Genomic DNA, 271,487 nt, shown 5'->3' with positions numbered 1-271,487 from the left:
TTTTCACTGTTCAGTAAATTCAAACTTTTATCTATATAACAAGACCAATCTTAAGAGGAATAAACAATTTAAGAGCAAAAAACGCTGATTGGAAAGATCGTCTCCAATGGGCTGCTGTCAGCTCAGCTGCTCACTGCTCATTGTGTGACGTCACTCAGCTGGAGCTCGCAAGAGGACCGATGGAAGGCAGAAATATGGCATGAAAATAAATCATTTTTGAGAGCTGATTTCTGCAATCTCTGATCACTATTTTGAAAAGTGAAGTTATATATCTGATTAGTAATACTTCCCCTTTACAATGATGACCACATAAAGTCATTATAAAATACTTTTGATTCTTTGGATGTATACTTTAAAGAAATCTAGGGGTTACATGCTGATTTAAACGATCATCCCGACCTACCTACCTACCTACTAACTGACCAAGGGGATGGAATGATTGATGCAGGTGCTAGAAAATGCAGTCATCAAATTATTTTTAACGAAATATTATTCAAATCAAACAAATTTTCATTTCTTTTTAAATCAAATGTTTTTATTTCATTTTATTTCATTATATTTCTGCATTCATGATGAATGAGTAAAGGTAATAAATATTTTACAAAGAAATGATACAATAGTCATAATTTAAGCAATGAAAAATAAATTTTAAACAAAATGCATCATTCACTTGAAAGAAAATATCATAGTTTAAAAGAATGCAGAAAACCGCCGTCGTGAGCGATTAAAGGACAAGTCCACCCAAACAAATAGCTGATTTGAATAGAAAGAGAAAAATCAAACAAGCATAACACTGAAAATGTCATCAAAATCGGATGTAAAATAAGAAAGTTATAACACTTTTTAAGTTTCGCTTAATTTTTCAAAACAGTTATATGCACATCCGGGGGAGCGTTTCATCAACAATTTTGTCCGACAAGATGTCAGATCTGACATCTTTCCTTGATTCTGATTGGCTGAGAGGCACTGTTACTATGGTAACTGTCGGATAAAACAGGATTTGTCGGATAAAACGTCCGACAAGTCCTTTCATTAAACACTCCCCTGGTCTGTATGCAAATGAGGGAACCGATGACGTCACCCACTCACTATTTCTTTTGTATTTTATTATATGAAATATGAAATATTTCGATTTTCTCGTCATTGTCATGTGAAACAAAGTTTCATTCCTCCCTGAACTCATGTAATTCCATTATTTTAACATTTTGTGGTTCAAGCAAGGGGGTCCTAATTGTCAAATTTGTAAAAATTGTAATATTGTATAATTCAGATAATAAAAAACAAAAGAAATAGTGAGTGAGTGACATCATCGACTCTCTCATTTGCATATCACTGAGTTGAGCATAGAACTGTTTTGTGAAAAATAAGCGAAACTTTAAAATGTCATAACTTTCTTACTTTACATCCAATTTTGATGAAGTTTTCAGTGTTATTCATGTTTGATTTTTCTCTATTTATCCAACTCAACTTTTTTTCTGGGGTGGACTTGACCTTTAAGCTTGAAAATGATATGGCGCCCTTGTAAAATAAGGTTTTTACCTTTTACCGTGAGAGTTCATATATTTAGCTGATTTCAGATTTTTTTTCTCGATTTTCAGCTTAATTTGAGCTTATTTTTGGCTTTCCTCTGTACCAAAAGTATGGGAGCTCTTTTTATTTCAGACTTTTTCTTAATGATTCACTTAGTGACCGGCTGGCATGTCGTCAGTGTCTTGGTTTGAAAGAAAGTACTGACGACGTGCCTGCCGATCATTGCAATCAAACTCTAATATTACTGTTGTGGCGACGCATTCCGGTACTCTGTTCTATTTGTAAATCATTTTCTATAACCACTCTTATGTTTTTATTCTTGGTTTCCCTTTTTGCAAGCCTTTGAGGCTTTTTGGGATACCATTTTCTTTCATTATTTTTTTCTTCAAATCTCATCTTAATGTTTCATGATTATATTTGTATATTTATGTTCAAAATAATGTATGATATTTGTATGTTTTTACATGTATATATTATTGAAAGAAATAAATGAGAGTATTTCCACTCTCCCTCAATACAAATACAATACTTTTTCAACATTCTTCAGCTTTTTTAGATCTTTTTATTTGTGACCACTCACACCCCTGCAGATAGATCTCTTTACATATATCAGCAACGCTTTTGGACAGCATATTTTTCGGAAAGTGAGAGATGGGATTGCAATGGAAAAATTATTTACTTTAAAAAAATCATTATTTTGGTGAGTATGAGAAACTCCCTCTTTCTCTTTCTGCATTAATAACAATTAAATTGAAAAATTGCATTTATAGAGGAATAATAACAACTTAATCCAGGTGGGTAGCAGTGGCGTAATGAGCCACACATTTTGAGGGGGCTAGATATGGTGCATCGCATATAATTTATACAAAGTTGCGAGCGAGCGAAGAGAGCGAGCAAGGATTTCGATATTTTGTTACAACAATCCAATTGTGTTATAGATTTGACATATATATAGCATTCAGAAAATTATATGTTTTACCATTCTGTCTTTATTTTTCAATTTTTTTTTCTTGATCGTGAAAAATTTGGTTGGCATGCAGATCCCCCCATGCCCCCCATCTGTACGCCAGTGCTGGATAGGGGATTTTGATATCATATAAGCCTATCTAGAAGGTGTCTAATAAAACAAAATTGTATTTGCATTTGTATTTATTTAGACTAGTAAAACAAACAAAATAAAACATGTCAAGAGATACAAAAAGGTTTTAAAAACCTGTAGAAGTTTTAATACCAATTACAATAAAGTAGCATCAATATAATTTAAAAAAAACATAAGTTTAACAATCGAAAAATAAAACAATGTAAATTACCATAGAAAAGGACAAAGATTACATTTATATGTTTATGTAACGACTAAAAATAATAAAAACGTGATACGAGAGCAAATTATAGAACAGACATGTCACAAGAATGACATGATATGATAAAATATAATGAATTAATGACAAATGTTCTGAGATGAGACAATATTGTACATTATGACAAAATCATTATGAATTAATAGGCATTATTGTGGATATGAAAGGTTATGAAATCATTTAATGATAGAAATATAAGAAGGTGGGCCTTGAGTAAGTTTTTTTTTAAGTAAAGATATATGCGCTATTTATTACGAGGAAGCATGTTCCGATCTTTGGAAGTTGCTAATTGTTTTAAAAACGGCGTTATTTATCTATAATTTTCAGGTTGTATCTCTGTATCTACAATTAACAGATTAGAAGTGAACAAAGCTAGTTTTAGAACGACAAAGTTTGATTGATACTATTCTATACCTTTCTTTAGCAAAGTGGGGGCATTTGCCCTTTTGACAGTGACATGATTGACAGGAATGTAAAGCCATTGTTTATGAATATGTCTACTCATTCAAGTTAATGGAAACTGATATAATGAATGGAGGTGCAGAAGACATGCATGGACATAATGTACAAATGCCTCCAACAACATACAGAGAGAGAGGGGGGGGGGGTAGAGAAAGGTAATATTTTCAGGGTCTTGTATCTCATCCTGCAGATACAAATTTCTACACCTGTTATTCCAAGGGGATGGGGGCGTGCCCCCCCCCCCCCTCCCTCGAATATACAGCAGCATTATGGGAGAGGATCGCCCCCGCCCCACTCCTTTACATGGAACCAACATATCACGTAATCGCTATGCATGATTGTAATTTGTATACTATCCTATAAATACTGTGATTATTGATGTATTGCTCTGGTATCGGCGAGAAAAGGGTCGAGTACTACTACGATGTTTATTATCCCAACCATCTACATACAGCTAACATTGCGATGCGGTTGATTGACTGTGAGTATATCCAAAGAAAACAGTGATTGGCGTCCGCCGTGATTGGCCCTTAATGGCCTCCTCGAATTTAAGGTTAGATTGAAAAAAAAAGGAGAGGCGGGGGGGGGTAAAAAGTTGATCCCTCCAATTCTTAAATCATCTTTTTTCTCAAAATGAATGAAATCGTATTACTGTGATATATTGGAATTTGATATACAGTGTATTACAGAGTTACGGGGTGCTTACACAAGATCGATTTGCTTTATTATAATTGTCAATGGTCAATGGATTAAGATTAACCAAGTACCAGAAGATGACCACGCCTTTTAAATGATGACGTTTCCCTCCCAGTTACATCATTGCCCCAACCCCCTGGCATACCTCAGATTCTCTTTATAGACAATGCCCAAACAAGGATCGAGGCCAATCAAAACAGGAATAGATCTTGTAAAACGCAGAAGCGAGAGGAATTAGATAAGCGATAAGAGATAGGGGGAGTGCATGTGTTATCTTCACTTGATGTTAACTCCCCTCCGCATGAGTCTGTGTCAGGGGTCTGAGTAGATGTATATTGACAATTACACCTGACAGTGGTTCGAACAGCATTTCCAGTACTAGTATCAAGACCCGGTTTCATGAAACTCGTTTTCGATAATTATATTTACAATTTCGATGAGACTTTTATACCTTCAGCCAATTAAATTCCATGATTTTGGTAACTGTAATCGTAAATTTGCTCGAATATAGCAATTTTTGTGATACGCGACCCTGACAGGTATGTCTGTTTCAACAATGTTTTCATGCGAAATACATAATAAAATCCGATAGAATAATAAGTAACTTTTTCCCATTTCATTAGCACGATTAAAGGACCGAAATGATAATGTACTACATGAGTCAATATGCAAATTGATTATGTCATAACTGTGCCCTGCAAGAATGCATTATGCAAATAAACTAGCCGATCGATTTAAGTAGAAGGTGTTGGGTTTAGGGTTACTACTTGCTTGCTTACTATATATATCTCTTCTCTCTTTTACCATCATTCACCTGCAAATTATAAATGTTAAAATTGTTTGGTGGTAGATCATATTCGTTTAGAATGACATTTTATTCAGTCCATTCTTATATGATTCATGACAAAACACAGTAACCAATATACATGTGTTACGCATGTGATGAAAAATGTATTATGCAATGCAGACGAAACAATAAATCAAATCAAATTTAAAAAAGTGTCCTCTCTCTCTCTCTCTCTTCTGTTAAATTCTAGAGATTATCAGAAATATCATAGTCTCAACTCTAGGCCTACTATTGATTCATATCGAGTCACCATCGTGAATATATTTTAACTTTTTGATGATGTGAAGTGCTTGCATTAGGGATTTTTTTTTACCTGGCAAAGTGGCAATAATAACATAAAACGAAATTTTTCCCACAGTTTTTGCATCTCTGGTCCTTTTTTCATTCTACAATTCCATAGATTCTACAATTTTTACTATATAAAATACCCATATACGGCATCGATATGGATTTTGTCAAATTTTCAGACCTCACAATAATTTTCTGTCATGTAGATGGATCTCTATAAGAATCACAGACATAATACATTATTGTGCATTCTATTTTTGTTTACTTCCCAATGAATGAATAATAATGTGCTGTAACTTCTTAGTGCTGTATTTTGTCAATTGTCATTGCATTCTGATACCCCGAATAGCAAAAAGGGTATTGAGTTTTCAAAAGAGCTTTCAAACTGTCTATAGAAAGCCGCCACAGACAAGCATTCGACCTAACACATAAAATACCATACTGTGTTTCGTACTATCTAGTAGTGAATGACCTAATGAAAAATAGTTTCATCTGTCTTTATACTCTTCGGTATTTCAATGTAAAGTGAAGTCATGACATGGTGATGTATGAACGTACATCCCACCTCTTTATCAAACAGTCAGGTCTCATTGAGATGAATAAATCATTCAATTAAAATAATTAGCCGCGATTGTGGTGATAATGATTAATGTCGCTTTCATGGACAGATGGCAGTTCAATGGAACCATCATTAATCCACTAGATGAAATGAAATCAAATTAAATCATAGGTCTAGGTGTCGTTTTATAGAACACTTGAAATTCGTGTTTATTGATTAATATACCTGGAAACCATGTGAAGTAAAAATGAAGACATTTCAACATAGTGAGTTAAGCCATGTAAACCGGAAGTTATTAGTTTTTTTCAGTTTCGTTCATAACCGCCGCTCATCCTCCATCATTTATTCCATTGTTCACCACTCTGTCTCCCTCTCCCATCCTCTCTCTCTCTCTTTCTCCCTCTCTCACTCCCTTCCTCTATTTTCCTTCTTTTATGAATGCTTGAAATCATGTAAGCTATAACTGTATAGGCCTCCAGCCTCATACCCCACATAATAAAATTGCCTTGTAAAGGAAGGCCATTTTAAACATTGTATTATAAGTGCAGATTAATAGCTTTAGTACAGGCAGCAAAAAACACTCCTGTCTAGTTCTTACGGTAGTTACCATAACAGGACGTACAGAAACTTGGTATGTCTTGATGAATAAACACACCATTGAGAAAGTAAAGAAGACCAAGAAAACTTTATTTATCATGTTTATGGTATGTCGATTGTCTCATTATTGCTTGTAAAATTCTCAATACTCCCTGGTCGCTCGCTCTCTTTATTTCTTCCTCTTTTATCCTTTTTTTCTTTTTGTTGTATTAAATCTAACAACTCCACCGCCTCTCTACCCCACTCCTTTCTTTCTCCCCCTCCTTCTCCTCGAGCTCTCCTTTCTTATTTCCTTCCTCAACATCCTCATCACTCCCCCTTCCGCTTCTTCCTCTTATTCCTCCCAAAACCCCGTCCATCTCCATGAAATCTTTCTTCACCTGGTGACTGTATGCACACGGTAAACTGTTCTAATTAGGTTTTGTTCATGGCGCCTCTGTATAGTGAATATGTACTGATGTGAGCACCCCGATGATGCATTCCCGAGATCACAGAAGGCTTACACAATGTTACACAACTCACACAGCACGATAAAGAGACTATACAGTGCGTCCCACAAAAAGAACGAAACCGATATTTATCGATAATTTATCATAACTTAATCACAAATACAATAGACAAATGACCTATACCAATGTAAAGCTTAGAATCTCCTCTTTAATCTGAAATCATGGAAATTACTTAGATTATTCCTCATTCACGCATGAGTGAGCAAAACAATTTGAAGAAAGGATACCAAAAACTCATTTGGCGAAGGGTATCTGAATTTCAAAAAGAAAATCACATGCCTAAGAAGTTCAATATATGCTCTTTTATTTGATACCTTAATCACAGAAAATGGTCAAGAATTTATAAATTTCTGTTCCCTCGAAAAAAATGCTTGTATTTCCATAATTTAATTGAATAAACGTATTTTCACCGGTTTCCCACAGAAGCTATCGCACGGTTAATAAAAGACTTAATGAATGGCTGATCGTCAAGAAAACGGAGTGTCGAGTGAGTCTGGACGCTCGCCTGTAAAATCTCTTCATTTTATGAAATTACTGCAATTCAAGCCTTATTTCAAATAACCAGAACTTTGTTATTTTTTACTATTTTCTGTAATTGAGGTATCAAATTAAAGAGCAGATATTGAACTTCTTAAAAATGAGGTTTTCTTTTTGAAACCCGGATACAGCCCGCCAAGTGACTTTTTGGTATCCCCTCTTCAAATTATTTTGCTCACTCATGCGTAAAATTAATGAGAAAAATTCTAAGTATGCTTTAAAATGGAATGTCATTTTTGTCTATTGAATTCGTGATGAATCTCGGTTTCGTTTTTTTTTGTGGGACGCACTGTATAGTCTCTTCAAACCAGCACAATCAGATCAAGGCAGAAGTGTACAGCGCAGGGCAAATGTATGTAGATCAGAAAAACATGTTTTCACTCCACAGCAGTAACAATAAGTAATATTAGTCGAAATAGGTAAAATTATGAATGCTCGATGAATAAGAAGCACAAAATTAAATGAAAGAATGAGAGTGTTTTTTGTTAATTTACCGCCTAAAATAATGGATGAAATTACTAGAACATGAGGGTAATGATTGAATTTAGAATGCAATCGATCCCATAATCGTGATGCATGGTAATCAAATTGGTTACATGAAGCTGTTTGATTTACCTGGGGTGTATAGGCCTATACGAATAATATTAAGAATATCGATGGTGACATTTTTATCTTTGAATATTATGATAATATCAAAGAGACCAGCTGGGAGAATGATTCGCAATGATACTCTTTCAAGACATCGTCTGTCAACACCAGAAAGGATGTATACATACTAACACTCACTAAATATGCTAAGTAACATTCAATGTAGGTATTTGACATGTAAACAAAACATTAATGATAGATGATAGGGGGCATATCCATTAAATCCATCAACCTTCTTCCAGACAGACTTCTGGGCTCATCGTCCACAGATTTTTTCATTCTAAAATGTATAGTCATCAGTGTCGGGGTAGAGGTAATGCATAATCAAAATGAATTATTTCTCTGCTATGAAGGAAACAAAATGTTACAAAATGATGCACAACATATAGTAGTTGTGGTCTAATTTAGTGATATAAGTGGCAGTATGCAGACTGCAACAATGGGAGGAGTGGATGGAGAAAAGAGGAGGAGGGAAAATAGAAGGGACAGGACAGAGGGGAGATGTGAGGGGAAATGATGATGATTATTACAAAATTTACAATGACGGCGATAGTATAGATGATGATAATATGATGATGATGATGGTGATGATGATATGATGATGATGATGATGATGATGATGGAGACTCAATTCCAGGAGGTGGATGAAGAGGAAAAAAATCGGAAGATGAGTATGAGAAATGTGTTGGCGACAACGACAACGATGAAGAAGTTGGTGGTGAATATGCGGATGATGTTGGTTATGATGAATATGATTCTCGATTCGATGAATATTTTCTCATCGAACGAACACAGCAATTGCCTATACTTAAACTAAGGTCGAATTTTACCATTTTCATTCCATGGTACTGTGGCCTACTGGCTCTTTTTAAAGTCATTTTTTGTGTAAGAATTTGGTGACATGGTCTTTCTTTCGTCTAAGATATAGGGTTAGAGTTGCAAAATCGCAATGTGGTTTTATGTTAGCATTAGGGTATAGTGTTCAATGCAGGGTTGAAGTTGGTCCTTCCATTAATATGTTCAATTTGACGAGGAGCAATTGTCGCCGGAGCAAATGTCATGGAACCGATTTATTTTCTCAAATCAAATTCGTAATTGCATATACTTTTATTTAGAGAAAATCAAGTAAAACACTTTAACATAATGCATCATACAGAGAACATCAATACCAATGTTGAGAGCATAGACGAATACAATAGTGATGATTTTAACAGTTTCATAAGTTGTACCTCTTGCATGTAAAGGAAGCATCGCGGCGCCGCGTCGTGCACATCTACAGGAAAAGAGACCACTTATTTTCTCTGGACGCTATATTGTTTAGAGCTACCCCTCCCTCATCGCTTGTCTGTAGCATGCCTAGCCTGTATGTATGTCGTGTATAAATGGATTTGGCTACCTTTCCTCCGTAAGAAAATTTCAGGGTACGCCAGTATACCTCACGAAAGCCCTTGGCGGCTAAACTCCCACGAGTTTATCAGTCTTGCGATAAACATTATTATCATTATGAATTTTAGTGTAGACAATTCGTAATTCAACCTTCCTCGTGTAGACACACAAGGCAGCTGTGTAGACATACTGCTGTATATGAGGTAGAAGATCTCAAAAGAAAGAGATCAGCCTATAGGGGAGAAGTTCCAGTTTCTGCAAAGTTAAATATTAACAAATGCATTCACTGACGTACAGATGAGGCCTTTAGGGCCATGGACCCCCTCTCCCCATTCTCAAAAAAAAATAAGAGAAAGAAGTGGAAAGGAAAAAAAGGTTTAAATTATGATATCATTTTCTGACAAGAAAGCCCAAATTTTATCACAAAATTATAACTTTGTATTCAAAAGGTCATTTTGTGCTCGTTAGCTTCGTTTTGCCTTGGTATGCCATGTGTGGCCCCTTCAAAACTTTGCCTCCCGACCCCCCCCCCAAAAAAAAAAATAGATAAATAAATAATAATTAAAATTAACAGACTTTTTGTGAGTTAAGTCTCGAGTTCTCGTATATAATCAGACTCAGTTAGCTTTAAGTATGCTTAAACCTTTTCCTTATAGAAAGATTGGTTAATAGTCTGCGTTAGTTGTGTTGGTCTGTTAATCTGTTACAAAAATGATGAAGCTTTTGTTCAATTTGCTCTCATTTCTTTATTTCTGCATCAATTATCTTCATACTTCGTACTTATGAGCCCATGAGAATGATGGGGGGGGGGGCAAAGGTCATTTAGGAATCAATGGTCTAATGATATGAGACAATGTCCATCTTTCTTTGGTAGTTCTTATTCACCTTGCTCTTATTTCTTTATTTCTGCATCAATTTTTATCACACTTGGTTCAAATAATCATATTAGGTAATGCCACACGTGTGTTCATGAGGATCATTAGGTCAGAGCTAGGATATCTAGGGTTCAAAAGATCATAATTATTGCGTATATTGATCACGAAATCATCAGGCGAGACTCATTGTTCGTAAACCACCTTGTTTATATTTATTATTATTATTTTTTTTTTATAATTATTATTATTATTATTATTATTATGATATTTATTATTATCATCATCATTATTGTTATTATAACTATTACACTTCAGCGGTATCTCCGTGAACTAAATAACTCTAAGTAAACTGGTATGAATAAAAACAGATATTTGCCTGAAATAGCAACAGTTCAGCTCTCAATTTGGTTTCTAGTTCATTCATGGGCGAGAGAAACACCCGTCAATAAAGTTACAACCTATCAACAATGACTTGACTAAAACATTTAATCAACGTCGTACTCAATTCATGTTGCTACGTCAGGCAAATATTCTCAATCAAACGTCAACATAAAATTAACAGCTGCATTATTTAAAAGCCTGGGCCAACATTGTTAAAGGTTGAGAGGAAGTGGACCATACAAATGTATTATCATGTTAACAGGTGGTACCGTGCTACTGTTTTTTGTGTTTTTCGTTGTACTATGTTACTTCAATTATATTTTTACTATTCAAATTATACGTTCATAGTTTTTCAACCAGTTCTGAACACACCTCAGCAATCCGTTTGTAATCAATATCAACGCCACGCGATGACGTCCGCATCACGTGACCAACCCTAGCCGATCTAAGGTACTCGTTTACCATATCGGTGTGTGAGGTTTTTCACTCTTCGTCTCTGGCTGCTAGGATCTAAGACGTACCGTTCCATCTGTCTTCCACTTTTCATCCATTTTCGGTGAGTAATTACCTCTAATTAAGAAATCACTCTATTTAAGTCATTTGGGCTCCTATATTTCTCAGTGATGCATTATCGTGTTCTATTCGGGGGGGGGGGGGGATGTTTTGATAAAACCATAGGCCTAATTCCAAAGTTTGAAACGAATTTATCGAGGGGTGAACTGCGCAATTTATTGATTTTTCAAAGGGCTCTTCAGAAATCCGCAGATCTTTTTATTTCTTCTGGAAAACATTTATGTAGATTTTCCTTTTATAATACTGAAAGTTGTACAATTGAGTTGAATATTAAAAACAAATCATTGTCTATATCTATATTATTTTGCTTTCGGATTTTAATTCATGGTGACATTTTGAAAAGTTATTTAAAAGTACGCTGTAAAGCACAGTAATCATGCATTCTTTCCATACAAATATTTTCAAGTCTTGATGAGACTATCAGTCGAGGCCTTAAGAATTAACAAATAGCTCGAATGAAACCATTTCAAGACTTCTCAATACGAATGTGTCTGGAGACATTAAACTGTTATAGAATGGGAATGTCGGACTAATTAACATATTCCCTGAGCAAAAGGGTTTCGCATCTCTATCTCTTCAATACCATTGGCTGGCAAGAAGACATACATTTTCTCTCTCGCTGGTGACGATAACAGTCCAAAGACGTCCTGAATGTCAACAAGAAGCTTTCCTTTCAGCCTTCTTTCCACCCTTAAAAGCTCTCAAATTCCCATCCTCTGTGACATCGGTTATCACACCTTAAACACCGGTCGTTTTTATTCTCATCCCTCTGATGTGTTGAGGCCATTATCCACCTTAATGTCGTGATTAACATTCTTGTGTAGCCCAGTGTTGACTCCAACAATTAAAATGAAAATCATTAATCCATTTTTAACAAACCTTTCAAATGATACATTTTTTCTCATTTAAGTTTTGTTTAATGAAGCTTTAACCTGCTCATATTAATACAAAATATTCCCCCGATACTAATTCGTCTTATTATCTTTTATCACCTTTATATAAAAAAAAATGATGAGAGCAATAAGTCAGCACCGTCTCTGGACTCGAGATTAAAAGTCTCAAAACATTTATCATTATTTCTAATGAACCCGGACAATAACAGATAACATTTTGCTTGGACTCATCGCGTATACTCCATTCCAAACAAAAGTTTATTTGCCCTGCGCACCGTATCGCAGACTTCATTCAAATCTTCACATTCTACAGTAGGCCTTGCTGTTTTATTACTGACCAAATACACATGTCAATCGGGAGTTCTCTTTTCTTGAAATAGTCTTCGCATCTATTGATTGCGACTCTTCGTTTCCAGGTGACAATGGGTCTTGGTCAATTGGAGAGGGTCGGTGGTATTGTTTAGTTCGTTGTAGCAACGTAGCCGCAGACCCCTATGAGCGTCCACTCTGTAACAATAATCGTGATGTGCTTCAATAAAAAAATAAGAGGGCATGGGTTGCTTGGGTCCGACCAATTTTTATCGAATTGGGGGATAAAATGTGCCATATTTTGGAGGATCGAACAGTTTTTTGCTCGGGCAAATATTCACTAACATGATTAATTATCTTTAAAGATGCCTTATAGGCCTTCATGTAGGCCAATGTAAAAAAATACTCATAATGACTTTATAGCTATATACGCCGACCAGATCATGAATCGCGCAGTATTAATATTTCTTTGAATCTGAAAAAAAGATGAAAAACTGTAACTCGTGTCTATAGCAAGCGTGGATATAGGCCTCTATTTGGTGTATGCAAACTCAAAATACATTATTCAAACCGGAAACATATTTTACATTACATAAGTTTCGAATCTTATGTAATATAAAATGAGAAAAAAAAACGCCTTAAAAGTGAAACCATTCTCAAATTCTCAATTTCTGTGATGTAGGCCTGGAGATTTACGCTTGGGAAATCAGGAGGTATTCTTTGCTGCATGAATTAATGTGCCGAATGACTATACGATGAATCAATCGAAGGCCCCGTCTTAAAAAGAGTTACGATTGATCCAATCATGATCCAATCAATCATCCTCAACTGTATGGAAATCCATCGGTGTCATATTTTTTTTCTACAGGAAATTAGCACCAACTCCTTTTTAAACAAAGAGCGCAATAAAAAATTTCAAGAAAACAATATATTAATATACATTATTTATATGTAGAAAATATTTTTGAACAAACATGTATTTTAGATTTTGACGTTGCTGGCTTTCCATAGTTGTGGTTGATTGGACCAATCGTAGCTCTTTGTATTGTCCGTGAAACTATTATCCTGGGTTGAAATAAACTTCATTTCAAATTATTTTTTCTTTCAATGGAGTAAAAAAAAAATTAAGACATCTTTTAGTATGAATTCTCATGTTGATTTAATTGAAAATGTATTTTACAATGAAATTTTCTGCTATTCAGGATTATTAATTCACGGACGTTTAGAACCATTCTTTGACATCATCATGCTTCACTAAAATGAATTTTGTATCAAAGCAATTAATATCAATCATCTTGATTATCCGAGCGGAAACATGTACCAGGTAAATAGCTTGCACTATTTAGAAGAAAATATTAAATCAGGGCACCAGGGGCGGATACAGCTTTTTATAAAGGGGGGGTTGGGGTGGTATGCGAGGGAGCGTAGCGACCGAGTCCAAGCGAGCGGAGCGAGCGAGGGGGGAGGGTGTGGGAGGGGGGTGTCCCCCCTCCCACAGTAGGGAAAATTTTTGAAAATCTGTGTGTGAAAATGGCGTTTTCTTGCATAAAAAAAAGATAAGATTTAAAAAAATGGTCCCCGGATTTTTTTTTTGGGGGGGGTTGCAACCCCCCCAACCCCCCCTCTAGATCCGCTTCTTGGCACAATAATCTACTTTTATTGAATCACTGTGCATAAACCAGCTTATAGCATGGACCTAATAGGTCCATGCTTATAGTGACACTTTTGTAGAAAAGATTTAAGAAATCCACTCACTAATATTCACACCGGAATCATGCCATGAAAGCCACAAACCATGGATCGATCAGCATGCATGGAGCTATGTTTTATAGCTCCATGCATGGATCAAGTATCCATTGATGTCTACCACTGGTCATTCCATTGGAAACGCAATTAGTCTGGGTTACATAACATCATCCAGTTCAGTGATGACCATGATGACGTTCGTCATTCGTAATTTGTCGTCCATTTATACACTGGCTTCTTCTCATGCTTCTCATGCTCATTATGCATACACAGATTATTCCGAAGGTGGAAAAGAAATAGTTATTTTCAAGGGCGGCGCCAGTGTAAAATTGATAGGGGCAAGTCACCTACTATAATGGCGACGTCATTTTGTTCTCAATAGTAGGGGTATTATACATTTAAACGACACAGAACTCTCTTTTTGATAGTCTTTCTTATTAATTCGCTCGTTCATCACTCCTTTAAATATTTGATCCCCACTGATAAAAGGGCATGGGACCGCCCCTCCTGCAGTACGCCGTTATTTCATAATGATATTAACTATACTTGTTTGTAAAGATGTCCAGAAAACTGTACAACACATTAAAGAAACATAATATGGCGGATCAGTGAAGTTGATGCATTTGTGAAAAAAAAAACCGGCATGCATTTTTCAAGTTGTTTAGAATATAACCTATAAACAATGAATGCTATTGCATGTATTGTCCGACTGATTTGCTTGAGGTGAATATGTTTTCCCCCTAATTTGCATCATGATTTGACGACCTGTAACATTATCCCAAAGGTGCAGGAAAGACGATTGTTCAGAGAACTGTTCATGCCCCACCGTTGCCTGGAGATGGGCACATTGTTTGTATACGGTTACCATAGTAACTGGCCACCACTACGGCATCATGTATGCTGTAGAGGTCAACCGAGTTCAGGTCAAATGTGAATGGGGCCTGTGCGAGTGTTAACTCCCTTGATAAGGACTAACTTTCTGTATTATGTTTGATTCTTAGATGAGAAAACGGAATGCTCATGTTCCCTTCTCCTTAGGCATGTTGGGCATATTCTTTCTCAGGAAATGAGAGAAAATAGAAAAATTGTAATTTATTTGCAAGAATGAACATGGGAAGGAGATAGAAAAATAAAAACTTGTCGATGGTTTCGCGTTATAGGCAGGCATATTGAACTGTATGTGGCCTCTGAATGACTTCTGTTTATTTACTTGTTTCTAAATTGCTTATAAAGTGTTTCCCTAGACAGACTTCCAACCAATAAATCAAGTTTAAAAACAAATCTTATTTTGGACTTCAATTTATCCAGTTGCCTCATTAAACATTAAATAAAAGATGAACTATGTTTATTCAAAAGACAATGTTATCTCGATGAGAGCATAGTGGTAATAAATGTTCAATTGGTAGATAAACACAAAGAGGGACATTAACATTCCAGAGTGTGATAGGGGAAGGATAACAAGGTTTATTCAAGCAATGTTAACGAATATGAAATACATGCCGGGCGTTGAAATTAAAGGGGGATTCCGGGCTGAAAATATTTATATCTACTATAAATAGAGTAAAATTCACAGAACAAACTGCTGAAAATTTCATCAAAATCGTATAACAAATGACGAAGTTATTTAATTTTAAAGTTAAGCATGCATTATTTTGTGAAAATATATAGTTAAATGCACGTCCATCAAGAATATTCATAAGGTGGGCTGATGATGTCACATGCCACTTTCCTTTTTCTTATGTTATGACATGAAATCATAATTATTTAATTTTTTCATACATTTGTGAATATTGTATCTCCTCTATAATGAAATAAGTTGCAGCAATGAATATCTAATGCACTAAATCAGTTGTCATCCAATTTTTTCAGTTCTTGGTAGAAAAAATTTGAATAAACCTAATTTCATATAATAAAATATAAAAGAATAAATGGGGATATGACATCATCAATTTGCTCATTGACCATTCATGAAAATATGCCTAGAACTGTTTCACCGTAATAATGCAAATTTTCAAAATTATTCGCCGATTTTGATCAAATTTTCAGTGTTTTGTTTGTCTGATTTTTCTTTATCTGGGCATTTTCATGGTAACTGACGTTACACGGCACAATTTTACACACCTTTTATTGTGTGTATCTCTAAAAAAAAACAAATGATGGGAGTTTGCTTTTGATACAGTTAATAAATTGAACCTAATTGCTGTATACTCTGATACTAAGTTTTTCAATGCAACTACATTTGCTATGCATTAGCAAGCAAAAATGTGTCGGTAACTGACATTACGCAAAAAGGACGTACAATTTCAGGGTGTTCAGTAAAATTGAAATATCTCGTGTCCCTGAGTAGATAGAGTATAATAAGTTGAATTGTTAATATACCTTTGTTACTAGGTTAAGATGTGTCAAAATATTAAATAATTTGTTATTGACTTTTGGGGGCTATGACAATTTTCTACGACCATGCTGGTAACTGACGTTACACTTAAATTTGCTATAGAGATAACACATAAAAGTCAAATGTGTGGAATCATTGCGTTGTATCTTGTGTGCAGGGCTTCACATGAAAGTGAGCTTGATGTGGAAGTATACCTGAGTTTCTAGGAACATATCAATGAAAAAAAAAACTTTCTTTTTCTTTGATTTGAACATTTTTATTAACTTGTCGGTAACTGACATTACACATGTACATGCACCATTGCTATATGATTTTCAAAGGCTATGTAAGGCTTTTTAAAATCATAAAAGTTTCATAATACTTCACATTTTAATGTATCAAAATATAAGAAATGTATGCTTTACTTACTCGGGGGAGGGGGCATAGCAGCTAAAGTATGTATGCCTATAGTAATTTGATATTGCATTGTATTTACACATGAATTTTTCTGACTATAGACCCATTTACATAATTCAGTTTTATTTTGACTTTTTAAACCTTTTCCTTCTCCAACCTCTCCCCCCCCCTCAAAAAGGCAAAATGAATAAGGGTCTCCTCCCCTACCCCTCCTCCGAATCTCATTCAACCATGCAGTTTTATTGATTTTCTATTCTGGTCAGTGAAAACAATTCTTGTTCATATTTGTCCGATTTCAATTTTCTTCATTATTTGTTTAATCATTCTCTTTGCTAATTTTTTTTTAAGCTGTCAACAAAAGCAAATTAGAAAAAAGACACAGTTTCATGCAACATTGATCAGAACTGTCAAATTTCACTTTTCATCTATACTTGTAAAACTAAAAACAAAAATTGTATCACACATCTATACAACTCATAACAGGTATAAAAACCAGGAATTTACCTTTAAACCGGCAATGCTCAAAAGAACCCTAGAAACTAAAAAAAGGGCCCTGGAAACCCCATTCATCGCGATGTTGAGCTTATCAAATGTTGCAGATTTAGGCAATAGGTTGGGGAAAGTACCACCACCCCCCGAAAACCGAAAATAAACGAAATATTCTTTGTCTGATACAAACAATCAGGTACTTGGTTAGTACATGTACATATGCAAAACAATTTCGTGGTATTTTTTTGCACGATGGGAATGCAACTTCCTTCATAATTTCATATAGTATTCCTTGTGAACTATACCTTTTAAAAGTCAATAGCAAGCTCCTTCTGGTTTAAGTAAGTGAAAGACTTAAATAACAAGTATACAATATTTCTTCACCATGAAATTGACCACATTTTCAATTCACTATTGGTAACCAACGTTTAATCATGGTAACTGACATTACATCTCGGTAACTGGCATTACATTTTCCACTTGGTAACTGACGCTGCACATATTATGTTATGGTTGGTACCCTGTGACGTGATTGTTAACTATCTTTAATTTCGGTGTAGAAGGGAGTGGTGTTACCTAAGGAGGAAATCTACCAAGTTTCATATAATATAACCTCTTTTCTTGGAAATGAGAAAAAAGTTCATGTTTTTAATAACTGACGTTACATACCATATCACATACTTTATCAATATTTTTTTACCAGATAAATGAATTACTGGTACTTCTTTCTATGGGATTTTATAAAGTATTATAATAGCAAGCTTAACCACAGGGGAAAACATCATCAAACCTGTTCTCTAAAAATGTCTCAAAACAAAATATGTGTCAATTTATTTACGGTTTTCAACACTAATTTGTATCCATACTTTGGCGGCCATTTTGAAAAAAAAATGGCTGCCAGAGTCGGAAAAAAGTCCCAGAAACTTCAGGTCTTGTTTCATTTAAAAACATAAAGCATGAATATCAGTTTGATTTTTTGGCCTTTGTGTCCATCTGTGGTGAAAATGTCCATCTGTGGTGAAAATGCCAATCTGTTTAAATCACTAGCCCGGAGCATCCCTTTAATATATCATTAGCGAGATGTTAGTGGCTCTTCTATAACCTATGTCAGTAAATTGACATATTAGTCAGTATTCTATGAATATTAGCCTTTCGAAGGGGGATTTCTTATTACATATTCATTTTCTGATGAATGTTAAGCGACATTTTCGGGAGTAAAACATTTTGGTAAACTTTGAGAAATCACTCGCAAATTCAAAAGTCATGAACCGTTTGTCGTCAGCTCCCCGCGAATGACATTTAAATTCGTGCATAAGCAAGGTAAATGTGTTTTCCTAAATATATTTCGAGATCCTAGTTCATGCTAGATCCTTGTGGTGCTGGGATATTATTATAAAGAGTAAGTGTTTGTTTAAGTTCTCGAAATCATTGATTATATCTGAGTCATGCATTGTTATATGAATGTAACTATCTAAGTTCTTGATACCACATCGACGTAATCGTGCTTGTTCGTTGTGCCTTGATATTTTTTTCACATTTTCAATATAGATTTCGAGGATTGCCAGAATGAATATGACTGCATCTTTAATTTTATTCTTATATGCATCTCCCTTTCTACTTAACTTTTCTTTACTTAATATTAATTTAAAGAAGTTTGTTGAAATAAGGCCGTACAGAGACTGCTGATCATATTAGTGTGATACTGTAATTTATAAAGGAAAGTTATAATAATCACCCACCCTATGACCCCTCTTCTTTCATGCTGAAAGAAAAAAAAATCGTTAAAATCCTTCCTAGACCAGAGACCAGAAAAAAAAATTGTATTAGTGTGTATTTCCATATTTTTCCATATTATTTCATGTTGGCTTTTGCCCATATTCCTCATGACTCTGTTCATGAGAATTTGTCAGGAAGTGCGTCACTGATATATGTTGTTAATACTAATACACTAGAAGAGAAAACTTGCTTGTGCACATGATCAAACAAGAAAAATGAATCTACAAAACTGATTAATGATATCATATCAAAACTAGAGTGTCGGTTCATAACGAGCTTACTGTCACGTAGACCTACGGTCGGACAAAGTCTGATTGGGGAAGGCGTGGCCTAAGAACGACCATGCTGCCCCCAATCACAAATGATTCAATAGCGTAATTAATGCTATTATTCATTTCATATAATCGTGGCCAATTGTGCGATTATAATTAAGTAAATAATCCCGTACATAAATTATTTTTTCACAAATCAAAACATGCTATAAGATCATATATTTCTAGAGTTGGAAAAATAATCATGCTGAAGTAATCATCGAATGACAAATGGAATTGTTAGTCACTTTAATTGAAAGCAATATTATACGAAACGACCGTATAAACTTTCATGCCAAATCAGAATAATAAATCATCATTCAGAGTCGGAAGTACAATGATTTACAATCAGGAATATTATCATTCGATTAGAATTGGAAAAAAAACAACACAAAGTAAATTTTAATTCTGAATGAGAAATATTATATTGATTTGTATGGATTGATTCTTTAAATCACAAGACTATAATGCATTCATAAATCATTGCAAGCAACATTTATGATTATTACTAACATATCAAAAATAATTGTATGTCGAGCGTTTCATTTTTTTGCAAACATTCATGGCAATTAACCTTTCCATGTAACTCAAGCTCAAGAGCATTATTGGCCACATTAAACCACCTTTATCAGTTCATGGGTTCATTGTGTGAATAAATAGCGGAACTATATATATATATATATATATATATATATCTCTCTCTCTCTCTCATGTTGTATCCGCCAGGCGCCAGGCAATAAGAGAATGCTCGTGCATGGTAATACAAATTCAACAGGTACAGAATTCTTAACTGATAGAAAAGGTAGATGAAAGTTCAACGAATAGTACGTGATCTGAGGACATGATTGAGCGCCAACGTGAACCACATTTTCTTAAACATGTTAAAAGGGGTTATTAACGGACAATACCATTTACAGACCAATGATTTAGTTTGAGGTTGGGGGCTTCCTCCTCACCCCCACCCCCTTCAGCAATTAAGATTCAAGTGCAATTGTTGTGTCTATACATTTCTTGATATTCAAAATGTGTCTCCTTTTCGATGTCAAGAAATTACTGATAAACCTAATTAACTCATTTTGCGTATGTGGGGGTCACCCACTGCCCCTATTGTGGCGCCGCCCCTCCAGCTAACTCCCATGTTCTCCACTTCTCCGGTTAGGGGCATGAGCGCCCCTAATAGAATTTGTATGCCCTTTTGTGTATTTGCTTGTCCGAAAATATCAGATGGGATAGTTCTTCAGAAATAGAATGGTGGTGACCTCAGACTTTAAAAAACATCTGTTAGATATGTAGATAGATATATTTTTTTTAACTGGGAAAGTGTTTCCAGAAATAGAAGTTACCTTACGAGGTTGTCAGGTACGTCATTAAACGCCTCTGATGTGGCCAATAGATCCGCCATCTTTCAGGTCGTCACGTTGAACCATGGACCTATAGCCAGATCCATGGTTAAAACCAATGCACTATGACATCCGGGTTTCTCATGCTTTGACTGCAATCACGTGATCATCTGTCTTCCAATTACAATTTGGCATCCGCTAGTTGTCGATGCAAGCTGTAGATGATGATATTATATGAAACTCGTATCATTTACAATCAGGGGCGACAGGCACAGGGAAAAGGGCACTTTTTGTTTTGAAAAGGGCACTATCTTCAAACAAAGAAAAACATGACTCATCTGCAGTGGTGTAATGAGCCCATAAAAATGAAGGGGCTCTATGACATGTGAACATTTTTAAGAAGCTGCGAGTGGGCGAAGCGAGCGAGCTAAAATTTTGACAGTTTTGAAACGAAAATCAAAATTTGTCATTTGACATAATCAGAAAATAATATATTTCACCCTTCTCTCTTTCCTTCTCCTTTTTTTTCTTGGTCGTGTAATTTTTTTGGGGGAAGAACCCTCAAAGTCGTTACTGCTATCTACCCCACTCACATGATTCATGAAACTTAAGGCAGGTAGAATTATTCTTACAATTTGTTTTCCTTCATACTAGTAATACCATCTTAAATGAGAATATTGTTTTCTTGTTTCAAAGGGACACTCGGTGAAAAGGGCGCAGAACACGTTCGTGAGGGGCACTTTTCTTGAATAAAAAGGGGCACTGATACGAGAAAGGGCACCTATATAAGAAGGCATAAAACGGGTCCTCATGTATGAAAGGGACACAACACATTCTGGAGGGGCACTTTTCTTGCGTAAAAGGGGCACTGATGCGGAAAAGGGCACTTACAAGAAGGCAAGGGGCACTTGCTAGCACATAAAACGGGTCCTTCTCAGGTGAAAGGAGCACAGGACACGTTCGAGAAGGGTAATTTTTTGGTAAAAATTGGCACTTATACAAGAAAGTGCACTTGGTAACACCTAAAACAGGTCATCCTCAAGTGAAAGGGGCACAGTACACGTTCGTGAGGGAGGGGGGGGGGGGGCATTTTCCTTGAGTAAAAAGGGCACCTTTTCAGGTGCTTCAAAAGGTGGTGGGCACTGTGCCCCGCCCCCCCCCCCCCCCAGGATCACCGCCTCTTTTTGCAACTCGATTGTATGTACAAAATCAACAAGTTTTGCAATGAATTTCAAAATTACAATTCGATATGCCAATTTACAAACGAATGGAAATCACACAAAGAAATGAAGGTTTTGTAGTCGATAACTATGATATCATATTTAGATGATTTCACGCAATCATCAAATCTCACAGACTAAAACAAAAAGAGGCAATATGAGGCAAGACGCACTAAAACAATTCAGACAAAAAAAATCACTTTATATATATATTTTTTTTTTTTGGGGGGGTAATAGCGACCCCGACTCCCGTGCGCCATTGATTAGGTAGATACCATAGAATCGTTAAACATTTCTCATGCCCCCTGTCATATTAAACTTCCCCATCAAAGACCTATTTCAATATATATGGATCATTGTTTAAAGTGTTGAAACGATCAATGTATAGAGTCACAGACAAAGTGAAATACAGCTTTTAGGAATAAATGTTTGTTCAGTCGTCATGTTGGAGACTTTGACTACATATTAAGTGTTATCATTCAACATTTGTTCTGCGAGTCAACGAACAAATAAAGCTGTAACTTTTCTCACAGAACAATTATCGTCCCGAAAACTGGTTATAATTTCTCATATTGGAATAATTACGTTCACTTACGAAAATTTAGATAATGAGTTTGTGCATTTCCATGATAATTTTTATAGTACAGTCTTGTTACCTTCCAAGGTACTTCATATTTCATTTATTGTAACATTTTGAGAGAACATATTTTGTTTGTACGAGTACAACGGCATTCTTTAAACATGCTATTGTACTTTTATTTTTGAGAATTATCTATTTCATAGTACAAATCGATGTTTTAAAAAACATAAAAAGAATCAGCTTCTTTCATCATGTTCAATACATTATATCTGAACAATATCCTTTAATTGAACATTGTGAGGTGTTACCGTGGTTGAAGTGTGTTGTCATGACAACAGTGTCCTCCTTGGCGTTTCTACGTTCAAATATTTGAAGTGGAATCATTGCGTCTTTTATTTCAAGCACTATACACATAAAGTATATTTTCTTTGACTTTGCTCATTCCTTGTGTTTTTTTTTAATCACTCCCTGTGATTGATGTTCTGAACATTCAAAAGCGTTTGCTGGACCGTTTTAATGATTTTGCTTTATATTTTTGAAATTTATTTTTGATCTGGATACTAAACAAAAACGCATTAAAAATATTTTTCGATAGTCATATATTATTTCGATATTATGTAACTTATCGAGTCTTGATCTTATCGGATATCTTGTACTAGTATGTAACTATATCCCTGGTATTTCTATTTTGTATTGAGATCTGATTTGAACAAATGTATCATTGAATTTAATCATCTTCTAGTGGATCGCATTTCTGCTGTTTGTAATTTTGTTTGGGCGGAGAGAATGAATAAGATGTGAAGGATGACACAAGATCATACAATCACTCAACTAAAGAAAAAATGGCCAAAACAGAATCGTGTGCCGGTGGAGGTATGTGGCAAAGCTCGTGAATTCGATCTACCTCTCAATAAGTACATTGATTAATGTATTATTCGTAAAAGTCCTTAGCAAGATGTCCATGACGGATTCGTTCTCAAAAGAATTCATACTGCATGATTATCATTCATTCTATCAACAGATCTACCATGATAATTATTTTCGCCATCGGCTGATTGCATTAAGATGAATCCAACTGTTGGACTTTGTTCAATAATAGAACGGTCAGACAAAACTAGGAAAATGATTAAAATACTTTTGTGTTATACTTTCACCTTTGGCCATATAGAATCGAGTTTCGAGCCTGGAATCTTGTTTCATTTTTTATCACCAATATACACAAAGATTATGTCAGCGCTCATAATCAGCCATAATTATGAGTAACCTTTAGTTGACCTCGATGAATCTGTCATTTCAGTATGAAAAGAAAAGTCGTTCAATTAGCAATTTATACCTGAAGTTCAAGTTAAGAGGATGACACCCTTTTTGATGCTCTTTCGTCAAATGCACTGATCCCTTTCACTTGATCTTTATCAGTGATTTTATGGAATCTTTAAGAAAGGATGTGGTAATGATTCGTCGATGTTGAGTAGTGACACAACATCCGTGGGATAAAGTCTGTCGATTGATCTGATCTCTTTTCACTTTTATATTATAAAGGGGTTACGGGGATCGAAACCTTATCATTATGGAGGTACTTATGATATCACAAATTCTTCGCGTAGGGCCTTTTCAAAGAGTTTCGCTTATTTGCAGAGATAAGTTTTATTAGAGCTCATATCGATCATGCATGGGGGGAGTACCAATCAAAGTACCCCCCTCTCTTTCTCTTCTTGATCGCGGAAGAATCATCACATTTGAAATGATCCTTTCAGGGTTGTGTAACCTAGACTCTAGATTTCCTCCAAGGAAGAAGGGAGATCGAGTGTTATGAGAAAACACAATTAAAGAACACCTTCAATATAATCTCCCGTTTATAGCAAAAGATAGACAAATTTGACTTACGGGGAAATGTAATCCATCACATGATTCGTCATTTCAAAGGGGGGGGGGGGTGGTCTTAAACCGAGTTTAGTATGTGTAAGAATAGCTTAATCTTTGAGGATTTCATTGCAAATAGCATAAATATCCCAACAACTTTGGCAATAGCATGTGATACGCCATGCAGGGCTCGGTCGAAGAACAGTTCACAGCTAAAGTGACTACCCTGCAGTGGCATACAGATGAGGGCTGGGGGCAGTGGGGGCTCTTCCCCCCCCCCTCCCCAACAAAAAAAAATCACGACCAAGAAAAAAAAAGAGAAAGGGTGAAATATTATATTATTTTCTGAATATTACGTCAAATCTGTCACAAAATTTGATTTTTGTACGGTGATGAAAATGTCGAAATTTTTACTCGCTCGCAATTTGTTTCTCTAAAGTTTACGCGATGCGCCGTATATAGACCCCTCAAAAGCCTTGGCTCATCGCACCACTGCTACCCTGGGTAAATAAGAGTTAATATATTATCAATATTATTTATTACACTGCATGTGCTACCCCTTCACTTCGCAGTGTACTATAGTCAATGTGATGTATATTAACTTTTAAAGTATACAATTAAGTGTTTAAAGAACAATCATGAAGACTGAAGAAATGAGCCATCTTTGATTTATCAAAAAATAGTCCTAACCGAGGGGACAGACGAGCAGGAATTTATCCCAAAAAAATTAAGTAGTAAAGTACGAGAGTTAAACGTTGATATTCTCGAACGAGTAAATACTTAAAAGATGTGGTAAAATATTATTTTCATTATCATAGCTCTATGATAATCATTGTTATCAAACGATAATCATAACTAAAAAAAATCCTTACAATTTATGATAATAGTATTTTAGATGAACACAGATGTAGATAAAGTAGGTTTTGAACTAAATTTAGAATGAAGCGAAGATCCCTAACATGATTATATGCCTTTTAAAGAATGGCATGTTAATTTTTTTAATCATACGGAATCAATAAATCAATATACTTTCTATTACAAAGTTTAATAGGTATAAACGATAAGCAGGCATTTGTGTTGTGAGATCAGTAATATACGAGACTCACTTTGGTCAGCCAATATCACACCACTTCTGAAAGTCCCCAAGCTAGCTGAATAGCCGTGATATTCTGCACGTACCACGATGACACTGTGTAAACAGTACCTATTCGTGGTATCGATGAAGTTCACATGCGTAATGAAGTCATTCACACTAGTCTATTAGGTAAACCACGGGACACAAAATCGGACATGGTTTTATTCCTATATAAAAAAAAATGTTAAATGTAAAACTTCCGTTTGTAGAATGCATGTAGTAATGCCGTTAGGAAACATAAATGTTGTTTAAAAAGTTCTTAAATGAAGGATATTGCGGTAAAAATATATAAATATATCCAAGGACTCGGGAAATGTGTTTTAGGTGGAATGTGAGCTGTAAATTAAGAACAGGATGATTCACTGATAAAAACAAATTAATAAAATAGGGATATAAATGCCGAGTTGATTTCATTTCAGCAATATCTCCATAGCATTGTTCATTGTCTCTAAAGATTTCTTTCAATGAAGACGCAGACGAATAATAAATTGATAAGATTCTGAGTGCAATAATCTGGCTGCAAGGTGATGAAAGAGTGTTCCTTTCTTCATTTGCAAGGATAAACCTTTGTAGGTAATAATTATACTATTCCATCTCGCGATGGCACTAAAAAAGCTTTCGGACGGTTGTCCTCGGGTAAAGCTAGATTTACACCAAAACCGAATCATTCCGAATATAACTTCTGACCGACTCTGTTTGAATGTGGTCTGATTCGGATGGATTCGGTGGTTTCGGAACCTCTGTCTCTGATTCGGGGAGCTCCCCGAATAGAGACGAATGGGTCCCGAATAGTGGCAAGAATCGAGCCGAATGTGGCCCGATTGCTCCGATTAGAGCCGAATGACGACCGAATCGGAGCGAATATGGCCGAATGCGCCGAGCTCGGAGCGTTACTCTCCGGATGATGCGAATAGGTCCGAATCTGCCCAGAATACCCCGAATGCCTCCCCTAATCCAACCTATCATCGGGTATACATCCCAAATGTGGCCCTAATGACATTTGTTGTCACATTCAGGAGTATTTTGGAAGATATTCGGCTGGTTTTCCTCCGCGAATGTTCCCGAATTTCTCCCGAATTTTCTCGCATTCGCGGAGGGAGAACATAATACTCCCGAAACCACCCTGAATACGTGTATTCGGATGAATTCGCTGCTGTTCCCATTTGATTCTAGCTTCAACCTCAATTGAATTGAAAAAAAAATAATCCCATTTTTCGGGACAGAAAGCGATGAAGCTTGCTATGACTATGACAAACTTTTGTCACTTTAGGTAACCTGTCATGATTATTCAGGACTATAAATTATGATGAAAAGGGGGTAAGATAAAGACGTGTGTCTACCAAGACACACTGAGCGCTTTACAAAAACAATAAGTTACATGAAATGAATAAAGAAAATGCCGTATGTGGCTATTAAAAAAAAATTGTCCTCCAAGAAATCGGTTACGTTATTCGGTCCATCTACATATTTCGAAAAAGACACCCCTTAATTAAATCTCAACATATTGAACGACTCTTTAACCAACTTCTTGAATCTGCTTCTATTTTTCTTACCTTAGGAAGCGAGTAATACAGGGTATCAACATGGCCAACCTGAACAAGAAGAATTACGATACCGATGAAGATTACCCTATCATGGAAGGGAACCGAACCTTCATGGCAAAGAATCTCACCAAGGAGCTGTATAAGAAATTGAGGGACGAGCATACCTCAAGTGGATTCACTATTGATAACTGTATCCAGAACGGTGTTGATAACCCAGGTATGTATATATATATATATATAAAGTTATTTTATGATTAATAAAATTTGAAGGAAATGTCATTTTATAGCGTCCACATCTGGCGGTGGACAATGATAATGATGATTGACTGGAGGAGGCGCCCAATAAAGGATCCTCTTTTTCTTCAAAGCTATATAACACCACAGGGTGCAGGCCCCAAATGTTTTTACGCGCTTCTAATGTTTTCCAATATTCAATCTGGGGAGCTCGTTTCATCAACATTTTCATCCGTCAAGTTGTCAGATATGACAATTTTTCTGGATTTTGATTGGCTGAGAAGCACAGTTCCTAGCATTGACAAACGTCTGACAAGTCCTTTCATGAAACGCTCCCAGGTTACTTCCAAACCTATATTCCAGTTGAAGGAAAATCTGATTATAAAGCGTTTAAATTTTTATAAATGCTGCACTGCCGTGAATAATTATTTTTTGTAATATTTAATGAGTAATGTTTGACATTTCCTTTCTTGTGTGATTGTTTCAATCATTGTAGATTTTACTCTTGGTATCCTGGCTGGGGACGAAGAGACCTACACCAAGTTTGCCGAACTGTTGGACCCTTGTATTTCTGACTACCACAATGGATTCTCAAAGGATCGTAAGTCATCCCAAACCAATGATTGGTATAATATCAATCAATACACTATTGATAAATCATTTAGTTTCTTTCGCTTCCAATTCAAGAAACCGACAAACAGAACACTGAACGAACTATGGTATGACCCGTTTCATTCTGTATTATTAAAACGGAAAGTGGTCTTTTTGTGTTTTGTAAAGATAATTGTCCTTGGAATGAAAATAGAAAAAGACGACATTTAGACAAACGGTGTGATTACGTTTTTTAAGCTTGTTTTCCCTATATTTACGGGTATATTATCAGAATTTTGATTTCTGATTCAATTTTTTCCCCGTTAACTATTTTCGTATCTTTGTCATGTTGACATGCAACGTTTCATAAGTCGACTTGGCGAGATCATCTCGCCGTGTAGATATACAACGTTTTCGACTTGGCGAGATAACGTACCATCTCGAAAAGTCGAATGATGGCACTTAAAATCTTCCGTAATAAAAAAGAGCAGATTATCTTATTTTAACTTGATTATCAGAACTTAAAATCAGACATGCACCGCGCTATTCATCATCATCACCACTTCCATCACCACCACGTATCACCTCCAGTAGCAGAAACGGGAACACCTGATTCAAAACTTTCTGTTTCGCTCCCACAGAGAACCACGTGACCGATCTGGATGTGAGCAAGATCAAGGATGACGTCTTAGACGAGGACTTTGTCATTAGTTCCAGGATCCGTACTGGTCGTAACCTTAAAGGGTTCTGTCTCAGCCCCTGGATCTGCCGCTCTGAAAGAAGAAAGGTGGAGAAGCTTGTGTCTTCCGGTAAGTCTAATAACTTCGATATCAATAAAGTGAACCTTTAAAATCCTGGTATATGTTATCCCTTTCACCACTTTTATTCTTGGTTGGTTCAATGACATTGTTCCAGGCATGAGTGGGATGGAGAAAGACACCCCCCCAAAAAAAAAAAATAATAATAATAATAAATAAATAAAATAAATGAATAATAAAAATAAATACAAATAAATAAGTAAATAAATAAACAAACAAATAAATAAATAAATTATAGTTGATACAGAACTTACGAAACCACGGATGTTGAGTAGAAAGTGATTGCATAATTTGACGTCATTTTCTCCCGTCCTCACATCGTCCTTAATTACAGGGACCAAAGCTCTGAGGACAAAATACAAAGACAGCGAAATAGCCTTCCTAATTGTCGGTATAATAAGGCCCTTCGACACCAAAGATGCTGTCTCTCACACATGAGACCAACTCCAGACTTATAAATTTCATTGGTTGGTTAGGTGATTGGTTGTTAGGGATCTTTACTTCATTTCAATATATTTCATGTTTCTACAAAACCTCCTTTTTCTACATAATATGTGTTTATTTACTATACTATTATCATATTTGTAAGGACAAAATTGTAATTAGTGCACACTTGGCAGATACATACAACGCACAAGTGTTTGCTTCGAAGTCAAGGAAATTGATGCATTTTATTTCGTTATACATGAATATAATATAAAAGGATTAGTAATTACTTTTGCATAATTCGACAAGTCATTGGAAACGTTCTGTTCATTTAATCACATAATGCATTTTCATTTTTGTTTGTTTACATTTAAAGCTTTGGGATCCCTTACCGGAGACCTGAAGGGCAAGTACTATGCTCTACCTTCTCTGTCTGAAGCCGACCAGAAACAGCTTATTGATGACCATTTCCTTTTTGAAAAACCAATTTCCCGCCATTTCACATCTGGTGGTATGGCACGTGACTTCCCCGACGGCCGTGGAATATGGTTAGTATGATTAAAGGAATATGGTACATCGAACAGAATACACTTTAAGACTTTGGCTATTAAATCATAGAATGTTCTTTTGTAAAATCTTATCCATATAAAAATCAAGATTATGTGTATTTATATTACGATCGATATTATCTTCTATATAAAGTCAAATTAAGGAGGTTTTTGGTCAGGGGACTGGAAATTATATGAATAATATGAAACAATTTTTTCGCTGTTATTTTTTGTCTTTTGAATTAAAATTACATTATCCTTTTTCGTTTAAGTCAAGAAATAGTTTACTCCCAGGCGCACTAGACAAAAAAAGATAGCATAAGACTTTGGAAGAGTGTCGATGTATCAAGAAGTTTTAACATATGGATTATACTTTAGTTTAAATTGAATGGTAAATCAAAGAAAAAGTCCATTTACCATAATCGTGTTTTAATGATCTTTACAAGATGCTGGAATCTCGGGCTACAAGCTGGTGAAATTGGTGCCGAATTATTTAAAGCTTTCCACGTAAAAATGGATGAAAATGTAAAACAACGCTGAGATTTATGGGTTGTGGGACAAACCATCATTGTTTTTCTTGATTATATATTATAGCAAGTATACTGATTTTATGTTCAATGATATATGCCTGATTGTCAAAATATATTTGTGATATTTATGTTATTGTTATATTTTTATCATATTGTTATGCAGAAGAAAAATAGATAAATCAGTTCAAAATCAAAACATAGTCGCACCTTCGAGTAAAAAGTGACCACACCGGGATGCATCAACATGTAGGCCTATTGTAGCTAAAGACATATTTACTTCAAATAAATTGAACAAAATAAATAGAAATGATGATAGGCATATAATCGTTTCGATATGTTTTTTGTTTGATTTAGGCACAATGAGCAGAAGAATTTCCTTGTGTGGGTTGGTGAAGAAGATCATACCAGAATCATCTCCATGGAGAAAGGAGGGGATATGAAGAAGGTCTTCACTCGATGGGCTGATGGTCTTAAGAAGGTGAGTCATCGGTCGGGAAAGAAATTCTTTGCTTTATTCATTTATAATATCTAAATTGCATTTATGTTCCCAAGAGTGATGATGACGACGGTAACGAAGATAATTATGGTGGTGGAAAGGATGGTGTGACGGTGGTGTCTGGTGTTGGACGATAATGATAGTAGTGGTGGTGGTAGTGATGGTGATGAAGATGATGATGATGAGGATCATGATCATGATCATGATGATGATGATGATCATGATCATGATCATGATGATGATGATGATCTGATGATGATCATCATCATCATCATCAACAACAACACCATCATGATCATCATCATCATCATCAACAACACCATCATGATGATGATCATGATCATCATGATCATCATCAACAACACCATCACCATCATGATCATGACCATCATCATTATCATCATCATCATCATCATCATCATGATCATCATCAACACCATCACCATCATGATCATGATCATCATCATCATCATCATCATCATCATCATCATCAACATCAACACCATGATCATGATCATGATGATGGTGATGATCATGATGATGAATATGATGATGATGATGATGATGATGATGATGATGATGATCATGATGATGATCATGATCATGTTGATCCTGATGATGATGATGATGATGGTGGTGGTGGTGGTGGTGGTGGTGGTGGTGGTGGTGATGATGATGATGATGGTGGTGATGATGATGAAGATGATGATGATGATCATGATCATGATGATGTTGATGGTGATGATGATGATGGTAGAAATGCTAACAAAAGCATATCGCTTATCGACAGTGATAAAGGCGATAATGAATATGGAACAATACATTAAAGTATTCTGCATTTTTTAAATTCATCAACAGGTGGAGGACTACATCAAGCAGAATGGTTCCGAGTTCATGTGGAGTGAGCATCTTGGTTTCATTCTTACCTGTCCAAGCAATCTCGGTACTGGTGTCCGCTGCAGTGTGCACGTCAAAATCCCCCTGTTGGCCGCCATTGACAAGGAAGCCAAGCTCAAGGAGATCTGCAAGAAGCTAAGGCTCCAGGAACGTGGAACATGTAAGTATTGGTGGATCGATTTGGGGGAGGAGAGGTAAATATAGAGGACTGGGCTGAATAGAGGGTTTGTTTTGAGACAAAACGTTATGCATAACTCGCTTCATATTATTTCACTTATAAGGTAGTAACGATTGACGAATCCAGTGCCAGACTTTCTCTACTATTTGTATCTCCTCAATTCGTCATGTTCCTATTCAGTAATCAGTGGAAACGTGTGTGATTTCTTTTTTAATAATGAATGCCACTACGAAAGGGGGCGTGAACATGATGTTGTTTGGATACATCTTCGTCATATATAATTTGCAATAAAGTAATATAAATTTCGTCCGACTGCGAATGTTAGTTCAAAATTTCAACCAATCTTTGGTTCGCATGTAACTACAAGGGGATACCAATGGACGTAATAAAACATTATTTATCAGATATTGATTCAATTCACCGATTACGTTTTTGTTTAATATTTATATACAGAAATGAATCATTCATCAACATAATATTCAATACCGGTAATAAGAAGGCATCACACTGAAGTTGCTTCACTTTTCTTTTTTTTTTCAAATCATTATAGCTGGAGAGTTGACCGAAGCTGTTGGAGGTGTATACGATGTCTCTAACCTTGATCGTTTGGGTTCATCTGAAGTAGAACAAGTCAACCGCGTCATCGACGGAGTCAAGCTCATCATCGACATGGAGAAACGCCTCCAGAAAGGCGAATCAATCGACGATCTCATTCCACAATAAATTCTTACCAGACAAACTCCTAAAGCTATTCAACCAAATACTTTTGCATCAGCATAGAATTGCCTTAATTCCTGTAAATTCGCCGTTTTGTAAAGTTGTTTAAAGCATTCGTAACATCCATGTCGATAAGCAAACCAACATCGTTTTAAGGTGACGATTTTGCAAACACCTTTATCAATAGACAAGATAGATAGGAAATAAAAACTTTGATGTCATTGAAATGGTGTTGGTATTATCATACTCCGTGAAACTTCCAAATGATGAGAAAATAACTTTCATTTTTCAAACGGATTATATTACAGAAATTTGTTATTTCTCTCTCTTTTATGAAATCAGTCTGGCAGTAAAATACTAGTAATTGTTTTATTTTCCAATGATTTAAACTATATATAGAGAGCACATTAATATATAGCACTTTCAGTGGATCAAAAAACAGGGCAGTCTGCGCACAAAATGCCAAGCAAAATTTATGAATAAGAAGAAAAAAAAACGTTTTGAAGAAGAAAAAAACCATGTTCATACGGAACCTGTTTTCGTTTCACTCAAGGGATTCTGCCTAATATATTTGGCATTCGAAATGTTGGAGTTACGGAGGGCAGGGGCGAGCACCTTTTTTTTCTTCAAGTGATGAAGAAAATAGGAGGACGGAAAAGAAGGAGAGAGAAGGAAGAAGGGAGGATATGGAAACAATATAAAATGCTCATATAACTTTCCAGAGCCCAAACTTTTTCTTTAAGAAATCAAATTAAACATAATGTTTGGTTCATTTTACCCTTCTTATCTGGGTGCTGTCGAGTCTGTTTATTTTTATTATTCACTTTCAACTCGGTTTACATTTTTTGTCATTGAACATCGAATGGATTCCTGTCTGAAGATACTTTAGAAACAAGGTTCAATGCTGGTATCATTTTTTAACTAAGTGTGTTTGCCGTTTTTTGTTTTGGTAGATTAAAGATAATCCTTTTCTGTTTTCTTTTTTTGTCTATAGGTTAAAACAGTGCACTTCATATCTAATTTCAGCTGAATGAAGTAAAAGTTTTTATTGTTTCAAGTTACACATATTTTATTAGAATTTCATATTAGCTATCAAACACTAAACGTTGATATTAATCAAATACCACTGTTGCTTGAAATTTGGAACTTTATTTGTATGGTTTGTAAAAACTGCAAACTTCATGATTATATTAACTTATGTCAATCTTTAATCAAATCTTATTCTAATATTGCGACTTATATATTCCATTCTTCTTTATAGTTTCCTTTGTGAATATGTGAAATAAAAAATATATAAATGGTCACTGTGAAAAAATATAATTGAATTTCTTTTAGATTTCGTTGTCATTGCAGAAAGGTGCAGTAAGAGAGGGGAATACTGAAAAGAGAGAGAGGGAAAGAGAAACGGGGACATAAAAAGAGGGATAAAAGTCATTTCGCATTATTATTGCACATGCGCTAGAATTGCTTGCAAAACCTATGCAAGCACAATCTGACATAGCAGTACGCGCTTGATTTTTTTCAATCTACCAATGAACGAATATTAGTTGATATGAACATTCAGTCAAGTCGTTGGGGTTTTCCCCAGATATTTCAATAAAATTCTGTCCTTTGTCTTTTAAATGTTTGAGCATCATTAGACTTACACCGTACACATGCATGCACTTTCTATATAAAAATGTATAATTATGTAAATATGGGACTGAATGAAGTTACAAAATATAAGTTCTTTTAAACTAACAGATTAAATTCTTTATGTTCAATAATCCCATAATGTATAGTGAGATTCATTCCTGATCAATACTCATTTACTAATCTGAGTAATATTGAACAATTTATTTATTATGAAAATATTCATATTGGCATTGCGATGCCTGATAATGCCTGGATTGTCAACGGCAGCACTAACGGACTTCGTTCTTGAAAGATATCCAAAATTATGTTATGTGCGACAAGACTATTAGAGTAGAAGTGGCGGGAGAAGGGACGCAAAGAGAGAGTAAATAACGAAGGAGTTCGGTTTATGAAGAGAAATGAAGAAGCAGGGGAAATGGGAGAGATGAGAGAGAGAATGTTTGACAGAGAAGAAGAAAGAGAGATTATACTATAGAGGAAGAAAAAATAGGAGCGAGACAGAGAGAGAGTCAGAAAGAAAGACAAAGAAATAAGACAGGAGGGGGAGTGTGATGATTTGGGGGTAGAATTTATATAGTATGTTTGTCGCTAGCAAGTCATTTATCATAAGAAAGCTTAATGGTCAAGTCCACCCCAGAAAAATGTTGATATGAATAAATAGAGAAAATAAAACTAGCATAGCACTGAAAATTTCATCAAAATCGGATGTAAAATAAGAAAGTTATGACATTTTAAAGTTTTGGTTATTTTTACAAAACAGTGATATGCACAACCCAGTGACATGCAAATGAGACAGTCGATGATGTCCCTCACTATTTCTTTTGTTTCTTATTGTTTGAATGATACAATATTTCATTTTTTTACAGATTTGACAATAAGGACTAACTTGACTAAAACATAGTATTAACAAATATTAATTCCACATGTTCAGGGAGGAATTAATCGTTGTTTCACTTGACAATAAGGAGAAAATTAGAATATTTAATATTTCATATAATAAAATACAAAAGAAATAGTGAGTGGATGATATCATCAGCCTCATTTGCATACCAATCAGGATGTGCATACAGCCGTTTTGTAAAATTAAGCGAAACTTTAATTTGTCATAACTTTCTTATTTTACATCCGATTTTGATGAAATCATCAGTGTTATGCTTGTTTGATTTTTCTCTAACAACCATCTGGTCCATTAGCCATTTTTTTCCAATCATCACTTTGTCTAATCACCATTTCGTCTCATAACCATCTGGTCTAATATCCATGTCATTTTTATTCATTTTGCACAATTTATTAGACCAAATGATATTGGACCAACTGGTTATTAGACGGAATGGCATTAGACTTCATGAAAGTAGACCATGTGGTGAGTGGACGAACTGATGGTAGACTAAATGATAGTAGACGTAGACGAGCTGGCAATTGGACGAATTGGCATAAATGAAATGGAAATAAAACCCACGTAGGGGGGGGGGTATCCTCCATATACTTCCTCCTCGTTTTTGTACACTCGATCCCAGCTACATTATTTTCTCTCAATCGAAACAGTTCCCTCTCCTTTATAAAATCGAATGAGAACGTTCCATCATGAATTAAACTCTCCTCTCTCTCTCTCTCTAAAATTCATTTATGATTACCACGCTGACACATTTTGCGCGGGGGAACTTGACTAGAACCCTTCCAACACTGAATAGCGTAATGAGGCAAATATCTGAGGGGGCTGAATTTTGGATATACTGTGCACCTGGAAATTTGATTGACAATTAATTTACAATATAATTTTGACGTTAAACAAAGTTAAAATGTTTAGATATCTAAGGGAATATGAAAATTACAATGTTGGAAATGGAACACGGCGATCAAAAACATCATACACATTTTCCTTGATTGGTCATTCGAAAAGTTTTTGATGGAGGGGGAGGGGGCCGGTAGTCCCAGGCCCGTAGCCAAAGTTATCAATACCGACCTGAAACGTGGAATTTGCAATCATTGTGTCCAGTGGCGTAACCAGGGGCGGATCCAGGATTTTCCAAAAGGGGGGCAAATTTTTTAGAGGAAAATTTTGACAAGCCAAAAAAAGAAGGTTTTCAACCACAAATTAAGGATATTTCGTACCCGAAAAAATTTGACAAGCAAAAAAAAAGAAGGTTTTCAACCACTAATGAAGGATAACGGTCCCCGAAAAAATTGGACAAGCAAAAAAAAATAAAGGTCTTCAATTTTAAAAGGGGGGCACATGCCCTTGTGCCCCCTGTGCCCCCCCCCTGGATCCGCGCCTGGGCATAACTACGGGGGGCACGGCCCCCGTCCCCCCCCCCCACCCCAAATCGGCTGGCAAAAAAAATGGGGGAAAGGAGAAAAAGAGAGAGAAAAGAAGAGAAACGTAATTGTAAAAAAGAAATTATTATACAAAATTACATAAGACATATTTTTTCATAACTTTATGAAACATAATTTGCTCAGGACCTATGTGTTCATCGTTCCTGGTGCTCGCATTGTCTGATTAACGAGATATGTATTCCTGTTGTACTCAAACATCCCGGTTTTCTTTAGTCAATATACACCAAATATATTTCCTTGCATTTCGAGTTGTTATTGTTTTATGTAGTGGCATATGCTTCTTTTTCATGACTACTTAAAGTGATTGCCCCTTTTAAGGTCTGAATATAAAGCATTTCCAGTCCGCGCTTACGTTCGCATTAGTGGATTGGTGAGATATGTCTGTCTTCATGAATTCCTAAAATCAGTCCTTAAAATGTTCCTCTTTCTGATCTGAATATCATAAATTTTCAGCTCGCGCTTGGCGCTCGCATCATTTGGTTAGTGAAGTACGTATTAGTGAATTCCTACAAACAAGCCTTAGAATGCCCCTCTTCAGGTCTGAATTTCCTAAATTTTCAGTTCTCGCTTCGCGCTCGCAATAGGCGTATAATAATCATGACTACAATGACTACAAAAATTGCTTCATGCTGTGTTTAAATGTAATTCTAACAAAATCAGCAAGCGCTTGGCACTCGCATTAAATGACTATATGCATACTCTTAATGAATTCCTTAAAATGTCAATATATAAAAAAAAAATCAGCTCGTGCTTCGTGCTCGCATTGTTTGGTGAGCGAGACAGGTACGTATCATGATTACAAAAATTTGCTTATAATGTCCCTTTTTAGATCTGAGTATCAACAATTTTCAGCTCGCGCTTCGTGCTCGCATTACTTGATCCGTGAGATACATATCCGTTAATGGGACAGTCCTTAAAATGTCTCTATTAGCTCAGTATAGTGGCAATTTAGCGCGCTTCGCGCGCCCACTAGAGTGACTCAAATTTTTTGCTGGTGCCCCCCCCCCCCCAATGCCGTGACGCACGGTATGCCACTGATTGTGTCCGTTTGAAGGTTTCATTTATTAGAAATTATGAGACATTGCTGCTATAAATTATTATAATGTGGAATGACTTTTGAGGCAGAATACAAACAAGCAGTAGCGTACCTACGGGGGGCAGAGAGGGCAGACTGCCCCCCTGACGAGTCACAACCCATGCAAGGGACATATCCCTGCCCCCTGACGAGTCTTGAAGACCTTTTTTTTTTTTGTTAAATTTTTTTTCTGGTACGAAATCCTTTATTTGTGGTTGAAGACCTTCTTTTTTTTTTTTTGCTTGTCAAATTTTTTGGCGGACGAGATCCTTTATTTGTGGTTGAAGACCTTTTTTTTTTTTTGCTTGTCAAATTTTTTGGCGGACGGATTTGCCCCCCCCCCCCTGTGGAAAATCCTAGGTACGCCACTGCAAACAAAGTTATGACTAATGTATTACGTCATATGGTAAATAGGCTCTTTATCATAATATAAAATGTCAACCAACCTTTAAATTCTTGGGGGCACCTAGTCCCCTTGGCTACGAGATTGTGGGGGCAGCGGTTGCTTCGACCCCCTTGATCCGACTGTGTTCAGTACACTCTTTTCTCTGAATACCAGAAATAACATAATGACATGGATATTTGATTTGATTTGAATTTTTTTCCCATTTTTGTTTTCATCTACACATCGTAATAATACATACATGATAAACAAAGAACAAATATAATTATAATAATACATACATGATAAACCAAAAAATGATTGGATTACAATAATTATAAAGTTGAATATGTAAACACGTCTTGAAAAATAACAAAGTATTCAATGACTAATTAAGTTGGAAAAGAGGTTTCTGCGGAAAACAAAAGTGGTGGTGCTGAAATTAAAAACAGGGATTGTATTTCTTAGGTCCCTGAAAATACGAATTGTATAATGATAATTTAGTTGTTTTTCATGAATAAAATACAGAATTAGCCCAACATTGTTTAGGCTGATTACATAATTACAAGTCAACACATAGGATGTGTAAACGGCGGGGTAAACGGAGAATAATGACAAAAGCACCCAAGATTATGATAATGTACATGATAAATGAAATTGGATGGTAAGAATGGGAAAAATATGGGTATGACATACAATTGCATAGCCTATCCTTAACGGCATTCAATAGTACTGAAATTTAGAATTCAATAACTTATAATTATTTTATCATATTTTTATATCATTTTCAGCGCTTTGTAAATTGAATTCTAGTCATTGCGTCAAGTTAAGGTATTTTTTTCTCAATTTCAGCTTGGGGGTAATCCTTTAGAAGCAGAATGTTTGAAACGGTTTGAAAGTGCATGGGTATTTCATTTTAGCTTTAGTTTTACAATACTTTGTACTTCTCAAAGAATAATGCGAGCATGAAGCGTATATAAGCTTTTTTTATAGTGACCTGAAAATATACTAGGGCTATTGTCTGTTTTATACCCTCTTTTAAATTTCAGTTGTCTATAACCCCTCTACTTATTTTACATCATAAACCTGAGTAAAGAATGCCAACAAAAATGAGATGATATTTAAAGGGTGCATAATCATATATGGGGCACACACTATGCGCTTGGTTGCAGGGAATGGTAAACTTCAGGGGGGAAAAGGGTATGTCATACATTAAAAAACAAAAAGGTGAACATTTTATTCCTTTTAATTCTTTACTTTTTGTCTTTCTCCATGCATCTTTGTCTGTTTCCAAAAGGAATCGTTGAATTCAATAACAATAAACACAAACAGAATTAAGATAAATAAAAAGATGATCATCATGTGTATATCTGACCATCATCTTTATAATCTTAGACTATCCCTTCTTCATCATAATCATATACTTACCATAATTATGATTCATCGTGAAAAGACGTGAATATTTTAATGTTTTACCGTAAATTATTGGGTGATAATACAGGTCATCCCCACATGAATTGTTGAGGTATATACCAATGCACGCCACCTCCCCCTCCCACGGGATCGACACTCATGGGACTGAACAAACAAAACAAAACTTGCAAAAACAAAAAAAAACATTAATCAGATGGTCATGTACGTATTTTGTTCACGATTGGGCCGGGAAAAAAGGGGCTGAAGCTTCCCCGCCCCTCAACACCTGCTTTAACTTAATTCAATTATCAATTGATTTATCAGTCACAAAATTTTAGTACCCCATTTAATATCATTACTGCTTGTATATTATGATATTTTTGCATTTACTAATTTACTCTACATGTATAAAAAATAATGTTTGTAATTTTACATTTGTATTGAGATACAAAAAACCCCGAAATTCCATCACTTGCGCAAAAACTGTCAAATTGCATCACCAGCAGGTTGGTTGGTGTTGGTGTTAAGTTGGAGCTCTTCAATCTAGTAGATTATCTGCGCCAGGTCGTATCCGAGTTAGTTGCTTAATTCAATGTCCTCGGCGTTAGCCATGGACCTGGGAAGCGGGGGTGCTGAAGCACCCCCCATAAATTTTCCTGGGGGTGCTGCGTGTATTATTTTCCATAGGCAGCACCCCCACGAAATCAGGTTCCCCGGCCCCTGTATTTTTGTAAATATGTTATAATGTACATAGTTGTCACATCCGACAATCACAAATCATAATTCGCTACTGTCTTTCGCATATTCCAATATCCCTGGCCCTCCTAAGCTCCGGCATGCACTCCGGTACAGACGTGGTCGAGCGCGGTTATGGGTGTGGTTGGACTCGAAACTTCCAGCTTTTACGTCGAATCAAGTCCCAATCAAGTGTGCGCGCCCCGACCGCCCGTGTTTTGTATGAACAATTACAAATCAGACAATACAAAACAAATTCAAACAGTCTTTTTCGCCCTGCCCCATGCCGCTGGGAAGCGGGGATGCTGGGGGTGCTGAAGCAAATATAATTATTTTTCCTTGGGGGTTCTGCGTCTTTTATAGGTATGACAAATGACAGAAATGTAATGAAAATGAACGACGTTTTGTAGAAACCTCCCCCCCCCCCTCTCCCTTCAGAATTTTCCGACACAGTACTTGAAATAGTGTTTTAATTCACCCCTTTTCAGATCGGAAAATCAAATATTTTCTGCTCGCGCTTCGCGCTCGCATTATTGATTTTTATGACAAAAAATGCCCAGATACTATTAGTAGTTCTAAATCTATACACGCGCACGCATATGGCGCGCCATCTGTTTCATAAAGGCGATAAACTCAGTTTATCGCCGAAAAACCTAGTTTATCAATCGAAAAACCTAGTTTTTCAATTGAAAAACTAAGTTTTTCGCCGATAAACTTAGTTTTTCGCCGATAAACTAAGTTTATCACTTGAAAAACTAAGTTTATCAAGAAAAACTAAGTTTATCGCCGAAAAACTTAGTTTTTCAATTGAAAAACTAGGTTTTTTTGATAAACCTAGTTTATCAATTGAAAAACTAAGTTTATCGGCGAAAAACTAAGTTTTTCACCGATAAACTAAGTTTTTCAATGAAAAACTAAGTTTTTCAATGAAAAACTAGGTTTTTCAAGTGAAAAGCAGAGTTTCTTGAAAAACTTAGTTTTTCGACTGATAAACTGAGTTTTTCTAGATAAACTGAGTTTTTCAAGTGATAAACTTAGTTTATCGGCGAAAAACTAGGTTCTTCAAGTGATAAACTTAGTTTTTCAATTCTGATAAACTAAGTTTTTCGAATCTGATAAACTGAGTTTTTCTAAGAACGCCATTTGTCCCATAAAGGCGATAAACTAGGTTTTTCAAGTGATAAACTGAGTTTTTCTAAGAACGCCATTTGTCTCATAATTAAAGGCGATAAACTAGGTTTTTCGCCGATAAACTAGGTTTTTCAATTTCGATAAACTAAGTTTTTCGAATTGAAAAACCTAGTTTATCGAAATCGAAAAACTAAGTTTATCGAATCGAAAAACCTAGTTTATCGCCGATAAACTTAGTTTTTCGCCGATAAACTAGGTTTTTCGATTTCGATAAACTAAGTTTTTCGAATTGAAAAACCTAGTTTATCGAAATTGAAAAACTCAGTTTATCGAATTTGTGAGCGGGCGCGCGCGCGCACGTATATGGCGCGCCATTTGTTTCATAAAGGCGATAAACTCAGTTTATCGCCGAAAAACCTAGTTTATCAATCGAAAAACCTAGTTTTTCAATTGAAAAACTAAGTTTTTCGCCGATAAACTTAGTTTTTCGCCGATAAACTAAGTTTATCACTTGAAAAACTAAGATTATCAAGAAAAACTAAGTTTATCGCCGAAAAACTTAGTTTTTCGATTGAAAAACTAGGTTTTTCTTGATAAACTTAGTTTTTCAATTGAAAAACTAAGTTTATCGTCGAAAAACTAAGTTTTTCACTGATAAACTAAGTTTTTCAATGAAAAACTAGGTTTTTCAATGAAAAACTAGGTTTTTCAAGTGAAAAACTTAGTTTTTCTCGATAAACTTAGTTTTTCAAGCGATAAACTCAGTTTTTCATTTGATAAACAGAGTTATTTGATAAACTAAGTTTTTCAAGTGATAAACTAAGTTTTTCGAATTGAAAAACCTAGTTTATCGAATTGAAAAACCTAGTTTATCGAAATTGAAAAACCTAGTTTATCACTTGAAAAACCTAGTTTATCGCCGATAAACTAAGTTTTTCAAATCTGATAAACTAGGTTTTTCAATTTCGATAAACTAGGTTTTTCAATTCGATAAACTAGGTTTATCGCCTTTATGGGACAAATGGCGTCCAATAAGGACGCCATTTGTCCTATAAAGGCGATAAACTCAGTTTATCGCCGAAAAACCTAGTTTATCGAAATTGAAAAACTAGGTTTTTCGATTCGATAAACTAAGTTTTTCGATTTGAAAAACTAGGTTTTTCAAGTGATAAACTAGGTTTTTCGATTTTGATAAACTAGGTTTTTCGATTCGATAAACTAGGTTTTTCGATTCGATAAACTAAGTTTTTCGATTCGATAAACTAGGTTTTTCAATTTCGATAATCAGGGTTATTCACTGTAAGCCAGTAGTGGGCGCCATTCGACCCTGGACATGGAGAATATTGGAAGGCTCTAAGTTTGATTTTGAGTTTTTCCCCCCTTTTTACCGGACCAGAGAACAAGATATGATTCTGTATATTTAATAGAAAAGATTATGATGCCGCAAGATTCAAGAAATTAGCCAGCGACCTTATTTGTTGAGGGATAGGAATCCTAACGTTAACCCAATCTTCGTCGGTGACTCGAGCTCGAGCCGGTGCAATGAACAAGGTACGTGTGAGTGGGTCATACCAGCGCCTGAGCAGAGCAGCCCGGGGCGTCGTCGGGCGAAAGTTCGGTCGAAAACGTTGCTACAGCTACTGTCGGTGAGCAGAAACAGCCAAGCCGGAGTCCGCAGAATTGGTAAAGCCTATGGATAAGATTATAGAAAAACTAGACCTACGGTACTGAATACTAATATCACTACCATGAGAAAGGGTATGGCCATGGATGAATTTCGTTCTAACATTGACTGAAAGGGCAATGCTCGCCAAAAAAAGCTTAAGTCAAGACAGATCTGACACAAATAATTCTGGATCTATAACTTAGAGTTTCACGATAGAAAAATGAACTTGCTCATATATGGCGTTGAGAAAAAAAAGATGAGAAAGTGCTACAGCTAGGTGGTGAGAAATGCGATTCAAGAGTTGGGTTTCTCAAAGCATTGACCTGTCAAAGGAAGAGTCAGAGAGAATGTTCAAATACTAATGCCCACACGGCCACAGGTTGCCAAGCCCAAGAAGAAGATCTACATGTACACATGGTCATGGAAGTGAGCAGAATGTCGGCCGTGGTCACGACCCAATCATAATGCATTTTGGGGCCATGATGGATTGAGATCGTGTTTTGACCTCATAGTCACATCAGCAAAAAAGCATGTTTACATTCAACGACCCGTGATTGTGAAGGCCAGACAGCCCCTCGTCATAGCGCCCATTTAGTTACGGATCTGCCAGCATCGCTCAAAAAGCGCTTCTTGTTCGAGCAACAGGTATATCGTTTGAGGAAAAGTGAGAACAAATCTACGAGCATCAGGCTTATTGGTACAAATCTCCAGCTACATAGTACATGTAGAGTACAAAGAGAAGGGATCATCTTCACCATGGCATGCAGTGATTAATTGAGATAATTGGTCGATATTATCAGAATAATTCCATAACAAAGGATTACGAGAAAGTTTGACAGTGAAGTCTGCGATTCTCAAATTATTTATTATTTCACTCGTGTTCTTGTGATGAGAAAGAAAAGGAAACCACTTATTCATCTACAAAGTTATTTTACAAGAATAATCATCAAAATCATCAATACATTGTGTTTATCAATAGGAGTGTGCTATAAATGGGTGATTTTTGGTTTTACTGTGCCAACAGTTTTTGTCTCGCCTGCATAGAAAACGAGACTATAGGCGCCGTTTTCCGACGGCGTCGGCGTCAACATCAAATCTTAACCCAAGGTTAAGTTTTTGAAATGACATAACTTCAAAAAGTATATGGACCTAGTTCATGAAACTTGGACATAAGGTTAATCAAGTATTACTGAACATCCTGCCTGAGTATCAGGTCACATGACCAAGGTCAAAGGTCATTTAGGGTCAATGAACTTTGGCAGGTTGGGGATATTTGTTGAATTACCATCATAACTTTGAAAATTTATGGATCTACAATGTAGTTCATGAAACTTGGGCATTAGGTTAATCAAGTACCACCAAATATCCTGTGCGAGTTTCAGGTCACATGAACATGGTCGAAGGTCATTTAAGGCCAATGAACTTTGGCCGTGTTGGGGGGTATTTGTTGAATTACCATCCTAGCTCTGAAAGTTTATGGATCTAGTTCATAAAACTTGGGATATAAGAGTAATCAAGTATCACTGAACATCCCCTGTGAGTTTCAGGACACAAAACTAAGGTCAAAAGTCAGTTAAAGGTCAATAAACTTAGGCCATGTCGGGGTAATTGTTGAATTGCCATCATTACTTTGAAAGCTTATGGATAGAGTGAATGAAATGTGGACATGGGTGTAGTTGACAAGTTTTATTCACCGTCCAAATGTCATTTATAGTCAATGAACGTGGTATAATGTCATATGAATGGTGTTTTTGTGAATGATTATTTTATAGTAGTTTTCAAAGTTAGCACTGCTGCTATATTAAATCGCGTAATGCAGGCTAGACTGCCAGAAGCACTCCACTTGTTTTGTATTCCTTTAACCTTATCTCAACATGAAATGACAATATTATTTGTGTCTGGTCACGGTGGTCCGAGAAAAAAGTGTGCCGGGCCCAAATCTAAAGTGGCCGCCAAAATCCCCCCAAATCACAGTTTTGGCCACAACTTCTTTCTTGGTGGTCATTTTATCTGGTTTTGGTGTCTATTCATGTTTTTTTGGGGGGCAGGCAATTTGTTTTTCCTAAAATTAGTTCTTTTAAACCATTATTTGTAAAGTTAAGAGGTGATTTTAACTTAAATTTGCAAATTTTTAGACCCTTTTTAAAGCAAAATTAGGTTCCATCGTCTTGTGGTTCTTGGATATTAGATGACACCAGTTGACCAGTAGTAAGCAGCTTCATATAGCTATATTGCTTTTATTCCTCTAAATTGAGTTGACGGATATTTGCGAAATACATCTTATCAAATGAAAAAATGTAATTTACGGTATCCATAGGGGTGGCACGGTGTACAATATATGGTACATACTGTACACTGCATACATATCCATGCATTGACCACCATGGCATACAACTAGGACTTATACCAGTGGCATGCATGTAGTAGTGAGCTTCTGAGGTTTAGAATTAGATTGTGACTTGTGAATTTGATTGCTTGTTAGCTGATGAACATGATGTAACCCGATGATGAACATAAATTGCATGTAAACATCATGTAGTGTACGTACATACATGTACATCATATTTTCAGCCACATCTTCATTTGGCAGCTTGTTTTTACCTGGTATTCTAATCCTATATTATGGAGTCAGGTATACCACATGTGGTAACGCTGGTCAATGGCTTTCAGGATTCCATGCAAGTTACCATTGGATGGCAAAGTTACCATAATCAGAAACCCAGTGTAAGTGCCATAATAGGGGGGGGTGACTTTAATCCATTGTTAAAGATATTTTCCTCCCCCCCCCCCCTGAATGAGCATAATTGACAAAATATGTCTTCAATCTGAGACAAAATATACAGTATCTTCAATTTCTCAATAACTCATTTAGTATCACACTATAGTTTATATACAGACCTTGTCATGATGGTCAATGCATGAATATACATGAATGCAGTGTAGTATGTACAATACAATGTATACTGTATAGCCCCTATGGATAATAAGATTTTTTTTTCCAATAATATATTTTTCGCAAATATCCGTAAAACCCAAAGTAGAAGAATAAGAGCAAATAGCTATTTGAAATTATTTGCTATTATGGAACTGGTATCGTCCAATATCCAAGAACCACAAGAAACCTAATTTGGGGCTAAAGGGGGTATTGTATGTGTAAATGTAGGTAAAATCACCTTTTAACTCCAAAATTAATGGTTTTTAAGTAATCATTTCAGGTAAAACAAATTGCCTGCTCCCCCCCCCCAAAAAAAAAAACCAACATATTATATGTGGGCAAAACTTTGATTGGGGGGGGGGGGGGGGGGGGGTTGGCAGCCATTTTGGATTTTGGCCTGGCACACTTTAGCTGTACTTTACAATACATTTTTGTTTGTAAAAGCATCATCCTTTTTGTAAGAACTCATACATCTGGCGTAAGGAAACATTAAGAGCTATAGCTTGATGTATGTAGCCACTTCTTCAATTATTTTGTTTGTGTTTATACTTTGATAATAACTAATCTATTCCAAGTCCATTGTGAATTGAACATCTTGGCCTATAGGGTATTATAGAGCTCAATACTGCCCTGGTTACTGTACATGATTGTATATTGTCTTTGTAGACGTTTTTTGATAAATACTAGGAAAAGCTATTAGGAGACTAGGAGTGGTTTTTGTCTCACCTGCATAGCAGAGTGAGACTATAGGCGCCGCTTTTCCGACGGCGGCGGCGGCGTCAACACCAAATCTTAACCTGAGGTTAAGTTTTTGAAATGACAGCATAACTTAGAAAGTATATGGACCTAGTTCATGAAACTTGGCCATAAGGTTAATCAAGTATTACTGAACATCCTGCCTGAGTTTCATGTCACATGACCAAGGTCAAAGGTCATTTAGGGTCAATGAACTTAGACCATGTTGGGGGAATCAACATCAAAATCTTAACCTAAGGTTAAGTTTTTGAAATGTCATCATAACTTAGAAAATATATGGACCTAGTTCATGAAACTTATACATAAGGTTAATCAAGTATCAATGAACATCCTGCTTGAGTTTCACATCACATGACCAAGGTCAAAGGTCATTTAGGGTCAATGAACTTTGGCCGAATTGGGGGTATCTGTTGAATTAATACCATCATAACTTTGAAAGTTTATGGATCTGATTCATGAAACTTGGACATAATAGTAATCAAGTATTACTGAACATCCTGTGCAAGTTTCAGGTCACATGATCAAGGTCAAAGGTCATTTAGGGTCAATGAACTTTGGCCAAATTGGGGTATTTGTTGAATTACAGCCATAAATTTGAAAGTGTGTTGGTCTAGTTCATAAAACTTGGACATAATAGTAATCAAGTATCACTGAACATCCTGTGCAAGTTTCAGGTCACATGATCAAGGTCAAAGGTCATGTTAAGGTCAAAGAACTTTGGCCACGTTGGGGGTATTTGTTGAATTGCCATCATATCTCTATAAGTGTATTGGTCTAGTTCATAAAACGTGGAAATAAGAGTAACCAAGTATCACTGAACATCTTGTGCGAGTTATAGTAGTTTTCAAAATCAGCACTGCTGCTATATTGAATCGCGTGATGCAGGTGAGACGGCCAGAGGCATTCCACTTGTTTCTTTTGTTTTTGTTGTAAAGTTGTACTTTGTTATGTTTTCTTTCACAATTCATTGAATGCGGAGTTTTTGATGGAAAGTATGTGATTGGTCAGGATCAACACTTCAAGAAAAAATCTATAGGTTTTTATTATCTATTGAGATACATGTTGGGTTCGTTTTATAACCATTGATTTGTAAAGATGTTCAGACAGAACTTAGAAAGTTTACAGAGAATTCATTTTAAAACCACTCCATGCTTTATTATCATTATTGTGTTTTTTTTCTTCAGAGTGTGACTTGTTACTTATGGCAATGTTGTTTTTGTAAAACAAAAGAACAATTTGTTCTCTCATTTAAGTATTTTTTAAAGGAACAAAGCTAAAATAGAAGCTTGATATTATTTATCTTTTCTGTATAATGACTCATTGCATTAATTTACACCTGGCATAAGAAGTAAATTTGAGATAATTTTGTCTCCACAGTGTCTTTTTTAATTCTCTATCTCTATCCTTAACTTGAGTTTTAATACTGCCATGTATGCTTGTAGTGGCAATGTATATGTAGCTTCTAGTAAAACCTTTCAACATGTAACTTTTTGTGACTGAAAGTGATTTTTGTCTCACCTGCGAAGCATAGTGAGACCTTATGCGCCGCTTTTCCGACGGCGTCAACACCAAATCTTAACCGAAGGTTAAGTTTTTTAAATGACAGTATAACGTAGAAAGTATAAGGACCTAGTTCATTAAACTTTTCTATAAAGTTAATCAAGTATTGTTGAACATCCTGCTTGAATTTTGAGTCACATGACCAAGGTCAAAGGTCATTTAGGGTCAATAAACTTTGGCCAAATTGGGGGTATTTGTTGAATTATCATCATAACTTTAAAAGTTTATGGATCTGATTCATGAAACTTGGACATAAGAGTAATCTTGTGCCACTACACATCTTGTGTGAATTTCAGGTCACATGATCAAGGTCAAAGGTCATTTAAGGTCAATGAACTTTGGCCAAATTGGGGTATTTGTTGAATTACCATCATAACTTTCAATGTTTATTGGTCTGGTTCATAAAAATTGGACATAAGAGTAATCAAGTATCACTGAACATCCTGTGCGAATTTCAGGTCACATGACCAAGTTCAAAGGTTAATGAACTTAGGCCATAATCTATTGAATTACCATCATAACTTCTGAAGTTTTTGGATCTGATTCAAGAAACTTGGACATAAGAGTAATCATGTACCATTACACATCCTGTGCGAATTTCACTTCACATGACCAAAGTCAAAGGTCATTTAGAGTCAATGAACTTTGGCCATATGGGGGTATCTGTTGAATTACCATCATAACTTTGAGAGCTTTATGGATCTTATTCATGAAACTTGGACATACATGTAAGAGTAACCAAATATCACTGAATGTCTTGTGTGAGGTACAGGTCACATGACCTCTCAAAGTTTATAGATATAGTGTATAAAATGTGGATATAGGGGTAATCAAGTATCTCTGACAAGTTTTAGATCACATGATCAAGGTCAAATGTCAATGAACGTAGTATTGTATCATTATACATGAATGGTGTTTTTGTGAATAATTATTTCATAGTATGTTTCAGAGTGTGAATCGTTTGATGCGAGTGAGACTGCCAGAGGCGCTCCACTTGTTTTTTCATGGAATGATTACCAAGATATTGACTGATTATGTTGATTTATTAATAATTTATTGAAAAATATGAATGTTTGCTTGATCACATTACACATTGATTATGAGTAGACTTATTGATAAATTGTTTAATAAATGATTGATAGGTAAAACTTGATGCACCACTCCCGATTTTCATTATTTATCATTAAATCAACATTGTGCTCTTGACTTTCTTACGCACATGTAATAGCAATCTGTCTGTCAACAGGAGGGGAGGGAGGGGGCTAAATGTTCTCTTAACCCTTATTCCATCAACCTAATTCTCCCACTAAGTGCCATCTCACTCCCTATTATCCCGACCCCCATGAAGATCCACATGATAAAGTTAAAATGCTGCCCAGAAAAGTACAATTTGTGTTCACTCATGCATTGAAGTTCAATTTAATAATTTATGAAATTTACTTGAACAACCAAACTGGTCATGATTGATCATTAATTCATCACAACACCCTTAATTTTTCAGGTTTCAATTAAAGGATTTGCCTCTCAGAACTGGCAGAAATTGTAAGGCTAATTCATGCCCAGCCTTATTTTCATACCCTTTCTTTAAAGAACAAGTCCATCCCAACAAATAGTGGATTGAATAAAAAGAGAAATATCAAACAAGTATAACACTGAAAATTTCATCAAAATCGGATGTAAAAAAAAGAAAGTTTTGACATTTTAAATCTTTGCTTAGTTTCACAAAACAGTTATGCACATGCTGGTCAGTATGCAAATGAGGAGACTGATGACATAATCCACTCACTATTTCTTTTGTATTTTATTATGTGAAATATGGAATATTCTATTTTTCTCCTCTTTGTCAAGTGAAACAACGATTAATTCCTCCCTGAACATGTAGAATTAGCATTATTTAATACTATATTGTTCAGACAAGTTGGTCCTTATTGTCAAATCTATAAAAAATGAAATATTGTATAATTCAAACAATATAAAACAAAAGAAATAGTGAGGGGCATCATCGGCCGTCTCATTTGAGTTGTGCATAACACTGTGTTGTGAAAAATAAGCAAAACTTTAAAATGTCATAACTTTCTTATTTTACATCCGATTTTGATGAAATCTTCAGCGTTCAGCAAGTTTGATTTTTCTCTATTTACTCAAATCAACATAGTGGGGAGTGCTCGCTAAACACTTATGGGTGTCTTTGAAGGTTGACTTTATTGGCTTTTCCCCCCCAAAGTGATATATTTTTTTGTTTGGCAGACATTTCAAAAGTGTATAGTTTTTTTTTTGGACGCACTGACTGTATAGGAGCTTCCATCAAATAGATATTACTATTGTATCAATGTCAGGGTCGTATGTAGGTGGTGCAAAAAGGGAAAAGGGGCGCGAATAAAGAAATGGAAAAAAATGAAAAGGTAAAAGAATAACAGTGCTGAAAAGGGATACCTCTTGTTATTACCATGGTAATGCAGTTTCCAACACATTTAGAAAATTAATCTTGCATGTCTTTATGCAGGGATGAATATTCATGCCACTTTTTGATTGATGTTAATCATACTAATTCTCTTAAAATTCCAACAAACAGAAATATTCCTTTTTTAACGCAAATATGACTTCTCTTGCTGCCGGTTTGCATTTTGATATTTTACTTTTCATTAATTCTCACAAATAGTTCTGAAATACATTATTCTCTGGTTCTATTGTCAAAGCTTTTCAATACGCGCTGATTTGATAAGGGAGATATAAATCATCTTCATTGATTTCTACTAGTAATCATTGAAATGTCCTTTTTGGGTGAGAATATAATATAAAGTCAAGTCATATAAAGTATAATCTCAAGCATGGTAAAAAATAATGTGACATATACTTAGTACTACTGGGCTATTCCACGGTTACTCACGTTACATTTGGAGACACCTTGACTCATACTTGGAGCTGTAACTCCATTATTATTGATAGGAACTAAACATCTCCTTATCACAACAAAGTACACAGTCTGACTATCCTTTGTACAAAAACAAAACTTGGGAAATTTTATTATGCTCCTGGCAAATCTTTGGAATGTGTCGGTTACTCACGTTACATGATTTGGACATGCATAAAATGAAAAGTCAACATAAGTGAAAAGTCTCCTCATACAAGGCTTTTATGAAAGTTGATTATATCCATTTCAAAGAAGTATATCAGGGAGACAAACTTTGTATATAATTAAAAAAATAAAGAACACATGGTTTTTACTTGGGGTGCAGATTATATGGTTACACACGTTACGGTTACTCACGTTACATTTTGTCCATGTATAGTTAACAACAAAAATGTCATTAAAAATTCAATGTGTGTAAAATTCATTACTAGGAACATCAAAAAGAGATTTTATACAAAAAAATTGGAACAATTGGAGCTTTATTAGGAAGTAAGAGGGAAAAATATGATTTTGCTTACTAATTATGCATAAATTAGCATAATTGCTTAATACCGATTTGCATGAAATAAATTACTGTATAGTATTGTAGATTATGTCCAAGACAACCTGCGTGCAAATTTTTGGCGTGATCGTGCAGCCAATGGCCAAGATCTCAAGGGGGGCCTGGGAGGCCCCACCCACCCCCCCCCCCCCCCCGGGCCATATTAACTCCCAAAATACCCCAGCCTAGATAGGGTTACATGTAAGGACATTCAATGTGTTGTTCGAACACTCTTTAAAGTTTGGTTAATCGAAACCAAGTCTTACTAATGCACTCTCGCATTGTGAATACTTCTACTAATATTCAATTTTTTGTGTGATTGTATGACCACTGATATTTTGATGAACAAAGAGTCACATCAAAGAGGTGTACCCTCATTTTGCTTTTAAATAATCAAAAATAACTTCACAACTCACCATGAGACTTAAAACTTGACATCCCACAGAAAATGTTACCTAACTGCATAATTTTTACTGGTTACTCACATTACATGATGGTTACTCACGTTACAGTTTTTCTTCATAATTTTTATAAAAAATTGTACTTTTTAATGATTTTGATAGTCATCACTGTGTCAAAGATTGTTTGAAGGAAGAGAATTTAGAATCCCACCAATTAACTGTGAAGAATTTTTTTCTCAGAAAACAAAGTCAGTTTTTTCGGTTACTCACGTTACATCACCTGACCAGGTTGCAATATTCATTTTTTGAATGAGTACTACAAATTTACTTGAAAAGCTGTTGTGTATTTTAGGTAATTTGACTCTTCTAAACTTCAGAAATATATAAAGTGGTATGTTGTTGCAATAACAAAATGGTAATGAGGCATATTTCATTTTTCACTATTTTTCTTGTAGTTTGGTACAGAATGGAAGACACAACTTTTGACCATTTTTTTCCAAAGTATAGATATGAAAATAAACTTTTTATTTTTTGTTCCTGAAACTATCATGTATGAAGGACTTAAAGTATTAAAAAATTCAAGAAAATATTGAATTTGAATTTTTAAGCTCATGTCCATCAACCTGTGGAATTGCCCTACTGTAGTTTCTATGTATGAAATCACAGATGAAATAATCGTGAAGATGATGATCAAGATGTGGTGATGAGGATAATGATGTGGGTGAAGATGATAATTATAGACTGGTGATGGTGATGAGGTGGGTGGTGATGATGAGGATAGTGATAGTAATGGTGTCGATGATGGTGATGATGAAGCCAGTGGTGTTGACGGGTATTTTGATGATAGTGATGATGAAATTGGTGATGATGGTGGGGGTGAGGTCTTGGGGGAAAGAGCCCCCCCCCTCCCCCCCAAAAAAAATGATAATAAAATACAAAACATAAATAATAAGAGAAAGAAAAGAGAGAAGATTTTCAGTATTATGTCAGAATCTATCAAAACGTAAAATTACGTAATAAAAATATAGAAAAGTTTGCTTGCTCACAATTAAAATAAAAAATACTGGCACAATCTGCCATATCTTGTCCCTCTCAAAATCTTTGGCTCATTACGCCAATGATAATTTATTTGGTGGTGATAATGAAATTAATTATATTAATAATGATGGTGATTATGATGGTCATGATAGTGACGATGATCATGATGGTGTGGTGATGGCAATGATATTGATGAAGTTGATGATGATCACTCCCTTTTCATCTCCAACCATTTTCACATCTCCAGCTTTCATCTCAATCCTTCCTCTCATCTCTAACCTCTCCTCATGTCAACCCTTCCACATCGTTTCCATCCACCTCATCTCCCTGCTCGTCTCTTGTAACCCACTCATCTCTAAACTTTATCATCTCCATCCCTCCCACATCATCTCCATCCATCCTTGCATCATCCCCATTCCTCCTCTCATCATCTCCATCCACTCGTCGTCCCCACCCTTCTCAACTCCATCACTCATCATCATGGCCATCCCACCTTTCATCATCTCCACCACCCCCCCCCCCCCCATTTAATCTTCATCTCTCCAATCATTTCCATCTGATTACCAGGTGACCCAACATTTGCTCCTGCGATAATTGCCCCAGGATTAATTCTGTCTTCGAGGGTCAGGGTTGCAATAGGGTTTCATGGTAGGTTTAGGGGTTGAAGCTGAATAGTGTGTGGAATTTACAGCGGAGCAATTGTCGCCAGAGCGTGTCATGGAACTCATTACCACAGCTCTCATTAAAGGTTGAATATTAAGCGGGATAAAGAATACTTCATAGTGAAAGAACCCAATATTCAAAATACTTCTTTGGAGTAAAGTGGTTTTATTAAGTAACAATAAGATAAACTTAATCAGATGTACAGTTACATTGTAACACATATTGAACTGAGGTGTATATAAAATACATGTATATTATATCCCACAAAAATCAAATCCTGGTTCAAAACTTAAAGGGATGGTCCGGGCTGAAAATATTTATATCTTAATACATAGAGTATAATTCACTGAGCAAAATGCCGAAAATTTCATCAAAATCGGATAACAAATAATAAAGTTATTGAAGTTTAAAGTTTAGCAATATTTTGTGAAAACAGTTGTCATGAATATTCATTAGGTGGGCTGATGATGTCACATCTCCACTTTCTGTTGTCTTATGTTATTACATAAAATCATATTTTTTTCATTATTTCATACTCGTCTGAATGTCTCCCTTAGTTATAATGAAATAAGTTGCAGCAATAAATATTTAATGCACTATTCAGTTGACAATCCAATTTTTCTAGTTCTTGGAGGAAAAAAAATTGAATAAACCTAATTTCATATAATAAAATACAAAATAACAAGTGGAGATGTGACATCATCAGCCCACCTAATTAATATTCATGACGACTGTTTTCACAAAATATTGCTAAACTTCAAAATTCAATAACTTTGTTATTTGTTATCCGATTTTGATGAAATTTTCTGCATTTTGCTCAGTGAATTCTACTCTATTTATTAAGCAACACATACTTTCAGCCCGGACCATCCCTTTAAGATAGCATTACATTACCAGATACATTATTATGATGATAAATATGTTAATAGCATAGTAATATCATAATTCCAGTTGGGAACAATATCCTCTGTTTTTGGTGTCTATGTAAAGCTAACAATAAGGACAATCTTAAAATTACAATAGTGGCCAATTCAATTAACATTTATCAAACAATTGCACTTTGTTTCAGGAATATACATCCTGTTATAAATTACTAAATTCATATTTGGTTACCATGTCAATTACATAAACCCCAACTTACCTGGAGGGATTTTCAGCCATCCCTCATCATTGTTTGTCATAAACAAAAACTGGCCATACAGGGTTTGCGATTCAGGCGGCCTCAAAATAGTTGGAATGATAAGAATGATATAGAGTACTGACAATATTATAGCGATATCAAATATTTTGAAGCTCTGCAGTCTGCACCTCTTTTGCTACTGAAACAAATCAAACCATTTCAATCTTCACTTTGTCTTCAATTTAGAAGCAAATAATTTTTTAAAATATATTAAAGTTAAGATAATTGCAACTCATTCAATCTTAACATGAAAGTTCACTTGGACAAAACAAGTCTGCTATGCAGGTGAGACAAAAAAATTGGTGAAGGTTTGAGGAAAATCTGTTAAATATTAAAAAATTTATTAGAATTCTAAGCTTAGCCTTTGGATTTGTGGCGTCACACACACGAGCAGCTGCCAAATAAAGTTATGTAATATAAAATGCATGAATTTCATTTTTTAATGGTTCCAGAGGACATATTTTTGTTATTTTGTGTTTTCTTTTCATGTTTGGGTGTAAAATGATTGGTCCTTTGATATAGAAAAGGTATAGAAAAAAAAAATTCCTTATGTAGAAATGCTGCCCGAATATGACGTTACAACTCAAATAATTGAAATGTCCAGGGGGTAATTGTCTAGGGGGTAGATGTCCGGGGGGTAGATGTCCGGGGGGTAAATGTCCGGGGGGTAAATGTCCGGGGGGTAAATGTCCGGGGGTAGATGTCCGGGGGGGTAAATGTCCGGGGGGTAATTGTCCGGGGGGTAGATGTCCGGGGGGTAAATGTCCGGGGGTAGATGTCCTAGGGGGTAGATGTCCGGGGGGTAATTGTCCGGGGGGTAGATGTCCGGGGGGTAAATGTCCGGGGGTAGATGTCCTAGGGGGTAGATGTCCTAAGGGGGTGGATGTCCGGGGGGTGGATGTCCGGGGGGTGGATGTCCGGGAGGTGGATGTCCAGGGGGTAGATGTTCGGATACGATACAATATATATATATATAAAAAAGTTAATTTTTCATTCAATTCGATTGTTCTTTCTTTCTTTTAAAGAATTTGGAAATACATGTACCAAAAATAAGAGTTGAACTTTGATATACCTGCATGAACTGCATAAAAAATTATTTATTGTATCTATGAAGCTGTATTACCTCATCGATCAAAGGACTGCCCAAGTCATTGGAATTCGGTACTCTTTCTTTTAATGAAAGAAATGGAAAATCCATCTTGTTGAATATGAAACCTCTTCTCGTCCATGGTGTAGGTTGGTACCAGCCCAAGTGCTTGTATCCTCCAGGAGACCCGTTGTTTACAACTTTTAAATGGAAGTTTCATTAAAGCTGCGACAGTAACAAGTAAACAAATGAGAGACGTGTTTTTTATATCGAAAAGCAAGTTTTTAGATTTTGATAACGCAAGTTAAGTTTTTCAATTTTAGTAGAATACATTTCTTTTTTCAATGACTTATTCTTTCATATTGAGAAACTAAGTGTTTCAATTTTGATTATAATCATGATTACATTCTATGTCAGTTGTGCATCCCCATCCTGCTCCTACAAACTTAGAAAACACTAAAATGTATACGAACAAAAATAAACAATGAAGACAATTTCCTACAAAACTGTAAACTTCATCATGATAACGTCAATACTGAGAATTGTTCACCCCTGTGCATTTTGTGTATTTTTTGTAGCCTTGCACAATTTGCAGATATGATCCATATGCCCCTATAAAACATACCTTTGTTAAGTCAGGTGGCTTGTTGACGAAAAGGAACTATTACGGATGGCAAATTCCTCTTGGGATTGTATAAGTACAACAATCAACTGAGCTGGCCTCCGAAGAACCAATGTAACTGTGTTTATTCAATCTAGGAGGTTAAAAGAAAAAGAGGGAAAAAACATCCTCAGTTTCATGACCATAAATATATCACTGAAATTGTAGTTTACATAACTTTCTATATCATCATGAACCTACATGTAATGCATATCTACAGTCTGAATTAAATGGACTTGACAAATAAATTGAATATTGTTGGTAAAAATAATCTTCTATGTCTGAACAGGTGTCTGCAGCAGTTAAAAAATGATGCATATTTGTTGCATTTAACTCTGACAAAGACAAATCTAAACGTCTGAAAGAAGACTAATGTTTGCATTTCAACTGGGCGTTGTGGCGTGCGCCTGTAATCCAAGCTACGTGGGGAAGTTACAATTTGATGCAGAAGTTCGAGGTTCGAATCCTGGTCACGTCTTTCGGATGGTGACGTTAAAGGTCGGTCCCAGACGTAAATAATCATATCTGATTGATACACGTCTGACAAAACTCAAATACACACACACACACACACTAACTGGGCGTTGTGGCGTGCGCCTGTAATCCAAGCTATGTGAGGAAGTTACAAATTGATGCAGAGGTTCGAGGTTCGAGCCCTGGTCACGTCTTTTGGATGGTGATGTTAAAGGTCGGTCCCAGACGTAAATAATCATATCTGATTGATACACGTCTGACAAAAACTCAAATACACACACACACACTATCTGTGCAGTTTCCACATATAAAAACAAAACATTCTAATGCTAGGTGCATAATTTATCCTTTTTCTGAAATAATTGTTTTTCCTAATTTTGGAAATCCTTTTCTCTCACAAAACCTTACTTTTGGTTAAAAAAATATCTGCTATCAAAAATATCAACTAATTCAAATAGTCACTCTCAATGGGACGGTTCGCCGATGAATATTCATTAGATTGTGGTCGTGTGCACATGTGTGTGTACAATACCGAGTGTAAAAAACAAAGAAAGTTTTCAAATGGTGTGTGTGTGTATAACACAACGTAGGAGTTTATTTTACAGAGAATGAGTAGTATAGTGCACAAAATTAAAGTGTACAATGAAGTTTTACAGAGGAGGAAATAATATAAATACATATGGAAGACAATGCAAGATGAGGTGAGGCAAGTACAGTGATTTTTTTTTCTCAAAAGTATTAGTAATAGAGGAAATCATGTGGAAAAAATATATTATAGAGGACAATGTAACATGAGATGAGGCAAGTCTGCAATGAGGTTTTTTTTTCAAAGGAGGAGATAATACAAATATATATCTAGAGGACAATGTAAGATGAGATGAGGCAATTAAGTGTACAGTGAGGTTTAAACAAAGAATGTATAAGGATAAGATAAAAAGAGGACAATGTAAGATGAGCTGTGGTAAGTGTACAGTGAGGTTTTTTCAAAAGAGGAGATGATAAAAAAATACCGGTATGTAGAGGACAATGTAAGATGAGGCACGTGTACATTGAGGTTTTATCAAATAATGTATAATGATGATGTAGACTGTAGAGGACAATGTAAGATGAGCTCTCACTGTACAAAAGTTTGCCTTGAGCCCTTGATCATCTTATCTTACATTGTCCTCCATATTTGTATTATCTCCTCTTGAAAAAACCCTCACTGCACACAAGTTTGCCTTATCTCATCTTACATTGTCCTCAATAATATATTTGTATTATTTCCTCTACTAATACTTTTGAAAAAACAACATCACTGTACTTGCCTTACCTCATCTTGCACTGTCCTCCATATATTTATATTATTTCCTCTTCTGTAAAACTTCATTGTACGCTTTTATTTTCTGCACTATACTACTCTGTCTCATTCTCTGTTAAATAAACTCCTATCCCTACGTTGTTTTATACACACTCACCATTTGAAAACTCTCGTTATTTACACTCGGTATAGTATACACACACACACACACACCCATGCACATGATCCAATGAATATTCATCGGCGAACCGTCCCATTGAGAGTGACGTAGGAGCTGGACATTTCATCGCCCTTTGTTGTCATCAAAAGTGGCTACCAGAAAATACAAGCATTGAACCTAGCCGCTTGTAATGGGCACTTAATACATGCGTTAAAACTTTCACTTGACTCGTGCACTTTCCGTTCCAAATTTTCACATTTGTATGTTACATATATATAGATCCTATTTATCTCATACTTTACTCACTTTCTTGGTGGAAAGTACCATGACTCAGAAAGTCAGGAATGAAACATAATGGTGTAATTTGCCTGAAAAACTACAGCGAAACAGCTAAAATCATGCCTGCTGCACATGCCTGCTGGCCTGAAGCAGGCCAGAGCCCAGGAGTCCAAAGTGCATTTAAACATAGACATGGGACTAGGATAGATTGTGGTCTCAATAACTTGGAAAGAAAATTGTGAAAACAAGATGATTTGTTCAACCTTTCGTCGTGGGCAGGAGACTGGCAGTTAACTTTCAACAAGAAGAAATGCAAAGTAATGTCTATTGGAAGAAATAATCCAGGTATGAGCTACCTACTAGTACCAGATGACACTTCTGAAATTCCAAAAGTGACAGAGGAAAATGACCTGGGAGTAACCTTTGATAACAATTTGCAATTTTCTAAACATGTGATCAAAGCTTGTGCCAAAGCAAACCGCCTCTTAGGACTTATCAAGAGAACCTTCTCAAATTTGGATGAAAGAGGTCTGGTTCAACTTTACAAGTCAATCATACGACCATCTTTAGAATACTGCAGTAGTGTATGGCACCCCTATCTCAAGAAAGACATCATAAAACTGGAAAAAAATCCAACGAAGAGCAACCAAGCTAATTCCACATCTGAAGAACTTGAGCTACATGGAACGACTGAAGAAACTAAATCTACCAACGTTATCCTATAGGAGAAATAGAGCGGATATGATCCAAACGTTTAAGATTATTCAGGGCATAGATGATTTAGACTGTACAAATTTCTTCAAACTTGACACTCAATCTCGGACAAGAGGACATTCTAGAAAAATAATCAAGCAAAGAGCACATTCAACACTCAGGCAAAGGGATTTCTCGCAACGAGTAATCAACCTATGGAATGACCTACCTTCTGAGGTCGTAAACAGTAGCAGTATAAATTCATTCAAATCAAATCTAGAGAAGGCCTGGAAAACCAAGTATAATCGCTTCGACCCAGACACAGAATTTTCACAAATCGTCCAAACCCACACATGCATGTGAAATTGTTACGTTTATAACTGAGGACAAGTTCTAAGAAGATGCAGAGGGGCAAATAAGTCTTCTATACTTTATGCCCAACATCAAGGTAAATCAAGAAATTATGCACTTACCATGATTATATGGATGAAGGTTAATCGTGTGGCAGTATCATGACATCGAGGTACAGACTGGAATCTCAAAAAACGAAAAGTTATCTCCTGCTACCCCAGTCTCGATCAGCCATTTTGTTATGAATTTTGAAAAAAATTAGGAGATGTATCACAAGGTATTCTGTCCCGTGAGTATGGGTAAATACACGGTGAGCTCTGACCTGGGAGAACTTCTCGTTTTTTTGAGGTTCCAACTTCCAGTCCGTGCCTCGATGTCAGGATACTACATGTACCACTCGATAGACCTTCATCCATCGTGGTAAGTGCATAATTTCTGTTTTCACAATTTATCTTGCTAGATTAATAGATATAGTGAACATAATCTATCCTTGTCCTGTGAGTATGGGTAAATACACGGTGAGCTCCTGGGCGCCGGCCCGCGAAGCATGCCGGCGCTCCCGGGCCTGGGTATGATCAATGATACTTTCAGTGTTGAAAATGAAATACATCTTCCGTGCTTTTTTCTTCTTGCTGTGCTGGATAACCTCAATGGTAACACTTAACAGGCACGCGCGCTCATGCCTAAGTTACAACATTAGCATCGAGTCACCATGGACAAAAGTTCTTCTTACTTAGCTATCAATATCATACTCAAAGCAGCAGAATCGTAATCGTACCCAGGCAGCAGGGAGAATCCACACCGCGGCCGGGCAGCTTCCCGGGTGTGGGCTCTCTGGGTTAGCAACCAAGCGGCACGGAAAGCATCGAACCATCATCTTCTCCGTTGTTCTCCCCCGATATTCGGGGCAGGGCTCAGCGGTATCCGCTGCTCAGGTTGGGGTGTCAGGTTTGTTATTGTTAACACCATGAAAGCCGACAACCATGGCTGCCGTTGTATTATAAAAAAATATATAATTGGAACTTACCTTGGCTTTAGTTTCAGTTATCCAGCAGTACAGTTGGCGTTGAGGAATTTGACGTCCAAAACTAACTTCAGACGTGGTAAAAGTGGTAAAATACTGTGTTTCTTGTAATAATCGCAATGGCAGCTTTGTTTGCCGTGTAAATGCATGCAGTACGTGCGCGCGCCCGCACACAAATTCGATAAACTGAGTTTTTCAATTTCGATAAACTAGGTTTTTCAATTCGAAAAACTTAGTTTATCGAAATCGAAAAACCTAGTTTATCGGCGAAAAACTAAGTTTATCGGCGATAAACTAGGTTTTTCGATTCGATAAACTTAGTTTTTCGATTTCGATAAACTGAGTTTTTCGAATTGAAAAACTTAGTTTATCGAAATTGAAAAACCTAGTTTATCGGCGAAAAACCTAGTTTATCGCCTTTATGGGACAAATGGCGTTCTTAGAAAAACTAAGTTTATCACTTGAAAAACCTAGTTTATCGCCTTTATGGGACAAATGGCGTTCTTAGAAAAACTCAGTTTATCAGATTCGAAAAACTTAGTTTATCAGAATTGAAAAACTAAGTTTATCACTTGAAAAACCTAGTTTTTCGCCGATAAACTAAGTTTATCACTTGAAAAACTCAGTTTATCTAGAAAAACTCAGTTTATCAGTCGAAAAACTAAGTTTTTCAAGAAACTCTGCTTTTCACTTGAAAAACCTAGTTTTTCATTGAAAAACTTAGTTTTTCATTGAAAAACTTAGTTTATCGGTGAAAAACTTAGTTTTTCGCCGATAAACTTAGTTTTTCAATTGATAAACTAGGTTTATCAAAAAAACCTAGTTTTTCAATTGAAAAACTAAGTTTTTCGGCGATAAACTTAGTTTTTCTTGATAAACTTAGTTTTTCAAGTGATAAACTTAGTTTATCGGCGAAAAACTAAGTTTATCGGCGAAAAACTTAGTTTTTCAATTGAAAAACTAGGTTTTTCGATTGATAAACTAGGTTTTTCGGCGATAAACTGAGTTTATCGCCTTTATGAAACAGATGGCGCGCCATACACGTACTGCATGCATTTACACGGCAAACAAAGCTGCCATTGCGACTAGTATTATATTACAAGAAACACAGTATTTTACCACGTCTGAAGTTAGTTTTGGACGTCAAATTCATCAACGCCAACTGTACTGCTGGATAACTGAAACTAAAGCCAAGGTAAGTTCCAATTATATATTTTTTTATAATACAACGGCAGCCATGGTTGTCGGCTTTCATGGTGTTATTGTTAACAAACCTGACACCCCAACCTGAGCAGCGGATACCGCTGATCCCTGCCCCGAATATCGGGGGAGAACAACGGAGAAGATGATGGTTCGATGCTTTCCGTGCCGCTTGGTTGCTAACCCAGAGGCAGAGAGCCCACACCCGCGAAGCTGCCCGGCCGCGGTGTGGATTCTCCCTGCTGCCTGGGTACGATTACGATTCTGCTGCTTTGAGTATGATATTGATAGCTAAGACCTAAGTAAGAAGAACTTTTGTCCATGGTGACTCGATGCTAATGTTGTAACTTACTTAGGCATGAGCGCGAGTGCCTGTTAAGTGTTACCATGAGGTTATCCAGCACAGCAAGAAGAAAAAAGCACGGAAGATGTATTTCATTTTCAACACTGAAAGTATCATTGGTCATACCCACTTGTTCACTGCAACCATCCTGCCTGTGGGGAATCTACAGGTAGGACTATGGCATGCCAATGCTGTACAGAGCACACACTTTAAAAAATCATTAAAATATCACTTTTGTGACCAAAATTATTAATTTCCATACAGTTGCAATTCAATTTTCATTAGTAACATAGAATAATTTTTGTATTGACCAGAGCGCTTAAAAACTTGAATTTTGGGCATATTTTTTTTGTACGCCCTCTATTGGTGGAAAGTAATATGGCAAGAAAATTTTCATTTTTTAAGCTCTATTTTTAATAAAGAAAAAATAATTTAAAGAATCAAATTTATTTAAGACCCAAGTTATATAGTGAAAAGCTGTAATGGAAACTGACAGTGTAAAAAAATCAAGCATTTGTCCAAAAGAAAAAGAGAAAATAAGTCAAACATTGCAACCTTATTTTGCCACACATGGAGATGTAACTGAGAACAAGGTTATATCATAACCTTGTTCATTGAATGAGTGGTCATACCCAGGCCCGGGAGCGCCGGCATGCTTCGCGGGCCGGCGCCCAGGAGCTCACCGTGTATTTACCCATACTCACAGGACAAGGGTAGATTATGTTCGCTATATCTATTAATCTAGCAAGATAAATTGTGAAAACAGAAATTATGCACTTACCACGATGGATGAAGGTCTATCGAGTGGTACATGTACTGACATCGAGGCACGGACTGGAAGTTGGAACCTCAAAAAAACAAGAAGTTCTCCCAGTGAGTCCCAGGTCAGAGCTCACCGTGTATTTACCCATACTCACGGGACAGAATACCTCGTGATACATCTCCTAATTTTTTTCAAAATTCATAACAAAATGGCTGATCGAGACTGGGGTAGCAGGAGATAACTTTTCGTTTTTTTGAGATTCCAGTCTGTACCTCGATGTCAGGATACTGCCACACGATTGACCTGGCTTCATCCATATAATCATGGTAAGTGCATAATTTCTGTTTTCACAATTTTCTTTCCAAGTTATTGAGACCACAATCTACCCTAGTCCCTAGTCTATGTTTAAATGCACTTTGGACTCCTGGGTCCAGGCCTGCTTCAGGCCAGCAGGCATGTGCAGCAGGCATGATTTTAGCTGTTTCGCTGTAGTTTTTCAGGCAAATTACACCATTATGTTTCATTCCTGACTTTCTGAGTCATGGTACTTTCCACCAAGAAAGTGAGTAAAGTATGAGATAAATAGGATCTATATATATGTAACATACAAATGTGAAAATTTGGAACGGAAAGTGCACGAGTCAAGTGAAAGTTTTAACGCATGTATTAAGTGCCCATTACAAGCGGCTAGGTTCAATGCTTGTATTTTCTGGTAGCCACTTTTGATGACAACAAAGGGCGATGAAATGTCCAGCTCCTACGTCACTCTCAATGGGACGGTTCGCCGATGAATATTCATTGGATCACGTGCATGGGTGTGTGTGTGTGTGTGTATACCGGTACTATACCGAGTGTAAATAACGAGAGTTTTCAAATGGTGAGTGTGTATAAAACAACGTAGGGATAGGAGTTTATTTAACAGAGAATGAGTAGTATAGTGCAGAAAATAAAAGCGTACAATGAAGTTTTACAGAAGAGGAAATAATATAAATATATGGAGGACAGTGCAAGATGAGGTAAGGCAAGTACAGTGATGTTGTTTTTTCAAAAGTATTAGTAGAGGAAATAATACAAATATATTATTGAGGACAATGTAAGATGAGATAAGGCAAACTTGTGTGCAGTGAGGGTTTTTTCAAGAGGAGATAATACAAATATGGAGGACAATGTAAGATGAGATGATCAAGGGCTCAAGGCAAGTGTACAGTGAGAGCTCATCTTACATTGTCCTCTACAGTCTACATCATCATTATACATTATTTGATAAAACCTCAATGTACACGTGCCTCATCTTACATTGTCCTCTACATACCGGTATTTTTTTATCATCTCCTCTTTTGAAAAAACCTCACTGTACACTTACCACAGCTCATCTTACATTGTCCTCTTTTTATCTTATCCTAGTTATACATTCTTTGTTAAAACCTCACTGTACACTTAATTGCCTCATCTCATCTTACATTGTCCTCTAGATATATATTTGTATTATCTCCTCCTTTGAAAAAAAAACCTCATTGCAGACTTGCCTCATCTCATGTTACATTGTCCTCTATAATATATTTTTTCCCCATGATTTCCTCTACTACTAATACTTTTGAGAAAAAAAAATCACTGTACTTGCCTCACCTCATCTTGCATTGTCTTCCATATGTATTTATATTATTTCCTCCTCTGTAAAACTTCATTGTACACTTTAATTTTCTGCACTATACTACTCATTCTCTGTAAAATAAACTCCTGCGTTGTGTTATACACACACACACCATTTGAAAACTTTCTTTGTTTTTTACACTCGGTATTGTACACACACACGTGCACACGACCACAATCTAATGAATATTCATCGGCGAACCGTCCCATTGAGAGTGACTATTTGAATTAGTTGATATTTTTGATAGCAGATATTGTTTTAACCAAAAGTAAGGTTTTGTGAGAGAAAAGGATTTCCAAAATTAGGAAAAACAATTATTTCAGAAAAAGGATAAATTATGCACCTAGCATTAGAATGTTTTGTTTTTATATGTGGAAACTGCACAGAATGTGTGTGTGTGTGTATTTGAGTTTTTGTCAGACGTGTATCAATCAGATATGATTATTTACGTCTGGGACCGACCTTTAACATCACCATCCAAAAGACGTGACCAGGGCTCGAACCTCGAACCTCTGCATCAATTTGTAACTTCCTCACATAGCTTGGATTACAGGCGCACGCCACAACGCCCAGTTAGTGTGTGTGTGTGTGTGTATTTGAGTTTTGTCAGACGTGTATCAATCAGATATGATTATTTACGTCTGGGACCGACCTTTAACGTCACCATCCGAAAGACGTGACCAGGATTCGAACCTCGAACTTCTGCATCAAATTGTAACTTCCCCACGTAGCTTGGATTACAGGCGCACGCCACAACGCCCAGTTGAAATGCAAACATTAGTCTTCTTTCAGACGTTTAGATTTGTCTTTGGCAGAGTTAAATGCAACAAATATGCATCATTTTTTAACTGCTGCAGACACCTGTTCAGACATAGAAGATTATTTTTACCAACAATATTCAATTTATTTGTCAAGTCCATTTAATTCAGACTGTAGAGTCAAATATGCATTACATGTAGGTTCATGATGATATAGAAAGTTATGTAAACTACAATTTCAGTGATATATTTATGGTCATGAAACTGAGGATGTTTTTTCCCTCTTTTTCTTTTAACCTCCTAGATTGAATAAACACAGTTACATTGGTTCTTCGGAGGCCAGCTCAGTTGATTGTTGTACTTATACAATCCCAAGAGGAATTTGCCATCCGTAATAGTTCCTTTTCGTCAACAAGCCACCTGACTTAACAAAGGTATGTTTTATAGGGGCATATGGGTCATATCTGCAAATTGTGCAAGGCTACAAAAAATACACAAAATGCACAGGGGTGAACAATTCTCAGTATTGACGTTATCATGATGAAGTTTACAGTTTTGTAGGAAATTGTCTTCATTGTTTATTTTTGTTCGTATACATAATTACAAATTTTTAGTGTTTTCTAAGTTTGTAGGAGCAGGATGGGGATGCACAACTGACATAGAATGTAATCATGATTATAATCAAAATTGAAACACTTAGTTTCTCAATATGAAAGAATATGTCATTGAAAAAAGAAATGTATTCTACTAAAATTGAAAAACTTAACTTGCCTTATCAAAATCTAAAAACTTGCTTTTCGATATAAAAAACACGTCTCTCATTTGTTTACTTGTTACTGTCGCAGCTTTAATGAAACTTCCATTTAAAAGTTGTAAACAACGGGTCTCCTGGAGGATACAAGCACTTGGGCTGGTACCAACCTACACCATGGACGAGAAGAGGTTTCATATTCAACAAGACGGATTTTCCATTTCTTTCATTAAAATAAAGAGTACCGAATTCCAATGACTTGGGCAGTCCTTTGATCGATGAGGTAATACAGCTTCATAGATACAATAAATAATTTTTTATGCAGTTCATGCAGGTATATCAAAGTTCAACTCTTATTTTTGGTACATGTATTTCCAAATTCTTTAAAAGAAAGAAAGAACAATCGAATTGAATGAAAAATTAACTTTTTTGATATATATATTGTATCGTATCCGAACATCTACCCCCTGGGCATCCACCCCCCGGACATCCACCACCCGGACATCCACCCCCCGGACATCCACCCCCTTAGGACATCTACCCCCTAGGACATCTACCCCTGAACATTTACCCCCCGGACATCTACCCCCCGGACAATTACCCCCGGACATCTACCCCCGGACATTTACCCCCGGACATTTACCCCCCCGGACATTTACCCCCCCGGACATCTACCCCCCGGACATCTACCCCCTGGACATTTACCCCCCCCCCCCAGACATCTACTCACGGATATTTTGGATACGGGGGGTTCCAAAATTACGCATCATTTCATAAGTGCATGCAGACCCAAAATTGCACAAAAACGTAAATTTGTGTACAAATCCAATGCAAATAGAGTTTTTAGCCGAAATTCATAAATGTATAATTTTTCCATTTACTGATTGAAATCAATTAATTCCATCTTATTTATGGTCCAAATAAAGTCCCCGACAATTTCCATTGAAAAAACAATAAAAACATAAAGTCCAAAAACAAAGAAATACATAAGAAATTTTGAAAACAGTTAAATACATGAAAAAATTAATGTGATTTTGAAATTTTTTGTTAGTACATTTGAACAGATTAATATAAAGTGTCTGTGTACCAAAAATTAGCATTTTAGGGGCATTATTTAGTTAATTAAAGCAAAATTCTGATTTCATGCATAAATTAGCATAATTAATTAGCAATGAGATTTTTCACAGAGTTTGATCCTGTAGTTTTGTATATTATGCCATTGGTAACGCGGGTGCCAAGTTTCGTCGCGATCAACGGCCGAGATCATAAGGAGGGGGGCTGAATCAGCCCCCCCCCCCACAGTCTTCTTAGGCATCGAAATAGCCCAGTCTATTTAGGTTTAATTCATGTGTAATATCTGTTTTATAAATCTTCCAAATGATACCAAGTATCGTTCAAGTGGGTTTAAAGGGGAAGTTCACGCTGACAAAAAGTTTATTGTTAAAACAGAAGAAAAAAAAAATAAAAATATTGCCTAAGTTTTGAGGAAAATCCATCAAAGAATTAAAAAGTTATTTGAATTTCAATTATTTGAGTTGTAACGTCATATTCGGGCAGCATTTCTACATAATGAATTTTTTTTTTCTATACCTTTTCTATATCAAAGGACCAATCATTTTACACCCAAACACAAAATAACAAAAATATGTCCTCTGGAACCATTAAAAAATGAAATTCATGCATTTTATATTACATAACTTTATTTGGCAGCTGCTCGTGTGTGTGACGCCACAAATCCAAAGGCTAAGCTTAGAATTCTAATAATTTTTTTAATATTTAACAGATTTTCCTCAAACCTTCACCAATTTTTTTGTCTCACCTGCATAGCAGACTTGTTTTGTCCAAGTGAACTTTCATGTTAAGATTGAATGAGTTGCAATTATCTTAACTTTAATATATTTAAAAAAATTATTTGCTTCTAAATTGAAGACAAAGTGAAGATTGAAATGGTTTGATTTGTTTCAGTAGCAAAAGAGGTGCAGACTGCAGAGCTTCAAAATATTTGATATCGCTATAATATTGTCAGTACTCTATATCATTCTTATCATTCCAACTATTTTGAGGCCGCCTGAATCGCAAACCCTGTATGGCCAGTTTTTGTTTATGGCAAACAATGATGAGGGATGGCTGAAAATCCCTCCAGGTAAGTTGGGGTTTATGTAATTGACATGGTAACCAAATATGAATTTAGTAATTTATAACAGGATGTATATTCCTGAAACAAAGTGCAATTGTTTGATAAATGTTAATTGAATTGGCCACTATTGTGATTTTAAGATTGTCCTTATTGTTAGCTTTACATAGACACCAAAACAGAGGATATTGTTCCCAACTGGAATAATGATATTACTATGCTATTGTCATATTTATCATCATAATAATGTATCTGGTAATGTAATGCTATCTAAGGGGATGGTCTGGGCTGAAAGTATGTGTAGCTTAATAAATAGAGTAGAATTCACTGAGCAAAATGCAGAAAATTTCATCAAAATCGGATAACAAATAACAAAGTTATTGAATTTTGAAGTTTAGCAATATTTTGTGAAAACAGTCGTCATGAATATTCATTAGGTGGGCTGATGATGTTACATCTCCACTTGTTCTTTTGTATTTTATTATATGAAATTAGGTTTATTCAATTTTTTTTCCTCCAAGAACTAGAAAAATTGGATTGTCAACTGAATAGTGCATTAAATATTTATTGCTGCAACTTATTTCATTATAAGGGGGACATTCAGACAAGTATGAAATAATGAAAAAAATATGATTTTATGTAATAACATAAGACAACAGAAAGTGGAGATGTGACATCATCAGCCCACCTAATGAATATTCATGACAACTTTTTTCACAAAATATTGCTAAACTTTAAACTTCAATAACTTTATTATTTGTTATCCGATTTTGATGAAATTTTCGGCATTTTGCTCAGTGAATTATACTCTATGTATTAAGATGTAAATATTTTCAGCCCGGACCATCCCTTTAAGTTTTGAACCAGGATTTGATTTTTGTGGGATATAATATACATGTATTTTATATACACCTCAGTTCAATATGTGTTACAATGTAACTGTACATCTGATTAAGTTTATCTTATTGTTACTTAATAAAACCACTTTACTCCAAAGAAGTATTTTGAATATTGGGTTATTTCACTATGAAGTATTCTTTATCCCGCTTAATATTCAACCTTTAATGAGAGATGTGGTAATGAGTTCCATGACATTTGCTCTGGCGACAATTGCTCCGCTGTAAATTCCACACACTATTCAGCTTCAACCCCTAAACCTACCATGAAACCCTATTGCAACCCTGACCCTCGAAGACAGAATTAATCCTGGGGCAATTATCGCAGGAGCAAATGTTGGGTCACCTGGTAATCAGATGGAAATGATTGGAGAGATGAAGATTAAATGGGGGGGGGGTGGTGGAGATGATGAAAGGTGGGATGGCCATGATGATGAGTGATGGAGTTAAGGGTGGGGACGACGAGTGGATGGAGATGATGAGAGGAGGAATGGGGATGATGCAAGGATGGATGGAGATGATGTGGGAGGGATGGAGATGATAAAGTTTAGAGATGAGTGGGTTACAAGAGACGAGCAGGGAGATGAGGTGGATGGAAACGATGTGGAAGGGTTGACATGAGGAGAGGTTAGAGATGAGAGGAAGGATTGAGATGAAAGCTGGAGATGTGAAAATGGTTGGAGATGAAAAGGGAGTGATCATCATCAACTTCATCAATATCATTGCCATCACCACACCATCATGATCATCGTCACTATCATGACCATCATAATCACCATCATTATTAATATAATTACTTTCATTATCACCACCAAATAAATTATCATTGGCGTAATGAGCCAAAGATTTTGAGAGGGACAAGATATGGCAGATTGTGCCAGTATTTTTTTTTTTTAATTGTGAGCAAGCAAACTTTTCTATATTTTTATTACATAATTTTACGTTTTGATAGATTCTGACATAATACTGAAAATCTTCTCTCTTTTCTTTCTCTTATTATTTATGTTTTGTATTTTATTATCATTTTTTTCGGGGGAGGGGGGGGGGGCTCTTTCCCCCAAGACCTCACCCCCACCATCATCACCAATTTCATCATCACTATCATCAAAATACCCGTCAACACCACTGGCTTCATCATCACCATCATCGACACCATTACTATCACTATCCTCATCATCACCACCCACCTCATCACCATCACCAGTCTATAATTATCATCTTCACCCACATCATTATCCTCATCACCACATCTTGATCATCATCTTCACGATTATTTCATCTGTGATTTCATACATAGAAACTACATGTAGTACTAAGTATATGTCACATTATTTTTTACCATGCTTGAGATTATACTTTATATGACTTGACTTTATATTATATTCTCACCCAAAAAGGACATTTCAATGATTACTAGTAGAAATCTATGAAGATGATTTATATCTCCCTTATCAAATCAGCGCGTATTGAAAAGCTTTGACAATAGAACCAGAGAATAATGTATTTCAGAACTATTTGTGAGAATTAATGAAAAGTAAAATATCAAAATGCAAACCGGCAGCAAGATTTGCGTTAAAAAAGGAATATTTCTGTTTGTTGGAATTTTTAGAGAATTAGTATGATTAACATCAATCAAAAAGTGGCATGAATATTCATCCCTGCATAAAGACATGCAAGATTAATTTTCTAAATGTGTTGGAAACTGCATTACCATGGTAATAACAAGAGGTATCCCTTTTCAGCACTGTTATTCTTTTACCTTTTCATTTTTTTCAATTTCTTTATCCGCACCCCTTTTCCCTTTTTGCACCCCCTACATACGACCCTGACATTGATACAATAGTAATATCTATTTGATGGAAGCTCCTATACAGTCAGTGCGTCCAAAAAAACTATACACTTTTGAAATGGCTGCCAAACAAAAAAATATATCACTTTGGGGGGGGGGGGGGAAAGCCAATAAAGTCAACCTTCAAAGACACCCATAAGTGTTTAGCGAGCACTCCCCACTATGTTGATTTGAGTAAATAGAGAAAAATCAAACTTGCTAAACGCTGAAGATTTCATCAAAATCGGATGTAAAATAAGAAAGTTATGACATTTTAAAGTTTTGCTTATTTTTCACAACACAGTGTTATGCACAACTCAAATGAGACGGCCGATGATGCCCCTCACTATTTCTTTTGTTTTATATTGTTTGAATTATACAATATTTTTTTTTTTTATAGATTTGACAATAAGGACCAACATGTCTGAACAATATAGTATTAAATAATGCTAATTCTACATGTTCAGGGAGGAATTAATCGTTGTTTCACTTGACAAAGAGGAGAAAAATAGAATATTCCATATTTCACATAATAAAATACAAAAGAAATAGTGAGTGGATTATGTCATCAGTCTCCTCATTTGCATACTGACCAGCATGTGCATAACTGTTTTGTGAAATTAAGCAAAGATTTAAAATGTCAAAACTTTCTTTTTTTACATCCGATTTTGATGAAATTTTCAGTGTTATACTTGTTTGATATTTCTCTTTTTATTCAATCCACTATTTGTTGGGATGGACTTGTTCTTTAAAGAAAGGGTATGAAAATAAGGCTGGGCATGAATTAGCCTTACAATTTCTGCCAGTTCTGAGAGGCAAATCCTTTAATTGAAACCTGAAAAATTAAGGGTGTTGTGATGAATTAATGATCAATCATGACCAGTTTGGTTGTTCAAGTAAATTTCATAAATTATTAAATTGAACTTCAATGCATGAGTGAACACAAATTGTACTTTTCTGGGCAGCATTTTAACTTTTATCATGTGGATCTTCATGGGGGTCGGGATAATAGGGAGTGAGATGGCACTTAGTGGGAGAATTAGGTTGATGGAATAAGGGTTAAGAGAACATTTAGCCCCCTCCCTCCCCTCCTGTTGACAGACAGATTGCTATTACATGTGCGTAAGAAAGTCAAGAGCACAATGTTGATTTAATGATAAATAATGAAAATCGGGAGTGGTGCATCAAGTTTTACATATCAATCATTTATTAAACAATTTATCAATAAGTCTACTCATAATCAATGTGTAATGTGATCAATCAAACATTCATATTTTTCAATAAATTATTAATAAATCAACATAATCAGTCAATATCTTGGTTATCATTCCATGAAAAAACAAGTGGAGCGCCTCTGACAGTCTCACTCGCATCAAACGATTCACACTCTGAAACATACTATGAAATAATTATTCACAAAAACACCATTCATGTATAATGATACAATACTACGTTCATTGACATTTGACCTTGATCATGTGATCTAAAACTTGTCAGAGAAACTTGATTACCCCTATATCCACATTTTATACACTATATCTATAAACTTTGAGAGGTCATGTGACCTGTACCTCACACAAGACATTCAGTGATATTTGGTTACTCTTACATGTATGTCCAAGTTTCATGAATCAGATCCATAAAGCTCTCAAAGTTATGATGGTAATTCAACAGATACCCCCATATGGCCAAAGTTCATTGACTCTAAATGACCTTTGACTTTGGTCATGTGACGTGAAATTCGCACATGATGTGTAGTGGTACATGATTACTCTTATGTCTAAGTTTCTTGAAACAGATCCAAAAACTTCAGAAGTTATGGTAATTCAATAGATTATGGCCTAAGTTCATTAACCTTTGAACTTGGTCATGTGACCTGAAATTTGCACAGGATGTTCAGTGATACTTGATTACTCTTATGTCCAAGTTTTATGAACCAGACCAATAAACATTCAAAGTTATGATGGTAATTCAACAAATACCCCAATTTGGCCAAAGTTCATTGACCTTAAATGACCTTTGACCTTGATCATGTGACCTGAAATTCACACAGGATGTGTAGTGGCACAAGATTACTCTTATGTCCAAGTTTCATGAATCAGATCCATAAACTTTTAAAGTTATGATGGTAATTCAACAAATACCCCCAATTTGGCCAAAGTTTATTGACCCTAAATGACCTTTGACCTTGGTCATGTGACTCAAAATTCAAGCAGGATGTTCAGCAATACTTGATTAACTTTATGGCAAAGTTTAATGAACTAGGTCCTTATACTTTCTACATTATACTGTCATTTAAAAAACTTAACCTTCGGTTAAGATTTGGTGTTGACGCCGTCGGAAAAGCGGCGCATAAGGTCTCACTATGCTTCGCAGGTGAGACAAAAATCACTTTCAGTCACAAAAAGTTACATGTTGAAAGGTTTTACTAGAAGCTACATATACATTGCCACTACAAGCATACATGGCAGTATTAAAAAAACTCAAGTTAAGGATAGAGATAGAGAATTAAAAAAGACACTGTGGAGACAAAATTATCTCAAATTTACTTCTTATGCCAGGTGTAAATTAATGCAACGAGTCATTATACAGAAAAGATAAATAATATCAAGCTTCTATTTTAGCTTTGTTCCTTAAAAAAATACTTAAATGAGAGAACAAATTGTTCTTTTGTTTTACAAAAACAACATTGCCATAAGTAACAAGTCACACTCTGAAAAAAAAAACCACAATAATGATAATAAAGCATGGAGTGGTTTTAAAATGAATTCTCTGTAAACTTTCTAAGTTCTGTCTGAACATCTTTACAAATCAATGGTTATAAAACGAACCCAACATGTATCTCAATAGATAATTAAAAACCTATAGATTTTTTCTTGAAGTGTTGATCCTGACCAATCACATACTTTCCATCAAAAACTTCGCATTCAATGAATTGTGAAAGAAAACATAACAAAGTACAACTTTACAACAAAAACAAAAGAAAAAACCACTCCTAGTCTCCTAATAGCTTTTCCTAGTATTTATCAAAAAACGTCTACAAAGACAATATACAATCATGTACAGTAACCAGGGCAGTATTGAGCTCTATAATACCCTATAGGCCAAGATGTTCAATTCACAATGGACTTGGAATAGATTAGTTATTATCAAAGTATAAACACAAACAAAATAATTGAAGAAGTGGCTACATACATCAAGCTATAGCTCTTAATGTTTCCTTACACCAGATGTATGAGTTCTTACAAAAAGGATGATGCTTTTACAAACAAAAATGTATTGTAAAGTACAGCTTTTTTTTCATCAATCCTTCGGGGATTTGTTTAAGACATACATCACTATCCTGACTACTCTGAGAAACACAGAAACAATAACAAAAGCAAAAAAGAGAAAAATTTGTATTCCATTGAACATAATTTCTCAAGGATAACGATGGTACATGTTTAAGCCGCTCAATGAATAGCACCATATGTCTACATAAATAATATGCACCATAAAATTATTGGAAAAGTGTATCCTGTCAAAATCCTTGATTTATATGTATTTTCATTTAAATACCCTAACCACTTTCATCTTCATGAGGCCAATTGATAATGGAACCAGCCAGGAGCCCCAACAACTTGGAAACAGTCGTGTAAATAACAAATACATGTGTAGTAATATTATGATAATGGCAGATCTTTCATATGAAAGTCATAAAACAATACCTTATTTTTTGTTTCTTGTAAGAAACCAAAAATTAAATAATATGTATGAAATATAAATTGTCAGTTATCAGTTTCAACTTAAACGAAAGAGAGACATGTTGAGATATCAACACAATTCCTATTTACCAAAGGACAGGTCGTGACATAAAAATAAGAAAATCTCAGACAATTTTTCATCATCTAAGTTTCCTTTAACATTTAAAACTTTGCCTTTAAAATCTTCAGTAGCAAAACCCCTTTGATCATAGGAGTGGGCTATACATGGATCAAAAATACTTTTTATGACATTTTAATATGGCAACAGTTTTGATCTATTCCTTGTAATGTATCTCAACATGAAATGACAAATATTTTTTGCCTCGGGTCCGAGAAAAAAGTGTGCCAGGCCAAAATCCAAAATGGCTGCCAACCCCCCCCCCCCCCCCCCAATCAAAGTTTTGCCCACATATAATATGTTGGGTTTTTTTTTTGGGGGGGGAGCAGGCAATTTGTTTAACCTGAAATGATTACTTAAAAACCATTAATTTTGGAGTTAAAAGGTGATTTTACCTACATTTACACATACAATACCCTTTTCAGCCCCAAATTAGGTTTCTTGTGGTTCTTGGATATTGGACGATACCAGTTCCATAATAGCAAATAATTTCAAATAGCTATTTGCTCTTATTCTTCTACTTTGGTTTTTACGGATATTTGCGAAAAATATATTATTGAAAAAAAAAATTGTATTATCCATAGGGGCTATACAGTATACATTGTATTGTACATACTACACTGCATTCATGTATATTCATGCATTGACCATCATGACAAGGTCTGTATATAAACTATAGTGTGATACTAAATGATTTATTGAGAAATTGAAGATACTGTATGTTTTGTCTCAGATTGAAGACATATTTTTTTCAATTATGCTCATTCAGGGGGGGGGGGAGGAAAATATCTTTAACAATGGATTAAAGTCACCCCCCCCCTATTATGGCACTTACACTGGCTTTCTGATTATGGTAACTTTGCCATCCAATGGTAACTTGCATGGAATCCTGAAAGCCATTGACCAGCATTACCACATTACCTGACTCCATAATATAGGATTAGAATACCAGGTAAAAACAAGCTGCCAAATGAAGATGTGGCTGAAAATATGATGTACATGTATGTACGTACACTACATGATGTTTACATGCAATTCATGTTCATCATCGGGTTACATCATGTTCATCAGCTAACAAGCAATCAAATTCACAAGTCACAATCTAATTCTAAACATCAGAAGCTCACTACTACATGCATGCCACTGGTATATATATAAAGTCCTAGTTGTATGCCATGGTGGTCAATGCATGGATATGTATGCAGTGTACAGTATGTACCATATATTGTACACCGTGCCACCCCTATGGATACCGTAAATTACATTTTTTCATTTGATAAGATGTATTTCGCAAATATCCGTCTTAAACTCAATTTAGAGGAATAAAAGCAATATAGCTATATGAAGCTGCTTACTACTGGTCAACTGGTGTCATCTAATATCCAAGAACCACAAGACGATGGAACCTAATTTTGCTTAAAAAAGGGTCTAAAAATTTGCAAATTTAAGTTAAATCACCTCTTAACTTTACAAATAATGGTTTAAAAGAACTAATTTTAGGAAAAACAAATTGCCTGCCCCCCCAAAAAACATGAATAGACACCAAAACCAGATAAAATGACCACCAAGAAAGAAGTTGTGGCCAAAACTGTGATTTGGGGGGATTTTGGCGGCCACTTTAGATTTGGGCCCGGCACACTTTTTTCTCGGACCACCTTGACCAGAGACAAATAATATTGTCATTTCATGTTGAGATAAGGTTAAAGGAATACGAAACAAGTGGAGTGCTTCTGGCAGTCTAGCCTGCATTACGCGATTTAATATAGCAGCAGTGCTAACTTTGAAAACTACTATAAAATAATATTTCACAAAAACACCATTCATATAATGACATTATACCACGTTCATTGACTATAAATGACATTTGGACGGTGAATAAAACTTGTCAACTACACCCATGTCCACATTTCATTCACTCTATCCATAAGCTTTCAAAGTAATGATGGCAATTCAACAATTACCCCAACATGGCCTAAGTTTATTGACCTTAAACTGACTTTTGACCTTAGTTTTGTGTCCTGAAACTCACAGGGGATGTTCAGTGATACTTGATTACTCTTATATCCCAAGTTTTATGAACTAGATCCATAAACTTTCAGAGCTAGGATGGTAATTCAACAAATACCCCCCAACACGGCCAAAGTTCATTGGCCTTAAATGACCTTTGACCATGTTCATGTGACCTGAAACTCGCACAGGATATTTGGTGGTACTTGATTAACCTAATGCCCAAGTTTCATGAACTACATTGTAGATCCATAAATTTTCAAAGTTATGATGGTAATTCAACAAATATCCCCAACCTGCCAAAGTTCATTGACCCTAAATGACCTTTGACCTTGGTCATGTGACCTGATACTCAGGCAGGATGTTCAGTAATACTTGATTAACCTTATGTCCAAGTTTCATGAACTAGGTCCATATACTTTTTGAAGTTATGTCATTTCAAAAACTTAACCTTGGGTTAAGATTTGATGTTGACGCCGACGCCATCGGAAAACGGCGCCTATAGTCTCGTTTTCTATGCAGGCGAGACAAAAACTGTTGGCACAGTAAAACCAAAAGTCACCCATTTATGGCACACTCCTATTGATAAACACAATGTATTGATGATTTTGATGATTATTCTTGTAAAATAACTTTGTAGATGAATAAGTGGATTCCTTTTCTTTCTCATCACAGGAACACGAGTGAAATAATAAATAATTTGAGAATCGCAGACTTCACTGTCAAACTTTCTCGTAATCCTTTGTTATGGAATTATTCTGATAATATCGACCAATTATCTCAATTAATCACTGCATGCCATGGTGAAGATGATCCCTTCTCTTTGTACTCTACATGTACTATGTAGCTGGAGATTTGTACCAATAAGCCTGATGCTCGTAGATTTGTTCTCACTTTTCCTCAAACGATATACCTGTTGCTCGAACAAGAAGCGCTTTTTGAGCGATGCTGGCAGATCCGTAACAAAATGGACGCTATGACGAGGGGCTGTCTGGCCTTCACAATCACGGGTCGTTGAATGTAAACATGCTTTATTGCTGATATGACTATGAGGTCAAAACACGATCTCAATCCATCATGGCCCCAAAATGCATTATGATTGGGTCGTGACCACGGCCGACATTCTGCTCACTTCCATGACCATGTGTACATGTAGATCTTCTTGGGCTTGGCAACCTGTGGCCGTGTGGGCATTAGTATTTGAACATTTTCTCTGTCTCTGACTCTTCCTTTGACAGGTCAATGCTCTGAGAAACCCAACTCTTGAATCGCATTTCTCACCACCTAGCTGTAGCACTTTCTCATTTTTTTTTTCTCAACGCCATATATGAGCAAGCTCATTTTTCTATCGTGAAACTCTAAGTTATACTTATAGATCCAGAATTATTTGTGTCAGATCTGTCTTAACTTAAGTTAAGGCAAAGCTTTTTTTGGCGAGCATTGCCCTTGCAGTCAATGACTAACGAAATTCATCCATGGCCATACCCTTTCTCATGGTAGTGATATAGTATTCAGTACCGTAGGTCTAGTTTTTCTATAATCTTATCCATAGGCTTTACCAATTCTGCGGACTCCGGCTTGGCTGTTTCGGCTCACCGACAGTAGCTGTAGCAACGTTTTCGACCGAACTTTCGCCCGACGACGCCCCGGGCTGCTCTGCTCAGGCGCTGGTACCGTATGACCCACTCACACGTATTGTTCATTGCACCGGCTCGAGTCACCGACGAAGATTGGGTTAACGTTAGGATTCCTATCCCTCAACAAATAAGGTCGCTGGCTAATTTCTTGAATCTTGCTCATAATCTTTTCTATTAAATATACAGAATCATATCTTGTTCTCCGGTCCGGTAAAAAGGGGGGAAAAACTCAAAATCAAACTTAGAGCCTTCCAATATTCTCCATGTCCAGGGTCGAATGGCGCCCACTACTGGCTTACAGTGAATAACCCTGATTATCGAAATTGAAAAACCTAGTTTATCGAATCGAAAAACTTAGTTTATCGAATCGAAAAACTTAGTTTATCGAATCGAAAAACCTAGTTTATCGAATCGAAAAACCTAGTTTTTCGAATCGAAAAACCTAGTTTATCAAAATCGAAAAACCTAGTTTATCACTTGAAAAACCTAGTTTTTCAAATCGAAAAACCTAGTTTATCGAATCGAAAAACCTAGTTTTTCAATTTCGATAAACTAGGTTTTTCGGCGATAAACTGAGTTTATCGCCTTTATGGGACAAATGGCGTCCTTATGGGACGCCAATTGTCCCATAAAGGCGATAAACCTAGTTTATCGAATTGAAAAACCTAGTTTATCGAAATTGAAAAACCTAGTTTATCAGATTTGAAAAACTTAGTTTATCGGCGATAAACTAGGTTTTTCAAGTGATAAACTAGGTTTTTCAATTTCGATAAACTAGGTTTTTCAATTCGATAAACTAGGTTTTTCAATTCGAAAAACTTAGTTTATCACTTGAAAAACTTAGTTTATCAAATAACTCTGTTTATCAAATGAAAAACTGAGTTTATCGCTTGAAAAACTAAGTTTATCGAGAAAAACTAAGTTTTTCACTTGAAAAACCTAGTTTTTCATTGAAAAACCTAGTTTTTCATTGAAAAACTTAGTTTATCAGTGAAAAACTTAGTTTTTCGACGATAAACTTAGTTTTTCAATTGAAAAACTAAGTTTATCAAGAAAAACCTAGTTTTTCAATCGAAAAACTAAGTTTTTCGGCGATAAACTTAGTTTTTCTTGATAATCTTAGTTTTTCAAGTGATAAACTTAGTTTATCGGCGAAAAACTAAGTTTATCGGCGAAAAACTTAGTTTTTCAATTGAAAAACTAGGTTTTTCGATTGATAAACTAGGTTTTTCGGCGATAAACTGAGTTTATCGCCTTTATGAAACAAATGGCGCGCCATACACGCATGTTTATTCACATACGCAGCTTTTTTTTGGGGGGGAGTATTCCGGGCTGAAAATATCTTTATACATTTTATCAAAATAAACAAATTTAATCTGATAGCAAAGAGTTAAGTTATTTAATTTTAAAGTTTAGCAATATTTTGTGAAAACGGTAATATGCATGTCGTCATGAATATTAATAGGTGGTTTGATGATGTCACATCCCCACTATCCTTTTTCTTATGATATTACATGGAATCAAAATTGTTTTATTTTTTTTCATACCAGTGTGAATGATATGTATCCCTTATAATGAAAAAAGTTGCAGCAAAGAATATCTAATGGACTAAATCAGTTGTCAATTCAATTCTTTTGGTTCTTAAAGGGAAAATAATGAATAAAACTAATTTTATATAATAAAATACAAAAGAACATGTGGGGATATGACATCATCAGTTTGCTCATTGAATATTAATGAAGACATGCTTAAAACTGCATCACTGGAATAATGCTAACCTTTAAAATGCAATAACTTCGATATTCCTTATCTGATTTTGACCAAATCTTCATTCTTTTGTTCGTCTGATTTTTCTTTATCTGTTAAAACCATATTACATTCAGTGTGGAGTACCCCGTTAAACGTGCTCAAATTATAAATTTTCAGATCAGAATATAAAAAATCTTCTGCTCGCGCATCGCGCTCACATTATTAATGTAGGAAGATATCCAATTACCCGTCATTTTCTTGATTTACAAAACATGAATAGAATGTCCCGTTTTTAGGTCTGAATCTCAATTTTGTTTCCGCTCGCGCAAATTGTATAGTTATATACCTATCCTGTTCATGATTAGAAAAGTGCTTAAGATGTCCCGTTTTTAGGTCTGAAATCTCATTTTTATTTCCGCTCACGCTTCGCGCTCGCATCTCTTGTATAGTTATATACCTATCCTGTTCATGATTAGAAAAGTGCTTAGAATGTCTAATTTTAGGTCTGAAATCTCAATTTTGTTTCCGCTCGCGCTTCGCGCCCGCATCAATTGTATAGTTATATACTTTTAAAAATTCATAATTAAAAAAATGCTTAGAATGTCCAGTATTAAGGTCGGAATGTCAAATTTTTAAGCTCGCGCTTCGCGCTCATATTATTAATGTAGGAAGATATCCAATTACCCATAATTTTCTTGATTTATATATATATATATATATATCACGTATTTTGTCCTGAAAACTTAACATTTTGAGCAATGTTTGTGGTCCTGAACAAGATGCGTATGTAACAAATAATAACTGCGAGCGCGATCAGATATTTTTATTAAATACGCTCTGGCCTGATCGAAAGGGGCCTGTCATAAGGACTGTTTGCAGTTACCCATGAAGACGATACATCAAAATATGCGAGCGCGAGCTGAAAAATTGACATTCCGACCAAAATACTGGACATTCTAAGCACTTTTGTAATCATGAACAGGATAGGTATATAACTATACAATCAGTGGCGTACCTAGGATTTTTCACAGGGGGGGCAAAATTGGCCGCCCAAAAATTTGACAAGCAAAAAAAAAAAAAAAAAAAAAAAAAAGGGGTCATCAATACAAAATAAAGATTTTCGTACCAGAAAAAATTTGACAAGCAAAAAAAAAAAAAAAAAAAAAAAAAAGGGGTCATCAATACAAAATAAAGATTTTCGTACCAGAAAAAATTTGACAAGCAAAAAAAAAAAAAAAAAAAAAAAAAAAAAAAAAAAGGGGGTCATCAATACAAAATAAAGATTTTCGTACCAGAAAAAATTTGACAAGCAAAAAAAAAAAAAAAAAAAAAAAAAAAAAAAAAAAAAAAAAAAGGTCTTCAAAATCTCGTCAGGGGGGGCAGAGTGCCCCCCCTGCCCCCCCCGTAGGTACGCTAGTGTATACAATTGATGCGAGCGCGAAGCACGAGCGGAAACAAAATTGAGATTTCGGACCTAAAAACGAGACTATCTAAGCGCTTTTCTAATCATGAAAAGGATAGGTATATATACAATTGATTCGAGCGCGAAGCGCGAGCGGAAATGAAATGCTGTTCATGATTACAAAAAGTGCTTAGAATGTCAAGTATCTAGGTCGGAATGTCAAATTTTTCAAGCTCGCGCTCGCATTACTTGATGTTTCGTCTTCATTGGTAACTGCAAACAGTCCTTATGACAGGCCCCTTTCGATCACGCCAGAGCGTATTTAATAAAAATATCTGATCGCGCTCGCAGTTATTATTTGTTACATACGCATCTTGTTCAGGACCACAAACATTGCTCAAAATGTTAAATTTTCAGGACAAAATACATGAAATTTCCAAATATATATATATATGTACACATATATATATGTGTGAGTGTGTGCATAAAAGAACAATGGAAAACTCAATTGTGTCCCCCCCCCCCACCTTTGAGGAGAGAGATTTCAGCACCCCCACTGAAAAAAATCGTTCCCAGGACCCTACGTTAGACTAGTCTGACCTGTCATATAGCGAGGTGCAATATTATGATCAGTTACCTCCACCATTAAATTGTGCGTTTTTTGTTCTTCATAGAATGCAAACTTATATAAGAAGCTAGGTTGAAGCTCAATTTTAGTAGTCTACGAATTATTACATCACTAATCATCAGAACAAAAGGAAGAGAGATGGAGAGAGATCAGTGGAATATTCTTATTCGAATTTGACAAGCAAAAAAAAAAAAAAAAAAAAAAAAAAGGGGTCATCAATACAAAATAAAGATTTTCGTACCAGAAAAAATTTGACAAGCAAAAAAAAAAAAAAAAAAAAAAAAAAGGGGTCATCAATACAAAATAAAGATTTTCGTACCAGAAAAAATTTGACAAGCAAAAAAAAAAAAAAAAAAAAAAAAAAAAAAAAAAAGGGGGTCATCAATACAAAATAAAGATTTTCGTACCAGAAAAAATTTGACAAGCAAAAAAAAAAAAAAAAAAAAAAAAAAAAAAAAAAAAAAAAAAGGTCTTCAAAATCTCGTCAGGGGGGGCAGAGTGCCCCCCCTGCCCCCCCCGTAGGTACGCTAGTGTATACAATTGATGCGAGCGCGAAGCACGAGCGGAAACAAAATTGAGATTTCGGACCTAAAAACGAGACTATCTAAGCGCTTTTCTAATCATGAAAAGGATAGGTATATATACAATTGATTCGAGCGCGAAGCGCGAGCGGAAATGAAATGCTGTTCATGATTACAAAAAGTGCTTAGAATGTCAAGTATCTAGGTCGGAATGTCAAATTTTTCAAGCTCGCGCTCGCATTACTTGATGTTTCGTCTTCATTGGTAACTGCAAACAGTCCTTATGACAGGCCCCTTTCGATCACGCCAGAGCGTATTTAATAAAAATATCTGATCGCGCTCGCAGTTATTATTTGTTACATACGCATCTTGTTCAGGACCACAAACATTGCTCAAAATGTTAAATTTTCAGGACAAAATACATGAAATTTCCAAATATATATATATATGTACACATATATATATGTGTGAGTGTGTGCATAAAAGAACAATGGAAAACTCAATTGTGTCCCCCCCCCCCCACCTTTGAGGAGAGAGATTTCAGCACCCCCACTGAAAAAAATCGTTCCCAGGACCCTACGTTAGACTAGTCTGACCTGTCATATAGCGAGGTGCAATATTATGATCAGTTACCTCCACCATTAAATTGTGCGTTTTTTGTTCTTCATAGAATGCAAACTTATATAAGAAGCTAGGTTGAAGCTCAATTTTAGTAGTCTACGAATTATTACATCACTAATCATCAGAACAAAAGGAAGAGAGATGGAGAGAGATCAGTGGAATATTCTTATTCGAATCTTTTTGTTTTTTCCACATAATTCAGGATGACTTTATAATCTGCATTTCTTCCCAATAATGTTGCTAGATCTGATATTGGCTTGTTTGATATCAGGCTTCTTTGCATAATTCTTCCTTTCTCTTTCATATTTCTTACATTGTAGTAGAAAAGTTCTTGTCTCAGGAACCTAACAATGGGAACATAGACCATTTTCATGTTGATTACATTTACACAGATAATAATTAAATTTACATTTTCTAAGTCTTAACCGGTGTATCATAGTCTCTTCAAACCGAATGAGACCTTGATAACTAATTGCATCTGCCCCCGGAGGGGCCACTTACATTGACGAGTGGATACCATGCGCGACCAAAAAAACACGTAAAAAGGATGTCTTTTTTAAGATAGCCGGGCACGTTACGTACGTAACATAATAAGGGTGTCAAAAACACTAAAATAATGAAAAAAGGTATCTATTTTCGCTAGAAAAGCTACGTGTTTCGGGTCAAATTTGCGAGGGTGTTAAAAATCAAGCCTAAAAGTTTTATAAAGGATGTACTTTTTGCCCCAAGAGTCAACATTATATACGTATTTAGAGTACGATTTGCGCGAAATGTGGGAGATGGGGCTGTACCAAAGGGCTGTACTAAACCCAATTTGGTAAAGGTAAAACCGACGACCGACGTCCGTGACATATAACAATAAAAATAAGGGTGGGGCTTCACACGCCAATACTTAATGTTGAGGGGTGCATTTTCAGAATATGATGGAAAATAGGCTCGGTGTAAAAATGGCAGAGGTGAAAATGGCAGAGGTAAAAATGGCAAAGGTAAAAATGGCAGAGGTAAAAATGGCAGAGGTAAAAATGGCAAAGGTAAAAATGGCAGAGGAATGAATAGCAGCGGTAATAATGGCAGAGGTAATAATGTCAGAGGTAAAAATGGCTGAGGTAAAAATGATAACACTTGAGTTGGTATTTCTTATTTTTTTCCTGGACTTACATACACGACCTTCTCAAGTGAAATCGCTTTTCTATAATATTCAAATTTGAAAAACACTTTGGATTCCAAATATTGTACTTAATTAATTACAGGGGAAATTCACACTGACATAAAGTTTATTAAAATGATATTGGTGAGGGTTTTAGGGAATCCATCAAAGATTTAAAAAGCTATTAAAATTTTACGTGTTAGTGTGGACGTCATTTGCCCATATATGGTGTAATAAAAAAATATCAATGAAATGTCATTAAAAAAAAAAAAGAAAATGGTTTTAATTGTACCTGAAGTATATTAACATACACCATAGAAACTAGTTAAGGAAACTGATATCCACTTGGACTAGCTGCAATGAGGTATTACTCTGAAAAAATGAACACTATAGTTGCTATTATTATATCATTTACATTAAACTATATACGTATCGTATCAATATCTATTCGGATCCATTATGATGTAGAAATATGAAAAATTACTTTTATTATATACAGAACGTTTTGTTATTTTTCTGTTATGCAAGTGGTTCAAAGATATCCCGAACTCGTCTATATTTCAGTGTGTTAATGGTAGCGCACATTGGTGTTTACATTACAATTCGTTTGGCATGTATGTGATGAAGTGCTGTTCTACAATACGAACTGGCCAAGATAAATCCTTTCATCACTCACTAATTGAAATCATTTTGGCATGAAAATGTTTAAGTTTAATCATATTAACGATAAAGTATAGACCTAAAATGATGAAAAAAATCAAAATAATATCTCATCAGTTAATATTACTCATTTTGTCGATAGGAGTCCATTCAAGGTCAATAATTATGACCAGTGGCGTACCTAGGATTTTCCACAGGGGGGCAAATTCATCCGCCAAAAAATTGACAAGCAAAAAAAAAAAAAAAGGTCTTCAACCACAAATAAAGGATTTCGTACCAGAAAAAAATTTGACAAAAAAAATAAAATAAATAAATAAAAGGTCTTCAACCACAAATAAAGGATTTCGTACCAGAAAAATTTGACAAGCAAAAAAACAGGTCTTCAAGACCCGTCAGGGGGGGGCAGGGATATGTCCCTTGCATGGGTTGTGACTCGTCAGGGGGGCAGTCTGCCCCCTCTGCCCCCCGTAGGTACGCTAGTGATTATGACTGGAAAGGCTCTATCTTTTCTTTGCTGATCTAGCATGTCATGATCTTTACCTCTGTCATTTTTGCCTTTGCCATTATTACCTCTGCCATTTTTACCTCTGCCATTATTACCTCTGCCATTTTTACCTCTGCCATTTTTACCTCTGCCATTATTACCTTTGCCATTATTACCTCTGCCATTTTTACCTGGCACCAGAAAATACGTGTTTAGGGTGCTTTTCGAGACCCCTTGGTCGCGCATGGTATATATCCACTCGTCAATGGAAGTGGCCCCCCGGGTATCTGCCACGTTGGGTTGGATGCTAAATAAATGCCTTCCTTTAGATGAGGATTCCCATTGAGCCTGCCAGATATCTTTATAAATCAAAGACATGTGGTTTTTCCATTCCTCTTTGATATATGGAATGTTTAATTCAAATTGTTCTTTTGATGCTCCTTTTTTGCTTAAAGGTCTGCCACTTCGTTCCCGTGAATACCACAATGGGATGAGATCCATTCAAAATTGACATAAATATCTGATGATTGTAAAACTTTGATTTTATACAAGATATCAACAATAAGATTGTTTTGTATTCGATTGCTTTCGAGTGCTTGAAGAGCCGACAACGAATCTGTAAAAATTACCACGGACATACCTCTGTTATCTCCTAGCCAATCAAGTGCCATTACCATTGCTGTTAATTCGGCTCTCATTATACTTACAGAATTTAATCCCTGGATTTAATCTATAGAATTTTTAATATCCAGTTCTGGTATAAAAGCAGAGCCGGTTCTCTTGTCTTGTTTTGATGTATGTATCCTTTCTGAGACACAGTATTTCATATCTTGTACTAAGTTACGTTGTTTATTGTTAATCTTATGGATATAGTAAGATATATTGGGTATTTCATATGACCAAAAAGGTTCAATTTGGATCTCTTCATTTGGCTTACATGCTCTAACTACAAAGGGTCCACGACCTGATTTCCAAGTGTCATTTAGTTGTCCTTAAAAAAAAAATCATTCTTCCAGCTTCCCTCCGTTGTATCCCAAATATCACATCGTTTCGATCCAATTTAAAGACGTACATCATGAAGAAAGCCTATTCAACATATAGCCCCATTTTAGTGTCCTTGATATTAATTTTTAGTTATATGATTTCTAATTTCACTTTTGTTTGTATATTTCGTATGTTCTACATTGTAAAGCGCTTTGATATGGATTTCATGAAAAGCGCTATATAAGACTAATTTATTATCATTATTATTATTATTATTGATATCGCAGATACTAGTAACGTGTAAAGTCAACGTTTTTCAACCTTTCCTGTCTGTGTGGCAATTATAGGGGCGAGACAAGGATGGGGGTTCGTAATTCTCCATGATTTTGCAAAGTAGGAGACACCTTAATCAGCGGACACCTACCTTAGCTGGTCTTAACCAAGATCTACTAAGATTAGGGATCCATCCAACAGGGTTTTGTGATAGATGTCCTGAGGTAGAAACTGTCAGACATTATCTTTTACATTGTCCAAAATATATAATTGAAAGATCAATGCTCCTTGTAGAATTGAATGAATCACAGCCAGGACAAATAATGGAGTATTTAAAAAAAGATGACCCAGGGATACAGAAAGCATTTCTACGTTTCGTTTCAAGAACGAAACGTTTTAGTAAGGAGTGATGTACTATTTTAATATTGTATTGTCTATAAGAAATATGAATGGATATGCTTGTACAAGTCTATAATGTGAAAAGAAGAAAAAATATATATATATACATAATAATGTATGATATAATATATACAATATGATATATTCTGCACATATAACTAACAAAGCCCACAAGTGTTTTCGCCTTGTTGTTGTTGTTGTTTAAAAAAAAAGAAACAAATTATTTTAATGTTTAACCCATCTGTAAGCACAGGTACACTAGCGCCCCCTCGTCTATGCATGGGTGACCTAGGCATTTATGTCCGAAAAATCGGCACAATGTACCGTGCTGACCGGTATGATTGCATCTTTGAAAGGGCAGGGCAAGCGCAACTAGTTGGAACTGAGCTGAAGATAGCGGTTTGTTTTTGGTGAAGTTTTGTTTATATGCCATTTTGACAAGAGTTACTGCAAACTTTTGTACATATCATAATTATCCTCTTTCATATCAGAAGGATACAAAAAAAATATTTTATATATGTATACATCATATTGGTAATAATATTATTATGTGAGAAGTGAGATTTTTTATTAATAATGTCAATGGCGACAATAGTCAAATATGACTAATCGCCACTCAAACCAACATAAGAAGCTGAAGAAGAAGAAGCTTAGCATAGCATGCAGTCTTGCGTGAATTCATAACGCACGTTAGATCTTTTTTTCAATTTTGGTTCTGGTATTAAGCAAAAATATGGAATTAAGTCACCCAGAACAAGAAAAACAACGAGGACCTGGATTTGTAGGAATTCGATTTTGCCAGGAATGGTAAGTTCCTTTATTGTTTGGTAGAACTAAACTGCCTCTCCGGCTCGACTAAGTTTTTGTGATGAATGTGCATTGTGATTGATCAGCTGTAGCTAGCAGCTCCGCCTTAGCCTAGGCTTAGCTCTGGCGGCCGGTGTACCGGTAGCCTCTTGTCGAGGCCCTGTCGGCTGCTTTCCGAGCGAACATGGCAAAGCACGGGAGAGAGCGAAGCAGAGCGCCGCGAGACAGGGCCTCTGGACATCTGTACCGAATTTCACCGACTTTCTTTTGTTTTTTATTGTTTTTACCAATTCACCGACCAAAAACTGGTCGGTGAAAATCATCCAATGAGAGCGCGAGCTGCTATGACGTCATATTAAATATTCATGAGCTCATCTTGAATGGCGACCCTTGGATTCTTGGCGAAGAGTGACGACGAAATATCAAAGAGCACTGAATATGCCTCTAAAATGCTGAATATTGACCGATTTAAGGATTTGCAAGTCGATGAAATTAACTCTGCACTGAAAGGACGAGATGTCTTTGTAAATCTACCCACAGGATATGGAAAAAAAAGTAATATTTCATGCGATTCCACCGGTCGATCCGGGGCGTCGATTATCGATCTCCGCTGTGCAGTGCAGTGAGGGAAGCTGGAGTGGAGTTGCTGGGAGTTGACTCGAGTCTGACCAGCGGCTGAGCAGTATCTCCCGGGAAGTTTCGGGGCGGTGATGGGTCTGTTACGGCCAGTAGTAATAGTAGTAGTAGTAGTAGTACCACTACTTGTAGCATTTTGCTGGTTATATCCCCTTTAGTGTCCCGCAATTAAATGAATCCCCTGCAGAATAGTGTACTACTATATAGTATTCCGAACCCAAGACGAAACAGCTCTGACATTTCATTGGTTTACTCGGTGACCGGTAATATCATGACTCATGTATATTCATTAGGAAGACGTTCCTCATGAATATATAATTCAGTTCAGATGTCAAGAGGCCCTGGCTCGCGCCAGGCCTAATTCGCTTCGCGAATTAGGAAAGCCCTCGCTTCGCTCGGGAAGCAGCTGCCAGGGCCTCGACAAGAGGCTAGTGTACCGGCGGATCCTGCGCCTGGCAGATACTGTTCTAGGCACCAAATCCGCCGGCGGATCGTGTTCTACTCCGGCGGATTCAGTACCAAAAAAGGCCACTCTCTTCGAAAGATATCATTCTTGCGCTATCGCGATATCCTTCATTCACATACGTCACGTGGGACGAGAAAACTAGTCAAAAGCGGTAGATTTCATCAATTAAAGCTTGCACTTTGCAGAAAAAGATATTTATGAATATGATAATTGATATCTCTATCTACCGGTATGTGATACTGATAGAAGTGAAGAAATAAAATGCGTAATCTGAAAGGGGAAAATAACCCATTTTCTTGTTACAACTCTATGGAATTACACCACTTCTAACACTACATGACGTCACGTTCTCGGTGCGAGGCCGGTGAAAGCATATTTACAAGAAAGTATATTTTCGAAACCCGATAATTGGAGTTATTCTTAAGCAAAATATTCAGCTGTATATAAGCGATGACTGCATAAAACTTGCATTTCTGTTTTTAGTTTGAATTAATAGCTTTCGATTTGACTGATTTGTCAACTTTTGGGGTCTGGTCTGGGTCTTAAAATAGTCCACATTTAGTCTTCATTCAACTTTCAATGTCTACTGCACTACTACTACTAGTATACATGTACAAAGAATTTACCCCAAGATATGATAATGCTTGTAATCAAATAACATGCATTTGTTAATTTATTTTATACCTATTAATTTATTGCAGTATGAAAATTCCTTATCAGTTATCACAATTTTGGGGATAAATTGGGCACAATATGCATCAATTAAGATTAATACAGAGTATTAAATAAAGACAAACAATGGCAGTTTCGATAATTAAAATCAGTATTTGTATAAATTTGTATAAATAATGATCACTGCAAATGAAATTCTTGAATTACGAAGTTCTAATGTATTACTATTATTTCCTCCACATTTTCTCGTATATTTTTTCTATTTTTCTCTCCCTCCCCTTCCTCTTTCTATTTCTCCTTTTTGGTGCTATATTACCCACGCGTATACGCCCCAGATATATTCATAATGTGCAAGAAAGATATAGGAAACTGGAAAAGAGGCAAAAGGGGCGAAATGAGCAGGGACAGAAAGAAAGGCAAAAAAAATAAAGAGATGAAAACCAGGAGGGGGTAAAGTAAAAGAAACAAAAGATATAAAGGAGAAATTATATTTCACTAAAGATCCCATATTGATCTTAAGATTAGATGACTGAGAGGTAAAGATGCATGTGTATGGATGCATGAGCAGTGCCAACTTAGATTTTTTTAAAATACTTGCGTCGGCCGATAAATATCATGGAATGTAAGATACTTGCATCGGCTAATAAATATCATGAAATCACTTCATGATATTTTACGATTCATGATATTTATCGGCCGACGCAAGTATTTTTTTTAAAAATCTAAGTTGGCACTTAGATTTTACATAGGGTGGCAGCTCACCAGACCCATCTAGAAAAATGACTCTTGTGTCTGTGAGCAGCCACCCCATGCATTTTTTTTCTGGTAGTGTAAAAAAGAATCTATAGCAAAATATGGACCATTTACTTCATTAACAAACAAACATCCAGTTTCTTAACTTACATGTAAAGTTAAGTTAATAAACTATTTTATTTTCCGAGCTTGACTAATGGTTTCAATTTCTAATGATGTTGAGTGAGACTCATTTATAATTACTGCTTGTGCTGAGTATTGTTTGTTTTTTGTGAACTAGGACTGAGACTGTCCAAGTTAATTTCTGAAGGGGTATCAAAATATTTTTTCAAGTTTTTAGTGTTTATTCAGCCCCGGCAGCTCACAGGGGACAGATGCCAATAGGAGCACATACTTTATTCGTTATCAGTTAATTTCTTTTAATTTTTTTTTATTTAGCTATCATTTTTAGGCCATATTTGTGAAATGCCTGAAAAGGATGAATTTCATCATGAATTCTCTCCATTTTGATTCTGATTTTATAATGAATATCTGTCTCGTAAACCAGAAAAAGTATATGGTTGTTGCATGTTTTCTTTGATTAGAAATGCGTACATGTACATTGTAGATATTTGTGTAAATAATGGGGAGTGCATAGACTTATTATAGCACCATATATACTGAATGTTTCTGTTTTTATCATATTTTTCAGTAACAACATGTTGTACCCAAAAGAGGACAAGGAAAACAGGATACTGCTTTATGCTGTAAGTATTGTGTTTTGAAATTATAAATGTAGGCTTGAGTCAAAGTGTTTAACCGATGTATAAACGACCGTTTATACTACAAAAAACATTTACAAATTTTGCTAAATGTTTGAACTATTTGGGGAAATAGTGACCATAAAATACCTTGAAACTGACCAAATATTCCCTGAATTCATATCATACTGCTTTGAAATGAATTATGAATGTAACTTTATTTCAGTTTTCACCAAATTTCTTATTTGAATGGAAAATGAAGTGAAACTATGTTACAGTATTTCCTTCCAAAAAGATAGAAAATGGTGTAATTAGACCAAGTGGTTCAGTGGCAATTAAACCAAATTACATGTATATACTAGTAGTTGACAAACCAAAATCACTCAGTGTGCAGTGTGCACATCTCATGCTTGGGTGAACCCCAAACTTCAAACCTTCTTTTCTCATTTTTGTGAAGCACTCGCTGAATTTCCTCTGCATTCAATCAAGTACAGTACTTGTTATGGTTATTGTTGATCAATTTTGACAAATTATATAACATTTTAAAGCTTACATGTAGGAAGTGCTTTTCAAGCTAAAAAAAATTCTTATATTCATTTTTGGCAACTTATTGTTGCTTTGGGGGTGGCTGGTCAGTGGTCACATGAACTTTAAGTATTCATAACTAATGATAAGACACAACATCTAATGTCAGTGTCCAATAAGCAACCTGATGGAATATTAATTTATTAATATTCTCTTTATACACTAACAGTGCAGAAATTGTGACTACCAACAAGAAGCTGATAATGCATGTGTCTATGTCAATAAAATCACCCATGAAGTCGAGTGAGTATTTTGTTGTTTATTTATTTTCTTTCTAGTTGCTACCGTAACTTTGTATTGATATACCTGTATAAATTTATCTTCAAACTGTATTGATTTTGATGAAAGTTCATTCTGAATACTTGCCTTTACTTTATATAACTGCTGTTTTTAATTTACCAATTTTCGACAAAGACTTCTCGGTTGCCGTTCGTCATATATGAAAGCATTCGACAATTTATCTTAAAGGGGAATCCAGCCTTGGCCATAAAATGTTGCGTTGGGAAGGAGAAAAATAAATTAAACAGAATGGTGAAAGTTTGAAAGAAATCGGACAAGCAATAAGAAAGTTATAGCTGCTTTAAAATTGAGATCACTATTACTATGTAGATTTCAAATTGGCAACTGGGTAAGTAAATTATGACAAATGGGCAAGGACAACTTTCCCATAGATGATTGCTTTTTATTTCAGACTGATAATTAGCTGAAGTGTACGGTATTCAAAATAAACACAGATCTAAGAAAATATTGATTGTGTGTTATTATTATTTTAGGGGAAAATTATGATGGTATTCATGTAGATGAAATAGTTCATCAACATACAAGGGTTGTTGAATTAGGGATGCTTCATCAACACCTCATTGTGAAGTTCATCAAACTCTCTTTACAGTATGCGAATAGTGAAACTTCTAGCTAAACAGCTTTTGTTCTACACATAAATATGATACTTTGATAGTCTGATAGTTATTTACCCAAATCAACACAAATCAGGAGCAAACTTTAAAGGACAAGTCCACCCGAACAAAAAGTTGATTTGAATAAGAAGAGAAAAATCCAAGCACAACACTGAAAAATTCATCAAAATCGGATGTAAAAAAAAGAAAGTTATGACATTTTAAAGTTTTGCTTAATTTTCACAAAACAGTTATATGCACATCCTGGTTGGTATGCAAATGAGGAGACTGATGATGTCATCCACTCACTATTTTATATTTTATTATAAGAAATATGAAATGTTCTAATTTTCTCCTCATTGCCAAGTGAAACAACAGTTAATTCCTCCCTTTACATGTGGAATTAGCATTGTTTAATACTATATGGTTCAGTCAAGTTGGTCCTTATTGTCAAATCTATAAAAAATTGAATATTGTATAATTCATTTAATAAAAAACAAAAGAAACAGTGAGTGCGTGACATCATCATCTGTTTCATTTGCATATCACCGAGTTGTGCGTATCACTGTTTCGGGAAAAATAGCAAAACTTTAAAATTTCATAACTTTCTTATTTTACATCCAATTTTGATGAAATTTTCAGTGTTATGCTACATGTAGTTTGATTTTTCTCTATTTATTCAGATCAACATTTTTCTGGGGTGGACTTGACCTTTAATGGCTCACTGATGGATTTAAGTTGCTATGGTTTGTTCAATTTAACCTGCCCGTACCAATTGTTGTCTTTTGACAATCTTTTACATGGTACATGTACATATATTATTGCCTCCAATGACAATAGGATCTTTGATATCTTTGAATCGGACCTTTTATTTTTTATTTTTAGTGAGCTCACACAAATTGTAGCCGAAGTGGTTGCTGACCCTACATTACCGAGGACTGAAGATCATCCATGTGAGATGTGTGGTCATCGAGAATCTGTTTTTTTCCAGTCACAAGCAAATAGAGCAGAGGTGAGAGTAACAATTCTATTCGAGTCCCACAGGGACCTACCAACTTGATTTGTCAAAATCCAAGACCAAGACATTGTAGTCCAGTTTTGGTTTCTTTAATGTAGTTTCCTATTATCAGCTGCTGATGGGCAAAACAAAGCAAAATTGAAATACTGTGAATTACTTTCCTCATGATGAATATTGAATGATTTCAATATTTGAATTCCATATTTACATATATCTGGACATAAAATGCTCCATTAAAAATATTCACTTTACATGTACTGTATCAGCACTTTGTCACACACATTTATTCAATATTCAAAGGAGAATATCATCATCATCATCATCATATCAGCCATGTTCAGCCCACTGCAAGGCGAAAGCCTCCTAAAGTTGGTGCCAAAGGTGCTCGTTTTGTGCTGATGCAATCCAATTTATGCCAATGAATTTTGTGAGCTCGTCACTCCATCTCAATTTTTGTCTAACCAGATTTTGTGATCCTAGCCATGGTCTCCATTCTGTGATGCGTTTGGTCCACCTATTATCATGTGATCTTGCAAGGTGGCCAGAATATAATGAAATTAAATTTAAAGATTGTAATCCCTGAAAGTTATGTTGAGATAAGAATTAATTCACTGAATTGTTGCATGATGCTCTTATGTTTTGCCAATAAGATTGCCAACTATATGTTTTGTTTTCTCATTTTTCCATGCACAGGAGGGAATGCGATTGTATTACGTTTGCACAGCTCCAAATTGTGGCCATCGCTGGACAGAATGACAGCTATTGTTTGTTTTTGTGTTTTTTACTATGGCATATTTGTAAATATAATGTACTATAATGTAAAAAATAATGTACATGTATTCGAGGACTGAAAATTGAATACTACATTGTGTATTGAAATGGAATGTGAAAGCAACAATAATTGGAACATCCCAGCTAAACATGAAAGACTTGAATTTGGGGTAAGATATTGTTCTGCTACTTATTTCCTTTAAGCACTATGAATGCCAGAGGAAATATATTAGGGTTTGTCATTGAATATGATTTGCTTCATGTTTTAAAAAATCTATTTTCTCTTGCACATTTGGTGCGGACTCCTTGTATATCATAGAGCTATCCATGTGAGCTATACACATCAAACTGAGGTTGAGGTTTGGTTAGTTCTACTGTGCCATTATGCATAAAAATGATGAAAATGTGTCTGATATAACTTAAATTTTTCTTCTGTGTCTCATCATTGCTGCACATCAAAACAACACCAGAATTTTGAAAATAACAACTTAAAGTCAAGTGGAAATTCATGAAAATATGCTTAAGCAGTTAGTTGAAATGTTCAGATTGTTATTTTCACTTATTTTGCTAGTCCAGCATCACTATTCATGTTCCATTTTAAGTAAGTGTCCTCTATTGTGAAAATAATACCAAGATCATAAATTAGGCAACTAGTGACGATACTGATTTCTATTAAAGGGGGCTGTCACATCAATATATTTAGCCAAGGCAAGCCGTTCTATCATAATAAATCATATTTTCTTTATATCACGAATCTATTTTGTTGATAAACAAGTGGCATTTTTTTAAATATCAATATGTAGCCTATATATTTAAATTGTAAATTACTTGCCATATGTATATTGGTATATGCTGGCTAAAATATGCCTGTGTGACAGCCCCCTTAATCTTTAATCTGTACTGAAGAATAAGGCACTATAAATACACCGTTTTCTGCTACCTGTCCACCTTTAATTTTTGAGATTTTTTATCATCTTTACCTTTTTGTCAAGATCTTTTTACACTAATTTATTTTTCCATCAAGTATCAATTCTGTGGAGTAGATGGTTAGAGTCGAGCCCGGAGGGGCCACTTCCATTGACGAGTGGATATCATGCGCGACCACGGGGTCTTGAAAAGCAACCTAAACACGTATTTCCATATTTTGAAAATGCACCCCTTAACAAGTATTGGCGTGTGGTGAAACCCTACCCTTAACAAGTATTGGAAACATATACTATTGGCAAGTATTACCAGAATTGAGCCCCTAAACAAGTACAACGATGTATTTTCCATATTCTGAAAATGCACCCCTTAACAAGTATTGGAAAAAACGATACTCTTGGCAAGTATTCCCTGAAATGAACCCCTAAACTAGTACAGCGATGTCACGGGTCCGTCGGTCGTCGGTTTTACCTTTACATACCATTTTTGGGGTGTAGTACGGCCCCACCTTCCACACCTCGCGCAAATCGGACTCTAAACACGTAGTGTTGGGGCAAAAGGACATCCTTTATAAAACATTTTTGATTTTGTTTTATCATCCCCGCATATTAATTTTGACCCTAAACACGTATATTTTTCCGAGCGAAATAGATACCCTTTTTTCAATATTTTTGTGTTTTTGACACCCTTTTCACGTTACGTACGTAACGTGCCCTATCTTGAAAAAGACATCCTTTTTACGTGTTTTTTTGGTCGCGCATGGTATCCACTCGTCAATGTAAGTGGCCCCCCGGGGAGTCGAGAAGAGGAATCAGTCCCGATGTATTATTAGCCCTTGGAAAATGATTTCACAACTTACTGTCTGTTGTATATAACATGAATGTGAACTTTTATGGATGCATATCGTGCATTATTTGTATGTGTTCCATAATACCATTTCAACTGAAGCCCTAAATCGGATATATAAAGTAAGAAGCAAAAGTAATATTCTGGAAACATTTTCCCCATTCCTTTTAAAATCGATGTTCTTCTTTCAATTTAAGATGTTTACTTGTAAGGGGACTAACAATCAGTGCTCGTTTCTAATGCAAACATTCATGAAATTCCAGGCTGTGAGATCCCCCAGTCTGTCATAAAACATGTTTGGTTGAGATTCAAGCATTTTGATTAGCAAGTATTTCAGTACACACATACAGTAAGCAGCGTTACTTAGTTATAATACAGGCATAAGGAGCATGTTGCTCACCTTGCGATAGCAGTTACCTTCTCCCCTGGGGATTCACAGGAAATGGTCTAATTTTCAAAGGGCAATAAAATATGCTTTGAAATACAACCATTCATGAGACCAATACCAACTTACTATTAAATGCTTCTTAACATGTATATCTAGATCAATCCGCTTTGGATACTGTATTTATGGCAATTTCTTACTTGGGGGCTTCAAGTATACCTAACAAGAGATAATTTCCGCACTGATATAGCAACGCACCTTACCCTTTGCAAGTGCTTTTGTTCTTCTTTAAAAGCCCCCCCCCCCCACACACACACCTTTATGGCCTCTATTACAGTGCTCTGATATTGGATTCATTACTAATGAGTTGATCTGTTTTCTCATTGAAACTTGCCTTATTCTCAAAATATAAACATTGCTTGTATCAAACCAGTTATGTACATGCTTTCATTATGCAAAGGTTTGAAAATTTTATGGCATGGATGCCATGGACCAGTGTAGACTGAAAAATTCTGTAAAATACTTTATTTTTTCTTGTGGGGCCTGTTACACAAAGATATCTCTAAAGCTTCTGATCAAGGCCCTGTCCACGGAGGATTATTCTATTGTTACTGGGGTTTTGTCACAGCACTCCCAGTAACAATAAATAATCCTTAGTGGCCAGGTCCATGCTTCTGGTTGGTTAAATCAAGTTTCAATTTCCTGCAACAGACCCGTGGTAAATAAAAATATTGTATGTAACAAAACAAAGAACGCTGATTAAAATGGTGATAAATAATACACACAAATCTTTTGCTTTTTTTATTCTCATTTCACGAGTTGGTAGTTACATAGTGTTATTGTTAACACTTACGTAATGTGCTGAAAAAATATTTAAAGGGGGCACATTTTTTCATAAAGTATATATAAAGTTATGCATGGCATTGCAAGCAATGTGAATAAAAAAAACTGACAAAGTTTGAGTAATACTACTTTTTTTGCAATTGAACATAATATTTCCAATCATTTGAATAGTGCAATATTTCTTTCTTTCATACATGTACTTTGCAATTAAAAATTAAAAAACATGTGGTAAAATAAACCTAGTTTGCCTACCATTCATGTAGTTCAGTCAGTTGTGAAGCCATGCATAACATTATACAAAGCTTGAATGGATCACCCTCGAGGAATATTCATTCCACCAGGGTAAATCACCTGATTAATAAAATGTTCATTAAAATGGACATTTTATGACAAAATTGACTTTGTGCATTTTAGATCCAGTAAAAGTCACATTCATATCAACTCTGAATCATATTATTTTCATATAAAAACTTATCTACACTCGACATAAAAATTGAAAACTCCTTGCAAATATGATCCTAGTATTCTTTCAACTTTATAAATAGCAGAAAAAGTTTTAGTAATGAATTGTTGATTTGATGCATGATCAACTCGAATGCTTGCTTTTCAGTACATTACAATGAATAGAAATTTGACATAGAATTAAAATCTATATTACATGGCTATCCATGTTTTTAAATTATATAATTCCTATCAAAGAGGAATATTTGGTGCAGTATTTAATTTGTTACATAAAAACACTAAAGAACACCAACAAACTAAATTGCAAATGTTAAAATATATTTTTTTTCTTCTTCACATTTGTCATTGCTTCCTACATGATAAAGTGATGAAAATACACTTTTATCTCAAAAAGACCCATATACAATTAAGAAATTTAAAATTAATATGACATATGTGAGAAGACATGGAAATCAATTTTGGGGAAGAGAGGTTTGTTGAAGAAGAAAGATAAGAATGCCACTTGCAAAGTTTTCCAAAACAACTATATTCATTAGCATATTTCAGACATTTCACAATTCAATCAATAACAAGACTAAACATTTGTACATGTTAATATATAAAGTCACATAATCAGATAATCGCCTCAATCCGTACACAAACCCATAATTTCAATTTTCAACTGCTGTTCCATTCATGTAATTACAATAAGAATGTAGAAAAATAACGTCGAAAATACATGTGATCTTGATGAAGTGTGGTACAATATAACATGATATCACCATAATGTACAATGTCACCTACACGTGTATACCAAATAGAATAATGTACAAGATCACGCAATATACATCCATGAATATACATACGTATATATCTCCATGAATTTGTTGTATGTCAGTAAATGTCCAATTGAATTTGCTACATAGAAATATTAAAGAATGACTTAACCTATCTGGATGTCAAGGAACCAGCACCCAGAGATACAGCCAGATACGATGGTATTGTACTTGGACACTATCGCACCATTTCCATGAAAACTTGTCATATAGTCTTGGCCGAGATCATTTTCCTTGGTGCGGTAGATGATTGTTAATCATCAGTAATTAATGAAATAGAATTACATGAAAAGGTGCATAATGAAACAAATCAAGGCGTTTATGAAAAAAAAAAATCTTAATAATATTTGCAGTTGATTTCATCTTCTAGCCTTCCCACCAAATTCTCATTCTCAATTAACATAAATGGACTTATTTGTTCCTTTAAGCAGTTTCAATAATGTAATTTACAAGGTTTACTGTATTTTTCAATTGAAATCGGCATTAAATTGAGTGGTTCTGTTTGTTTACTTTTCACTGGAAGTTGATTTAGTTAGAAATCACATCATATTTAAAATTCTAAGATTCTGCATTCTTTGTTGGCATTATTGCACTTCATTGAAGAGTGACAGCAATTGCAGAATTTATCAAAATTTATCAAATAACCACCTCTAATAAAATAATAAAATCAATATTCATTTCAAAGCTGAATCGCCTCTTCAGAGACAGCCTTAGTAACATTAAAATATTATCAAATAATGACATACTAAGATATTATCTAGAATATATACAATCTATCGTGCAAGAATCATCAATCTACATGTTGAAAAGGGTCTTCTCTATTTCATTTCACTATAATACAGACTTAAAAAGACAAATCCCCTTCAGAAGCCATGAATCTCATTACCGGTATATTGAGTTGTAAGTTGAACAAAAATTGACAAGAAATTGTACTTTTTGCATCTAATTTTCACATTAGAGACATATATTTGACTTAAGGGATGGTCCAGGCTGGAGATATTTATATCTCAATAAAAAGAGTAAAATTCGCAGAGCAAAATGCTGAAAATTTCATCAAAATCAGATTACAAATAATGAAGTTATTGAATTTTAAAGATTTGCTTTATTCCGGTAAAACAGTTCTAGGCACGTCTTCATGAATATTCATTAGGTGGGCTGATGATGTCATATCCCCACTTGTTCTTTTGTATTTTATTATATGAAATGAAGTTTATTCAATTTTTTTTATCAAGAACTCAAACAATTGGATTGACAACTGATTAAGTGCATTAGTTATTTATTGCCGCTACTTATTTCATCATAATGGAGACACATCATTTACACATGTATGAAAAAATGAAAGAATTATGATTTCATGTAATAACACAAGAAAAAGTAAAGTGGGGATATGACATCATCACCTTATGAATAGTCGTGACGATGTGCATAGAACTGTTTTCACAAAATATTGATAAACTTTAAATTCAATAAATTTATTATTTGTTATCCGATTTTGATGAAATTTTCACCATTTTTCTCTGAATTTTACTCAATTTAAGGAATGCGAATTTTTTTTTTTATGAGAGATAAGGCTATTTAGAAAATCCATGTAGCAAATTACTCTCACAAGTTGTTCAATTGTTCTTAAGTCATATGCAGCTTTATGAAATTACACCTCATCATACGATATGCAAAAAGGACAAAAGTACATAAACTTTTTTGATCAATTGCATATGTGAGATAATAACTATTACATTTCAACAAAATACACAAGCAACAATGATCTTGATTAGCACTTGCAAGTGTTGTGAATGGTCACTGCTTATGTTTAACATAGACCAGACAAAGGTAGATATATTGTAATACTATTGATATAAATTCCTCCATACCTTCATAATTCATTATGTAAAAGAAAATGCAGTGATGACAATGTTGCCTAAGGTAAGAAGTGAATTACTGTTACATGATCTTAATTACCACCATTACCTAGCAACATGCAGAATCTAGATCCTAATAAAGTTATCAAAAACTTGCCAAGAACTTAAAACTTACAGTGAATTTCCAGAAGACACCAAAATTGTATGTAAATTGTAATGCAGATATATTTAGGAAATAAATTTGATACAAATTTATCAATTACTCCATTCTAATCCGTCAATGAAACATCAGTTTTCAGATTTTGACAAACTGGGCATGATCACCAAATAATGATTAAATGAAAGGCCATCCCATCAGTATCGGAATCAATTTCCCCTTCCCCTCATTATGGAATGTGAATGTATAACTACATGTATAACTAATCTTGTCAAATAATCAATCTACATATCCAGTCATGTCCGACTATGATTTCAGTGTTTTAAACTGAAAGGTAGGAAATGATAAAAGTCTCAAAACTGTTATTTCCCATCGATTGTCAGTGCTATTCAAACAGAGAATATACATATTGAATTTTATTTGAGGCGGTTGAGGATCTATGTCTTGTACATCTTCTTGTTGCGCGTGAATTCCTTTGCTTCTTTCTGTAGATTTCTTACATCTTGACTGTCCTCTTCGGGATCCCAATCTGAATCATCAGAGCGCTTTCCAGGCACAGAAGCCGAGTCTGACACCTCATCATTCAAGAAACTGTCATTGTGATCATATGTATTGGGTTCATCGTCGTCTTCATCGTCACTGAATCCAGTGGTCTTCAAGACTGGGAGAGTGGCATTGATAAGAAATAAACAAAAGAATAAGTTCATCCCGATTTATTCATCTTAAAAGATTCTAAAATTCTAGAAATGACATGTTCAATTTTGTCTGAATTTGAGCCTATTTTCATCCTAAATCCAGGTGCAAACTTGGCAGTAATATAAAAGCTTTTATGAATGGCAATGGGTGATTTCAAGTATGGTGATGGTGTTGAGTATGATAAGGCTACTGAACCAAGCTCGGACACCAAGTTGGGTTCAGAAGAATGATGCTTTGACTGTGTGGCACGGTGTGACTGATGAAGTAGTTTACATATCATAGGAATGAGCAAGGGGAAACTCAACTTTCCAATGGCACAACAAAGGGCAACAGAATGACTAACAAAAAGAGAGAAAAACACCCTTGAGAGTTATACCTGATAAACACTTATGTACACTAGTGATAAAAGTAACCAACTTCACCATTTCAGAGATAGATATCACATACATTATTACTGCAGTTAGAATATCTTTGTTAATCACATATTCATCATCAATGTTTATGAAAATCATTCTCTACATCTTTAATTACAGTTTCCTTGCATTATGATCTAAAATATTTGGAAAAATATAATATGAATAAAAAACTATGGTATACCTTTTTGGGCAGCTTCTCGCTTGGGTCTGGCTGGCGGTTTAGTGTGCTGATAGTTCTCATTATGTTCTGTATTTTTCCTTCAAAAGAAATAAAACAAAATTGATGTTAATCATTTCAATTCTCGCTACCCCAAATAGCGATTTCGCTGATATCCGGGAAAATCCCTGTAACGCGCATTTCATTATGGGATAGCTTTTTGGTATTACAACTTCCTGTTCGGAAGTCCAATGCACTGTTTTGCCATTCAGATCAACAGTGCCGTCATCCACAACAACACAACGTCGCTTTCGCTCGGAAAGTTCGTGATCACAACCCTCTCTTTCACGATACAGTTTAACGGCCTTTTCTGCTAAAGTCACTAATTCTGCCCGATGCTTTCCATTGCACGGTATTCCTCTGTCAGTTAAGATTTTTTTTAGTTCCGCAACTGATTTTTTATCCATTTTGTGGTCGACGAAAAATTGAACGGAATGAATGCTATATATATTTAGCTTCTAGTCGAATACGATCGTGATGTCAGGCCGGTCGCTAAATGCAAAATTTTAAGATATTCATTTTTTGTTTAATTTTTTTATAACCGAATAAAAACATGAATAAAAATTATTTTCACGTGAAATATATTTTTTATTTTATTTTGTAATTCAAATGGAATCAAAACTGACCAAATTAAATAAAAAGTATTATAATCTGTACATATTACGCTGATTGGCATCGATTTCAGCGTGGTGGAAAACTCAGTATCGCGAACCTCGCGCGAGCATGACTCTGAACCGGAAGTGGTGATGACGACCCGACGGAGTGAAAATTATCTCGTCTCGCGCATTATGAGATTTTTGTTCCTATTTGGGGTAGCGAGAATTGGGGTAGCAAGAATTGGTAGATACACATTTTTGTTTGACTTTGTTATTGTTGTTGTTGTTCGTGAAGCATTTCAACACAATATCAAATATTGGCCTGAATGATTCTTCTTTTTTTTTCATATCGAAACAATATAATCATTATATTTCCAGGCCTGGAGAACAGACTGTGTGATGGGTTTCAAGAGTGCATGAAATGCTTCGCAATGGGCTGCATTAAATTAGATTATCCAGTTCACAAATTCTTTTTTAATCTTAATACTCCACCTGTCCAATTCAATTTACTTCAGTGATAATTTTATTTCAACAACGTACCTTAAACAAGATGTTCCATATTCTTCGTCTTCATCTCCTTCTGAGCGATAGTCAGGATCTCCAGGGTGGCAATATGCTCCAAAGTGGACTGGATTTTTTCTAGGAAAAAATAAACATTTAACAAATTCCATCAACATACTATACAACAACACTTTGTAAAATACAAAGACTAACTTAATAATCAGTGCTTTGCTGCTGACTTGAGAAACTGTTTCACAGGTAAGGCTGAAATGAAACTCTCACTAGTGCCTCAACAGGCTGAATTAATTTTTTAAAGGTGGGTGTAAAATACAAACCCTGTAAAAAGGAGCTTTAAAGATGTCAGTTGTGGTTACAACTTCGAAATGAGTTTGTGCAGAATCCAATAAAAAGACCACCCAAGTTTATGTATGTATGAATAAAAAATATGTGGCAAAGGATACTGGAGGAAATCATGTAATTGCCGAGAAATAAGCAAAATATGCATGAATTTTATTATCCCAAGCAGTTATAATATACTGCCCCACATGTGCTTATCTGTGTTGGCGAACTTCAGTGTGATTGATTTTCAGCTTAGATTTCATGACTTCACAAAGTTCAGTTCATATACCAGATCTAGATCTAGGATGGTATGGTGACAATAAACCTTGGTTTTACAGACTTTCTAATGAAATAAGTGTTTCCTGCAACTACTTTCATTCATCTTTAACTTGCCCAATCAAACTCTTTACCAATTTCATGCAAGTCATATAATCTTTAATATCAAATTAAAACCTCTTTCGATACTTGAGTATTGAAGTACTGTAAAGTATTAAAGAGCTCAAATGTGTATATGCTGGATAGAATGACTCAGAGGGTATACATTCATAATGCTTGATCTCTTTCATGTGCTACCTTGAGCAATGTTGTTATCTGCCTAAAAGCACAGGTAGTACTGGAAATATGCCAAGCATTATGAAATTTCTCTGAAAGTAACAGAAGGTCTGATACACACTGTTAAATTTTGGTAACTAGGCAAAACTCGAGATGCTTATTCATTTGTAATTTAACTCTGTCTCTCTCTCTGATCACATGCATACCTATAGCATCGTTTTCCAAACTGGCAAGATTTGAGCTTCTTTTTCTTCTCTGGTTTCTTCTTCGGTGGTGCTTTATCACCGTCATCATCTTCCTCTCCACTGACGTCGTGATCTTTTTTACTTTCACCTGAATCGGTTTTTGTTTTTGCAGGAGTCCTTTTAGTAGGTTTCGGCACATACTCCTCCTCATCACTAATATCACTTTCTTGTCGTGCTTTCCTTCCTCTCTTTCTCTGTGGAGTTGGCTGTGAATTGGAGGAGGATGACGCTCTACGTTTGGTAGGGCGTGGCACGTACACTTCTTCCTCGCTCCAATCTTCTTCATCACTCGATTGTGCATACTTCTTGCGTTGCCCTCGCTTTCTTGGACTGACAAATTTACCCCTTGGAGACTTCCCCTTGCCCTGGGAATAAAATGAGAAATAAATTATAAAACCAAATTAATGAGAAGAAAAATGATGAGAAGGGGAGGAAATAGAAAGATGATACATCTTTTATCTAGGGTACCTTTTTTTTAAAAGCATTAATACTATTCTCTATGATGTCCATGCAAGTTGATTAAGCCAAGTTTCAAGCCAACGTACCTGCGCTACTCTGAAAAGCATCAGATCCATAAACTTTCAAAGTTATGATGGTAATTCAACAGATACCCCCATTATTAACCTTAGGTTAAGATTTGATGTTGACGCCGCCGCCATCGGAAAAGCGGCGCCTATAGTCTCACTCTGCTATGCAGGTGAGACAAAAAATAACCTGTGAACCTGAGAAATAAAGCACAAAATCCCAACCCAACTAATGTAAATAAAAAACCAAATGGCCTAATTTCACACAAGTAGCTTTGAAAATGAGGTTTCAAATCCGTCATGCAGATTCTATTGCATACTCTGAGAAAAAGTAGATTTACATAAGCATTATTTTGTCATACGAGGTTAAGCCATGCTTGTTGCTAAATTTCAACAAGTGGAATGCCTCTGGCGGTCTCACCTGCATCACGCGATTCAATATAGCAGCAGTGCTGACTTTGAAAACTACTATAAAATAATTGTTCACAAAAAACACCATTCATATAATGATACAATACTACGTTCATTGATATTTGACCTTGATCATGTGACCTAAAACTTGTCAGTGATACTTGATTACCCCTATATCCACATTTTATACACTATATCTATAAACTTTGAAAGTTATGACAGCAATCTAATAATAACCTCTAAAATGGCCAAAGTTCAAAGACCTTAAATGACCTTTGACTTTGGTCATGTGACCTGAAACTCGCATGAGATGTTCAGTGATACTTGACGACTCTTATGTCCAAGTTTTATGAATTAGACCAATATACTTACAGAGTTATAACGGTAATTCAACAAATACCCCCAACATGGCCAATGTCCATTGACCTTTGACCTTGGTCATGTGACCTGAAACTCGCACAAGAAGTTCAGTGATACTTGGTTACTCTTATGTCCACGTTTTATGAACTAGACCAATACACTTACAGAGATATGATGGTAATTCAACAAATACACCCAATTTGGCCAAAGTTCATTTACCCTAAATGACCTTTGACCTTAATCATGTGACCTGACACTTGCACAGGATGTTCAGTGATACTTGATTACTATTATGTCCAAGTTTCATGAATCAGATCCATAAACTTTCAAAGTTATGATGGTAATTCAACAGATACCCCCAATTTGGCCAAAGTTCATTGACCCTACATGACCTTTGACCTTGGTCATGTGACGTGAAACTCATGCAGGATGTTCAGTAATACTTGATAAACCTTATGTCCGAGTTTCATGAACTAAGTCCATATATTTTTTAAGTTATGATGACATTTCAAAAACTTAACCTTAGGTTAAGATTTTGATGTTGATTCCCCCAACATGGTCTAAGTTCATTGACCCTAAATGACCTTTGACCTTGGTCATGTGACATGAAACTCAGGCAGGATGTTTAGTAATACTTGATTAACCTTATGGCCAAGTTTCATGAACTAGGTCCATATATTTTCAAAGTTATGCTGTCATTTCAAAAACTTAACCTTCGGTTAAGATTTGGAAAAGATTAAGAAACATGAGTAGATCTAACACCCTGGGACATAAGTGCATGTTCATTGTTGGACCTTTATCAATTAATGAACTAAATAAGGCATAATAATTAAATATACACCATGAATTGGGGTATAAAATTTTCTTATTCTTACCCTGCCCTTTTTACTGGATTGTGACTGCGATTCCATTTCCCAATCACTCGCATCTTCATCATCAAAATCAGATGCAACCCATTCCTCATCCAAGTCATCATAGTCATCCTCAGCGTAGGATGCAACCTTTGATGTTCCCCTCTGAGATCTTGACGTCTTGCTTTTCTTATGAGCAGGCTCCTCTTCGGAAAGATAGTCGTCGTCATCGTCGGCGTATTTCTTTGCCCTTGCTTTGGTTTGAGAGGGTGTTTTCTTGGCTTGAGGTGTAGCCTTAGCACCACATTTAGGCCTTCCTCTACCTCTCTTCTGAGGTGTGGCAGTGTCTTTGTTCTGGAGTGCTTTACCAAAGACAATGGAAATTCAATTTCTAAGACACAAATCCTCTTTAGAAATGTACAAGTGCATCCATTCTCATACACAGAAATTTCCATACATCATACTCATACCTCAACAATAGATATTCCTCTACCACTTTTAAAAAGTATTAGAGAGGAGGAGGAGTTAAAGGGATCGTTTCACTTTGTGAGCAGCTGATTTAAAAAATTCTCAAACTGAGATGAAACATGTGTATGAGTGCCTGTATTTGTCCTAAGAAACCCTGAAGCAGGCCACAGTATAGGATGAAAAACTCTTATTTAGATACAAGAAGCAACTTATAAGCCTGATTTTGAGAACCATCTGGTAGACAGGTTCAGCTTATGACAAGTTTTCTCCAGTTCAAAAAGTCTGTTGGCTGTGTTGACTGCCTTCTGCTGTGTGTATCTCGTATACACACACTATTATTAGCTGCACTGTACATTCAGTGTATACCTTGTACACACTGTATGTAGGTCATGCTGTGTTCATCTAGACTTGTTGTAGTGCACAGATTCACTGTATACACATAGTCATTTAAACCAACCCCAATTATTTTTAAACTTTGGTTTACATTTTCAAGGTTTTAAACTTGTTCCTGTAGATATGATACTTTGAAACTTTGGGGATGGTATTTTTACACTATAAGCCTCATGTTTAGCCCACTTTCAGGAACCAAAATGAGAATTTTTAAAATAAGAACAAAGTGAAAGGATTACTGTAAGTTGTTCAACATGGATAAACCTTATCAAAAAGCAACTGAGCTGTAAAGGTTAAAACTACAGAACAGAGGATAGTGCACAGGTTCTGTTCTCACCATTCTTGGCTGGGGTACCTGTCGTGGCACGTTTAGCTTCTGCTTTTGGTTTTGGAGGACTGGTCATCCACGCTGGGAGTGCCCTCTCTTTCTGCACTGGGAGAGCAATCTCTTTATCATCATACACCACTGTCCCAGGCCCCTAAAAACAAAGAATGGAGTTATAATCATATGACCAGCCACCATACAATAAGTCACCCAAAATGAAATTTGAGCTTTTCATTGAGCTTGAAAAGGCACATCCTAAGCTTTAAAATAATATCTAACTTGTCAGAATTCATCAACATTAAACCCTCACGGGGAATTGATTGAAAGCAGAAGAAATTCAGCAAGAGCTTCAAAAAATAGATAAAAAACAAGGTTTTAAGTTCAAGGTTCACTCAAGCATGACCAGTTAGACTGCAGGTCCCCTCTCATGGCTGAATTCACCTTCCTGCAAAAAATCTCGTGAATTGTGAGATTTTCTTTCTCTATGTATTTAACAACTTTATCCTCCAGTGAAATCAAATATTATTGCATCATTAGAAAGAGTAAATGTTACTCTATTATACTGGTCAGTTATTTTATATAAACTACTTTGATAAATGAGAGAATTTCAGGCTTCAAAAGATGGCTCAAAACTGAAATTTCTTCCCATGTTTTCTCTTGCAAATGGTGCAAGACTTTTTATTTTGAGCCTCAATGATATTCATATCATCATAAAGCTAAAAATCTGTACTTTCTCATAATGTCACTCTTAATATGTAGCACCTTGTAATCAGGTCAAGATCACACTTTCCCACCAAGATACAAAACAAGATTTCTGAAATTTGTGAGTAACATAAAATCCAGACTTCTGATTGGCTGAATAAGGTTTAAAAAAGCTGGCACGGGTAAATTGAAGAGATTACCAACTGTTGGAGTTTGGGTGAGTGTGTGGTCTCTCAGACCAATCAGAGTGCAGTATTGTTTTCAAGCTGCTAAATGTACTTGGCCTATGAAAAGTGAGACCTTGACCCGATTAAACCACATCTTCATTTAAATCCTAGATCATTTTAAAGCATAGACTGACAGCTTCATCATGATCTAAATATCGTTTGGGCTCAAACAAAAATTAAGAGTAAAAACAGCAACTTTTGTCAGGTGAAAATAATCATTTTTTTAGCATGTTTTAAATCAAAAGTTTCACCTACATTACAAAAAATTCAATAAATTCAAACGCATGATCTAAAAGAATGATTCTTCTTTACAAAGATACCAAAAACATGAAATTGACCAACAAATAGAGCAACAATGACAAATTTAAAATTGGTGTTTTGGTCCGCATCCAGCTAATTAGATATGCAGAACCTTTCTAGTCCTGAATATCACTTGGATGAAAGAAGCCACTTTTTAAGGACCTGCCTACTGACTGGGACATCTGCACACTGTGCAATCTCTGTGAAATTTCTGAACAGTCCACAAACGAATGGTGTCATTTATTCAACTTTAAAACAAATTTTGACAGCATGAAGAAGTAGTAGAGGCCCATAAAGTATTTCTCTTCCCATGTCTTCAGTATAGTATGCTGTTGGATCACTGTAAGTTTGAAGGTTTCTAAATTATCTGTTTGACTATCTTTAGAAAAAAGCCAACAAGCCAATGAACCCAAACAATGTCCCCTAATTAATTCCAAACCAAAATCCAATCATAATCCTATCTTAGTGCTATATCCTTGAGGAGATTTAGACAAAAACAATTGTTGCAGAAGCAAAATTCAATTCAATTAAAACTTTTTCATTATACTAGTAGCATTTGAAATACAATACATGTATGTGCAAGTAGAAAAAATAAGAAGCAATACTTTATAAGGCCAAATGAGCAGACACAATACCTTTGTTGATTTATCTTCAGGTTTAGTTTCCCCTTCCTTTTGTCCATCTTGTTCCGTTGTTTCTTCCATCTTGGATCTATCTTCCTCTTCTTCAGTAGCATTCTTACCATCTGTGGTAGATGCTCTGCTGTTATCTCCTTCAATTGATGTAGCAGGTGAAGTTTCTTCTTCTTTCTCTATTGACTTCCCTTTTAGATCATTATTATCATCATCATCATCTTCGATTACAACAAAGACAAATAACAATATGATAACATATTACCAATGATTCATAAAGTGCAGTAATTAACATATAAGCTTTTAAAAACACCAAGATAACAAGATAATTCTAAAGATGAAAATACATGATCCAGCATCTCGTCAAGATGACTTGGTGAAGATGGGAAGATCTTTTCTTCCAGCGCTCACTAAATTGAGTTTAAGAGATACTGTATCTTGCCTTTTAATCTTCGTGTAGTACTGTAAGTCAACTAGATGAGATACAGTTTCCCTATTTTACCTTAACCTCTTTGTGCGCTCTGTGCTATAATAAATAACACACTTGTCTGATTCCAAAACTTTTTACAATCACAATGAGATCAGTGCATGAACACATTCATATGCATGAATCAAGAATAATTGAATACAATATTTCAACAAATCAATGCACTTTGATACCTTTAAATATCGTACTAAAAAATTATTATTAGAATTATTTGTGATTTCATTTCCTTTATAATAATCTCACAAAAGCATGGATTATGTATTAATGCATTTTAATTTTATACCAAAAAGCTGGTGGCAATATATTAAGACTTCATTTTATAGTAAAGACAATGGTTATTTTATAAGAGATTATCTAGAGAAAAATATAATTGTGAATATGCAGCAAAGACAAACCTTTAGACTGATTGTTTTGACCATTTTCTTTCTTCTCATTTTGTATTCCATTATTTTGAAGTGAAGGTGTAATAGACTGCTTAAATGGTGAAGTCTGTTTCAAAGGGGATAATTCTTCAGCAGATAGTCTGAAAAAAAAAGAAAGGTTTTACTTCCACTCTTTCAAAAGGTAAATCATGCCAATGAGCCTACCACTTATGATAGGCTACAAAAACAATTGATTAACCTCTAAAAATGACAACTGAAAGGGGAACTGAAGTATTGATCATCTAGCTTTGGTAATTGAATGATTTGTGTGAATGGAGGGGAAAACACAGAATAGTGAAAGCATATCCCAAGAGCAATAAGAAAGTTACAGCTGTTTTGAAAAATCACTAAGACTATGTAAAGAAAACACAAGTGGAGCCTCTGGCAGTCTCACCTGCATCGCGCGATTAAATATAGCAGTATTGCTGATTTTGAAAACTACTATACAATAATTTATTCACAAAAACACCATTCATATAATGATACAATACTACGTTCATTGACAATAAATGACATTTGGCCTCTATCATGCGACCTATGATTTGTCAGTGATACTTGATTACCCCTATCTCCACATTTCATAAACTATATCTATAAACTTTGAAAGTTATGACAGCAATCTAATAATTACCTCCAAAATGGCTAACGTTCAATGACCTTAAACGACCTTTGACTTTGGTCATGTGACCTGGAACTCGCATGAGATGTTCAGTTATTCATGATTACTCTTATGTCCAAGTTTTATGAACTAGATCCATACGCTTTCATAGTTATGATGGTTATTAAACAAATACCCCAACATGGCCAAAGTCCATTGACCTTGGTCATGTGACCTGAAAGTTGATTACTCTTATGTTCAGTGATACTTGATTACTCTTATGTTCAAGTTCTATAAAGTAGACCAATACACTTACAGAGTTATGATGGTAATTCAACAAATATCCCCAACATGTCCAAAGTTTATTGACCTTAAATGACCTTTGACCTTAGTCATGAGACCTGAAACTCGCACAAGATGTTCAGTGATACTTGATTAATCTCCTGTCCAAGTTTCATGAATCAGATCCATAAACTTTTTAAGTTATGATGGTAATTTAACAGATACCCCCAACTTGGCCAAAGTTCATTGACCCTAAATGACCTTGGTCATGTGACTTGAAACACAGGCAGGATGTTCAGTAATACTTGATTAACCTTATTTCCCAGTTTCATGAATTTGGTCCATATACTTTTTAAGTTATGATGACATTTCAAAAACTTAACCTCAGGTTAAGATTTTAAGATTTTTATGTTTATTCCCCCAACATGGTTTAAGTTCATTGACCCTAAATGACCTTTGACCTTGGTCATGTGACCTGAAACTCAAGCAGGATGTTTAGTAATACTTTATTAACCTTATGGCCAAGTATCATGAACTAGGTCCATATACTTTCTAAGTTATGCTGTCATTTCAAAAACTTAAACTTCGGTTAAGATTTGGTGTTGACGCTGCCGCCGTCGGAAAAGTGGCGCCTATAGTCTCACTCTGCTTCGCACGCGAGACAAAAACTGGAAACTTTGTCAGCAGAATAAGAAGATTCTTAAACCCCCATTCCACATACAGCAAAACCTCTGAAAGACTGCTGTAAGATCATGAAACTTGCTTGATCTTTCAAGGGTCCTTCAATGAACTTTCAAAGATCTCTGAGTTCTTTGACGATTTCTGATGGATCTGTCAATGGTCTTCGTGGTCCTCGTGAGTCCCAAAACTTTTTGAAACGGTTCAAAATAGTCTTTCAGCGGTCTTTCGAAGAACTTTCAAAGTTCTGTAGTCTTTCCATGATCTTTCGACATTCCCTCAAGATTTTTACGGAGATCACTGTAAGACTCATGAGAGATCATTGAAAGATCTGTGAAAGATCATTGAAAGACAAGGAAAAGTCCATGGAAAGAATTCTGAAAGATCACTTGTTGCATACAAGATCTCTGAAAGACCATTGAAAGAAATATCCATCAGTCTTTAAGAGTTCTTTGGGGGGTCTTTCTGAGCCATTCCACAGAGATGACAAATTTCAATGGTCTTGGAGACTGCTGTAAGACCTACATGTAGCCAAATTTTGGTATTTCAAAGGTCCTTCAAAGGTATCCCCTCTGTGGAAATGGGGGCCTTAAGGACAAAACTCCCATTGTCTTCTTTAACACCTTTTCCCTTGAAGTAGTACAAAACGATATAAGATATTGCTGTACAGTGATAACCTCATAACAACAAACATTTTTATTGTTTTCACCTGAATTTTCTTCAAACTTTCACCATTTTGCTTTTCATACTTTTCTTTCTCATTTAATAAATCTTTCAATATGGATTAGATTCCCTTTTAGTCGAAGAATGGTTAAAATACTACTAGGAGGCATATTATTTAGAAAACCTAATCATTTGACATTTGAATGTTATCCAATTGCATAATTCTATAAATTTGTGAACAATCTTAGTTGCATTACAGTGCTGTATAATTGTTTTCTTACCTTGGACTCTGGGTTTCTTGCACAATAGGTCTGTAATCAATAACAACTTCAAAGATGTGTTCATCGGGTGTCAGAGCAATACGGTCTCCATGTTTGAGGTCTCGCCATACGTCTTTAGTTAAAGGTGCCAATTTAGTTCCTCCTGCGCCATCAAAGAATGTAGGGTTCGTATGTATCTATAGAAATAACACACATGACAACATTTAGATTGTTGTTAATAATGAGCATCTTGTTGATACCCTAACAAACATGCTCAGGTAATCCTATAATTGTAGACTCGACAATTCATTTACTGCTGTAAGGTCTAAGACTACCGGTAAGTTTTCTTGAAATCAGATATACAGAAAGATATAAACTTGGCCAAATATCTCCTAAGAACAAGCTCAAAAGTTGGACATTCTTTTAAACTTCCAATAAAATTCAGAAATTCAGTTCTGATCATGTGGTTTTCAGGGAGAAAAATAATGTTCAAAGCAATTGGGCAAATTTTTATTTATACAAATATATATCGATTGTGAGAATGTCTCATTATTCAATTAATAATAAATCAATTCACTTTACCATTTAAAAGGGATTTCACTGTATACAAAACAAGAACATGGGTATGCATACAAGTCACAAATTAACCCTGAATATGACCCAGATTGTTCCCCACTTCTGCAACTTCATACTCATACCAGCATAAAGAGTCAGGGCATCCTGCATCCAGAACTGAACCTGATGTACCTTTCTAAATGTACAAAACTTACAGCCATTTCTAAATTCTCATTATTCCAATCTGAAAGCATTTGGGCAATTCCATAAAATATGTACGTCCAACACCATATATGTGAGACCAACAGGAAATTTTCTGTTTCTGATTTCTGGTTCTTTTGACAGTCTGTAATGCTCTCAAATGATCATGACTTGGTTAGTTATGAAGAGAAGTAAGACAGGAGAAAAATGGGGGTCGGATGTACAAAAAGGTTAATCAGTTTACGGAATTGCCCATTTAAAGAATGAAACTCTAATATGAAACTTCACATGTGACAAAAAATATGTTCATCAAGTTTTCAAAGTGCCACAAACTGCAACTCAGATTTTCTCTTCAAAATACATTTTTTTTAATCAATCAGGATGATTATTAACTCTAAAACTGAAAGCTTTAACAATCCCAAAATCATACACCCCAACTTACTGGCATGACTCTGATCTTCCCATCTTCCACTTCAAGAACAGCATGATTTCTAGAGACTCGTTTATCAGCGATCTGCAAATGTAAAAGGTCAATACCAGAGAACAGTGAAACCTTTGTGCATTATTAGATTAAAAATTATAAGGGCAATATGCACTACCAGGTTATTCTAATCAGAAAAAAAGTTTGGCATAACAATAAGTTATTCAAGAGCTCAAACAGAATGTAGCATTGGGTTCCATTTTAAAATGAATATTGAACTAGATGAAATAGATTTTAGACTTTGATTGCTTCTCAATTTCTCTAAAATATATTGGAGTACATTAAAAAGGGATATCTACCCCTAGGTTGGACTCTGAAATCTGTCTATTTGGATTTGTAAAACATTTTTTACTGCTTTGTTTTCTCCACTTACAATGATAGCCAGCCATCTCGGCTCTCGCTCAGTGTAAGGGACCAATGCCCAAGTATTATTCACCCCACAATGGGAGTGTTGATTATTTTAATGATTCTTATATTAAACTCTATGAAATTGCAACATGATGGTGTTGATGAATAGATTAAGATTATTTGCAAAATTTAAATCCTTCATAAACCTATATTATGATGAAACATGTTATATTAATGGTTAAAAAATGAAATCATGATTTTTGGGGGCATAGGTTCGATGTTAAGAGTGTAAGAATGACTGCAGCCTAAGGAGCAGAACAATCCGCGAAACAGACACTGAAGTATTCAGTCTAATCTATTGACACCAAGCTCAAGTTGTTTTTATAAAACTTCAAAAGCAGAAATGAAAGGAGAATATTAAATGTTTGAAAAAGGAAAAGGATCAAAGAATACCACATAGACAGCAGGCATGTCCATAGCAGGGGGGGGGGAGTTATTTCAATTTCCATTTTCCTCCATCTTATCCCTTTTTGCACGTTCACAATTATTTTCATTAACAAGTTTCAATACAAATTACAGCAAAGGTCAGTTGAATTGGAGCTGATAAAGGTAATAAGATGAGACAGACATCTTCTTTTGATTAATCCTAAATATGAATGGGGGTAACTGGGAAGTAGTCTCCATAAGATGTAACTGCAAAAAATATTTTAATTTCAGATTCAGATTAAAATTGCACTGCCGCTGGCTCTGAACTGTTAATTTAATTTTAAATCTAACTTTAAACCAGGGGCGGATCCAGAATTTTTCGAAAGGGGGGGGGGCACATTTTCCCAAGGAAAAATTTGATAACCAAAAAAAAAAAAGGTTTCAACCAAAAATAGTAGATTTCATCCAAGAAAAAAATTGACAAGCAAAAAAAGAAAAAGAAAACAAAAGGTCTTCACTTTTGAAGGGCACACTTACCGGTATGTTTTAACAGCATTTTTTACAAGTTTTAATTGTGCTTCTCAAAGGGGGGGGGGCACGGGCCGGATGTGCTCCCCTGGATCCACCAGTGCTTTAAACATTATAATTTTTAGTCTAAGACTAGGTAACATTAAAAGTAACAGAAGTAGACAGTCAAACTCACCTCAAAGAAAGAACCCCTTCCCAAGTTTGTTTTCCCTAATGGAAGAAGGATGTTTGCTCCACCTGCTTCTTTGATAGGCTTAAGTTCAACACCTGACATTTTCGAATATGCTGAGATTTTACAATCAGAAGCGGGAAGATGTCACCCCTAACAAATGTTTTTCGTTTTCGATTGGATTATCTAGCAGTAGCAGGATACGGACAGGTGAGCTGAGCCGGCCTGCTACAGTGCTACATCGGCGTCGCGTCCCTGGGCAGAGCGCTGGTTGTTCGCGATGTCCCAACGAAAGTCAAGCCAAGGCGTCACTGAGCTGCTAGCTGAGAAGGCAAGGGAGAAAACAATGTATTACAAATGATTTAGGTGAATTATTGGGATTTTTAATCAAAGGAATCCGTAGGAAAGCAATCATAGTAATACAAGTATTAATTTCTCTATGCACATGATATCAAGAACCGTATTTATACTCACGGAAGTTTTCGTTTAAGAGTTTCTCCAAGATGCCATTGTTTAGTATACACGCATTTAGCATACACGCTTTTTAAATTAAAGTAAAAAAATAGCGCAATGAGTACGTCTGCGAGCAGCACACGCGGAGCTATTTGGGTCAATGCGTGTATGTTTCTAAGATTTTCTGCTGCCAACCTCCGTGCCATCAAAGACGCACTTGTACGGCGAGCGCTAGCGTATCACTGTAAACATGAGAGAGTCGGGATCGAGGATTCGGGGCGGTGGAAGAGGCCCAGAGAAGGGGGGGGGGGGGGGTATTATAACGAAAAACTTACCATTTATAAAAATATTAGGGGTAGTTTTTAGCTTAGACATACAGGTAAAACAGAGTATGAATTCTAGAGATATAAAGAGACTTAACCTTAATGGATAAAATACATTATTGTTAAAAACTTTCAAACAAGCCAGATATTTATAAGCGTCCACATGACCACATGATTCAATTCCGCATTTGATATGTCAGGAACTTAATAAATTGTTCTATGATTTTTTTTTTATGGAGAGGAAAATGCACAGTTAATCAAGCGAACTACGATGTGTCTTGATCTTGACTATCAAAGTTCAGAGAATCATGTGGGTCAAACTAGTTATTATTATTGGGAATCAACAAATGAAACTGAAATTGTATTTTTATTATTGTACTCAACATATCAGAGGAATATTCCCCGGAAAATTCTTTTTTCTCCTTTGCAAATATGATATGGCGACAGTTAAAAATGTCTTTATCGCCATTTTATTTAGAGCTATGAAAGCGTGGATATCGAATCAGAGGCTTGAGACAATGATCTGTATAACAATAAAAAAATATAAAGGTATATACTTGTAATGAAGTCATTTTAATAACAAACATATATATAGAGGATTTCCTTTCTATCATGCAGAATAATTTAGTTTGTCTATTTTTAGAGATATTGAAAACATTTGTCTTAGGCCAAGAAAATATTTTATATACACCTTTGGGTTATATAGGGATGACGTATTTATTAAGTCATGTTATTTTGTTATTTCAATCACTTTTGGACGCGGGCCGCGCGTGCTCTCGTTAAAGAGATGGTCCGGGCTGAAAATATTTATATAATACATAAAGTAGAATTCACTGAGCAAAATGCCGAAATTTTCATCAAAATCGGATAACAAATAATCATGTTATTGAAGTTTAAAGTTTAGCAATATTTTGTGAAAACAGTCGTCATGAATATTCATTAGGTGGGCTGATGATGTCACATCTCCACTTTCTGTTTTCTTATGTTATTACATAAAATCTTTTTTTTTTCATTATTTCATACTTGTGTGAATAATATGTCTCCCTTATAATGAAATAAGTTGCAGCAATAAATATATGATGCACTAAATCAGTTGTCAATCCATTTTTTCTAGTTCTTGGAGGAAAAATTTGAATAAACCTAATTTCATATAATAAAATACAAAAGAACAAGAGGAGATGTGACATCATCAGCCCACCTATTGAATATTCATGACGACTGTTTTCACAAAATATTGCTAAACTTTAAAATTCAATAACTTTGTTATTTGTTATCCGATTTTGATGAAATTTTCGGCATTTTGCTCAGTGAATTATACTCTATTTATTAAGCTATACATACTTACAGCCCGGACCATCCCTTTAAGGGTAATAAAAACAAAGATTTTCAAGAAAAAGGGTGGTTTTAGACTGGTAAATAATTGTCAATCACGTGATTCATGCAGGGTATGTTTTTTCCCCCTGGGCTTTTTCCTCCTCGTTTCTGAAAAGTGTTCGGATTCTTCTCGATTGTATACAAAACTTGTTGAGGGGTCATATTCTGGCGACAACTTGTTTAGGGGCCAAAATGTGTAAATAAAGCCTGCGAAAAATTTGTTTAGGGGTTATTAAGCACACAGAGAAAAATACGTTTAGGGGATGTTTGGAAATAATTTGGTCACGCATGTGTACAGCAATACATTTGACTGCCCCCCTCCCCCCCGGGGGGGGGGGGGGGGCAGACGATCTTGTTATGAAGCCTATTTTTCGCAACTATAGGGAGTATTATAATGATGACATAGCTCTCTCATGTCTATACTCTTATAGCTTTATTTTCTTCCTTTTATTTCACTAAAAGGTGTGGTCGGCGGCCTATCTTCTCCCCATGACTGTACACTATAAAAAAATATTGGGTAAACGGAAATGCTCCATGAGGGCAATTATGCGTCTAACCAACATTGTGCATTTCTTTTGGGCATTTTCATTTATCCAGTGTGATGAAATTTTGCCCATTCTAAAGTAATTGCTGCTTATTTTTTAAACCTTACTGGACAATATGCTTCCCGCATTGGGTAAAATACTGCCCCAAATGTATTGGACACATACATGTAATTACCCTCGTGCTGGTTAAAATTTTACCAAATATGTTTTACAGTGTACGTGTAGGCATTATCATGGGGCCTATCATCTACAGGAACAAAATTGACAAAGAAGTTGATGACCGGCTTTTCCATATGACTCTCCATTCTATAGGAGATTGAATTCCGAAAGTAAACGCCTGAAGAGGACATTCCGCAACTAACATCTTGAGATTATATATATTTTTTTTTTTGGGGGGGCAGGGTGGGGGCAAAGTTTGAACAAAATATTTTGTGAGGGTACACACTATAAATTCAGATTCAAAGGCGGCAAAGTATACGGACGTTTTCTGCTAACAATCCATGATTTGGGCAAGATCATTTTTAAATACCACCTATTCATAATTTCAATTTCACCATTCATAATTTGAATAAAGGCCGATATTCATTGCAACCACTTCCTGCTTTGAGAAAATGACAAAAATTCATCATAGCACTCATATAAACAGAATTTATTGGTAATAATGACATCTGAAAAGAAGGGTAATACATCTGCTGTAGCTTTCAATAAATACAAGAAGAGGGAAACTATAGGGATCACTATTCATTTTCAGATAAGGAATTAACATATATTTTGATGATCTAATCAGAGGATTCAATTCAAAACTCAAGAAAATGGTTACTTCGCTCAAATTGTATTAAACTAAGAAAACATGTTCGGAGTTGGCTTGGAATAGGCGCAGAGTAAATCCAAAGCTTATAATTTGGCTTTTTGTGATTTCAGTTGTATGCTTTGAACAAAAAAAATAACCACAAGAAGTAAATTGATATTAATTTAATAATTTATTCAAATGATTATTATCATCATCATCATTGATTTGAAGGATGTAAGTGAAAGTGAGGAAATCACCTACATTTTATTTAGGTAGCTTACAAAATTCAGATTTACAATAAAATCAAATGAACGAAAATAGAAATAGAAAAAAATAAATGATTAAATACAATACTGTGACACACAATATAGGACAGGTAGGAATATCAGACATGCATTTACAAGGTCTACATCCTAACCATTTGCTAATCTTTATCCGTCTGCAATGACTTTTTACATCAATTTTGGTTATCAGAATTCTAAAAACATTTTGGTTGACCACAGCTGTTCTGCCAAGCCTAGCAGTATGACTTCTGATAACATGTAAATGTTAAGTGCTATATAATCATAAACAATTATATCATTATTATTCAACATATTGTAGAGCACTTAAATACTTTTGATAGATTAGGTGTTCAACTTTTAACCAGTATAATTATATGCAACACATCAGATCTCTGGGATCATGGAAATAATTTGCATAATAAATCAATTCCGCTGAATCTATTCAAAATTTCAACTCATACCTCCCTTGAGTGCTCATTAGAATAGTATACTAAACATTGAAAATACAAACAACACACAAAAGTAAATGCAGTTGTCCTCATAATGACTGCAGATTCTTGACTTTAAATCTAAACTTTACCATTAGCATCATTGAGCATCATCATCACCTTAGACCCTTAAGAAATATCATCATCAGTAAGTAAATCCTATAACTGGAGTAAACAAACTGATTCAGAGAACATTTCCTAGTTGACATCAATACAATAGTCAGTCATTGCACCTGTATATTTATATATACTTATTTTTCTCTGACACATGCATGTAAGTTGAATTTTTACTTTTGTAACAAGTCTACAATTGCTTTCTCCCTCCCTCTTTCTCTCTCTATCCACCCCTCTCTATGCTTTAAACTATATTTAGCTCTGTAATAATGTAAAATTATTGTATAAAGCAGAGACTTATCTACCTCATGGTATGGCTGTTTATGTTTTGGGTTGTTTATCTGTGTTTAAAGGTCAAGTCCACCTCAGAAAAATGTTGATTTGAATCAATAGAGCAAAATCAGACAAGCACAATGCTAAAAATTTCATCAAAATCGGATGTAAAATAAGAAAGTTATGACATTTCAAAGTTTCGCTTATTTTTAACAAAATAGTTATATGAACGAGCCAGTTACATCTAAATGAGAGAGTCTATGATGTCACTCACTCACTATTTCTTTTGTTTTTTATTGTTTGAATGATACAATATTTCAATTTTTACGAATTTGACGATTAGGACCTCCTTGCCTGAAGCACAAAATGTTAAAATAATGGAATTCCACGTGTTCAGTGAGGAATGAAACTTCATTTCACATGACAATGACGAGAAAATCAAAATATTTCATATTTCATATAATAGAATACAAAAGAAATAGTGAGTGAGTGATGTCATCAGCTCCCTCATTTGCATACCGACCGAGATGTGCATATAACTGTTTTGTGAAATGAAGCGAAAATTTAAAATGTCATAACTTTCTTATTTTACATCCGATTTTGATGAAATTTTCAGTGTTATGCTTGTTGAATTTTTCTCTTTTTATTCAAATCAATTGTTTGTTGGGGTGGACTTGTCCTTTAATGATCATTTTCTTGTCAAGTGCAAGATTATACAATACACTCTGTAGCTTCAAATGAATCTTAAACCATTACCACATCATTACCATGACAATTTGATTGTTCGAAACAAAATGGGTTTATATATATCAAATTGATTAATTTCACTCTTTAACAATATTGCCAAGAAATAAAGGGATTGTAGTACATGACTACACGTTCACATAGATTTATGGAAACATTCCAGGTGGGTGTTTCATAAAGCTGTTTGTACGTTACGAGCAATTTTATGAACGACTGGTGATTATTTTTTTTGTGATAAGTGATATACACAAAATTTTCATTGAAGTTAATTCAGCGCCTACGAAAGGGTAATTAAGTGAGTTGTTCGTAAAGTCACTCGTATCTTACAAACAGCTTTATGAAACACCTACCTGCATCTGATAATTAGCATATGATCACTGTAATACACATGTATGTACCTCAACACACATAAATGTTCAATTGCTTCATCAAAAGGTATACTAAACATAAAGTATAGTACTCATTCTTTTCTAATACTTTTCTTTGGCTTTTTTAGTCAGTGGAAATAAAACAGATTAAAAATTTTGAAACAACTCTGCTACCCAAATTAACATTTTAACCCATGGTAAGCACAACCGTTTAACGGTAACTTGCCTTTTTTTTTATTGTGCCAGCTAGATCTGATGACATAACATGAAACAAATTAATGTTAACACCAGACATCACCAGGATTTTTTTCATTAAGTTTTGTCAGTTAAAGGGGCTTTACATTTCATAATTCATTTCATACTTGAATCACCTCACTTTTCCCAACCATGACAATGAATAACAAAAGAGAAATCAAGCCTTAGCCATTTTATATGAATCAACGCTACATGTAAAGCAGATAGGTGTGTGGAGGGGAGTGCATTGGCGCTCCAGGGAGTCTTTTGTGCAAGGAAACAAGTTATAAGGTAGAGAATATCTTCCAATCAATCTTCTTAGCTAAATTTCATGTGCTCTTCAAATTTTATCCACATAACTTTTACAAGTTTTGCCCAAATCGTTCTTTTAACTTTTTAAAGTAAGTGGTGGGCACTCAAGTGGAAATATTCACTGACAGTCAGGCCTGTAAAAATGTATAAAAATGGAAAAGCTTCAGGATATTACAAATATATCACTTTATTGGATTATCTTAAAGTAGGGACTTGTTTGATACACATTGTACAATTTACATCCTTAGGGTTGCATTGTACATTCTTGATTCCAATGAAAAGGCACATGAATGAAAGGTCCATTCAAATTATGTTGCTTAATTTTCCCATGGCTTCATGAAGCTGAACTCCATCTGAATCACATTCATAAAGTATTTCATTATTATTTCCATTTCATTAACAAAGTATTCAAACTTGCTCATTCAGAAGTACATAAACACACACATAAAAATATAGTTCTTTGTTTCCAATAGACTGCTATGAATCCTCATTCTCAGTTGGAATAAATCCTCCTGTTGATAATTCATCTTTGTATTTTAGAAAGTGTCTCCTCCTCAGAAAATATTTGGCCTGTAGTTCAAGGAGAAAACATGAGAACAAAGTAACACACACAAACAAAAATCATACAGAAGATTGATGATAAAACAGAATGGAAATAGACAGAAAGATGCTAAATTAGAGGTAGAAGTTTTGTGGTAATAGCAGTTTCTGTGAAAACACTCAAGATGAACAGCTTCTCCAAATTTTTAGTGAGATAAGTTCTTCAAAATGAAATTTTTTCTCTCTCTCTAAAAGTTATTTTAATGGTGCAGTGGAAATATCACCAGACATATCATTTCACTCCCTTCTATAAGAAAGAAAAATGTATTCAATAAAAAATTGAAATTTATATCATAAAATATGGGGGAACTGCTCGGATAGGATGTCACAAATTTAAATTTCAATAATTTTTTAATTCTCACTTTTCTCTGATAGATTTTCATCTATCATCTTTGATAGATTTTCGTCAAACCATCACTAACATTTCTTCTGACATTAAAAAAAAACTTACCCATGCTTTGGAGCAGTTGGCTTCAAATGCTTGTTTGAGCTCTTTGCACTTTGATTCATCATCATTATTAGCTGATAAGCAATCAAAATATGCATCCCTTGCTCCCCAGCACACCTTTCTGGCATTAGCATCAGGAAAGGATGGCTTAGACATGTTGTATCTTCCTTAAAGGGAAATTCCTGTCATGGGAGAATTTAAGTTTTAAGATAATAAAATTTTCAAGGATTTTGTTTAATGTATTTAAAAAGAATATCATTGATTTATTAAATGAATAAAATGTTCTTTATAAGAAAAAAAAAACATTACCAGAAAATGACTAAAACCTCCTGGTCAAATAAAATTTCCATGTACTCAAAACAAAATTAATATTAACAATAATTCAAGTTAATTTCTAATAAGTCTGGCATTTCTAAAACATTGCAGAATACAGTATACATGATTCTTACATGCATTATAATCAACATTTCCCAATCAACTAAAGACTGTTTTTTCCTTTCTATAATTCAATTCCATTACATGACTTTCTCTGAGAAAGAAAAGAGAATGTGGTGGGGTACGACAGTAATGAAGTCAAGTTATTGCTAAAAATGTCAATAGACATTTGTTTTATGAGTATACCTATATGGAATTATTTTACAAGTGACATAAACAATATCTATGAATTATAAAAATAATGGATAAAACATGCTCTTTGAATATAATTCAATAGTCATTTTCAAAAGAAGTCTTTAAAAGATTTCATCTGAACAGTTACTTGATTATTTCATTCACCAAACAAAGTGGTACTAATTGCTGAAACTGACATTTGTATACCTTCATGTATCTGTATATATTTACCCTTCTTTTTTTAATTGATTTGTAATACAGTATAGTCCATAACTGACTTTATTTCCTATCATAACATTTACTTTTTACATAGGTGCCTACATCATTACAAGCTCTGCTTTTGAGTTTGCCCTTCCTCTCTTTCAATTCATATTTTAATTTGAATTGTATTATTGTACTATGCAATTTAGATGTGAATATATTACGCTCTGCTGTATCAATATTGTCAATATATAAAAATTGAAAGTGGAAAATAAAACACTTGAATTGAATATCATTTATTGAAATTTATTTGAGAATTCATGGTGCTATTGCTTCATGTAAATGTAGTTTGTATTGGCTTGCTAAGAAGTAATGAAAAGTTTGCTACTGATTTTTTTTAACAAACTGAGAAGCTGGAAATAATGATTGATACACTCATACTAATGTAAGTTTAGTATATTACATTAATTACATACAGAAGTAATACATGTACTTTATTCATAATACTACACTACACAAATCAAGAATTATGGAGGTTCAATACCAGGTAGACTCTAGCTAAATGTAGCCTACATGTACGCACTTTCTACCTTTTAAGGACAAGTCCACCCCAACAAAAAATTGATTTAAATAAAAAGAGAAAAATCCAACAAGCATAACACTGAAAATTTCATCAAAATCGGATGTAAAATAAAAAAAAATATGACATTTTCAAGTTTCGCTTAATTTCACAAAACAGTTACACATGCACATCCTGGCTGGTATGCAAATGAGGAGACTGATGACGTCATCCACTCACTATTTCTTTTGTACCGGTATTTTATTATATGAGATATTCGAATTTTCTCCTCATTTTCAAGTGAAACAGTGATTAATAATTCTTCCCTGAACATGTGGAATTAGCATTGTGTAATAATGATTCAGTCAAGTCGGTCCCTACGGTCAAATCTGTAAAAAAATGAAATATTGTATCATTTAAACAATAAAAAACAAAAGAAAGAGTGAGTGATGGACATCGACTGACTCATTTGCATGTCACTGAGTTGTGCATATCACTGTTTTGTGAAAATTAAGCGAAACTTTAAAATGCCATAACTTTCTTATTTTATATCCGATTTTGATGAAATTTTCAGTGTTATGATAGTTTGGTTTTTCTCTGACAACATTTTGCTGGGGTGGACTTGACCTTTAAAGGAGAATGAAACCCTTGAAACCAGCTGAATCCATATTAAAGAGAAAAATCAAAGAAACATATTGTTGAAAGTTTGAGGAAGATTGAATGAATAATAAGAAAGTTATGAGCATTTAAATATTGAGATCACTAGTGCCATGTAGATCCTCCCATCGGCAATGCGACCAAGATCTGTGATATCACACACGTACAACTCCCTCATTACTCTAGTACTTATTTCACTTATATTCTCACTTTTATAGAGTCTATCACAAGGTGAGGTGTTCTCTTTATGAGATGACAAGTACAGAGGTTTCACAACATTATACCATTGATGAATCGTTTGTCATATGATTAGAATAAGCAAAAAGATATGTTTTGGGGTATATTTTCAGTGTCCAAATGGGAGAGTTGTACATGTGTGACATCACAGATCTTGGTCGCATTGCCAATGGGAGGATCTCCATAGCATTAGTGATCTCGACATTCAAATGCTCATAACTCTTTTATTGCTAGTCCTATTTTACTCAAAGTTTTGTTGATCTTATTCTTTGATTTTTCTGCTTTCACAAAAGCTAACTTGCTCCAAGAGTTTCATTCTCCTTTAAGTATTTTTTCAATCATTTCTTGTCTTTTTATATAATTTTTCTTTTATCTTATGAACATTTAAAATGATTTTCATAACAAAAGTCTGCAAAAATAAATGTATTGATCTTCCATACATGATTAAATGCACTGTTCAAACTTTGTATCAAAGCACATAATGTTTCAAGTTACTAACTAGTAAGTTCACTTTCATACTTTATTATGAATTGATAACAAATAAAAAGAGCATATCATTATTTACACATTGTACCCTTGTAAACATCATGGCTTCATCATCATAATCATCAATGACACAGAAGAAATAGGTATTCCTGTATATAAGGGACTCAATGTCTAGGGGATCATATTTTTTAGTTTCGAAAAAGGTTGACTTTCAAGCATCATTGTAAAAAATGCAAAGACATTTTTTTCCAAATTACCTTAGATATAAATTATGACATCTACACTGCAATGCCCAATTACTAATTTTACTCAAAAAAGCTCATAACTAAAAAGAGATTTTTAAAAATCACTAGACAGCTCACCCTGCGACCATTATAACCTCGTTCGTAGGATGAGTGCCTGCGACACTGTGTTACAGTGGGCGCATGCACCAACATGCGGTATTGTCACCTATGAGGTTAATACTGTTGCATTTACCCCATTGGTAATAAGACTAAGATTGGGGCCAGAGACAGTGTAACTGAGGCTAAGTCAAAAGACTTAGAATGTCTTAGTCTATGATTTGATATCACTTTATTAAAGGAAAAAAATTTACAAAGTCAATGCAAAACATAATAAAAATTAAGATAGGCCCAGGTCATGACGCATAACTATCGATGAAGGGCAGTAGTATAAAACTTAATGTACAATTTTGGTGTATAGTAACAGGTACATAACATAATACATATACATATAACATATCTTTAAAAAAATTAGTACCGGTACGGTATGTGAAATAATAACAAAGTTGGGGTAAATATAATAAGAGAAAACAAATTTATTCATACATGCACTAAGTTTAGGTTGGGGCTAATGTTGTAAATCAGATCAAAAATCAGATCGAAAATCGGATCGGCAGTTAAGCTTCTAAAATCGAAATCGAATCGAAAATCGAATCGGCGATGTTTAAAAACAAAGGAATACATCAACATTTTGTTCGCGGTCGCGCGCATCTTCCTGACAAAGCTCACAAAGACGAATGTTTAGGAATGGAAGTAGTCGACATGCGCGATCGTTTGGAACATGCTTTTAAAGGGTTTTGAGGTTTAACTGCTTAACAATAAAATGAGTGATTTTTATTAGAAAGATAAACGAATGACGCATCTTCCGAGCAGTCGCAAAGGAAAATAATTCTCGTAGATCACAGGTCAATGAACGATCGGCGGGACATCTTTTATAAGTATTTTTATGTGAAGCTGAGCTCAGCTAAGTTCGCTCATTATAATATGTGATTACAGCCACGCCCAATAACCATTCCAAAGTACACCCATTTTGTTATAATAGCTTACTTGGTACATCATTTCTCCGAATCAGTTCTGGGAAAAGTTAAGTCACGCCTCAGTATCGATCTTTTTGTATACCCACCCACTCAACAATATCAGTGAATTACGCAATGCGCGCAAGCATTCACACAATACAAGATAGTTTTGTGGCATAGCCGAGAACTGGAACCGCCCAGACTCAACGGGCTAGCGCAAAATTCTTTACACTACCTTTTGGCATGTGCACGTGGTGGGTTTGATTGACACTGCTAACAGTGCTATTCTTTGAGTTGGCTCACTGGCTGGATTAATGACAATATATCACTGCAAGTATGGCTTACATTATACATACAACACGCAACACATCCATACACACTGCTCTCAAACTCCCTTGCTATTATTCGTACCTAGGCCGTGTGTGCACTTATGGGCGGGATTTAAGCAGGGCATTGACTAGCATATACAACACATCCATGCACCCAGCATTCATATACATTTCTCAAACTCCCTTGCTATTCGTCCATTGTGTGAACTCATGGGCGGGATTATGACAAAAATTAGCGCAAGCACTAGCATACGTAATACACACAATACATTCCTGCACCCACGCGGTCACACATAGCTCTCAAACTCCCTTGTCATTCGTCCATTGTATTCACTCATGGGCGGGATTTATCAGCGTAAGCACTAGCATACATAATGCGTACAACACATTCATGCAGTCACACACACCTCTCAAACTCCCTTGCTATTGGTCCATTGTATTAACTTATGGGCGGGATTTATCAGCATAAGCACTAGCATACATAATGCATACAACACATTCATGCACCCATGCAGTCACATACAGCTCTCAAACTCCATTGCTATTGGCCATTGTGTGCACTCATGGGCGGGATTATGACAAAAATTAGCGCAAGCACTAGCATACGTAATACACACAATACATTCCTACACCCACGCGGTCACACATAGCTCTCAAACTCCCTTGTCATTCGTCCATTGTATTCAATCATGGGCGGGATTTATCAGCGTAAGCACTAGCATACATAATGCGTACAACACATTCATGCAGTCACACACAGCTTTCAAACTCCCTTGCTATTGGTCCATTGTATTCACTTATGGGCGGGATTTATCAGCATAAGCACTAGCATACATAATGCATACAACACATTCATGCACCCATGCAGTCACATACAGCTCTCAAACTCCATTGCTATTGGCCATTGTGTGCACTCATGGGCGGGATAAATGACAAACACAGTACAAGTACATGTTCATTGTTTGTATATTATACAATACATTCATTCCAAGTTACACTCCCGCCATACCAGTCAGCGCAGCTACCGGTAGGTCATCATAAGTAGGTCAACCTTTTATGAGTCATTTCTGACATTCTAGGAATCTCGATTGTTCGAACTATTCGATTGTTAAAAAGCTCTAAATAGCTAGCACCTCTGCAAGAACAATCTTGAAATATGTTCTGACCGCACTGTAACTAGATCTAGGCCCTACAGGTATGCCGATTTTTTATATCCGATTTTTTCCTTCAAGGGGCATGATCGAAGATCGGCAAGTGATCGCCGATTGTTGTGAAATCGAATGGAATCGGTTGCCGATTGCAAAATCGGTTACAAGCTTAGTTGGGGCCAATCTCCAAAGCGTAGGCAAATATCGGGAATAATTCCGACCACAATCATGACAATACTAAATCTGATAGGCCTACCACTACCATTGAAATAAAAATTATTATGGATAACAGGATAATGTAATTTCATTTTTTCCAGACTTAAAGTTCACACAGCATTTACAGTTTCTTTTCAACGATACAATGAGAATAAATTTTTTAAATATAGAAATAAAACAAGAAGGAGTAGCTAATAGAGCAGTAACACTAGCAGCAAGAATAGAGTTTAAACTAATGGCATAATCATAATGCTGAATGAAGTAGACTCTATCTGGTGATATGATTGGCCCAACAAGCCCAGCACAAAATGCTGCATGCGGGACTACAATAGAATTAAGACTGTCTTAAGTGAGGATCTTGCCTAACTTTCACTGTTTCGACTACGGTTGATGCGTCGTACCAAGTCAGTTCTTCAAATCAGTCTAAATCCACATTCACATTTCTTAGTTGCCTTACCTTAAAACAAGCAAAAATAAGAGGGGTTGACAATAGCTCAAACTACTTTAAATTCCGTGTAACGTTATATAAATACTGAGGAAGCTCGTCCACGTTCAACTTGATCGGACTAGACTAGTTCGATGCTATGCTGCTTAAAAAAAATTGGAATAGAATAGTCTAATTAAATGGCACCAGCCACCAGGGGCCTGATTGCACCAGATTTGCACAATATGTAAGTAAAGCAGCAGAGGGAGAAAACTACTGAAGAGTGTAGAAAACCAGAGTTACTCACTGGCCGGAGAGTCTGAAGAAAACCAAAAGGCGCCAGAAGGAAAGGTTAGAATGCAAATGGCGAAATGGAGAGACGAGCTTACATCAGGTTGAGTTGTATAGTCGTGAGAGAGAATGCACATTCGAAGATACTTTACTGAAGTGCGTTCTTGTAGTAGATCCATCTTCGCATGCCTATACGCTACTTCGCGAAGGAGGAGAAGAACGAGGGGGGGGGGGAGTTAAAGGAGAATGAAACCCTTGAAACCAGCTGAATCCATATCAAAGAGAAAAATCAAAGAAACATATTGTTGAAAGTTTGAGGAAGATTGAATGAATAATAAGAAAGTTATGAGCATTTGAATATTGAGATCACTAATGCCATGTATATCCTCCCATTGGCAATGCGACCAAGATCTGTGATGTCACACACGTACAACTCCCTCATTGCTTTAGTACTTATTTCACTTATATTCTCACTTTTATAGAATCTATCACACGGTGAAGTGTTCTCTTAATATGAGAGGACAAGTACAGAGGTTTCACAACATTATATTATTGATGAATCGTTTGTCATATGATTAGAATGAGCAAAAAGAGATGTTTTGGGGTATATTTTCAGTGTCCACAAGGGGAGAGTTGTTCATCTGTGATATCATAGATCTTGGTTGCGTTGCCAATGGGAGGATCTCCATAGCATTAATGATCTCGACATTCAAATGCTCATAACTCTTCTATTGCTAGTCCTATTTTACTCAAACTTTTGTTGATCTTGTTCTTTGATTTTTCTGCTTTCACAAAAGCTAACTTGCTCCAAGAGTTTCATTCTCCTTTAAGAAGAAGGAGAATTAAGAAAAATTAAGAAGAAGAGGGTGAGGAGGAAGAAGAGCAGAAGAAGAAGAAGAAGGGGGAGAAGCAGAAGAAGCCAGAAGAAGTAGAGCACGGAAGGAAAAAAAGAATACATAATAATAAAAAACAATAGAAGAAGAAGACGAAGAAGAGGAGGAGAATTGGAGAGGAAGAAGAAGAAGGAGAAGAAGAAGAAGTAGAGGGGGGAGAGGAAGAAGAAGAAGGAGAGGAGGAAGAAGAAGAAGGAGAAGAAGAAGAAGAGGAAGAAGGAGAAGAAGATCATGACGATGATCATTAAAGGGATGATCCGGGCTGAAAATATGTATATCTTAATACATAGAGTAGAATTCACTGAGCAAAATGCTGAAAATTTCATCAAAATCAGATAACTAATAATAAAGTTATTGAAGTTTAAAGTTTAGCAATATTTTGTGAAAACAGTCTTCATGAATATTCATTAGGTGGCTGATGATGTCACATCCCCACTTTCCGTTTCTTATGTTATTACATAAAATCATATTTTTTTCATTATTTCATACTTGTGTGAATAATATGTCTCTCTTATGATAAAATAAGTTGCAGCAATAAATATCTAATGCACTAAATCAGTTGTCAATCCAATTTTTCTAGTTCTTTGAGGAAAAAAATTAAATAAACCTAATTTCATATAACAAAATACAAAAGAACAAGAGATGTGACATCATCAGCCCACCTATTGAATATTCATGACGACTGTTTTCACAAAATATTGCTAAACTTTAAATTCAATAACTTTGTTATTTGTTATCCGATTTTGATGAAATTTTCGGCATTTTGCTCAGTGGAATTTACTCTATTTATTAAGCTATACATACTTTCAGCCCGGACCATCCCTTTAAGTGATGATTAATTGTGTAGGTATCCCTTCACCAGGGTTGGGCTCAATTACAAAGTAATTGATTAATTACCATATTATTTACATTTTGTAGAGTAGTTGTAATTGTAAGATGTAAGTTGAAATCTATAAATAGTATCCCGTAATTAGTAACCGACTGGAATAAAATTATTGGAAATGGTTTTTTGACTGATTTGAGTAGGTATGGGTGTCAACATTTACAAAAAAAAAGTTAGGAGGAATACGGGTTGGGGAAAGAGCTTTTTTTCAAGGTCAAAGGTCAATGACCTTTTTAAATATACTGTATCATGGTATCTCCCAGATAAAATATTACAGGTTGGTGGTCATGGTGTCAAAATGCACAGATTCTTACAAGAAGATCAAATAAAATCAAATCAAGTACCTATAATGCTCATTCACCCATGAAATTCAAGGTCAAAGCCTTTCAAAGTTCAATGACCTTTATTACATTATAAACCATATACGGTATAATGGTATCTCTGAGATGAAAAGGTGCAGGTTGGTGATCTTGGTGTCAAAATGCAGAGGTTCTTACAGGAAGATCAAATAAAATAGAATTAAGTACCCAGAATGCACATTAAAGTAAAAACATTCAAGGTAAAAGCCTTTCAAAGGTCAATGACCTTTTTTACATTATGTATCATACTGTATAATAGTATCTCTGAGATGAAACGGCACAGGTTGGTGATCGTTGTATCAAAATTCCCAGATTCTTACTGGAAGGTCAAATAAGATAAAGTTAATCACCTAGAATGCATACTAACCCATAAAGTTCAAGGTCAAAGGTCAGTGACCTTTTTACATAGGCTATATATCGTATAAAGGTATCTCTGAGATAAAACGCTGCATGTTGGTGATTTTGATGTCAAAAAGCAATTTTTGCAAGAAGATAAAAAAGACTCAAAATAATCATACAGAATAATTCAATATCCAAAGTCAAAGGTCAAAAGTTGATAAATATTTATATATCCATGCATGATTCCCCCCAAAAGAAATTAATCCATTATATTCACATTTTATTTGTGAATAATAGAAAGAAAGATAACTATTTGTAATGAACACTTGGAAGTCTAATAATTTCACTCTGAAAGAAATAAGGATAAAAAATGGCCATAAAAATATATTTAGGAGTTAAAGGTCAATCAACTATGTCAATAGCGTCAGGGAATTTAAGTAAATAGGTCGATATAACGTGATTGTGGCATGTAGGTATAGTGATTCTGATGGGAAAAAGACTGACCTGCGTGGAAAAAGAACACAAATTTGATAGTTGAATCCTTGACCAATGATGATGTCAAAATACAAGTTCGAGGTAAAATTGGATCAAATAGCACTTTTTCTTATAATATACTGTAATGCATTGACAAAAGTGTAAAAAAAATAATGTGTGATATAATTTGAAATGGTGACAATGGTGAAGTTACCCAAAGTAGCAGCATTTAGATATGCATTTTATAAATCTAAATCAAGGTACTAATTTCTCTGTAGCAATAGGTCACTAACCTCAAATGCTACAATCAATACTATAACACTATAACTTAATCTGTAAATGGATAGGATAGGCCTAAGTCTTATGGCAAGCATCATCCGAGAACATTTTCATATAGCCAGGGACAATGACGAAGAATTAAAATAAGGCAATCATTGGAGCTGCAGCTTTTTTTGTCATAGATGAAGTTAAGTGTCTCAACTTCAGCAAAGAGTAATTGAACTCTTGAAAACCTTCTGACATTTTCAAGACTTTGATCTGGCCCATTCAATGAAAGCCTAACGTTCTGTCAAGGGATATCAGACCAGGATCTATATTATTACTGATAATTGCACAGCTTGATTCTCAAGAACTGGAAGTGGTGCTGTAGGAGTTTTGTTAGGTCGATGGATGTGTACTTGTAAGCTATTATCTCCTTTTGAATTTCATTGTTATATGCCTAATTTGTGCATGATAACAATCAGTTGTTCTGGACCAAAAACATGATCCTTGTACAAACTGATACCTAGTAGAAATAGCATCATGGGTGACGTACGGCAGAGAGCAGATATGAAGTTTTGTCTTGCAGCATTAGCATCACAAGATATTCTGGCAGCTCGCAATGAACTGATGAAAGGTACTAATAATACGGGTATTCACCTTTGTTGAAGTTGATATATATATAATTTACTACATGTATATGACAGAAGCTGCAGCTCTAATGATGGCCTTCATTTCATCCTCATCATCATCCCTCTGCTGTTTGGAAATGCTCTCAGATGATGCTAGCTGTGACATGAGAGTTAGACCTGTCCTATCCATTTTCAGAAGATTAAGCTAATAGTTTATAGTATTTATTATAACATTGAGGTGAGTGGCCTATCGCTGGAGAGAAAAGACACGACAACCTTGATTTAGATATAATGATGCATTAAATGCTGCTACTTAAGATAAAAATCATTTCAAATTATATACTTGATTTCATTTATTTTTTCAGTGCTTTTGGCAATGCATCGCAGTATATGAAAAAGTGTTATTTGGTTATCAACTTTTTTAACTTAATTTCCACTGGTATTTTGGAAAGGGCTCATTGACCTCTGACCCCTAAATACATTCTCCATGGCCGTCATTATTTCAGACCGAAATTATGAAACCTCCATGTTTTCATTACAAATAAGCCATGGTTATTTACATTATTTAGATATAAAATATGAACACAAAATATATTGTTTTTGGTTATTTTTATATCATATAGATTATATATTTCCTCTGATCTAGGATTTAAAGGGTGAAAGTTTATTCTTTATACTTATTTTAGTGTTGTTTAATCTTCTTGTACAAGTCTTTGGATTTTGGCACCAAGATCACCAACCTGCGGTGTTTTATCTCAGAGATACCATTATTATTATCTAAAAAGGACATTGACCTTTGTCGTTGAATTTTATGGGTGAATGTGCATTCTCGATGCTTAATTTTATTTTATCTTCCTGTAAGAATATGCGTGTTTTGACACCAAGAACACCAATCTGCACCGTTTTATCTTAGAGATACAATTATATAATATGGTATATGTAGTATAAAAGGTCATTGACCTTTGGCCTTAAATTTTATGCGTGAATGTGCATTCTAGGTACTTAATTTTATTCCATTTGATCTTCTGGTAAGAATCTGTGCATTTTGACACCATGATCACCAACCTGCGCCTTTCCATCTCAGAGATACCATTATACAGTATGTACGAAAAGGTCATTGACCTTTGACCTTGAAAAAAAGCACTTTCCCCAACCCGTATTCCTCCTAACTTTTTTTTGGTAAATGTTGACACCCATACCTACTCAAATCAGTCAAAAAACCATTTCCAATAATTTTATTCCAGATTGGCTCTTTTGGGGTCTAATTTAGGGATGCTAAAAGGGGAAGTAATTGTAATTGAATTTGAGAAATTGTAATTGACTTATATTACATTCAATTACTTTTGATTACATTCAATAAAAAAAAAGAAAAAAGGACCCTGGCTGGATGGAGGACATGGACAGAAGCCAGAGCTGTGGCCTCTGATAGGCAATGGTGGAGACGTTCGGTGGCCCGGGCCCTATGTGCCACTATAGGCATCTGGACTATAGGTAACAGGTAAGGTGACATTCAATTACATTACTTTATTACTTAATTTATTATTCAATTTACTCTGGATTGCTTTATTCCCTTAATTAGCTACTAGTGCTCTCTTCATGAAATTGTATCATTTTCCATGATAGGGAGAAAAGAGCTTAAAGAACTGCACAAAGTGGGTGGCGCTATACCTTGCGCTATACATACAAAATATTAATTGATCTGATTTATGACTTTCAAGTAATTAATTGTAATTGTAATTGACAAAAGTAATTAGTAATTGTAATTGAAAAAAATTGTAATTTAATTGAAAGGTAATTGTAATTGAACATTTCTTCAATTACGTAAGTGCAATTGCAATTGTAATTGAAGAAAGTAATTTAGCCCAACCCTGACCTTCACATCACCCTTTCCATCTTTTGCACCCTATAGCTACTCCTTTGATTGGGAACATTTTGGAGGTAATCGGTCCACTGCCTCCTTTGAATATTTTTACAGATAAATGGCGCTATACAATGATGTTCATCAGTAGCGTACGCAGGGGCCGATTGCCCGAAAGGGTCTTTCCAAGGACCGTCTTTCGTGTCGCCCATCTTTTATGATGCGCTATTAGCGGGGTGTTTCTGAAATTTATGATAAACAAATACAATTCGTAAGCTTGCTTTTAAATCAAATTTTATACAATTTTGTGAGATATCACATCATTTTATAAACAAATATTTTGTTTATTTTAACGGACGAATAAAATATGTTTGCAGATAATTTATTTGAAATGCGTTTCACATGGCGCATCATAAAAAATGGGCGACACGAAAGACGGTCCTTGCAAAGACCTTTTCGTGCAATCGGCCCCCAGGATTTTTGAAAGGGGATAGTTCAAGCTGAATGAAAAGTTTAAAAAAATATATATGAGGGAGGGGTTTTGAGTATCAAAAAAGTTAAAGGGGGTTTGAACACCTGTATCCCCCCCCCCCCCTGTGTACGCTACTGCTGTTCATCATCATCATAATCATTATCACTACCACCCCCCCCCCCCCCCACATCGCCTTGATTTTTGACTGATGCCCCGACTGATGCTTGAATTTTCTTGCAACATTATCAGCGCAGAGCATTTACCCGGTATGATAACACGTACGGTATACCGTATGTCATGTACGTGGTATATACGGTACTCCATCCCAGGCTTGAGCTTCTTTGAGCTGCAAAATGTATATGATATGACGGCAGCGCGAGCTAGGGGATCAATTTTTAGGTGCAAACTGATGTTTGATTTCTTCATGTTTTCTGGTGAGTTTACAGGTTTGTTTTGCGTTTTTCTTTCTGATACGTGATGTTGCTGTCGTTTGAGACCTGAGTCAGTGTTAATCAAAGTAAATTGTGGATCTATGTGAGTAAAGAATGAGTGTGAGGAATCCCAATCAAGATTGATGAAGTCGCGACACACAGCTGCACAGAGAGGTCTCGCTCAACAGATCGATAGGCCGTTTCTATTGCCAGTTCGTTCAACTTCCTAAGTATACAAGTTGAATAGGGGTATCACGATTCCTTGATATATGTAAGGGAATGGCACATGAGCCAAATCACTGGCTACTGTATATCTGTTGTCATCGCGATAAGTGTGAGTTAAATTGATGGTGTGTACTGTAGCCTATATGATGGGGTGTCCAAACTTCGCACACTTTTCAAAAATATTCATCAGGCTTAAATTTTTCACAAAATATTCATAATTTATAGTTTATACAAAACCAATTCAAGAAATAGTTACCACATTGACGGCAAGATCGTAAACTATAATATCATGGACGAAAATGTAAAGTAGGTCAAGGGGATTCGCCGGTATCGAGATCTCAAAATAATATTCTGATCGGCGAATGCGCGCTGTGCTGGAAAAGCGTTCAGAAAAAGTGTGACCTAACTTCGCGGACCTAAGTTTTTGTGGACATTTAAACAAAAACTCAAGCTCAAAAAGTGAAATATTTATATCAGATTGATGGCAAAATGCTATAGCCTATAGTCTAGAATCGGTTAGTACCACATTTAACTCACATTTTTGATGATTTCTGCTTGCAAAATGGTGATATCGACTATCGTGATGCTTGTTGAGAATATCAGATTTCTTCAAAACGGGCGCTAACGGTGACAAATTTGCCGATCTTTTGCTAATATTTTCATGAATACTGAACTCATCCTAAAGAAACTTACACCAAAAGGTAATTTTAGGTCGCTTTTCACGTTGATGATGTCAGATTTTAAGGATATTGGCTAGTTTTTTAGATGACCCTCCGCGAAGTATGGACACGCGCGAAGTTTGGACTCACTGCCATACTTCATGAATCAAGATTGATTCAGGAGCAGATTTAACAATTGATGAATTGAATGCACAAATCACTAATGAGGAGGTTGTTATTAATGTTATGATTAAGATTAGAGCTAATAAATAAGCATGATTCATGATAAGAAATAAGAATCATGAGAATACACTCAAAAACTTTTTTTTTTCATGTTTTTTACATTGATCTGTAAGTTATGGAATACCAAATGTTGATTTAGCATTTTAGGAGCAGATTTAACAATTATGATGAATTCATCATCTGCTGTAATCTTCAAAGGGCTCTGGAGCCTATCTCGAACTCGAAAGAGGTTATGATTAAGATTATAGAGCTAATATGATAAGAAATTAAAGGGATGGTCAAGGCTGGAGATATTTATTTCTTAATTAATGGAGTAAAATTCCCAGAGCAAAATGCTGAAAATTTGATCAAAATCGGATAAAAAATAACAGACGTTGCTTTTCTGCAATATTTTTCGTTCTAAAATGTCTTTTCACAAAATTGAATTTGAATTTATTTTTAAAAAATGTATTTGTCTACTTAATGTCATCTTCCATTTCATTATTTCATGAAATCTTGAAATGTATCGCCAAGCAACCCGCTTCTGAAATCTGAGCTAAGCCCCCGCATTCTCTGGCAATATGCTGCATTTTTAAGGGCAAAATTTGACTTAATAAAGAGGATTTAGAGTTGAAATCAGGACGGTAATTGATAGTGCCTGTGTATGTAAGTTGTAACAATACAATGTGTTTGGTGTATGTTGTGATTATCTGTTCTGGCTTGCGAAATAAGTTAGCCATATGGAATGGTGGCGCTTGTTGAATTTTTGGAGGCGTTACATACATGTATTGAACAGCCGAATCAGGCTTGATATATCATTTCAAAACCCAATTTATTAGATACCATTATTACCAGGGGTAGTATTCTGAAAATTGTCTTAACTTTTCTTGTAACTCAGCAAGATAACAGCTTGCTAAAATTTCTCTTAAATTGGTATTCTGAAAATTGTCTTATCTTTGTTAGGACGTCCCCTATTTTATCTCTGACATGCCTAATATTTTTCATCAACCAATCATTAAACACTTTATATGCTTCGGTCAACGAATAGAAGCGTCCCTTCTAAAAAATAATTAAGCGCATTGTTGACGTGCGGCGTAATTTCCTTTGCGCTACCGACGCTTATGCTTGTACGCTACAGTGCTAAAATGCACGTGGCTTTTCTCAGAGTCATATTTTCTCTGAAAAGATTCATCATCTCGAATGCCAATTTTCAATTGCTGAAAAGTCTACCAATCCGTCGTTATAATGTCTCCTTTTGTAAAACATTATAATCTTGCAGGATGCAGCAAGAAATTGTTATTGTTGAGTGAGAAATATCGCATTATTAAAAAACATTAAGTTCGATAGCCCCCTACCTCTTGTATTTTTGCAAGAAAGTTAACAGAATGCAAAGATGAGAGAATTTTCAGAATACCTTTTATCTCGATATGTTATCTTGCCCACAGAGATATGCGCCGTTTTTTTACTTTACGCATCATTGTAACTCTGACGTCATAAGCGCTTAGTGAAAGTTACAAGAAACTTTACAAGAAAAGATACAAGAGTTTTCAGAATACAGATTTTATTGTAACTCTAAAGATACAAGAATATTTCTCTTAAGACATATTTCAGAATACGGCCGCAGATCTAATCTGGAAAATATTTATTTAGTTCCATACTCTTTTTAATTCTCTGTCACTTGTTAAAGGTCAAGTTTGCCTTGATAATAAGTTGGCTTCAGTAAAAGCAGAAACATTGGAGAAAAATATTGGTGAACATTTGATGATTCCGTTCAATGTAGATTTATTAATTTTTAAAGTTTTGGTTATGTGACGTCACAGATGAGCAGCTGCTCCATAAGTGGTGTGTTATAAAATTCCAGGAAAAAGGTGTAGAGCTGCCAGAACTTACTTCAAATGAAAGGGTAATTACAAGTACATTTAGTTCAGAATGAAATACATGTAGTGACATCTGCAATTCATGACCGAATCACTTCTAAAAGCAAAAGACCATATCAATCCACCCCTTGTGAAACTATATTCAGTAAGTGTGCGAGCCAGCACTGCCAGCTAGATTTGAAGAGCTCAGAGTCATCCTTGGCATGAAAGGACAAAAGCTATAATGTACACTTCCATATTAATAATCGTGACCACATGATCTTGCATGATTGGTCTATTCCACAGAAATATAATCATCAAATTTATATGTCATCAACAAGTTACTTTGGATAGTTCTGTTTTTTGGGGGGCTACTTCCATCTTTACCATAAAGACAAACCTGTTATTATGGTTGAATTCTCAGAACTGTTTCTCTTTTCTCATTAGGTAGAGACTTGATGTAGACAATGGCAGCAGCTGCAGAACCCCCTCTGGTGTGCTTAGAAAGCAAAGGTGGGTCACCAGAGGTCAACAGAAATGGGCAAGAAAGAGTACATGTAGCAGAGAACTTTGGAAATGATCACTTAAAAAACAGAGAGGACACCCTCAATCATCAAACTTCATCCAAGAAAAGTAGAGGGAAAAAACGTCAAGGACGACGAAAAGATAGAGCAAGTAGTAATGGGATCCATGAACTTGATGATAAGGTTGAAACAAAGTTTGTTGAAAGTAAAACCACTACCAAAGAATCAAAGAGGACTTGTCAATCCGACAACCATCTTAATCATCAAAGTCACAATCATGTGATCAGTGAACCTTTGAATGCTCTTACGCAAATGGTTGAGAAATTAGGAGTGCAGGATGGCATTGCCCCCCAGATGGAACACTCCCACACAGTTGTTGATGTGCCTTCGGATGCAGCGTGCCAGGATGGTGATATAGACGAGTCGCTCACGGATGCAAAATGCAACTCAGACGATGATGAGGATGATGCTGACTTGGAACTGCCATCCTCACTATCAGACTTTGTCCTTGGTTATCATGAAGACTACCACTATGCCCTTACAAAGCTTCCTCCCAATGATGAAGACATTGATACAATACCACTAGATGATTCAAATAGCTGTGTAAGATTAGTACCCTATGAATCAGAACTGCAAATGCCTGATATCATAAGACTAATAACAAAGGACTTATCAGAGCCTTACTCCATATACACTTACAGATATTTCATCCACAATTGGCCAAATCTATGTTTCTTGGTAAGTATTGTATTCATTCATTTTCTAATTCCTTCAGATTGAGTATAAATGTGGCATGTGTTGAGGCTTTGTTATGCATAGGAGATTCTTTTTTAACCTTTCAAACTTCAGTTTGTCTGACACAGATTTTAGATTTTAATGATGTCAAGAAATCAAAATTTGTTTACAATATAATTATTTTAATTACTGGTATCAGGTCAGAGACACACATTGTTTATAAAACTCTTGTCACATTATGAAATATCTTATGAATACTGAATAATACATAAAAGTGAATCTTTTCTCAGGTAAAGAAAGGAACGCCTTTTAGTTTTTTGACCCCTTTTAGTTTTTTGACCAGAAAATGTAAGGCCATTTGTCTTGAAATTGCCCCATTTGTTATTCGTTGCCAAATCTAATGATAGCGCACATATCGGTATAAAAATGGTCATAACTTTGAAAATATTTACCCTATCCATACACTTTTTCTGAAAGGAAATTTCATGAGGATTCCAAAAATGGCATTAAAAAAATGAAGTAGGGTAAAATGCTCACATTTTATGAATAAAGATGTTTAAATTTTTAGGACCCACAATGATTTATTTTAGACATCCATTCCTCTTTGCCCGTATCAATAATTAGTTCTCAGATTTGTATTACTCATGAAATTCCCTTTCAAATGATATACAGTGCGTATTTAAAAAAAACGGGACAGATTTAAAAAGTCTATAAAAATTTTGTTTCAAATTATGATGTCTATATTTTGGTGTTAATAGGTGCTCTGAAGTCTTATCTTTCATATGCCATTAAAAAAATTTAGTTTCGTTCATGCTTGAGCGAACACGGAATGTTTTTGTCTGGGGTTAAAAAGGAGGCTTGTGCCAAAATGGCATAAATAGATAAATATGATGATCGGACTTCTCGCTAATCAGCAGACTTCCTCTTAACCTTTTCATTATCTTTGCCATCATTTTCGAATTATGCGGTCAAAATTCATTTTCAAATCTGTTTATTTGCTTGAATTGTTCTGTTGTTGTTTCTTTTTATGTTCTCTTTTAGCTTTCAATATTCTTTAATCAAAAACAAAAATTTTTCAACCGAAGCATGGGAGAGCGTGTATTTTTTTTTCTCAAATCCTTTCATTGCGTGCTACAAAAATTTATGGTGCCTTTGAACAGTGGCATACAGATGGGCGGGGGCTCGGGATGTTCCCCCCAATAAAAAAAAGTGGAAGGGAAATAAAAGGAAAGATAGAAAGTGAAATATGATTTATTTTCTGAATATTATGTCAAAATCTATCACAAAATTTGATATTTTTTAAATAAAAAAGTAGAAATTTTTGCTTGCTCGCTTCGCTCGCTCACAACTTTTTAAATACATTTTATCTGATCTGCCATATCTAGCTCCTTCAAAATTGACTCAATACACCATTGCCATTGAAAGACATGAATCCTTTCCTGTTTTCCCTGTCAAGCACATAATTAAAATTGGTCAAGGAATCAATAACCCTTGAAAATAGGGTTCATGTTTTTTAAAGGTACCCTAACATAATTTATTTCACATTATAAAATATGATTTGAATTATTACAAGTTCTCCCAATTAATAATGCAAATCTTCTTGCTTGGGTTGATAAAAAGTCTTCTTTTCTTGCTTATGAAGGAAATTCAAAGGTTAAAGAAGTTTTAATGAAAAAACTAAATAATTCAAGTAAATAAATAAATTTGTAAATGAAATTTGACAGCTTAATTCGAAAATCATGGCAAAGATAATGAAAAGGTTAAGAGGAAGTCTGCTGATTAGCAAAAAGTCTGATAATCAAATTTCTCATTTCTGCCATTTTGGGGCAAGCCTCTTCTTGAACCCCTGACAAAAACGTCCTGTGTTCGCTCAAGCATTAATAAAATTTATTTTTTTAAATGGCATTTCAAAGATAAGATTTCAGAACATCTATTAACATCAAAATATAGATATCTTAATTTGAAACAAATTTTTTATAGACTTCAAAACTGTCCCGTTTTTTTTATACGCACTGTATAATATGAGGGGATTCAATAATTCTATCAAGCTAATTTTTTTGATATGCAGATTTCAAATATCGAAATCCAACATTTTGAAATACTTTTACCTTAAATTTCTCATAATTAATAATTTTATATAGAGGTGTATTATCATTTTTAGCTGTAAAAGAGACCAAAATCAAAGGTCCAGTCCCCTGAGAACTAAAGTTACACTTATGCATGTTCAACAACAATCCCATCTAGAGTTGCATGTCATCTGTACCGCTTCCACCACCTTATTCATTTTATTAAGTAAACTGACTCAAATTGATAATATGCAAGCTTATTCTATCACCCCTACAGCTTATACTCGGTTTTCAAATGACACCAATTTCATATGTCTCCATACAGCCGAAAATCGTGTCATAAATTGTTCCTTTGCGAGAATTTTGGGGTGTTTTTTAATTTTAGTTTTTTTCTCATTTGTTATCGGTACCATGATTGAAATTAATTACCGGTAATTGAAATAAATTGTAAAGAGTTGTATTATCATATTACTCACTTCAAGCTTTAAAATGAGACCAAAATTAAGTCTTAAGCTCCCGGAATACCAAATTTATTCATGAATGTTTATAATATGAAACATGACTTCTTTATAGACTTTGTGTGTACCTCTGTCGTGGTGTCGCGAATTTATGTGCTATTGCACTAATTTTTTTCAGACATAATAGAGTCTATATTTAGCTTTAAAATGATACCAATTTCATGACAATATCTCTCTGTTCAAACGAGATATCGTATGTTAAAACCGAATGAAAATTGTAAAAACGTAACAACACCTTTTTGTAGGGTGAGACGCATGGCCGTAAAAGAAACAACATTTTGAAGGAGGAAAGAACAGACATTGAATTTTCTACCTTATGCACATTTGGTTTAGGATAGGTTTGAGATATTATTTTTTGATGAAATAATTATAATTGTGAATTACTGAATTTTTGATTGAAATGATTACATGTATATGTAAATGTGTAGGATGGCCATTCCATCTTAAAACAGAATAAAACTAGGGAAACTATTTTGATGAAACAAGAGGATCTACATGTATATAGAAAAACAATGAAAAAAAAAGAAGAAAAGCACAACATAGCCATGAAAATAAGAATATAAGATTAAGAACACAGAGGTAATTTTAATTTACAAAGGAGTGACACCAGATTATTTCAATGTTTGATGGGGTTTCGGAGGGTGGGGGGGGGGGGTTGGCAGGTGCATGTAGAATTTAAGACACCATTTTTTCCCTATGTCACTCAATTGAGTACATATACACAGTAATAAGACCTCTCTCTTTATATTTTTGTATACTCCCCTTTTTTTCACCACTTCGAATATCATGGGCAAGTGGGTTACCCGCCCACCCCCCCCCCCCCCCATACATGTAGCACCTCCCCTGTATGGTGTACAGTTTCATGTCAGATTAGCTTCATTAAAGTTTGATTGAAATATAATGATAGGATTTTATTATTATTTCTTGAGAAAATGTTAAGTTTGTGAGTTACAACCACAGTACATGTAATGTACAGAGTACCTATATTTTCAGACTTCATTCACAGACCCACATAAATTATCAATGTATTTTGCGGCCTTTTGGGTACATGTCTAACCATTTTTTATTTCCAACATACCTAGATTCTATGAACTTAATCCAATCTACATGTAAATGGACAATGTTTTGTACTTCTTAATTTGTAATCGCTTTGTATAATATATAATTAAAGGAAAGTATTTTGAGGCTACTGTACAAAGACTAATGTAGATTGCACTGATCCCTGTCTCACATTCATGTAATGTATCATGAAAGACAGAAATGATATCAGGAAACTGCTCGCATCGTGCAATCTATCCTCGTCATTGGTACGCATACATTTGCATAAAATGTGTACTTCGTGGTCGCTTCAGTGTGGACTGGATCTTGTGTTTCTTCTCATTTGAGTGACCTGCTTTCAGATGCTTGCTAAGTCATCCCATGAATGTGGTTCTAAAATTATTTATCATTTAGATAATTCATAATACATGTATGTGATTAAGCTGGGTGCATGTGCAAAATAAATATTGCATTCTTGTCATTTTGGACAGCTTTTCTCTTGTCTAGAAAGTTCTAAGTGCAGAGGGAGAATAACATGTTTTCTTTTAGGACATTTCCCTTTCCATTATTGTTGGTATTTGGATTATGAAAAAAGTATAAAATAAAGCAAACAAATTTACATGAGAATACAAGCAACCATAATTATGTAGCTGTTTCATATTGCTTTTCAAACCTTTACCATGTTTGTTATTCAGAAGTTTATTTTTTCAAGAGTCTATACATGTATTACGCATGTATCATTTAATTCATTTTAGATTTGAAATGTTCTCCTTGGAATGGTCAAAGGTAAAAAGGAAAAGGGTGGGTGTCACAACTAGATAAATGTGCAGTTGATAGATTAAATCATGGAGGTAGGAAGAAATTTAAGTTAAAACATGAGTGATTACTTGTAAATGTATGAATGAATGAATGATTATAGGAATTCATGTACACTAAATGAACAAATATTGTACATGTTGATACATATAGATGGACTAAATAACCTATTGAGAGATACAGTGTAAATCATGAATGAATGGTACAATTTGTTCAATAGCAGATGAAATGATAAACAAATGAATTGTCTAATGGATAAACGATTAAAAAAATGCTGTATCATTGAATTCTGACTTTTATTAAAGGGATGGTCCGGGCTGAAAATATTTATATCTTAATACATAGAGTAGAATTTACTGAGCAAAATGCCGAAAATTTCATCAAAATCGGATAACAAATAATAAAGTTATTGAAGTTTAAAGTTTAGCAATATTTTGTGAAAACAGTCGTCATGAATATTCATTAGCTGGGCTGATGATGTCACATCTCCACTTTCCGTTTTCTTATGTTATTACATAAAATCATGATTTTTTTCATTATTTCATACTGGTGTGAATAATATGTCTCCCTTATAATGAAATAAGTTGCAGCAATAAATATCTAATGCACTAAATCAGTTGTCAATCCAATTTTTCTAGTTCTTGGAGGAAAAATTTGAATAAACCTAATTTCATATAATAAAATACAAAAGAACAAGTGGGGATGTGACATCATCAGCACACCTAATGAATATTCATGACGACTGTTTTCACAAAATATTGCTAAACTTTGAAATTCAATAACTTTGTTATTGGTTATCCGATTTTGATGAAATTTTCGGCATTTTGCTTAGTAAATTCTACTCTATTTATTAAGCTATAAATACTTTCAGCCCGGACCATCCCTTTAAACTTTTACCGGTAATTCTCCAGAGTCCGACTCCAAACGTACATGTATATACAAAAGTTAAACTTTGTATTGAATTATATTTTTGTTTATTTTCTTTACAGGCTATGCATGGTTCAACTTGTGTAGGAGCTATTGTGTGTAAGCTGGATGTACACAAAAAGATGGTCAGACGAGGCTACATTGCTATGTTAGCTGTAGATGAGGAATATAGGAAAAGGAAATTAGGTATGGTGGAAGATAGTGGGCACAGTTATTTGGCAGTGCTAGATTGTTTTAGGTATAAATAAAATAATTTTATTCCAACTCATTTGATCTTATTATATCTAGCATTGACTATAAACCCAAATCTAGAACTACATGTACGTGTACAATGTATCCTCTGTTAAATAAGATACTTAAACACTCAGAGCAGATTTCTTGGAACACTGTTACATGTATGTAATGATGGAAAACATGTAAAAAGATGTTTATTCCTTTATTTTCATTTATATTTCTATCTTTTATTTTACTTCAATTTATTTCTTTCAATTTTGTTTATTCTTGTTTGGACTTATTTTATTTATTTACTAATTTATTCTCATTGATTAATTAATCAATGTATTTATGTATTTTGATGATTTTTCAAATTCTTGTTATGTTTTTTAGAGGGGTGGATGGAGACTTGTCTGCAAGTCTGGAATTCATTATATTTATTAATAGTATAAAACCAATTGAAAGTTTGTTATGTACATACAAGACATATGTTGAATCAGCTTTTGTTGTTAAACCCAGATATTCCTGTCATCTCAGCATTTTTGAAGCAAAGTTGTTAAAGGATCAATAGATGAATTATTTGAATTTCAAGAAACATTCCAATCTTACTTATAATCTGGATGTTGGATATACATGTACAGTGGTGCTCAAAAGTTATTGAACCCCACAAGAAAATGGTGACACGACATTTGCTCCTGCGACATTTTTTCCTCTCTTAATATCTCAGAGGGCATACACTGTAGCCTACTGTAGGGTTAGAGTTGGGATTGCAATAGAGTTTTTGGTTCAGAATAATGTAAAGATAAGAATTAGGGTTTATTTAGTTATGGTGGTTGTGTTTTATGATTGGCTTAACATGCAAATTTTCCATCGGAGCAATTGTCGCCAGAGCAAATGTCATGAAACCAAGAAAATACATGTATACATATTTAAAGTTTTCATGTTGCCAAGTCAGGTGATATATTACAATATCTAAAATATATTACAATAAATGAAGTTTGTTTCTGTTGGCTCGCCGCACCTTGTAGTGTTGTTGTCTATTCAACTCTCAGTATGAAGGAGTGCATTTTGTGGTGTGTGGTTCACTAACTTTTGAGCACAAATGGCAAATCATGTATTTCATCTGGTGATTCTTTGTGAAAATTTGACAACCCTCTCCCATACATGTAGGCTGCTGTACAAAATTTGAAATTCAAGGTGGGGGAGGGGGGCGAATCCCTTGGATTGCCGCCATGCTTAAAAGAAATGGGACCCCTCTGTCTTCTAGCTAGGCATTCTGCATTTCATTGGAGACGAGTGATGATAACATGTGATCATACGTAGGGCGCACAGGTACAGCAGGTTCTTAACTAATGAGGATACCAGGGTTAATTAATTGTAGTTATTTTTATATTTTTGTTCATGGAGGTCTTCACATATTTCTTTTTAAATGGATGTGTTATTCTACAGGTTCAAGTCTTGTCAAGAAAGCAATCCGTGCAATGGTGAGAGGAGAATGTGATGAGGTGAATCTTACAATTTTTTTTATCCTTGGTACATAAACTTGGCCTAATTAACACTTACATGTTGTTGAACTTCGAAATAGACCAACTCCATTTTGTCTATAATAAATTTACATGATTTTGTTTCATCTCGCCTTGGCCTGATAACCAATTTGTTCAATATCCAGTACCAGGGCTGAACCCACTAAATCCAACTCATTCATGCCTTTATTTTATTTTGTCATTCAGCTTTAGATGAAATAGTAAGCCCTAATCAGCCCAGGTGGTCATTACACGCTATTTACACCTGGTGACTAGACCAATCGTCAGACAAAATTAAACACGACCAAAAGGGTCCTGCCCGAATAAAGAATGACCAAGTGGTTTTATATCAAGCATGCGAAACTATCCTAACACCTAGGTAAATTGTCTTCTTTAATGCAGCATGTCTTTCATGCCTCCACGCTCTGAAGTTTGGTTGCTATGTGTGGGCATTATGATTTTAGGACTGTGGAGGTCATTATATACGTGTGGAAACATCATGGTGTAGCGATTTTGACTCTCGCCTGGTAATCAGAGGGTTGTTTGTTTGAATCCAACCATGGCCTAGCATCATTTGGGAAGGGGTAAATCTGCATTTTGCCACTCTCCACCCAGGTGTTATATGTATATGAGTACCTAGTAGGATGTGAAAGCATATTTTATGGTATGCCCAGCAATTGAGTCTTGGAAGTGTTATTGGAATGCTCCTCAGGGAGTGGAGAATGTGCATACATTTTGTGCGAGCATGTCAGGATCCGATGATCGGGGTACTAATATTTACCCGCTACAATGTAAAGTGCTTATAAACATTGCATATTAAAGGGGAATCCAACCCAAATAAAAACTTGTTTTTGTAAGGAAAAGAAAAATCAGACGAGGTGATAGGTAAAAGTTTGAACAATATTGGACAAACAACAAGAAAGTTATGAATTTTTAAAAGTTGTAAATATTGGTAATCACTATACCCATGGAGACTTCAAATTGGCCATATGTGTGATGTCATAGTGATGTAAGGCAAGGACTACTCTTCCATGTACTCCAATACATATTCTGGCTGAAATGTCATTTTTCCCAAAAGTTTTATTTCAAATTATATTTTCTTTCATGAGGACATAAAACAATATACTACTTGGGTTATATTTAGATTACTGCCCCAGGGGAATGGGTACTTAGGAGAAAACCACAAATCCCTGATAATAAAGTACATGGCCTATGGGAAAGTTGTCCTTGCCCCTTGTCATCATTTACTTACCCAGTTGTCAATTTGAAATCTACATAGTATTAGCGATCTCAATTTTAAAGCAGCTATAACTTTCTTATTGCTTGTCCGATTTCTTTCAAACTTTCATCATTCTGTTTAATTTATTTTTCTTCTTCCAGACACAACATTATATGGCCAAGGCTGGATTCCCCTTTAAGTGCTATATGAATGTAACTATTATTTATGTACAGTACATATAACTGAAAATGGTTCATTCTTGAGATGTGATACTAGTATTTGAAAAGGGATGGATAAAAAAAGATGATCTAAATCTAACCAATTATTTAGGTGAGAATCAGTTATACATAATTTTTTTAATGATTTTTATTCATTATTCATTACTAGTGACTGTTCTTGTAAAAATAGATTTGGAAATAAATATTATGTGTGGTGTTTATGAATTTAGTATTATGGTGTTTTTTATGAATTTAGTATTGAGCTGGATTGTAATACCATTTGCTATTTTTTCCTCTTTTTGTCTAGGTGGTTCTAGAGACAGAGATCACCAACAAGCCTGCCTTGCGTCTTTATCAAAACCTTGGCTTTGTGAGAGATAAGAGACTATTTCGCTACTATCTTAATGGTGTGGATGCACTAAGACTCAAACTCTGGCTACAATGAGAGCATTATAATACCTGCAACTTTAGCATTGTAGTTGTAGCTACGCAACCACATTGGCAACCATACAGCAAGACATGTTACGTGTTGCTGTCAGTACCTCATGAGCATGTAGAAGGCTTCCAGATCCATCGTTATCGCAAACTTTGTACCCGCTGCATGAATAGGAAATTGGTATGCACTTTGTGACAAAACTGAATGGTTTTACATGCATTTTAACACAGAATTGGAGCACGATTTCCAGAGGACATCAGAAATGCATATAAACTCGCAATTTCAAGAAATTTTGCTGGTTGCATTACCATGATTATAAGTGTAATAATAATATTGATGGTAATGACTTACATTTATAAAATGCCCTGTAAAAGTTAACTTTAAAAAACACAAAGGATAATCATTCTTTTTTCTTGAAAGTTTGTGTTTTTAATTGTTCTACATTTACATGTTTTTTAGTTAAGCACTGCTGAACAAACAACTGGCATCAATTTTGATCAGATTTATTTTAAACACCACCTAGGACATTAAAAAATGTGTATGTTGTTTCACTTTTAAAATTAAATACAAAAGGACATATTCTTCATCGTTAATCATTGATGGAAAATATAGCCCTACTGGTTCTAAACCTTTCAATAGGATTTTCATCCCAAATGATTTTCCTGATTTCTATTGGCAATTCTTAAGGTGCAAATAGATAAATTATGAACTAGCGTTATAACATAACTGGCAGCTGAAATTTATATAGTCTGAAGGAAATGTACTGATAAAACAAGATTGCTCATATTCTAATCTTATTCACAGTGTAAAACCATGGCACCACTTGACATGAGCTTTGATGTGTGGTACACTCACAATTATTCCCAGGTTTAAATCCAAATTAAATGAAAAATTTATTCTACATTTCTATGAAATGCCTTGTTTCAATATCTCCAATACATTCATCTTTCATGAAAAAGATAATGTACCAAAGATTCAAAGGAATTTATTGGAAATCTTTCATCATCCTTCTCATTTCACAAAACTCATTCTTGTGACAAATTTTCACTACAGTATTAGTGTATTTGGTAAATGAGTTGGTAGCTGGTGCTTCATAAGTCTGAAGTTATCCTAGGGTTTACTAGACCAATTCTTTGAGAATATCACCCAATGTCAGAGAAATCTATATTTTATTTCATGTGAACATTATTATCAGCTTTTCATAAACCATACAAATAAAATATATTCTACCAGACATAACAGACAGTGCTGTTCCATGTACCAATTCTTATCCACCAGGTTCCTTTGAAAATGAATTTTGCCCTAGCCTTTTGGATAGGTATTATCGAAAAGTTTCATGAACACTTTGCCTGGTCATGTGTATGCTCCCCACAGATGATTTGTTTAGAATCTTCCTCATGAATTTATAATGATACCATGGTAATTATTACCAGGTGGTTTTCGTCCTGCCTTTGTGGCATAAGCAAGACATAGATAAGATGCCTCTTTTCTGATGGTCGCATTGATGTCAGCATTGAAAATCTTAACCTATGAGTACATTATGTTCTTTAAATGTTATAACTCATGAAACATGAACATGGTAATCAAGTGTGACTGGTCATTTAGCATCCATTAAGGATACAAAAGGAAGGTCAATGATCATTTGAGGTCAATATACTGCAATTTCCAAGAACCCAACATTTAGTTTTCTCTAATCAGCCATTTGATTTATCCTATTCTTTTCATCTCCCATTGATTTTGTACCTAAGGAGTATCAATTGCCGTCATGAGAGTAAAATAAAATGTCAGTTCATTTCAGGTCAAAGACCGAGATGCAAACACATTTTCTCATTTGAAAAGTAAATGATCAAATCCATTCGTTTTCATATTCACTTCAAGCAGGTACAATGTCTCTATGAATCTTCTCACTTTATAAGAAGAAGATGAACTTCGCTAAAATTCACAACCTGGTTATCACATGGGCACTACAAGGGGAAGACGGGAGAGTTAATATAGGGCGTAATGAAACACTTGGGGAGAGCGCCCGATAGCCTTGACTAAAGTAGACAGTTGCGTAGCGCCATGTTTGGTTGTGTACAAACATATAAGAGAAATGGCAAAGGGGTGAAGGAATATACGATTTTTACATTTTTTTTCTTTCAATTTTTTGTTCTAAAATTGGAAATGAATATATCTTAGAGGTTTCTGGGAAAGAAAAGGTGGAATTACCCCCATGCACCGCCCTTGTGCTCTCTCTCTCTCTCACTCTCATTTTCCCCATATGTTTTATACATACATGTAGCCACTTTCACTCTGTGAAGGTTTACTCACTCAATGCTTGTTGGCGCCCTTCCCCTTGAGCGAAATTGAGAATCTCAAAAAATCGCCGAAGATGTCCAGTCTTCCCCCTTGTACTGTCTTTGGTTATTATATACGTTGTATGAGAAAAGCGTAGCCTTTGTTTTGCACCGAGTTGCAATTTGTGATTAGGCATGAATGATTAAGAATCATTAAATGCAATAGTGCAGATTATCAGACCTGTGAGCATTAAAGTGCAACTTGCAATGATTCAGTGACCATGACTTTTTTCTTCTTTTGTCATGGAGATGAGATTAAAGCCTTCCATTTCTGTTGATATTACTCATTTTGACAGATTTATTGTAAAACATTAATCTAATTACCAACCCCTGTACAAAAGACAATGGGTCACGGTAGTAAAATATTTATTTGTTTAAAAACATTTACAATATAAGTAATTCATATTTGAAATACCAAGAATTTTATATCAAATGACTGGATATTTCATCTATTAAAAAAAAGAAGAAATAAATCATGATCATTGAAACATGTGCTAATAATGTTTAACCTATCTCAGCAAGGTCCGGAAATATGCATTACTACATTTAATGATTCATAATCATTCATGCATGATTGATCACAATTAGCCACTAGTTAAAAAACAGAGGCTATACTTTTCTCTTTCATTTATATGCAATTCTTTCGACTTTATGAACTGCTTATTTATGAAGGACAGGTTGGAAAATTTATTTGTTCCATCATATTTCATCTTTTCCTTTTACAGTGATTTAGGTGTACGTATAATTCCTTGGGACACTTTACTTGTACTAGTATATAAGGAAAATATGTCTGAAGTATATGTAAAAATGATATGTACATATTTTCAGATACTAATCGGATTATATTCAAAGGGTGAACAAAAGAAGAAGATAATTTCACAAAGTCAATATTGCTGCTATATAGATATCCATAATGCAGGCAAAACTGCCAGGTATAAACTAATGCAGCTTCTGGTTGATAAGGAAGGATGATTTTTATTATAGGGGAATTTCACCCTGAAGAAAAGTTTGTTGTCAAAATAGCAGAATAATAAAAAAATATTGGTGAATTTTTGAGGAAAATCCATTAAAGATTAAGAAAGATATTAGAATTTTAAGTTTTAGATTTGTGATGTCATAAACGAGCAGCTGCCCATAAGTTATACAGTGCGTATCAAAAAAAAGTTTACACTTAGAAAAGAACCTGTAAAATTATACATTTGTAATATCCTGAAGCTTTTTCCACATTTTAACATTGGTACAGATCCATTTAAGCAAATGACGATAAAACTGTTGAAAAATATTTCCGCTTGAGTGAGCACCACTTTTGAAAAGTTAGTGAAAAATGATTTGCACAGAACTTTGAAATAGTTATGCGAATAAAAGTAGACCTTAATCATGAAGAACACGTGGAATTTAGCTAGTAAAATTGATTTGAAGATATCTTTTACCTTTTTTACTTGTTTCCTTTCCCAAAACACTTCGAAGAGTGCATTGCGCGCCACCCCACTCCCCCATGCACCGAGGCCATCATGACGATATTTACTTTACACTGAGCTGTGATTTACATGAAATGGCTTGATTTTCATTTTGTTAATCATTGTCAAGCTTGGAAAAAGTGTGGAGAAACAAGTATTAAATGAAAAATGAAATGTAAACCCACTTTAAATGATAAAAACTTAGTGAAAAAATACTGGAGATGTCTGATATAAACTTTTGTTGAGATTCAGTTGTCCTCAGATCCAGCTGGCACAAAAAGGGTAAAGGTTGTGCTTACTAAGTGTTGAAATTTCAATTTGGGTGGCAAAATTGTTACAAAATGCTTGAATGTATCCGTTTTATTTTAATTGACTAAAAGTGCAAGGGAAATGTATGAGAAATGTTTCGCAGGGTAAGTTTGATTTCACCCTTTCCCCTTGACACAGCGTGAAAACAAGCATTTCTGCGCAAACAGATTTCTGCGAGCTTTACAAAAATGGACAGGGCTCACTCAAGTGTAACATTCTGTCAAAACTTTTGCTTTCATTGGATATATGAGACCCAAACTCAAGATAATATGTGAAAAAATTACCCACATGTATATTTTTTAATTCCCAGGGCTTTTTCAAAGTGTAAACTTTTTTTTATATGCACTGTATAATATAAAATGCATAAATTTCAATTTTTGAATGGTTCATGATTACTTATTTTTGTTTTTTTCTTAGGAACAGGTATGAAATCATTTGTCTATTGAAATACTGAAGGTACAGTAATAATCATTTTCTGAGAAATTGACATGTCATTGATTTCTAACCATAAGCTATGTAAGAAAGCTGCTTGCATATGACATCACAAATCAAAGGATTAAAATTCTAACTTTTTTATTCTCTGGTGGATTTTCCTCAAACCTTCAGCAATTTTTTTTTTTTTGTTGTTGCTATTTTTACAATCAACTTTTTGTCAGTGTGAACTTCCCCTTTAACAAAAAATGAAGTTTATTGTAGTTCCACTATCAGCATTTCCCCTGCCAGTTATGTATAATTGAGATATAGTTATGAGGTGTTTTTTTTTTTAAGTTAATACCTTCTGATATTTTTTTTCTTTTCATTGTGGTGGTTCCTTATAAGATATTAGCATTATTCTCCACTAAAATTGAATTGAAGAACAAAATTTTATCTATGCATGATCTTTCAACAAATTTCCTCTAAGTACTAAAACTGGAAATACAAATTTACAAATGAAGACATGTTAATACTCATTAAGACAAGAAATGTGATATCTTGATACATGTAGATGATAGCTATATTTTCTGCAAAATTGAATTTTGAATGTCAATAATGTTGAATACAAGCATGGGAGAATGTTAATAATATTTTGGAATGTTAATAATGTTGAATACAAGCATGGGAGAATGTTCATTGTATGCATTTTTGTATCATCTCCACTTAATGCTAATCAGATTGATAATATATAATTGATTTACTCTAATATACTACCAAATTCATATTTTCTCTTGATAAGAATAGAACAGCAAAGATATTAAGCGGAAGTATTTACATCAAGATAATAAATGTTTGTATTTTTGATAATGTGAATGCTCTGTTTGATATTTTCTTGAACAGGTATTCTTGTGGTGTACCATTAGGACTTTTTAAATTTTTCTTCACCCATTATATTTTTATGATGACCATTCTGTCAGTTTTCTTTGACGAGTTGATTTCACTATTTTACTTCAGACTGTGTAGAGACGCGTCTTGAGACGGTGATTGTGTCTTGTGTCTCGGACACAAGTGTTTCTAACTTAGTCTTTGACTTGTCTATGACCGATTTGGACCCAACAAATAAAAGCTCTTGTGATGGACAATAGATTTAAACATGTTTAATGTGCCAAATATGAATTTAGTGTCACTTTCAATAGAATATAATTATTTTGTACTGTTTTGTATCTGTAAGATTTTACATGCATTTAAGATTTCACTTATATGTAATTTTCCCATGTTTTGCATTTATAAGAATTCTCTAATTTCAAAGAGTAGTATTTTAAATTATAAAAAGCACAAAATAATTTCATATTTATGCTCCCTCGTATAAATCTTGAAGGAGGTATTGTGGGATTTGGTGTATGGTTGCAAATCTTGCTGAGGAAAACTACTTCCTCAGTTTTCACCCAGTGCTCACAAGACTTGGTACACACACACACATTGGTCTTGGAGTGAAGGTGTGCTAGACACATCTTTTTGTACGTGTTGGGTATTGTGTTGCCATAAGATAATGTAAAATGTGGGTAATAAATCAAGGAAAATGCTATTTTCATTTTCGTTTCTCTCATGAGGTTTTATCACCTTCAATATTTTCTAGTCTTTACTTATTATAGACTCTTTACTTTATTTTGGTCTGCTTTCCTTTAAAATAATTCTCTGTATTTTCCTCACTATAATAAGAAAAAGAAAAATGAAAATAAAAAGAAAGCAATCTACACTTGCCATGAGAGTAATGTACAGGTAATTCTAAGTGGAATACCTCTGGACCATGTGAATCCATTCCAATAGAAGAATTTCAACATTGAAGAATAAATAATATTTGCATTGTGGTATGACATGAACATAAATTGCTTTGAAGTAAGACATTATTTGATGTGGGGAAGGTTGATTTGTTGCAGACTTATCTGTATTTATTTGAATTGTTGTTCATAAAAAAGCAGAGAGAACTAATGAATGAACCGGTAAAACTGTGTATTATGATTCCCTTTAATACACATGCAAATTAACTAATTATGTACAATTCTTTAGAGAAGACTTTGGAGGAGATATATTTTCATCATGATTTGTCCATCTAGTCTCTTGGTTCCAACAAGCCCATCTTGTACAAAGCAGATTCAGTCTTCTGCACTTTAAATTCAAATCCTCACTTGGCACAATTCAGCATTTGAAAACTACTTTTACAGTGTAACATTATCCAGCTTGGCCTTGTTCACATAGGATGTAAAGAAGGATTCATTTGCAAAACAAAAACAAAAACAAAAAAATAGAACAAAGTGAAGTTTTACATTGAAAAAAAAACCAGATGTCTGTACACACATATAACAAAGTGTAATAAATTATAGGACCTTAGTACCAGTTCTATTTTTGTAGTACATGCATTTTCTGTTAGTTTTGCTTATTCTATAATATGTGAACATGGCTTGGGCTTACTTGGAAAATCATGTGCAATGTTTTGCTGGTATGATAATGTTATTTTTCATGAGAATATTTATTGCAACCAATTTTATAGAGATATATGAAGTTAATCATAGGGCAACACACGAATTTAAAGGCTTTTATTCATAAGCATTGTTAGCCAGTTTAGCCGAAATTGTGTCATAACTTTACTAGACATCAATGTAATGAGAGTTCAGCATGCTAGATTGAAGGTATAGTTGAGCACCTTATGGCAAAATAATATGATTGAATTGTGCCTTGATTTTATTCTTCGATATTGGATATTTCAGTAGTCTCTCCCTTAATGTTCATTGATATACTTTTCATGTTTTTGTGAATTTGATCAAGAAAAAGACAAGGAATAGGGATGGTTGAATAGGCCTTTATCGAGACCGTGAATGCTGTAAAAACAAGAGCATTAATTCTTGAATTTGTGATAATGAATTATGAATTCCATCTCCAGCGAAGTTACAGACAGACAGAAGATAGTCATCAACATTTGAATAAATATTATAGGACGGACTTGAGTAGTGTTTTAAGTTTTAAAATGTCTAGAACATCATTTTCTGTGTTCTTTCCTTTTATATTACGTACATGTACTTGGAGATTAATGGTAATGCTTAATTGACAGTGTTAATATATTAAGCTATATTATTTTATATTAACTTTTGTTTTGAAAACAAAAGGTCACTAATGATTTTAATTTTGCCATCTTTTCATGGCGGTTGTACAAATTGTTTATGGGAAAGAAAGTAATGCAAATTGTAAAAAAAATGAATGACTTCTACATTAATGGATCCATTTTTGGAATCTATTTCATTAAATGTTGGCAATCGCATGGAGTGAATGTGACTTTTTTACTTTATTTTTTCTTCAAAGATGTATATTTATTAAATTAATGCATGTTCATATCATATAAATCTGAAAATATGTAAACAAAAATTGTAAGTAGAAAATAAATTACAGAAAGGGAGAGAGACAGTAAGATCATTATTCAAAGGAGATGTGAGAGAGAGAGAGAGAGGGGGGGGGGGGGAAATATAGCATGAGACGGGGAAAGAAGGGGTGAGTGAGAATTGCAGTAGTTAATAATTAACCAAAGTAAGCAAAATGCTTTTGATACAAAAGCAGCAATGATTTTATTTCATGATATACATTAATACAGCGTTGATGAAAGTATAGTTCTATGAAATCTTTAAAGATACACTGATTTTGATAAGAAGAGGTTTTCCATTAATTAAAGACGTTGAAATGTGACCTGCTGCTACATACAGATCAGCTGATACCTAACATATTTTAACAGAGCGTGTATATAGAGAAGGGTAATGAATTTATACAGGCTGGCCCACTCACTTGGAGATGAGGTAAACTGCTATAGTAATTGTAATTACAGAAGGAAGAATATTGAGGTAACTTACTGTTGTACATATAAGAGAAATCGTATATATTCACTAATCATAGACAAAATGGTTTCACTTCACTACTTGTGATATCCAAATTAATTTGCTTGCGAAGCAGGGGCCTCGTCACAAGTAACCCTTCCGGATTCCCAGTTGTGAGTCACAACTGGGAATCCGGAAGGGTTGACCACCATTTTGCCAGTTGTTAAACTAGTCAAAGGAATGTCTGCCTTCAAATCTACACGATTTTTTATATCTTGTTTGTGTGTGTATCATGCGAGAGTTGAATCAATATTGTTAGAGATACAATTGTTACAAGTCAGGTAGATGTTTTAACTTGTCAAACCACATTTCTTTCGAATTTTAAAAGTGCACGACAAGATTTTCAAGATTACCGATTGTGATATATAAAATAAAACTCCCCTCATGGTTCTGTCAAAAATGCTGCTTCAGTAGTCAAGCAATTAATTAAATAATAGTATCACTAAAAAAGAAAACATTAACATTTACATGAAAATAAGGAATGTTACTGAAACCCATTTTTCATATATTTTCTGTACATTGGCAAGATTTTTGTAATCCTTTTCGTTCTATAGGTAACATGTTTATTTAAAATTACAACAAACGTTAATCTAACAAAGAGTATACAAATTCAAAGAAACATATAAATACGTTTTGTTAATTACATTCTATTTACAATTAGAGCAACATGATAATTACATTTTGAAAGAACATTCTAAAACGTATAAAGGCCGCAAATTAGCTATAATTTTTCACAACAAAAATGATACCATAACAGTAACTACACTTTCCTAAGATTTGAAAATTTTCAATCATAATCCAATGTAGGCCTAATCCAAACTTTGGAGACAAAATTTTAGTATGATATATTTGAAAAAATGAGAATGAGTGACGGAGAAACAACACCATAATCTTTTGTCGTCTTCTCAACGGACAAAAGCAAAATATAATGGATTTCTCTGATTGTTTTAACACAATACAATATAATAATAAAAAAATTAAAACACGTAATTAAAAAATCATAACAGCTGTAATCATCGAATTTCCTCTCTGTAAAATTTGAATTGTTGTGATGTTTGACCATGTTGACAAGGTGAAACAAAGACTTCGTTTGTTTCTTGATTGTGATCCAGACACCTTCTCCGTCTCTCCAAATGTATGATTTGTCGATCCTGTGTAAAAAAAAATGACAAAAAGAGGTAAGCAATATTATAAACAAAAAACATCTGATCCTTGGAATGGAAGTGGTAGATGAGAAAAATTATATAAAACTATAGGTTAATAAAAAGTAAGTAAAGAGCCTGGTTTCTATTCTTCCGCAGTGATAATGAAAATCTCAGTTCATTACATTAATATTTATGACAAACTACATCCTTGAAATAACAAGTATTACCTCTAAATCAATAACTAATTTAACTAATAATAAAACTAATACTTTAAGAAAATAGGGACACCGCAAAAATGTATCAAATTTAATGGAGATGTTATGATGTACAACAGTAAAATGTCTTGGGATCATGACTGATCAACAATTATCTTGGTCAAACCAAATTGATAAAAGGGTGTACGCCAGCTCAGTTAGGTATGTTAAAAAGGGTCACCCATATGTTGACCAAAATACCCTTACTTATGTTCAATTCCAATCACACCTTGATCATTGCTGTGAAATCTGAGGATTGCGTTTCAATATGTATGCACACTGAATGTATAACCAAACTTCAAAAAAGAGCGGCTAGATTAATCCTAAAATGTGATTTTTATACCCGTCAAAAAAAATATTTCATGAACTCAAAGGGCTCCCCTTCAACGATCGCGTTACTTATTTTAAACGTATTTTTATGTATAGATGTATCAATGGTCTGTCATCGAGCTCTTGCAAGTGACTCTTAATGTTTCAACACTATAAATATGCTTCAGATTCATTGATCACCCCAAAAGCTCATACCGAAATTTTCAAACACTCTTGTTTACTCAAGAATTTTACTTTGGAATAGCTTGCCAATGCATTTAACATAAAACAATAAAAATCTTTATCACTGTTTTGAACAAAAAAACTGATAGCTCATCTTTTAAAATTGTAAGCATTATTATTGCCTTTTAAATAAAATTCAACCTTTATTTGCTTCATTTATTTTATGTATCACTTGTATTGCTTTATATGTAATTTTGTTCAGTCACTATACTTTGTATTGTCTTAAAAGATGCGGTAACTTGCTTGTTTTCTGTTATGATATGTGTTTGAAATGTTATTTATATCAATTTCCGTATTTTTGCATAATTATGTATTTAGACATTTTATGTATTCCAGGACCCCACAGGAGACCAGTTTATTGCTGAGTGCAGGGTACCCTGGTTGAATATATTGGAAATAAATAGATAGATAAATAAATAAATAAATAAATAAATAAATAAATAAATAAATAAATAAATAAATAAATAAATAAATAAATAAATAAATAAATAAATAAATAAATAAATAAATAAATAAATAAATAAATAAATAAATAAATAAATAAATAAATAAATAAATACATAAATACATAAATAAATAATAAATAAATAACATTCTTACCGAATCGTAGTCCCACATTGTGACTTCTGATGTGAAAGACTTCTCTGCAGTACATTTTGTGAAGACAAGCTTCTCTCTGGCCGGTCTTGCATATAAACAGAATCCATCCTCGGCTACTAACTGTCCCTTGGTGTTGATTCGGAAGAGCTGGTTACCACCCATTCCATGGCAACCTTCCATACCCATAGAAGCATGGGCGGGGTCATTCTGCTCCCCATTGGTATCCAAGCAGAGCTCAGAGTCAACAGATCGTATCTTGGATCAAAAGAGAATTATAAACTTGCTGATATTTCTTTTAAATGAGCTTATGAACAGGTTAATGAACTGTCTGTGCCAGCTGTCGCCCTCATTACCAAACTTTTATCTCTTTTTCATGATAGTTCAATGTTTGAAATTTTGACTATACTATATTTCAAGGAATATTTTCAATATGAAAACGAAGTATATATCTCAATATGTTATTATTTATACCCAGCGAGCTAATAGAACTTTCGATTAATAGAGAATGCACTGATACGTTAAATATTTTATAAACAAAATAATGATTTATCTTAAAATACTTATATATTGCCCATCTTGCATGATATTACAACCTTCCTACTCCACCTTAAAGGAAATGAATATTTTTGGGTGGTCCCTTTGTTGTCGACAACGAGATCTTAATGAATGCACAAAATAATACAGAAGAAAAATTCCATACACCTAATTGTCTTTTTTATCACATACTGCATGTGATATATACATTTTAATCTTGAGAAAAGACGGTTTGAATTTGACATTTCGAATATCCAAGAAACGAGCTTAATAAAGAGCATACCTCTCCCCAAACTTTATTCTTAGCTGGTGGTGGATATTCTTGTAAGGTGTCGAAAGCAATTTCTTCCATGAACCATTTGAATGACTTGGGACAGTTCTGTCTTCTGAAGTCAACTTGTTTGGTGATGTTACCACAAGGTTTGCCTTCAAGCAAGGGTTTGGTGGCATAGAATGACTGTTTGTATTCATCAAGCCAAACTTCAACTACACGCATGTAATTCTGTAAATTAAAGAATTTGTAAGTTTGTGAAGAAATTATGATTTTTTTTCTATAAACCATGACAGAAGAGGGAAATAATTGTAATGAATTAGTGACAGGAAATGGGAGGAGATAAGAAGATATAGGGAGAAATTCAAATAGAAATAGGGAAGACAGAGATCTAAAAATTATACAATATAATGATTTCACAAAATATAACACTTAAATTATATTTTTAGGGGCCGGACTGGGACCGGGGCTGGGGCACGCCCCACCAGTTTGCCTGATTAGTCATTCATGGTAAGTAATGTTAGGAATATCAGGCTTGAAAATTAAAACAAAAGTTTATAAATATGTGGCAAACCAAGGTAACTACTTGGGCAAACTATCGAACGTTTGAAGAAAAAAAAATCACGAAGAATTAACTGCCGCAATTGAAAAGACCTGTCACCAAACTTAATAGCAAGTGAAGAGAAAATGTGACAGGCGCCCTCATGCTATATCACATCACCATCTCTGGGAACACAGAAGTGCCGGTGGTACAGTCATTCATCAACTTGAATCTAAATCTAAAAGTTGAGAGTTCAAATCCTATCATCGCTCGAAATAAAAATATATTTTTGCCATCATCCACTCAATGAAAACCAATATAACCTGAAACTGATGTGAGGGCCACACCAGGAAGATATAAAATGATGAAAATCTTGTATCTAACATTCTTAATTGAAGGGATTTCAGTATAATATATCAAACGGCTACTAACTTGTGGTAGTTATGTGACCAGCCGAACTCTGAATGTAATTTGAATCCTAACATTCATTTCTAAGTCCCCAATTTTTGAAATATTACATTACATATGTATTATAGAATCTTAACTGTTTTAAAATTGAATACACTTGGTTATTAACCACAATGAGATCTGGATTTCATTTATAATCAAATAAAATAAAAACCAAAGGCAAAGTGTATCAAATCATATTTGAAATACTAAGTTGGTTCATCTTACCAAGTCTACTACTGATACACCCTCTACACCCGATGGTGGATAGCTATAAGGAACTTGCTTCCGATAAACATGACCTACTCTAGAACAGGGTACAAACTTCAAAGAACCACCGCACATCCAAATCTAAATTTGGAACAAAACAAAATAATGCAAGATAAGATTAATGCAAAGATAATAACAACGGACGTTCCACAATCAGCAACATATCAAACCATAAACAAAATATGACAACGATCACAAAGTGTGAATGTTCATTGAATCTGTCACCTCGCGATTTACTTCTTGGGTCATTTAAAAAAACAGGTTTCTTAAAGGTTTCCACTTCATATGATCAGATGATGTACGAATTAAAATAGAGATTTCACGGTATACTTTATTATAATTATCTTTCTTGGGAATCTGCTTTTCACTCAAACTCGATGTTTCGGCAAATATCTTCTCGACGTGTTCAGGGAAAAAGGGATTTGGTATACGATCAGTGTCTTGAAAGTTGAAACCCTTTTTTACATTCAGACACGATTATAATTGGACTTCGTAATTCTTTGATTAACAATTTGAACATGGGAATTTACATTGCCATAAAATAAAATAAAAAGTAATCACAGAAATAATAGTTCAAGGCTATATTTTTTATGATGAGCATAAGACTAAATCGATTCTTACTTTGAATGAAATTTCAAAATTTTCTCCTCCCCAGATTTGTAATCCTGGATCGTATCCTCCAAGTTCAAAGAAATACGATCTATCAAGAGCTAGCAGTCCTCCTGCCATGACGGGAGAGCTGAAACAATATTAAAAATAAAAAAAACCAAGGTCAAACCATTTTACTGCCCCATGGAAAGCGACCACTAGACTTGTAGTAGAGCAACATGAATCTCACTGCCCCAAAATTGAACAAAGATGAACAAACCATATAGGAATGTTCATATTCGACTCCCAGATTCGACTCTGATGGTCATTCGTAAACCCCGACAGAGTTCCAAGGCTCCTAGAGCAAGTTCGTAAACAGAGGCAAAATCTAAAAAATCTTTGCAGTTGTCTTGTGGTATTTAAGTCAGTGTCCATTGGTTCATTTATCGCAAACTACACTTCGTCCTGGTATGGGCACAGTCATGAACTCAAAGGAAAAAGAGTCGCAATATAAAATGCTAAGAAATGTATAAAGTGCCAAGAAGGATCTATAACATTGAGGGTCGCATCCACGTCCTCTTTTATACGTTCTTTTAATCTTCATTGAAGAGACAAATATTTTTATGATAGGGAAAGTGTCTATTATTGTTCCCTGTTCATGCTATAATTCAAGTATATAGCTTGTTCTTTGGACATATTCTAAAAATCAATCTCAAAGATCCTCACTATGAATTTCGATGAGCTGTATTTCATTCACGACATGAAAGATGCCGCAAATAATTTCAACGTTTATGATGCTCCCGAAGATCTTTAACTTATTGTTTGTAATCATGTTAAAAACTCTCCCTATAATTATAGCTGCGAAAATATATGCATATAGACGGGAAAAGTCTAAAAAAATAACATTTGGATAGCAGATATCTTGCAAAACTTTCGTCATAGATCTTTTGGGTATTCTTGCTAGTCGGAATAGAAAATCAATGTATATATATATTCAATCCATGATAATTTTATGCTCACGGGTAGGGTTGGCTTTTGTGTTTCAATCCGAGCCTGTTCCAGTAAGGTCTAACAGGGATTCTTTTATACCAGAAATCCCAGTCAAAGGCACCTCTACAGAGCCCATCACCCTGTGATGTGTAGGCGAAGGTATCAGCGCTGATTGCGTCGACGGTAGGACATACTATCGTGGATCTACACAAGGAAAGAATAATATTAATAACTATGATTATACTTGCTTATACAATTATAGCTCCTAACATTATCAGAAGTCTCTAAGCGCTCAACAGTAACGGTTTAATGTTACATAATTACCGTACCAGGCTTTGGCATGCAGAGCAGCTGTTACGCGATCTGCGTTTCAAGAAATGAATTCCTGCATGCCAGGTGCCAGGTAACCATTTGCCTCACCTGGGTTGAGTGAAGCACACTGTGGATCAATTAGTTGCTGAGAAAAATTATGCCATGGCTGGGATTCGAACCCACCGAGACGACCCTCTGTTTCAAAGTCAGGAGACTAATCCGCTGGGCCACAACGCTCAACAATGGCTTTATCTGCTAATATATTTACCTTTGAGTTATAATCTAGGTTTCTGATTGATCAGAATGATGCTTCAGTCTCATCAACGAAACAACTCTAAATCGACTGATGACATTATATACATTCGAAATAATGTATACCTTTGATTGGTCTTAGCCCCTTTTTTGTTGATGTGACATAGTACAATCGGTCTCATATTCTGCTGATAGCCGATCAGAAACAAAGGCATTTTAAAGAAAACATTTACATTTCAAAAATCAATTAGCAATAATATCAAAACCATTGTCTAGCTGCGACCTCCTAACGAGTCACTTTTACAGTGAAATTCAGAATGACGTAAAGTTTTATTTACTTCCCAAATATAATTTCAATAATACCAAATTCATCATTAATTTTACAGTGAAATTCAGAATGACGTAAAGTTTTATTTACTTCCCAAATATAACTTCAATAATACCAAATTCATCATAAATGCATAATAAACGAAGCAAATACTGACATTGAAAAACTACCTCTGTGCATAACACTTTTAATGAGAAATTCGTGTGGGCGACAGTTTTAACCATTTGCCCTTCCCCTCAAAGCAGTATTATGTGTTCATCAGGTTCATGAATATTTTAGTGATAAAAGCTGCAGACTCTAGAGAAAATCAGAATAACATGGGCCTCAAAGTAAAGGATTTTCACATCTTGCATCAAACAACCCTACATAGTAAATGAATCACTATCTTCAAACTCGTGCTGAACTCTTTATATTCAGGTGCCACAAGTAAGGATAAATTGGGCATCATTCTCAGTCAATGGATTAAAAATAGCTATAAATAGAAATCGACATTAACAGTAAGACAGAGCCCGGCTGTTAAACAAGGCTCATGTCTATAGGCCGATGTAGGTCAGAATTATTTTCTTCTGTAAAAGAAATCAAGTAACCACTTGCTTGAGGTAATACAGTGAATGGGTTATTATCGAGTACAATGCAAATATAAGGTTAAAGGGGAAATTCACCCCGACAAAAATTCTATTGTAAAAATAGCAGAAAAAATGATAAATAATATTGGCAAAGGTTTGAGGAAAATCCATCAAAGAATAAAGAAGTTATTAGACTTCTGATTTTTTATTTGCGACCTCATATGATGCGAGCAGCATTCCTACATATCGTATGGTAAAAAATATCAATGAAATATCATTTTCTCAGTAAATTTTAAATGAGTTCTATTGTACATTCAGTTACAATTAACAAATCATTTCACATCCGTTTCTTAAAAGAAAGCAAATATAAGTCATCACGAACTATTCAAAAATTTAAATTTATGCATTTTGTTTTACATAACATATATGGGGCAGCTGCTCGTTTATGACGTCACATATCCAAAAGTTAAAGTTCTTATAACTTTCTGAATCTTTAATGGATTTTCCTCAAACCTTCACCCGGGCCTTCACCAATATTTTTTATCATTGATTGCTATTTTTACAAAAACATTTTCTTCAGGGTGAACTTCCGTTTAAAGGACAAGTCCACCCCAACAAAAAGATGATTTGAACAAAAGGAGAAAATCCAAACATAACACTGAAAATTTCATCAAAATCGGATGTAAAATAAGAAAGTTGTGACGTTTTAAAATTTTACTTAATTTCACAAAACAGTTGTATGCACATCCTGATCGGTAAGCAAATAAGGGGACTGATGACGTCACCCACTCACTATTTCTTTTGTATTTCATTGTATGAAATATGAAATATCTTAATTTTTTCCTTATTGTCATGTGAAACAAAGATTTATTCCTCCCTGAATATGTAGAATTAGCATTGTTTTGACATTTAGTGGTTTATTCAAGTTGACCATTATTGTCAAAACTGAAAAAAATGAAATATTATATAATTTAAACAGTAAAAAAAAGAAATAGTGAGTGATGGACATCATAGACTCTCTCATTTGCATATCAGTGAGTTGCATATAACTGTTTTGTGAAAAATAGGCCAAACTTTAAAATGTCATAACTTTCTTATTTTACATCCGATTTTGATAAAATTTTCAGGGTTATGCTTGTTTGATTTTTCTATATTGATTCAAATTAACATTTTTCTGGGGTGGACTTGACCTTAAATGGCGTTTGAAAAACGAAACGAAAAGGATTGATCTCATAATCTGCAGGCGGAGCAAACGAAAATGGAACAACAATTTTAATTTCTTCCTCTTCTCACCTATCTAATGCAATTTCTGTCAACAAGGGAGGGAGCCAGTTTGGTCCACATTCACAATGGGCATCAAGGAATGTTAGGACCTGTCCTATCGCTCTCCTAGCCCCAAAAGTCCGGGACCTGATCAGACCTTCTCGTTTCTTGTTCCGGACAATGCGGACCTTTCCAGAGAACCTCGGGTCGCGAATATATTCCTCTAGTTTCCCTTTGAGGTGGACTGAAATATAAGTGAAAGATAAGCGTGTGGCATTGGTGAATTAAATATCCATCTACATGAAACAAACATTTTTTAACTTTAAAGCATTGGCGTATCATGTAGAGAAGCCCCCATCCCCGCCCCCATTTCCTTCGTCTAAAAAAGAGACAGAAGAATATAAATATAAATTACCTTGTGACGATTTCATCAGTTTTTAATAGAAGAGTGATAACAGGATTTAGTCAAACATGATGTAAGAACAAGATTATAGTGATATACATGCAGGTACCAACTATTATAAGCTTGTGTGAAATATCTTTAATCTCATGTTTTGTTTTCATTAACACTTTTCCGCTTTCCTGTAATAAAATTAATCCAGGGTAATGTAAAATAGCGATCTGATCATTTATTAGAGCTCGACTTCCTTTTGGATACAACACGTTGCCACATTTATAACAAAACAATTTTCAGCAATATTACTGGACAATCTATTTTCTATTATTTTCTGCTAGAACTGGGTCACACTTTAGGCGATTTTGTTTGCTTTGGTAGTCATGCTATCATTTTTCAAACCTTCTCTGACAACCTATATCCGTTTTATGACCATCAAGTCTGCAACATTTTTATCTTGAGTATTGCATAATCTATTGGTACCTTTTTCGCTGTAATCATCAACCAGGAGTACCTCTGCCAACAGTTCATCAGGGGTAGTATTAAAGATGCTATGAATGGTTCTAACCAAAGTTGACCAACCCTCGTTATGAAAGACAATTACCACACTTGTATTGGGCAAGTTTGTCGGATAATGCCAGTGCTTACATCTGGAAAGGTATACATAAATAACGGGAAAGGTAACGTTTAAGTAACAGAAATGGATGTTATGCAATGAAATTACTCGGGAACTCCTCTTCCGAGGGTCCACCATAATTGTTGGATAATTTGATAAGTGTTCCATGTTAATTCCCGAAATGATCTCAAAGGAAGCAGGTACTTTCAATACACAACCTAAAATGAAGGAGGAGTAACTAAATTCGACTTTCAACAGTATGTTCTACAGGATTTGCATATAGACAACTGGAAAGACATCATACCACAACAACAACGGCGTCATTACATAACAAATGAAGAAAAAAAAGCCATTTAAACAATGTCAGAATGACCCTCTTTCAAATTTTAAGTGCTTATTTTCAATAAAAAATAATAAAGATTATATAAAAAAATATTAAGTTCTCCTCTTTAGCTTATACACTAAAATATAAAGTGTAAACAAAGTCCATCTGTGTAAAGGGGCATACTGTGTGCTAACATTATTTTCCCCCTGTGTGAACGTATCCTAGACAAATGCTCACTCATTAGATTCATGCGATGTGATAAAACTCAAAGAATCATTCTCCCTCAAGACAAATTAATGAATTAATCAGTGTCAGGAGTTGGGGTTATATTGTCACATTTTATCGGCATGTCATTAAAGTCTGCATTCTTTATGAAATATGAACCTATTTGGAATGATGAAGCGTAAGTCATTAATGACATAATGCTCTCCGCATTGAAGAGATTTTGTAGTTTCGATGTCAGATTATGTTAGGCATACAATACATGCATGCCATTAACTTGTATTTATTTAACGCGATCATCTGGCTGGCATAATGAAATCTGCTAGCGTTCTGATAAACAACTATCTTGATTTACTTTACAATCAATAATTCTCATGAAAATTGGTGTACACGAAACAAGATAATTTTATAAAGATGTTTATTCAATGATCTCCAAAATATCGTGATAACATATACTGCTATGATGTAAGTCTAGAAATAGACATGGAGATGCGTATTTCAGTCGAATTCATTTTTTTTGTTGGGGGGGGGGCTGCAAAGAGAACACAAAGTGTGAGGTTGAATTATCCGATAGAGTGTTTAATAACCTCATCGAATACCTTCTTCTATGTTACTTACTCTTTATCTCTGAGATCTGGTACGACTCGATCCAATGATACCCGATCACTGACCACCATATTGAATCCATATTCTTCAAAAGCCTTATCATAAAGATGCTTTTCGTTATGATCAAGAAGCACCCCCAATCCATACTCTCCGGGTCCGGTTCGATATGGCTGGCGAGGGGGCTCAAAGTTCCCAGCAGTCTCCTTGAGTACCGGAGGATTAATGTCACGTGACCTTTGGATGGGCTCTGATTGGTCAGAAGTTCGGTGACGTGTTTGTTGGTTAGTATTGAGGCGACGATTATTACCCTGAATGTCCTAGGGAAGAATCCGAGCATATTGATCAATTCAAAACATTATAATTGTAATTTTTTCGCACTAGTAATGATAATGCATCAAGCGTATGTAAAATAAACCAATGCTGCTATCAAACGTGTTTCCGAAATAAACATTTTGAGAAGATGTTATTGTATTGTAATGTGTGTATCTCATTGAAGTTACCATTAGTGTTCCTCAATTCAGAAAATATTTACTTAATATAAAGAGAACGCACAATCTATATGAAATTCAGGGAAGCACTATTCTCGTCATGGAGCTATTACATAGCTCCATGATTTTCGTGTTACACAGAATGTGAGCACTTCACAAAGCTGGTTGTAAATTACATGTATTACGATGTTATTCACATTTTTTTTTCTATTACGGTGTACTAAATTCAGTATGTCGAAAGTAGTTGGTGTTGCAAAGTAACGTATGAATGCATTTCCAATTATCTCAATCAAATTGTATGGAGAAATACCTCGACTTGCCATGATAGATTAAGGATGACTTTTATTGACCTGGACAGCTGCAATACCACAATAAAATTTTATGATAGAGCATACAATTATGTTCCTAATCCACACTGGAAATTCAACTTCAATGTACACCCAACTTCACATACTCTACACTATGAGGATGGACATAGGTCCATGGTATAAGGGTAATGAGCACAAAATATATATATACAGTATATATTTAGAGAGCTAAAGTTTTGCACACAGTGCATGATTGAATTGCGCGAGCGGGCGAAGCGAGCGCGTGATGAGATAATCAATGTTATTTTACTATTTTAATTTGTACACTAGTGGGAAGAATGTGGTACAATGAATATGGTACTTTGACTTGAATATCTAATGATACTATAGTGCAAGTCAGTCTCTGTGAAACTATAAGGGTCGTGAAAGACCTATCGGATGTTTTCATATCAAGTTTGGTGTTAAAAGGTTTAAGACCGGAAGCCTTGACCTTGTATCGGGTCAATTGCTGTTTTCCTTTATAACGTTAATGGCCCGTGGACTTTGGCCAATGTCTTTACCTATCGTATATGATATTGTAGGAATCATAAACACGATGTCACGATCAAGTGACTATGGTATTATAATAATACCCAATAATTCAATGGCATTTCACAATGTGTAGAAAATTGTAGCGCTGCACTTCCGCATATATCAGTTGTATATATAATTATCATCAAGATTTCAGATTGAAAATAGTGGCCGCAATTCGAGAGTATAACGGAAATAGAAATAAAACAGGTGTAGAAGATATATGAATGAGGCTATCAGGGAAGGTATGGGGGAAGGGAGGGAACAATAAAAAAAGATGAGGACAGAATTGGGGAGCAAAAAAAATAAAGGAGAAGGGAAGTATGATATTGTCCTGGAAGTCATGACGTCATCATGATATCAGGACGTCAAAGACAGTCGAATAGAAATGCGTTTATTTACTACACCTTGCTTTTCCCCATTTTGATGATACTTCCTCCTATCTGTTCAGCAATGGGTGCCTCCATCGCCCCTTCTCTCGTCTTATCATCACCGTCCCTCATCACCCAAGCATTCATCGGTCCCTGTCCATGCTCTCCAATCGCAACTGACGATGAAGACGACGACGATGTCGAACCTGAATTCAGTGAGATGAGTATGGGCGCGAAACCGACCACCAGGATGATGACCAGTCCGATTTTCAGACCATGCCTTGACCTTGACGTGGTGGACATCCTACCACTTCCAAACATCGACGTCGCCATGCTCAGTGCTCCAAACTAAAACCTCCGTCGATGAGTTCCAAGTTATCTGGCAGTAAATCTAACACTCGATACGATTATTATTCCTCGATATTTTGGTTGAGAATGATGGATCATCATGGCACCACAGTGAATAATCAATTATTAAAGCTTTGATATACGAGCCGACGGTCAATAATGTGAACTTTCAGATAATTCACGTGTCCAGCATGAAGATAATTATTCCGTGGTTTGTTTGATGCCAATCATCTGATCATTAGTGGTTTAGAAGCGTGCAGACTCTTATTCCACAGGTGTCATGTGTGTGGGTATGCCTGCATATATCGAAAGATAACAATCTGCCATCAGAAATATATCACAATCGTATAGAGCGCTCGTCAGAAGTGTACATTACATCGATCATTATACATGTTTTATCACAATGTGTAATATGATAGAATATAGACTAACAAAAGACCAACCAAATATATTTACAAAGCACTTCAGGAATAAATGCAATATTTTACTAAGTCCACAAACAGAAATATAAAGCATATCGTGCATCATATACGTCTCTCCATGCAAATATTAAGTTCATTAATCGTTTCGTTATTTTTTTTTTTAATCTAATGTTATTGTATTAGTTCAAACTAGAGTAAGATATTGTTAGAGATAAGAATACAAAGGGAAAAGGTATCGTTATTCATCGAGGTGTTAATGAGAGTTATGTTTTTAATATAATTTCTTCGGGCATCTCATTATGTAAAAAAATAAAATATGATTACATAAAATTATATCGCTTTGTTTAACCCGTGCAAAATGGCATACGTTGCAAGAGGTCACTTTAATAGCCATATTATGGGAGGGAATGGGAAGTACAAACTATCATTATAGTGTGGTTAATTTACAATCTCCCCCTAATAAAAGAAAACAGACAAACAATAAAAATATATTAAGAAAGCGTTGCTATATTTAAACATCTTTTTAACCAATTGGATCTATCCTTAAAGTTGTTTATTCGTTGTCTTTCATTTATTGAGAAGTCATTAGTTGATTGTTGTTTGATATTGTTTTCAGACTTCATTAATATTTGGCCTAATGATCACCCATGATATAAAAAAGGTTTTACCCACGATTTTACCCTACCAAGGAACGCCGTGTGAAAAGATCGAACAATATTTTCACGAGAGAATAGAGGGTTTTTGCTTATTGATTACGAAAATAAAAGCAAACATCAATAATTCATTAAGGAATCTTTGTCTCTCATCCTCGACCTACTTTCCCCTCTATCGGCAGGGAATAGCTATGTGAATTTAAAGGTATTGTTTAACTTTGTGAGCAGCCGATTTAAAGAATTATCAAACCAAGATGAAACATGTATACAAGTGCATGTATTAGAACTAATAAACCCTGAAAACAACCATTATTGAGAATGAAAAGCTAAAACTACAAGGCAAACCCCGATTTTGTAAATAGGCGTCTTATAGATGCCTAAATAGTACACATAAGTGTATGGGATGAAATTAAGATGGTGTTTTCGGTCACTTCATATTTCAATTTTTGAAGCACTAAATAATTATTTTCGAACGCAATTTTTTCTGGGCTTCATTTTTGTAACATATCACAGACACAGGTGACAAGTGTGACCTTCTAGCTCATATTTTTTAAAAGTCAAACCAATGTTAACCAATCACTTTAATTACCCATTTTTTCTCGAGATTCAATCTATCTACCCCATCTCAGTAAAATACTAAGGGCAATTTCACATTTTCGGGTAATACAGTTATTTCTATAATAAAGAACTTGTACTATCATAAGAGTTCAATAATGATTTTAACCAACTTATACCATCCCTCCCCCTCTCCCTCTCTCTCTCCCTCTCTCTCTCTCTCTCTCTCTCTATCCCCTCCCTCTCTGTATCCTTCTCTCCATACACCTATCCCCTTGTTAATTTCTTATATCAAAATGCACCAACACTCCAATTGCGTGAAAATTAATGTATTATTCAAGTCCCTTACGCGTAATACGACGAAATATTTCATCGCGATATTGCACGGTCGGCTTGCTTTCATGACAGTCGGCAAGCTAACACGGGTGTCATTTAGATGGAGGAGTGATCCCTAGGTGTTGTAGAAACAGAAAACTGTACTCTATAATATACAAAAAGAAGGTGGTGACGTCAGTGGCATAATGGGCCACAAAAATGAGGGCCAAGATATGGCGGATGGAGCAAAGGGTCTGGAAAGATGCGAGAGAGCCAAGTGTGCTCGCAAAAAAATTCAACTTATTTATACAAAAATCTAATTGTTTGATAGATTTTGACATAGTACTTAGAAAACAAGACTTCAGTCTATCCCTATATACTTCTCTTTCTTTTCCTCCTTTTATTTTTCTTGGTCTTGAAATTTTCTGGGGCCATGACCCCCAAGCCAGCTGCCACCCCCCCCCCCCCCCCATATCAGTACGCCAGTGGGTGACGTAGATTCCTCGTATATGGAGCATTTTAACAAGAGTTCATGAAAGCGCGGGGGGATAAAAAATAATAATAATGCAAAAAAAAAAAGAAGGAACGGAGAAGGTGGAGCAGCAGAATTTTTTCAGAGGTGGCAAAATAGACTTCTTGATGGTGTAGGTAAAGTTTTTAATACATGGAATCAAGAACGAATTTAGCGACGGGGCTTCGATAGACATGGTAGAGATAGGGAGTTAACGAAGTTCTTGCTTGGCAACATTTCAAAAAGCCCTATTTATTTTGGCCAAAGATGGGGGAAAAGGTGGTCGAGAACATTTTAATGTCAAATTGAATCGGAAATAAGAGCGAGAATTCATTTCGCAGCAAATATTTACAAACTACCATTGCGCTTTGAGAGTAATCTGATTTCATTTTGACTATTGACCGAGTTATACTCACTTGACTATGCCATGTATACCGTAAAAGGGAATGTTTGCCATAATCAACGGATAGGGATCTAAAGTTAGTAACAAGATTTCTTTCATGAAAGAAGAAACGGTTTGAGAACATTAATCACACAAATACGGAATGAAAGTGAAACTCTGCATGTATAATACAATCATAATTTTATAAATTGTATTTTTTATATAACAGTTTCGGTTAGTAAGAAAATTGATGGGAAATGAATTGAGTGATATATAGAGAACAGAGAGAGAGAGGGGGAGATGGGGGAGGTAAGGAGGTGAAAGGAGTGGGGAGGAGAGTGGCAGGGGTTGAGAAGAGGGAGACGGTATGCAGAAGTAAAGATGAAAGAAGGGATGGTACATGACAATACGTTGTTCAGGTGTGGTAATAAACATTATCTAGTCTTCCTGGCTTGGGGATCGAGGGGTGGAGAGAGAGGGGGGCAAGTGATATACGGGGCGTGGAATGGGGGGGGGGGGGGGCAAGGGGTTTGTAGGGGCAGTATGAACGAAGTAAGGCAAAAAAATACAACAATTAAAAGTTCAGACGTAAGCATGGTAAGCATCTTATAGAGAAGGGGCGGGATGGGGGCAATGGCAGAGGGGCAGGAGAGGCGGGGACCGGGGCAAGGGCGTGGTTCGAGTGAGAGAAGGGGGCATCAGATAAGAAAAGAAACATATGACTGTGTGAACATGGGTATAGGAATTAGTCGTTCATTATGCATGCAGTTTAGGTTTCTGAGGAATCGTCTATCTTAAGAGCCCCTTTGTGGCTTTTTGACATCAAGAAAAGGAGACAACAGAACCCTTACATGAATATCTATTGAGGAGGTACTTAGAAGGTATCTGATCCTGATTATCACTTCTCATTCTCTTATAATAGCAACTCATATATACATTACGATAAATTCATTTTAACAGAACAAGAACTGGAAAGGGGTAACGGATATATATCTGACCAAAGTTAAATATCATAAATCATAACTGAATCCGATATAACGTTTGCAGTTTGATTTGATTTTAGATTTAAACTAATTAGTGCCGTATTCATAGGTTTTACCAATACATAAAAGGTACCAATAAAATAGGATGAGGTTAACAATAGAAACAAAACAAATCGAAAATAACTACACAATTGTAACTGTTGACATCGTTTGATTGTTCGGGGTTTTTCCCCCTAGTAAGAATAATAAAAGTTAAAAATTTAATCATAGTAGAAACGTGGGAGGGGCAACATAATTTGCGGAGGTCTCAAAAGAAAGGAGTAACGAACGATGCAATGTTTATTCTCACTCAACATTCACTTGGTGCATTGTGTGCTACTTGTCAAGATGCATCAAACTATTTTAAAATGGTAAAGTGAAAAACATATATGGAAGTATATGGTATGGTATGGTATGGTAACGTATATGGAAGGGGGTAGTGCATGATCAAGTACCCATGGTGCCATTTTTAATGGTCGCAAAAGCCAGAAGGCACAAGTGATATCAACCGAAGAAAAATAAAGTGTGCATGATGTCAAGTATCGTGCAATATTTTTACTTATTTTTTCTGCATTTATTATAATCAAATTTATTGTCCGGTGAACTTAAATTTTAAGTAATTCGCATACTTCCCAAGAGTGTTATGAAACGCTATACATGATTAAAAAAGAATCTCGAGGAGTGGGGTCTAGATTAGAATAGGTAAAATGTAAAGCATTATGCTGGCCAGCAAGTTAGCGAAGTGATCAAGCTAATATGGAGGCATTTCAAATGTTGCTATAAGAAGAAGAACTTGATGTATAAGGTAGATCTTATGTTGAAACTTTGCGATAGAAAGTCAGGTTTTGAAATCATAAGGGGTAACTGCCGAATCAACTGCCCCCATCCCCGCTGTGTACGACCATGAACATCACCGGCTTCATGTCAGCAGGTTAATATAAAACAGAACTGTTTCAGGACTCGGCTATCTTTCCTATAATACCCAATGACATGGTAATGATGTGAACGGAAAGAAACGTTGACATTGTTGGTGGTATGTCAGGAACTAGGACCTCGCCACAAACATCAAACGTCGCTAATTTGATCATTACTGACAAACATCCCTGACCAAGACAAGCGAAACAGTCGCTTTCATTCTAATCATTGAATGAATAGAAAGAGGGGCCGTAACCCGTACTCGAAGAAAATTTACGTAAATAACTAGCGACAATTATAATTCAAACAAAAGAAAAGTCTTATAACATTTACTTTATATTGTGTGACGGGAATTCGCTTACGCAGAATAATTTTATGAATGCCAGGGCGAATATGTACAGGATCCTACTCAAATTAATTAGGCTATGTACCTTTCCTGGGCATTTTGGGAAGAAATCCCACTTTTAAAATCACTAGAAGACTATATTCTTGTTCTTGTTATTTCTACAACGACATAGGCATAGGTCCTTTCTAGGAAAATTTGTCAAGTGACCCCATATAAATATGAATTCAAATTTTAGTGTTCCTATATCAGTTCTGTTGGACTGCCTGGCATGGTAACATCCGCTTTTATTAGGGGTATTTATCAAAACTAAAGATAGGCTTCAAGCAAATTGTTGAAAAGTGTGGCATTGTAATCATGGTAATCGTTTATAAGCCAACTGATAGAACTATATGGAAATAATACTAAAAGGGAGAGTTTCATGAAAGGGCTATTTCATCTGCGGATGGTACAGTTAGCTCCTCGCCCAATCAAAGTCAAGGAAAGATATCAGGGCTCCGTCTTACAAAGAGTTACGATTGATCCAATCAATCATATCTATGGAAATCCATCAGTGTCATAATTTTTCTACAGGAAATTTGCAAAATGTCCTTTGTAAACAAAGGAGAACACACCAAATTGTCAAGAAATCAATGAATTTATGGATATACATTCATATCTAGAATTTTTTTAACAAACATGCATTTTATATGTTGACTTTGCTGGCTTTCCATAGTTGCGATTGATGGATCAATCGCAACTCTTTGTAAGATGGGCCCCAGATTTGACAACTGTCAGACCACAAAATATATATTAATGAAACGCTCTCCAAAAAGTGGCGTAATATGGCAAATTTCTGAGGGTGCGAAGATAAAAGCACTTCTGAAAATTTACGAGCTTGTTGAAAATGTTCGAATTTTTAATTGAGGAATTGATTATGTTTAAAAAATCCTCATGTACAATAAGAAAAAAATAAGTGACAAGTCAGAAAGCTTAATTTGGAATATAAAACAAATTGTATCGCAAGTACATTACATAATTATGATCGTATATCAACCAAGGCCAATGGTAAGTGATACTTTTCATGGTTATAGAGCATCAGTATAAGGTACATAATAACCCCTGTATACGAGATCGCCCGATTTTGAACCTGTTACCCATTATGACCTTAAATTACAAGATCTAAAGTAAAGAGACAAACTTGCGAGATGAAATGTGTTTCTCATCTAGTTATTCTCACTAGGATTCCCACATGAATACCCGGGAAATCTTACGTGATGACATCTTGTTTGGCAGACGATATCGTCAAGTTTACACTCTTGCAAGATATCAGCGCGGGAGATCGCTTATTACATGTATTAGCTATATGGTTTATATACCCCGTATGAATCTATTAAGTGGTTGAGCTAGGGGATTTATTATTCAGGTATACTGAAACGAATCTAAAAAAATGAAAAAACATTGCAAAAACCTACATTTAAAAAAAAAACATTAATAATAACAAAAACGATCACAAAAGTTAATAGAGCATAGCATAGAAAATAATTTTGAATGCTTAAATTGATCCCTGCAATCCCTGTTTGCAGACGCCCCTATCTAGAGCAGAGAAATCGATTCAACAAATTGAATTATAATGTACAGCACTTCACAACATATTGCTGACTAGTTTAAATCGAATTAATGAGGTGCACCCTTACAGCATGATATTCATTTCTGTGACCCATTTCTACCTACGTTTGGAAATTAGTTTACAGCGAGTCTTATTTTTGCGTTCATGGGTATTCCATGTCGGTCTAATTTCATTTCGCAAAGGTATTAAGTTCATTATTGATATTCGGGGAGCTCTGATTGACCAGTTAAGACGCAGACATATCAATCTAGTACTACAAACAGTATGTTAATGGTCAAATATGAAATCACAAATTTTGTCAGACGACAATCACAATATGTTATAAGATTCCTATACTTTCTCATTGCTTTAAGCTCATCTTATATACAATCCTGACTAAACTATATATTTCAAGCACATCAAAATATGATTCAGAAAGATTATGGCATGAAAGCAATATATAAAGCAACTTTATCATGTTTATAGGCATGATAGGCGAGAATTTTAGAAGTAATCATAATGAAAGCCACAATGTACTTTAATTATAGTCGCAAAAATAATATGCATCTGCAGTTCAAACATGTCAAATACAACGTATGACAGGTACCATACTTATCCTGAATGATAATAAGAATCAAAATAGAAGATTATAATGAACAGTTTTAAGACCATTGTTTCTCAAATAGCTAATAGTGCCACAAACATATAGGTAAAATAGTTATCATAGTTGACATCGTTCAGAAACTTACCAATAATCTACTCAGACATAAAGGCATCGCCATCGAAGCATCCATGAGCGAGACATACATATACATACATTACAACCCCAAATCAACAAAACATGTTGCTTCTCCAGAGTTGACAAAAATCTAACTGCTATAAGTTATATACACCAACATGCATGATGCTACGCTGAACGTGCATGAGATTGAATCCTGTAACTGGATTTGGAAGTGGATCTTGACGACCTATGCTCCGAGTGTCGCGACCCTGTCTGCTCTGATCCTCAAGGTTATACATCAGCATCAACCAAACATGGGAGGTTTCAGGTCATGGGTAATTTCAGGTAGCAAAAGGATTTTGGCTTGGAATAGGAATAGAATAGCTATACCATCCAATATTTTATAGTGTTTTATCTCTGGTTTCATGGAACACGAGCATGTGCATGTTGTCTTGTAATTAGATAAATAAATATACATGATCATCAATTAATAAATAAAATGCTGTCCCATTTCAACGGCAATGAAAATGAGAGAGAGGGGGGCGGGGGCAGAGGGGCGGGGATCAAGCAAAATATGGAATACCTCCAATCCCGCCATCTTTTACCCTCCTATAATCCGCTTCCATTTCGACTTCCAACACTAATTTCAAAACTGACCATCAAGGAATATCCGACACACATTAATCATCACCAAAGTATACCATCTTGAACAACTTATGTTAAAGTTGCAGAACATTTCCCTTTAGGAAATACACGATGGCTGCTGAAGGCTACTATCATCCCAACACCATGTTTCTCTGGAGCTCAAAATAATGAATTCATTCTGACTGAGGTTGTACTATCCCATGCGAAACTAAATTGATGAGACTGATCACAATCAATGTGTGAAGTATGATTAATAACAGACCTATATACTAGTCAGCCGATATGCTCATAAAGTTGAGAGACCTTAGATGTTTGGCACATTATGCGTATTTGCCCGCGGTCAATATGCGTCTTTCAGAAAAAATCTTAAGAAAATATGTAGGCCTATATGATGACATGAAATAAAGCATAATTATATAAAGCAAAATCAATCATTTTACTTGAATGATACTAACTCTCTCGTAATTACATTGAATGTAGACCCTACATTACGCTATGGCTACAAACATTGATGGAAGTCGTCTATCTTTTTAATTCATATATTTAAGATGTTGGAAATTAATTAACGTTTATTAGAAAGACTGAATTAGAATACAGAAATTCATCAGCATCAAATGCGAAGGGATTGGACTAACAAGGGGGGAAAATTGACAAGCAATAATCAATACTCTTTGAAAATGAGGAATCGTAGAAACTAGATACGATATATAGGAATTGACAAGTATTTAACTTGGGAGAAGCATAAGATACATAACAAAAACAGATAAAAAAGTTAGGTGAAAAGGTAAAGAAGAATTTAAAAATGCAATAGGATGGGAGGAAAATGGAGAGAGAGAGCGAGGGGGTATACATTCACAAATAAAACAAAACAAACTGTTAACGGGCAGAATATTTAAGTGACAGGGGGTCCTCTATCCCCAGGGACCTTATAAAGCTGGTCGTCAGCTGGCAGTATAGTGGGAGTATACTGCTTCCCGAGATTACACCCTGATGTTTTACAAAGTCCCGATGGATATCAACAATTCATCGGAATGACAAGTTATTTAAAAATCTTGTGAAATGTGCCTTAGTACGTAGCTTTGTGATTCATTATTCATCAATTCTGATCAGAAGTCTTTTAGAAATTACACTAAAATGATTATGAGTAATATTGAAAAACTCTGATAACTTGTTTTATATAGATGATACGCCGAATAAAATATAGATCCATATTCACAACATTTCTAAAATCAATTGATAATTTCTATCCCTCCTTAAATAACTCCATGCCAGCAGGCGGTACGCCGATTGCCTGTACCTGATTATGTTCAAGTTAACGCCCTTCTGTCTCTCAGCAGGTGTAAGGTAGTTTGTATTTCCTAATTTTGTTAATAAGTATCATGGAATTAGGTCATTGCAGTCAAATAACAAATCCATCGCATGGCTTGCGGTCATTATCTCCATTAATAGGATTAACGAACTGTTTTCTTTCTTTACACTGTCTTTATATTCATAAGGTATAAGCCAATGCTCTGTAATGAAATTTTCAATGATTTATTAACGAATGAAATTAATTAACAAATGCGCATAGTGGGTTCTGACACACTTGGTAAATAAAATCAATTCCACTTCAGATTATTGATATCAATTATTATTATATGAATGAATGAGTCTTATTCAATCGGGTGATTTGATTTTTGTGTGCTTCCATCTATTTTTAAAGACAAGAAGTTTTGTCCATTTTTCTTCACCTCTCAACCATTTATAGTTAAATTAAAACAGAGTCATTTATTCACTGTCTCTAAGCCGACACGTCATCTATACGTTCACAAACAATTTATCAATCGTTCCACCAACATCAGCAAAAAAATATGGTGAACGTTCATGTGCACATGCAGCCCTGAACAAACTCCCAAATTCCCTGAAAACAATCGATTCAGTAAACAAATTCATAACAGCTCTTAAAACCTACTTATTTAAATTGTACTTTACCTTAACAAAGTGAACTCTGAACATTTCTTCCTCTCCTTTATTTTCTGAAGCACATAGAGACATAAGAGGTATGTGTTATGCGCTATACAAAAACTGACAAATATTATTATCATTATTAATATTTATAATTATGAATTACAATCTTATTGATATGCGGTTCTAAATATTGTGAAACTGTAAATTAATAAGATTATCCATACGAAAATTTATATAAAAATATCGGACAAAATCCAATGATGCAAAAGGAAGTCGATGCACAAAGCTTTGTTTCTAAACAAAACCTTTGAGCCTCGTTTTGCAATTCATACGCAAACAAAGAAAAAAAAAACATTCACCATAGTTATATCATTATTTCATAATAAAATCCATTAATACTTTATCTAATTAATGCTATACTCGATTTCCTTATGTTCACTATATCTTTTATCTAAAGATCAACATGGATAAAAAAACGTTTGTGAAAAACGGGAGAGAGGCCTAGTTGTGCACAGACTCATTCGATTTACCTCACGCTACATTTTGATCTTGTCATATAAAGAAACAAAATATATTTAAATTATTTTTTCAATGAAATTATATTCCACGGGAAATAAATCAGATAACACTTAAAAATATAAGAAAATATGTAAGTTTAAATTTGGTTTTGTATTTTCCTACAATCGTGTAACATATTTAATATAAATAAACTATACAGTGAGAGCAGAGTAAAATTATAATGAATAAATCTAAGAAATGAAAATACCACAATGCGATATACTTGTTTTCCTTATCAGGCTTATAAGCAAAGTAGAAATGCGAAGAACATTATGTGATCACCATGTACGATAAAAGTAATGGGATATTTTCTCTCATTTTATGAAGCATGCAGGCCTTTATTTAAACACTTCTTTGGGTTATTAGTCGCAATGTTAATAATTGTCATGACTGTATATGTAAGTATATCCAGCTGGCTTCCGGAGCGCGCCTATAGTTAAAAAAAAGAAGGAAAGGAGCAAGCCATATTGAAGTTGCGTTAACATGCAGATTCAATAATCAAAATGATAAGAGTTCTGATTTATGTTATATTTTATATTTTTCGTCTGTTTGATCATGTTGATGCACACAAGAAAATGATTTTAGCTTGACACTGTTTGAAAACATTCTCCGAGGGTATATGCATATAATCGGATGCTTACAGTAGGTTAATAGTTCACGCTATCAATACTCAGCATCATATCAACAAGGCGGGAAAACGTAAAAATACATACCTTCCTATTGGTCAACTAGTGAAAAGGAGCATGAAGTATATTCCGTATAAGTTTTGTTGTCAGTGAATCCGCCTGTATATAGCCTAGATGACAAACTATTTAGGTGAATGCGGCTGGAAAAGTTTTTAATGAGCTATGATGTAAGTAATTAACACAAAGGTGTCTGTTGGCTTTAGGCCGAATGCTCCGGATATAGACCTTTGGTTCTATTAGCAAACTATAGCCAGCCCTCCGTTTCCTTTCGAGTGTGAAACCTTGGCAGCTATAAAAACTTGAATGCCCGCCCACTCGCTATGCCCTCACGATGAAGAACGCGGGATTGATGCAACGCAAGACTGTCGACAGCAAGACAAGTTTGAGGAGGGTACGGGGGGAGTGAATGGATGTTTGATTGAGTTGCTGAAGCTGTGTTGTCCAAAACACATTATAATGACGGAGGATCCACCGGATCAACAGTTAGGATGTGTTGGAGGAAAAGCTAGGTGATAGAGAGAATTAGATGCGACTGTGTGCATGTGTGTGTGTAGGGGAGGGGATCAGGGGATAAATATCATCATTATTTTCTAAGGATTATAAAATATTTTTTTTGGGAAGTGAGACATTATCAAATATCTGCATCAAATTTAAGCCTGTATTTAAGTTCATTGATAACTCGATTGGTTCTTTGAATTTATTTTGGTTTCACTTCACCACTCTAGCAATCTTTCAGAAGAATAATTTATATTCAGCATAGCACTAGATGTACAGTTAATATTTGTATATTTCGATAATGAACGTGTTCCGTTTCTCAAAGACGTTATCGTTACGGTCTTTCTCGGTCGGGGTCGATCGCTCTCGTCAATCAAGGCATGCGCCCACGAGGGGTCATGAGGTATGCCAAATATTCTCAATGGCTGACACATTATCAGTTCGTTTGCCTGGTATGTTTGTTGATTGCATAAAATGACGTCACATCAACTGCGTTAGTCCATGCGCTCATATAACTATCAGTGGCGACGAGGTTGTGTTATGAGGAGTGGGGGCAAAACCTGTTTTGAAATATCAAAGGAGTACTTGTATGTTGCTTTCGAATTTTGAAGGTGGACGCTCCCACTGAAAAAAAAAAATCATTTGCCCAACGCCCATGCACCTCTCTGTGGCTGCAGCCAGAGGCGTCGATCCTGGGGGGGGGGGGGGGGGGGGGCAGGGGGGGCGATCGCCCCACCAATGAAAATATTGGGGGGGCAAACATATCGTTTTGCCCCCCCCCCAATAATTCCGCATGTGCAAAAATAAAATAAGATTGTAATGTTACACAGAAATCAGCAAGCGAGATTGAGATACACAACTCGTTCTTCATTTAAAATCGCGTGCTCAAAATGACCGTTTTTCCAATTGGAATGTAAAAATTTCTTAAGTTAAGGCAAGGCTGTGTGCCTAAATACAGACTGACATGTCGTCATGACCTCACACCTCACACGATTTCATTTACAATTCATGTATCATTATAACGGCTTGTCAAATTGATTATACACTTCTGACGCAGTCTTGCGCCACGGTGCAAGTCCTGCGTCATTAGAATGCAGACTATGTAACGAATCAAACGATATAACGACTATTTACATAGCGGGATAATGTAAAACATAATCCATCTTGTCTTTAACTTCATTTTCACAAAATACTTGCCGGTCGAGTCTCTGTCAGTGATTATTTGGTTCGAATGCCCTACAACAATTATCTATATTAATATTCATTGGGGGATTGGTGAAAGAAAAGCATACGTCGAAAATGTGTCACTTGTGAATACAGATATTCAGCTCAGCCCAAACTTTTATATGACGACTTCAAAAAATTCAACACACAATGTGCTTAATAATGTTACAGCGTAATAATGATTGACAACCGCAATTGCCACCTATCCCACTAAGATGCAACTTTATTCATTGTAATTACGATGAGGAAAATGTATGATAAAAATCAAATCAATGTATACTGTGATAAGTAATCGAAGGGAGTAGTTTTGAGATATTGGAGGAAATAATGAAGGGGTGGGAACTAACATGATTAAGGGACGACTTTCATCTTTTGTACAGGAGTCGATACCGTTAGTAATACCTACTCATAAGTAAGACCTATATACATGAAATCGCATCAATTTCTTCAAAATATTTCTTTAATCGCTAGGCTAGAGCCTGTAATTCATTTTCGAATTTCATTTGCTATCCGTGTCTCGCTTGTAAATACCATCTTTCAAGCTAACTGGATAGAAGATAATACTAATAGACAGTTACTTTATTCATGAATATCACCTTAATCACCGCCATGCAGGTATAGGATAATATGGTCATTATTGGTTCGGTCTCATTCAATGAAAAAAAAATATAGAAGAGTAAACAGGAGGAAATAGATTTGGCAAATTATTAGATATCAATTTGCAAGACATGGACGTGACCGAGGTAATGAGAAAAGAAAGGGAGATTCATGCACTGTTTATATCTCGATTTCGAATGTTTATCATAAATGATGGTTCCGAGAGTGTTACCAGCAAAGGTTACCAGCATGATTTGTAGTGGGTCCATGGTTAGTGTAGGAGCTCAATATGGAATAAGACTTTAAAGTGGGAAAGAGAGAGGGAGATGCGAAGGGGCGACACTCAGAAAGATAGTGATGTAAGAACTAGTGACGCTTGAGAAAAACAAAGAGAGGCAAGACAGAGGGAGAGATGGAAAGAGAGAGTGAGTGGGGAAAGATACAGTAGACGGACGGACAGAAAGAGGGGGGGGGGGGGGTGAACAATATAGGGGGATCTATTGAAATTGCGGGCAAAGAGAGTTGAACTGTATACGGAGCTCTAGGGTATATATAAAGGAGGGGAGAGAGTGAGGGGGAGTTTGAGAGCTAATCGGAAGTCGATGTTTGAAATGTTTGATGGGGTAGAGAGAAGGGGGTGATGATATAATACATAAATACGTGTATTGAGGCCCCTTCAGTAGATAGAGAAAAGAATGAGTGAGTCAGAAGTGGATTAACATGATCACGGAAGAGGGAGAGTGGGAGGAAGACGGATGAAACATCGCAAGGGGGGCTTCAGAACTAAATGTTTGTTTTGTTTTGTTCGTTTTCATGTGTGTATTTCTAGCATTTTCCGCTAACAAAAAGAGCAAAGGCAGTATACCTCATTGGGGTAAATAACAGATATATCAATGAAGAACGTGTAGCGAACAACACAGGAACAACGAGGAATTATTTGGGATTAGGAATGCTCCGGAAATTAATTAAAGAGAGAAAGCCCAGCATGACACCACATAATTGTAGTAATCCATCGATTGACGTGATGCGTTAAGGATCCTTACGACCGCGTTCAAGTTCATCTTTATTTAGAATCTTAAAATACCCTTTTAGGAGCGTTTACTTTATTTAGTATCTTTGAACTATTATGTAAATGACAAGTGTAGCGGTGATAATGCTAAAAATTGTTGCTGTCTATGAAATCTAGAGATACATCGCTGTCGTTTATGTACGACCTATGTGTATGACAAGATAGTGCGCTACTAATAAATCCTATTTCCATCGTGTATCTATCGCTTTTCCGCTAAACTGACGTGACATAGCCAAATTTTAATTGCTCCTCCTAGACAAGTTCACTCTGCTAACATGATGTCAATGTTGCCATGCACATTTACATCAAAGGTGAGATCGAACTTACCCCATCCATCTTCCTCATTTAGATCTCTTTGCACACTAAAAACAATGTTTATTCATTATTTTTTATGGCGCTGTTTACTATTTAAACTTGACAGTAGTTATTTAGTAGCCTAGTTTAAACAAGTATTTAACATCATAAAAACGAGGTCTAATTTTTAATATCTTTTATTCAATAAATTAAACAGGGTTGTTTAAAGACCTACTGTGAAGTTCATATGGTAAAACAGCTATACGGGCATTAAAAAAAGTAAGTATTAGTTCTTCTTGACTAAATGACTGGCATGTTGATTTTGATGTGTCGTCATACTTCTTTTGTGTACTTTGCTTGAGTAAAAATAATGTCTGTTCCAAGTTCTCACTTACAAAGGTAGAGTTCTTACGATGATCACTAATTCTAAATCATTCATAAACAAATGAATCATCATATGGAAGTGACATATACAGTACATGTAAATCAAACAATGATGTAAATACAAACATATGTACTAGGAGTAATTTATTGATTGTGACTCGTAATCAATAAATTACATAATATTTACATCATTGTTTGATTTACATGTACTGTATGATTCATTTGTTTAAGAATGATTTAAAATTAGTGATTAAAAATTTTGTTTGCTGACTAATTCCCTTCTATTTGGTGCAACCCATTTTTTACACGCTGAATAAAAAAGGGGTCAGTGTATGCTCAAGAATGAACAATAACTGTATTTTTGTTGTCATCCGAAAGGGAAGTTTTTAGAGTATTTTCCAAAATTAATGAAATACCCTGATTTCAGAAACTAAATCTGTGTCCAGGCGTGACTAGACCCAGGAAAAGTTGCACTGTGTGATTTTCAGTATGACATTCAAAGTTGTTTTGGTCAGAATGGTTAAATCTAAATTTTGAGTATTATTTTTGAAAGAGCATACTTTTTTCTATTTTCTGATGTAAAAAAATTATGTACCAGACAAACCCAAATGGCTCCCTCGACAGTTTTAATCAAACCCATATTTTCTTCTTAGATTACTTTTTATTTGTTTTTCTTCCCCAAAATTGAAGTATTCCCCTTATTTTTAACTCCAATAAATGAAAAAAAAAATGGTCAAGATCTTTCTTCATTCATACTTCTCTGTTATCTAAAACTGGATGTGCCTAATTAGCATGACAAATTTTTAGCCAATTTGATGACCCCCCCCCCCCTTCTAGGGTAATTTGAATGAGTTTTAATCCACTTTTTGTCGCCTTGCACAATAATGGGGGGGGGGGGCAAGTGTGATTCAATAGCCTTGTCAACTTTTAATCCCTCTTAACTCCAAATTAATATTCTACTGTAGTCAAATTTTCTTCTCCTTGTAATGAGGGTTAAGAAAATCCATTAACACGAGTTATGTATCATTTAAAAGCTGAGATTCTCCTTTTTCAGTAGGAATATTCAACCCAAAATTCTTTTCTGGCGACTTTTTGGAGTTTTGCCATGCCTAGTTACATTGTCACTGCTTTTCCTTTGATATCTTTGTATTTGACCATCAAAATCACACTCTGAAAATAATTTTGGAGGAATAACAACAAAATTAAATGATTAATATTAGTATCCAATTTGTTTTTTTTTATTTAAACATACATTTAAAAAATATTATTGCTACAAAAAATGTTAAATGCATTTGATAAAAAGTACAGTAATGTACGAGAACAAAAGTATAAAATTTCTGTAAAAATTATTACTACATCATTGAATATACTGTACCACAAATGTTTTCATTATTGCTTTGTGAAATGTGATATTTTTTAAGATATGCCTGGCAAAGCGAATCACCCTCCCCCACCAAATTCAAATAAAAACAAGTGGCATGCCACTGGCAGTCTCACCTGCATTACGCAATTCAATATAGCAGCATTGCTCACTTTTAAAACAATTATTGAATAATTATTTTAAAAAAATCATATGATAGTGAAATACTATGTCCATTGACCTAAAATGAACATTTGACCTTGATCAAGTCACCTAGAATTGTGAAAATAATCATTCATACCCTGATAACCCTTATATCTAAGTTTCATGAACTAGATCAATAAGCTTTGTAAGTTATGATGCCAATTCAAAAAATACCCCCAATACCTTAAATTTTATTGTATTTTGTTGTTGTTGCAGGATTCATAGTATTATGGCATTTGAATAACTATAAATGACTGGTGGCTTTATTCAAGAAAACATGATTATAGTTCTGAATTCACACACAAATAAAAGAATGAAACTAAATAACACTGTCTGCCATCCCCAGAAAACCAATGTTGCAATGTACTTCCAAACTGAATAAAACAATTCAATTGGATTCATATTCATAACGATTTCCAGGCCTAAAATTTGATGTAAGGTAGAACTGAAACTTTGAATAAAATTTGCATACAGAACCAAACACATCAGACATTTACAACTATACAGTGCATCCCAGAAATAAGGAAACCGTGATTCCCAAGTCTTTTTTTTTTTTCAAAGGCAAATGAATTATGATATTTAATTTATATAATCATATAATTCAATTATTACTCTTTATTTTGATACCTTATATGAGACGAACACTTCACGCATTAATGAGCAAAACAAGTTTGAAATTTTAATGTCAAAACCAGGTTGCCCAGAAATATTAGACAAGATTGGTTCATGATATGACAACGTGCTTATTCAACTATTGGCTCATTAGCATTTCTTGTGTATTCTTTGATAAGATTCTCTCACTGATCCCTGAAATGAGAAAGGATTCAGATTCACAAATGAGTTCTGCACAAATCATTTTTGATATGCCTCAGTATTTATTGTTTGTAATCTGCCACGCATGAACAATTTGCTAAGCTGTTGGTTTCAAATTAGAGATGAGATTCCACTCTTGCCATGGGTATCAAATTTATAGTAAAAACATATTTAATACTTGTGAAATCTATCTCTGAAAACGGGTTTCCTTTTTGTGGGACGCACTGTATATTAATTCGTCACAATACACAATTTTTACAACTGGCATAAAGAGTTAAATACTTTCAATTAGTTAGTACAATCAAATATAATAAAGTACAACAAAAAATATGAAAATAAAAAGATTATTTCTTACAGACACTCAATACACACAGATACATTGATTAGAACATACATGGAATAATTTGTTTAATCTAAAATACTGGAAGGTGTTTTATACTGACTGAGGTACAAGAAGAATCAACTAGAGTACTGTGTAAAGAAATGTCATACCATCTAGGAAATTCCACATGGGAAATTTAATTCAGATACAAATATTATTTGAGTTTGTGTTCACAGTTCATGTTCTGTGTTTTGCCTCTCTTAAACCACTATAGCAGTTAATTCGAGGAAAATATGTCTGTTATTTCCCCCCAAATCTTTTGTTTCAACAATATTCAATATCAATAATGAAATTTAACCATGTTGTACATTTTATAAAAATGAGCAATCACTTTCAATATCAATGAAATTAACCCATTTAAATGTACTTACTAGAAATTTGAACCATTTTCTGAGAATTTTTCCAAATAAAGTTGAACATGCCAATAATGATTATCATGTCATGACACCTATTTTCAGAAATGTTGATTTTTAATCCATGAATGGATTTACTCTGGACTATAATTTTTCTCATATGAAATTGCCCTTTAGGCTTTATATTTTCTTTCACCTCATGCATGATATTTGCATGTCCACATGACATTTTGATAACTTCAACAACTCACAAATTACTAACAATCAACCAATTTGCAATTTTTTTGACAGGGTGGAAATTGATATTTCAGGTAAAATAAAAATAAAATGTATATAAATGACATACACTAAGAAAAGACAAATGAAAGGAATGTTAATTAATTAGAAATAAGAAATGAATGTCCATACTTCACACACAAGTTATATGACTGTTTGCTACCTTCTTAAAACCATAGCTCCAATAGAGCATCAATATAAAAAATTGATAAAAATGGACGGTTAAAATATGTATTGCTGTAACTTATGCAACATTTTGCCATGCATATTTATGAAGTTCTTTTTCCAACTGCATAAGCTTGTAAGATTTTGATATAAAGTAATGTGTGAAAAATAATGTTCTCTCATTTTAAGGCATATAATTAAGTGGTTGTTTATGCAATTACTGTTTATATCAAGGCAGAATTATAGAAACTACTATTTCAGAATGCAGTGGGAGAGTAAATTTAAAAATAATATGATACTTTGTGTATTAAACAAATATCATACCATCATGATGCACATAGCTAGGTCTAAGATTAAACTAAAATACAAATGCATGATGGATCTACCATAACTTTTTTAAATTCAATTATTTGCCAATGATTGTAATTTTATTTGATTAAAAACCATTCAAACTTGTAAATAGGAACTAAAAAGTCTTCATATGTCTTCATTAGTTTTCACATAAACATCAGGTTTGTGTTACATAATTTACTTACAAAATCAATTAATTTAGGACCAGGGTTGAATAATTTTCTTTTCTAAATAATGGTCTACACTCTTAATATATTAACTTTATCTCTGAATGAAATATAGATTAAAATATAAAATGGATTAAGTGACAAAAGCAATTAATCAGTACAAAATCATTAACTTACTACATGAAAAACATTAAACTCAGACTATATCAACCCAAGTAAATTTATTGTTCATGAAGCTATTACAATACAGGATGATGGTTCTTGTTAAAGACTAATTTAGTATATCCCTGTTTCCTCGTTCTTTTTTTTTTTTGGGGGGGGGAGGGAGGGGATAATCTATTAATGTGAATTTGACATTGTTTTCATTATACTTTGTTCCAAACTGGTATACTGGAAACCAGTTTGGAAGATTGCTTTGCTAGTGTTCCCATTTGATCACCTGAAAGTGGTTTTCAAAACCACTTCACGTAAAGCAGTCTTGCTGCTATGGGAAATAAATAAATAAATAATATAGGATTTGTATAGCGCACGTATCCACCTTGCTAGGTGCTCAAGGCACTCTCGGTGGAGTGACATGTTTAGCGCAAAATTTGAAACTGCAGCGTAATCATTCCACATACAGTGTGTGGAGTCGCGCGCTCGAAATGTGAGATGATTGCTTCCTGAAGAACAGTTGTGTCCTCACGCTAAAACCAGTTTAACGAGGCAAAGCGATCTTCAAAACTACATCACAAGGTGGTTTTCTGAACCGGTTTGGAAGATCGCTTCCAAGACCGCTTCCACCGTTCTCATTTCACGTTAAACTAGTTTTAGAACAGTAGTGAGAACAGTGTCTAAGTTATAATATTTTATAGTGAAAAAATATGCATGTGCACTTTCTTGATTTCAATTGCATGTGATTTTGAATATTTTAAGAAACGTTCCTTTCATCAATACTTAAAAGAAAAATGATGTATGCTACCTGTCCTGATCATGACTTGGTACCATAGCCTCCTTGCCATATGATCCAGCCGATCTCTTGAGTTTATCTACATCACTGTTCAACCAGTTGGTTTCACTCCTGTTCAGGTCTGATGGTGCATTGGTGATGCCATGGCTTCTCAAGAACTCTACCTCCTTACTGAGGACCTGTCGTTCCTGCATCAAGCTGGTCTGCTTCTGAAGGAGCTCAAAGATCTAGAGTGGATGTCAAACACAATCAAAATCATGAACGGTTGGAAAGATCAGAGCTCGCACCATAAACAGATTGGAAAACATGATTCTTAAGATGGAACCCTACTTCCTTACTGAGGACCTGGGGAATGTTTTGTTGGATGTTTTAACCGATGAAATCTATTTCATCCAAAGATTGCCACAGTTACAGTGCTTAGCATGAAATCATTATCAAGAAAAATCATCAGACATCAATGTTGTTGAAATGCTCTCTAGGTGTTCAGGCATCAAAGCAGATCTGCTTCCTCATAAAGAAGCTCACAGATCTTAATATCAAAGCAAATAATTTGAAAAAATAAATCATGATTGACTTTGAAGGGTCTGAGGCCCATTGTAAAAAGAGTAATAAAATGCGATTTGATTTTTATCCAATCGAGGGTACCCATTTAAGATTTGCATTTAGCTGCATCTAAATGCACCTTTTACTTTAGAGTCCCCGAGTTCAAAACAGAATGATTTGATGCTGTTCAATTCCATGAAGTATATGCATCAACCCCTTATAAAAGAGAGACCTTCCTGTATTTCATTTTTTTTTTCTAGTTCATATGAATTTTGTAAAGCTTCAGAAGGTCATAGCTTGAGCAGTTTGTGAAGTTAATTTGAAAAAGGAGAAAAATGGGGATTGGATGGACAAATAGGTTGGTTCAGATCAATACTTGATCAAAAATAAATAAAGCAACAAATAGATCAAAGCAAAACACAGAATGAATATATACATCATCCCAAATATAGAATTAACTATGAAGCCTATGAAATAGAAGAGACATATGTAGTAGCAGCAGCATAGCAATGTCAGGTATTCCAGACACATTACCTGTTTAGCATTTTTGTTATTCTGTTCTTCCATCTGCTGGAGACGGGTTTTCATTCTATGATGTAGTTTACCATGCTCTACACACTGTATCTCCATATCATTATGCTGCTGGGAGAGGCGCTCTGATCGGGCCACAAGCTCACCATTCACCTGCCTCAGTTGACGAAGCTCTGATCTAAAGTGATAATAGAAAGAAATGAGGGAAATGTACTTCCTACAGCACAAATATATTGATTCTATACTTTCATCATGATTTCACAGTTTTCTGAGAATGATTGTCGATGCTTTAATGGTTAGTATCATAGACTTTGCAAAAAAATTGCTGGTTTGTTGATTAAATTTCATTGAACTTATCTTATTTCAACATTGACATTCTTATAAAATGTTTACAATTCTTAGCTGCTTTTTCAACTTATAGATCATATCTAGTTCGTTACATAAGTGAGTAAATATATTTCACAGAAGAGTTTTCCTATACAAGAATATCTTCTAGTATGGTTTGAGACTATTATCATTTACAATGTCATTCACATTGATTCACAATTAAACATCAATTCTACACTTCAGATGTTTACAATTTTTAGCTGCTTTTTCAACTTATAGATCATATCTAGTTCGTTACATAAGTGAGTAAATATATTTCACAGAAGAGTTTTCCTATACAAGAATATCTTCTAGTATGGTTTGAGACTATTATCATTTACAATGCCATTCACATTGATTCACAATGAAACATCAGTTCTAAACTTCAAATGTTTACAATTCTTAGCTGCTTTTTCAACTTATAGATCATATCTAGTTCGTTACATAAGTGAGTAAATATATTTCACAGAAGAGTTTTCCTATACAAGAATATCTTCTGGTATGGTTTGAGACTATCATCATTTACAATGTCATTCACATTGATTCACAATTAAACGTCAATTCTAAACTTCAAACTCTAAGGCTACTAACCTATACTTGTTAGTTCCACTCTCTAACTTCTCAGTAAGGATTCTACCCTCTCCTCTAAGCTTTGTGATCAAGGCTTGTTGATCTGATAACATGTTCTCTAGTTCATTCACAGCTAAACCTGTTCCAAGCAGAGGTGAAAAAGAATACGTATCTCATAATTAGAAATATGAATGTGCAAGCAACAAAAATGCAGTTCCAGTTGGCTTGGCCCACTAAAATAGCACAATTAGTGTATGTAAATGTGCACAGCCTAATTCCGTTAAGCGCAAAAAATATAAGTGCCAATGCATATCACTTAATTTAGGTTTATAGCATACATCTGATGAACAGTGTAATAATGTAACTTATTGTGATAATGAAACATGCAATGTGCTGTCATTTGAAGTATAAGCAACCCTTGCCCAATTTTAATAAATTTGGTGGGGGTGTCTTGGTTTAGGTTTCAAAAGAACGGATGAAATATCATGGAGGAAACCTTGAAGAATAATTGCTTGTGAGTCAGGTTCCCGAAGTCAAATTTAAATGTATGGTATCATTGATCAACATTTTTAATACAACACTTTGAAGATTACATGAGAAACAATACACAATAAAATACCAAGCGATATAATACCTCACAGAATGGGATGATACTAAAGAAAAACACAAGACAAACATCCCCTTCTCTCCAAATTTTCAAAAGATGCCTCAGACAATACCAGATCCATTGATCAAACTTCCTCTGTAACCATCCAAAATGATTGTGTTATCATGCTCTCTCTTTTTTTTTCTTTCTTTTCTTTTTGTTACTTGTAATGATTTTTGTCCACTATGCTTTGTCTTTTTGTTAATATATTATTTTCCATATTTTATACTCATTTCATATATGATTTTTTTCTCTATAAAAGCCTTTGCCATTATTTATTTTTAATCACTGTTTTTATTTCTGTATATATGTCATGTTATATGTATGTACATTTGACAGGGCTCCCTTGAAAATCAGGCCAATTGACTTGAACGGGACAACCCTGTCTTTCAAAGAAAACGTGAATAAATAAATAAATAAATAAAACAGAGCCCAAACATAAAACTACTTGGAAAATAACTTACTATGCTTGGCTTCCATGTCATGTATAGTTTGTTTGAGGTCTTGCTCCTTCTTCTCTGCTCGGTGTCTTACCATCCTCAGAGCGTCTTTGTTACCCTTCTCAACACTCTCATGAGACAAACGTAAAATACTTGCCTAATAAAAACACAAACAAATATTGAAAATTGTGATTAATACTACATGATTTGACTTCCATACAACACTCCCATCAAAAACAGTCATCGGTCAACATCACAAAGGTTGTATCTTTAAAAATCATGAAATTTAGTGTTTGTTGTACTTAATGGATAAAAAATGATGCCCAGGTAAAAAAAAAAAAGTGCTGACACTTTCAAGATATCTGTGACTGAAAAGTCACCATTTAATGATTTTCCTGGGGAGTTTAAGTGTAACACATGTGGTGGAATAAAATTGGGGTGGTACTTCCAGTCACTATATTTTTTTTAATTTTCTGGCATAGCTGACAAATGGGACCTTGCAGCTCAGATTTTCTTAAAAGTAAAATCAATGTTGACCAATGCCTGTAAGATGTGAATTAAGAAGTGCCTAATACAGTTGCTACTAATTACATGATCAAAATCTGATTTTCCATCCTAAGTACCCTTTCTGCGTTTAATATTCTAAATTCTGCTTTCATTTATAAATATTAGGGCCATTCCATAAAATATCCATAAAATAATACAAGTTTTTGTACTTCTGCCTCCCATTTTTCTCCTTCTGATTTCACTTTAGAACAAGTGAAGTGCCTCTTGCAGTCTCACCTGCATTTCGCGATTCAATATACCGATAGCAGCAGTGCTGACTTTGATAATGACTATAGAATAATTAACAAAAACACCATTCATGTGATAATTAAATACTATGGTCACTGACCCTAAATGACATTTGACCTTGAGTGACCTAGCATTGCGCAACATCATCAGTGATACTTGATTACCCCTATGTCCACATTTCATGAAGTATTTCAATTAACTTTCAAAGTTAGGATGGCAATTCAACAAATACCACAAATATGGCACAAGTTCATTGACCTTAAATGACCTTTCACCTGAAACTCGTGCAGGATGTTCAGTGATACTTGATTATTCTTATGTCCAAGTTTCATGAACTAGATACATATACTTTCAAAGTTTTGAAATTAACCTTGGTTTAAGATTTTATTTTGATTCCCCCAACATAATCTCAGTTCATTGACTATAAATGACCTTTGACCTTGGTCATGTGACCTGAAAATCTCACAGGTGTTCAGTGATACTTGATTACTCTCATGTCCAAGTTTCATGAACTAGATTCTTAAACATTCAAAAATAAATGATGGCAATTCGACAAATACCCCCAACATGGCAAAAGTTAATTGACCCAAACTGACCTTTGACCTCGGTCATGTGACCTGAAACTCGAGCAGGATGTTCAGTAATACTTGATTAACCTTATGTCCAAGTTTCATGGACTAGGTCCATATACTGTATAAGTTATGATAACATTTTAAATATTTAACCTTAGCTTAAGACTTCACTGTTGACTACGCCATCTTCTGCTATACAGGCTAGACACAAATATCCTCAAGAATGGAGAGAAAAGATCATCATTTCAATTATTGAATACATAACACTATTTATTTACCTCTCTCTCAGCAGCATTGAGTTTCTCTACCAAACGGATGCACTCCTCCCGTGATGAGGAGGCATCCTTCTCAGCCTGCTGGAGTCTCCTTCTTACATCTGATAAGTCATTCTTCACCCGAGATTTCTCCTGTAATACAGACATAGCTTTTACCTGTCATTTTATGAAGAATATTGCAATTGCAAAAAAACATATATACAGAAAACTTGACAAAACTAATAGTTATTTGCTAAATCATAAACAAAACTCAGTATCTCTTTTCAGCCATGTTCTCAGAATATTTTAGGTTATCATGTTATGTATAGATAGGACATTCCATTTATTTAAAGCATTTGGAGCTCAAGTAATCTATATACCAAAGATAACTTTGACTAGGGCATATAGCTAACATGCATTATGCTGCATTTAACAAAATAAAGTTTTTAAATGGTTTTTATATGGAAGTAAAAAGTGAAGAAATGAATTCAAGACAAACCTGTTTTGCACTTCTTAGTTCTGATTCCATGGATGCTCTGAGTCTCTCTAATTGTCTCATTGCCTCATCCCTCTGTACCTTAGCTGTAGTAGCTGACACTCGTGTGTCCTCAGATACCTGTATTATGACACAGAGATGTGTAAAAATGTATGGACATTTAACAAAGAAATTACTAAAATCACTTAAAGGACAAGTCTACCTCAATTGATTCAACCCCCCTCCCCCTTATGATATTGGCCATCGATTGCGTGATCACAATGAAAATGAGCACACACGTTGCCCATAGCTTACTGATTACAAAACTGTATGATCAAACTCTTTGTAAAATCTCATTTCTAATTGATTTTGCTAATTTATGCAAAAAATCCAAATTTTTCTCTAATTAACAAAATAAGGCCCCTAAAATCCTTGCTTTTTGTTCATAGACCTTGATAGGATTCTGATCAAATGTACTTAAGAAAAATTCAATATCACTATTATTTTCTTTAATATGTATTTTATTGTTTTCTTAATTTCTTATGTATTTCTTTGTTTCTTAATTTTTTTTCAATGGGGACTTTATTTTGACCATAAACAAGATGAAATTAATTGAGTTTAATCAATAAAAGGAGAAATTATACATTTATGAATTTTGGCTAAAATCCCTATTTGCATTGGATCTGTACACGAATTCACATTTTTGATCAATTTTGGGTCTGCATGCACTTACAAAATGTTGCGTAATTTCGGAACTGCGTACAATGGGGTCGGAATTTTGGTCTCAAAAGTCAGCGATGGATGCGGTAAGAAAGTTTTGTGCAGTAGATTTATCGCAAAAACTATTGGGGGGCTGAATCAGCCCTGCCCCAGTCTTATTAGGGTTAAACTACAGTAAGACTAAGTGAGTATCAGACTAAGTGATGGTAGGACCAAACAGTAATTAGACTAGTTTGATAAAAGAAAAAGTGGGTTTAGCCATAAATCACTATCTAACAGTTAGACCATGTTAGTAGACCAAGTGGATAGATTAGAACCCAATGACTTTTACCTTTGTGATTTGTACCTCATGTTGCATGATTTGCATCTTAGCTTGATCCAGCTCTGATGTTATATCTACCTTCTCTCTGGTCACTCTCTCTAGCTGATTGGTCATTGCAGATAATTCTTCAGATAGCTTACCAACCTAACAATTCAAAGGAAATCAAACAATAATGATAGATGGATTATTTGGTCTTTACACAATACATATATCAATTTTAATCTTTAATCATTTTCTGGCATTCTCTTTCATGTGAGGGGAAGGATGGAGACTGTAATACTAAACTGCATATGAGATAACAGAATTCTTTTCCAAATAACTATTTCACTTTTGACTCATGCTAAGTTAATTAATACTGAATAATGAAGGTACATTCACTAATTCATCATCGGCAATCCTCACTTCCTAAATGCAAAGCCTGTTTCATGGAAGTAACCTTCAGCCTGTGAGGGATGTTTCTTTTTTATGGTACTCCCTTCCTTTCGCAACGGATGGCCCATGACTGACACTAATAAAAACACTGTATTTAACCCATGGCCATTTCAGTTTTTACTATCTTATGATTCACAGGACTCTAGAGTCAATCAATAATACAGTGAAAGGTGAAGAAGATGCATGTCAAACTAAAATGCCAAAAACCCCTGAACTCACATACAATATAGTCTCATTCCTTGAAAAAAAAAAATTATACCAAGAATCAAGAAAACAAGAAGTAGTCACTTTATGATTGAGCTGTGCAATTTCTTCTTGACTCTCTCTCCTAGTTGCCTCTCTTTCAAGATGTAGTTTCTCTTGTTGTTCTGTTACCATGTCAGCCATTCTGCTTTGAAGTCTGACAATGTCTTCCTTAGCTTGCTCTGTCTGTACTAAGGCCTGAATGAGAAACAAGGGAATCCCGGTCATACTCACAATATCCAATGAAGAATAGACCTGTTGTGGCTCAGTGGATAAGTCTCAGGACTTTGAACCACAAGGTCTGCGGTTCAAGCCCCACCACAACACTTGCGTCTTTTAGCAAGGCACCTTGTACTTTGTAAAACCTTGTACTTTTAATCTAATTATGGTTTATTACGTGGCAGTCACGGGCCACTTTTCATCATTTTATGATGGCAACATCAGGCCCAAAGAACAATCTAAAAAAAAAGGCAATTATCTACATATGTCATTCTCCTCCTAGGTGTAGTAAATGGGTACCTGGTAAGAAGAACTTGCTAAAGCCCGGGTAATAGTATGCAGCGCTTATAAACATTATCAAAGCGTTTTATAAATGCTGCATATTATTATCAATTTTGTTTTTGTAGATGAGCGTTACATGAATAATTCATCTGAAGCTGGAAGTCAGAAACTACTTCTAATTATAAGGAAAGGAGACCCCCCCAAAAAAAAAAAATCCAATACAGTCTTCAGATCAATACCATAATTAATTTCAAGATTTTTTATGCATTATGCATTTTATTCTTTCTCTTCCTACCTTATAAATTAATGATAAAATTCACCTGACATTCATATTTTTAATTAAAAAAGAGCATTCTTTCAAAACCAATCATTGGTTTATATATTCACTTGGTCTACTTCTCAGTCTAATACCACACAGGTAAAACCCATTTGGTCTACTAATCAATTTGGACTAATTGCCATTTGCTATAAAATACAATCGGTCTAATACCCCCTTAGTCAATTTTTATTTAGTCTAATTAATTTTAACTTGGTCAAATGAAAGTTTGGTTCATTAACAGTTCATTGAACCATAATGAATAAGTGGTGTCAAGCCAGGTGGATATTAGATGAAACGGGAACAGCCTAACTGGAAATGGATGAAAGTTTAAATGGGCTAAATGGTAATTAGACTAAATTAGTAGTAGACAAATCGGTTGAAGATGTAGTAGGATTACACCATGTGTGATGACACGAAATTGAAAGTACACAAAACAGGTGTAGACCAATCAGCAATTTACCATAAACATTCACGTAAACATTTCAATATTGTTTTCATGCCATATGCCAATCCATCCTGCCTCCAAACAATCTGTGATAATTATGTACTTTTATCATTCAATTCCTAATTATATACATCTCACTTATTTTCTTAAATAAATAGTAAAATAATTTCATCCACTATTCTAATCAAATATACATATTTTTAGTCTGGATCTTAATCTACATATTTAAAAAAAATTATGTACAATCTCATTTCTGCATGCAAGAAGAGTCTGTGGATTTGCATTGATGGATTAGCCATCATGCATTGTGTGCGCTCCGTTTGTTTTGCTTACTTTACTGTTTTAATTTTCCTATTTTTTTTTGTTTAAGAAACAGCCGAGCAAAAAACATGCTAATTAAAAGAAGTATATAGCAGCAGCGATTACGTGAATGGCCTGCAGGTCTATAGCATCTTTGAGGCGATCAAGTGCAGTATTTACAAGACAAGACAAGACATTGTTCTGCGAGCTACTATCCTAGAAACAACAGACGTAACTCACGACTTTGCTACTTACCTCTGTTCTCTCTAACTGAGCTTGTTCTACGAGTTGAATGCTTTGCTGCACCTGATTATAAGCTTCAGCTTCCCTCACTTCTGCTTCTTCTTTTGCTGCCTGGTTAGCAGTGAGACGACTCACCAAATCATCCCTCTCCCTGATGGTATTATAATACAAACAGGTAAAAAAAAATCAATCAAACGTCAGGGGAACTACATTGTACATTGTAAACAGCACTGCCATCTCTGAGGATTATACAGATGTGCATGTGCATATTTTGGTGCACATCTTTTTCGCGCTAAACATGCGAAGTAATATTAAAATAAAAAACTATGCAACTAAAATAAAAACTGTAACATTTTCAGTAAAATAAAGTTCAGCAAAAAAAAAAAAAAATTAAGTTGGCATCTCTGAAATATACAAATGAACGATTGGATCGGCATAGCATGTTTTACTGATATACAAATTGCTATGTCTATTCATCACCATTTCTGCACTTCATGACACTCCTTCAAGGGACTCACTTTATTCATCCCAGTATAGCTTCCTGTATGAGCTGCCAAAGGGTTTACCCCATCAAGTATCCAGTATTTAAAATCTCAGTGTATATTCAGTGTACTTCTGAAATATTTCTGCAATATGTAAAACACACTTCTGACCAAACGTTGGGGTAAAATGACCTCCAGCCCTTTGTTGCATGTGATTCCATAATGATTTGTACTAGTGCTGCAAGTCAGGCGCCATGTTCGGGTTCGGTTCGGTTCGGCAAGGTTCGGCAGAAAATTGCCGAACATTGGTTCGGTTCGGGGTTCGGTAATGATAGACTGATAAAGTTATAGTTCATTCAGGTATACGTAGCGTACCGGTAGACAATTTGTACTTGATTGACTGCATGTGCTCGCGTGTCCTCTGTCACATCAAACCATTTTATCTCTATCTTGTTGACATGAAACTATGAAAGTTATAGTGCTCAACGAATCAACTGTTATCTCGAATTTGATTATCTGATGACAGATTTATTGGGTAACTCACAGTTCTAAAATGGCGACTCTTCCTCGTCGCCCATACCTGGACCACGCTTTGGATACTTGCCAAATTAACTACGCTCGCACTCGACTCGACTCGTACCAGTACCAGCTAGGTCGCGCCAGCGCATGCAGTCCCCTTGTCGCGGGCCGGGACTTTGAGCTCATGAATATTTATATTTACAGTCCGGCCAAACGTGATTGGCCATTGCATCACATACGAGGCGGGCCGGCCAGCGCCAGTGCACTGAACTGCAGGCATAGTAGGGCCAGGGGCGTGTCGAAGAAAGCGTGCTTATGTAATGCGCCTTTCGCTAATTGGCTCGATGGGTGAACTAAACCACCAATCGCATGTCGCTGATTGTCGCATTGGTACAAACAGCCACGTGCTTTGTCACCCGCGAAACTCAGCTCACCGATTGAAGAGCAATTGCCGAGATTTCTATGATTTTATTGGTCAGATTTCATTCGACCATGGGTGCGTTTATCCGCCACTTTTTTACCCTATAATCATGATTCGAATCATGATTCAAATCATGATTCTGCAGAATCACGATTGCGTTTAGTCGAAATTGAATATAATCATGATTAGAATCACAAACATGAAACACGAAAAAAGGGGCGTTTGGAAAGACGTTTCTGCAGAATCACGTACGAAAATGTTCGAATAAACGATATCGTGATTTGAATCATGATTATATGACCTCACTGTGTCGGGCTACGGCTTTCGGTTTGACTCTTGCCAAGCTCAAGGCTCTCTATGTGCTCATTGTATGTACATGATTACTCTGCATGCATTTCTTGTCATGTTCAAATTCTGTGTTGGTCTTCGCATCGTCCACTACTTTTCATTTTTTGGTCATGTCTTCAACTTCAAGTTCTAGTAAATGAATTAACTGGACAGACAATGATCTCAGTTGTTGTGAGTATAGAGTGTCAATATTAAATTGGATCTACGCTGAAATTCACTTCCGAACACCATTTTGGATTAACTAACAAGATGAATAGAAGCATATGGACCCTATATGATAGAAGTAAACTTAGGTTGAATTATGGAAGCAAAATATTTTTCGAGAGCCGAAACACGTGCGAAAAACTTCCTCTGTCAAACTGCGCACTAGTGATGCGCACTGGATTGGCCCGAATCTGAGGAGAAACAGCTTAGGAATGAAGGTCGTCTAAACGCTGATTATGTGATATCGTGATTCATGTTTGTGTTTTGAATCATGATTCAAATCATGATTCAAATCATGATTCTGGCTTGAGGTCGCATAAACGCAGCCCATGAACATACAGACAAAGTGGGATGCAAAGTTTTACGACTGTAATGGGACAGGGGGAGTAGAGTGATCATCGAATTGTTTATGGTTAATTTGAGAAGTTGATAAGAAAGGGAAAAAAGTAAAGATTGGGGGTCATTTTCCCCCAAGAGATGACTGTTTCCGCTTTATCTTCATTCAACTTTTCAACGAGGGGAAGGGGATCTTGCTATATGCTATACCGTAATCATTCATGAGTGTTTGATTTTTATTTTCATCTGATTGTTAATAATAAAAAAGATAACTTCACCTCATCTCATTTCTATATTATTTGTTTTGCGTCTCTCCTTTCCATCTCTAACAGTCACTCACTTTATTTCCCACTTTCACTGGATCTCTCGTTTTCAAAACTCTTTACTTCTCTCTAAAATCATGAAAACTAGACAGTAGCGAGCCGACACCTCAATAATAATGTTAATCACCTCAATCAGATCTTTATTCTCCGCCGCAACAATACACGAGTTACGATCTTAATCACGTATCGTAATTCGTAATATTAATGGTACTTCATCTTTCACTTTCAGTTTATTGAGCTCGTTCATTCAAAATACTTTGAAGATTTTCAAACAAGAATCTTGTTCGCCACCTAAAAACAACAATATTTAAATAATTAGATTTAACCAATGAACACTCATACAGTTTTGGTTTTCTTTACCATGCTTCGGCGATTCGGCCACAGAGCGAGAGATGATGAAAGCCAGTAAAATGATTATAGCGCAAGCTCGCGCAACATCATTCATCGGATCTCCTTTCTTAATCAGGGCCGTAAAAACCACAATGTCAACATGAAAATGAAAATAAAATCTAGTAACCGCAAAATAAGCGCATACTTCCAACATACAATTGCAAAGAAGATTAGAGAATGCGCAAATATAATGATTAGAAAGGGTGTAAACTTATAAATTTATTAGCTGAAAGCCGTTTTTTTTTTTTTTGCCGAACTTCCGAACCAAGTCTTAGTGTTCGGTTCGGTTCTGTTCGGTTCGGAAGTGCCATGTTCGGCGAACTACCGTTCGGTTCGGCGGTTCGGCTACAGCACTAATTTGTACTATATTCAGGAAAAGTGAACTCTAATTCTCGCTACCCCAAATAGGAACAAAAATCTCATAATGCGCGAGACGAGATAATTTTCACTCCGTCGGGTCGTCATCACAACTTCCGGTTCAGAGTCATGCTCGCGCAAGGTTCGCGCATAGAGATGTATACTAATAACGCTAATTAGTATACATCTCTATGGGTTCGCGATACTGAGTTTTCCACCACGCTGAAATCGATGCCAATCAGCGTAATATGTACAGATTATAATACTTTTTATTTACTTTGGTCAGTTTTGATTCCATTTGAATTATGAATAAAAATATAAAATATATTTCACATGAAAAATAATTTTTATTCATGTTTTTATCTGTTGATCTGGATGGCAAAACAGTGCATTGGACTTCCGAACAGGAAGTTGTAATACCGAAAAAGCTACCCCATAATGCAATGCGCGTTACAGGGATTTTCCCGGATCTCGGCGAAATCGCTATTTGGGGTAGCGAGAATTGGTTTTAACATCTGTACCTGTATGGCATCAAAGCTGGGACTCAGTCCTTGGTCAAAATTATCAAGTAGTTGTTTGTTAATTTTTCTTGGCGACAAAGGAAAATAAGTTTTTGTTGTTGCATTTTTAATGCTACTGGACAACTAAAAACAAACTGTAACAGATAATTTGTAGGTCCTACCAAAACTGGAAGTAAGAATTAATGTCATAACAGAAAACCAAAAAATAAGGGGGTATATCACATACTCTGTTATCCTGTGAATGGTAGTACTATTCGCAGGCTGACTGGGGATGGTCATAACAGCCTCTTCTTGAGCACAGCGTACACAGAGACCATCTTTGATATGACTGTCTTTCCTTGAGAGAAGGTTTACTGATTCAGCCATCCTTAGCTTCACCTTCAAATCATTGCACTGCTTCTCATAGTTTACCAACTCAGATCTACAACAAAATGGACAAATTATAAAGGAAAATACACCTATAAGTGCATGCTCCATTTGCCACAAGATACATCTTTTCTGTTATACCTACAGGTTGAATAAATGATTTCCCAGATATTGCAACTTTGAAACACAACTTTAGATAATGAAAGCTAAAAAAATATATGATATTCTTTAATTTATTGAATATATTTTTGCAAGACTGCAATATGATGATGAAAACTGCTCTTCAATTTTCCCAATCATAGGGATAGTCTGTATTAGACGGGTCTGACATATGATTTTCTTTCTTTTTTAACCATTGAAGTACTGTTCCATCCAGCATCAGCTACCGTAATTGGAAAAAGGTGTGTGCATCGCAGTAATTGCTACAAAGGTGATGCTGTCTTTTGACCCTAAATTGCCAAAGTCACCAATTTGGCACAATAAGAGACACACAAAGTCCATAGAGAAATAATGATTGGTGTCTGCTCAAGAACATATTTCTCAAACAAACTTACTTTGTTGAAGCTAATTGGTCTTCCAATCTCTTTACTCGCATACTATGCATTTTCTTCAGTTTTTCCTGCAAAGGAAACAATGCAGTATCAAATAAGACTTTTCATTTCATTTAATGAATATAATTAACTTTATGAATATACAAAAATGTATCCAATCGATGTACTCATATTTCAACAGTTTATATGAAACAAACTGTAAAACAAGATGATCGAATTTATTGGGGAAGCTCATGATGTCATCTAATAAATGGAACAATATGTAACAAAACAAAAAAAAATTATCAGTAATCAATTATCATGATAAAGAACAACTCTTCTTTATACACTTTATTTTGGACACAGTAAAAACTAAAACTACAAAATATTCTTTTCCTTGTAATTATGGTCCATCAACTAAAAAGGAATTATGTGATTTAATGAAATTGACAGTGTCATGACTTACAAGATCTTCACTCCATTGGGCAAACATGAGTCTATCCGGAGCTTGAGGATGTTGTCTCTGGTTAGAACGTCTTTCTTGGTTACCTTGCATTGAGGATGGCTGTTCATCCTAGATTAAAACCATTACAAAGGGATAAAAACACATTAAAACTCTTATATATTTAAACATTTTACAGTAACAAACACTGTAATAATATGAGAAATTATACATACATACTATGCTCCTAATCTGATGATTGGTTGTGTGCGAACACATGACCAGGCATCTATTTTGTATACATGTAAATTTAGTATAATGGATAGCAAATAATAATAATTTGAGTATCATGGCTGGTCCTAATATTGAGATAAGGATATTTTCATCAAATAACAAGGATCCGATCCGCTCTCTTATTAACAAATCTAATAGAACTCATTTTGCTCAGACATTAATATAATTAAGAGATTGGTTCAATCAAAGAGAGGCTATCAGAGCTGCCAACCTCTGTTGACCAAAAAACATACTGATCCATAATAAAAATCATATTTTGAAGGAAAAAACATATTTTAGTACAAAAATTGATAAATTACACATACATGTACATGTATGAAGCATGCCAATCAAATTTAACAAAAAACATATTTTGCAATAAAAACTCATATTTTGTCACTTTTGATTATGAAAAAACATACTAGTATCGTTAAAATAAATTAGTTGGCAGCTTTGGGCTATAACTCCACACACCAATCGGTTTCAGAATCCAAAGTCACAAAATGGCAAAAGAAAGACCATTCGAAATGAGATGGGATTCAACAAATTTCCAGTTTCTTACACTTGTCCTTCATAGGCATGTTTTAGTGATTGGTTCATTCACAAAGAAGCTACAGGAAATTTACATCAAATTTTAAATGACTGGAACAATCACACAGTCACACACAAATCCCCCAGGAATGTCCCGGTAAGCGGGGGATCTGAACATGGTGTGTGTCTGTGTGTATCTCACTCAGCCACACACAGATAAACACTTTACAATTATTGACATGTGCTTAGTAACGATTATTGAAGCTAGCCTGTGTAAATGAGTGGAATTTGTGTAGTGCCATTGTAACCATTGTTTCTTTTGAAACCCAGTTTATATATGGGTGATATTAAATCATACTTTCATTTTAAACATCCTCTGTCATTTCTTCCTTTTCTTACACCTCAAATGTTATCTATCTGTAGCCATCTTCTTGTTTATATATCATCAACTCCCCCATCCCCTCCAGTCTCTCTATTTTTTAATATCTTTCTATCACTTTGACCAATACCTGTCTAAATGGACTATCTTCCAGAGCTGTTTTAATGAGCATATCTTTCATCTCGTCATTCAGTTTGACATTCTCTGCTACAATCGCCTCTGTCCTTCCTTTTAGACCATGGAGCTCCTCCTAATGATAAACATACACAAAATATACTACAAAAATAAAAGAATATCCATTCATGGATTTCATTTCAACACTATGATTTGGAATGCACAAAATAAAATATAGTCCAGATAAATGCATCCGATTTATATTCCCTTGGTGTCTTTAATGACAAAATGAAACAAAATCATCAACAACTTTTTTTTCCAAATGTGCCATATCTGCTTCTTCGCTAGTTTGAATATATCTTATAATTTTTCTTCTTTTGAATAGACTTTTCTTTACATTTTCTCAATATACAATCATCATTTCACTACTTTAATTTATTTTTTAGACATATCAACAAAATCGCACATTGAGAAACTGGAATCATTTTCAATGAATCAAGTAATCAATTAGCTCAAAGTTCAACGAGTCAAAGTTCACATTATGATGAGCTGCGTATGATTGGAAAAATATGCTCCTTACCCTGCAGTACTTATTCTCTCCCTCTAACTGTTGAATGTATGCACTTTGGCTGTTGATAATCTGTAGCAGCTGTTGCGAGTTGGGCTCAGTGTGCACTTTAGACACGCTGGTTGTTAATGGAAGTCTAGGGGACTGTTTGTAGGTGTAGGTATCCTCCATTGCAAAGGGAGCCTAGCGCATGAATTGTTACAAAAGAAAAGAAAATAATGGCATTTCACTCAGTGTTCATACAATTGAACGATATTTGTTCCTAAAAAGAAAAATCTCATCTCCTCCTCTTCATGCTACCAGTATATTTCTGTTTATTGGAAAGGTAGGGGAATAGAGAAAGTCAGAGGGGGAGGAGGAGGAAGGAAAAAGAAGGTGGTGGATGGAAGAGATGTTTGCTAGATGACTAATGCCAATCGACAAGTTCATAACTTGTAGAATGTACAAATAAGAGGGAGAGAGTGTGTGTAAATTGTCAAAGTAAGAGAATACAGAGTTTAGACTTGATTTGATTGAATGTACACACACAAATGCTGAAATCATTCACCTCATGCTGGCCATTCTGAGAGAAAACTTCCGATGACCTTCGACCTCTACCAGGCAATGTACTTGCTTGATTACTATTGCTTAGAAGTAGAGTTCTGAGCCTGTCTACAGCATTGTTGTAGTTGTCAAGTGCTCTATTATCAGATAACCTGCACAAAACATGATGGATTTATATAAACATTAGCAAGATGACTATAGTTCAACAAAAACCTTACAAATAAAGAGATATTAAATTAACTATAAACCAGTCCAGGAAATACTACCTACCAGTATTAATTTGACCAACACCCAGTGATTCCATTTTCAACTTACATGTAAATGATTAAGAAATTCACCATCTTTAATAGAAAATAAGGGGGAGCTATGAGTACCGGTAATTGATGTTAACCATAACCCAGTTTTGTGTATGTTTTTTTTCATACATTTCTGCAACAAATCGTTGAATGCATGAAATCATTGAAATAAAAATGATATACAACTGAAAAAATATGTGATTCATGAGTAATTAAGTCAAAAATCAACTACTTCTGACACTCTACCCTGTTTTGAGAAGAGAATCGGATTACCTTGTGTTTTGAAGACTTCCTGGCTCAAGATCCCTTGGTGAAGACAAACTCCTGTGTTGCAATCTTCTGGAGGTGCTCTTGGAAAGGCTGGAGGATGAGTGTCTAGGTGTGGGTAGGTGACTACCTAAAGTACGCCTCCTTGGACTACTGTTAAGTGTTGCCCTTAGCTCATTAATCGAGTCTGATGCCCTCCCTGCAATTTTAAGACAGATATTTGTTTCCATTCCATAATGGGCCTAATATTACCATAAATACATGTATATTAGGACAAGGCTGTCATAATCTAGCAACCATTCAGAAAAAGACTTTTTTGAGAAAGTAAATGCTGAAACGACTTATTTTAAAAAAAAATGTTTCTGCATAAAAGCATGGCATGGCCAATTTAGGTATATAGATGTAATCTCAAATCTGCATTCTTAGAGGATTGCTCAAGTCGCTATGGAGAATTCATTCCCATGAGACAATGCTTTGTCAAAGCCTGGTTGAGCTGTCGAACACATATTCATCAGTTTTGTATCCACCTCGTCAGCAAATTTTCTGTAGATATTTATATGTACATGTTTGTGGTGAGTAACATGTCATTGATTGATGATCTTTTCTCTTGCAACACTCTATGGTGGTGCTTTATGTAGATGTACATGTAGTGATTTGAACTGTTTTAAAGGTCAAGTCCACCTCAGAAAAAAGTTGTTTTGAATCAACAGAGAAAAATCAGACAAGCATAATGCTGAAAATTTCATCAAAATCGGATGTAAAATAAGAAAGTTATGACATTTTGAAATTTCACTTACTTTTCACCAAATAGTTCTATGCACAATTAAGTCACATGCATATGAGAGAATCGATGATATCCCTCACTCACTATTTCTTTTGTTTTTTATTGTTTGAATTATACAATATTTCATTTTTTACAGATTTGACAATAAGGACTAACTTGACTGAATCATATCATGTTAAGCAATGGTAACTCCACATGTTCAGTGAGAAATAAAACTTTGTTTCACAGGACAATGAGAAAATTTGAATATTTCATATTTCAAATAATAAAATACAAAAGAAAAAGTGAGTGAGTGATGTCATCAGTTGCCTCATTTGCATACCGACCAGGATGTGCATATAACTATTATGTGAAATTAGGCGAAACTTAAAAATGTCATAACTTTCTTATTTCACATCCGATTTTGATAAAATTTTCAGTGTTATGCTCGTTGGATTTTTCTCTTTTTATTCAAATCAACTTTTTGTTGGGATGGACTTGTCCTTTAAGGACACAAATTTTTATCAACATTGTAAAATATTTGGCATGTCACTAATTAATGAGCTATCATCCCAGACAACAAAATCAACCAAGGTATATTGCATATATATCGCTATGGTTAGTTTCAACTGTGGAGCAGATCCAGCAAAAGAAAAAGGAGTGTAGCGCAGTCAAACTCAGACTTGCAAACTTGGTCCGAACGGTGCAAATTTTAGCTGCCATTTATCTCGGGTGACGATTTGACACGCCCACACTAAGCAATCGATGTTTCCAAAACTGCCTGCTCAAGTTACCAATATTTGGTATCAAAATATAGATTATAAAAAATGCTCACGATCATTTCATTTTGAAAGTGGGGGTGACAATTGTTATCAAAATAAGAGGGGGTGGCGTCTCAATGTATGACAGTGAGTCCAAACTTCGCGCATGTCCATACTTCGCGGACGGTCATTATCTCAAAAACTAGCCAATATCCTTAAAATCTGACATCGTCAACGTGAAAAGCGACCTAAAATTACCCTTTAGTGATAATTTCTTTAGGATGAGTTCAGTATTCATGAAAATATTGGCAAAAGATCGGCAAATTTGCCACCGCTAGCGCCCATTTTGAAGAAATCAACAAGCATCACGATATCACCATTCTGCAAGCAGAAATCATCAAAAATGTGAGTTAAATGTGGTACTAACCGATTCCATAGCATTTTGCCATCAATCTCATATAAAGATTTGGGTAAGAATTATTTTTTTGTGTGCAAAATTGAAGGTTGAAGACCGCCGATTATCGCCGATGGCGACTCACTGCGCATGGACGTTACAACTTCATTTCCGATATTTAAATTTAAACGATATCATTATTGATTCCATTTTTAAACAAAAAGTAAAAAAAATCATTAAAAAAACAAGAAAAACATCTTGAGAAGACTGGGAAAACCTTACCGATGTTTACATTTAACATAGCCATCTTCATGATGATCTTTTTCTCTAACATTAACAAGATGCACATCCTCGACTACGCCCTTGTTTGCTGCTGTGCCGTGTTGTGAATATTTGGTAAAGAATCTAGCGCAGCGCGGCGCAGAGTGCCCCTACGCCGCTTGCCGCCCGGGCTCCCTTGGCTGACTGGCGCTGGCCTAGCCCTGCCCTTGCCCTTGGCTTTGTAGTTGCTCTGCTCCGTCTTCATTGGAGGTACGATACGGTTCTGTACGACGACCTGGCTACGCTACGCCTACGAACAAGCGGTTCATCTTTAAATAATACATACCCCTTAATCCTCTTCCTGATAAGGCAAGGGTGAATCCTAAATCATCATCCATGATGGAAAGTAAAACTAAGATCGAAATTTTTAAAACTGCCTCTCCTCCAATATTGACCTTAGATGAAGTTGCCGATCAATTACTGTCGACCAACGAACGTAGAGGGCAGCAACACACAAGCGTGTTGCTATAAGGAAGGTCAACTCGATACGCGCATGCAGCTGAGCTGCGCGCATATTTTATTGTTCATGCCAACGAAATCAAATGCCGATCCAATACAACAACAAATTAGTAGCGATCAAAAAACGAATATGGAAGAATATGACTACAACAATATCAAAGATAACTTTAAAAATATGTTGAGGAATATACATACATATAAAAACATACTTTGATATTTAAAACTTTACAAATATAAGTTTCAGGAAACTAAAATTACTACCAAATCGGTGATTGTTGTTATCAGCGATTTCACCAGACGGCTGTATTAGGTGATTTGCGTCGAGACGATTTTGTGACCACTCGCAAAGCATTTCGGGATTGAATATAACCACCTTATTTTCTCTGAGCTCTTCGCTGAACCCATCATCACAGTGCAGCTGCAGCGCAGCGCGCAGCCAATGCAATGCATCCGATGCATGGGTTGTTTTTTCGCCGTCCATGCCATGGTCTCGGACTCAGAGTTGAAATTTAGACCCGGATTTCGGGGATACAGCGCCTTTATTTCAGATTTATAGACTTAAAAGTCAAATGACATTTAAAATTTGAAATCTAACCTTGAACAATCATCGTTGATAAACATCAGCCCTGAAGCCATTACACTTCAAATCAGGCCAGGCAAATTAGACGTCATTGTCTAAGTTGCTAGATCTATGACGAGTCGCCTGAAGCCCCAGCGCATCATCACGGTCACTAGCTAGCTGCGCGACCGGCCCAGACTCGGCGCACCCAGGCCAGAAAAATGACCTCGATTATTACGGTGGTTGTCTATGCATTTATTAGTGGTGCAGCGAAATTCAGCAGAAGAAAATAAGAGATATGAGGTATCCTCGTCACAGGCTTAATATTCCAAAATGAGGAAAAATGTCAAAATCATGATTATTTAAGCTAAATATTTTCTTTAAAAATAAAAGTAATATTTTTACTATTTATACCCAGAATAACCGATCTAATAATTGTTCATTAAAAAATATTTGAAATTAACAAATGAAAAAAAATCAACTCGACAAATTTCCCAAAACCCCACCTTATTTTTTAGAGTGGTCACAAAATTCGAGCGGAGTTGACCTTCCTTAGAGCAACACGCTTGTGTGTTGCTGCCCTCTACGTTCGTTGCTGTCGACGGTACCGTACCTCGTCTTGCTTCTACGCGCGCGTACCGTACCAGCCAATCAAATACAAAATTAGAAGTGCAAGTGGTTTGTCATCATTTTCTATAGATAATAGCAGAGGCCACAGAACGGTTTTCAAAGTGGGGGGGGGGGGGGGGCTGACCATGTAAAAAATCACAATCGTATGGTCATTTTTGCGTTTTTGTACATGGATTAGGAAAAGTGTGGGGGGCTGATCGAAGCCCCCCCCCCCCGCTTCCGCGGCCCCTGAATAGAGTTAAGTAATTTAAATGATCATCATCATCCATAGAGATATAATTAGTATACATCTCTATGTCATCATCACATCATCATCATCATCAAAATAACGTACGTGATGTCATTTTGGTTACATTTTTCACATTTTCTGGGTTTTCCGTGCACAGACCTACCAGAATTCCCAGAGAGAATGATTATACGCATGCAGCACCCCCAGGAAAATCTTTGGGATGTATGGGGTGTATGTCCAAGATAAAGGAACATGTTTTTGACAAACAAAGAACTTTTTAAGTGCATCCCTTTGGCGGAACTAGGCACGTACGTAGTTTAATTGGCTGGCAATTTTAAGGGAGGAGAAAGAAAAAGAATAGATGAAAAGTTATAACTATAAAGTTGGAGAAAGAAAAAGAATAGATGAAAAGTTATAACTATATAATAAAGTTCATGGCGTTGATGTGTTATTGAGACTCCTCCTTTTTATAAACATATTTAAAAAAAACATATAAAAAAATTTAAGTTTCTTCAGATTCCATCCATTGGCTGCATTCTACGGAGCCCATAAGTTCATTTATGACAGGTTTTTTTTCTTACTCTCACGAGTTACTTGTTCCCACGATTTATAACGAAACAATTTACTCGCGAAGACTGGTGACCTTGCACTCCAGAGATGATTACGACAATTCACCATGAAAAGATGTCCCCACATTATAATTCGGGATTGCGACAGCATAGATAAAGTTTTACCAAGGAGCTTGCTCCTTGGTTTTACAAATGTTCTTTTAAAATGAAACAATTATGAAAATTCTGCTCTTCTCCGAAGGGCGGGGGCATTCCTATTTAATTCCCTTTTTGTGCTTATATCTATATACTGAGCCTTAGCAATCTCTGCAACAAAATTCTTTGGTCAAATTTGAAAGTTGTACATTCACCTTGGGTGCGCCATCGATCTAATTTACACTACATAATGTAAATGATGTATGTTCTTAATTCTTTGGGGGAAGGTGCCCGGGAAGGTGCACAGATATTCTAAATTTTCGTGACGAGGACTGGATAGCGAAAGCAACGGTCTTTAAAAATAATTATCTCTTACTTCAGTTAATTCAGGGACTGGCCAGAGCTAGCTAGCTATCGCGGAGATCGAGAGCGAATAACTTTGTTTTGATTTGCGTTCTTCTTCCGGCTCTAAATATGGTGTGAAAGGGAAAGTGAGCTGATCCGGAGCTGATATAGTGGCTTACCTTTGAGTTAGACCGAATTTAGAGGTAAATTGTATTTGCTTGTGCATAATTATTGCTGGTTTGACGTAATAAGTGCTTGCTTTGGGGCTTCAGAAGTTCAGCCCCCGAGCCCCGATGGAGAAGCCGGGCGCTGAAAACTCCGCCAGGCCAGCTAGCTGTGGCTTGGCCTGGCTGACTGGCTCCGTCTTTGTCGTTGCTCTCCGCCCGTGCATCACTGCATGGACTTCCCTGCTGTGTAGACACGCTCACACTCACAGTCACAGTGCAAGCGAGTGTGTCACTGCACAATCAGACACATGGAGCTGAATTCTTCTTCTTGATTATACTCCTCAACGTCCCTATTAATAGGAACCACCCGAGGAGGAATTGATTGAGTGATGATCAATTGGTGGTTAAGCATGCCTTGATAATGAGGATGATTAATATTATTGATTAAAAAATGATTTGTCATGTTCCTGAATTGAACTTGAATGGTGACGATGATGGCTGATGTTGTTGTTAATGTTGATGTCAGATGATGATGCCGTTGACTGTTGTTGATGATGAGTTGAGTAAAGATGATGATGAATGATGATGATGATGATGATCGATGACAATGACGACGGCGATGACAATGATATGATAATTTGTGATGGTGATGATGCACGATGGTGATCATGATTTGATTGATTATTGATGATGATGATGACAGTGATCATGATAATGATGATAATTATGGTGATGATAGTGACTGATGATAATGATTTCTGCCTCAATTGTGATGATGATTATGAAATCATGAACAATTGATGAAAATAAGAACTGACTTGGGGGCTGATTGAGTGACGATTGGTGGTTCACGCCCTGATAATGAGGATGATTAATATTGATTAAAAAATGATCTGTCATGTTCTTGAATTGAACTTGAATGGTGACGATGATGACTGATGATGTTGATGATGCTGTTGATAATGAGTTGAGTGAAGATGATGATTCATGATGATGATGGTGATGTCATGATGATGATGATGATGATGATGATGGTGATGATGATGACAATGATGATAAGTGATGGTGATGATGATGGTGATCATGATGATTGGATTGATTGATTGATTGATGATGATGATGATGACAGTGACACTAGTGATGATAATGATAATTGTGGTGATGAAAGTAGTGACTGATGATAATGATTTGTGCCTCAATTGTGATGATGATTATTAAATCATGAACAATTGATGAAAATAAGAACTGACTTGGGGGCTGCATAGCTATTTCAAATGTATGATGGGGGGACCTAAAGCTACGCACTTTGTAATACAAACAATAACTATGCCAATTTTAATATTTTTACAAATTATCTTTCACTTATTTGTGGCAAACATTCTAAAAATCATTAACCAAGAAGAAAATATCACAATACTCACTAATATAATACGAAAATCCGAACATGTTTTCAAAACACCTCTTGATTTTGCCGCCCGATGTAGAAGGTGTCCTAAAGATACGCACTCGAGTTATCATGCAAAAAATTAGTATTTCCTGTGCCTCAATTTCTAAAATATGTTCATATTATTATAGGATAATATGAAATTGCAGCGAATATAATCCAAAATTCCAAGCAGTTGTGGGTTTTCTCTTCATTTAGAGATTCACTGAAGCCTCTAGAAAAAAATGAATAGAAATCGTTTGTCACTCTGCAGGCAGTGCAGTCACAGTTCCACACACAGAGTGTGCATTTGCCATTAAAAACTGCATGCATGATGAGTGGTGCATAGTCTTAGGACCCACGTTGCTTTAGGGCCCCATCTGTATTTTTATATAGATCTACTACTGTACAAATTTGTTGTGTTTTTCATGGCCAACAATTTCCTTATAACTTTGAAAGTTGAAACATTTGCTGAGCTGATGTTGCTGAATGTCCCCTAGGCTGATAAAAAAATTCTACCTTTTTTTCATATGCAGGAAATCTTATACATGTAGATGATCTTGGCCTTGACAATGGATTTCACAGAGACTTACCCAGACACCTTTTCCAGTGTGACATTGGCAATCAGAGCAGGAAATAAATCTGGATTACTGACCCTGATTCGACAAGGGAAACCTTTGGATGTACCGGACAACAGAGGCTGGAGACCTATCCATGAAGCTGCAGCAGCAGGCAATGTGCAGTGTCTTCAGATGCTTGTTAATCACTTTGATGAAGAAGGTATGGAAATATATTATTAAATCAGGTTCTTCCATAATGTTGTCATGACAATACTTTGAATTGAATAAGAAATTATATTGTACATCAGTTTATCTCATTTCAATGAATATATCAAAAGACATTCTTTCCTGATGCTATCATAATATGGAACTCACTCCCAGCAAAGTCCATAGTCCATCTAGCACCTCTCTCTTGTCTTTAAAGCAGAAGGTGCAGCAAAGGAGGCTTCATTAAGGTCTCTTATTTTTAGCCACATATAGTTTTGTAGAGATTTTTACTGCTACTATTCATCTGGGCATTTGACAACCACAACTAGTATGATAATATGCCAACAGCAGTCTGTACTTTTACAGGAGGAAGTTCTAAGAATAATGTCAATCTGTTATGTCGAGTCATTTTTAACCGTTCTGGAACTTTTGATAGATCAGAAACTTTATATGTATAAAAAGTTTGAGCTTTGGAATGTTGAGTGTATGATTGTATTTCTTCAGTGGGTGTAGGGTTAAATAGAATGTAATCTGTGAGCATGGCATTTAAAGGGATTCTTAGAAAAGAGTGAATACAATACTGTGTGATGAAATGAAAGATGACCCAGACCCAACAGTTGCTCATTAGTCAATTTTCACTCTGAATTTATCTAAAGTCGTCATATACATGTATGCTAGGGTTGTGACTTGTGATAATGCCCCGGGGGGGTACTCGACCAAAAAATTGGTAGGTATGTGCTGCGGGCGAGACAAAAACTGGGGGCCTTGGAGCGGACTTATTGTAAAAAGGAGGGTCCTCGGAACGGGCTTCGGAACTACAAATGTTTGTGAAAACGGGGGTCCTTGGAACGGGTCGCCTGCGTGTGCATCCCTATGGAACGGACATACGTGTATGCAGCTAGCCCAGCGGCACAGGCGCCGGGTGCACTCGCGCAGAGGCGATGGTCGGACAGCGCTCTGCGGCGGCTTATCCCCAAAATTGCAGCTCATTGTGGCGGATCAATGCGACTGGAACGGCGTAACGAAAAATATGCGAAGCTTTGGAGCGGATTTCTTTCTTTTCTCTCGATAAGAAAAAAATGCTATGCTTCGGAGCGGCTTTCTTAGTTCTTTTTCTCAATAAGATGAAGATGAAAACACACCCACTATGCATTATATACTGAGTGCCCCCCCCCCCCCCTCCCGGGATAATGCTACTGTTCAGAACAATTTCCTCTCATTATACTTGCTGATTGATAAATTTACCAAGTCTGTCATCAGACTTTGTTTTCTTAAGTTTAATAAACGCACAATTATAAGTAATAAACACACAATGTGGAGCGTTGTGGCCCAGTGGATTAGTCATCTGACTTTGAAACAAAGGGTTGTGGGTTCAAATCCCAGCCATGACGTAATTTCCTTCAGCAAGAAATTCATCCATATTGTGCTGCACTCAACCCAGGTGAGATGAATGGGTACCTGGCAGGAAATTATTCCTTGAAATGCCACCGCGCTGTAAAAGGCTGCGGGGCTAAAGCCAGGGTAATAATTATAATATCCAAGTCCTTTAAAAGCTCATAGGGACGGTATGACATAATGTGATATGCGCTGTAGTATACAAGAACTGCGTTATTGTTATTATTACAATCAATTGGCTTTCACATCCTATTTTGCACCTATTTACCACCTGGGTGGAGAGTGTCCTACTGAAGCATTGCCAAAGGATACAACTTCTGTGAACACACCACCCTCTGATTACAAGTCGTGAGTCGGAGACTTCACTACATCACATTGATTCCACATGTACATGTATTCTGGATCCCGTTTGTTCTGGGAAAGGGGTAGAGTCACTATAGGTTTGAGTTTGGCAAACTTTGGGGTTATGTTTTGATGTTTTTTGAAATCATATTAATGTGCAGAATTTCAATGAGAACAGTTATCAACAAGGCCAAATGTCCTTAGAATAGAATGAAGAATGATGGAATCGCCCATTCTTTTACTAAATTTAGATGTAAAAGATGAGCTCAACCAACGAACGTTTGAAGGAGAAACACCATTGTTTCTGGCTGCTAAGGCGGGTCACCATGATGTGGTTTCTGTTCTTCTCCAGAATGAAGCAGACCCAAACATACCCAATAATGAGGATGGCTCTTCTATATTACAAGGTACTTATTATAAGCTCCTTTACAACAATTTAATTTACCCCAATCCTTTGAGGAGTCGAGTTTTCTTCCTCTTCATTTCTTAGAGCCCTCTATTTCTCTTTTCTTTTTTTCTTTCACTCACTCGGACTCAATCCTCCATTCTCATTTCTTAAACACATATCAGCATTGTGTATAATTGTGATTTAACTTAAGATAGTCATGCATAGATAAATGAGCACAAGAAAAAAAACATACAAATATAAAGGAAAAATATTATGTTGTTGGTAATTTGATTATTGTATTTGCCCAAGTAGTCAACTTTGCTTTAAAAGTCAACAAAAATTTATTTCCCTTCATTTTCTCTTTTTCAGCGATGTAACTGTAAGTCAAATTCATGTTAGTTAAATTCATCAATCCCAGCAAAGTTCACTTTGGCAAGATGGATTCTATTCAAGTAAAGCATTCTTATTATGAAAAAGATAGGCCTACCATTTTTATTTTGATTCTCTTCTAACATGAATAGCTGTGTGTGGGAACCATATCCGTTGTGTTGAGCACCTGACCAGAGCAGGAGCTGACCTGAATGCCAAGTACTACAATGGTTGGACCCCTCTACATGAGGCTGCTAGCCAAGGCAATGTAGCCATCACAGAATACTTGCTCAATGCCAACGCCCATATAGGAGCAAGAGATGATCATGGTATACAGCCCGTCTTTGTTGCAGCTCAGTATGGAAAAATAGACTGTCTCAATATGCTTCTAGATAGAGGTATGTATCCTGATTACATTCTTCACTTTCACTCAGATATGATGTGACAAAACTTCGCAATGTTTTCTGAAGTGTTCAGACTTGTTGAAGCATGTTGCCTTGGTCTTTTGATGATTTTGTATTATAAACCTAAAGTGCGAATAAATTGTCCAAAGTTTCATGGAGAAATCGGTGACATGACACTGATTGCACTGTCTGTCTGTTCATTTGTTTGATATTAGTTTGTTCTCGCATTTACTACGGGAAATTCTGTACAACGCATCAATTCCTTTGAAATTGCAATTAAAATCGCATTGGAGAGAGCAGAGAGGCTTTTAAGGAAATTTGATGGACTGGGACAGCAGAGATTTGCACCAGACGAACAATTGCAAATATGTCGTTGTCCAGAGTCAAGAGATTCCGATGCTGTCCCAGCCCACCAACTTTTGACAAAAGACTCTCAGCTCTCCATTGTGATTTGACTTGCATTTTCAAAGGAATTGGTGTGTTGTAGAGAGTTTCCCCTTAGTAAATGCAAAAAGTCTGGATTCTTTTGTAGTTGGGTGAAGGAATAACAGTCTTGTGTCTCTGCAATCTATAAGTGTCACTTCATAGGCTCATACCCCACTGACTCTTTACCAAAAAAATGTTGCAGAACTGTTTTGTGTGATGTCTGGACAAACCTTACGTATGTTAATGAGAATATTGACAAATTTAAATAGAGGACTATATAAGCACTACCCAGGAGATATGACGATTTCCTCAGCTGAGATATCATCTGATGATCAATATAATTTACTTTTTCCTTAAATTCAATGTGAAACATATAAATGGTGACATGACCAAGCACTAAACAAAATAGACAAAATTTTAATATATATCAATAGAAAATTGATACTTATTGGTATATATTTCCTCTTTTATTGACAGGAGGAAACATCAACAGTCAGGCTCAGGACAAAGCCACTCCGTTATATATTGCTACCCAGGAGAATTATGTTGATATTGTTAAAGTGCTCTTGGAGAGGGGAGCAAGCCCCAAGATATTGGTGGAAGATGGCTATCTACCTATTCATGTTGCTGCGTATAAAGGACATACTGAGTAAGTGGGACATGTTATTAAATGACTTAACGTATTAGGTGTTTGTAAAAAGGAAATTTTTTGTGGTACTTTGGTAGACTATTAATATTCATTCCAAGACAATGCTAAAACAGTTCTGAAAGAATTCTTAAAGAGATCATCCTCAGTTACAATAAGTCTTTGATTCATAACTACCAACCCTCAAAAACCTTAAGATCCTCATCATGTAATCTCTTACAAATTCCAGTTTCTAAGAAATCATGGGGGGAACGGGCCTTCGCACGTGCAGTGCCAAACCTGTGGAATTCTCATCCACAGAGTTTGAAAACCCAGACTTCTGTGACCACCTTCAGGGGCAACCTGAAAATATACCTGTATAAGAGTGCTCTTTGACAGACATAGCTTATTGTTCAAACATGTATTATGTGTAAATTGTTTTTGTTCTTGTTCTGCTCTGAAGCACCTTGAGTATCTAATCGAGATGGAAAGTGTACTATATACAAGTCTCATGTATTATTATTATTATTATTATTAAAAATGGGTTATTACTTTATGCCTGGTAATTAGTTTAGTCATGAATAAATCTGTATTCTTTTCAGTTGTCTGGAGTTACTGTTAGTCCATTATGATACGTACACAACGCTGGACTGTCCAGACACACCTCTTCATCTAGCCATAGAGGGTGGTCAAAGAGAAACGGTCAAGTTCCTGATTGAACATGGGTTTGATGTGAACACAGGCTGGAAGCTCCCACCGGTCCAGTTAGAGAAGGTGCGCAACACTCGTCCCCATTTCCTACCTCCACTTACCATGGCTGTCATGGAGAGACAAAAAGACCTGGTACAAGACATGCTTGCCATTGGGGCATCGGCTAACTGCAGGGACTTTCCCCCTGTTACAGCCTACAAGTGCCCCTTCTATGCCGCTTTCCCTAGTATAAACATATTAGACGTTCTACTGAAGCACTGTAAGGGAGCAAGATGTCCCCATTCAAAGTGGACAATGTTCAGGTAAACATTACTGTCGGAAAAATTGATGTTTATCAAGTATCTTGTGATATATTATATAGGCCATTTTAATCTGTTTATATAGGCCATGTAATAGGTTTGAATTAAAGTATTTAGTTTTCATTTAAACAACAGCTAAAAACATCCGTTTAGCCAATTTAAAATCGTATTACTGTATGTAGGGAAAATTCCTGAAAAGTTGATGAAAAATACACATTTTGTATTTCTGCATCCATGAAATAATTATCTGTTGTCCATAATACATGTACACTGTACCCTGTAAGTATATTTTTATGTGATTGTAAACTACCAAGAAAATAACTGATATTCTCAGTTTTTGTCTCACCTGCATAGCAGAGTGAGACTATAGGCGCCGCTTTTCCGACGGCGGCGGCGGCGTCAACACCAAATCTTAACCTGAGGTTAAGTTTTTGAAATGACAGCATAACTTAGAAAGTATATGGAACTAGTTCATGAAACTTGGCCATAAGGTTAATCAAGTATTACTGAACATCCTGCCTGAGTTTCATGTCACATGACCATGGTCAATGGTCATTTAGGGTCAATGAACTTAGACCATGTTGGGGGAATCAACATCAAAATCTTAACCTAAGGTTAAGTTTTTGAAATGTCATCATAACTTAGAAAATATATGGACCTAGTTCATGAAACTTATACATAAGGTTAATCAAGTATCACTGAACATCCTGCATGAGTTTCACGTCACATGACCAAGGTCAATGGTCATTTAGGGTCAATGAACTTTGGCCGAATTGGGGGTATCTGTAGATTTACCATCATAACTTTAAAAGTTTATGGATCTGATTCATGAAACTTGGACATAATAGTAATCAAGTATTACTGAACATCCTGTGCAAGTTTCAGGTCACATGATCAACGTCAAAGGTCATTTAGGGTCAATGAACTTTGGTCAAATTGGGGTATTTGTTGAATTACCGCAATAACTTTGAAAGTGTGTTGGTCTAGTTCATAAAACTTGGACATAAGAGTAATGAAGTATCACTGAACATCCTTTGCGCATTTTAGGTCACATGACCAAGGTCAAAGGTCAATGAACTTTGGCCATAATGGGGGTATCTGTTGAATTACCATCATAACTTGGAAAGTTGATGGATCTTTCTCTTGAAACTTGGACATAAGAGTAATCAAGTATCACTGAACATCCTGTGCGAGTTTCAGGTCACATGATCAAGGTCAAAGGTCATGTAAGGTCAATGAACTTTGGCCACGTTGGGGGTATTTGTTGAATTACCATCATATCTCTATAAGTGTATGGGTCTAGTTCATAAAACGTGGAAATAAGAGTAACCAAGTATCACTGAACATCTTGTGCGAGTTATAGTAGTTTTCAAAATCAGCACTGCTGCTATATTGAATCGCGTGATGCAGGTGAGACGGCCAGAGGCATTCCACTTGTCTTGATTATGAATTATAAATTTCTGGGCATTCCAGTAGTAGTATATCCATGCTCAAACTACAATGAGCATTAAAATGACATCTAATCTTTGAATATTGTAGTTTTGATCTTTAAAGATATCTGAAAGATTGTTAACTTTCTAGTACCCATGTACAAAGGATTAAACAACTGGTTATCATTGAGGTTTAATACTTGGATGATAATTGTAGTTTAGCAACGTTGTGTAAACATAACTAATGAAATATCTCTGGACTGCGCAAACTAGTGTATGCATTTTGACACGAGTGCTTGGGTTTGATCAGCTTAGAATATGGATGTACAGAAATGGGCCATGATTTAGTGCAGATATAGGCACAAAATATATACATTTCATGGAGGAAGGATGTATGATTTTATGGTCTTCTGTCATATAGCTAAGCTTTGTCTGAGCCATTGTGATGTATTTTGTGTTGAGTTAATCAGTTAGACTGATAAAATACACACTATCTCTAAAATGCATTTTTAGGCACCGGTACATGTAATAATGCATTTTCAACCTCAACAAAAAGTTTTTTCATCAACTGTACTTGAGTACAGGGCCCCGTCTTACAAAGAGTTACGATTGATTGGATCCATCCATCAGTGTCATAATTTTCTTTGTAAACAAAGAGAAGCACAGTGAATTTTCAAAAAAACAATGAATGCAATATACATCATAGTTAGAAAATATTTTGAACAAAAAAAACATGCATTATGTAGATGTTGTCATTGCTGGCCATCCATAGTTGCGATTAATCGGATCAATCACAACTCTTCGTAAGACAGGGCCCAGGAGTACTTGAGTACTTGTAGACTGCCAGCAGTGTATTCATCCTTCAAGTAGCAGGGTACAAATTTAACTTTTAATAGAGCATTATTTTCCTCATTTCACACTCTATTCCCTTTCTTCCCTTTATTTTCCTCTCCCAGGGTATTCTCTCGATCCAAGGACCTGGAAGCAATCCAGTTCCTCCTTGACCGTGGCCAAGAGCTGGAGCCAGAGTGTGATGACTGTTCAGATGACACCAAGGGCTACTGTCCTCTCAAGGATTACGCTGTAGGCCAGAAGGACTTCTTTGAGGCACTGGTCAGACTCTGGTGGGAGTATATTAGTTTTCAACCTCGCTGTAAATATGTAATGGATGCGCTTAAGCCCCATGTTGGTGAGTGGATGTTTGACTTAACTCCTTGTGTGTATTAAGCGAGTTATAAAACCACAAACAAACAATGATGGTGGTAATTGTTGAGTAATTTAATCCAGTTGATTCAGTGAAAGGTTTATTTTAACGAAAATGATACAATAGCAAATATATTTTGCAGTGAACATGTATTGAGGATACATATGAAATATAAAGTGACCACACAACATATATATTCAGGGATGGGCAAGAATAATTTTAAATGGAGGCAGCTAGATGAGCTATTGGTGATCTTTTTTTTTTTTAATTAATTAAATAATGAGTTTATAATTGCATTAAATGACACATGCCTCTCTTTTTATGTGATCACATTCTTTTTCTTCTTTAATTTTTTCTCTTTTCTGTTTTTCCTTCTAAAAAAATCATGGGGGCAGTCACCCTGAGCCCCTTAGTGGCGCCGCCCCTATATCTAAGCAGAAGTTAAAATTCTGGTGTTATTAAAGAGGATGTTGTGATTTTCAAGATGGTAGGATTCATCATTATTCATTTATTAAAGTATATTTTCACCATCTATTTCCAGATTGCCCACGTTCACTGATGCACCTGTCTCGCATGGTTGTGAGGGAGAGGTTAGGACCTCATAGACTGTTCACAGAGAGTGCCATTAGAAACCTACCCATACCAAACATCATACAAGACTATCTTCTACATAGGTGACAAGAGAATAGTATGTTGAATAGTAACCTTCCAAACTTAAACTCATCTGAGATGGTGTTTCATAAAGGTTTTTGTGAAGTTATATGACCTGACCTTAAGAACTATGAAATGCCAAAAGCGTTCTAATATTTTCCAGACATTCTAATAAATTCAATAGAAAAGACCAATTCTGAGTTACCTAATGGGCAATTTTGGTCAAATGACCTTTCATTTTTTTCATTATGATAGGCAGATTTTTCAAAGCAAGATATTATGTAAGCATGCCTTACATAGCAGGATGCAGAAATTGCACAGACCATCAGGTGACTAGAATAGCACTCCAATGAACACTCCATGATGGTATTTGTTGCATTTCTACTTTGAATGCATTGGCATGTTGTTATGACAATGTACTTGCAGACTGTGAAATACCAGTCACTAGTGAACACATTGTTGTTTTTTGTGGATCTAATGAACAGTGTTGTGGGTCTCGAGGCTGCAAAATCGTCCTTGTCCTCATCCTCGAGGACGGAGGTTAATCCTCTGCCTCGGACACAATCCTCAGGTCAAGGCCAGCCGAGTCCGACAGAATTTTAGGGTGTGCAAATGCCGAATGTTGTCAGTTTCTCTAAAATATTATTGAAACTAATAGAGAGAGAGAGGGGGGGGGGGAGAGTCGAATGTCGAGTACGCCCATCCACCTGTATGAGTACACACTTCTTTCTTACTTTCTTTTGTCTTTCTATTTTGTTCTTGATGTCAAAGCCAATTTATGCAGCCCAGATGCACTGCATGCATGCTGCATTGACAATGACGTGATGGAGATTAGACTTTGCAAGGCATGTGCGCATGCTCATACTGTTAAAAAAATGTTTTGCGCGTGCACCGTTCTGTCAATATCTTGGTATTCTCATTTTGAAATTTACGTTCAACATTATTCAATAATATTTCAAAGTGATAACCCTTCCATTTTTCATCAAACTAGAGTGAAAACTTTGACTTTCCCTTAGGCTTTCGGATTGTTTTGAAATCAATTGTCTGTAGACTCCCAGACAATTTGATTTCAAAACAACTCGAAAACCTGAGGCAAAGTAAAAAAAATCTAGTCGTCCTCAAAGGGTTGATAATATGGTTAATTGGGTAAGTGGTTATGTATGAGTGTGTGTATGGACTATATGAGTGTACTGTATATGTAAAGTATATCGGTATGTATATGAGCATCAGTGTATGTTTTTTATGGAGGTGTGGAAAAAAAAAACCTAACCAAAACAAAGAGCATCACTGGGCAAAGAAATGACAGGTATTTAGGGTCCCTATGAAATCTTGCCGTTGCCACCAAATAATATCACAATATTTGGCCATGGCTGTCCTTTTCCTGGTTCTCCAGCCTCGGCCGGCCTTGTATTGGAATATTCGGCCTCAGTCTGGCCTCGAAGGAAGAGATACAGTATACCTCTCATTCGACCAGATGCAATTTTTTTTTCTACTTTCAGCAAAGATAATTCACCTGCATTTGACTCATATTGTGTTGTGCAATTTTACAAAAGTTTTATCAATCTCTGCTGGATTGTGTATTAGAGGTTTTCTGGAAGGTAGTTATGGGTATAACCTCTCTTTGACCATTTCATATTATGTGTTTAAGCAGAAAATAGTAACACCCTGTGATATATTACATATGAAGTAAACTACCTTTAGTAATGTTAAGTGCTGGTAAAATTAATTTTACCTGCTAAATTAGGAAAGTCTATTTATATTGGATCTCTTCATACCGAGACAGACTTTGTGAGTGTTGATCAATTTCAAACTTGAATCAAAGTGGGGATTTGATATTTGTAAAGCTTGAAACCATCTTTTCATTTGCCCTAAAACTGGAGCACAAAAGAAGAAAAAAAATCATGATCCAAATCTGCCTTTCATTAAGGCTTCTGAATTAAATTGTTGCCATTTAGTTAGTTTCAGGCTCTTTGAAGCTTTAGATACTGACTGATTGTACATCTTGATGTTTTTCTTTGATAATTCCATTCATCAATTTGAAATTAAATATTCCTACCTCACTGATAAAAGGATTTATACCCATTCATCATAAAGAAGGATGAATGAATGGCCTGTCGGTATCTATCATTGATGATATTTTCAGCATGTGTCACTTGTATGTTACATGTTTATCATCCCTGAGATTGATAGGCCAAAGTCCAATCAACATAAATTTGATTTAAATTGATTGAGAAATGTAAAATTAGCATATTCTTGGTTTTGAAAGTTATGTATCAGTACTACACTGATGTCTCATCATTTTTAGCTCATCCGGCCCAAAGGGCCAGATGAGCTTGTGGCGTCTGTCGTCTGTCCACAATTTCAAAATGATTCTTCTTTGACATTTCAAGTCCGATTTCAATTCTGTTTGCTTTATATGATGGCACTAGGTGGGGGATTCAAAACTTCTACACAGAATTTTGAAACTCATTAAATATGCTAATTTATGTATTATATATTTAAAAACTCACAAAATACTTATTTGTTGACTGATTTTGATTTTTGTTTTGTTCCGAGAGCTACACGTGAATGTGTAGAATGTTCACTAATGTACCTAATTTTTTGAAAACATTTATAATGTTCTTGGTTTCTGTCTCTTTAGTCTCTCTGACCACCCTCTATTTCCCCGTCTCAGGTTTCTCTTTCTGTAATACATTTCTACTTCTATCCCCCTGCTCTCTCACATTTCTTTCTCTTATCTATCCTTTTGTATTCAAGAAATACATATATCTTCATGTAAAATGCCATTCAATCATTTGGCCAAAATTATACTTACTCTACTTGTTATGTTTTTTTTTTGTACTTTGTATTATTATTGTAAATTGACCCTTTCAGCCCTGCTGCTGGTCAATATATGTGCATATACCAATAAATAAATAATAAATAACAAAAATAAATGAGGTTCACTAAGGTTCTACACACAATTTAAAAAATTTGACCAGAAAATGATTTATGCTAATTTATACAAAATTTATTCAGAAATCACAATAACGCTTGTCATTTCTTCATCAATTTCAATTCTGTTTCCTCAATTTATGTCACCAATATAATTCACTACAGTGTCAACTGGGCTGAAATAAAAAATTGTGTTAAATTCCCTTGCGAGATGCCGGATGAGCTCCACATCATTGATGTCCTAGTTTTTTTACATTTTCAAAAGAATAATCCTTTTCTCAATCATCTATATGTAAACGTATATGTCAAGGAATCTTGATTTAATGTGGTTATGATCTAATCTGTAAGCTCAAAAATTCATTGTTAAAGGGTAAGTTCACCCTGACAAAAAGCTTATTGTAAAAATTGCACAAAATACATATAAAATGTTGCTGAAGGTTTGAGAAAATCCATCATAGAATAAATTTTAATTACATATGCAAGCAGCTCTCCTACATATCCAATTGTAAGAGATAAGTGAAATGTCATTTTCTCAGAAAATTGAAAATGGTTTTGAAAATGGTTTTTACTGTACATTCAGTATATCAAGAGGCATATCATTTTACACCCATTCCTAAAAAAAATGAATAAAAAAATAAGTCATCACGATCCATTACAAATATGAAATTTTACATAATATATTGGGCAGCTGCTCATTTATGAAATCACACATCCAAAACTTCTAATTCTAATGACTTCCTTCATCTTTAATGAATTTTCCTCAAACCTTCACTAATATTTTTTAATTATTTTTTCTGCTATTTTTACAACAAACTTTTCTTCAGGATGAACTTCGCCTTTAAGAAAGCCTCTAAATCTATATGAAAGAGTATGCGCTCAAAATTTTCTGTCTATTGGCCATATGTATATCACTTCAAGAATGTGCAGATGAGTGAAGTTTCCTGGACAGCTGAGAACTTTATAGAAAGGTGTTGTTTTCTATATTATAAACTATAAAAACGAAGTGAAATAAATCTATCAATTTCTATCCCTAATTAGTAATATATTATGGTTGTTTAAATTTTCTGGGTATGTATGAAATGTGTTTGCAGGGAATATTTAAATGCATTCATTTGTCATCACTCATCAATATGTTTGCTTGAAATAGTTTTTAAATATCTGTGATCATGAATGTATTCACTTACCTTTATTGTAACATGGATTGAATATTGTTTGTAAATTTTGCTTTAAATTGCTTGGTATTTTGTTTAGTACTACACAAATGCCACATAAAATTGCATATTATGAAGCAAAAATATGATGTGTAACTCAGGCATTTATATTACCAGTAGTTCTACAACATTATGCAGTACAATTTGATCTAGATTTACAATTTTCTACTTAATAGACGTTTATTGGGTTTCTAATAGAGACATATTTTATTCAACGGTTGTTATAGATTGTATTTTTTTTTATTTGCATGATTAGTTTGGCAGGCAAAGAAATAAGATTCAATGTTTTCAAGTCATATTCATCAAATAATTTTATTTACTTTACATTTTGATTCTGTCAAAGAGACCTAATATTATTATTAGAATTATGTGCTACATTATTTTGTGAAAACGGTGAACTATTTTGGAAAGAGATGAAGCACTAAGGTTGTGACATTATCGTGATTAACCCCTGAACACCATATTATACAAGTCTATAGAGCTTGGTTTTCGCTTGCACATTCAGAATTTAAGAAACCATAATTATTACTATATTAACATCATATTTGTGTGCAGATTTTCTTTTAAGTTCTATCCTTATATCGCACTCATGTCTGCCATGAATGACTTTACAGGGGACAACTTCCTGAATGTTGTTAGAACTGAAGTGTTGTCATTTTTCAACTGTAACCATAGAAAAAAAATACCTATACTTCTCAGCCAATCAAAACTGGGAAAACTTGTCACATGACAGATGTAGATGACATTCTCCCCTGGTGCTCTACCAACAACCTAAGCTGCAGCCATAGCTGTCGTTATAACACTCAAGCACTTCAAGAGAGATAGATATCATGGCAAAGGACATTAATGGTTGGACTTAAAGAAGTTATTGAATTTTAAAGATTTGCATTATTCCGGTAAAACAGTTCTAGGCATGTCTTTGTTAATATTCATTAGGTGGGTTGATGATGTCATATCCCCACTTGTTCTTTGTATTTTATTATATGAAATTAGGTTTATTCGAAATTTTTCTACCAAGAACTAAAACAATTTGATTGACAACTGATTAAGTGCATTAGTGATTTATTGCCGCAACTTATTTCATCATAATGGAGACACATCATTTACACATGTATGAAAAAATGAAACAATTAGGATTTCATGTAATAACATAAGAAAAAGGAAAGTGGGGATTTGACATCATCAGCCCACCAAATGAATATTCATGACGATGTGCATATAACTGTTTTCACAAAATATTGATAAATTTTAAATTTCAATAACTTCGTTGTTTATTATCCAATTTTGATTAAATTTTCAGCAGTTTGCTTTGTTAAAAATTATTTATTTAGATATAAGTATTTTCAACCCGGACCATCCCTTTAATGATAACAATATTTAGAGGCAAACTTTAAAGACTTGTCCACTTGGCTAAGACATCTGTACAAGGAAGGGGATGGATAGGGAGAAGTTTTGTTTTTTCATCTTGCCTGTGTATACATGTTCTTGTTTTCTCTTTCCTTAGTTGAAAAGGAAATACCAATGGGGCGTTGCATAAAATTTCAGGTGGCTTAACTCTTTTCTGATGTTTAAACAAAGTATGAAAGGTTGAAAACCTCAGTCTAATTGTTAATATTTATATGATTTCCACTATTAAGTAGTGATATGAATGTTAAGCAACATCAGCATATTTTGAAGGGAGCTATTACTAAAATTCTTAAGAAACCCACTTTATTTTGATGATTAGCCTTTCTTTCAAAGAATAAATGTATAGGTATCATAAATTAGCAATGATTCTTCCATTTAGGAGGTTGTTCAAGAGGATTTTCTACTGTTTCTTTTTTTTTCTGTCAAAACTATGTTATTATAATTTTGTAAAATCCTAGATGAGAGATCATCTACGGACATTAACATTCATGAGTTTATTTATTTGAAAGTTATGTTTTGGTGTGTGGCTACGATATAGATATACTGTTTTATGTTCTCTTTTGTGCAATTTAATTTTGATTTTTAATACCAGATATAAAATTATTGCAAAGAGTAATAGTATGATTTGTGTATAAATACAAACCCCTGTTTATTGTTACATAAAGAAAATAAAAAGATAATGATGGCATAATATTGTGTAAAATGAAATATGTTAGCTTCGATGGAAATAGCGAGATGAACGAGAAGAAGAAAGGGTAAGAGAGGGACAGAAAGGGGTAGTGAGAGTGAAAGAGGGAGAGAGTGAAATCGCGATGAAGTAGGAAAGAGTGAAAGAGATGGGAAGGAGAGAAAAAAAGAAGGGTTAACTGGGAGACAGGGAAAGAGACTGGATTTTTATAATTTCATATTAAAACAAAAAAAAGAAAAATATGGATATGATTAGTTTCACCAAAATAATGTTAAACCTAACAAAGACAAAGGTTTTTTTTTTTTCATCCGATTTAAGAAATTTTAAGTTGATTGCTTGATCAATGTATTTATTCAAATATTTGTGATCTGACCATGCCCGTATACAGAAGTTTTACGGGGGGGGGGGGGCAAAAAAGAAACGCGAAAGCGATTGAGCTTGTCATGGGCGTTTTGCATTTTTACAATTAGAATGGAGGATTTGGTGCACACTTTTTGTGAATTTTTGTGAAATTTTTTTTTACTGAAAAAAATGTAAGTTTTCCAATTTGGGGGGGACTGCCCCCCCCCCCCCCGCTGATAATGGCCATGATCTGACAAATTGTCAGAGCTAACAACTTTCCTTGATTTTGGCTGACTGAAGCACAAATATCTTATTGTTAGGTGACACGACTTAAATACCCCTGTGACATTTGCTCACGTCTCCTACAGTATATCTCAAGAGGACATAGGGTTAGAAAGATAGTTTTTGGTTCAGAACAATGTAAAGAAGATATCAGGGTTTGTCTAGTTTTGGCGGTTGGGTTTCATGTTTGGAATAATGCGCAGATTTTCCATCGGAGCAAATTGTTATGGAACCGACTTTTAATATTGTAATTGTCTGGCAAATCCCGTAATGAAACGCGTCCTTGGTGTACCCCTATACATGTATAAGATGAGTTTTAAAAAGCCTCTAACCTGACATCGATTTGGACACATGTAGACCCCTATAACCAGAGGTGAACTTTTAACGAATTTTTATGAAGAATATGAAATTACAGCATTTTGAGCAATAGCAAACGGGCGGAATGCAAATGGGTAAGCCCATAATGTCGCACGTTTAAATGTCTTATGCCTTGTAGATGAAATTTCGAATGTTCAATTTTACTTTATTCTCTAATAAGTAAACAGATATGATTCATCAAAATACACCTGGGCCCCGTGTTACAGAGTTACGATTGATCCAATCAAACGTAACTCTATGGAAATCCATTAGTGTCATAATTTTTTCTACAGGAAATTTGCAAAAGTTTCTTTGTAAACGAAGGAGAACACGCCAAAATGTCAAGAAATCAATGAATTTATGGATATACATTCATATCTAGAACTTTTGTAAAACAAACATGCATTTTACATGTTGACTTTGCTGGCTTTCCATAGTTGCGATTGATTGGATCAATCGCAACTCTTTGTAAGACGGGGCCCTGATCAACGCTATCGTAATAACTGAGAAATCATTGATCAAAATGCAATCCAAATTGCTAAGGAAATTAAATTGTGTGATAGCAGAGTGATTGAAAGGATGGCAAAAAGTTTAAAAGATATCAGATATAAGGAATAAAAAAAGTTATGGATGTTCTACAAATGAGATCATTAGATATACAAAAAATCTCGCATTGGAAATGAGTTAATTGTTTATTGCGGGGAAATGTTGTCAGTTCGATGCCTTCTTCAAAAAGTAAGTTCCCTTGGCTGCACTTTGTGTATAGTAAAAGTGTGTCATGCTTCTAAAGAAAACATCCTTCTTGATACCCCTTTTTATTCGTATATTGCAGCAGTTGGGACAGGGAACGGATCAGGATTTTCAAAAGTAAGGGCATCTTGGTTTCGAAAAAAATTTGACAAGCAAAAAAAAGTCTTCACTTGCGTATTCACGATATTCCACTAAAAAAATAACAATAATAAAAAGAAAGGGGAAGGGTACGGGCCGAATGTGCCCCCACCTTGATCCCTCACCTAATTAGGATATCCTATACTTAATCTAATTTGATAGTATTCAGCAAATCATTGAATAAATTTCCAAATTCATCAATATTTCATTATTTTTCCGAATTACACACTGATTTAGTATGAATAGTAATAACGAAAGTGCAATCTTGCCCACAATACAAGAACTCTCCAGCGCTTGACATATGAACGAAATAATATACAGTATGATCATTAACATGAATAAAAATCAAATATACAAATCTGCTCAAATTTCTCATTTTCAATACCCGTATGCATGTTGATGTGACGATGTTTGGGTACGTTAAAAACCTATTGAAGTTATTTTTAAGGACATTAATCTCTTCTCTGTGACAGAGATCTACTATTTATCATTACCCAACAATTAATGAGTATATAGGGATGCACAATAGGAATCCATTAAAATGTGTTTAAATTGCATTCATTTGTGGCTATTGACAAGTCAGTGTATATCTGACTACCCAGCAAGTATAAGAGGCTCTGATACCCTCATCATTATTACTTTCTCCTCAACTTCCTAGAAAAGCCAAACATGAATCGGAAAAAGCAATGTCGTTGTCTTTGAATTATCTCATGAGAGCAAAAAGAGAAAAAAGGGAATCGATGACCCTATACCTCATTTTGTATTTTTTATGTACGTGTCAAGGTTTAAATGATAGGATCAATGCATCCGCTTACAGCGGAACCAACTGACTTAAAAAATACACTGATCGCCAGAATACAATTATTTCACCAAAAATCAATCTTCTGCACATGCAAGTCACGCTTTTAACATGCATTTCCATGCATGACTACTTCTTCATGGAAAAGTAAACAAGTAAAGTGAGAAAAACAGTCAAACTATGTAGAATTGAACGTTGGGCAATATGTTTGTCTCTTGTATTATACCTTCCTGTACAATACATGGATAGACTCTGTTTTGACAATGTAGAATTAGATAACACTGATACGTTATGGAATGCACTTTGTCCTGGACGCGTTGAGAGTTTGGGCGATAATCATGGAAAAGTGCATAATATATACATTACGTGTAGACACTCGAGTGATGGAGTCATATACTTTTGAATTAAATGCACTCTATCAGCATAAAAAAGATTGTTTGATATGAATATTCACAAACTGCACGATTTCCATATCATCAATATCTTTTTCTTCATTAAATCCTTGATATTTGCTGTATCCCACCTGTATACGATGAAAACAACTAATTTTACTTTCTTCTCCACATCCGCTAATACTATCTATGCTAAAGTTTCCCCAAAATATATTTTTAAGAGAGAAATAAACATATTTTTATTGATGCCTCTAGATCACCAAGCTTCCAACAAATTTGTAAAATCGTGTTCAATTTTTAGTGATATCCCGTATAATCCTGAATCGGTTAAGGTAGCCCTGTATTGAGGCCTATATGATTAATAAAACTTCATCAAAACCTCTTTTCGGTTCAAAGAGGTTTAAAGGGATGGTCCGGGCTGAAAATATTTATATCTAAATAAATGGAGTAAAATTCACAGAGCAAAATCATGGAAATATCATCAAAATTGGATAAAAAATAACAAAGTTATTGAATTTTAAAGTTTATAAATATTTTGTGAAAACATTTATATGCACATCGTCATGAATATTCATTAGGTTGGCTGATGATGTCACATCTCCACTTTCTTTTTTCTTATGTTATTACATGAAATCATAAAGGTTTCATGTTTTCATCCATGTGTAAATGATGTGTCTCCGTTATGATGAAATAGGTTGCGGCAATAAATAACTAATGCAGTTAATCAGTTGTCAATCCAATTGTTTTAGTTCTTGGTAGAAATTTTTTGAATAAACCTGATTTCATATGATAAAATACAAAAGAACAAGTGGGGATATGACATCATCAGCCCACCTAATGAATATTCATGAGGGCATGCCTAGAACTGTTTCACCGGAATAATGCAAATCTTTAAAATTCAATAACTTCGTTTTTTTTTTAATCCGATTTTAATCAAATTTTCAGCATTTTGCTCTGTGAATTTTACTCTATTTATTGAGATAGAAATATCTCCAGCCTGGACCATCCCTTTAAAGGTGGTTGACTGGGCGTACTGTTTCCGTTTACGATGATTTACTGGTAATTAATAAAGTAAAAATATTACCCAAAAAACTCAACTGATAGAATGTTTTTAGTATTTGCAGTTTTCATTGAATCGTCTTATTATGCCAACGTGGCCAAGAAAAACTTCAAAAGCCAGTGAGAAAACAGTGCAACGTTTACACAAAAGGCAAAAGTCTATACCCCTATTTGTATTCTTTGTGTTCATTCAGGGCGAATGGAGTCACCCGTTCATACTATTCTAGTACTTACGTGGTATATTGAGCATGTTGAGTAATACGCTACGAGCCCACGTTTACTACATAGTGCTGTTTATCAGTCAGCAAACATCAGATCATAATTATCGTGCGTTTCTACTCAAATTGTCGTTCTAATCATCAATATATACGGGTACCAAAATAATACACTGTTTAAACATACCATCGCAACCATTCATCGTGTGGTTTATCTATACACGCGGCGCCTCCGAAGTTTGCATTCTTAAGCCTAAGCATGTTAAGGGTAGCTGGTGTTCTTTAGCAGACAACATATAGTAATGACCTTCATTATTGGTACTACTATCTATGTTTGGAAGCTGTATAGTCGGGGAACCGTATAGTCTGCCACTTCAACATGAAAAATAACAAAACGGATATTGTGCATGGAATATCACGGAGTCGCTCAATGGGAATATCATACTCTAAAGGATCTATGTACATTTGGTATTCTGATAATTGATACTCGTCTGTATGAAATAATACATCTGCTGATTCCTGTATACATGTGTTATTTTTCTTGGTATCGTGATAACTGGAAGCGGTAACAATGGTTGGTAGGTGCTGTAATAGACGCTCTCGGTGGTGTAAGAAATTATTTGTATTATGTATTGTACTAATGCTCTTGATACCAGTTCTATTATTATTCACAACTCAAGACTCTACCTTTTGGAATCCTTATGATGAATGGAGGGGGTTGAGAAGGAGCAATGATCTACCCGACGGTCTGCAAGACATGCAGTTGGATGTAAGTATTATTCTCAGAATATTAATATCAATAACATTAATGATATCAATAACAATATTGCTAAAATACTACATTGTTAGTTAGTATACATTCACACATATTTTGTGCTTCTGTTGATGCCTTAAAAGATGATCAACAAAATTTGTGCGGTATAGCTAGACCTATAGGCTACAGTGCATTGTACCACTTCACAAGCAATATTACTATTTAAAGTTCTATCCACTCATTGTGTGTATACACCCAATGAGTGGATAGAACTTTAAATAGTAATATCAAGCCGATTAGATCCAAAACTATCTGATGCTTCCTTAAAGGGGTAGGGGTTTGTACAAGAGTGTGCAGAAAATAGGCCTACATGTACCTGAAGAAGATTCTAGTGGATTGATTAAACTATTATTTTACTTTCTCTTGCTTTGTCTGGGGTTTTGAGGTCTAGTATCTTTTTCTTTTTTTTTTATCCATATGTAATTTGTGTATTCCATTTATTTCTTTCATTGGGGATTGACCTTGATAGATCAATATGGCCTTTGTCAATCCCCTCCACATTTTGATTATTTTATGTCTTTTTTATGTAATATATTGTAACTTTTTATATTTGTATTGTTTATTATCTATGTATGTATTCAATTGTAATTATATTGCATGTTTTTTACTCAATATGTGGAAAATAAAATTGAATTGAATTGAATTGAAATTGAATTTAGGGTGCATCATGACATCAATTTTGTTTTTCAGAAAGATCAACAATGGTATCAATAAATTAGGTTTGTGTGCATATCAATTATTTTTTATTTACTGTTTCCGTGTTAATATATATCAAAAGGGATTACCCCCCCCCCCTCCTTTTTTCTCACCTTCTCTCCCTAACATTTGCCCTTTAACACCCCTTCCCCCAAAAGTGGTGCTTTGGACACAGGCCTTCTTGTCCTCTCTCCTAGATACGTCAGTGTTTCTTACGTTGCAAGGGTTATCATTATTAACACGATATTAATGATATTTGATCATTATTTTGGCTGATCAATACCGACTTCATAAGTTATCCACCTTCTATCAAAACCATCACCGATTACGCTTCGGATAACACTGATATGATTTCACCCGACAAACACCCGGGTCATGCCTGGTGACTTGGAATGACTTGCCACAATTGATCAGAAATGGATCGTGATAATAATTGGCCAGACGCATATTATTGCTCAGGAAAGATGACACACACTAGGCTTAAATAAAAACCTGATTATCTGCTTGAGTCAATCGTGGTTTGTATCGTACCAAGTACGATATAACAAGCAACAATGTGAACATTAGAATGATAGATAGTTGCAAAATGCATGGATCGTTGGTGATGTTGTCAAGGGCGGATCCAGTTTATGGGGGGCATTTTTTCACCCATATTTTCCCCGATAGGCCGCTCAATTTTTTTTCTTTGAATAGTAGTCCTAACAGTCACTTCTTATCTTTATTGTTTTAAGACAACATAAATATGCAATAATCTCATAAGCCCTATTTAAATAGTGCGAGCACGAAGCGCGAGATAACATTTTTTGAAATTTCAATTGTATTTTGTCTTGAAAATTGAACATTCTGGGCAATGTTTGTGGTCCTGAACAAGATGCGTATGTAACTCGATAATTACTGCGAGCGAGAAGCGCGAGCAGAAATGTTTAATATGCGTTTTGGCCTGATCGTAAAGGGACCTGTTGAGGATTTTTGCAGTTAGCCAACACGATACATAATAATTTTTGACATTCCGACCTAAAAATTGACATTCTAAGTGCTATTTGTAATCATTACGGGATAGGTATATAACTATACAATTATTGATGCGAGGCGCGTGCGAGCAGAATTTTTTTGATATTCTGATCTGCAACTTGATAATTTGAGCACGTTCTGAATAAAGAACAAGCTGCGTATCTCAATAAACATGCGTGCGACAGAATTAGACAAAATCTGGGCATTCTGAATACAATTTTTAATCATGAAAATCAATAGTGCGAGCGCGAAGCGCGAGCTGAAAAAATTTGATATTCCAATTTGAAAAGGGTCAATTTAAGCACTGTTTCAAGTACTGTGTAGGAAAATTGTAAAATGGATGTGAACGCATTTAATAAATAATGTAAGCGCGAAGCGCGAGCTGATATTTTTCATTATTCTTTTGTCCTAGGACCGGGACATTCTAAGGATATTTTGTCATCAAATGGAAATGATGACTATTTTCATATTCCTCTTCCTAAGAGCGAGATGAAACTTGTCAATATTCCATTCTGAAAAGGGGACAATTTAGTCATTAGGAATTCATGAATATGTTATCTATTAATCTAATAAGCCTAACGATAGCGTGAAATTTGTTGACATTGAGGCATAAAAACTGGACATTTAAGCACTTTTGTAATTATGAATAGGATGCATGGGTTAACATATTTTTAACAACTTGATATTTTCAGCTCCATATCAGCTTATTGAGCAATATAATAATCGAACAGAAAATGTGAGCGCGAAAAATTTTATATAGTGACATGAATTTTTTTTTTTTAATCCAAGTCTTCCCCTGACCTTATTTCATCCACTCGTCTTCCTCCTCTTATTTTTCCTCTTCTCTTTTTTGTTCCTCCTCTCTTTCCCCTTCGGTTTTTTTGTTTCTTTTCTTTCTCTCCCCCTTCTTTTCTCCTTTTTTTGGCTCCGCCAATAGAAGGCGGACCCCTCGGCCCCCTGGATCCACCTATGGTTGTGTTGTGTTATTTAACATAAACATATCACACTTGGAAATAGGGGTTCAAATTTGAACTCTTTGGGTTGGTACAGGGGTTCAAACTTGGACCCTAGGGGTTCGTACAAAATGCTTCCTGAAACAATCCTGGATTTGAATTTTACGAGCTAGCGAGGAAAACTCTAATTTCAAGTATAAAAGGTATTTTGATCTTGTTTGCAGTTCTAGACCATTAATAAAAGGAAGGCTTCAAAATTCAAGTTATTGTTTATGCAGGAATGGCGTCATGTCCCCCATAGAATATTTGGGTGACGTTTCCTACTGCCCCCCCCCCCTCCCTGTAGTGATTCTCCCTGTTACTCAGTTTGTTAGTATATACCCCGGTGTTCCGTATATCCTTTTTTTATTTCATATCAACCACGAAGGTCATATTTTCTCTTTGCGTCTTAACTAATATGTCCAGCTGCCTCGATATCTCCATTATACATGTACAGTCGAAAACATATTTGCAATTAATGGTATATGCTTATAGAGTCTTGTTCACATAATTTTATAGACCATTATACAGTTATATATGCACAACGATTTGCGATGACCTGTGGCAAATAAGGGTCGGGTTTGCCTATATGTCTTTTTTTTTCTGGGAGGGGGGGGGCATAAATATGTAATTTATATATAAGCAGTGGCTAACCCGGGGTGACGTCATCAACTGAAACAGATGTCAGTTATTTTCATGCAGGAAAGTGCAGCAACCGAGCAAGAATGATTGTCATTTTAAGCTAATATATGCTACCTATGTGAATGGCGCCGTCTGTCGTGACCCCCTAAAACGAGTTTCGATTGCTTGCACGCGATGGAGCGTAGCGAGCAACCAATGAAATTTGCACATTTTAGTAGTAAACCTTAACAGTTTGTTGTGACCAATTATAAACAACATGAATTTACATATAGTAGGTCTAATCATTTGTGCATTTTTGTTAACATGTTTCGTTGTTTCCAAATTTCAAGAGTTTATTGTATCTTCTAATTGCAATTCGCGCGGTTTATTAATTATTTCAATTCAGGAGAATTCATCTACTATACTTGTTATTCCATTAATTTTAGCATGAATATTTGGTTCGGTTAAATCTCATTATCATGTTTATTAATTGTCCAACAATAACAAAATACAAAATCATGTCAAAGCTTACAACCAATGGTATAACTGAGAATTAACAGATAAAAAATATGTGGTTCAGTTTGAGCTTATATTTGTTTTTTATCTATTTATTTTTTTTATAATTTATATATTGTACAGGAACGATACATAGAATTAAAGAAAAATAAGAGCGAAAATTTTGTATACAGAATTAGTGAGAAGTGGTTGTTTGTAGTAAATATAAACAGAATACATTAGGAAAACAATCACAATGCTCCAATTAACATAGAAACTAATCAACCAATCTCTCCTTTCCTTTTTTTAACACAGACACTTATTGTAGAGCCTCCCGTCCTGAGGAGCACAATGGGTAACTTTGAGCCCCCTCCCGAGGACGAGCGTCGTCAGGGCGCGGGGGAATATGGTCGCCCCGTCATGCTGAACCCCAGTGATCAGGAGAAATATGATCAGAGCTTTAAAGAATATGGCTTCAACATGGTCATCAGTGACCGAATCGCACTCGACAGGACTGTGAATGATATTAGACAAGACGAGTAAGTTTGTGCGCATGCTCAAATCTCATGAGTCAATATTTTGCTTGTGGCAGGATAAACGTCACTGGGAGGTAATATTTTGAAGAAGCTGTGATCGTGAAAAAAAAACGTGGGTCATTCCACAGTGGATAATACGAAGCAATGAAAAAGTATGATGCTCACGAAAAATAACTTGATGGTAATTTCTTTTTTACCTGATCACTAAGAAAGCATGAATGCTTGTAAGCAAAACAAAAAGAGGACCAAAGGCTTAAGTTCCTGTCCGAGGGACCTAGTAATCAGTAGCGTACCGTGAACCGCAGGAGACAAAGCATTGGGGGGGGGCAGTGCATTGTCTGTGAACAATGCTTTGCCCCCCCAATGCTTTGTCTCCTCCGAGTCACGGTACGCTACTGCTAGTAATGATGATTAAAAATTATTCCTTACTAAAAGGCACTAGCGCACCAATCGAAGACGGGCCACCGGAAAAACGAACCACCCGCTCTATCGCCTGAGCTAACAATATTGTTCATTATCCATTCTTAGTCGGCATGAACATCATGGATTGATGCACGTTTTTTTTTTTCATGTATAGACCAAAACTGAAAGGATGGTTCCAAAAATGGTCACATCTATCTTCATAATTCTTCACTGACCGGACCTATTTTTCCCTGACTCTATGTCAGCTCATGTTAAATATTTATTTGCTATATGTTGAAATCACAGTATGGAATAATCATTTGACTTTACTTTAAATGTTAAACATTACAAATCTTAGTGAATTTACTATCAATTACACTTCCTTTAATCATACATGTATTATGAATGAAGGATGCCAGCATAATTAAATCATAAAAAAGTAGCCTATACTAGTCTTATTTAACTTTTGAAGATGCCAGTCAAATCTAGATGAACGTCTCGACAATGTAAGAAAGTGGGTTACCTAATCGTTCAATTTAACTGATGTCATTTTAGATGCAGATACTGGCACTATCCGACCAATCTACCAAATACATCAGTAGTGGTGGTGTTTCATAACGAAGGATGGTCAACTCTCCTACGAACGGTACACAGTATCATCAACACATCGCCTCCAAATTTACTCCAAGAAGTGATATTAGTCGATGATTTCAGCGATAAATGTAAGTTATGAGTGGAAAAGACAAGTTACACAGATCTACAAGATCATGATATCACAGGTGGATAATATTATGACCTCTGTTTTATTATAAGTTTTTTTTTTAATGATTTGATGGAAAGAAGTAATCGATAATGAAAAACTGTTTAGCAATCTGACACAATATAGTTACAACTTGTTACATACAAACAGGAGTGGTGTTTCAGGGGCAGGGACACCCTTTTAAGTAAACATCGAGGAGGGGAAAGGAAAATGGGAGAAAAGGAAATATCAAAAGACTGGCATGGATAGTGTAAATATATATTACCCGTATTATACCAGTGAGTGAAGAAAAAAATGGCGCCACCCTCAGCTCGTCTTGCCCCCTATACACCATGTACATGAGCACACAATCTTATGATCGTATTCACTATTGTTTAAAAAAAACCCGTCATGATCTCTTTGTTGAATCAAAGTTTAATCAGCATTATTGTCATCAACAACATCATCATCATCACCATCATTATCGTCATCGTCATCATCTTCATCATCATGATCGTCATCATAATCATCATCATCAACAGCATCATGATGATGATCATCTAATCATTATAGAAATTCCTGTTCCGTTTCAGCTCACCTACAAGCCAGACTCCAGCAATACATAGATGAACCTCAATTCCAAGGTAAAGTTAAACTCTACCGTAACAGCAAACGAGAAGGTTTGATTCGATCCCGTATCTTTGGCGCGGAGCAGTCTCGCGGTCAAGTGGTCACGTTCCTCGACGCCCATTGCGAATGCTCTCCGAATTGGCTCGTTCCATTGCTAACAGAAATAGCCCTCAATAGGTAATGGCTCGAGTTTAAGGGTAGTTCTCTCTAGTATTCGGGAGAAAACACGTTGGACATCATTTTAACAATTTAAACAAGCGATACATTGTCAGTTTCATGCAAACATTCCACGTTTTCAACACCATTATTTCATTAGGGTGAAATTCATCAAGAATCTTAAAAAATTTTCAGAAAAAGTTTCCTTCGCTAAAAAAAAACTTTGACTTGAAAGAATGCGCCACAAACGGATTTGTTTTGTTAATGGAAAGCTGTTTTTAAATTATTATTTCCTTTTTCCTTACTGACGGACTCCTTGCATTTTTTAAAACCATTTCTGCTTCCCTGCCCAGAACGACTGTGGTCTGTCCCACCGTCGATTCGATATCGGCCGATACCTTTGAATATCGATCACAAGGAGATGGTATGTGTCGTGGTGCAATGGATTGGGATTTCTGGTATAAACGGATCCCAGTTGATCTGAGTAGAAAGAGATTAGGTCTCAAGTATCAAAGCGAACCATACGAGTAAGTTCTCAAAATATTTATTCATTACTCATCACAATATGTACCATATTGCAGTTGTATGTCTATTCCACAGTGACTGTCAGGCAATGTTTAAAACAATAACATCCACCGATTAAAGTTCAACTTGTGACTGATCATATTTACTCTGATTTATCAACTTAGGTTAAAGCAAATGTGACAATATTCACATTTCAGACTAGATAAATACTATATGCACCTGCACTTTATGTTTTGTGTTATTTTGAATGAATGAACCAGTGTATGAATTACATGTTAAATCTCTTCCTGTTTTTCTACCTTGTTTGTTTCGAATCATTGAGATAATGGCATAATGCCAAATCTTCACCAGGGTAAATCTAGGATACATCAATCTACTGTTCCCTTAAAGGGATGCTCCGGGCTGAAAATAATATGATTTAAAGAGATAAATAAAATTCAGACAAACAAAATACTGAAAATTTGATCAAAATCGGACAATGAATATATAACAAAGTTATGGCATTTTAAAGATTTGCATTATTCAGGTGAAACAGTTCTAGGCATGTCTTCATGAATATTCAATGAGCAAATTGATGATGTCATATCCCCACTTGTTCTTTTGTATTTTACTATATGAAATTAGGTTTATTAATATTTTTCTACCAAGAACTGAAAAAATGGATTGACAACTGATTTAGTGCATTAGATATTTATTGTTGTAACTCATTTCATTATAGAGGAGACACATTATTCACACATGTATGAAAAAACGAAACATTTATGATTTCATGTAACAACATAAGAAAAAGGAAAGTGGGGAGGTGACATCATCAGCCCATCTAATGAATATTCATGATGACGATGACATTTTCAGCATTTTGATCTGTGAATTTTACTCTATTTATTTGAATATAAATATTTTCAGCCCGGGGTACCCCTTTAAGAATAATAGTGGGGTCTACTGTAGATAACCCAAACCAATATTTCAAAGTCTTGCATTTCGTAGAGTTGGTTCGTTTTTTTTAAATATGTTACAAACCTTATATCCTCCCTCTCCATGTTGATATACCATGTAGGCAATAGGCCTTTATGCTATACTATTTCAATAGTAATATATTTCTTCTTCTTTTAATTAAATTTTACCTCATATCAGCTCGCCCATAATGGCTGGTGGTTTGTTCGCCATCGACAGAGAATACTTCTTTGAGATCGGTGCTTATGATCCAGGACTTCAAATTTGGGGCGGGGAAAACTTCGAAATATCATTTAAGGTCGGTGAATAGATTACCAAACTTATTTATAGCCTGATTATGTTAAACTATAATGTCTTGTCTGAAAATTATTATTAGTTTCTTCTCGAGATTATGCTACTGTGACATCTCTTTCTCCAAATCTTTCTTTTTTCCCATGCATCAGGAGGGAGATCTCCGCGCATCAGTCTCATTCCTAAAAAAAAAAAATAACTTGGGAAGTAGACATAAATTGTCAATATACAAAAATCAAGAAAAGTACGAAAATTCCCTTGTCACCTTAAATTAGAAGACGGTGACTGCTGTGATTGATCATAATAAATGAGGTTGCAGCACCAGCAGATCGACAGTCCAAGAGATTACTTGAACATTTCGATTGTGCATGTGTAGAAGATTTATTTTTATTTTTATTTATTTTTTTTTTGGGGGGGTGGGGGTCTGTAATATTTTCTTACCGAATGTTAAAAATAAACAAAATATGGATATAATGCATGTATGTAAAGTATTGGAACACTTTATTGATTGTTGGTATATAAAATCACATGAAATTGTATCAGATCCAGTCATCGACAGTAACTGAAAGGATATCTACATAACATCATCTATAGAACGTTTTGTATAATACATGTATAATACTTATCTGATACTGATATCAAATTCTTTTGTAACAAATTATTGATTTTTTTTAATGCAGTCGTTGCAAGGCAATAACAGCTGTTTGTTCTTTCTATTCAACTTCAATTTTCCAGATTTGGATGTGTGGAGGGAGCTTAAAGTTTGTTCCGTGTTCTAGAGTTGGTCACGTGTATAGGAAGGGTGTTCCCTACACCTACCCAGACTCAGGCGTACCTGGTGTCAGCGTTATTCACATGGTAACAAATTAATTCATCAATTTTTAAAAGACTTTATATTATGCACTTAATGATCTGTTTTTCACAATTATTTGGTTTGCGACCATTTTCACCTTTCGGTCGTACGACAGGCTGCAAAGGGTATCGGTCGCTATTTATCTCATCGCATAAAGGCTTTCACAAAAAAGCAGCAGCTGTGGTACAACACAAGCGACCAGTACGTCGCATTTACTCGCAAAATGCTCGTGTGAGTGGCCTTGCGTTCACTACTAGTGTTGTACGAGTGATTGCGAGCGGTTTCACACCAATCTAAAAGTTGCACGACCGAATGTATAGTCGTGAGAGTCGACGTGAGGCAATGCGATCGCTCGTACAAATTGAATGACATCAATGCGACTGGTCGTAATGGTCATACGATCTGAAGCGAGTGAATCGATCGCATTTGATCGCGTTTGGATTTAGAACATGTTCAAAGTCCAGATGCGACAAGTCACGACCACCCCTGGTTCGTGCAATCACCTACAACGACTGCGAGTGCTCGCAAGACACCAAGCGATCGATCGTGCAATACAAAAAAAAAGGTTGCAGGCGGTCGTAAACTGATCGGGGATCAATATTGTGAAAGGGCGTTTAAGCACGCTGTACTCATACGATCCGGCTACGACCCATTTTTAAACAAATCGAATAAAATATCGAATGCTGCTTCACTGCAGAGCCTTGTGGAGTCCTAATCAGCTTCAAATCGTAGCCGATCGCAAGACTCATATAGGGTCATTACGATTTGGAATTGAATCCCTCTTTTTATTCCTACGGGGAGGCTCACAGTAGACCGGAATTTCGAAACTAGTATGTACACCACTATTCGGAACTTTGATCTTTAAGATTTCATAAGTTGGAAATAATGTTCATTTAAAAATCAATGCTATTACAATTTTTTCACTGAATCGAATCGCGGACGGATGGACCAGGTTGCAACATTAAGCGCAAATTTGCATCTTGCTGACAAACAGAACAAAATTTTACCAGTCAAAAGACAGTAACAATGTGATATTACAAAATCTATACTATAGCTGATTTCTTATTACATGTATGTAGTTTGTAGAAATATAAAAACAAGCATAACGATGAAAATTCCGTCATGGTTATTATTGGATGAAATATAAAGTTTTACCTATTTTCACAATTAAACGCCATGCTACAGCGGACCTGTTATTTAAGATTGAATTTGAGAAACCATTCACATCATTAATTTTCAGAATTATTACTTTCTTTGTATCAGAACTACATGCGAGTAGCCGAAGTTTGGATGGACGACTTCAAAGAATATTTCTACACCGCCAGACCAGATTTACGCGGGAAACCCTACGGTGACATCGGGGAACAGATTCGATTCAGACGGCACAACTGTCCGAAGAGTTTTAAATGGTTCATGGAGGAGATTGCCTTTGATTCATTAGAGAAGTTTCCTCCACCGCCTCCTAACAAGGGATGGGGAGAGGTAAGGGTTCTCATCTGCGGTGATTGCAAGTGCATGGGGTGCGATAGAATGTATTTTCTTACATAAAAATGGATGATGGATTTGTTTATATATTTTTTTAACACAGCCATATGGATGCAGTAAGTCCAGTTGAAATACAGCCACAATTCATCGATTGCGTAACACTTTTATCATTAAAGAGAAATCAATTTCGAACATTTCAGAAAATATGAAATTTTGAGTTTTTCTTGAATTCAGTTTCGAGAAGTAAACCATGGACTGAATGGCAATCCTTACAGTACCGCTCGTAACCCTAATTCGGCTAGCTTATCTTGCTTGCTGACAGTTGCTGTACCACAATCTCATAATTCATGGGGAGTCGATCATGCCAATATGCTGAGCCATTCTTATATAATAAACTTCCAAAAGACGTCGGCAGGGTTTCAATTTTTTCTTTACTGCGTCATGAGTATCTTTTTATGATCGATACCGGCGCATTAGGAATGTCCATGTTATTATCATTATAATTGATATTATTATTATTGGCACGTGAAAATATAATCTAAGGTTGGTATCATATTTATGTGTATCCTTAAACACTCGAGGACCATCTGCACCATCCCGAGTTTTCAAATAATCGTGCTATTTCGGCAAATTATCCCGATCTGAACAATCTCGAGATTATATGTATAATGACACTAGATGGCGCGAAACTACTTGCTCCTGACCATATATAGATGTGGTTTTCCAGCATTTAATGAATACCTTTTACCCTAAATCGTTTTCAGACTGTTCAAATAAAAGGATAAATTGCCGAATTACTTATTAATTATCATTAATGTTTATGATTATATTTCTTTGTCACAGATCAAGTCGGTACACACAGGATTGTGTGTAGACAGTATGGGCCATCAAGATACAGCAGGGGGAGAGGTCAGTATAAATGAAATTAGAATATTCTGTTAAAGTTTAAATTATGCATGGGATAAGTGTCTCATTATTTTTTTCATGAGTAGACTCTTCTCTTAGACCAATAAGGTAGCAGGACGGAAGGTATATTGTTTCAAGTTACTTCCACCTCATAATAACGTGATGTGTGAAACATACGGTTATTTCATACGCGACCATATATAAAGATGGAAGCTTCGTTTTATCCCCAAAAATATCATTCATAACTTTCCTCGACTCGTGAATTTGGTGGACAGAATATCGATATGTTGTAAATTTGCATATAAAAAATATAATGTTTCCCTATATCCATCTCAAGTATAATTTCGTTGTCGAAAAAATACAAAGAAAATACAAAATATCCAGGAAAGGAGAGGCTTGCTTGTTTCTTTAAGTCGGGACGGATAAAAGAAATACAATAAACAGCATATACAAAAATGAATACTAAAACATAATATAGATTATAGATATCAAATCGGAGGATAGCCCAATTCAGCAATGCTGATATAACATTGCTTATATTTCTTGAGGGTTCTGAAAAATATTCACTCCACTTTCACAAAGGAAAGTAGGGAAAACGTTTGAACTTTTTGAAATTTTCGTCCAACAGTCGTTCTGTTTCGAACAAAGTATTGATTTAATAACATACCATGATGTTTAAAAATCATACATTTAATTCGTGTTTGTCTAAATGTACATGTATATTTAATTTATCAAACTTCAAAATAAATTTAGTGTGACGGTTTGTGACTATATCCGTGAACTGTGCTCATTTATTATTTATTTTGTGGATTGTGTTTTTACAGGCTGGTGTTTATTATTGTCATGGTATGGGAGGTAATCAGAGGTTTCGTTTTACCGGTCCAGGCCAAATCATCCTGTATGATTATTGTTTCTACGTGGATGGGACCAGAGTCAGGATAGACAAGTGCAATAGAGTTCGGTATTCATCGTTCTGGGATTATGATGAGGTATGCGTTATGATCATAGTTATAAGGCGGATGTTTCTCTATGCATTATTTATATTCCATAATAGGCCTACCCAGGGATGGTGCCTTAGGGGGCAGTGGTCTCTATGATTTTGTCAAGTAGTGAAAAGGAAGGGGAGGGAAAGGGGGGGGGGGGTAAAGAAGGAAGAAAGGAGTAAAAAAAAAGAGGTCTGGGTTGTGTGACTAGATATTAGCCCTATAATGTAATTAAATTAAGAAAAATATGACATCACCTTTACGTCATCATGCTCATCCCCTCTTTCAAATATCCTGGCTCCGCCCCTGTGCCTATTTGCATATTACATGCGAAATCACAAGCCTTCCCTTATTTGGCCCTACTATGTAAATAATTAGAGCACCCTGTGGTTTGTCCCCGTCTGGTACCCCCTTCTTTAAACTTGAAGATGAAAAAAATGTCTCTTTGGGAGTGTAAACCTTTTTCATGTAAAACTAATTGCCTCACAAATTCCACCCTGATCTACCTGACTACCTCTTCCTCCATCAAAATACACTGACGCTGACCCTGTATATAGACACTTTTCGTGTCTGACGCAAATACTTAATCAATGTGAACAGCATCATAATCAGAGGTCTAAGAAAATGATACTTATCTTTGCTGTCTTTATCTTATTTTTTTTGCAGGTTAACCAACGATTCCAGTTGAAGAACACAAATAAATGCCTTGATCACAATAGCAATGAACATACCATTTTTGTCAATGAATGTGATAATGAAAAGGGAACGCAGCAATTTCAAATTAACCCTCCTGAGGAATTGCAAGTACAACCAAAAGCTGTTCGGTAGCATATCCCTAAATATAGCATATACTGTAGATGATTTCATACAAGTTTGTTATTAGCTTTAAAAGCCAATTTAAGGGTGTTTTAATTAGTTGGCTGATTGTAAACAATGAATCATATTCATGAATACCGACTATATACAACCTGATTAAGGCTGAAATCTCCAAGTTTATAACAGTGAATGAGAGTCAACATGAATAACAATTATAGGTTTTAATTAGCTGGTAGAGAAATTAATGTTAATAATGTCTCTCTTTTTTTAGTTTCTCAATAAAGTGGTGATATAATAACATATTTCTAAAAGAGTATTAAAAGGCCCACATATATCAGGACACGATACATGGTATATACAAAAACTTGGTTTATTTTCAAAATATAGTGAGATCGGATGAGAGTATGTTTTGGCAGTGGGTACTAATCCCACGATCCATTTTTTCCACAGTCATAATCACTTAAGTCTGCATCGTTTCGCTTCGATATAAAGCTCGGGAAAACTTTGTATATGTTACCCGTCTTACCCACAACTACAAATTAATTCCCGTACATTTATTATAGTTATTCCAATATAGAAGCAAACTAAACATGTCGCAAGTCGGTATATTATTTTTTTTTAAAGAATTTGGATCGTACGACCCGAGTTTTCGTTTATCAATTTAAAAACTTTCCAAGCAACTCATTATTTTCAAAAATATTTTTTTGCCAAAACTACCATATTAGATTTTTAAAAGTCAACGTAAATTCATGATACCATTTCCTTATATCTGCCTTGGTTAAGAATTATGATGTATTTTCACTGACATCTGACTCGGGTTGTGAGTTTGTGGTTTGGTGTACAAGTCTTTACATTCCTTTGTATTTATTTTTTTGTGTGTTATTTTCGCTTTACATCTAATTTTAGTTTGATGAAGTCTGCCCCTAACTATAGCATATTGGAATCAACAGTATTAAGAAATATTATAATGTAGTTAATGTTGTGGCAAATCATTGTGTATCATAATTATGTTTGGTAATAACACAACTGGGATGCTAATTAACGAGATACACACAGTGTCTCATGCTATTGTACGAACTTCAATTTTAACTCATCATATTTATGGACACTATAATTTATACATTTATCAATTTACGTGCAATTGACAACGGATATCAATAAGAAATTGTCAGTTCTGGAAACAATGGAATGTCTTTATGGATAAACTGTAGATTACACCCCTGCTGATGACAGTGCTCTGCTAAAAGGAGAATATTTTATAAGGACCTGTTCATGCGATTAAGAAATTGAGAAACAGAGAAAATGAGAAAGAAAAATGAACATTCTAGAATAAACCTACTCTGTTTTAAATATTGGCTGTGAGCTGTTCCGCTGTACCGGAACATCAACCACGTGCAATTTGTTCGCGAAAGATATTTGTTTACTGTATATCTTTGAATTATTTATTTACAGATAAAATCGCAACTAATTATTGATATATTGAATTATTTAGTTCAATTACTGGAGTCTGTAATTTAGCGCAGACTCTGGGTACTGCTTTGTGTCACTGCGCAAAGATTCAAGACTCCATTGATGATTGCTTGTGAACATTATTATAATTTTTTAATGATAAGAAAAAAATGAAACAATTCCTAATGCTTGTTGTCCTTCCCCTCCAAATATTAAAGTGTGACTTGAGTTTTTTTGGGGGATACGGTTTATTCTTCTTTACAAAGAAGTATTTGGCAAATTGTAAGAAATAAAAACCTGATTTCTATGTCCATGTTATTTTTTTAGGAATGTCAAGAAATGATAATCTGTCATTAATTATTGGTCATATATAAGAATGATGGTATTATATTTCTGTTTTTGTATTATGATACTTCATTTTCAAAACTGTGCGTGGTAATATTCCTATATTGTTGACAATGTCTTTCATTACAAAAGGCACTAAATATTCCTAAGTGTTTTTGAAAGAGATTTATCTGATTATGGTGTTTTTTTCATTCATAGAATATCTTTTAATTCATAAAAGCAATACTATTTATTCCCAATGACATAATTTCCATTTTCGTTCATGTTAAATATGTTGCGTTGTAGTGTTTACGCTAAAGAGTCGTAACTCGGGTGTATTTTTTACAATAATTTTTACTGAACGAATAATGGTATTATGTAACAACACCGTACAACAAATTAACTCCACATCAGGCGAAGATGGGACATCCATATTTGTCAGATTATTAACGCCAGACGATGATTTACCGATAACATGATTTTCATTAAAGGACAAGTCCACTCCAACAAAAAGAAAAAAATCCAACAAACATATCACTGAAAATTTCATCAAAATCGGATGTAAAATAAGAAAGTTATGACATTTTAAAGTTTCGCTTAATTTCACAAAACAGTTATATGCATATCCTGGTCTGTATGCAAATGAGGAGACTGATGACGTCATCCACTCACTATTTCTTTTGTATCTTATTATATGAAATATGAAATATTCTAATTTTTCTCCTCATTGCCAAGTGAAACAACTATTAACTCCTCCCCGAACATGTGGAATTAGCATTGTTTAATACTACATGGTTCAGTCAAGTTGGTCCTTAATTATCAAATTTGTAAAAAATGAAATATTGTATAATTTAAACAATAAAAAACAAAAGATATAGTGAGTGAGGGACATCATCGACTATCTTATTTGCATGTCGCTCAGTTATGCATATCACTGTTTTGTGAAAAATAATCGAAACTTTAAAATGTCATAACTTTCTTATTTTACATCCGATTTTGATGAAATTTTCAGTGCTGTGCTAGTTTGATTTTTCTCTATTTATTCAAATCACCATTTTCTGGGGTGGACTTGACCTTTAATAAGAGTAGATGAAAAACATAATGTTTCACAAAACAAACATGTTTCCTTTTGAACCTATATTTGGTCAGTTTTATTCGATATTTTTAGAGCGAAGATGTGAAACTCTACATTCTTAAAACAGGGATTGATCAAAGAAACCAACATGTTGTTAAATGTGACGTCCGACTGATAATAAAAGCCAATATCTAACAATATTCTGGTAGATTCTAACCAATAAACTGGTTGGTTTTTACAATTTTTTGTCGACCGGACACATATTTAACAACAGATTTGATAATCCTTTTTAAGCACGTACGTTTAAGATTTAGTGACAAAAGACGTACAAGGTTCGGATTATCTCGGACTGTCCAGAAAGTTTATCCTCTTTAGTTTGTAGTAGTCATATATTATCGGATATTCTTTGTATTACTTTTCTCTCTTTTTTTTCACAGGTCGGTTAACATATGATACTAATGATTATTCTTTTAACTAAATTTTCTTTAACACCGAAAAGTTAGTATATGTTCCTAAATTATAGAGACCTATGATGGTTAAAAAGAAACCTTGATAGTAGAACAAAAAAGTAATAAAATTTAGCATTTGATACTTACATCCCATGTCTCCCTTTATTATGACTTGTATGGATACGAATTTTCATATCTGGAAATTCGATTTTGACATTAGGTTTTTTTTTCTACAAAATGATGTTTGGGTTTCACTTTAGAAAACAAGTTGATCTAAATGAAACCTCATAAATATAAATTATAATTTTATTAAATTTTTAATAGATGATAAGTTATACATACCAAATACATAAGATATAAGACCATAATACTGTGCAAAGCGTATTTTAATAATACATTTCTGTGTGATGATTTCAATCATAATAATACCGTTCATATTTTCAAAGTAAGATAATATTCAAATGTCAATATTGACTTGGAGATGTAAAATTCATATGTACTGTAATTTGAAAGACAATGATTCAGTTCTTGTGCCCATGAATTCAACATTTCAAGGATAAAACAACAAGAATAAACCAACAAAAAGCAAGAGTTAGTAATTATAGAGTTTTCCCATAGATAATAATTAAATTGTACCTTTTTCATTCTGCTACCATGAATAGGACATGTAGGATGTGTTATCATGGAAGCACTGAAGCCATGACGACCAATGATTCAAACAAATATAAATATTCTTGTTTTACATTCGATAAGTTCGGATTCAGCTTTGTTACTTTCAAAACTTGTATTATGCTCAAATTTCAGGGAATCCTGAGAAAAGTTAAGTATTTGTAGTATTTCATTTCAATCTGAACATGCTAAAAAACTTTTGCAAAGTTTGCCGACAAAATAAATGAAGAAGGCAGAATTGATTCATGTGAAGATGAAAATGAATACAGTTAATTGGATTTATACTGGAAAATATGCGATTTGAAGTGGGTTTAAAAATAAAACAAAATTGATATCAAATGGGATGAAGGAGAGACATGAGAAAGAAAAAAAAAGAGAAAACAAAGCAAGTGAGGGAGAGAGGGAGAGAGAGAGAGAGAGAGAAGGAGAGAGAGAGGGAGGGGGTGTTCATTAATCCAGTACTTGGATCGAGTATCGCGTTAATGATGGTGATTTTTTTTTAAATATAATTTTCAACAGTTTCGATTTACCTTCTATAATGATCCTCAAATTGAATTAATTGTTACAAAGGAGAAAAACATATTGTGTACCTTTACCTCAATAATTAGTTAACAATAACTACCGCGAGAATTGCTCGCTAACGCAATTTAAGACATAAACGTACAGCCTGACATAGCAATATGCTCTATACAAATACGATTTATCATTCTCGTCGTAAATTACATTTTCTCACTCCTTGAATGAACATAGAGCCAAGTAATGACCTTGTTTTCTTCTGTTTTTACTGACATATCTTGAAACTGCATTTGTTTAGCAAGGGGTTTTAAATGCCTGAGAAAAAAACACAACATAATAACACATTATACTCTCAAGACAAGTTGAGATGTTAAGAAATTCTGTTCTTTGTAGCAAAAGAAATATCTTTGAAAGGTTGACTTTCCGAATTCTGTATTTTGTAAAATGAAGTGATATCTTAAAATCCATATTTTATTGTTTGAAATAGACACCAGAAATGAAATACTCCGAAAATTTGTTTTGCCCAATTGATCGTGGGCCCGGCAGCCGCTGTGCAGCGCCAGATCGACGAGGCTATATCCCTTTAATTATTGAACGCCAAACAGGGTAGCAGCAACTCCCATCTTTTAACGTCTTTTGGTCTCACGCGGCCGGGGTTTGAACCCCCGACCTCCCGGTTGTGAGACGGACGCTCTTCCAACTGAGCCAACACACCAGTCATATTCATTTCAGATCCACTTCCTTACATTGATCTGTGCATTAAAAAAAGTAAAAAGGTGAAAAATTCACGAACTGAAAAAATATAATTGCACTGTGAGGCATGGTTGTCAATGGCAACAGACTTTGATTATCTTAAAAATATTCTATATTGGAATATACGTCAAGACTACGAAAAGGTTCATATCACAGAACATTACATTCATCATGGATTTTTCAACTGAAGCAAGATACCACTATAACAAAATTCTGAATCACACGTTCTGTTTAGTGATGTAATGGCGCAAACAATTTGAGGAGTGCTCATTCTGGATCTCGCATTGTGGAGAGAGTGAAGATTTTCTTTAATAATGAGCAGGTTGTAATGAATTAAGCATGTAAAAATCAAATCGGTCTGATATCAAAGACGAATATCGACTAAAAGTATGATGTTTAAGATAATTATTATTGAAACATTTGACAAATGCCACTTTTCGTAGGAAAAGTATATGGGCAGCACCCCCCTCCCCGACCACCACCATCACCAGTAGCACGCCAGTGATTATGATCGACAACTGATATAGCACACATGATTATCAATTAAGTTTAATGTCCATCAGACTTGAGATGATAGATCTGTGTCGCTGTCCTTCGGGGTATGCATCAAGTGTCCATTAATAAATATTCAAACGAATGGGTTGACAAACATAAGTACTGCGATACAAATAAACAAGTTTCAGCATAAGTACATCTAGGATCAACATCAGTACTGTCCCTGGTAAGGTAATGATATAGTATCGTGTAATGTAAAACATTCCATGTAGATAGGCACACAGGGATGGCGACCCCGAAAGAGCATCCATCGAAGATTGAATCCAGATATCGACTCATCGGCACTGTTCGAAGGCCATACACTGAAATTCGATGAGTACACGCTCGGATGGGTGGCAGAACATTCGAGAAACAGTTCAGGAAGGAGGAAGATTGATACAGCCCTGATGACATAGACGATTGCAAAGAGTAGCACAAGAAGCGCTGTTGATCTGACGCAGAAGCTTTCCGCAGTGTCAAGTTTAGAACAAAATAAGCGAAATCGGTAGAGTTTACGAGCTTGGTTTCGCGCCCTTTTGCTAGTCCTCAACCATTCTAGCTGTCTTCCGAGTTCGTGGATGCCGATGGCAAGATCACGGCGACCTTTGACCAGGAGAGGCTCGTCTTTGACATTGCCCATCACCAAAGTCTTCACCCTGGATTGTTTTCGAAGCTGAAAGAATAAAATAAAAAGTAGAAAACTTTGCATGATTAAAATATTTTGGGGAAATTATTTCATTTGTTTCCATTTTCAACAATAAAAGTAATGACTTATAGAATATTTTATACTAAGAAAATTAATGTTATTTCATCAAACAGTGTGATCGGGAATTTAAATAGATAATTCAATGTGCAACTAGCCCGATAAATGGATGAACCAATGGAGAGGACTAATATCAATTGAGTCATAACAATCCACACGGAATGATGGCCCATAAATATCACTTCCTTTATAGACAAATACGTTCTACATAATTGCGTGATACAAACATTATTGATTTAAGTGTAAGAATTATTTTAGTCAACCTCTTAGTATGAACAGCACCATGTCTATAAGATAGATACATATTATTTCATCACTGATCGTTGTGGAAGTGTTTTGTGAAAGACACAAGTTGCATGGACATGATGGATAGACTCATATAAATTCGAATCAGACATCTTGGCATGCCCATCATACATTATAGGCCTACCACTTGATCACAGGTCATTAAAGTATTCATCTCCTATCTTGGATTGACCAGCTCAATATACCGAGAGTAAATCAATATTTAATTTGTGTGTATGCTTAGTGTCATCTAATTGAATTAAATAGACGTTTACAAGCTGCAATCAATAAAGTGAAAGACAAATATGTTTCCTCGTATAAGCCGACGTCACTGCAGTTTAAGTGACGTCATCAACAGCGCATAATATTTTCCCCTTTTCAGAACCCTATACACACAAAAAGGTAGAATGGGCCATGCCAGATCAAAATACTTTCCTCAATGTACTATAGGGGATTAGTATTCACTCGTGTCAATGAAAATTGTTACAGCGGGACTCCATTCTTTTGGGGCAAATTAATAGAATTTATGAGGTCTACCTTGTGTTATTTAAAGAACACATTGATACGAGACGAGGAAACAACAAAATCTAAAATCAGGGATCGGCGAACGTATCTGTATTCCAATTCCATTTCCGTGGATTGCCCGTTGAATATCAAGCTTTATGTTTTCCCTTTGCACAAGTTACTGCATGGGATGTAATTGTAATCGTTTAAGATTTAAAAAATATTTACCGTTATGATGTGTTTAACTACTTAATGATATAGATTTATGTATATATATATATATATATATATATATATGTATATGTATGTGTTTGTGTTTGTGTCTTTACCATTCCCAGGGCCCTCTTGTAAATCAGTTTAACTAACGGAAGGGGCTACCATGATGGTAAAAGAAAACTGAAATCAATATTATAATTTTATAGAGATTGATTGATTTGTTCTACTAGTATTATCAAATAGAGGCTCGCCAGTGATTTACAAAAATACAAATATAAGGTATTCAAATTTAACAAGAATTATGGTGACAATCAGTACAGTCAGTTGAGTCAAATTATATCAGCAAAATTGATGTATACCCGAATCAACTCCTTGAGATCTCCAACTTCAAACCCTGATTTTGATTTCCGTGAGATTCTTCGAAACTGTGTCTTGATATCCAGATCTCCCATTGTGGCCGCAGCTTATGTTTCCCCCCTAGTTTTGGCGCCTCTTCTGCGGCGCCAGTCTTAAATGTTTTAGAACAACCATCAGGACAGAGAAATAAGGAAGAGTTGCAAACCGTTATCTGCTAAAATTCATTTCTCTGCAAGAATGCATACACTAGTTGAGTTATCCCCTATTAAATTCTAATCAAATAACACATCGAAATGTCTTCAAGGCGAAGGAAGTAAACGTTGTTGAATATTCTTTCCTCGTACCAATTTACAAGGTTTGAAAAGTCTGTTGTTCCGAAGTAGGCCGATATACATCAGAAATAGGATACACTAAGTCTCAAACACGGTTGACATCACCACTCCTTATCCAAACTATAAACACTGCATATAAATATCATGATATTTCCTTGTTTCCGTTATGCTACTGTCCATCTAGATTCCTTGTATGTCCCCTTTCTCAAGCTCAATATCCAATAAACAGTGATAAAAAGAACTTTTTCTATTGAATTCCAAGACAATGAAGACATACAGCAGTAACATAGTTCAAAGGCATTTCTCCACCGGAGGAAAGTCAGGTTCAACAAAACTCAAACATTAAAGTTCTCAGTGAAGTAAGATGTAAGCTCTGATCGGTGAGAGTGAAATGCCGACACACGAGTAATTCGTCTTTTGTGTATGAAAGATGGAGCTTCACTTTTCAATAGAATTAAACTGCACCCATCATGCCCATTGTTAGCCTCTATTCTATAAACAGTCTATAATGCGTGTTTCTCTTTCCCAGGACAGGGCGGCCCTCTCACTTTTTTACACAATATAATATCGACTGATGCCGGATTGAAGTGCACCATGGTGTGAAATAACAATGAGACAGGGTAGCGCGATATAATTACAGCGAGTGAGCCATGCAGTTTGGATTATTACCCATGATCATTGTCTCCGTGTATAATTCACAATCACTGAATAAGACTATTAATTAAACCAATATTAATAACGTGATACTACTACTAGAAAGCGAGCAATGTCATGAATGTCGGCTACAGGTTTACCCACGAGTAACATTCTCAATCCAGATGCACATCATTACGTTTGATTCGACATGATAATGCGAAATATGTAAAATGCTAAAGTCCAATCAAAGTCCCTAAGTTAAAGAAATCACATTTCACAACGCACAAAATCAAATTTCAACCTGCCAATAGTATTCTAAGACACCAAAAAAGGAGCATCGCAGGACTTTCACTGAGTTCGAAGTCGAAGCAATGAATCGAATTAAGATCGGAATCGCACCAGATCCCGAGTTTGATTCACCCACGTCTAATTGTGTTATAATCCGGATATAAATAAACCTATAATGAAAGGCGTCCATTCCATTGTATGATGATAGTCATCGGTTACCCACTTGAGATGGGGACTATTAATATTGACCATATCGTTGTTCTCTCAAGTACATTGTAAATATTAAGATGTCGTGAATGATTCGCAGTGCTAGCATCAACACACACCATACACATTGGCTCTCAAAAACCTCCTCATTATTCTCGAACATGAATGTCGTTAACTTTCCATTTGCTAAAAGCTAGAATATCGGGGAGTTTGATGTTTGATTCTGAATCAAATGATAAAAAAATAGTTACATAACAAATTGCAGGTAAATTCATACTTAACATTGTCCAGTAAAATAATCGAACTAAGTTCACGTATACCTAAAATATAACTTATAAATCGTTCTAAAATTTCAAATCACTTTGCTCACTTACTTAGTGTGACCCCCCCCCCCCCCACCCTCCCCATCCATACATACACACACACACACACTGACGCCCCGTCCTCTTAAATGGAAATAAGATTGTACTGATAACAAATTTTATTTAACCATGATTTTTTTCATACATGAACCTTTATATCCTTGATTACTAAATAAAATCCATCGTTATTTCCATCATTCCATTATTGATTTGGGGGCGATTTTTATCATACAATGGAGTGATTTAGTTATTATGTTTATCGCCATTTATTTTTATTTTGATTACGCGCCCTACCTCAAGCACACAACGTTCGATTCGGATTTGGATACAATATAGGCTAATCAAAATGCCAAAAGCGCTCTTTGAATGAAGTAATGCTGAATTAAATCCAAGTTCTCTCTCTTTCTCTCCCTCTCTCTCTCTCTCTCTGAGTGTCACATCATTTCACCGCCACCTTTACCCTCTTCCTTTCTCTTTTTTTGCCCCCCCCCCCCTACTCCTCTTCTCTTCCTTATACTTATCTATGTGCCAATAAATCAGGAGCGGATCTATGGGAGGGGGCGGGCCTTATTGATTGTTTGTCAACAAAAATTGGAGAAAAATGAAGACCTTGAATTGGAATGCCCCCTTTCTTGTCGAATTTCTGTTTTCTCCCCCCCCCCCCACGGCCAATCCTGCACCCCTGTCAAGAAACGGTATACCACCTGCTGAAATATTCCTGATTTCTTGATTGTGCAGGCGGTCCGACTTCCTTTCTCGTCCTCTCATTCCTCTACTGATCAAGGCATACAGCCTGATATTACTACCAAAATGGCAGTATCGAATATGATATCAAATATGTATCAATGCGATCGACTTCTTACCCTGTGAACATGACAACAAATATCTTCTCTCCTCCATAGAGAACCTTCTGGTGTGGACACACTCAACATGTTAATATAACTAGTACATTCAGCAGACGCCATAGACACCACTCCACAAATATTGATCAACAAGCCATCGTGCTGGCATTTCCCCGCGATATGAAGTTCATCAGGAAATCATATGTGTCAGGAATGGAATATATCATGGGCTCAGATAAATAAATTCGAGCCAGATTGTTGGTTTTATCGATTCAGCGCGAATTCCATCACTGGTTGCCAAACATTGGTGAGGGTAGTCCAAACCCTACCATGCATGTCATGGTCCTCTGAGCGGCTCTGTCTGGCTTGTCCATCATATAGAAAGCCTAACTCAGAGCATGTGACAGTTCTTTTTTTTTTCTAAACGTTGTTATTTTAGAAAGAAACTCATTCGTTTATCCAGCAGAGAGTTAAACAGGGAATGTAATTTCAGTATTACTGACCCGTAAGGTCAAGCCCCACTGAGCAGACTGATACGGTGATACCAGAGCAACACAAATAATATACCTTATGAAAGAAAATTATTGCTCAACATATATCAAAGGTTATCATAAACAAACTGAACGACATTTCTTTGATAACTGCATAATTAAAATTTCCCAGAATATCACATGCAAGACTCATAAAATGTCGCAGTCATCATCTCCAGTCATCGATTTCAAAGTCAAACATGACAATATACCATTACACAGTGGCATATGTTCTTGAACGGATACTTCGGTAAAATTGCATTCAGTACATTTTAAATATTTATTTTCAATATTTCATTGGTCTAATGCCAATTCGTCCAATTACCAACTTGTCAGCTATCATTTGGTCTATCATCAGATCGTCCACTATTCACAAGGTCTATTTGCCAGTTCGTCCACTAACCATTTCGTCTAATAACCAGTTGGTCTAATAGCCATTTAGTCCTAATCACTAGTGGTCTAATATGACTTAGTGATAATTGGGCGAAATGAATGAAAATAATATGGGTATTAGACCAACTGGTTACGAGACGAAATTGTCATGGACGAACTGGTGATCAGACGAAATGATGATTTGACCAAATGGATGAAAGACGGAATTGCATTAGACTAAATGATGATTGGACCAAATGGTTATTAGACCAAATGGTTGAAAGACGGAACTGCATATTATATTAAATGACGGTAGACCATGTGATGATTGGACGAGTTGGCAAATAACTAATTCTATTCAGTAGCTATGCGATTGTCCAACAAATAGTATTAAAGTTGTATGCAATTATACTTCCTGGAAATTCAATTTCTCTACAATCATAATAATTCATATTACATCGACCGCTGAAGTAGATAAATCCGCCCCTGGACCACACAAACATGTAACCAATGTAACGTATGTATTGTAGAGCTGAACCACTCAATTCCATTTTTAAAAAGATCGTTCCCCCCCCCCCCAACAAAAAACATGCCAAAGACAAATAATAACTACAACAACAGCAGTAACACCAATTATTAAACAAACTTATTGAACCATTTCACATGCTGCGGCAGTTACTATTAATAAAACTACAGGGCTATTTATATTTCAAGCACGACGATTTAAAAAAATAATAATTGATTAATTTGAGCCAGCTGGTAGTTTCATCGATTAAATTGGCCTGGGGCGTATAGCCCTGCCCGCATGACAAAAAATATGCAAAATAACATTGGGTAAAAGTTAATAAAATGCTTGTTTGTGTCCTAAACATAGCTGTCTTTTGTAAGAGTTATTGAAACATTGGCACAGCACATTGCACAAATAGCACAGACTCAGTTTTCAAACTTATCCAAGCTAGGAAAACTGGAAACTTGACTGCAGGAACAACTGTATTTTTCCAGTAGATGCGGTATAAAGGTATAAAGGAAACATTTTCTCTGGTGCTAAATCGCATATTCATAGAAATAGGAACATTCACATTATGATGAGTATATCATTATAATATATATTGACTTTTTGGTATGGTTCCGCATACATTTAATTTGATTATGAAAATGAGAAAACCGTGGCCCTTTCCCGCTATGATATTCAGTATATAATTGAATTAGGTCACCTTAAGCATTTTAAGGTTCCGTACTTCCTTGTATTGGTGGAAAGATAAAGGTCACTACGTTGAATTCTAAAAAAACGCCAGTATACCGAGTGGCAACGTTATCTGTACATACCTTTTTCGAGGCGCTGTTCTCGCCTACGTCCAATTTCATGTTTGGAACATCCACCCTCAGCATACTTGCTTGAGACATCCCTTGTCACATGCACACTCCAATGCGTCCAATGCAGTATGATATGGAAATGATATTAATCGGATAAGTTGATAGTAAACGCGGATAAGTAGAGTCGTATTGAGATTGGAGCATTGACCTTCTTATGTTGAAGAATGCAGTGTAAACATTGAACGAACCGGCTTCAAGGATCTTTCTCAGGTTGCTCTTCGTGCAAGTTGAAAAGCCTTCTGGGGACCGTTTCCATGGCGGTTGCGTGACTTTATTCCTCCACACATAACACCTCTATTAATGAGTTTGTACATATCCGGGTTAGGTTGGGATTTAACTATAAGGACATTATGGGCAAAACAATAAATCGACCCTATAATTGGCGCGGTTCGAGACGATCTAATTAGATCAACATTGGTCCAATTTATTGATGGTGGATAATAAATACGGGGAGAGGTTGATGTAATGAATCGATCAAGGATTATTAGTTCCACTCACTGGCGTACCTAGGATTTTCCAGAAGGGGGGCAAATTTTTTGGAGGATATTTCGTCCACGAAAAATTTTGACAAGCAAAAAAAAAGTCTTCAACCACAAATAAAGGATTTCTTAGCACCAAAAAATTTGACAAGCAAAAAAAAAAAAAAAAAGGTCTTCACGTTCTCGTCAGGGGGCAGGGATACGTCCCCTACATGAGTTGTGACTCGTCATCAGGGGGGCAGTCTGCCCCCCCCCCCTTAGGTACGCTAATGGTTCCACTGATCATGCTGATTGTTATTAGTTTTGAATGGTAGCTATTACGTTGTAAAAGGTGCACAGTGAGTTTGAGTTTTAGTTTCGGCATATATACTTGTTTCATTTCCAATCATAAAATAGTGACATCATATGAATACTTACAAATGAATTAAAAATGGCGGTTTTGAATTTAAGAAGCCCGCAGGCATACTTGAATAGAAATAAAATTGACACAATATGCAGTGCGACAATTATTTTCACTATTCCGCACTCTTGGAACAAATCAGTCAATTGACTAGACAAGTAGTCAGCTGGGTGTAATTGATATGCTAGTCACATTACTGACATATATTCTGGTTAGGAATAACTCTGTTCTAGTAAAATAAGACTAGAAAATAGTCAAATATGACTAAAATAGCAGTTGCACCCAGCTGACCCTATTAAAATCATTTTTGACTGATTTGTTTTTTAGAGTGTGTTTTATCATAAACATGTATAAACTAATAGGCATGTCTAGCATGTCTAATGAGGGGGTAATGCTTGCTTTGTCGAGTTCACATTTTGTGGGTGTATTTTTTAAAATTCGTATTGATATGCAATATGTTTGGTGATCATTAATTTTTGTATGCGATTGTATTCTAACTGGTGATTGGTTAAATAAATGAATTGAAATTAAAATATTCAATAGAAAAACTAGAATAGAGAGCGATTTCCGAAAAAAAAATCTTATCATTATCATTTCTTGACAAAGTTATTTCAGCAGAAGTGTGAAACCTGATGAATCTATATGATAGACACATAAATTATACATCTAGTAAAAAGCCATATTATTGTTTTTCAAACATCCATTTGTGTTATAATACATGATATTTTTTTTTCATTTGGTCGTCTTCCACCACACACGCTAAAAAACAAGGTTGGAGAAGTGACATCCTTTTCTAAATGTTGTATCCAACCTTGCATGAAGATGATCCCGACAATAAAGTTTCGTTTCGAACTATATTTAAAGTGGTAAATTCAACATTTAAAACAGGTTGTCACTCCTCATATTTTCAAGCAAATAATGTATCAGGGTTTAGCGTAATGGTTCATTGTTAGATTTCTTGAAGTATGACCCGCATGGCAACCAACATTTACACTTCAATCCGAACTTTGGATTGTGTTGATGGAATATCATATTAGATAGAACACAGTGTCCCATGCACTGTTTGTTGACAGTGTGGAATGTTTAATTATCTTCACATGCTAAAATTATCAAAACTGTGATTGTCATATTCATATATATAGTCCACAAACAAAGCACTATATATGTGTCCACATAACAGTGAGAATTAATCTTCACATTGTTAACCATATGTGCATTTTTTGTATTTGCTGTTTTTGATATGTTAATAATTTCAAACGTAAAGCCAAATAACATACATATAGCAAATTAATATTTGCTCTACCAATTAGTAGATACACTGACAAACTTATTAAAATACATAACTCTGACAACTTTTTATATTTTTTCTATACTCTTTTCGAATGCCAAACATTCAAAACGGAACATAAAGGATTTTTTTCTTCAAAATACACAAAAACAAATAGTTCAGCATTTTGATAGATTGAGACGAATCCTCAAATTGCACTAGAATTATTTCATTTAGAATATAAGAATTGAATTAAATTGAATTTGTTCTAAGTTAGACCTGTATGTAGTTTTAGATGCACTGTAAACTTTCAATTCATTTATTGCGTCCGTAATAAAAAAAATGTATATAATAGACGAACTTGCTGATGTATTAATACCAGCCACTTCTGTTTGTGGTTTGTACAAACTTGCTGAAATTGATTTAAGATTAAAATATACGTCCTTTGAGGATAGATAGTTAATCAAATCGTTGATCTTGATGGAAATTGAATTTGGTTTGATATTTTAAAGAAATTGTTTACAATATCTGATTGATAGTTCAACCACGGGTTTCGTTGCCTCTGAAGGAATTTATAAAATTGCTTTAATAAAAAAGAGATAAGTAAACACCAGATGGTCTTAAATCTTATATCATACTTTACTCTTTTGGGAAATTCAGTGCAAAGAGAACGTCTGAGAAACCTCTATAAATAATGCTTCATTTACATCATCATCGTACTCGAGCACCTGAAATCTGAGATCGAAAGAGTCTGATCTTTTGCAATCATGAAGAGCGTTACCATGGTTAAGGTGTTCCTGGTGGTCCTGGTAGTTATGCAGTGTTCCGCTGACCTACCCCCTCTTCCTCCAGATGAAAGCGTCAATGAGGCAGACCTACCTCCTCTTCCTCAAGATGAAAGCGTCGATGAGGCAGACCTACCTCCTCTTCCTCAAGATGAAAGCGTCGATGAGGCAGACCTATCCCCTCTTCCTCCAGATGAAAGCGTCGATGAGGCAGACCTACCCCCTCTTCCTCCAGATGAAAGCGTCGATGAGGCAGACCTACCACCTCTTCCTCCAGATGAAAGCGTCGATGAGGCAGACCTACCCCCTCTTCCTCCAGATGAAAGCGTCGATGAGGCCGACCTACCCCCTCTTCCTCCAGATGAAAGCGTCGATGAGGTAGACCTACCCCCTCTTCCTCAAGATGAAAGCGTCGATGAGACAGACCTACCTCCTCTTCCTCCAGATGAAAGCGTCGATGAGGCAGACCTACCTCCTCTTCCTCCAGATGAAAGCGTCGATGAGGTAGACCTACCCCCTCTTCCTCCAGATGAAAGCGTCGATGAGGCGGACCTACCTCCTCTTCCTCCATATGAAAGCGTCGATGAGGCGGACCTACCTCCTCTTCCTCCAGATGAAAGATTCGATGAGGCAGACCTACCCCCTCTTCCTCCAGATGAAAGCGTCGATGAGGCAGACCTACCTCCTCTTCCTCCAGATGAAAGCGTCGATGAGGTAGACCTACCCCCTCTTCCTCCAGATGAAAGCGTCGATGAGGCGGACCTACCTCCTCTTCCTCCAGATGAAAGCGTCGATGAGGCGGACCTACCTCCTCTTCCTCCAGATGAAAGATTCGATGAGGCAGACCTACCCCCTCTTCCTCCAGATGAAAGCGTCGATGAGGTAGACCTACCCCCTCTTCCTCCAGATGAAAGCGTCGATGAGGCAGACCTACCTCCTCTTCATCCAGATGAAAACGTCGATGAGGCGGACCTACCTCCTCTTCCTCCAGATGAAAGCGTCGATGAGGCAGACCTACCTCCTCTTCCTCCAGATGAAAGATTCGATGAGGCGGACCTACCACCTCTTCCTCCAGATGAAAGCGTCGATGAGGCAGACCTACCCCCTCTTCCTTCAGATGAAAGCGTCGATGAGGCAGACCTACCCCCTCTTCCTCCAGATGAAAGTGTTGATGAGAATGGCCGTACCCCTAAAAAAATATTACACGAATACCTAAAAAAAGCAGGTGAGATGATGTGATGTTAATTTAATCATGGCGGTTATGAAAATTTCTTATTGTGAAGATGATAGATCACCTACAATCCTTACTTCGAACCTTTTTAATGGTGAAAATTATATTACATGTAACATTTTCTACGATTATTTTCGTTACATATTCATACACAAGTATTTGTCACGATGGGGGAAATGTTGCCATACTAATATTTAAAACGACAAATACTCTCTATATAGGCCTAATGCAGCAAGAGCCAACATTTAACATTTTCCAACTGTTAATTTTGTATGGGAATTAATCTATAGCCTAACCTTTTTTCTGATCTAGTTAATAAACTTGAAAATAAATTCAGCGAGCTAGCACAACATGGATAGAGACATGTTGATAAAGACGACAATGGATGAAATATATACGAGGTAAGCGCTTGAATTATTATTTTCTCTATTAAAAAAATGGAATTAAAGATACGTTAATTCCACTTTTGATTATAGGGAGGGGCATGTGTGGTACATATATATGTTATACTTGGTATGTGATAGGTTGAGGTTTCTAAGAGTGCTCAATGGGTCAATACCAGGGCAGAGCAATATTTTTTTAATATTTGTATGTTTTATTAAGTCATAAAGTCATAATCAAGGTAAAATTACAGTATTTACAACTTATTAGGACTGATCAGTTATTGTGACAAAAAGCAATATTAACCAAAATAAAGCTTAGCAAACAAAATAATACAAGGCAAACACACTAACAGCATATCATTGTACAGTTGCTATTTGCTGTACACGTATGGGTTCAAAAGACTTGAAAATCGAAGAAAAATATCGAACTATAAGCACATTTATAGATATCAGGGTTACACCTCAAATTTCCATTTTTGAAGTGGATGGAAAGCTAAATTTTTTTTTTTACCAAGAGAATTCCAAATCTTTCTGTATTTAACAAACAATTTTAAGGCCTCAATGTTTGGTAAAACACCTTCGAATTTACAAGTATATATATAATATATAGCCAGTAAAAATAAATAGGACAAAAACTTATTCATACCTTGGTCACCTCGGTCGACAACCGTCGGTTTCACGCTCTCGGCGATCTTCGTCACACCTGATTGGTTTTCTAGGGGGTCTTGATCGGCATCTGTGACGGCACTTTGAGATTATTTCTTACTTTTGGTGAGACACTTTTGGCTATTGGTGGTAGTCGACTACCTGGACGTAACCCTTGACCTCAACGAAGGCACATTCCGACCCCACAGGAAGCCAAACGACACACCCCTATACGTACACAAGAGCTCAAATCACCCCACCCCTCCCATACTCAAGCAGATTCCATTAGCTGTGGAAAAAAAAAATAGCAGGCCTATCTTCTAACAGGTCTAACAAATCAATCTTCAAAGAAGCAGCGCCCCATACGACGAGGCCCTGAAAAAAAACCCAGCGGCTTCGAAAGTGGGATCCGAAAAACACAAATGTGAACAAGGGGGACCTAGGAGGAGAAAAACAGAAACAGACAAATCAAGAGGTCAAGACAAATGTGAGCGGCAAATTCTTGACATCGATAAACAAGCACTTTCCGAAGGGCACAAACTGCACCAAATATTTAACAAAAAATACAATCAAAGTTAGCTACAGCTGCATGAGAAACATGGATGCAATAATGAAATCACACAACAAGAAAGTCATCAAACAATTAGCCAAGTCTAAAGTTTGTTCAAAATGTTCTTTCTGTTAATGTTCTCATGGCGTCCCTTTTGTTTGGAATAAGTGTTCCTATTATAATCCGGAAAAACACATTTTTAAATTGATGAACTTCACATATAATTATTTCGAGGAATACGAGGCTGTTTAAAGGAACAAGAAAACAATATTCTCATTTTATATGTTACTACTTATGAAGGAAAAAAACTTGTAAGAATAATCCTACGTGACTGAACCCTAAATAGGCTGGGCTATTTCGACGCCTAAGAAGACTGGGGGGGGGGCTGATTCAGCCCCCCTTATGATTTCGCAGGTTACCCATAGCATAACATACAAAACTATCATTGCTAATTAACTATGCTAATTTATGCGTAAAATCAAAAGTTTGCTCTAATGAGCCAGTTCGTAGTTCCACTCTGCGCATGAACATGTTCAGAAGAAGGGCATATGGTGGTTTAAAATTTAATGAGATAAGCACCATCTTTGATGTCTTGATTATTCATATATTCTTTTGAATTGTGATTTTCATTTACATCCACAAAAAACAATGCGTCCACGAACGACAGGTATTTCACAGTTTGCCAATTACATTGTACAACATGCTCTAATATGCATTCAAAGTAGAAATGCAACAAATACCTTCATAGAGCGTTCAATGGTGTGCTATTCTAGTCACCTGGGGGGCGTTTCATCAACATTTTCGTCCGACAAGTTGTCAGATCTGACAACTTTCCTGGATTCTGATTGGTTGAGAAGCACTGTTACTATAGTAACTGTCGGATAAAACAGGACTTGTCGGATGAAACGTCCGACAAGTCCTTTCATGAAACGCTCCCCTGGTCTATTCAATTTCTTCAACCTGCTATGTAAGGCATTCTTACATTATATCTTGCTTTGAAATCTCAATGAAAGAAATGAAAGGTCATTTGACCAAAAGTGTCCATGAAGTAACTATGAACTGGTCAATTAAAGCCCCTAAAATGAAATCTTTTGGCTCACATACTCTTTATAGGTATTTGATCAAATGTACTTTAAAAATTTAACATCACATTTATTTTCTGATGTATTATATTGTTTTTCAAAATTTCTTATATAATTCTATGTTTTCGACTTTTGTTTTTCATTGTTTTTTTCAATGGAAATTTTCGGGGACTCTATTTTGACCATAAACAAGATTAGATTAATTGATTTTAATCAGTAAGTGAAAAAATAATGATATATTTATGAATTTTGGCTAATAAGAGTATTGCATTGGATTTGTACAGGAATTCACGTTTTTGAGCAATTTTGGGTCTGCATGCACTTACGAAATGTCGCGTTATTAGGTACCGCGTACCCGGGGTCGCAATTTTGGTCTCAAAAGTTGCGCGAGACTTCAAAGTAAAAGTCAGCGAGCGACGCGGTAAAACAAAAATGCACGGCGGATTTATCGCGAAAAATGTTGAGGGGGCTGATTCAGCCCCAGTCTTTTTAGGGTTAAGTTTCATGAGTCATGTGAGTGGGGTAGATAAGTTTTGTTTTCTTTGTTTTAAGATAGTGCCCTTTTCGAAAAAAAGGTGCCCTTTTTTCCATGGGCCCCCACTTTCAACTTCGCTCCGCCGCTCCTGATGATGAATACATAGAAAGATTGATATAATTTCTGACTGGTATCGCCCCGCTGGGTGTAACCACTGTAATGTAAAATGCTTGTGGATGTTATATCTGCAGACAAATCAAACCATGTAAAATGATGGGCAAGAGGATGTCTTCAGGATAGCCTGGTGGTTGAGTCGCTGCCCGGCAAGCAGTAGATGGCAGGTTCGAATCCCAATGGTATCAATTTTTTCTGACTTATTATTTTCATTACAGATCGAGCATGCGATATCAAACACATAGGAGTAATGCCGAAAACTTGTTTACAAAAGGATGTCTTCAGTTACACACGACCTCTTTATCTTTAGAACATGCAAACTGTAGGAAAATAAGAGAATTCAAGGTATAGGTATTCAAGAAAGTATAATTCAAATAGATAGTTTGTAAACAGTCGTGTTGGAAAATCTCCTTTGAAAGACCAAACCTAAGACCATTTTTAAGGGGGGGGGGGAGAGTGTCGTCGACAGTGGCGTACCTAGGATTTTCCACAGGGGGGGCAAAATCGGCCGCCAAAAAATTTGACAAGCAAAAAAAAAAAAAAAAAAAAAAAAGGTCTTCAATAAAAAAATGAAGGTTTTCGTACCAGAAAAAAAAGTGACAAGCAAAAAAAAAAAAAAAAAAAGGGTCTTTATTAAAAAAATGAAGGTTTTCGTACCAGAAAAAAAGTGACAAGCAAAAAAAAAAAAAAAAAAAAAAAAAAAAAAAAAAAAAAAAGGTCATCAGGGAGGGGGGGGAAATAAAGGTCTTCAAGCTCGTCAGGGGGGCAAAAAAGGTCTTTTAAGCTCGTCAGGGGGGGCAGGTATATGTCTTTTGTATGGGTTGTGGCTCGTCAGGGGGGGCAGAGTGCCCCCCTGCCCCCCCCCCCGTAGGTACGCTAGTGGTCGTCGATAAAAATAGCGGACCATCATAATTATGAAGGTTTAGAAATTGGTAGACACTTCCCTCCACGAGAAGTTGACAAACAAAAAGAAGAAAAAAGTTATCAACTCAAAAAATGGTCTACACTAATTTTGCCTCTAAAGGTAGGCATGTTGCCATTTTGATTATTATGTACTGTTTCAGAGAGGAGGGGGGGGGCCAACTTAAAGTGCCTGTATGCTCCTGGATACAGGGGTCTTCCGAAATCGTGAAAGTGAAACTGTTAACTTTTTTACAGACGTGGCGTCTTTAAAAATGAATTTAACGGAATCATGATAAAAATCCGTCAATCAATAAAAGCATTTCACTATTGCACATTTTTCTTATAACTAATATGTTATTTTTGTTAATATAATGTATAAAGTAAATGTCAATTTGCATCTTTCAATTTCTAATTTCACCCTTGTGCGAGCACCTTTTTAAAAGTTTTTTTAGTAATGTTTATGATTTTTTTTGAGGGGTGTGGTGTTCAAAGTGAAGTTGTGGGAAATGTTTTGGAAGGAATGTCTAAACGATAAACGGAATGAGTGTTAACAGTAAAGAGTCATCCCGTTCAACCTAATTGCTACTTAGTAGAAATCACTCTTACTATAGTTTTATCGAATTTCAGTTTATACACACTGCTGTTTTTTGTTTCACTCAATCAAATGCATCTTTTCTTTTTCGACCACAGATCGCAAGAACAACTCGGACATTCAATATTAGAATTTGAAAACAGATTATCAATACAGGTGAATTTTCTTCTTGGGTACCCCAGTGTCGACAAAGGCAGCATTATGAAAATAATTTTCAAACCATTGCGAAAGCCATTGAATTATTTTAGATATTGATATCGGTCAGTTTGTAGAGTGTTGTAAAGTAAAGCTCTCAAAGAATAATGATAGATGATAAAGTAGATGTATGTTCTCCTATTCACCTATCAATATTATGACGTTAAACGTCATACAAGGTCATGTGCTAATGGTTAATGTATGATTGGGATAAGGAATTTAAACTTTTCGTACAGTAATTAAAAGCAAACAAATTATTGAACAAATATACTGTGATATGAATTATCTTCCATCTTTGCGTAATGATTCGCATGCCTATTTGGTGCTTGATAATCAAACAGAGGTAAAGAGATGAGAGAAGGCCGGGAGAGGGGGGGGGGGAGTGGAGAGGGGATGGGGAAAGGTGGGAGAGCTTGAAAGCTTGAAAGAGGGGAAAAGAGTGAAAGAGAACATGAGCGGAAATCCCAGGGGGGACAGGGGGACGCGTCCCCCTACTCAAAATAGTAGGGGGACACAATATCAAATGTCCCCCTACTATTT

At 35.3% G+C, this 271,487-nt stretch overlaps 10 protein-coding genes and 3 long non-coding RNA genes across 21 annotated transcripts; 7 read left to right on the top strand and 6 right to left on the bottom strand.

Annotated features, from left to right (window-relative positions):
- Window positions 1–27,110: 27,110 nt before the first annotated feature.
- Window positions 27,111–33,995, top strand: LOC129264677 (arginine kinase-like). The gene is made up of 7 exons (XM_054902591.2): window positions 27,111–27,457; window positions 27,971–28,075; window positions 28,707–28,874; window positions 29,686–29,857; window positions 30,742–30,865; window positions 31,742–31,940; window positions 32,509–33,995. The coding sequence occupies exons 1-7, from the start codon at window positions 27,280–27,282 to the stop codon at window positions 32,679–32,681; spliced, it is 1,119 nt and encodes a 372-aa protein (XP_054758566.1). The 5' UTR covers window positions 27,111–27,279; the 3' UTR covers window positions 32,682–33,995.
- Window positions 33,996–55,478: 21,483 nt separating this feature from the next.
- Window positions 55,479–61,223, bottom strand: LOC129266697 (uncharacterized). Its single transcript, XR_010294138.1, has 3 exons — window positions 61,067–61,223; window positions 56,747–56,876; window positions 55,479–56,346 (listed from the first exon to the last, which is right to left on the bottom strand). It is a non-coding gene; the product is annotated as an uncharacterized LOC129266697 (long non-coding RNA).
- An 877-nt stretch (window positions 61,224–62,100) lies between these two features.
- On the top strand, window positions 62,101–69,662 carry LOC135154741 (uncharacterized). Its single transcript, XR_010294137.1, has 3 exons — window positions 62,101–62,258; window positions 66,083–66,212; window positions 66,624–69,662. It is a non-coding gene; the product is annotated as an uncharacterized LOC135154741 (long non-coding RNA).
- An 18,742-nt stretch (window positions 69,663–88,404) lies between these two features.
- LOC129265893 (DNA-directed RNA polymerase II subunit RPB9-like) lies at window positions 88,405–98,044 on the top strand. The gene is made up of 5 exons (XM_054903806.2): window positions 88,405–88,567; window positions 91,786–91,840; window positions 92,589–92,662; window positions 94,198–94,324; window positions 95,024–98,044. Exons 1-5 carry the CDS (start codon window positions 88,494–88,496, stop codon window positions 95,084–95,086), a joined length of 393 nt encoding a protein of 130 aa, XP_054759781.1. The 5' UTR covers window positions 88,405–88,493; the 3' UTR covers window positions 95,087–98,044.
- On the bottom strand, window positions 98,028–116,938 carry LOC129264678 (aprataxin and PNK-like factor). Its single transcript, XM_064102327.1, has 12 exons — window positions 116,714–116,938; window positions 116,246–116,562; window positions 114,730–114,801; window positions 113,553–113,728; window positions 111,024–111,151; window positions 110,145–110,362; window positions 108,293–108,434; window positions 107,122–107,459; window positions 104,913–105,316; window positions 103,855–103,953; window positions 102,683–102,759; window positions 98,028–102,050 (listed from the first exon to the last, which is right to left on the bottom strand). Exons 2-12 carry the CDS (start codon window positions 116,342–116,344, stop codon window positions 101,827–101,829), a joined length of 1,977 nt encoding a protein of 658 aa, XP_063958397.1. The 5' UTR covers window positions 116,345–116,562; window positions 116,714–116,938; the 3' UTR covers window positions 98,028–101,826.
- Window positions 116,939–119,895: 2,957 nt separating this feature from the next.
- Window positions 119,896–123,023, bottom strand: LOC135154740 (uncharacterized). Its single transcript, XR_010294136.1, has 2 exons — window positions 120,916–123,023; window positions 119,896–120,869 (listed from the first exon to the last, which is right to left on the bottom strand). It is a non-coding gene; the product is annotated as an uncharacterized LOC135154740 (long non-coding RNA).
- A 12,259-nt stretch (window positions 123,024–135,282) lies between these two features.
- Window positions 135,283–157,666, top strand: LOC129264679 (N-alpha-acetyltransferase 30-like). Of its 5 annotated transcripts, none has more exons than XM_064102324.1 (5): window positions 135,283–135,379; window positions 140,052–140,866; window positions 146,291–146,414; window positions 147,891–147,946; window positions 149,709–157,666. In XM_064102324.1, exons 2-5 carry the CDS (start codon window positions 140,072–140,074, stop codon window positions 149,844–149,846), a joined length of 1,113 nt encoding a protein of 370 aa, XP_063958394.1. In that variant the 5' UTR covers window positions 135,283–135,379; window positions 140,052–140,071; the 3' UTR covers window positions 149,847–157,666. The 5 variants fall into 5 exon arrangements, with proteins under 5 accessions (XP_063958394.1, XP_054758568.1, XP_063958392.1 ...); XM_054902593.2 differs by lacking the exon at window positions 135,283–135,379 and adding an exon at window positions 136,402–136,645; XM_064102322.1 differs by lacking the exon at window positions 135,283–135,379 and adding an exon at window positions 136,484–136,645 and having other exon boundaries at window positions 140,056–140,866.
- A 276-nt stretch (window positions 157,667–157,942) lies between these two features.
- On the bottom strand, window positions 157,943–182,987 carry LOC129264681 (N-acetylgalactosaminyltransferase 7-like). Of its 2 annotated transcripts, XM_064102321.1 has the most exons (12): window positions 182,722–182,987; window positions 181,475–181,518; window positions 171,120–171,727; window positions 169,359–169,663; window positions 168,061–168,227; window positions 167,214–167,427; window positions 164,493–164,666; window positions 163,506–163,623; window positions 162,843–162,965; window positions 161,639–161,857; window positions 160,822–161,076; window positions 157,943–159,421 (listed from the first exon to the last, which is right to left on the bottom strand). In XM_064102321.1, exons 3-12 carry the CDS (start codon window positions 171,414–171,416, stop codon window positions 159,284–159,286), a joined length of 2,010 nt encoding a protein of 669 aa, XP_063958391.1. In that variant the 5' UTR covers window positions 171,417–171,727; window positions 181,475–181,518; window positions 182,722–182,987; the 3' UTR covers window positions 157,943–159,283. The 2 variants fall into 2 exon arrangements, with proteins under 2 accessions (XP_063958391.1, XP_063958390.1); XM_064102320.1 differs by lacking the exons at window positions 181,475–181,518; window positions 182,722–182,987 and adding an exon at window positions 178,887–179,742.
- A 4,984-nt stretch (window positions 182,988–187,971) lies between these two features.
- On the bottom strand, window positions 187,972–211,398 carry LOC129264682 (serologically defined colon cancer antigen 8 homolog). 2 transcript variants are annotated; one of them, XM_054902595.2, is made up of 17 exons: window positions 211,230–211,398; window positions 208,711–208,903; window positions 208,146–208,293; window positions 207,611–207,781; window positions 207,047–207,166; window positions 205,758–205,865; window positions 205,316–205,380; window positions 204,622–204,816; window positions 200,507–200,645; window positions 198,732–198,884; window positions 198,021–198,155; window positions 196,994–197,110; window positions 196,519–196,647; window positions 194,898–195,030; window positions 193,809–193,926; window positions 192,855–193,029; window positions 187,972–192,004 (listed from the first exon to the last, which is right to left on the bottom strand). In XM_054902595.2, exons 1-17 carry the CDS (start codon window positions 211,279–211,281, stop codon window positions 191,786–191,788), a joined length of 2,370 nt encoding a protein of 789 aa, XP_054758570.2. In that variant the 5' UTR covers window positions 211,282–211,398; the 3' UTR covers window positions 187,972–191,785. The 2 variants fall into 2 exon arrangements, with proteins under 2 accessions (XP_054758570.2, XP_063958389.1); XM_064102319.1 differs by lacking the exon at window positions 211,230–211,398 and adding an exon at window positions 210,905–210,944.
- Window positions 211,399–213,881: 2,483 nt separating this feature from the next.
- LOC129264683 (ankyrin repeat and SOCS box protein 3-like) lies at window positions 213,882–230,713 on the top strand. The gene is made up of 8 exons (XM_054902596.2): window positions 213,882–214,072; window positions 215,996–216,239; window positions 218,215–218,370; window positions 218,873–219,118; window positions 220,028–220,199; window positions 220,778–221,188; window positions 223,572–223,804; window positions 224,361–230,713. The coding sequence occupies exons 2-8, from the start codon at window positions 216,014–216,016 to the stop codon at window positions 224,495–224,497; spliced, it is 1,581 nt and encodes a 526-aa protein (XP_054758571.1). The 5' UTR covers window positions 213,882–214,072; window positions 215,996–216,013; the 3' UTR covers window positions 224,498–230,713.
- A 4,112-nt stretch (window positions 230,714–234,825) lies between these two features.
- LOC129264685 (N-acetylgalactosaminyltransferase 7-like) lies at window positions 234,826–252,998 on the top strand. 2 transcript variants are annotated; one of them, XR_010294135.1, is made up of 12 exons: window positions 234,826–235,813; window positions 239,989–240,212; window positions 241,167–241,333; window positions 241,944–242,157; window positions 242,490–242,663; window positions 243,796–243,913; window positions 244,642–244,764; window positions 246,023–246,241; window positions 247,088–247,153; window positions 247,975–248,139; window positions 248,800–251,197; window positions 251,792–252,392. XR_010294135.1 is itself a non-coding variant. In XM_054902598.2 (11 exons), exons 1-11 carry the CDS (start codon window positions 235,616–235,618, stop codon window positions 248,959–248,961), a joined length of 1,830 nt encoding a protein of 609 aa, XP_054758573.2. In that variant the 5' UTR covers window positions 234,826–235,615; the 3' UTR covers window positions 248,962–252,998. The 2 variants fall into 2 exon arrangements, 1 of the variants encoding a protein (XP_054758573.2); XM_054902598.2 differs by having other exon boundaries at window positions 248,800–252,998.
- On the bottom strand, window positions 252,615–262,088 carry LOC129264686 (uncharacterized). 2 transcript variants are annotated; one of them, XM_054902601.2, is made up of 2 exons: window positions 261,739–262,088; window positions 252,615–255,391 (listed from the first exon to the last, which is right to left on the bottom strand). In XM_054902601.2, the coding sequence occupies exons 1-2, from the start codon at window positions 261,814–261,816 to the stop codon at window positions 254,891–254,893; spliced, it is 579 nt and encodes a 192-aa protein (XP_054758576.2). In that variant the 5' UTR covers window positions 261,817–262,088; the 3' UTR covers window positions 252,615–254,890. The 2 variants fall into 2 exon arrangements, with proteins under 2 accessions (XP_054758576.2, XP_063958388.1); XM_064102318.1 differs by lacking the exon at window positions 261,739–262,088 and adding an exon at window positions 256,846–258,299.
- A 2,509-nt stretch (window positions 262,089–264,597) lies between these two features.
- On the top strand, window positions 264,598–271,148 carry LOC129265894 (formin-2-like). The gene is made up of 3 exons (XM_064101427.1): window positions 264,598–265,942; window positions 266,261–266,349; window positions 270,851–271,148. The coding sequence occupies exons 1-2, from the start codon at window positions 264,700–264,702 to the stop codon at window positions 266,305–266,307; spliced, it is 1,290 nt and encodes a 429-aa protein (XP_063957497.1). The 5' UTR covers window positions 264,598–264,699; the 3' UTR covers window positions 266,308–266,349; window positions 270,851–271,148.
- The last annotated feature ends 339 nt before the right edge of the window (window positions 271,149–271,487 follow it).

The sequence above is a fragment of the Lytechinus pictus genome, chromosome 7 (assembly GCF_037042905.1).
Source record: "Lytechinus pictus isolate F3 Inbred chromosome 7, Lp3.0, whole genome shotgun sequence".
NCBI classification, from domain to species: Eukaryota; Metazoa; Echinodermata; class Echinoidea; order Temnopleuroida; family Toxopneustidae; genus Lytechinus; species Lytechinus pictus.
This window is presented reverse-complemented; position numbering and strand designations above follow the sequence as displayed.

Excerpts from the sequence above, each read along its gene's own strand:
- LOC129264685 (XM_054902598.2), top strand. The coding sequence starts at position 235,616 with ATGGTTGGTAGGTGCTGTAATAGACGCTCTCGGTGGTGTAAGAAATTA. Across the intron at positions 241,334-241,943 it reads CGATGATTTCAGCGATAAAT|CTCACCTACAAGCCAGACTC; the intron begins GTAAGTTATGAG and ends GTTCCGTTTCAG. Across the intron at positions 247,154-247,974 it reads AAGATACAGCAGGGGGAGAG|GCTGGTGTTTATTATTGTCA; the intron begins GTCAGTATAAAT and ends GTGTTTTTACAG.
- LOC129264678 (XM_064102327.1), bottom strand. The coding sequence starts at position 116,344 with ATGTCAGGTGTTGAACTTAAGCCTATCAAAGAAGCAGGTGGAGCAAAC. Across the intron at positions 110,363-111,023 it reads TCAAAACAATCAGTCTAAAG|ATGATGATGATGATAATAAT; the intron begins GTTTGTCTTTGC and ends TTGTAATCGAAG. Across the intron at positions 103,954-104,912 it reads TTTGGAAAACGATGCTATAG|AAAAAATCCAGTCCACTTTG; the intron begins GTATGCATGTGA and ends ATTTTTTCCTAG.
- LOC129264681 (XM_064102321.1), bottom strand. The coding sequence starts at position 171,416 with ATGGCGACGTCGATGTTTGGAAGTGGTAGGATGTCCACCACGTCAAGG. Across the intron at positions 169,664-171,119 it reads TCAAAATGGGGAAAAGCAAG|GACATTCAGGGTAATAATCG; the intron begins GTGTAGTAAATA and ends ATTCTTCCCTAG. Across the intron at positions 164,667-167,213 it reads ACAGAAATTGCATTAGATAG|ATCCACGATAGTATGTCCTA; the intron begins GTGAGAAGAGGA and ends TTCCTTGTGTAG.
- LOC129264679 (XM_064102324.1), top strand. The coding sequence starts at position 140,072 with ATGGCAGCAGCTGCAGAACCCCCTCTGGTGTGCTTAGAAAGCAAAGGT. Across the intron at positions 146,415-147,890 it reads ATATAGGAAAAGGAAATTAG|GTTCAAGTCTTGTCAAGAAA; the intron begins GTATGGTGGAAG and ends GTTATTCTACAG. Across the intron at positions 147,947-149,708 it reads TGAGAGGAGAATGTGATGAG|GTGGTTCTAGAGACAGAGAT; the intron begins GTGAATCTTACA and ends CTTTTTGTCTAG.
- LOC129265893 (XM_054903806.2), top strand. The coding sequence starts at position 88,494 with ATGGAATTAAGTCACCCAGAACAAGAAAAACAACGAGGACCTGGATTT. Across the intron at positions 88,568-91,785 it reads ATTCGATTTTGCCAGGAATG|TAACAACATGTTGTACCCAA; the intron begins GTAAGTTCCTTT and ends CATATTTTTCAG. Across the intron at positions 92,663-94,197 it reads AAAATCACCCATGAAGTCGA|TGAGCTCACACAAATTGTAG; the intron begins GTGAGTATTTTG and ends TTTTATTTTTAG.
- LOC129264686 (XM_064102318.1), bottom strand. The coding sequence starts at position 256,938 with ATGGGAGATCTGGATATCAAGACACAGTTTCGAAGAATCTCACGGAAA. Across the intron at positions 255,392-256,845 it reads ATCTCAAGGAGTTGATTCGG|CTTCGAAAACAATCCAGGGT; the intron begins GTATACATCAAT and ends TTATTCTTTCAG.
- LOC129264677 (XM_054902591.2), top strand. The coding sequence starts at position 27,280 with ATGGCCAACCTGAACAAGAAGAATTACGATACCGATGAAGATTACCCT. Across the intron at positions 27,458-27,970 it reads GAACGGTGTTGATAACCCAG|ATTTTACTCTTGGTATCCTG; the intron begins GTATGTATATAT and ends CAATCATTGTAG. Across the intron at positions 30,866-31,741 it reads GGGCTGATGGTCTTAAGAAG|GTGGAGGACTACATCAAGCA; the intron begins GTGAGTCATCGG and ends ATTCATCAACAG.
- LOC129264683 (XM_054902596.2), top strand. The coding sequence starts at position 216,014 with ATGATCTTGGCCTTGACAATGGATTTCACAGAGACTTACCCAGACACC. Across the intron at positions 218,371-218,872 it reads TGGCTCTTCTATATTACAAG|CTGTGTGTGGGAACCATATC; the intron begins GTACTTATTATA and ends TAACATGAATAG. Across the intron at positions 220,200-220,777 it reads GCGTATAAAGGACATACTGA|TTGTCTGGAGTTACTGTTAG; the intron begins GTAAGTGGGACA and ends TATTCTTTTCAG.
- LOC129264682 (XM_054902595.2), bottom strand. The coding sequence starts at position 211,281 with ATGGATGATGATTTAGGATTCACCCTTGCCTTATCAGGAAGAGGATTA. Across the intron at positions 204,817-205,315 it reads GACCAATTAGCTTCAACAAA|ATCTGAGTTGGTAAACTATG; the intron begins GTAAGTTTGTTT and ends ATTTTGTTGTAG. Across the intron at positions 192,005-192,854 it reads ATAACAAAAATGCTAAACAG|ATCTTTGAGCTCCTTCAGAA; the intron begins GTAATGTGTCTG and ends CATCCACTCTAG.
- LOC129265894 (XM_064101427.1), top strand. The coding sequence starts at position 264,700 with ATGAAGAGCGTTACCATGGTTAAGGTGTTCCTGGTGGTCCTGGTAGTT. Across the intron at positions 265,943-266,260 it reads CGAATACCTAAAAAAAGCAG|TTAATAAACTTGAAAATAAA; the intron begins GTGAGATGATGT and ends TTTCTGATCTAG.